General features: G+C 42.8%; 8 protein-coding genes and 1 pseudogene across 12 annotated transcripts in view; 6 read left to right on the top strand and 3 right to left on the bottom strand.

Moving 5' to 3' along the window:
* Positions 1-24,702: 24,702 nt before the first annotated feature.
* Positions 24,703-27,144, bottom strand: LOC147899532 (pentatricopeptide repeat-containing protein At3g09040, mitochondrial-like). The gene has a single exon (XM_087377743.1). The coding sequence runs from the start codon at positions 27,142-27,144 to the stop codon at positions 24,703-24,705; it is 2,442 nt and encodes an 813-aa protein (XP_087233869.1).
* A 30,196-nt stretch (positions 27,145-57,340) lies between these two features.
* MDO1 (telomere-capping, CST complex subunit) lies at positions 57,341-59,302 on the top strand. Its single transcript, XM_087378370.1, has 3 exons — positions 57,341-57,513; positions 57,588-57,741; positions 57,922-59,302. Exons 1-3 carry the CDS (start codon positions 57,380-57,382, stop codon positions 58,039-58,041), a joined length of 408 nt encoding a protein of 135 aa, XP_087234496.1. The 5' UTR covers positions 57,341-57,379; the 3' UTR covers positions 58,042-59,302.
* A 214-nt stretch (positions 59,303-59,516) lies between these two features.
* Positions 59,517-60,011, top strand: LOC147899534 (uncharacterized). Its single transcript, XM_087377744.1, has 2 exons — positions 59,517-59,581; positions 59,705-60,011. Exons 1-2 carry the CDS (start codon positions 59,517-59,519, stop codon positions 60,009-60,011), a joined length of 372 nt encoding a protein of 123 aa, XP_087233870.1.
* Positions 60,012-66,071: 6,060 nt separating this feature from the next.
* On the bottom strand, positions 66,072-99,072 carry LOC147899535 (P-loop containing nucleoside triphosphate hydrolases superfamily protein). Of its 3 annotated transcripts, none has more exons than XM_087377885.1 (14): positions 96,461-99,072; positions 95,412-96,275; positions 94,992-95,169; positions 94,775-94,887; positions 94,590-94,685; positions 86,401-86,470; positions 85,858-85,913; positions 79,934-79,984; positions 79,091-79,195; positions 78,939-78,983; positions 68,628-68,739; positions 66,760-66,962; positions 66,585-66,677; positions 66,072-66,504 (listed from the first exon to the last, which is right to left on the bottom strand). In XM_087377885.1, the coding sequence occupies exons 1-14, from the start codon at positions 98,678-98,680 to the stop codon at positions 66,337-66,339; spliced, it is 4,374 nt and encodes a 1,457-aa protein (XP_087234011.1). In that variant the 5' UTR covers positions 98,681-99,072; the 3' UTR covers positions 66,072-66,336. The 3 variants fall into 3 exon arrangements, with proteins under 3 accessions (XP_087234011.1, XP_087234010.1, XP_087234012.1); XM_087377884.1 differs by having other exon boundaries at positions 96,404-99,072; XM_087377886.1 differs by lacking the exons at positions 66,072-66,504; positions 66,585-66,677; positions 66,760-66,962; ... (1 more) ...; positions 78,939-78,983; positions 85,858-85,913 and having other exon boundaries at positions 79,097-79,195; positions 96,404-99,072.
* Positions 99,073-101,461: 2,389 nt separating this feature from the next.
* LOC147899536 (uncharacterized) lies at positions 101,462-105,805 on the top strand (annotated as a pseudogene).
* Positions 105,806-119,889: 14,084 nt separating this feature from the next.
* On the top strand, positions 119,890-190,208 carry VTE1 (tocopherol cyclase, chloroplast / vitamin E deficient 1 (VTE1) / sucrose export defective 1 (SXD1)). Its single transcript, XM_087377968.1, has 11 exons — positions 119,890-120,074; positions 120,312-120,556; positions 131,712-131,791; positions 152,111-152,187; positions 169,540-169,709; positions 169,865-169,962; positions 182,456-182,563; positions 182,778-182,894; positions 183,014-183,163; positions 189,128-189,350; positions 189,573-190,208. The coding sequence occupies exons 1-10, from the start codon at positions 119,893-119,895 to the stop codon at positions 189,302-189,304; spliced, it is 1,404 nt and encodes a 467-aa protein (XP_087234094.1). The 5' UTR covers positions 119,890-119,892; the 3' UTR covers positions 189,305-189,350; positions 189,573-190,208.
* On the bottom strand, positions 125,188-126,570 carry LOC147899538 (uncharacterized). Its single transcript, XM_087378131.1, has 2 exons — positions 125,485-126,570; positions 125,188-125,196 (listed from the first exon to the last, which is right to left on the bottom strand). Exons 1-2 carry the CDS (start codon positions 126,568-126,570, stop codon positions 125,188-125,190), a joined length of 1,095 nt encoding a protein of 364 aa, XP_087234257.1.
* A 41,171-nt stretch (positions 190,209-231,379) lies between the features above and the next one.
* LOC147899539 (pentatricopeptide repeat-containing protein At2g01860-like) lies at positions 231,380-233,718 on the top strand. Its single transcript, XM_087378113.1, has one exon. The coding sequence runs from the start codon at positions 231,497-231,499 to the stop codon at positions 232,817-232,819; it is 1,323 nt and encodes a 440-aa protein (XP_087234239.1). The 5' UTR covers positions 231,380-231,496; the 3' UTR covers positions 232,820-233,718.
* Positions 233,719-267,770: 34,052 nt separating this feature from the next.
* Positions 267,771-288,358, top strand: part of LOC147899540 (potassium channel KAT3-like) — a 96,137-nt gene continuing 75,549 nt past the window's right edge. For all 3 annotated transcript variants that reach the window (XM_087378689.1, XM_087378690.1, XM_087378691.1), the window contains exons 1-2: positions 267,771-268,278; positions 268,503-268,718. In XM_087378689.1, the coding sequence (XP_087234815.1) occupies positions 268,091-268,278; positions 268,503-268,718 (404 nt within the window). In that variant the 5' untranslated portion in view covers positions 267,771-268,090. The remainder of the gene's footprint in view (positions 268,279-268,502; positions 268,719-288,358) is intronic.

Raw genomic sequence — 288,358 nt, forward strand, 5'->3', positions numbered from 1 at the left:
AAATGATTTTGAATGCTTCATGTTCAACTAATGTAGGATTTTCTTGACATTCTGTACATCATTAAGTCCTCAAAACTGCTTGCCCAGTCAACTGTAGTGTATTTAAACTTAGTCCATAATAGGAAAAGGTGGCCTCTCCTTAAGCCACGTGGACAATTAGGAGCCCTTGGATTTCTTATGATCCAAGGGTGCTAAGGTCTTGATATTTTTTGTATAGACTCTCATTAGCCAACCAATCGACTGAGGGCAGTTACACACTGCTCGGTCCCTGCCCAAGCAAGAGAATGCATGGGGGGGTTGGGTTACACACCAAAAGGACTTCAATATAAAAACGTGCCCTGCATTTATTACAAGAAGCTCTTTAGGCTTACGTGGTATTAGCTGAATGGTCAGCTCATGACGATGGGTTCCTCCCCCCCTTTTGCATGGACAATTGACACGTGGGCACCGTGCCGGTCTGTAACGGGCCTGAAATCTGAAAGAAAACGGAGCAATACTGCAGATGATAGGCGTTCGAATTGATCACACGTTTTGCTATATTGGAGTGTTTTCTTACACTTTCCACTTGGCTCCAATTCACTACCACTGCTTCTTTCCACAGCTGCTAGCATACCATCTGGAAAGCTGAGAATAAGCATCAGCAATGTCACAATGTTGCGTTGTTTTGTTGATTACCTAGAAAGGAGAGAGGACTGGCAAGCAGAGTTGGGGAGAGTGGCTGGCCGTACTCACAAGCTGTGAAATGTCGCTTTACTTTGCAGATTGCCAACAGTTTTGGGCATTCCCAATGACGCCGGAAGCTCCTCTTACTCCCCCACAGATCTCATCCATTCCCTTTCGGACATCCTAAATTGCCTTCATCAGTGCAGATTTAATCTTCGTCCTCCGATCCCAAAAACGGAATATGTCTTCTAACCAAATTCCACCCAGCAAACCATTACTACTCCTAAACCGCAAACCATAACTCAACCTAAGCCTAATTGACAACCATAACTCAACCTAAGCCTAATTGAGAACCTAACCAAAGCCATAAAATGGTAGCCATGGTTTAAAACTCATACTAAATTAAATTACAAACCAAACCAAATTAACTTAAAATTTAATAACTTCAAATTCAAGCATACAAAGATTAATTCACATAAACATACAAGCATACCAACTTCAAATTCAAACATACAAAAATTAATTCACATAATCATCAATACTCTAACAAATTAAACATTACAGAACCGATAACAAAAAATATGTACAACCAGTATAACCATCAACAGAAATATTTACAAGATCTAGTGACTATAAAATCACATGGATATATAAAAAAGTATGTAAAATTGTTTCAGTTTTCCAACAAAAACATTACATCTTCTTTCCAGCCCCATAGACAGAGTTAATGACACAATTTTTCAATACTGGTGGCTCCAACAAATAGGACCCAAAGAGGACACCAAAACAACATTGCAATTCTCAGCGACAACAATTCTCCTCTATGAACCTCAAATCAGAAGATTCTGAACCATGAAACATCTCCAAAACTTTTGCTAGGCCCTCCTTGATACCAGCAAAAACATCAAGGCACCGAGCCCCAACTCCCACAACAGATTCCACACTGACTGAAGCATCCGCAACACTAACACTAACACTAGCAGACTTCTCCACATCAACACCTTTTGCAACACCAAAATTATCTCCAACACCAGCAGCAACTGTATTTTCGTAACACCAGAGACATTACAAACAGAAACACCCACGCAATTCTTGACACCAACAGCTTTGCCCAAAACCGTCGGAAACAATAACACACGTATCACCAATCTTCTTCTTGCTATATTCTCTTGAATTTCCTATCGTAAGGATTTGACAATACATCAAAGGCAGCTTGAACTTGGCAATCAGCCGCCGTAACTAGCATTGCTACATCAATTGGCATCATCCTACCCACTGCCGCGCTGCGCAAGCTACAGTTCGACACATTAGCAACCTCCAAAACGTAAGTACGCATCATGTTGCAGACAATAGACCCCAAGGTTTTCCTTCCCACATGATTCCGATTATACCACACCTGCAAAACAAATCCAAACAACAAACAATCAACAACACCATACACAGCACCAAAACAATAAAATGCTTTAAATCAACTTTATAATTCTTAGACAGCCTCTCGCAATACCTGCAAATCCAAACCATAATAAATGAACATGCAAAACAACTCGACATTGAAAACAATACCACACAAACTGGAAAATCTGATAACATTGAACTTACTCCAGAAAATCCCCTAACTTGCCCCACAGGAAAAGCACCAATAGACTCATCTCGAGGACAAAGGTCGAAAGAAGGCATCTCAGCCATTGCAAAGCACTGAAAACACTAAGCCAACAACACCAGAACAGCTCAAACGACCAAAAGATGCCATCACCACCAACCAAGACACCCGACCAACAGTGACCGTGCAAGAAAACTATAACAGAAGCAAGCCAGACGACACCGCGATGGAACGCACAACAAACACCCAGCACCGGCCATGCATTCCACTCACACTTAACTCTAGTTAGTTGTATTCCTCCCCTCCACGTAATCGGCCCTTTCTTATACTTCATAGTCGCTTCAACTCTTAGCTCAACCCTCCTCTCTCTAAACAAATCTTCCACCCCTGTTTCTCTATGGTCACGCTAGCTGCTATACTCTTTTTTTTTTTGGGAAATAAAACTTTATTATGTAAAAAGATAAGTTCAATCTCGTATGAGACACTTACCAAGATATCCTACCCTCATCAACTTTGTAGCTTACAACTTGAGTATTTTCCGACCTCAAGCACTTCAAAGCCATTCTCAAAGAGACTTCCAACTCTTGGAGATGTCGCCCAAATCTATACTGCTTTTCGAAAGTCATCCTATTCCTACCATGCCAAATGCAATCAATAACGACATCCTTGATAATCTGCCACACCTTCCACAAATCTTCGCGTAGAAGCGCAACCTTCCATCTGAACGGAAAGAAGAATTGCATTGCACTAAACTATCGAATTGATCTTTTCCATACCGAAAGTGCATCAGGGCATTCCCACAACACATGCTTTATACTCTCCTCACTAGACTTGTAGAAAACACAAAATGGTGAGGTTTTAAGGATTCCACTTGGACATTCTACTTTTCATAGGCAGCTTGCCTCTCCACAGTAGCAAGTTGAACCTAAATGAAGGTTTGGCAACCCATACTCTAACCAATCTTCTCATCCAAGCATTCAGTCTATCTCTGGGGGCATCCTTTTTCCACTTATACACATATCTACTGCTATCCATCCACCACTTGGCAAATCCACATCTTTTAATGTATATTTATTGAGAGCTTTACGAGCAACATTCACAAAGCCCCTCAAGTCCCCTCTGTCTACACAAATCTAATTACTATGCCAATCACTCCTCATATTAGTTAGGGCCCGCTGCATTATCATTCTTGGAGCATTAGCCAATCCATTTTGTCTTGTAACAGTTTCTTTGCTCATCCACCTTCATCCACCAGGATCCCATATGCTTCTGAAAGTAATCAATCCTTTTGAACCCAAAAAAAAATCCTGACAAGGTGCTTCACAATAGGTTTGAACAAGGTGCATTCAAGATAAGTTTGATCAAGCCTCTATAAGCTCATTTTGACAGCTAAATTGATCTGTTAAGAGAGGAATCCCCTTGCAATTGACTACTTCCCATCCAAGTAAGATCCACAAAAGAGAGTTTCCACCTACTAAGTATTTTAGACTATGCGATTTTTACTTCATACGTGCAAAGCACTATGTCTTGCCATGGATCCTTGACTCCCCTAGGCCCATTCATCTCAATCAAGTGCAGGGATGTTTTTATCGAAGGTATAGAAATATATTATTATAATATACTAGCGAAATTTTTCATAAATTATTTTTAAAAGTTTCAAAGAATTGGCGAATTATATCTTTTGTTATAATTTTTGTTTCAAAACTTGGCTAAATATTCTAGGACATTTAAAAAACTTTCAATTTTCACAAATATATTAAAAACTAGTTATATTAAAAACTCTGTCTTTTCCGTTTTACATAATTTCAAAATACATGAAATAGCTAGCATTTAGGATACTGTAGAGTATGCAAAACATAAAATTGTTTAAGGATAATGAATATCCTTCAAATCCAATGGGGGAAGAAAATTCTCAAAGTCTAGTTTAAATAGTCCAAAAAAGCTAATTATAGCCTTTTCTTTTACAGCTGACTTCTAGAGTGCTAATGCTCTATCATACGGAAAGCTACTAACATCATAAGAACAAGAATATAATCTCAAGCTAAGATCTAAGTTATCATCTAGCTTATTACGAAGCTTATTCTTCAAGTAACCGAGAGTACTAAAACACCTTTCATCCTCAACTGAGCCAAGAATAAAGGTTTGACATAAATTTGCACGCTTAAAGTACTCAGAAATGTTATCTTGTAGGAATGTACTGCGAGAGAGCTCGTTCCAAAGCCGAACCATCGAGCCTTGCATTTGAACATTTTCCATTAAATTACTTTGCTGGTGCATGACTTCTCCAAAAAGGGAAGACTGTGAATAAAGCTTTCCAAAATCCAACAAACCATTGTACTTTATATTGTCCATGTCAATGTCCCGTCCAAAGTGTTTTTTGAGAGCATCCAAATGATTCTTTAGACCTGCTTTGATATTTTCATAAGATCCATTGACCCAAAAATGTGGAAATATGATGGTAAATGCTTCCATTAGGTCATTTCGTGGAAACCTACTTCTAATCTCGTCTACCACTGCACTTGCAACTTCACTAAGGGCATTTTTCACCGTTTGTACTTTCTTTAAAAAAGCCTCTTTTTTAATGTATTGTAGTCTTTTGTGTCATTTGTTTTCTCTTGTCATCCTGAAAATCCGATTGTTTGCACAAAGGCAAACATATCCTTCCTGGTCACATGTTAAAAGTGAGGAATCTCCATCTAGGTCTATTAAACTTTTCCAATCTTTGAACAATTTCTCATCTTGAAAACTGGAGCTTGACTTCTTATCGTATGCTGTTGTTATACTCAAATTAGTGAGTTTTATTGCCTTGACATATTCATATAAATATCCTTCGATTGCAACATTTTACTCAACATATTCATTTTGTCTAAAAGTGGAATAATTCCACACAATCCCAATATCGAATCTATGTTGGCCAGTTTATGATACAAAATATCTGCCTTTTCAACCTCTTCTTCTACCTCCATGTGCATTAAATAGACCAAAGTCTTGTATTCATCCCATAATCTTTTCACTGGCTGAACCAAAGATATCCATCTAGTATCCACATTCTTCAAAATCTTCCTCCCTTTTGTACCCACTGCTTCTGCAATAACTCTAAATTGATTGTATCTTTTTAGACTCTTGCAAAAGTAAGAGTAGCTTTTTTTAACCAACGTCTCGATTCGTTGTACTGATGGAAATGTGGACACAACTTTGTAAGCTAGATTTGTGCGATGAGCCATACAATGTATCCCAACACAGTAAGGAGCATATTTTGTTTCTATTTGTACAGAGACACCATTCCGACAACCTTGCAAGACTGAAGCACCATCACATGCAAAACAAACAAGTTTCTTGACCATCTCAGACTCTATCACACCTCCATACTCTTTTAAAGCTTGGATCAAAACTTGCACTAAGTTATTAGCATTGGATTCTGAATCAAGTTTGTGTACATGTAAAAAATATGGTTTTCTCTTATTGTTTTCCACCACGTACAAATGCATTCCCAACCACGATGTAGTATCCACAGCTGTGTACTCATCCAATGACATAGAAAAAAAGTCTGCAAGTTTTAAAGTCTCCTTTAAATCATCAATTATGACTTGGTTCATGTGGTTAGCCATATCTGTTGCACTACTCCTTGACCAATGCATGCTTGCCAAATTAGGAACATCCAAAAATTGAAGATATGATTGGTAACCCGAGAAGTCTATCAGTGAGTGGCCTTGCTTCAATATTTGCATGATAGTTGAGAATTGCACTATCTTTTCTCTATCAACCTGATCATCGATACATTCCCAACGCTTTTTCAATGATCCTTCACTTTTATTTCTGCTAGACTCTTGTGCAAGCAAGAACTTATTGTACTCAATCTCATTTTTTAAGTGGCGGTTATTTTCCTTGTCCCATTCTTTGATCACTTTCTTTTCATTACTTGTATCTTCTACAGTCTTGTAAACCTTCCCACAATGCTTCTCAATTGTAACCGTGCCTCCTTTTTCCTTGCCCATGTGCATATTTTACAAATGGCCCACTTTGGTGCATCCCCAGTGTCCACTTGTTCTACGTCTAACCAAGGATATTTGGCTACCCAATCTTCTTGAAAATTCCTACGAATATCCCAAGCTCTCTTTCTCTTCTGCTTACTTGAAGAGTTGCAACCTTGTGATGCATTCTCAATGGCTTCTTCAGTTGGTGTTGACATTGATGATACTATTTCTGACATTTTTCCACTTTCCAATCCAATTAAATCCACTACCTCATTATTTGTCAATGATGTGCCAGCTGATGAATTTTCAATTCCAATTGCATTCCCTTGATTACAGTTTTGTGATCCTATCTTCCCTACTTCCAAGACTTGAAAACTCAAATCCCTGTTAAAACTATCATCGTTAAGTAGTGATCTAGAACATTGATTTCTAGCATGATGCATTGTGCCCGGAGCATGTTCAAGAGTCCCATAAATTGCTTCATGATTCATGGATGATGAACTTGAGAGTAAATTCTCTGGTGTACTTGATGTTGTAAACATGTTTATATTAGTGCCCAATGATGTAGAAGGTAATAAGAAAGATGTCATTTTTGTATTTTTCTCTAGAGCTTGAACTTTCTTCTTTCTTCCCATGATAAGTACCTGTTTAAAAAATTATGTCTTTATTAGTTGAGCATAAAATAGAACATAATTTCTTTTCTCTAAACACATGCTAAAAAAATAGCATAATAATTCTTATCCTTATAAAATTATGTGCACTTCAAGTGTGTTGCAAATCAAGTATGACACACCTTCCAAGAGAAGAAATACTTTAATTTATTTTCATACAAATCTACTATATGAATACAAAATGAATATAAGTCCACCACATGAATACAACAACAAGATATTGCTAGCTTCAAAGCAACATTCATCTCATCAAGGGGCTGCATTGCTAGACTTGCATTACATCCAAAGCAACATTTAAAGGTAGACTGAGTATATTTTCTATGTTGCTAGCTTCAAAGCAACGTTCATCTCATCAAGGGGTTGCATTGCTAGACTTGCATTACATCCAAATGTTGATAGGATTCTATAGGTATCCATAAGTGCTATTCTCTCTAAAGAATTCTCAGTCATCATCTTTTCAAAGGCATGTTTTTTAATACACTTTAATAGTGCACTATCAGGCATGTGGCGAGACTGTTCAAAATACCCAATTGCATCTTCCCAAAACTGTATAATCTCTGTAATTATCCATCCTAATGCATATATGTCTGACTGAGGGCTATACACACCTCTCCTAGAAAAACATTGAAGCTTAGGTGCAAACCACTTCTTTCGTGCATGCTCTTGCTCTTTCTTATGCTTCCTTTGTGTAAATTGTTGGTCAGTCTCTAGAGGTGTCTTCTTCATATCCTTAAAAGCTTTTCTAGTCTCTGAAGAAACTAGTGCCATCCCCCAATCAATTATGCCAACTCTACATGCACCATTTGCTATGAAATCTAACAGAATGTTACTAGGATGTAAGTCTATATGAATCCATTGACCCTTATGTAACCTTGCTAGTCCAGCAATGAGTGCATGTATAATGTGGTGCACATTTGAACTAAAGTAGTTAATTTGCTCTATTTGCTCCCTTGTGCATACATCTTCCAATGTTCCTTGTGCCCTTGCCTTCGTTTCTTTGCCTCTTTTTAGGACTATGTCAACATAGCGCCTAAACCTGCCTTGCTCATATGGTAAAGTTCTCATGAAGTCCATCAAGCTACCACCATTAAAATATGGTGTGATAGTCCATAAGGGCTCTTCTGGAGTTGCTGCAATAACATGAACAAGCACAGGATGCCGAATTTGCATTTGTGCCTCCTTCCTTGCCTCTCGTGTACGATCCCCTATGTCACCCTTATATTGCTTTCCAGCATAGCATATATGCTGTAATAATCCTAGAGCACCTGTGAGTTGTACTTTGTAGACAAATCCATATGTGCCAGAACCTATCTTTTCACCAACTTGGATCTCATTTTTAGTTATGTACATCATGAAGGACACATTGCTTATATGACTTGCCCTAATCTGTAGCTTTTGAGAATCACTACCTTGTACTTCTCGTGTTTTTCCATTCAAAATCCTTGCACTTTCTTCTCCTTTTGCTACTTCCTCCGCCCTTCCGAAAGCAATTGCTGACTTTTTCTCCCAACTTACAGCTAGTATGGTTTTTACATCCGACTTTATAACCTTTGTCTTATTTTTAGCCCAAAAGGAATTCCATAAATGCATCTTTTCCTCATTAATATCCTTTGCAAATGTTGGGTTCCTTGCGCATGCTTCATTAAACCGGGCCAAGACATTCCCAATGTTGCTCTCTACCCATAGCATAACATCAGTGTCCCATTTTGTGATCCCTACAAGGTGTTTCCTATTAGGATCTAGTTCTACTTGACACCTTGTATTCAAAACAACTTTACTCTTTAGAGTATGCAATCTAGAAGTGCTTTCTATGGTCATCTCCATCTCCTTTGCACTCATGTTATTTATCTCTTCAAGAAGCTCATCTCGAAGGACCTGATTGACATACTTCTGCTGTCCTTTAGATAACTCAAAATCAATCGCCTTACGCTTAGATCCTTCCATCCCTAAACCATATGTAGGATCAAAACAAAAGAGCATTCAAAAATAGTTCTAAATCTAAGAAATGGAACAACTTTATCATAGCCCACCATACATGAAATTGATATCAACTTATTAAAAAAGGAATAATCACATCACATCATGCATACCAAACAATAATGCTAGCTACATATTCACAACAGAAACTTTTAAAAAATAAATAAGCATATATTTCTGCCAGTTGTCAGCTACAACTAAGGAACTTGGTCCTAGGTCATGGTGCCTCTTAGCCCCCTGCCTTGTGAGCGCAGGAACCAGACACCACTTCCTGAACCAAGCCCTTATTTCATGTTTGAAATCATAATACTACACTACATAAAGCATGCCAAACCAATTTCAACTTACTCTATACAATGCACCAATAAATACATTAAAAAAGAAAGAGCACATCACAGGCAATGATGCATATGCATATTCACAACAAAAACTTTTAAAAAATATATAAGCATACATTTCTTCAACTTGTCAACTAGATCTAAGAAACTTGGTCCTAGGTCGTGGTGCCTCTTAGCCCCCTGCCTTGTGAGCGCAGGAACCAGACACCACTTCCTGAACCAAGCCCTTATTTCATGTTTGAAATCATAATACTACACTACATAAAGCATGCCAAACCAATTTCAACTTACTCTATACAATGCACCAATAAATACATTAAAAAAGAAAGAGCACATCACAGGCAATGATGCATATGCATATTCACAACAGAAACTTTTAAAAAATATATAAGCATATATTTCTGCCAGTTGTTAGCTACAACTAAGGAACTTGGTCCTAGGTCGTGGTGCCTCTTAGCCCCCTACCTTGTGAGCGCAGGAACCAGACACCACTTCCTGAACCAAGCCCTTATTTCATGTTTGAAATCGTAATACTACACTACATAAAGCATGCCAAACCAATTTCAACTTACTCTATACAATGCACCAATAAATACATTAAAAAAGAAAGAGCACATCACAGGCAATGATGCATATGCATATTCACAACAGAAACTTTTAAAAAATATATAAGCATACATTTCTTCAGCTTGTCAACTAGATCTAAGAAACTTGGTCCTAGGTCGTGGTGCCTCTTAGCCCCCTGCCTTGTGAGCGCAGGAACCAGACACCACTTCCTGAACCTATTTCATGTTTGAAATCATAATACTACACTACATAAAGCATACATTTCTTCAGCTTGTCAACTAGATCTAAGAAACTTGGTCCTAGGTCGTGGTGCCTCTTAGCCCCCTGCCTTGTGAGCGCAGGAACCAGACACCACTTCCTGAACCAAGCCCTTATTTCATGTTTGAAATCATAATACTACACTACATAAGCATACATTTCTTCAGCTTGTCAACTAGATCTAAGAAACTTGGTCCTAGGTCGTGGTGCCTCTTAGCCCCCTGCCTTGTGAGCGCAGGAACCAGACACCACTTCCTGAACCAAGCCCTTATTTCATGTTTGAAATCATAATACTACACTACATAAAGCATGCCAAAATAATTTTAACTTACTCTATACAATGCACCAATAAATACATTAAAAAAGACTTGCTACCCATGTGGCAGCAGATCTGCTGCCTATATGTCAGCCTTAATTCTTTCCCTACTGTAGTCAATCCTCTACAACTACTGGCTATGGTGTATGAAAGACAAAAATTCAAATAGACATAGATAAGGGTCTATTGGGAAAGGTTCCTCTTCATCAAAGACTGCAGATTGAATTCCATTTTATGTCTTTAGAGGATGCTGCACGATGCTAGCTTATGCAGATGTATGCTTTTATTCCTATGTACTTTAAGAGTGGCTACTTTTTGCAAGTAGTTTTTCTCGTTTCTTTTTTCTAGACTTCTGAGCATGTTGAGCAATGAAGGTGCTTCCTTCTACTCCAGATTTTAAGAATCACATCTGGTAAGCTTCCTGCTTGATCGTTAAGCTTTGCCATGGCTCACACACCTATTTCTTAAGGAAGGATAATGCCCATTCTTTCCAGGGAATGACATGAATGTTATTGTGTATTACCCCCTTCATATGTCTGACAATGTTCCGTAGTATGTACGAAAGAGTTTGTATTTCTTTTATGCATAATGAGTTTATATTTCTACAAGCAGCCTACAACTATGCAGATGAAGAGAGAATGTCACCAAGCTACAACGTAGATTAAGAGAGAATTTTGTCAACGTGTCTCTACAAATATGCAAATTAATAGAGAACGTCATCATTGGAGGGTAGAGAAAAAACTTCAATCGCTAAGGGCATCCGTGAGCTTGTAGAACAAACCAAGAAAGAGGCAATGATCTGAGTTCTCACCAGATTTTGCCTGGCACAACCAACAACCAACAGTAGCTGATTTCAACACGTCAACAGCCCCTAATCTCCCTCAAAGCTCGACCTGTTGGCAGCCACAAATTCAGATTTATGTATCTGAATACATCTTCAATGCACTGATCAGTACTTTGGAGACTACCAAGCAACTTTACATACACTACCACATAGAAACATAGTAGCCCCAACACTTGGATATACAGTGAATTAACGACTCAAAGAATCAAAGAACTAGCTCAAAAAAAAACACAAATCGGACGAGAAAACTATCAATGCTGGATCATGAGAGAGAGAGAGAGAGAAGAAGGGTACCGGCCCTTCCGCTGAGAGCAAGATTCGGGCTGCATCGATCAACAGGGCGGTGATCAGTAGTGGATGGTCGATGGAGGGAGTCGATTGTCTGGATATATTATTATATCAAAAAGAAAAGCTCTACGCAATGCGGATTGTGCTCTCAATCAAAGGTGGTGTCAATGAAAGGTGGTGCGCGATCAAGTTAATGCCATAGGGAAACCTCGATGTACTACTATTGACATATAACGTAATCCACAAAAGGAGATGCCAACAATGACTAAGTTTCGGTCTCGATACACAGTAACGTAGGGAGCAGTGCACCCAACGAAGGCAGTCTGAGAAATCCGTCAGTGCTTACTGCAGGAAATAATTGCAGAGGGGAAGCACAACAGTTGTTTCGGTCGATAGTTTTCAAGCCGACGTCTAGACTGTGTTGAGCAGCTTCGACGCCCTTAGTGTCAGTATCGATGCTGTTTCTTCCAAGCTCATCATGATGCTGGGCTTGAGGATCCATCAACCCCTCATACTCAGATGTTTTGGGTTTACTGGTGCAACCACCCATGGTGCCCACAGCCCGGTCCTTGGAGATGAACAAAACAACGGTCACATGGTGTATGGTGTGATTCCCCGAGAGGGAATGCTGTTGAGCAAAAGCAAGCAGACGTGTAGAGAAGCTAAGGAAGCAAGCGCTGCAATGCAGAGTGCGGAGAAGCTGAGGAAGCAAGCGCTGCAACGCCATCTGCGAACTTCCGCCATCTGTGAACTTCCGGCACAGAATGTAACTATTAACTACTAACGTGAATCGTGATTCGTGATCATGCCCATATTTTACGACACAGAACACTACGAGTAACGAGACCATAAAACCACCTCCAGGCTCCAACTTACACAAAATGGCGATTCGCGAAGCGTCACGATAGAAAGGCGAAGCGTCACGACTCACGATAGCTGTTTGTCCCAACTCAACGATCCAAGAACAAGGTGTCGAGCATGGGAGACAAGAGGAAGGCAATCTACGAAAGCAAAGGCCAAGATGCACTCTGTCACAACCTAATATCTCATAACGGCCTACATTATGACCACCTAAGTGGCAGCGCCGTCGGCTTTAACCCATTCCTTTAAAAATAATCAAATTAAAATAATCAAATTAATTAATACACCTTAGAAAAAGGAATGCCCTTCTCCCCACCTCTAGACTTTGATCCCATAGGTGGTCTCCTTTAAGATCTAGTGGGTAGCTCATGGCAAGCCACCATGGTCTCATATTATATATATAATTCCACAGCTTTGCAACTACTTGTTTTTCACGATTGTCAAGTATAAATCATACGTAGTTCGAATTTATGAGCTTCTGTAATACAATTGAATGGACCCGAATCAGTTTCACTGGCAATGGATTCCGGGTGCCGTTACTACTCTATCCATGAAGATCCATGTACTTCTTCAAATCTGTGTCCATGTATTCAAATACCAGGTTCAGAAGCAGCTCGCTCTTCTTCTGAACATGCTCTATGCATAGCAGGCTGCAAACAATGGAAGGGTTGCTCAATGTGCAAATGGAAGTAACAGGACACCACAGTTAGCGAGGAATTAGTGAGCAAAAAGAGACAGAAGAGAAGCTAAAAGTAAAAGAGGAGTTGTTACGACAAAAAGCTCCAACGGAAAGCCGTAGCTACTATATCAACACACAGAAAAGGGACAGTAGCACCAAGGTACTAGTGGATAGCCTAGCTGCCTATGAGAGCCATAGTGCTAGCAGTTGCAAGAGAGGGAAGAACGAGACCTTGCGAGTTGAGTAACGACCTTGAATGTGGAGTAAGTAGTAGAATTGCAGAGGAGATAAGGCTGCAACATAGAAAATAAAGCCCACAAGAAGTTGGCGCACTGATAGCCAAGCTACAAGTGGACACAAATAGAGGCTTGAATGAAGGGATGGGTTGTTTGTAGAAGGAGAGAACCTGTTTGAAGGAGGCATGGTAGGGAAGGCACTTGAGATGGTAAGAAGGAGGAGGAGGAGAGCAAGTCGGTTGATGAAGTTGGGATGTAGTGAAGCATAACCAAAGGAGTCGGGAGCTCAATAGAGATGGAGGAATTTCAAAAAAGGAGGCAAAGAGTAGGATGGAGTGCTCAGTGCACCAAAAAATAGGGGTTACAGAGGTGAGGCGCAAGTGCGAGGATGTAAGGATAAGAGCTAGAAGTGGCAGTGCATAACGATGCATAATGGCTCCAAGATGGCAGTGTATAACGGTTAGGGGGTGTGGTTTGGTGGGTGTTGTGTGTAACTGAAGGTGCATGTGGAGATAGATAGCACCTTTCATTTGCACTGAGTCCAAATGAGTAAGAAGGTACAACGATAAATTAAAAAGTTACATGGTAAACAACCATAGGAAATTAAGAAGGAAGCAAGTAAAGGAAAATAATCACTATATAAGTATATATATAGGGAAAGTATCTAAAGACTCAAATGCAAGTTTAAAATCACATATACCATAGGAGCTCATTAATCATGTATTTTAGATTACGGATTGCATTTACATTTTATGCAATATCAAACGGCTTCATGTTCAAATAGATAAAACCTCTACATTATTATCATTCTAGCAAACATTAAATGTTAACACTAGATTATACTTGATTGCACAAGTCTTCTTTTGGTGCTTAATTCTATAGATCTACCCAAATTTTTAAATTGTATATATAATATGTTGGCGAAAGTTTCCAAATATATTTATCTATTATATAAAACTTTGGCGAATTTTCATGGACTTTATTTATAATTTTATAATCTTAAAGGCTAAACCTAGCTCTTTTTTTAATTTTAGTTTCAAATTTTGGCGAATATACTAAGCTCTTATTTTTATAAAAGCATATAAACTTTCACAAGCCATATAAAACTTTCGCTTATTAACGAAACTAACACGAAAAAATCATCCATGATCAAGTGTCTAGCAATTATTGCCCATGGTTGATTACAATGGAGCAATACAAACCATTTAGCAATCATTCTCCTACACTTCTGAACACCATTTAGCAATCATTCTCCTGCACTTCTGAACCATCCCTTCCAACCCAAGGCCACCTTCCTTCTTCTTAGGCCCCATGAAACTCCAATCAATGGCATGCCACTAATCCTTCCATATAAAGTTTCTTATAATCCTATCCATTTTCTTAAGTGAAGTATTAGAAAATGGAAATGCAGAGATCACATAAACAGAGATGGACATCAATACATGTTTAGTAACAACCTTCTTCTCTACAATCAAGCTTTACTTGTAATCCAACAACAATGACATATTACACCTCTGGGGTCACTATGTAATAAAACCTATATATCAGACCCTTTTGTAAAAACCCATTTCAATAAATTTATCATGAATAAAGCACACCCATTTTCTATTCAATCTATGAATACCCCCTTTATATGATACCCTTTTGTATGTGAAAAATGTGTAAAAAGGGGGTTTTCAAAACTCCTTCTGTTGAACCATGTGCTACACTTACATTTTTAATAATGAACCCCCTGAGTATTGCACTGATTAAAACTATCCAAGACTATGCTCACTGGGGAAGGATATTCTACTCAAGTGATTTCATGTGCTATCATCTTGCCATTTCTCCTAGAGTAAGTATGAGAAAGAGAGAGAGAGGGGGAGGCTCCTATCCTCTTCAAGGATTCAAAAGGTAAGAGAGAGAGAGATCTAGTATGCACTTATTGACAACTCATCATATCATTTTTGTTTTGTTTCAACATCTCACTTACTGTTCTCAAGTGCCTTTAATCAATCCATGGATCACACTACAACCCCAATGGTGCCCTTGCCTAAAACTAGACATATCAATCCTCTGATGCAGCTTGCAAGTTCTTGGCGGATGGGTTTGTCCTCACATTTGTTAATACACAATACAACTACCAAAGTATCCTTTTATTTAATTATGCTCGATTGCCCTCTGAATAAGGCCTCAACAAGCTTTTCTAGTGCCTTTTGTAAGATGACAACCACAAAAACGGTGTGATCCTGATGGTTCACATGGTCTAGATCTTTGGACCATTGTTCCAAGATTTGATCAGGAGCCTAAATTACCAGGGGCCTCTAGTAACATACAAAGTCTCTTATGTGAGCGTAGTGTGAACTCTCAATGTTGCAAAAAGTTTGGAATTCTAAGAGTCATTTTTAAGCCTCCAACCATCTCTATGCACGCTTTGGTCTGCCATGCTTCAACTATAACCTCAATGTAGGTGTTCTAGTAAGCATCAACTACAATTACAATTTGTCGAGGCTATTTTTGCTTGTCAATGAGAGAGAAAAGCTTGTCTCTAACATAGCTTTGATTTGAAATCATGCTTAGATATTCTATAGGGGCTACTGTAGTGTTTAGGAATTGGAAAGGCCTTTGATAGTGGGAAAGAATTGTCCAAAATACTTGAAAATCGATATAAGCCCAACCTATGTTCTTTTTTGGTAGGAATTTCAATGCAAAAACTAGGAAATGGTCACATAGGGCAATAAATAGACAATGGTCACATAAGGCATCCTAATCTTGAAAGACATTTGGAGATAGGTGTTATTGCTCTGTCCACTAGTGGAAATCTTTAAGCTCACATATTATTTCACCCTTCTTGATGAGTGAGTTTGTGATGTACCTTCCTCCTCCTTGCAGGCCAAGTTTGCTAGCTTTATGGGGTTCTCCAAACCCGTTCTCCCTTGAATTCTAGTTCTCCTTGTTTGTGTTGAAGTCTTGCTTTTTGATCCAGCACACCGTTGTGTACTTGGATCGTTCCAAGTTTTTGCAAATTGGCACATCACATGGTTAGAAAAATAATCCCATCTATCTTTCTCAACACTTTTGCATCCCTTACTTTCAAGAAGACTCACACCATAGCTTTTCCCTTTTCTAAGTTTGAAATATTCAATCAAGCAAAAGTTATCTAAAATCTTACCGAATGAGTTTGCGGGCAGTATCATCTTCTCTTCTGGCCAAAGTCCTCTCTTCCATGGGTAGTTGCAAGAAATGGCCTCCCTAAGTTCATTGCTTTCCTCTTCTCAAAATCAAAATCCCTCGTCAATACGATCAATGAAGAATATCCTCGACTTGGTAGCACCTTCACTATGAAATTTCTCCATTGGAACATCACCTTTCTAAAAGGACCTGTATAGCCAACATAGTTTTTAAATTCTACCGATTGAATGTACACACTTTTGACCTTGGTCTTGTCTTCATTGAGAGGCCCTTAAGAGTGAGAAATTTGAAAAGCTATATTCACCATATTGTTCTTAAGGTAGAAGTTTGATTTCCTACCTTTATTTCTCAAAACTTGGTTTTTGCGATATCTATATGTTTGTTACACACATCAATTATTTCAAATATTTGTACTCTAAGCTTTAAGAGTATATGCTTTTGCATTTCGTAAAGTTCTATATTCACTTTGAGTTTTAATATTACCTTTGGCATTGGTGAGAAGCTTTTCTTGCATTGGGGATGGAAAGATATCTAATAAATACCACGATTTTTTGTAATTTTTTTAGTCATGGTCTTCTGTACCTTACCAATAATTGAACTCCTTCAATAAAAATGTATGTCTATTTCTCTTTCGCTATTCATTCAAACACAATACCTATCAACAACAAAGGAGCATATGCACAAACCATTACACATTAGATTTTGAGACATGAACTAAGTAAAGAAGAACAAAAAGCTGAGCATAAAACAAAGCTAAAAATAAAAACCAATGAGAGAGGGGCGCACTCTCTCATTTATAAATAACTGGAGAGGACATGCGCCATTTCTCCCCATACATCACGTATTTTTTTGTCTTTTAATTTTCTTATATTACGAATCTCATACTTGTCTCAGTTCTTAATTTGTCATATTTGGGTATTTTAAAAAGTGAAAGGGCTTCCTATTTAGCAAATGAATATGTAGGTTCTATTTTTACCACACATTCACACTTAAGACTAGTTTGGTAGCAAAATAGGACATTAAAGTGTCCTTTTGATGTTTTGGTAAAAAATTCACAACTTGATCCAGATATGAATTATGAGGATTCCCTCTCTTAAGCTTAAGGTAGACTCATAACTTCTTTTTTTATATAAAAGGAACATAGAAAGCATCACATGATTATAAAATTACCCATAAAAGTATCGCAACATACTTTTTCACCCAAGCAGGATTTGAAATAGGTTTCACGGCAATCTCAATTTATAGCTTTGAAGTATATAAATGTTCTACATATGAGAATTTCTATTGGGTATCAATCATTCATGATGACTAGAGCCACTCGATAAAGTATAAATTAGACCTTTGAAGGTTCCTATGACCACATAATCCTTGTTATTTGAAATTAGCATTAAGTTTCAATCTAGCCAACAATCAAAATTTGGGAGTTCAGCAAAAGGACATACTTAATTTTATTTTTCCAACATGTTCACATATAGAAGGGTGTTGTAAAAAGGATTCTGGGAAAATCTTTATAGATTGAATAGAAAAAGGGTGCATTGTATTAATGAAATTTTCATAGATCATATGGGGTTTAATAAATAGGCCTTGAACGCATGTGATATATAGGGTTTATACCTACTGACCCCCTCCCATGAGAAGAAAAATAAGGATTAAATTTGATGTTCTACATCATATTATGTCTCCATAATATCATATTGAATACATATACAAAGTATGGTTGAGTTTGAAACTTGTTATACATGTCAGATACTGTGCAAAAGATCAAATTTGCCCAAGTTTTGACATCCAAAATTGTAATTTTGAGTCCATAAATCATAGTAAGTAAGTATGATTATCTAACTATAAAAGCAATCTAAACATATTTGTTACAAATATTATTAAACTATGGGACTTAAAAATATGAAAAAACTCATTCTAATCAAGAAGTATGCCATTTTATCAAAAACTTTATTAAGAGGCTTGAAATTTCAGTGACATATTGACCTTAAAATTTTAAGTAAAACTCAAAATTGTGGGTGTGAGCTTCAATCCATAATAATTCTAGGTTTTTTTCAGCACATGAGCTATTATGATCAATAATCGAAACCCCAAAATACGTTATCAATGCCTTAGAATAATCCTAGGATGTGGCTAAGTTCATAGGATATAAATGTGTCCTAGGACATTTTTATGTCCTTCTACCAAACTAGTGTTAAACTTATGATTATACTTAACTACCCCTCTCTTTCAATGCATGTTCTCAATGGCGGGTGAGTGAGAGCTAGGTAATCAAAAGAAACAACTATGGCAAATGCAAAATTGATGGGAATCCTAGCTCATAATATCACAAAGTCACAGTGATGACTACTTCCATGTTATCAATGAGAGAACAGGCAAGACCATGCGAGCAATCCCCTTAACCATGTATTTTTTGTAAAATGCTAATCTTTGGTCCATCACACATAATAAAAGCACTACCCCTAATATTCAAAGGGAGGAACAAGTTCAATGGACCTTGAGTCAGACCTTGAGTCACATCTCATCTCTAAAGTTTTTTAACTTCTTTTTCTACCTCATTTTAATCATTGAAAGTATAAAATTAAGATTATATTCAAAATTAGCGATGATATGCTCCATTACAAAATGAAACTATAGGACAATGGATTTGTCAATAAGTAAATGCAACAAGATGCAAGCTTATCAAGGAATACAGCCACATGAATTGATTACTTATTCCACAATAGAAAAAGAATATTAAGTATTGGGTTTAGAATCAAATAATGCACATATGAGTCACAATAGAGCTACATGATATCTATACACTCTCCATCAAAAATCACAAATAAAGCTATTATAGAGTGAGCACTTGAAACATGCTATAATTTATTTCGGATACTTATTAACTAAGCATGCATTTAAAAACTATTATTCAAAATTTTGCTATTTTTTTAGTGGTTACTTTTATTTATATGTTTTTCTTTTTTCTTTTTCTTTTTATAAACTATTATGTTGAAACATTATAGAAAGTAATCTATAACTAGTGCCATGGCAACTTTTCAAATTTTTACACTGTAATCATTGAGGTTATTGTATCCTTTTTGCCTATTGTCTCGCGATTCATAAGACACTCTTCAAATTTTGCATTTGTTTTGTTATGATTATTTCATCCCTATTGTTAAAATTCAAAAACATCACTATGTGTGCAACATATATAATAATATGTCTTTCACAAATGCCATCGTAATTGTAAATTTCAACTATGCATTCTATTATCCAAATCGACTTTCAATTTTTCCATTACAATATTTAGGGAGCACATATTCTTTTCAAAGTCCTTGTCTTTCTATTTACTAAATATAAAAAATGTTATAGGCGGATCTGGTCTTGCACTACTACTTTGGCTATAGGGCGATTGTAGTTTCTGCAACTCACATGCGATCTTTGTAAAGGCATTGTTTTGGCTATTTTGGTATAGTTCCTACATATTTCAGCCTTGTAAAGCCTCAATTGGTAATTTTCATCATTTATTACCATACTCTTTTTTTCTATATCTTGTTGTTCCACCATGGCAAAGTGACATCAAGACATCATCTGAATAGCAAATTGAATGATAATAAGTATGGTTATAAACATTTTCCACTTGAAGAAGTTATGGAATATTATCATTAAGTTTGATAAACAACCTAAACCTCCCATAAAAGGACCACTAACATTAGATCAACTTCAAGAACTTGCCAAACAATAGAATGAATAGGATGAGAAAGCAAACTTAGCATTCAATCTCATCAACTTCAACGTTAAAAATATCACGATTCCAATCATCAAAGACAAAAGCCAGTTGTAGATGTATGAAAAGCTCATGAGAATAAGTTTGAAGCAAAGATGAAAGATTTAAGGTGTCTCCAAGATAGTGTTAAAGTGCTCCAAAATCCTTAAAGTGGTGTCTAATAGCTTTAAAGTTCTCTTGATAGATTGAAATTGCTCCTGAAATCTTTTAAATGTTCCCTTTGGATCTAAGTAAATTCCCTTTAGATTTAATTTTCACAAATGTTAATCTCCACAAATTTTGAAAGTACTCCCTTAAGATTTGAATTGCTCCCCTTCTTGCATGTTGTTTTATGCTTTCGATAGCATTGATGTAATTGGTTTGTAAAATTGCAAAAGCCTACGTGGCATGCACACTTATACTATAGATTCAAAGAGCTACAGCCACATGTTAAAATCTCTCTAACAAGGTTTGAAGGCTTGAAGCCATACGTTGTATACAAGATAAAGGAACAGTACACATGTTGTTGTATTACACACATGTAAATGGTTTTCTTAAAGAATTCACAAAACGAGGTGCTATATCCACAATTTAGGCTTCATGGCCCTCCATGCACATGCACTTGTTCAGTATGTATCACCAATGAAGTGGCAGCTAGTTGCACCTCACCCCACCATTATACAATAGTGGGAACATATGAGAGTTAGTACTTTGCACAAAGGTGGATAGAGAAAATGTGTTTGCATGCATGTTTGAAACATGTCCAAAATGTAGAGTGTAGAAATTGGTGCATTGTCCAATAGGCATAGCTAATAACAAATTGTTAGTGGATCTATCAAGGTCTTCAAGGACATATATATGACTACCTATGAGAGAGAAAGAAAAAGAGAAAGCTACCATGACATCCTTACAGGTGACATGGAAATTCTTTAGTTTAGGCCCTGGTAAAGGAAAGTAAGATGGGCAGGGGCATTTTTCAAAAGAGCTCTCACATGAGAGCAGTTGAAGGTGGATGGATTTATGTTGAAAAGTGTGAATCATGTGGTTGCCTTTTTAAGTCACAAGTTTTGTGACTTTTCCAAATCCACATTCTTATCAAAAGTCAAGGTTAGAGATGTGCAATGAACAAAAAATTGGGATTGTAAACTTGTTTTGAACACATGTTCCACGCATTTTATGGATGGACATTTAGCAAATTATTCCTACTTCTTGAGATACAAAGGTTGTCTTGCTTCTATGGTGCATGCATGCAAGAGAAACAGAGAAGATGTAACACCAGTTGCATATAAAGAGTTGGCAATATCACATGATAACTCCATTAGGGGAATTTTGTGCTGATGATGACTGTGAGGATGATGAAGATGAGGAAGAAGGGGGCTTCAGATGATTTGATGGAACCACATATGCAAGACATGATGATGATATCTCTGATGCTCTTTTTGTAGGAGATAACTTTGCTATAAACTATGATGACAATGTGCAAGCATCAAGGAGCTGAATTCAAAGGCATAAAATGATGCCAACACTTATGTAGTCAAGATTAGGAGTATTGTTTTTTCTTTTGGGCATAAAATATGTTATCGTATATTAATCTCCAAAAAGTTATTACATTGTAGTTCCAAAAAAAGTTTCACTTTCATGAGGGCATAGCCAAAGAAGACACTGTTGAAGTGAGCATCTAAGCATAAGTCATGCAATAAAAGCACAATCACTAGTTTACTTGGTAAAGCTCTAGGGACATGTGGTACTGAGAAAATATATTGTCATGTTCATCCCTCTCTTTTGCAACTAAAAAAAAGATTCATTAAAATTTAACTTGTGTAGCTCCCATTGCTCCTAAGCTTGTTATAGTATCAAAGATTCTTGGTTAGCATATCTAATTAATGCTTAGCTAAACAAAGCTATCTTCAAGGCTAGCTACTAAATGAGCCATTATTCTTGCAAGCTAAATTAGTTCACATAAGCTTTCTGGGTATTGATAATAGCATGTTAAATTGGATATTATTCTTGGAGATCCAAATAAACCAATTTGCATGAGTCGTAATTGGTATCCATAGTTCCTGATTGGCTTGAGATGCATCCCCTAAAATAGAATGGACTTCTAGCTTATTGGCTCTCCTAATTGTCTTCCAAACATTCCTAGCATTAGGACAAGATACAAAAAAAGGGAAGATGTCTTCCTTATGGCCAAGACATATCTTGCCCATACCATCCATGGCCATACCATCACTTCAACTTATGCCAATGTTTTTAGTTTTGCTAGGATGGGATACTTGGAGGAAGCATGCAATAGGTGGAAAATTTGTATTTTCAATTGCGATCTTGCCATGTGAGGATATGTGGTGTAACTTCCTCCACAAGATTAGGATGATATTTTTCAACATGCATTAAAATAAAATAAAATTGTAGCACCCAACATGCCCAAAACAACCTACTTTAATTATATTGGTTGTAGAAAAGTATACATGTATGCAATATTTCAAACATATCTGTTCTCTTCAAGATGTGCTAGGCAACTTCAGTACTATAGAGACTTCCTGAACTCACTCCATGTGTCACAATCCAAAGTAGTTCATCAAACTCAAGATGCACATCACCCTCAATACATGAAGGAAAGGTCACTCAACACTAATATCCAATCTTGAGGCAAGTAACATCAAATTTTCATGGGACTTTTGCTTCTCTAGGCATAAGAAAGACACATAAGTAGTTATCTCAAACCCCAAGACGTAAAGTGCTCACTTATAAAGAAATGCTCTCAATCCCAATACCCACTCATCTCATCCTATCTAAAAGGATATGCCACATTGCATAGGTTCCATGTCTTGGGATATATAATAGATCAAGCACAAACTAGCCAAGAGAATGGGGCAAGCACCAACTAGCCTGTGAAAACCTAGCCATTAGGTCAACAAACTTGGATTATTATGCAATGCCTTGTGCAAGGAGATAAATTTAAACTCAATTATTCTCTCAATTTGGTCTTGTTGACCTCTGGAAAAATGCTTGGCCTTTGCTTCCTGGTAGCATAATGTGCAATCCGTGTTTAGATTGTTGGTATATGTTTCATATGTAGCAATGTGGTGCCTTCACATGTAACACGTGGGTGGGGTTGATTATGCTTTCCCACATACAAATCATGCTCATCTTTGGTTGCTGCTATCTTTCTATGATATTAAGTAGGACATGTTGCCAGATAAAAGGTTGCTTTTAATAAACAATAGTTATTTGCAACATGAGCCATATAAAGATATGGTGAGAGATGCAATTGCTCCTCTTTGGGCATCGCTACTCATCCCATGCTACAATACATGGATAATTTAGTAGCTACAGGTGCCTTGCATGGTCGGAAGATACATGGCAAAAGACTCTTAATTGCACAGACTTATATTGATGTTTTCTTTTTCTTGCCCCAAAACACAAAAAGGACTCTTTCATGCCTCATGCCTGCTTTATCTTTACATGGTATGGCTACTGGTCTGCAAGTAAATTTTCAAAAATCCAAACTTCTTCCTCCCCATGAGAAAGCTTGCCATTGTATCTTATGGCCAACAAGGGATATAGTTTTGCCCACACAGCTTGTACATCCTCTTGGCTACCCGTTGGGATGGACTGTCACTCGACGTTAGCAAATGATCTGGATTGTGCTTTAAGAAGATACTAGAATATTGAAAGTTGGCCACCTGGCCATTACGTCCACCATCATATAGTTCAATCACATCTTGTTGCATGTATACATTTTTCTTTGCCCTCGATGATGTTTGTCAAGCAAGACATTTCCTTTTTTATGTCTAATATCAAAGAAATTTTCTAGCGATTGCGCTTTTGCTGGAAACTCTTAGGTTGCTTTCTATGGGTCACCTTTGCTCACCTAAAATGCATGGAGAACTGAATATCCTCGATATTCATATGCATATTCTAGCTCATAAGAGGAAAATGATGCTGCAGTTCATGCAAGGTGATCAGCCATGGATATTCACGATGCGACGTTTGATTTTACACTTCTCTTTGCAGCTTTTGGTCATTGGCAGCCCACCCACTGGAACTTTCTTCCGAGTCACATTGATGGTAGAGTAAAGGGATGCCCTTTTGTCTCTTGTATGCTTTTGGATTGGAAACACATACCCTTCCATCTTAAATGGAATGGCTGGGATACTCTTGCAAGAGACTCCTTGCGTGCTAAAAGCCTTCATTGGTCAAAGAAATGTTCACGCATCCATTGGCTTTGCAAGAACCTTGCTGCTCTTATTTTCTTTCATCCCAAGGAATTTATCGTGTGGATGATATGCTTGATGCGGCTGGTATGGTTGTCTCTTTTCTTGCAGCTGTCAGAGAGTATGCTTTGGAACAACATTTTAGGCCTCTTTGGTCTTTATTGTCACAGATACTACATGATTTTCTACCCATACCCCGTCTTGAGATTCTTGACTCTGCCTCAAAGACTATTCTCCAATCAAATGATCATGTTTGCCGTACACTACCATTGGCTGATATCACGGTTCTCAAAGACTAGTTTAAAGGCCCAACAAAAGGTCATGCTCCCTTAACCTTGATGAAGCAGTGCTTAGCTGGGTCTTTGGATCCCTATCTTTGATATTGCCTATACTCTTTTCAGCGACAACCTCCTTGCCAGCTGCAGCACAGACATTTGCTAGCATCACATATGTTACTGCAGTCAGAGGATCCAGTTCATACAGATGTTTTGCAACATCTTCCCCTCTTTGTAAGTCAAGGTGGTCCCTACAGGCACCAAGCAGTGCAACAAATGGCACAGCTGGAGGTTTAAATGGCATATGATTAGTCAGCTGTTCTGCCACTTCTAATTGTCCTGCCTTCCCAAGTAAATCAATCAGACAGACATAATGATCCACAGCAGGTGAAACAGTATGATATCTATTCAGCATCAAATCAAAGCAATAACAGCCCTCCTCAACCAGGCCAGCATGACTGCAGGCAGCAAGAATGCTCAGGAAGGTGACTTTGTTTGGTTTTATCGCCTCTGATTGCATTTTATTAAAGAGTTGAAGGACATATTTGCCCCGACCATGCTGAGCATTAACTGCAACCATGGCATTCCATGAAACCACATCCCGATCATGCAATCTGTCAAACACCACACGTGCATCCTCTAAACTGCCACACTTGCCATACATGTTGAGAAGGGCATTTCCCACCATAGTATCTGAATCAAATTCACTAGCCAAAATGTGAACGTGGATTGAATGGCCTTCACTAAGTGCTGCCTGGCTGGCACATGCAGCAAGGATGCTGATGCAAGTGACCTTGTTTGGAACAACCCCATTCTGCTGCATTTGGTTGAAGAGGTAAACTGCCCCTTCAACCTGCCCTAACTGAGCATACACATCAATCATCACTGTCCAAGAAATGACGTCCTTCTCAAGAATCGTGTCAAACATCCTCTCTGCGTCATCAGGGCTACTGCACTTGTGGTACATGCACAGCAGAGCATTCCCTACAGTACCATCTGCCTCAAATCCGCTGTTCAGGATACAATGATGTATCCACTTGCCTTCAACTAAAGCTGCAGAACTGGCACATGAGCCAAGAAGACTCGCATAAGTGACCTTATTTGCAAGAACTCCCTCCACCTGCATAAGATTAAAGAGCTGCAGGGTCTCTTTCCAGTGTTCATGCTGGCCATATAGTGTAATCATGGCATTCCAGGACACCACATCCCTATTTGGCAATTTGTAAAATGCCCTCTTTGCCCCCTCCAGAGTACCACACTTGCCGTACATGCTGACAAGGGCATTCCCCACTGCAACATCCGAGTCTAAGCCAATCTCTAGAATGCAGACATGCATGCGCTTACCTTCAGCGAGCACTGCCTGGTTGTTACATGCAGCAAGAGTATTAACATACGTGATCCTATTCGGGAGGATGCCATCCTTTTGCATCTCATGAAATAACTGGAAGGCCATATTGCTCTCCCTATGCAGAACACACACTGAAATCAGGACATTCCACGAAACCACATTCTTATCACATATCTTCTCAAACATCTTACGTGCATCCTCCAGGCTGCCACAATTGCCATACATGTCAACAAGAGCAGTCCCTACAATTAAATCAGTTTCCATTCCATTGTTGAGGATGCAAACGTGCATCCAAAGGCCTTTTGCCAGCTCCCTCTGACAAGTACATGAAATAAGAATGCTGGAGAAAGTGATTTTGTTCGGCACAACACCTTCCAGCTGCATTTGATTAAACAGTCGAAGAGCCAGTTGATCCTGCCCGTGCTGAGCATAAGCAGCAATCATGGCAGTCCATGCAACCACATCCTTCTCCAGTATTTGATCGAAAATCTCAAAGGCGTCCTTAAGCTTGCCGCATTTTGCATACATGTTAACTAGGGCAGTCCCCACAATAGTATCAGTTTTAAACCTCCTATCTGCCACTCTACAAAACGTCATTTTACCTCGGGTTAATGATTGAAGGCAGGCACACGCGTCCAAAATGATGACAATTGTGATCTCGTTTGGCATAACTCCCTCTTCTTGCATTTGTTCAAAGAGCTGAAGCGCCATCTGGATCTGTCCCTGGCGAATGTACGCTTTTATAATACCATTCCATAAGGACACATTTCGGTGATGTATATTCCTGAACATTTCCGTTGCATCCGCCAGAGCCCCGCACTTGCAGTACAGCTGCGCAAGACAGATCCCTAAAAAGTTGTTTTCCTCGAGCCCATGTTCGATTATGTAAGCATGGATGCGCTTACCATCCGACAGGGCCTTTGTCTTGCCACACCACTGCAAAAGGGAAGCACAAGTACCAGAGTCTGCGATCCGAGTGCGAGGTCGATCACATGACCCTTGATCGCGCTGCCTCAATGCAACTTCTGGATCCTGTGTAACGAAAGACCAGCTTTTACTCGCTGTCTGGTAAGACCGGTAGCCCTTAAATCCAATCTTCTTCACCCGTGCAAGGATCATGCCCTTCAGGTACCTTTTCATTTAAAGAACCCATTAGCTCTTTCCAACTTTCATTTCCCTCCTCGACATGACCGAACGATAGGACAAGGACTCCCTAAAACCTCGCGTCTCAGCACGTGATCCGCAGCATCCAGCTGAACGCTGTCTGAGTTCACGTTCTTTGGGCAGGGGATGCATCACCTTTGAAATGCTTATGGATGTATAATGCCGATCATGAAATGTAAAGACCTGCACCTGTACTCCAGCTTCTCTACGCAAACCGTCAACCCCTTGCTGCATCTGGATCCTGGCCTCTACACGAATTCTGGTGAAATATCCGGTAGCGCCCTCACCCTTTGCACGGTGTCGACTCTCATTTTGCCAACCAATGAATTTTCTGAGTACTATCATATCTTTACAACGTCGTCTGAGGTCGTCTCTCATCCTGCCCACAAATTCGAATTGGGAATGATGTCCGAATTTGTCTCCCTTCTTTTGGCTTCGGCTCTTCCCTCCGTTCAAAGCTGTGTATGAAACTACGGGCTTCTATTAAATACCTCATCCATGGGCCTTCAATTGAACTGATTTTAAATCAAACAAGATGAATTAGATTCATGAGGCCTGACTATTGGAAGAATAGGGAAGGTGTTTTTGGCCTGAAGTTTAGTGAAGGTTCAACTTTGAGATGTAAAAAATAATTTCTAGCATTTTCATGTGTTTTTTTTTAATCTCTTTCAAATTTGGGTGTGCTTTTTTGGAGGGGCATTCATTCCCTCCCTCTCTCTCTCTCTCTCTCTCTCTCTCTCTCTCTCTCTCTCTCTCTCTCTCTCTCTCACACACATACACACCTTGGGCAAGACAATTGAATACTATTCACCTTTTTCTCCCTCTCTTCTCCTTCTTCTCTCTCTCTCTCTCTTAGTAGGCCACATGAATGAAATTCACCTTGTTTTGGTAGTAGATGTTGTTGGGATTGTTGTGCATGCTAAGGAGTGATCAAACAAGTGAATGTAGTTCAACTCACTCATTGTTCTACTATCTACGTTGTCATGAACCCAAATATGGTCAAGGTCGACCCGTGCACTATTGTTGGTTGTGATATTAGAGTACGAAGGAGAGTGTAAGCGTTGGCTTTGGGTGACCTGTGAACATTTATGGTCATGATGTCTTCGAGTTGCGAGTCACTAAAAGTTATCAACAGACACTCAACACACTTTGGTCATGGAAGAATTCTTTTTCTACCAAAGCAATGACGTGCTTGTCGTATGTAGTAATGCTGCCCAGTCCCTCTGTTACAAGCACATGTGAAAACCCACAACTGTAATGCTTTGTGCAATCCTCTGGTTGATTTTGCATCTCGTGGAATCCTTATTGTTTTGATGCATGTTCTATGCCTAATATCTTTTGCTAGGATGCAGTGAGGGCTCATCGAGAGCTTCTGGAAGACGTCATGGTTATGCATGTCTTTGGCTGCATTTGTGTAGAAGAGATGAGGGACTTCATGTTTGTTGGGTGGGCGGTGGAAATAAATCCTGTTAATTGCTTCAATGTCTTGCAAGGTGTGGGTGCTTGTACGCGAGCGATTGAGTTGTGAAAGGAATGCATTGTCTTGTTGGTGCATAGGCTCATCAAGCTCGTAGTACAGCACATTGTCCTTCCAAACAGAGGGTGCCATTGCTAATCTAGAAGGCTTACATGAGAATATCCAGCTGTCCTTTGTAGGGCTTTCTTGGCACAGATCTGCGCACAAGTGAATATCCACTCCGTCAAAAGGTTGCAAGTGATTATGTTTGATTTCACACATATGCATGTCAACGCCAATGAACATGCTTGGTCCTATTAGCAAAATCTCATCGAAGACTAGTAATTGGGTGTCCTTGTACAGTTGGGAGAGTGTTTGCAGTTTCTCTGTGGAAAGGCTTTTGTAGGTAGTTGCAAGAAAAGGCAAATGAAGAGCAGAGTGGATACTTGTCCCTCCTATGTTGTATGCCACTTCCCAATGTAGGCTGCAGTGTAGGCTATTGGCAAAACCTTTGGTATCAATGTTAGGCACTTTCTCTTGCACGTAGTGACGTAGCAAGGCTTGCACCAAAAGCAATAATGCAAATGTTTTGCTTGTTCCAGCATTGTCCGACAGAAACAAACAAAAGGGTGTCATTACATTCAAACATTTTTTAAGGAGAACGTCTTCTAGGAGTAGTATCTGCCTTGCGTTCAGTTTTCTTAATTCATGGTGGTACTGAGCATTAGGCATGGATACGCATGTAAAATTGTTTGGATTGTGTTAATGGTTTGTTTTGTGGAGGCCTTCTAGCTCAACGTGCAAGTCGAAATCGTCATTGGCAACTGGTTGGTTGTCTATGGTGTCTATTGTGGAGGAGAGCGGCCCGTAGTTGTTCACATGGTCAAGAGGCAAAACTTCTCTATTGAATTTTTGCATGTTCTTTTGAGATGTATCTTTTGGACAACAGTATAAGTCATGCCAAATGGGGAAAGCATTGTCTATGTTGGGATCCTCTCGCCTGAATGGCAAGAAAAGCAAGCATAGCTCTCTGTAGTGATTTTTGGGATCTTTTCTTTTATTCTAATTTTTGAATCGCACAATCTTTGAGGGTTTACATTTTTTGGTCGTGCTACCATTTGTAATATAAGCACTGACATATTCAACCAAACACAAATTTCCTAGCTCATTCGGTCTACGTTTATACTTGCTAATGACGTCAAGGAAGAAAATGTCAGTGCTTTGTGGGTCCATTCTCAACCTGAAAGCATCTTTTCATCTTCTCAAGATGAAAGCCTTTTCATCTTCTCAAGTTGAAAGCTGAAAATGTTAGTGCTTTGGGTCCATCTTCTCAAGCTAAAAGCATCTTTTGAGTAGCAGGGTGCGCTCCTCGGAGGGGCTTGTGTCAATATAGCAAAACTCATGTGTGGTGCTTGTCAATGGTCGTGACAAGCATAAGTATGCTTGTGAGCTCATGTGTTGCGTGTTCAAGATGGTGTTTCCAATTCTTCGAATGCATTCATTTGCCAATGCATTTAATTGCAAACATAGCTCCAAAGCAAACTTCATCGCTTTTGCTATGGCATTGTCAACCTTTGTCATGTACGAAGTGCAATAGAACATACCTGCGTGGGGGTTCATGATGAATTGTATGTCTGTGTTTGTGGCCCATAGCATAGATGAAGTGATGTTGAAGTTGTTTGTCTAATATCCTTGGGATGTCATTTCAAATAAATTGTTGGTTGTATTAAGCTGTAACGTAGTGCTGCTAAGTAGTCTTCCTCTGTAAGTGACAACACAAGCAAAAAGCTGTCAAAGTCTGGGCGCTCTGTACAAGTTTGTTCCATGAAGCATGTGATTCTTTTGTAATTGGCTTTGTGTATGCTTTCCCATGCCTATTCTTCAAGCGGAGTTAAAAATTTTGTTGCCCTTATGGAAGGAAGGCTTAGGTAAATGGAACCGACATGAGATGCCAAGTTTGATGCATGTTTTTTTATGTTTGTGCTTTTGGATGTCTTTATTTTCCAATGCAAGCTTTGAAATGTCTGTGCTTATGTGCTTTTGTCAATGAACTTTTTGATCTCAATGTCAAGGCTTTCGCCATAAACAGGTGCTTTCTCAATCCACAACAAGCAATGTTGTGTTGTCTCCCCCTGTTTTGGAATTCTATCACAAAGAAGAAGTCAAGCACCTTGCCCAAAATTGACGAATCTTGTTTGAGAAGGCATTTCATTGCTTGGAACTTGTGCACGTAGTACCTAGCAATTGTCATTGGGTTTGAATGCATAGGCTCGCGCAAATTATTTTGTAGCAAAGACGGTGTGCTTGCCTCGTCTGCTAGTCGCACTTTACGAAGGCACTAGAGCAGTGGCTACCAAACAATCCAGGAGCCACTTGAGTGACACATGTGGATGGCTCGTGCTTTGCATTGCTCTCACAAAGAGTAGCTTGGAGTGGAGGCTCCATTGGCATTCCTTCAAGATCCCCACAACACGTGAGTCACCATTGAGACCACATCTTTGGAGCCGCTACCGGGGAGTTCAAGGTATGCTTTTGCATTACTTTTGCTTTCTCTCATCATCTACCCATTGCACATGGTTTCAAGCTTAACTTGAAGCTTTGTTAGTGGAGTTGTAGGAGAGAAGTGAGGATGGAAGTGTGAGTTTGGGCGAAAAAGTGAGAAAAACTGTCATTTTCTCTTGGAAAGTCTTTTTGATCATTTGAAGCTTGTTTTTTAGTGTTTTGAGTTGGTAGGAAGATAGCTTGGAAGATTGCTAAGGAGTGTATGGTGTCAAATCTCACAAAAAGCAACCAAGAATCATGAATCATGCTGAAAATCGAAGTGGTTTTGAGTGTTAACAGTCACCTCTTTGAGAAATCTCTCATTTTGCATTCAAATGTTGCTTTTCTTCCTTGTTTTTTGCATTGAGTAGGTAGACTAGGTAGTTTAGCATCCCCCCATCACAAAAAACCTTGAACAGAAACTCCAAAATTGTCAAGAATCATCAAAAACCAGTCGGCAACACTGCGGATTCCTATCCCCACGGATCGTCGCCTTAGTGCTATCCCACGGCCATCGACCTTAATGCTATCCCATCGATCAAACTTGTGTTGATCGGTGGCCTTAGCCCTCATCCCCATGACCTAACTTTTGACTACCGTATAACTCGCCACCCTAATTAATACGTGTCAGAATCAGTGATCCCACCGATCTGACAGTCCTTGACTCGTGGCCTTGTGTGTATGTCCACGACCATTCCCTTACTGTCAACCCCACACCCGTCGCAATACTTGTAACCCATCGATCGGTGCTTTACTGTCGACCCCGCGACCGTCGCCATACTTGTATCCTATCGATCTGTAGCTTTAGCTCCAACCCCACGATCGTGGGGATCCTCTCAAGCGGGGTGATCGGAGTTGCAGGCCTTCTCAAGGGACAATCCTTGAATAAGTGTTCTATTCCGCACCCAGCACACAAAGGTGTAGTGCTTGTTGTGGGTGGAACAGCTGGGGTAAGATCCTTGTAAGGGCAATCGTTTGAGAAATGCGTCCCCTGGCACTTGAAGCATGACACCGGAGGGTCTTAGGTGCCCTTATAGGGGCACTGACTTGCCCTGTGTGGGCCTTCGTAGGTACAACATTGGATCGGGGGCCTTCGAGCAACAGAGTTCATGTCTCTCACCCTTGCAATCAAGGGGGAAGTCTAGAACACTAGGACTTGCCTTAGCATGCCACTTCCTTCCTCGTAAGGGCAATAGTTGAGGTGTCCATGGTCCAAATCTGCTTCCTCCCAATCATTGGGCACTTTCTCTACCAATACTTGATTGACGGGAGTTATACAGGGTGAGGGAGGTATGGGACCCAGTATGGGTGGCGGTAAGGGAGCCTGTTGTGCTCTGTACTGCCCTGGGCTAGCCAAAGGGGCACCTTGTGCATTTATAGGGTTAAGAGGATCTCGCTTGATACATAGGTTGGGGAAGGGCCCTTGGGAATTGGCATTGGAATGTATCATGGTTTCCCCATCTGTGACAATGTGCACAGTAGAGGGTTGGACTTGCCTTAAGGCAAGGACACTCATTGGAGGGATGGTTGCCATTACATATCCTACACCACACGTTGTCTCTCCATGGAAACAAGTGGGGGTTACTTGGCGCCTCCTTGAAGGTCCTTGACCTCCACTATTGGCCTAGTTGATTCAACAAATTTGAGGCCAGCTCACTCATATCCAAGCCCTTGGGCTCGTTGTTCTCCTTCTTAGTCGGATCCACATATGTAATCCCAAAGGGATTCCTTGTCATTCTGCTTCAACTCATATAACTGATTGATCGGGCTCCATTTATGCCCATTGGGGGCGAACCCTACAATGAATGCTTTCCTTAGTGTCTCCCAGTTGACTTTTGCTTTCGGGGTGAGAGCCCTATACCATTGGCTTGCCTTGCCATCCAGACTGAGACCAAATGCATTAGCCATTTCTAGATCTCCGAGAGCTCCAAAGGCTTCACATATCTGCTCGAATCGCTCCACGTGGGAGACCGGATCTCCTTCCCCAAGGAATTTGGTCATCAACTTGGAGATGGCTATGGGTCGACTCCTTGAGGGATTTGTGATCCCTCCTAGAAACATTGGTGCAGGCGCGGGTGGTGTGGCCCCCCTTCTTAGCGCATTCACCAAGATGCGCATCGCCTCATCCGACAACACCGTTTGGGAAGCTGGTGGAGGCAGCGCCGTTGTGGGCCTAACGAGATGTAGGGGCGGCATCCTCAAGCATGTGGCCCTGGTGGCAGAATCCATTGAGTCGCTATTACTGGCATTCGGGAGGAAGCGCCTAGCCCTCCATCCATTGGAACAATAGCGGGCAGGCAAAAACGGTTGAAATCTCGAAGGGGGTGGGTCACCAGGCGTTTCCATGGAGGTTCCTTGCATTGGGCGGTAGGGTGGAACTTATGGTGCCACATAGTCAGCGAAGGTCGGGGGCACCTGGAAGGTCAGGAGTTCATAAGAAGCCCCCTCGTGAGAGCCTCATGCATCTCCTTGGCTAGGGTTTCATCCTACGAAGTCCCTCATCCATGGGTCTTCATCCTCCATGCATTCCCACTGAGGGTGCCTTGCGAAAGCTGTGTGCTTTGGGTGCACAAAGGTGGTTTCATTCCCTATCTGCGGTTCCGGAGCTGGTTGTTGCTGACCTTACCTTCCCACCAACATACTGACGAAGGGGTTCTCCATGTCTGTTGAATCCATCCGACCTATACGTCCAAACATGTTGGTGATTGTACCTCTTAACCTAGATGCTACAAAAGGAGCAGGAGAGTTGGGGGGTGCCAAACTAGTGAAGGGGGCTTCGGAAGCCCTCGAACCCGCGGGGTCTTGCATCTCCTCGTTCAAGCTCTCCATATCATCAGAGCTAGATGGATCCTCCTATCGAGGTCCTATTACTGAGTGAGAGCTAGGAACGAAGCTTTTGGTTTGGACCGTGGGGCGAAAGGTGGACTGAGTGTAGCTCGAAGCACTATCCTAAGGTGCGGGTTCCTTGGACAAAATTCTTCCAAATCTCAAGTGGATGTATAAGGTCTCTAAAAGGGCCCAATTTGGATGAAGCTTTTAATTATGTTTTTTTTGGACTACCCCAGAGATATCCCGACAGGCGTGGGGATAGAGCTAAGGTGATGGTCGTCCAAGAAGGCCATACGGGTACGCCAGGGAGCCTACTAGGTGCTCATTCAAGATGATTCTGATGAGGAGATAGCCACCCACGCTAGCTCCTCTTCCTCTGAACAAACTTCCAAACAAGGTGACTTGGGTGTCCCTCCATACTCGAATGTAAACAAGCCAGTGCAGGCCTGAGGCCTTGCACCCCTGCCTCCATATAAGGAAACCTATCCAGACCCACCAGCCTTGGAAAATAAATATGTAATAGAGGCTCAGAGCTTGGTACGAGATTGCCAAGAAAAGTTTGGGCATAAACTCAAGGCTAGCAAAGGGTCAGTTACCATCCACCCAACTCACCTGACCACTCACCGAGGGGCAAAGGCACTCAAGGTACCAGAAAGGGTAGAAGAAGAGGAACGCTTCAGCTTCGGTAAATCAGAGGCTCCAAATTTGATGCAACGCATTTTCCAAGAGGATGCAGTATTGCAAAACCTACAAGAAGAAGGAGACCTTTATGGTTTTGAGGATCTGCTACTATCAGTAGGTAGGGAGACCTCATAGGAACCCTACGATAGCATCGGATTGGCAGCCTTCCTCTCAATCGAGGTAAAAATGCCCATCGCCTCCTTGTTAAGAGGGGATCCCACCCTTTGGCAAGACCTATCCAACTAGATGAACGGACGATTCCTACCCCCTAGACCTGCTAGCCCTAAGGCCGATCAATCGCCAGAGGAGGGAGAGAACGTACCCAAGGTCCCCATCAATAAGTTAGGCCAATACTTTGAAGGTGATGACACTAACGTGGCTACCCCCATAACCTACCAGCACCAAAAGGTTGATGCCATCCTGGATGGGGGAGCACAAGTGACTGTCTGTACCAAGGAATGCTGGGTGAAGTGGGAAAACCCTGCGCTTGAGCAAACCCATCTGGTGGTGAAGTTAGCCGATGGCAAAACTGCAGAACCCTTGGGAGTCCTCACCGGTATTAACATCAAAGTATTTGGTTTCACGGGCCCTGTCCGGTTCGTAGTCATGGACTTTACCCAGCAGGAAGGATATGAAGCCATCCTAGGTTGTCCCTTCTTGCAAATGTCGAGGCTCGTACACGATTGGCATACACACAACATCTATTTGCGGCATGAGGAGCAAATCATGCGGGTGGACTTGTGCACCTACAAAGCCTGCCCATTGTCAGGACAACTCTTCGCCCGTGGAATCTGACACAACTATTCGGGCAGCATCCCTGAAGATGTTCCAACCCTGTGAGAGGGTAGAGGTCTGATGAATTTTGGTATGCACCTCTCCCCTAGTCAGAATTCTCTAAGAACTAGATGCACATTCTGGCCAACATTGATGTCCCAGAGAGAATAGGGTTCCAAGTTACAACGCCCGAATGCGAGAGGTTGAACCCAATGGTTTCCCTTAGGATGTTCAACATGCTCAAACCCCGCGAGGTGAGCAAGGGGACAGTAAGGTTCAAATCAGACCTTCACTACTAGCATATGTTGGTGCCACTATCGCCCATCATGAGTTCTCCTCCAATTGGGGAGCCAAAGTAAGGAAGGCAACCTCCACAGTTGGCTCTATAAGTGCCATGAAAGAGCCCCCTTCAGGTTCGAAACTCCCATCATCCAAAAGCTTGGATAAGGCCAAGAGGACCACCCCCCATGAAGGAATAGAGGAGGAAGGTGGAGAGAAGGAGGATCTTTGATAGGTACCAGCCCACTACAAGGCCTACACAATCGAGGATTGCAAGATCTTATACCAACTTGCCAAGAGATCTCGGGAAGATGGGTGCTCCCAAGGATATGACGGCCAAGCCCCGATCAAGGAGGTAAACCTGGCTCTGGAAGGTCAAGACCCCCAACCGCCGGTATTCATCACCGATGATCTCTCCCCCAATGAGGAGAACGCTTTAATAGCTCTCTTTCAAGAATACAAGGACTGTATGGCTTGGAAATACACAGATATAAAAGGGGTGTGCAACACACGATACCCATGCTTGATGATGCCAAGCTGGTACATCAACGTCTTGCATCTATGAGTCCCAAATATGAGTTCATAGAGAGGGAGGAAATCCAAAAACTCATAGATGCGGGTGGGATTCATCTATGAGATCGAGCATACTGATTGGGTATCACCCATCGTGATAGTCCTAAAGAAGAAGATTCGAGTATGCGTAGACTTGAAAAAAGTTAACGATGCCACCAGGCGTGACCACTACCCCTTGCCATTCATGGAACATGTCTTGGAAAGCTGGAAAGGAAGCGAAGCGTATAGCTTCCTAGATAGATTCTCTGGATACAACCAAGTGTCCATCGCTCCGCAAGATCAACACAAAACGGCTGCAACCGAGTGGGGTGTGTATGCGGCTAGAGTAACGATATTTGGGCTGACCAATGCGCCCGCCACCTTCCAATGATTGATGATCACTGTCTTCAAGGAGTACCTAAGGGGCTTCGTGGAAGTCTTCTTGGATGACATCTGCGTGAACTCGATGTGGGATGATCACCTGAAATACCTAAAACTAGTCCTGGAAAAGTGCCGGTTGTACTATATATCCTTGAACCCCCTTAAGTGCCAATTCTTGGTTAAACACGGCGTAATTCTTGGCCATCTAGCGTCCCGGAATGGTATCTCCATGGACCACAACAAAATCAAACTCATCTTGGAATTACCACCCCCCATCAATGCCAAGGGAGTGCAACGATTTACCGGCCACATGGGCTACTATCGAAGGTTCATTATGTTTTACGCAAACATAGCCCAGCCACTATACAAATTGTTAGTAGTCTTTCAGTGAACCGAGGAATGCCAGAAATCTTTCGAAACCCTCAAACTAGCCCTGGCCACCACACCGGTACTACGAGCGTCAGATTGGAATCTTATATTCCACGTTCACATAAATGCCTCCAATTTTGCTATCGGGTGTGTGTTGGCCCACTAGGGGAGCATAACTTGGACTACCAGGTGTACTTTGCAAGTATAAAATTGAATTAGGCCGAAGTCAACTACACAACAACAAAGAGGGAGGGTCTAGCCATGGTCTATGCAATCAAGAAGTTCAAGCATTACTTGTTGGCCAACAAGTTCGTCTTCTTTGTGGACCACCAAGCACTATTGTACTTGGTCAACAAGCCATGCATGACGGGACGCATCACCAGGATGCTAATCCTCTTGGAGTTTGACTTCACAGTCACACTGTGCGTAAAGGGATGACCCATGTCCTAGCTAACCACCTCTCGAGGATCCCAAATGGCGAAGCTTCGACGGGAGTCGAAGATGACCTACCCGATGCTTCCCTCTTCCTCATTGGCATCATCTCTGAATGGGTCTCCGAGATCGGTCACTACCTGGCCAATGGGTTGTCTCTAGACCAAGCCCTCAAGAAAGACAAAGCTCGCAAACTCATCAAGGACGTAGTGCCATATCAGCTAATTGCAGGCCAACTATACTGCATGGGCAAGGATGGCATCATGTGTAGATGCGTGTGTGAGCACAAATACATCAATGTGCTTGAAGAAGCCCACTCTGGAATTTTGGGAGGGAATTTTTCCACCGACATTACGGCACATAAGGTGCTCAAGGTCTGGCCTTTGGTGGCCGACTCTCTTCGGAGATGCAGCAGCTGAATTTGTCAAGCGGTGTGATCCCTGCCAGCATGTGCGAATTCCACATAAGGTGAACATAATGTCCTTAACCAGAATATTAACTGACCAACCCTTTGAGAAATGGGGCATAGATTTTATCGGACCTATAAGCCGAGCAGCTAAAGGAATAGGGATAAGATATATTATCTTGGCCACAAATTACTTCACCAAGTGGGTAGAAGGGAGAGCCACTGCGAAGGCCAATGCAAGATCCACCACTAAGTTCTTATACGAGCACATTATTGCATGATTTGGATGTCCATTAGAGCTAGTCAGCGAGACCAAGGAACTCATTTCCTCAATGAAACTATAGCGATCCCGACAAGTGAATTCATGATTATACATAGGAAATCAACGCCATACTATCCCAAGATGAATTGCCTTGCTAAGAGCTCGAATAAAACTTGCTGCAAGATCATAACTTGCATGGTGGAGGCCAGTCGTGCCGACTGGGAGCATAAGCTCATTGCAGCCTTGTGGGCCTACCAAACATCTTACAAAGTGGCCACGAACTGCACCCCCTTTAACCTAGCCTTTGGGGTGGAGGCAGTAATGCCAATGGAGTATGTAGTACCGAGCCTCTGCCTTACAGTCAAGGAGAGGCTCACTAAGAATGCCTTGGCAGAACGGTTGATTAACCTTGAAAAGTTGGATGAGATGAGGTTGCATGCAGCCTACTACCTCCGGGTGGAGAAGGCACGACGTGAAAAATGGTTCGACCACAATCTCAAGAACAAAGACCTTGTGGAGGGCGATCTCACGCTCCTCTGTAGCATTCCCAATACCAAACATAAGCTCAAATACCAAGGCATGGGTCCCTACCACGTGGTGGAGATCACTCCACAAGGGGTGCGCTAGATAGCCACCCTGGATGGAGTAGAAATGGAAGGCTACCTTAACGGGAGCAAATTGAAAAGATATTACGGACCGCTCACCTTGCCTATCCTTCAATCCATCCATAGAGAAAAAGAGCTCAAGGCCAAGGTAGCCTAGATGAAATGCCAAGCCATCGAGGACGCCATGGCACTCAACGCTAAAATCAAACAACGTAAGCAAATGGCATTGCTTAAGGCAACGCTTGAACACCCAGGGCTAACTGATGAGCTAATGATACAACCAGCCAGGTTGAATGTCCAATTGCAAGGTCTGCGTGCTTACGCATCCAAGCACTCATAGATCCGAGAGCGCGAGCCACAACTTCATCTCCCACGATGTATGGGAAAAGTTACAGGTACCTCTAATCCTTACTGTCGCTTCAGTACGTGTTATCGACGGTCAACTCTTAAGTACGTTAGGGTATGTGGGCTTGAGGCTAACAGTTGTTCGTCAGGCAGTAGAGAGCCGCTTTTATGTTCTCCCCATAGAAGCAACTGATGAACAGGTAACTTTGGGAAGGACTTGGTATTACGCCATGAACTATCAAATCGACTAGAGAGCGAGAACAACATCGGGAGGACTATGGTAGTTCCATTTTATGAACCAGGTCCCACTCACCCCACTGCACCATCATTGGCCCGAGGTAAAGAACTTCTAAGTGAGGACGTGGACCTAAGACCCCATCCGCCTCTAACACTCAGAATCCCAACCCTCCAAAGAAAGTCCAACCCTGGAAGAAACAGAGAACCAACTACGGTGGCGACCAGGTACAATCACAAATTACTCCACAAAGGAGCATGAGAATGCTTTGCAATAGGTGGAAAATCTAGAACCAATCATGTCGGCTAAGCTCCTAATAACTTTTTCTTGAAGGTGGCCAACTAAGAAAAAGTGATTAGGAGAAGTACTCTACAATGACTACCAAACAACTCATGACCTTAAAGCTTTGGAAAAACTAATAAGATGAGATTACCCTTTCTCTTATTAGATGCAGAAGTCATCGATTGAAAGAATGAGATCGAGGAGATACAATTCAACCTCTAACTTGCCTGGATTTATTATTTATCGAATAATAGGTTTTCTCTTTGTATGTTGCCAATAATTTTCCCTTTGGTATTCATGGAATGATTGTTGACTGCTATCGCCCACTTAGGAATGCCACGAATAGCAAGTACAAGAAGCTATTCTATGCACTCAATGCTACTTCAACAGCAACGATGGCCCGAAAATATTCAAGCAGAGTATGGCTCTCTGATCACTCCTCGGATGACTCTGATGAGGGAAACCCTACCTAGGAGGAGGACACAACGCCATCCCTTGCCTCGGCTCCCAAGCCCTAATCCAGCCCTCCAACCGCAGCATCCCCACAAGCGCTAGATCACCACAAAGCTCTTGGAAAACCAGGATGGTTACAAAGGCAAGCCAGTCATTTGGGTACCGAAGTTCAAATCCCAAACTTCAGGGGTTCCAAAAGTAGTAACACACGATCCTGTGTCCCGTGGATGCACTACCACAAGAACCTACCATCGAACCTACCGCAAATAGACAAATTCTCGAGTCCCGAATGTGCCCTAATACCACAAATTGTACAACTCAATGTATTCTTTCTAAGTTGTGAGAATTTGCCTTAACTACAATGGTGACTTGTATAGCTAAGTATCAACTAATCCCAAAATTTTCCATTAGCCCCTCTCATCCACCACCCTTTTTTGCCATTAGTCCTCTCTCATCCACCACCCCTTTTTTTTTTGTACCACACCCATCACTATGCCCACTTTTCTATCAAGCATCTCCACCACTCAAGTTATACCCACTTTTCCCTTCCTCCCAAGATTTTACCGTCGCTTTCCATTTCCCTCCTCTCTATTCTCCCTCATCCCTCTTTTTTTCCCTTTCTTATCTTCTTCTCTCCCCACCCCCTTTCTTATTCCATTCCCCTCCCCTCTTCCATCCATCCCCCCTCCATTCTCACTATCTTTCTCTCCTTCCCCCACTCTCGCATCCCTCCTCCACCCCCTCTTTCTTTTTGTGTCAACCCCCCCTCTCTTATTTCAGTCCCCTTCATTCCATCAACTCCCTTCCCTCCAATCCACCCCCCCTTTTTATCTACAGTCCCACCCTTTTTTTAGTTATCCATTTTGCCTCGACTCCATCCTCTCTTCCCTCCCCCCTTCCACCCCTTCCGTCCTCTCTCTCTACCAACTCTCCCTGTCTCCACCCCCTTCCATACTCTCTCTCTACCACCTTACTCCCACCTTCCATTCCCTCACCCCCCCAACTTTATGTTGCTGCCCCACTTCCACTCAACCCCCTTTCCATTTTCACACTCCCTCTCATTCCCACCCCCTTTCCCTCCATTCTCTCACCACCCTCGCTCCATTCTCTCACCACCCCCTTACTCTTCCTTTCTTCCATCTTTCCCTCCACCCTTTCCTTCCCTGCCCCCTCTATCCCCCTTCCCTACTCTCTAACCCCCTCATAGGCCACTCCCTTGCCCCTTGTATTAAACTCCTCCCTTTTCCCAAGCTCTCTCGAGCATACTACGCCCCCACCTTTGGCAATCCACCTCCTTCACCTTGTTCTCCACATTCAAATTGCGCCATGGGGCACTGTGTGGTGTCCTCCTCCATCTCTTTGGTGCATGGGCAACTACTTGCATCATTCCTGGCCCATGCGCCACCCTAGGGCATTGTGCCTCATCATAGTACATCCCTTCTCCTTCAAGTGTTGCATCCCCCTCATGCACCATGTCACAACACTTGCACCATCATAATCTATGCCAAACACCTTGGGTGCCCATGTGTGCCTCGAGCACCTCCAACAACCATACCGCAACCCCAGGCACTTCAATATCCTCTCGATGACTATTAGCGCAAGTGCCTCGGGCACCATGCAATCTCCAACAACAGTGGCTCCATCTCATTGAGTACGGCTTCGACTCCATCCCATCTCCTTAACCACAAGAAACACCACCCTTGTACTATTTGAACGGCAACTCTAATCCATAGCACCCTCTGCTAACACAACCCCAGCCACCACCGTAGGCCTACCTTTTGTTGTCCCCCTAATTGTGAACACCACCCTCGTCCTTCACAATGCTTCTACTCATGTATCCCCTTGTTCAACTCCCCATCTGTGCCCTTCACACCGTCTTAGAGCATATCTTCCCCCCACCCCTCTCTTAATTTACTACACCCCCGCTCATCAATTGGCCTACATGGAACCTGATCCACTTGCTTTGGTAAAGGTAATCCCAAATAATTCATTGCTTTGTTTGATAAGAGATGGTTCGGAGACACCTCAAGGTAGGAGGAAGATAATTTTAACCTATTCCCAAAAGCTCTCATAAGCAGAACCATTTGATTGGTACCTCAACATGGATTTGGAAATGCAAAACTCATGGCCCATGCTATGACAATATTTTATACTACAATTTGTAGGCACTGATGGAGCAATGATGGATCTCAATCAAAATGTGTTATCTATAAATTTCAACAAAGGGATTCAAAAGTTGACATAGTTCAAAAGAATTAGGATACCGTACAGATTATTTCAAGTATCTAAAATGCTCTATCATAGAGGGAAATGTGTCACTAATAGAGAACCTATTAATCAAATCTTTCATCAAAGGACTGCATGGAGAAATTAAAAAGCAAATGGGTCATTATAGATGCAAAACTATAACAGAGATTAATGACATTGCAATGATGATAGAAGAATCCATTGGAGAATGATAGAGAAATGTTTAAACAAGAATTAGAAAGGCAGGTTTCCAAATCTAGAGGTGATACAGCACGAGTCATTTCTAGATCCACTGCCACACATATGTCAAAGCCGATTGAATCATTCGAGGCATTGAGTAGTAATGGGGATACTCTACCAATGTTGCTCAATGGAAGATCAAACAATAAGCAAATAGAAAAAAAAAGAATAAAGGAGCTAAGAAAGGTACCATGAATGTACAATAAAATGATAACCTTGAGATGGCCAGTTGCACGTGTCGGGTTCTTAGAGCATATTTAGAATTCAAATAGTAAGCAATTGGAAAAAAATTATTTGTAGATGACAATACACTCACCCATCCTTGAGATGTTTCACTACCTTGGAGTGCCTACACACCTTTTTTTGCCATTTAGATATCTAATCAATTATACTAGAAAAGAGTATAATATCCCCATTGGATTTGAGGTCTCTATAAAAGATAGACACGATTGGATTCCAGACACATTCAAACAAAATGTAAAAGAAGGAGAGCATGCCAAGTTAGGCTTGGCTAGTAGAAAGACAATTATCAATATTGTATTCATTCAATTGCTATGTTCTACTTGTCTTACAAGACCCATCCTAAACACGACTTCGATTCCATCTCTAATTCTCATATCATGTTCTTGTGATATTGTCTCATAAAGAAAAAAATTATGTCATGGAAAATACACATTCAAGTGTTGGCACATAAGGATTTGTAGCTTCACTACCAATTACTATAGCTATTAATGAACAGTTTAGAGGAGGTTTCCATCATGCAATAATTTTTTGCTATTGTATTATCAAAATAGTTATCTTATTAAAACCATAGTAGCCATATTCTTCTATAATATGTGCATTATCATCCCTATTTTAATTATTTCATTTAAATGAAGAAATTATCAATGAGGGCATTGAATTAGCATGATAAAGGCATTGGCATGGAGAATATCGTTGAATATCATCACTCAGAACTAGGTCCGATATAGACCATACTGATACCTTATTGGATCATCATTAATGATCTTTCTTCTATTTAGAAATATGGATCCATGTAGGATATTGCCAAGTGAATTGCATAACCAAAAATGAAAAAGCTCAATGAGTAATCCTTTCTTCTTATCTACACAAAGTTACCCTTACAAATCACGTATTTCCTCTTGTCTACACAACATTGTGCTTACAAATATCAATTTTTATAAGACGATTATTAGATTACTTTACATTACAAAACAAAGTGACAGTAAACTCAAATTTAATGTTATAGTTGAAAGAAATTATAACATACAAGACTAATTGCTTTAACCTTTCATGCTGTAAAGCAAAGAATTTAGGCCCATAAATCACTCTTAAGTCATTGTTCTCTGGGTATTGACAGCTTCAATATGTCTAAAACATAGTCAAATGAACTATCTACAAGGCCTAGTCTTTAAAGTAGCCAAAAAATAGTCAAATGAACTATCTACAAGGCCTAGTCTTTAAAGTCGCCAAAAGATATAGATATACTCTATTATCACAAAGTTATGGCTTATGGAGAATTCAACCCTAGGCGTAGCTAGATGGATAGCCCATTAAGAAGCCATTATGGGGATAAAATTATGGGTAATGAAATAGATAAAACTTTTAGCCAAAAATGGGAAAAATTATAGAATACGTAAAAGTAAAATAACACATTACAATACTCATGATAGCAATGCCATGCATAACATGGAAAAACAATTTGATCTTCATCACTTAAACATATCAATCCTCACCATATTGATGTTCTATTTTTATTCTTTATTTTTTCTTTATTTCTCATGACCATTAATGGGATCACTAGGTAGCACAAGGGGATGTGAGAAGCCTCTGGTAGGTGATATATCAATAATCTCAAATCACCAAAATCCATCTTGTATTAACCAAAATAGGCTTGTATTCTTCTCACTCAAAATTGTTGGATCCTATTATGGTGTCTCTCTCATAATCCATCTAGCATCTTGTCAAGTTTCATGTCCATCTTCTAGTTGGGTTGGTCCACCACCTCAATTAGCACAAAATTTGTGCCAACATCTAGTGACTCTTTGTCTAACCCTCAAGCTTCAAACACCACAAGACTTGACCCATTACATAGCTAAGCAGCATAGTTGCACATTGATAAAGGGAGGTTATGTAGTTCAACCTACACTCATGCCAATGTAGATCTATGCTTATCGAGGGTGAAATTTAAATACCAACATTCTATAAAAAGAGGTTGATTCCTCACCACCCATAACCCTTTTGCAATGGATTTGGAGATCATATCGGTCAATTTAAAAGCTAACCCCTTTCTAAAGAATCTAACAATTGTGACCACCATCCCTTTCTTTATCTAGTTGGTCTATACCTAGGGCTCAATGAAAGCCTGTGAGAGTCTAGGGGCATGCAAAAAGTCAATGAGTGAATGTTTCCTAAGCTAGCTGATAGATTTGTCTTGGAGATTCTCATCTACATAGGCACAAACAATCTTACTTGAAGGAGTAACACAAGCTTCTCTACCATTGTTGCTCAAGCCTATTGTTGAAATTTGTGGGTCTAGCATTGGTCCCTACCCCTTGTTGTGTGTTGGTTATCCTTGTATCAACGTTATGACATTTAATTCCTAGCCATCGTGACATTGAGGAGGCCTCCCAAACTAGTTCCTCCTTGATCTTGTCAGGCAGTTCTTGTTTGACCTTGAGGGAGTCTTTGGGTAAGATTATCTCATCATGTCACTCTAGGAATGGAATAAGTTTGTAAGGTGGCTTGGCCTCCTCATCCTCCACTTCCCCCTATAATGACTCGGTTGGAGGCTTGCTTTTAAGCTTCCTATTAGGATCTAGAAAACTTCAAATTCTTGTGCTTATTTTGTCTTGATAGATCTTGGCCTTTCTTGGACCTTTGTATCTTGCCAAATAACATCTTTGGCATTAAAGGAAGAGTATTACTATGTTGCAAGAAAGAGGTGCAAAAAAGCTACCTATGTCTCTTTGAAGGACACATGCATAGTTGGTTATCTCTTGTTACAAGTTGGATAGTCCTATTCGGTGTTGTCATACGCTTAACAACAAGGGCACATGACGATTTCGAGCTAAGATGGAGCTAGGAAGCAATGGTGTAGATCACTAATGATTATATTTTGTTATGTAGTTCTAACAACATAATTGTGTGCTTGCATGGGGGCAAGTGTTTTAGGGCCCTTGATCATTTTGGTCTTAAAGATCAAGCTATAGTAAAGGGGATATCATTCAAAGCAACATTAGTATCAAAGCAATGCTTCATTTTGTCATAAGATGACCCTATTATCCAAAACACTCTCCTTGACACTATATCAATGACATTATCAATTATTACTCCTAGGAAAGTGCCCGTTCTCTCAACTTATAAAAATATCGAGAAGGAAGCATGTTGCCTCTCTATCCACACTTTGCGTAGCTATATGTATCTTGTGTGTGTGTGTGTGTGTGTGTGTGTGTGTGTGTGTGTGTGTGTGTGTGTGTGTGTGTGTGTGTGTGTGTGTGTGTGTGTGTGTGTGTGTGTGTGTGTGTGTGTGTGTGTGTGTGTGTGTGTGTGTGTGTGTGTGTGTGTGTGTAAGAATCAATAAAACCTCATTTCATAGTGAAATGAATGTTTTTTGGGCATGGACATGGAAGAGAAAACTACAATATTTAATGAAAATGTTTCAACATTTAAGTGAAACATTACTAAAAAACTAACAAAAGTGGTGGGCAATTTGCCAAAAGTTGTAGAATGCATAACTGTACAAAAAGTTCACCTAAGTCTAACTCTATTGAGATCATATACGTTCTTCATCATAGTTAGATTTTAATGTGGCATATTCTTTATAAAGGTTTATGGACCAATGATAGAAGCTTACAGAGTAAAATGATTAGATAGTTTTTGCAAAGAATTGAAGGGGAACATATGGGGAGCTCTACCCACAACTCAAGGAAATTCAAGAAAGTAAACAACAGGACCATGAGTTCCAGTTGCAAATTTGGGCAGTGCTTGGTATAGAAAAACTCCAAATGCTATTGTTTTGGAGAAGAAGCTCTTAATGTCGAGTACCTTCATTTCTTAGAAGCCTAACTACCATTTTTTTATCACATGTCAGAGTTTACCTAAGTTTATTTTTATTTTAATCCTTTGTTGGAGAGAGGTATGGTGGAATTCTACAAGATGTGTATTTCTTTTTGGCCTTTAAGAACATGTGTGAATTGTATTTTCTTCAATGAAAATTCGAATGGCATACACTTGGGGGTGATGACGCATTTTTCATTGGTAGGGTTAATGAGCTAGTTAATTTTGACTTGGGCTTGTTTAGCTATGATTAAAGAGAACTATTGTTATTTTCTACCTTGATGACATGTTCACATGGTGCCCTATCTATGATTGTCTTGGAATATGGTAGAATTTGATAGTGATAACATGGAAGATGTATTTGCCATGTGTCGCATGCTTTTGTGAAGCTCTTCTATCTATTGGATGAATGCCACATGTCAAATTCAGTTCTTCTTCTTTGATGTATCATTTTTCCTTCTATATTGTTGTTGTGTTTCTCTCAGCTTGCTTATTTATTAGTAGGTAGTCACTTGTGTCTTTCCTGCTACTATGTGTGTAAATTGTGATGCAACTGAGTGAAGTGTGAGTTACTTTGTGAGTATACAGTGTTTTTCTTGTATGATGCTTACTGCATGAGTGTTCTGCTTGTATTGTGCCTTATCTATGGCTTGTGTTGCTAGCTTAGTGCATGCCTAGCTTGTCCTAATGTGTTTTCATGACCATATCATCACTATATGCATAGAAAATGTCAGGACTTAACCATATCAAAGCTCTCATTATCTCTATATGCTTAGAAACCATCATGACTCAAGTACTAGATAACGTGGTTGTTGTAAAAGAGATAATTGGCAATTGTTCCCAGTATGAAACCAATATGAGAAGATTGCAAGATAAAATTGACCCAAAAATCTACCCAACAAATTAGAGATGAGGAGAGTGCATTTGCTTCAACATGGATGGATAAAAAATTGCTCATGGAACTTTAGACAAGTTGTATGTCTGTGGGAAGGACCAGTGATATCTTCACTAGTTCACGTAACTATGTGGCCCAAAAGAATGGAGCTCTAGATTATCCTCTTGACTTCATATTCACAAAGCAAAAGCAGGGGTTTAAAGGAAGTTGAATGAGTGGGATTAAGAAAGTGTTCAAACAAACTTCATAAAAAGAGGCTTCTATGGAGTCTCCAATGGCTTGCATGATAGTGTGCACAATCCTTTGATAAAACATTGGGTCATCAATTTTGCATCTAGCTCATCACTAGTTGAAAATAGTTACATCCAACATATTCCCTAAAACAAAAATGTGTGTTGAACTCCTTTATTGAGCAAGGCATTCTTTATCTCTTCATATTGGTAGGACTCTCTTCTAGAAGTACAATATCGTGTGTAGGTGAGATATGTTACCTTGGCTTTCTTGAGCAACTTTTAGAGGTTTGTTTTAGCCTAGCTCTTTCGGTATTTGTGCAGACTCCAAAGCTTGAAATTGGGATCTTTTAGGCAATTTAGTATGGAAAATAAGAGGGGAGGGGAGGGAAATGGGAGAGAATGGGGGGAGCAAAAAAGGTTTACAAGGGGACTTCGGGGTGGTGTAAAATGGCAAGGAAGGGGAGAAAAAGAGCTACAAGGGATTGGGCGAGGTGGAAAATGGGAGGGAGGGGAAAAAATGGGCTAGGAGAAGGTTGAAAATGAGGCTAAGGGGTTGGCAAAAAATGACTACGAGGGAGTTGGATGAAGGTGGAAAACAGGGAGGGAGACTAGGAAAAACACAAGGGCAACAAAAGTGGGGACTTTTGGGGGGGGGGGCAAGTGGGGGAGGGGGGGGGGAGGGGGTAAGGCAGGGGGAAGACAAAATGAGATAGGAGAGGGCTAGGGGGAGGTGGAAAAGGGAAAGGGGGGAGTGGCCAAAGTGGGAGAGGGAGAAGAAAACTGACTGCAAGAAGGATGGGGGGCAAGCAAAAACATGGACTGAGAGAGTGGAAAAAAATCAATTACAAGGGATCTAGTGGTGGGCAATGGAAAATTAGGAGGGGAGGAGATAAAATAGGTGAAAATCGGAATTGAGAGGGAGTGGGAAAAATGGGAAGGGCAATAAGAAAATGGGTGTTGGGGGGGAGGTGGAAAATGGAAAGGGGGAGATTGGGAAAAACAAGATGGAGGGGGGGAAACAACAACATGGTGGGGGGGGAGGGGAGGAAAATGTGGGGGTGATTGAGAGGAGGGGAGAGGAGTGGGAAGGAATGGGGAAGATAGAGAGTGGAAAGGGGAGGAAGAGGGTGGGAAGAAGAAAAGAAAGGGGATGGAAAAAAAGAAGGGGTTGGGGAGAAAAGAAGAACCAAAAGGGGTGAAAGAAGGGGAGGAGGCGAGGGGGAAAGAAGAGAGGAAAGGAGAGGGAGGGGGGAAAGAAAAGAGAAAGGAGGGGAGGAAAGAGGGTAGGAAGAGATACCTCAAGCAATGAGGAAAAAGGGGTGGTGTTGGAGAAATGTGAGGAGGAATGGTAGTGAGTTGTTGGAGAATTGGAGAATGGTAGTGAGTTGTTGGAGAATTGGTGCAAAACAAAGGAGGAGGAAGAATTAAATGGAAGAATAAATGGTGATTAGTTGGTGGAGGGACATTGGAACACTAAGAGAGAGGAGGAAGAATGAAATGGAAGGAGGAATGGTGGCTAGAGGACTAAGAGGGAGGAGGAATGGTCGTGAGTTGTGTTGGAGAGAAGGGGGAGCAAAAATATGAATGGGAAGGGATTAGGAGTAGGGGGAAGGTTATATAGCTTTAGGAGGAAAGTGATAAGGATTAATGGGTTATGACCAATAATTAATTGGCTCTAATTTTGATGGGTATGTCAGAAAATCAAGCAATCAAAACAACAAGTGCTAAAAATTTTGAGCACTTACATTCATATCTTGGCCTCAAAGTATTGATTAGGGCAAGATTATGGTGATAAGAGGGACTCTAACAAGAGTTTATGCTCGAATTCAGGCTTGATGGCTAATCTGAAAGTATTTTCACTCTTCTTACCCTTGAATAATTTATCCATGAGGGTTCTATTTAGCAAAAGATTATGTGTGACCCACTTTTACTTAAAATGTTTATCTCCCAAGAAACAACAGTCCCAAATATTGTCACTTTTTCTCTCCTTTCCAAGTTGTGAGGTTTTGGTCACCTACAATTATGATTGGTTGACATAGCAGTGTGATCACAATCATAGCATAGGACCTTGGGTCGTATCTTGGTTGGAGATATAGGTCCAAGCATGGAAGGAAGTTCTCAAATATTTAAACGGAAGAGGGAAACAATGAAAAAAAAAGTATAAATTTTTTAATATAGGGGTATTTTAAATGTGCACTTCTCACGCATTCTTCTACCACCTTCAAAACATTTCGGGATGAAGCCACAATGACCTGCAAATTGCAAATTGAAATTATGAAAGCTTTAACAACCTAGTCCAAAGTTTGTGTGACATTGACCTAGGCAAGTCGGTTCTTCATGCACATGCATCAAATCTATGATTTACACTTCACAGATACTCCATAATCCTAGGAATTCTAACTTGCACCTAAAAACACCACAATTGCGAAAACAAAACATCAACCAATACGGCACCAAATTTCACAAGCATGAATGTCCACTCATACAAGGTGAGTCAACCAAATTCAAGCAACAAAGTGGCTCTCATACCAACTAAAAAATACACATAGGTGTGGGGTGGTTAAGCCCAAACCAATCTTCGAAGCTCCTAATGACAAAACCACCAAGCATTGGTAAGGACCAATTCAGGAAGATGCAGAGCTCTTCCCTAGCCATGGAGTCAATTTAAAGGATCTCCCTCTAAGCTTGAGGTCAACCAAGCCTGAGCCACATCCTTAGCCACGACCTCGATATCCCATACCATCGAGGCCCACTAATGCAATGGCATAGGCTGCTCTAGGTTTGGTATTCCAAGAGGTCCACCCTGTGGGATCCTCACAAATCGACCCTCAAGTGATCTATATAGATAGATAAACGGCCTAAGGGTGTCCCTCACTTAAGGGCAACTGCACCTTCGGTATATACTAAAATCACTCTAGACCTATCACAATGCTCTGGGGGTTAAAGGTCACTGTGCCTTTACCCTGGTTATGTACAATACTCAAACACATATATAAATGAATGAAAAAGAGGAGTAGGGTGTTCTGCACCCACCAAAACTTGTGTGGCTCTCTGTTTCTCTCTCTCCCTCTTCCATTCTTGCTTCCGTTGAGAGCACTTTCAACTGGTATCAAAGCCCGGGTGATCTAGCTGAGCGTGCCTGAATGCTTGGAAGCTCAGTAGCTCTGTGGGAGGAAGGAGAAGCTCTGTGGGAAGCTTTGTGGGTAACTTTACTTGCATCAGAGTGTGCAGAGACCTTGGAGGAACCTTTGGAAAAGTCACTTTGGTTTTGCAAAGTGGTTTTGAGAGCCTATTAAGTGTTTTCAAAGAAAAAGTCGTTTTTTGAGCTTTTCCCTGTTCCGTTCGATGACAGAGACTCCGTATTGATTTGTAGAGGCAACAATTGCTTGCTTTTGGTGTCCACTTCACTTCAGGAGCTTGGAAACACCTTCATTCTTGAATCTGGGATCATTTTATTGGATTTCTGACTCACTGTGTCAATTTCTGCGTTTTTTTGCCCGGGTGTTGGAACTCAAGTTTGGAGCAACCATTTGCAGATCTATCAGTTCCGGTGGACTCAGGAAGTCTAAAACTTCTATGTTGCTCATCATTCGCACTCCAGTGGAGTTTACAAACAGCTCTATTTCCAAAAACGTTTTTCAGTCCATGATTGAGACCACGGTTTCCAAAACCGTCTGTCCCATTGCATTCCGGACGCCCAAAAACCTCTGCTTGTCAGTTCTTGCACGATTCGGTAGAGTATTTTCAAAGTTATAGATCTCTGTGTATTCGATTTCGTCTCTCTGTTATGCATTTTTCATTCTAAGGTTTTGAAACCTTAGATTTATGCCACATGGCAGTGGATAAGTGTTGACTCCCATTTCTCACTCATCGGTTGGGATTTTGGAGTTTTGACAGAAGAGAGATATTTGCAGATTTTCTTATTGAGTTCGATTATGCAATGGCGCCCATGTTTTGAGGCATCTCAGGTTCTATTTTCAGTAGCGGTCATTACCGTGGGACCATGATTTCTTGAGCATACCTTATGCAGATCACTCTGGTTGCAGTTTGAGCAGTGTGCGCTCATTTGTGGTGTGCATTGGGTTGTAGTGGATGATTTATAGGCCATTTGGATGCATTGCGGTCCTTATTGGATGCGCTGATAGGCCCAAATTGCCTTGTGAGATGCTATTTTTATGGATGCTTTGCACATGGATGCTATTTTATGCTGAGGGACAGCTTTGACACATTGCAGGTGATGCACTCATAGTGTTATGCTCTCTTGGATGAGATATTATTGATGCTTATGCCCATGGATGGTGTTTATGCTTGAGGCATTTGGCACTTATTGGCATTTTGGATTGCCATTGCAGTTGGCATTTTCTTTTGGGCCAGATTTCCTCATATGGATGCATAGTACATGCACATGGGTCAGTTGTATCTTTTGATGCTTTGAACTTTGAGGTTTGGTGATATTTCACTCTATTGTGGCATACACATTTGGGTGCACCTAGTATTTGGTGTGATTCTCTCTTCTTGCAGGTACTAGCATTTGGGATTTTGTTTCATATGCATCATGGCATCCTCTTCCATGTCTGAAAAGGAGTTTTTCAGCATTAAAAAGTTTGATGGGACAAACTTTTCTTTGTGGAAAGAACAAATAAGGGATGTGCTTATTCAAAAGAAGCAGATTAAACCCTTGGCAGGTATTGAAGCTAAGCCTACAGATACGTCTGAGGATGATTGGAATGAGTTAGATGCATTAGCAAAGTCTACTATTAGACTTCATCTTGCAGAGTCAGTTTATTTCACAGTAGTAAATGAGCAGACTACGGAAGATTTATGGAAGAAACTGTGTGCCACTTATGAGAAGGAAACTGACTCTAATAAAGTTTATCTCATGAAGAGGTTGTTTGAGTTGCAGATGAAGGAAGGGGTCTCCATTGCTTCTCACTTGAATGAATTCAATATTATTTTCAGCCAGCTTCAGGCTCAAAAAATGAATTTTGATGTGGAGACTAAAGCAATATTTATCTTATGTTCATTGCCATCCTCATGGGATACCTTCCATACAGCTGTCAGTAACTCTGCACCTGGTGGAGTACTGAAATTTGATGATGTTGTGGGTAGCTTGTTGGCCGAGGAGATTAGACGGAAGTCTATGGACGGCAACAAGCAGGATGCAACCTTAAATGTGCAAAGGGGCAGATCACAGTTCAGGGGGAAGTACCAAGAAAGAGGGAAGTCTCGTAGCAAATCCAAGGCACGGAACATTGAGTATTACCACTGTGGCAAGAAGGGCCATATGAAAAAGGATTACTACAAGCTGAAAAGAGAGCAAAAGGATAAGAAAAAGAATGCAAATTCGGGTGCAAATCAAAAGGAAGAGAGTCCAAGGGAGGACAAAGGAAAAGTGAAGATCGAGGAAATCAATGCAGTCACACATGATAGTGACAATGACGTTCTCTTCATGTCTACTTTATCTGCAGAGTTGCTTACCACTTCAGATGATGCATATTCTCAGGATTGGATTTTGGATTCTGGTGCTTCATTCCATGTTACTCCCCATAGGGAATGGTTCTCCACTTATGACAGTAGAAAGACAGGTTGTGTGCATCTTGGAAATGACTATGCATATGACATAGTGGGAGTAGGTGACATAAAGTTTTCTTTTGCAAATGGGTGTGCATTTGTTTTGAAACATGTGAGACATGTGCCTAAGTTCACCAAGAGTCTTATTTCAGTGGGTCAGCTAGATAATGCTGGTTTTCACACCACTTTTGGCTTTCAGAGTTGGAAAATTCAAAAGGACTCTATGCTTTTAGCCAGGGGTGCCAAGTGTGGGACTTTGTATCCCTTACATGTATCAAGGGTATTTTATCATGTTGTTGCAATAACCGAGCAGCCAAACCGAGCAGCCAAGCACTTCTTTATGGCATTGCCGGTTGGGCCATATGAGCCAAAATGGGATGAAACTCTTATGCCATTTGGGTTATGTACCGCATTTAAGTTTCTCTGATTTTGAATTTTGTGAGCACTGTCTCTATGGGAAGCAAACTAAATCAGCCCATAAAAGAAGGGGAAAGAAAGAGTTTGAAAAGCTTGATTCGGTGCATTCAGACGTATGTGGTCCCATGCCTACACGGTCATTAGGTGGGGCTGAATACTATGTGACATTCATTGATGATGCAACTAGGAAAGTGTGGGCTTATGCTATAGCTCGGAAGAGTGATGTGTTCTAGGTATTTCAGAAATGGCTGGCCTTGGTTGAGAATCAGTCAGGTAGAACGCTTAAATGCCTATGGACTGACAGTGGTGGAGAGTATCTCTCTCATGACTTTCAGCATTTCTATGATACACGTGGGATTAAGAGGGAGCTCACATCCCCTCGTACTCCAGAGAAAAATCCAGTTGCAGAAAAGATGAACCGTACCATTCAAGAAAGGTTGCAATGCATGCTTTCCAATGCAAGTCTTTTTTGTGGTTTTTGGGCTGAGGCAATGAAGACTGCAGTGCATGTGATCGATAGATCACTTAGTAAGAGTTTGGATGGTGGTATTCCTGAAGAGGCATGGAGTGGCAAGAAGCTCTCTTACTCTCATTTGCGTATATTTGGGTGTGAGGCATATGCACATGTGCCAAAAGAGCTTCGAAAGAAGCTAGATTCTAAGTCTAGGAAATGCATCTTTCTAGGTTATGGTGAAAGTGGGGAGATGGGCTATTGTCTCTAGGATCCAGAAGCAAAGAAGATCATACCTAGCCATGATAGAGTCTTCAATGAGAAGAAGATGCATAAGGCACCCATGAGAGATGTGGAAATGAGAAGAATCACTTTCCAGGATGTGAATCCACCTGCATATGTTGATAGACAGCAAGCTGTCCATGCACCAAATGTGCAAGAAATGGTACCACCAAATACTCCCACAGGTATACAATCAAGGGTAGATGATGGATCATCTATTGGTGGAAATGATGAGCCAAATGTGGCTGATATATGCAAGTGGGACAGCAAGCTGAAATACCCTTGAGAAGATCATCTAGAGTGTCTAGACCGCTTGATAGGTTTGTTCCAGGGGTAGACTATGTGATGCTTACTGATTGCGGGGAGCCTTCTTGCTACAGAGGCAATGATGCGCGAGGATCAACGCAAGTGGGAGTATGCTATGCAATCAGAGATGAGTTCACTTATGAAGAATAAGACTTGGGACTTGGTTTCTTTGCCACATGGAAAGAAAGCATTGCCATGTAAATGGGTCTACAAGATGAAGGTCACACGTGATGATGTGCCTAGGTACAAGGCCCATTTGGTCGCTAAAGGGTTCAAGCAAGAGAAGGGTGTGGACTTTGATGAGATATTCTCTCCGGTTGTGAAGATGACCACACTTAGATGCATGCTTGGACTAGTGGCATCAGAGGATATGGAGCTTATGCAGATGGATGTCAAGACAGCTTTCTTGCATGGGGATTTGCATGAGAAAATTTACATGGTGCAGCCGGAAGGCTTTGAAGAAAAGGGCAAAGAGCATTTAGTTTGCAAGCTAAAGAAGAGTCTCTATGGTCTTAAGCAACCGCCTAGAGAATGGTATCAGAAGTTTGATGCTTTCATTCGGTCCCAGGGTTTTAGAAGGAGTGAAATTGATTACTGCCTCTACACTAAAAGGGCTAAGGATAATAGCATGATAATCCTGGCACTATATGTGGATGATATGCTATTAGCTAGCAAGAATACTTATGAGCTAGATGCATTAAAGGCCAAGTTGCATGAGGCCTTTGATATGAAGGATTTGGGACTTGCAGGTCATATTCTTGGTATGCGCATCACGCGTGATCAGAGTAGGAAACTCCTTTGGCTTTCACAGAAGGAGTATGTTACAAAAGTATTGCAGCATTTCAATATGGAGGGAGGGAAGGCAGTGAGTACTTCATTACCTCCATATGTGAAACTGAGTCATACAGATAGTCCCAAATCATATGAGGAAAGAGCCATGATGGCCAAGGTTCCTTATGCATCAGCAGTTGGAAGTCTTATGTATGCTATGATAGCTACTAGACCAGACATTGCATTTGCAGTGGGAGTTGTTAGCCGGTATATGGCTAATCCAGGAAAGAGGCATTGGGAGGCAGTTAAGTGCATCATGAGGTACATGAAGGGTACCAAGGAGATGTGCATCTGCTTTGGTAAAGGAGACATGCGTGTACTTGGGTACACAGATTTAGACTATGCAGGGCATGTGGATAGTAGGAGATCCACTTCTGGTTATGTGTTCACCTTTGCAGGTGGTGCAGTGTCGTGGATGTCTCGCGCACAGAAGTGCGTTTCTTTGTCAACCACAGGGGCTGAGTATGTTGCAGCCACAGAGGGTTGCAAGGAGGCTATATGGCTTGATCGGCTAGTGGGAGATTTAGGGATTCATACAAGTGTACCAACATTGCATAGTGATTCCATGAGTACTATTCAGCTAGCACGGAATCCGGTCTTTCATGCAAAGACCAAACACATTGAGGTCAGGTACCATTTCATCAGGGAGGTACTTGAGGACAAGCGCATAGAGCTTGTCAAGGTTCATACAGATGATAACCCTGCAGATATGCTGACGAAGAGTCTACCTAGTCAGCGGTTTGAGTATTGTCGTGTATTGATGGGCATTGGATAGTATGCTCACTGGTTATTCTCCCTTAAAGGCACATTGTCCTTTAAGTGGGAGGTTGTGGGGGTTAAAGGTCACTGTGCCTTTACCCCGGTTATGTACAATACTCAAACACATATATAAATGAATGAAAAAGAAGATTAGGGTGTTCTGCACTCATCAAAACTTGTGTGGCTCTCTATTTCTCTCTCTCCCTCTTCCATTCTTGCTTCCGTTGAGAGCACTCTCAAATGCTAGCTCATGCTATGACTGGGCACAAGGAGTATAAGAGCTCATAATATTAGCCCCCCATGTTGCCAACGAGCAACTAATCAAAATTCATCACGTTCCTAAACAAGATGCATTTGTGTTGAGCACCTACGCAAGATGAAATAGATAGCTACCTTACAATAAGTGAACACTTGTATCAGAAAATTTGAACGAGCTTCTAGCAGCTTCATTATTATTTTTGCATAACACAATGGGTTGAAGCTTATCTACCAGTCGGTTGAGGTAGTTTGGCAATAGGAATTCTATGTACCACTACTGATGGGTGAAGTCCTTTGAGATCTTTGTGGGTTGAAATCCAGATGCACTCCTCTTATTTGGATCCCTTGGGAGTTCCTCAATTGTTGATAGTTCTGACGTCAGCCTCTCTTACTTTATTGACTCAAGGAACATGGCAACTCAAAACATCTCTAAGAGCACCACAATCATCACATTGATCCTAGGTACATTACCCAAGTAGGGTTTAAGTGAGGTGGTTTAAGCCTGCTCATCATAAGAGATTTGTATGGCAGGCAACCCAAGCTTGGGCATCCATTGTCCAACCAATCAAATTCAAGTAGAGGATTACTCCCCATGAAACTCTACTTGTTTATAAAGATTCTTGCTCGGGCAATGTGTAAACTCGATGCTGATATAGTGGCTGCCCACAGGTTGGGTGCCGTAGGGGTGTGTAGTCACTCTAAGAGCAGGGTTTAAGCGAGGTGGTGTAAGCTCAAGGGTTTAAGGTGGAAGGTTTGGCTATGGCGGTCTCAATGGCTTCATCCTCGTCGTCGTCGTCTTCAGCTCTCAAGCATGGCACCATCGTTCATCTCCACGAGCTTCGACCCTCTTCCCCATTCTTCAAGCCCTCCGCCTCTCTCCGTGTCATGGGCACGTAAGTCTCTCCTCTTCCTTTTCTGCTTCCCCCTCCTTCGCTCTGCCTGAGATTCAGTGTGCCTTTGTGTGTAGATTGCAAAGCTATGATGTGGATTCGGGAATCGCCGTGATTTCGGAGGGCGGTGCCAGCCTCAGAGTGGCCACCCACAATCTTCGGGATTTGCATTTTCGAATAGGCTCGCTCTTCCAGTTCATCGGAGAGCTCGCAATTTCTCCCCTTGACGAGGTCAGTCAATGAAAGGGTTACTTTCTGTTTTTCTGAAAATGGTCTGGTTTTGTTCTTTGCTTGTTTGGGTTCTGTTATTGGGCAGCACTCCTTGTTTTTCCTCTTTTTTCCTTTGCAAGAATTGTATCTTTTCTCTCTTCGTTAGCCTCTCATCTCTCAAGGTTTTCTTTCAACGAACAGATGGTTTTGCAAGCAAGAGTAGGTCGAAATGTGGATGGACTAGATGTGAAGCTTCATGATAAGGCTCTAGAGTTGCGTCGTCAGTTCGAAGCTAAGTATTTGCGCGACTTGCAAAGATGAGAATGAAAAGAAAGCATGATGCGACAGGGCTGTGACCAATTGCCCCGCATTTCAATGATGGTGTAGTCAAAGTTAAGGGAATGATAATTTCCTAGCTTTGGAAGCTTGCGACCTGCGGTATTGCAACGGTTGCAGTGATGGGATTCGAGCTTTTTATGTTTATGTTGAAGGACGGACTTACTACAATATTTTATGTAGACGCACCCCTTTAGGCTTTTTTGAAATGATGCGAGCTAGACGGAGCGTGCAACGTGTCCTGGTTTACTGCTTTGTCCAGCTCGAATCAGCAATTGAGAAATTTCTTACAGATGCAGATACCTTTTCAAAGGAGAGGGACAGCAAGGGAGACCTTTGCTAGCATTACTCCTTCCATATGCATCAGTGAAAAGTGCAGGGCCTCCTTGTATTGCCCACGCTGAGCAGACACGACAATCATGCAATTCACACACCACAGACAACCCGAGAAATCGCCCTGCATGTGCAGCAGCAGCCTGAAGGGCATGAGGATCCGTCTCCACATCTTTTGACTGGAGTAGAATCAGATGTTTGTTCTGAATACTATGGCAATTGTGCAGTCTGGGGGATGCATGGAAATTCCTTACAACATGTTGGGGTATGATGTAGTCTTGTGGACTACAATGGTTGCAATGTATGCTTAATAGCTTGAGCGTTGCAACTTCTATAGTGGATGCAGCAGGGAGCAGGTAATTTTACTTTTGTTAGCATGTTTTGTGTGCGTTCCAGCCACACAACACTAGCTGAAGCCAAGCAAATGCATTTCGGCTTTATGGAAAGAGGATTTGACTTGGGAGTTGGGATCTTGTGGTGGGAGTTTCTATGGTTCATGGTTACGGAAACTGTGGATACCTAAAGCACTAGGTGCTTTGACAAGATGTATATAGGTGTGGTTGCTTGCAATGCATGTTCACACGGTATGCTCAGCAAATGCAAGACATCTTGAACACCACAGTAAAGGCCGATGGTGTTTTGGGTAATGCCTTATGGTAATTGTCACAGTCCGGGGGGAGCACAAATGGCTTTATGAAATGAAGTTTTGGTTAAAATTAACAGGAAGGAGAGTATCACCAGAAAGGTCACCTTCGTTAGTCTTTTTCCTGCATGTGCCAGTCAAGCAATGCAAGCTTTTGGCAAGAAGATATGCGTATGCATCCCTGCTCAGGAATTTAATTCATATGGTGTGGTTTGCACCACCTTCATCATAAAAATGCCCAATCTCATGGAATGACATGCATGATCCGCGTGTACCCACAAAGGAAAGATATAGAATTTGATAAAATATTCTCTCCTATTGTTAAAATGACTTTAATCAGAACTATGTTGAGTATTGTGGCTATAGAAGACTTGCATCTTGAACAATTAGATGTGAAGATAGCTTTTCTTCGTGGTGATTTAGAGAAAGAGATCTATATGCAACAGCCATAGGGATAAAAGGTCAAAGGAAAGGAGGAATCGGTATGGAGGTTGAAAAAAAGTTTGTATGGCTTAAAGCAAGCTCCAAGGCAGTGGTATTTGAAGTTTGGTAGGTCTATGGCAGAATAAGGTTACAATAGATGTCAGTCATACCACTGTGTTTATTCTCAGAAACTCGACAATGGCAAATACGTGATCTTGTTATTGTATGTCGATGACATGCTTATTGCAGGGAGGATATAAATGTGCTCAAGAGAAAATTGAAAAATACATTTGTAATGGAAGATTTGGGTGCTATGGAGCAATTCCTTGGCATGAGAATAAGAAGAGATAGGAAAAATTGCAAATTGACATTATCTCAGAGTGAGTACATAGATATGGCAAGTGATAAAGATGGAAGAAGGAGCACCACCAGGTATGTTTTCACTGTATGTGAAACAGTAGTCAACTGGGTTTCAAAGTTGCAAAAGGTTGTTACACTTTCTACTACAGAAGTAGAATATGTTATGGTTACAGAGGCTAGTAAAGAGACAACTTAGTTGCAGAGGTTTTTGAAGAAACTTGGGAAGAAGCAAGAAATTTGTAGCTTGTATAGTGATAGCCGGAGTGCTATTCATCTTGCAAACAATTCAGCCTTTCATTCAAGAACCAAACAGATACAGATCTGATATTATTTCATCTAATCTCTTTTGGAGGATTGACAATTGAAGCTGAAAAAGATACACACTAGTCAGGAATCCTACAAACATGTTGACTAAGGTGGTAAACCAGGGAGAACTTGAGCTCTTGCTTAATTTCAATTGGTCTTCAAGAATGAGGAACAATATGAGAGACACCTAGATCTAAAGAATTGCAATGAGTGTAGTAACAGTGGAGTTACTATGATCAGTCTTCAAGTGGGATTGTTGAATGTGGAACCTGATCCTTTTTTTTCAAAGGTTATTTTTTAGTTGTGCTTTGGACCCAAGTGTGTTTATACCCACTCTATGAAGGGGGGGTGTAGGGAGGGGCAACACACCCCTACTGCTATTTAGGAGCTCCTAGGTAAAAAATACATGAAAATTGACACATGAATTGTGTGGCAAAAAATTTGTAAAAAGGTGTGTAGGTCATATAGCATGAGAGCAGTGGATATATTGCTTGTATCTTGTATCATCTCACTGCTAGATAAGAAAAACGTTGGATTGGTTGTTTCGTAGCCCACACTAGGTGAACCACGCATATCAGTGTCTCTCTTTCTCTTCCAGTCTGTGCGCTTTTTGTATTCTGTATTTTACGCATTATGCTTCTCACATTGTTGCTCTGTTATCACGTTGCTTCAAAGATCAAGAATAGCTTAAAGGATGGTTATACTAGTAGATAATGTCTGGTATGCACCTTCTAGTTGCAAAGGAACACACATGCTGATTGCTATTAGCTAACAAGATCTCAAATTAACCTATCTTAACAATCACAACCTTGAAGTGTGACTAGAAAATTATGTACATGTATATTTTCTGTTGGCCATAGATTAATATATGTCGCTTATTATTGGTCACAATATAAGGTAAAAGATTAAGCTTTGTCTTTGTTATTTTTCTTGATGTTATACTAGTGTGGAGAGTATAGATGTTGAGGAATTTAACAATAACAATCCTTGGACTTATACCAAATTAACTTGATCAATGAATTAATATAGTCTAGTCATAATAATAATATCTTTCAAAGTTTTGAATTCGATAATTTATTATGTGGATTGATGAAAGTTGAAGATCTCTTAAAGTTACTTTTTGATCATTTCAATGGTGATACTTGATAGATATCTAAGCGGGCCTTCGCATTGTTTGACCCATAAAATCAATCACACAAATGAGGAGGTGAGTTGCAACCTAAGCGAAAGAGATGTTACAAAAAAATAAATCCATTTTTGTTTCCTTGTTTATGGTAGTTGCAAATTGATCCATAGAACCACACTAAATGTGGGAAGGTTTCGGAGGGTGCTATTTACGAGGTTTAATTGAGATGCTTAGATAAATCTATGTTTTGCCAGGCGATAGTTGATATTATAGGTGGTTCCATGTGAACTCTAATGTGCTAGATTGAGCTTATTGCAACAACTAGGTGTATTTGATGGTTATTCGATGTTTGTATATTAAGCATAATTGTGTGGTTAAAGGACATGATGATTTATCAATTGATTGTTTCTAGCAGAATTTGAAGATTAGACACATATGATGCGTTTAATACTAAGGAATGGATATGATTAAGGTAGTACCGATCGAGGAGAATATCAAATGATTGATAATGGCCATGGGTCAATATTATAAATAATGCATGTTACGCCATCAGCTAAATTATTTCTTATATTATATTAAGCTCACAGAGCTATGTTGAGAAGCCCTCTATATATGGTCGAGGGTCGTCTCTAGATGTACTATTATTGGCTCCTTGCTATTCAAAGTTGAAGATTGTATCTAATGTTGAGCTGTATCATCTTTCTTCTTAGTTTGTTTTGTTTCTTTTATTCTTAAATTTTTGGGTATTGCTAATTTCTGTTTTGGTGATAGCTAGATCACATTCTTCGATCTTTTTAACATTGTCCTTTTTGTGAGGCATTCTCTATTGCTTGCCATGTGGGATCATGCACACCATTTGATCTTCTTATTGTATATCTTTGGCATGACAGCTACATACACGTGATATACTTGCTGCTATACGGACAAGTTGAACTTCGACATCATGCCTCTTTCTCGGTACGATGTCATACTCGAACAATAGTGGCTCTACGACTATGATCCATCAATCAGTTTTCGCAACCATACTAGACAATTTATCCACCAAGGAAAACTTATTGAGCTAACTGGTTCTAGGGACTGTCCTTTAACTGTAGTTGTCTCCGCCTTACAAGTAAAGAAGTAGGCTTGTAAACGTCAAGTAAAGACTTCACTTTTGTTGGTTACGGCAGTTGAGGAGACATCGACAAAGGATCCTCCTAAGTATCTCAACCAACCCTTTTCTAGCCTTACCTAGATATTTTTCCACAGGAATTGTAAAGCAGTTACCACCTCGGCGACCAGTGGATCATCTAATTGAACTCATTCCCGACAGTAATCCACCATCGACCATGTTGGACCTTTGTTGCCTTTGTAGAGGCTAAAATAATTTCTGGGAAGGGGCCTTCATGTAAAGGCTAATGGCAAGGAGGAATCTCAAACAAGGTTCTAAGTTTGATACTTTGGAAAGTCCCTTTGATTTACAAAATGACATAACAAAGAGATCTAGTAATGTGGGACCTTAGTATAGCTCTTATACCAAGTGAAGAAAAAGTGAACTCAAAAGTAAACAAACCTCTCAATAAATGAAAATATGGAGGAGAGAAGGAGACAAGTGTTTGTGCAAAAAGAAATATTTGTACAAGACTATGGGCTATTCACACATGTATAGTCCTTTGGACAGTCTTTTTTCAAATTTATTTTTTACTTTTTTTCAATTCCCATTTACATAAGCACAAATTGATGTTGAGATTGCTAATCAAGAGGCAGCTTACACTAATGTTGTGGTTATGTCATTTTTCTTTATGGTTTCACTTGCTTTAATTTCTTTTCAATCTTGATGAAATTACGTTTTGGTGGCTGCAATGTTCTTCTATTCCTATGTTTCAACTTTTTACTTGTCCTGTTAGTAGCATTTTAGTAATATGTTATTTGAGTATTATTATAAGTTCTTTGTGTTTCTACTATGTTGAAGAAAATATATACACAAATGGAAAGATGGTACAAACTTACATTGCAAGAAGAATCTGTGCATAAGTGTAGAAAGAAACTAGCTATTGGAGTCTATGACATTGATGATGATTGTAACCTTCATCCAATAGGAGACAATCGAGACTAATGCGTCTCGTAATGGCACTACTAATGCAAAAAAATGTATAACTTCACATTCCCGTAGCCGTTTTACATGCGGTTTGTTGCATTTCAATCGTAATTTTGCATCTGATTTGTATAAGCAATCGGGATTTGCATTTGATTCACACAACTCATGCAGTTTGGAAAAAGTTGTGTAAAAAATCCATAACTACAAGGTTCAAAGCTGCAATCTGCACTATCTGTGCAAGGGCTTTGTTCTTTGCCATTAGACCCCGATTGGAATACAGAGGTGCAAGTTGATAACAAGCGAAGAACTTGTAGATGAAGATAATCTTGTTTTTGCTCTTTCAAATGGAGACAAGTTTGCGTCCCCCTATCCCTTGTCTCTGATTTGCATTCCAAGTAGTTTTATTCCTGAATTTCCTACTACTCCGTCTGCTCCCTGCCTTGGACAAGCTGTCATTGGATGGCAAGATTGTGAGGTGGGGTTGGAACTTGTCCAAGACGAGTCGTCGTTTGAAGGTGAAGCTGCTGATGATGGGAAGGAGCATTAGGCAAAAAAAGTTAAGCTTGGAGGGCATGAAGTCCTTAAGAATTCTAGATGTGGAGGGCTCTCTGCTAGAGGCGAAGGAAATTGGAGGGTGGGAGTATCTCCTCTACCCTCCTCTCCTCACGGCTCCTCTTCCCTCCGCTCTGAGCCATAGCCATGAGGCCATCTAATCACCATGCCTTCTAGATCCATAGAGAAAGGTCATAGTGTTGACTGGCTATGGTGCATGCAACAGGTAAACCACCCTCGTTGGGCAACGATGGCGAGGCCATGGCAAGTGTTTTAACCGTGAGCAAGGCGGTGTCAGAGAAGTCCAAAAGGGACACGTGGCAAATTATCCCTCCCCCCCTTTTATCCCTCCACCCTAAGCAAGCTGCTTCACACTCATATCGCATGTCTATGAAAGGCTTGAAGCACCAATTTCTTGCATGCCTTAAGAAAATTGACAAGTCTTCTTGCTACCAGCCTTTGTTCCACTACTTCAAAATCCATCATTATATTAATTACTAAGGCCTTTTCCATCTCCTTGCCCATACACCTCCGTGTGCAGTTATTACCTTCACTCCTTATTGGGCAGCAGATTTCATAAAAGTACCCAGAGCTTGGTCTCCTATGACCTGCATACCTTCTTATGGTTCAGGTAGGTTTCCATCAACACAACTTGTACATCAACATCAGTAAGGACTCCCCAAAACTAGCTGGGCACGACTAACTTCAAACCGTTTCAGTGGACCATGATCCTACCAGTCTTTGGACAATGTTTGTTTGAAAAAGGAACATCAGCAAGCACTCCCCAAAGGCAACTAGCTGTGCATGTCTCGCATCAATTTCCCTCCCCCCTATATTCCCTATATTCCCCACATCACTTTCCCTCCCCTCGTCCCTTCCCCACCACTGCTGCTCAGTTTAATCGCGATTTTCAGATCAACTAGCTGTGCATGTCTCACACCTTATTATGGTTCAGGTAGATTTCCATCAACACAACTTGTACATCAACATCAGTAAGCACTCCCCAAAACTAGCTGGGCACGACTAACTTCAAACCGTTTCAGTGGACCATGATCCTACCAGTCTTTGGACAATGTTTGTTTGAAAAAGGAACTTCAGCAAGCACTCCCAAAAGGCAACTAGCTGTGCATGTCTCACATCAATTTCCCTCCCCCCTATATTCCCTATATTCCCCACATCACTTTCCCTCCCCTCGTCCCTTCCCCACCACTGCTGCTCAGTTTAATTGCGATTTTCACATCAACTAGCTGTGCATGTCTCACATAACTAGAAAGGAGAAGACCTGCTCTCTCCTCACACATTCACATAATCATTATGGTCTTCCCCTTTACGTGGCAAGCCCAAGGGCCTTAACATGAATCTGACCCACCCCTTTCTAGTTAAAGCAGAAGTTTCTAGTGGTTGAAGACCTGAGTGTGGGTTAAAGAGGCAATTTTCCCTCAAGTTCCTTTGAGGGCCATTTGGGAGCATCGTTTTGGCACCCCCAAGGCTATTAAAAATCAAGCCATTCCCTCCTGTTGCAAGACAAATGAATTGAATGCTTTTTTTTTTTCCTTTTCTAAAGCAACTGAAAAAAGATTAACCTATGCACAATGCATATGTTGTAATGACCCATAACTATGTGCATGGCATTTTCTAAATTAAGTGAAGCTAAATATGTGCTCACAATTTGTAAATAGTCAAAATTGTGGGTTTGCAACTTATTTGCCTTGGAATTAGACATTCAAAACAGATATCAAATTTTGCCCCAACAGCGAAAATACTCGAGTCTATTATGTCAACTTGCATCCAATTGACCTTGAAAATGAAAAATTGGATTTGATATTGAGTATTGAGCCCAATAGAGCTTGAAGGGGACCAATCCACTGGTACATTTTGAAGAGGGACCAATAAGTCCCAGTAGACAGTCGTACATACAGATGCGTTAGTTTTACCAAAATTATGTCAATGCAGTGTCAACTGGAATCCCTCTTACATGCAACTTATGAACTCTGGAAGTTCTCAGTCAGGAAGATCACAAAGAATGGAAACAGGCTCCTTGGGTTGCTTCCCCAACCGATAAGGCACTCTTTAACTTCATGAGCTCTCAGAGCAATGCGGCTTAGGCAAAACAACAAATTAAAGTATCATAAATGCGAAAAGATTGCTTTACAATGAAATTGAAGCGCATAATGTGCCCCTGTAGAAAAAGGATCTACATGAATAATAAAAACCACAGAAATTTTGATTGATGGGAAATAAATCATGACGTGAAACATATGAGTACAGATGTAGAGCAAAGTAATAACTCCAGTGACTCACAACTGTCACGAGAACTTCAACCCCACTGCCTTTGATTCTTGAACATACTGGCTGCCTCTTTGACATAGCTCAAGAAAAGACGTGTTTGCAAAACAACTCAAACAAGAGAGCCAATACATAAAATAAGAAGCTATCAAAAAGGACGTTACCAAAATATGGCTAGTCATCATCATCATCATCCATCCCACGAATTCTCTGACGTCGTCGTGCAAAGACTGCTCTAAAAGCTTCCTGCTCTGCTCTAAGTTGCTCGATAAACTTTGTGTTCCTTCTTCCCTCAGCACCTGCAGAGTTTTTCTCCACATCCTCTGGTACAGGGTTTGAGATCTGAATCACACAAATTATCAGACATGGACAACGCAACAAACAAGTAAAATAAATCATGTGATCTGTTAGGAAAGACATACCTCGTTATAACCAGGACCTGGTCCAATAACAAGATGAGCATTCTTCTGAGGAGCAGCCCCTATGGAAAACCCTTTTGTACTTCCCTTAACACCCTGCAACGCACCACAATAGGCAATGGTACATCTTTCTGAAAATAAGCATTCAAGCAGGTACAACTCCTAGCTTGCTACGTACCTGGCCATCTGACCAATGTACAGACTTATCCCTTTTAGCATACGTCTGCATTAGCCCAGACAGGGCATTACCCATAGCTCCATTTGTGCCACCACTTTCGCTGCTGTCATCTGCAAGACGCCTTTTGGACTTTGACAATGACTTAACTCTCTCTGCAGGATCATCACTCTTGTCCTCCCATCTGTCTCCAAAGACTGCTTTCTCTGTAAGGACATGCATAATAAGTTTCAAGTTCCCAGAAGGCCACCATATCCTCCACGGGAAGAATAATAATTAGAAAGAGTTGAGGTGCTGCTATAAGGCACAAAGTATTTAAAAGGATCCATAAACTATCATAATGCAAGACTTTAGGCTCAGGTTTCAATTAAAGCATTTCCATAAAATGCTAAGAGAGATCAATATTTCACAAAGTTATTCACTTCATACAAAACACCGCTAGCGCGTCTTGCTCCTGAAGACCCTCATTTCCTGAAGGACACATTGTGGAGTAGAGATTTCAACTCGAGATGATGAGCAAACACAAGAAATAACATTGATGAAAAATTGGGCCCGTCATTCTGTAGACTGGCGGTGACCCTGTAGCATCCATAGACGTTTTTGTAGAAGGTGTACTTATATTATAATATAAATTAATGGCAAAAGTTTATCAAGGTTTAATAATAATGCTATAATCTTATGTCTTCTTTCAAAATTTGAAAGAACATGCAAATCTTTGCATAATTTTAAAATTTTTAGCATAAAAGTTTAAAAGAGTAAAAACTTTATTTTTATTGGAGCATACAAACTTTCAACCCCAAATTTCCGCTTCTTAATAAAAGTAACATGAAAAAATCATCCACGGTGGCATCTGACAACTCCTGAGGCATAGCACTGTCAAACTCAACACATCTGACTTTGGACCACAATCCTATCTGTTTAGCCTTGAATGAAACAACCTATACAACCCATTATAGGTAGCTCCTAGAATCTTTCTTCAAATATAAAGGTCATTATATCTCATGCTGCGGATTAATCCCCCGGTTGTATTGGAAACTTCAACACATTCTTGAAGACCATTCACAAGGTAAACCATAACCTTTGCCCTGAATAGCTCAATGCCATGATACTACATCCTATGCATGGCAGCAGCTCCTGCAAACTGCATATTTGGAATCCCTTGGGAGAAAAACGAAAAAATTTGGGATAGAGGAAATGAAGAAAAATACTTGCAGAGACAAGCATGCCAGAAAAGGGTACTAAGGTGGGCAAAGGGCAGCCATGGGGGATATATATGCTGAACATAGGGCTAGTGGGATCTTGACCATATATTTTGGCCAAAGTCATGATCCAGAACAAGTTTTCTTTCGTTTTCTAATTGCTGTTTTTGCCCAATGTCATCAAGGTATTTATATTTCCATGAGAATGGTTTCATCAAACTTCAATTCATTAGTATGAAAAAGCCTTTGCTGTGTGAAATTCTGTGGGTGAAGAGTCAAGCCATTCGAAAATAATGCAAAAAGCCACTCTCATGATTTTTGCACACTTGACTGCCATAATTTTTGCAGTGTGTATGTACATGCCCACTAATGCGCATGAACGTACTAATCTGAATATTTGGTCCCAAAAGAACCTGTCTTTGATTTGGTGTGCCTATACATGTGGCAAACGAATTGTTTATTGGCCTAACCTGAATCCTGAAACGAAAAAGCACAAATTTGAAGACACGTATTTGGCAAAACCTTTTCCTCAGTAAGAATTTTGTTAGCAACTATGCCCTTAACGACTCATGGCACCTGTGTGCGTTAACCAGGTTAAGTCAACAGGAATAAGACTCGGCCAAAATGAATCAGGACTAGAAAGCAATTTCAATGACAACATCCCTAACAAACCTTTGTCCATACGATAGCTTGAATGAGATAGTCGCTCTTGAAATTCAGATGGATAAACTTCTTCTTCATCATCCTCCATATCACGCTCCATATCATCTGCATCCATCTCAACCTGCAACCAGCAAAAGGCGCAGAATATAATAATTTTCAATATACACATAAGACTTTCATAGCTGCCTTAAATTATTTATAACATACAGCTCCTAAAGAATCCTTAGATAGCAGATGAACTCCAGATAAAATTATAAATAATGGCAGATACAGCATTGTCAAATATTATAAGAGAACATACAGTCAGAATCTATTCCAAAAAATGCATTGTCACGCGAAGTGATATCTTTTAATGTGGAAGAAGGAGAGAAGAAGATGGTGAGAGCAACACAATAGGAGCCAATCAAGGTTAGATTAGCTATCACCCTCAAAATGGAGGGCTAGGATGATCCACACAATACAAGTGGGGATAGCACCACTAAATAGAACCACGTCCCTGTCCAAATCCCATCCACTTCCACAAATCGTGGGAAGGAGGATTTTTGACCTCTAGACAACCTGATGTACTAATGTCAACACTCCCCCTCAATAAGAGCTGGGTAGAGTATTGCACTAACATCAGGTGATAAAAACGGGATAGCCTTTATCAGGAACAGGGTATTCAAGGTTTTGGATTTCAACACACTACATAATGCGAGTAGTGCGTACAATATGACTCTAGTGTTGCTTAGCCTCCTCAACATCCGTACGCATTGCATCTTAGTCATTCTCACACAATGACCAACGCAAGTCTGTCACCCTCGCTGAAGTGATATATACGTCACCGCTGTCGCCTTTACAGAGGAGAAGAATCCGTCCACAAATTAGGCAGCATAGAGAGAAATTAGATGGCGCCTGCCTAGGTTTTTCCACACCAGGTTTGCCACTGCAGAAAATCCTCTGCCAATACAAAGAAGTGGAGCCACGACTATGATGAAGGCTCTCTGGGGTGTCGTGAAAATCGTTGCCACTCTTGCCGGGTCCTTCTCGTCGCAACAACAGGTAAACCCATTGACGACCTCCAGCTCCTTGTGCAAGGCCGTTACGTCCAAGAGCTCAGCAGAGAAATACGCCAGGGACAATTCTAGCCTTGAGCTCAAGAACAAGTGTTGAAGCTAGCGTGAAATCCCTCAGTAGATTTCGACAAACCTTGGTGGACTTTCAAGTGCCTAGCTGCCAACATACAAAGTCTTCAGTGAACTGATCGGCAGCCAGAAAAAAGAGACAGTGGCTGCATATATAAATATTGTAAATCACCAAGAGAAGGGAGGCTGTTGATGGAAGACACACGGCCCACAGTGGCAGCATACTGTGGCAAACAGCCTCCAAACCGACTCAACAGACAGAAGAACGTAGATGCACGGTGGACAATATGCCTCCACAGATATGCATCTCAGCAACAATGTTAAAAGTCATCATAAGACGATATCAGCAGAGCAGGTAAATGTCTCTCTGGAAACTACGACCAGTAGTAGAACACAATGTGCTTCATGATAAAACTGTCAAAAACAGTCGCCTTGTATGAGAAGAAAACTTTGTCACAAAAGCACTTTTAAAAATGGACTCCTCAAATAGTTGTGGCTGAAATGAAGTGGCTTGTACAACTCCTTCACATGTGACTGTCAGGAAATAGAGGAGGAGGCTGCAACTAGTAGCCTTTTGAAGAACCAACAATCCTTAAAGGATCTCCTTAGAGAATGTGGGAGACTAACAAGAACTCATCCTTACCAAGAATAGAACAAAGGACGACTCCAAAGATTTCCAAGAGGTAAAATGGCAAAGAGAAGATATTGGAAGAAGAGCCTGGTGCTCTGATACCATGTTAAAATCTAGAGTGCTCAATGGGAGAAGAGAGGAAGCTCATGTGGGAGAAGGAGAGAAGAACACAATAGGAGCCAATCAACGTTAGACTAGCTATCACCCTCAAAATGGGGGGCTAGGATGATCCACACGATACAAGTGGGGACAGCACCCACTAAATAGAACCACATCCCTATCCAAATCCCATCCACTTCCACAAATAATGAGGTGGTGGATTTTTGACCCTCTAGACAACCTGATGTACTAATCTCAACACGAAGAACCCTTCACTAAAGTTTGGAAGTATTGAAACTTGAGGAAAAGAAAGTAATATATATTAACGTCCGCAAGAGACCTCGCAGGCCTATGGGACAAAGTGCGGAAAAAACCAAAAGGTAAAAAAACTCATACAAGCCACAAAGGGCTGGAGCAAAGGGCACGCTGAGGCCCTTGCTGAGTACTATACTATGCTGAAATAAAAAGAAGCTCGGTAGCTCAAGCAAAATAGAAAACAAAACATGTCGTATCATAGCATGTCATGTCAAGTCATATCATGCGCTATCTCTAAAGTGGGGAGGAGAGAGATGGAACTGGAACTAGAACTAGAACTGGAACTAGAACGCAGAATCCGAAACCCAGCAATATGGTGGCTTGTCTATGAACGGCGAAGATATCTCGGATCTGTGTCTGTCTGGCCGTCTCACGCTGTGGTGTCAGAGAGAGAGAGAGAGAGAGAGTCACGCTGTGGTGGCACAGAGAGAGAGAGAGAGAGAGAGAGAGAGAGAGAGAGAGAGAGGTCTAGATGAGGGCAATGGAATCCAAAATATATTGCTTCCAAGCACACTTCCAGCACGGAAAAACAAAGTCACTCTTGTTTGATTCCTAGTCCGACCAGCCGCCCTACACACAGGTGGTTTGTCGTAGACTTCAGAGAGGATGACTAGACCGGTTTTGAGAGGTTGCAAGTCATTATGCTATCTTGCAGGATTGCAATCCGCACGACATTGTATCGTGATATTAACCTATAGAGTGCAAAATGTAGGCAACACTTAACATTATGCATTGTGCAACATGAATTAAAATACAATGTACATACTTCATACTATATATGTAATTACTAATATAATCTTTAGTGACCTATATTAGTATTTGTAGGTCTCTCTATCGTTATCTCATCTCAAACAACATGCCTACTTCACGAAGACCACAGATGAGAGATGGACCTAGACAGGCTCAGACCCAGTAGCGATCTATCACTCGATGCATGAAGATCAAGCATGAAACATTTGCCACTCTGGGACACTCTTGTGTCACAACAACCTGCCCAGTCACTGTCTGTGAAAGCATGCAAGACTAGTGAATACTCATCAACATAGAATAGTCCCAAATTTTGTGTGGCCTCCTTCAAGTAAAGGAAGACCCACTTCACTGTATGCCAATGCTGTGGAGAATAGTCCCAAATTTTGTGTGGCCTCCTTCAAGAAAAGGAAGACCCACTTCACTGCATGCCAATGCTGTGGGCTGGGCTTGTGCATGTATATGCTCAGCTGGGAGATGGCATACTAAAGATCACACCGAGTATGACAGAGGCAGCCCACAACCTACTGATAAAGGGGGGCATCAAATGGGGCACTTCCATCTTCATAGGAGAAATCAAAGCCATTCAATAGTGTAGAAACTAGCTTGCAATCCTCAAACTGGAAGCAGTCTAAGAGTTGTCCAATGTACTTGGATTGACTCATCATTTTACCCCCCTCAACATATGCAAACTAGATGCCCAAGTAATAGTGCAATGATCCCACGTCTATCATTGCAATTGATTTCTGCAAATCAGCCTTGAAATCTGCAATTTTTTTCCATTCTAGCCCAGTGACAAGCATGTCATCCACATAAAGAATGAGGATTAAAATTCTGCAGCACTCTTTCCGACATAAAGACTAGCATTTGCAGGGCTGATCTTAAAGCCATGGGCTGTCAAATATGTATGTAACTTAGCATACCATGCCCGGAGTGCTTCAATCCATAAAGGGCCTTTTTCAGCCAGTAAACCTGATTTTCAGAACCTTTTTGCTCAAAGCCAGGTGGCTGAGTCACATAGACCTCTTCCTGTAAATCACCATGAAGAAATGTCAACTAATGAACCTCCCAATTTCTATGGGATGCAAGAGCAATGACGCACTGTATGGTCGTAATGCATGAGGTGGGAGCAAAGGTCTCCTCAAAGTCAATGCCATGTTGTGCATATCCCTTTGCAACCAGGCAGGCTTTGAAGCGGTCAACACTGCCATCAGTTTTTCGTTTGACCTTATAAACCCATCTGGTGCCTGTAGCACGCTTGCCTGCAAGCAAGTCCCACAACTCCCAAGTGCCCTTTGCATGAATGGACTCTCATGGCATCCATCTATTCTTTGCTGTCAAAAGCATCCCTGCTGTGACATAGAGGCTCTTCATTACAAGCAGTGGCAATTGAAGCTACACAATACACCTGCTATCCCTGAGGGTGTCCAAAAGCCAACGAGGGCCTGATTTTTACTGACTAATGACAGCCCTTTCCTCTTCAACTGTCTGCTCAATAGCACAGTGATCACCTAGAGGCATATCAAACTGCGCAGGAGCAACGGATGTGCATTGCTTGAAGCATGTAGCATTATGCTCTGCAATGGCTGTTCTGAATAAGTAGGTGATTGGCAGCAAAGAATCAAAGACATATAAGGCCTCAATGGATGGCTGTCTTTTGCAGTCCAGCCATCGTAAAGGCACATTCTCATCAAAAACAATATCCTTGCTTATGATAACCTTGCCTGTGCTAGGCTGATACAACTGATATCCCTTGCTTATAGAGCTGTAGCCAATAAATATGTATTTGATGGCCTTGTCCTCAAGCTTATGCCTTAGCTGAGATGGAACATGCGTATATGCCAATGACCCAAACACCCCCGCATATGTGAAATAACAGGCTTCCGGCCAATATGCCTCATAGGGTGTGATAGTCTTCAATGCCCGGGTGGGTACTCTATTGAGTACATAGTTGGAACACATGATGGCATCCAACGGTCAACCAACCAAAATTTGTTCGGCAAAGACTTGCCCTTCAGCATGCATCTGCTCATCTCCATCTTTGTACGATTTTCCCTCTCTGCAAGCCCATTCTGCTGCGGAGTATACAGCATTGTGCACTGATGAATGATACCCCGGGCTGCTAAAAATTCACAAAATTAACGGGACATGTACCCACCCCCCATGTCAATGCGGAGAGCCATGGCAAAAAAATGTCTAGAACATGAGAAGCCATTTGACTTCAAATGTGGAAAAGTTTAAGTAGCCTCCAAGTGATGCTGTCCGCATCGGCCCGCATACATCACTATGTACGAGATGCAACTTTCTGGATGCACCAACAGCCCCATCCTTTGGAAATGAGAACCTGTGCATTCTGCCCAATAAGCAGCCCTCACAAACATGTTTAGCAGGTGGATGAATGGGTGGGAGTGCAACCACCAAACCCTTGTAATTGAGATGCCCCAATCTCTCATGCAACGAGTGAGAATCTGAAATTACAGATTTAACACCAAGTTTGCCTCAGTAGCTGTGTTTCATAAACATCAAGGTGGTACAACCCACTGGAAAGTGACCCAATAAGTACAATACAGTCATCGTATTGACAAACACGGCACAACAATAATCATCAAAAAGAACTTGAAAGCCATTCAAGAAGATGGGTGAGATAGAAATGAGGTTCTTTTTTATACCTGGCACATATAACACTTCTAGAAGTGTAACTGTATCCCCTGATACTAAGGTGACCTTAACCTAGCCAATCCTTTTCATGGGATAAGATGCATTGATGGCACATGTCAATGTGCCACAATGTGGAGCAGCCCCCAAAGACTGAAAGAGAGATCTATAGGAAGTAATGTGCTTAGGAGCACCACTGTCAAAGTACCAATCTGACTCAGAATCTAAAAAGACAAGCCTATAGCATGCTTCTCTGGATGGTACTCGCATGTCACAACAAAATGCCCACTCATCATGAGCAATGTTTGCTACCTCATGAGCATGTTCAGGGGCAGCAGAGGCATTTGTGACAGGAAGACCTGTTTGCTTGTTTGCTATGCGCTTGTGACATTCAGAGATGTCATGACCTCGCTTCCTGCAATAATTACAGCACTTGCTGTTTTTTTCTTTCCCATTTGATGCGGCAGAAGTTGACCAAGTTCCAAAAGTCTTGCGCTTGCTGAAATTCTTGCCCCCACTCTAATGATTTGTAGCAAAGGCCTGTCTGCATGAACGGAGACAGCCCAATTGGTGCGGCTCTGCTCCTCTTGCAAGAAGAAGGGAAACAAGTTGATTGAAGCTATAGTGGATGGGAATTCAGGGGGACATATACACGAGAGAGAGATATCTTGCCTCATCCAGGGGGAAATAACAACAAAGATCAAGCATGTCATTGCTTATAGTAATCTGCATCCACTTCATAGCATAACTTTGAAAACGATCCATACGAAGACAAACCAACTTTCTTTTGCAAACCTGTATAACCTTCGAAGTATAATGTGAATCATCAATAGCTCAAATCTGACTGTGCCAATCAAACATTATTGCAAATATCAGCAAATCTGACAAAAGCCCCAAATTTTGAGAGGGCAAATGTGGAAAAGCCCCAAATTTTGCTGTAATTTTACAAATGTGACCAAAACTCTTGCAATGTCACTGCAATGTCTTGCAAATTTCACTGAATAAGCCCCAATTTCAGATCAAAGCAAGCAAATGTCACTGCTATTTGTGTAAATGTCACAAAATGACCTGCAGATATGAGAAATATCTTGCAATCTGCCAGGCAGATCTAAGTCAAGAAGGAGCGAATCCCAGCAAATGCTGCTAGAGCTCATTAGAGTAACTAGCATAAGGCCCGAATGACTGTATGAGTCTAAATATGAGCAAGAAAACCCTCAAAAATAGTCGAAAAATGCTCGAAATCAACTTCTAACAAGTCGTAAGGATTCGTAGTAGCAACGTCATGCAGCTGTTTGTACGGCCATACGACATTCGTACAATTATATGCACGGGTTTGAAATGGTGTGGGACATTGTTGTTTGTATACAAACAGCTCAAGATTTTCAAAAAACGTCGAAATTGGATCTAAAAAAGCCAAATAACTATTGATAGACTGTTTTCCTACTCCAAAAACAGGTTTTTGGCGACAAAATGAGGCCCCGGAAAATTGGAGCAAAATGGCAGGCAGGAGCACTGGGAGGCTGAGTAATGAGGATGGGGGGGAGGCAAGCAAGAGCAAGAGGCAGGCAGGTGCAAGAAGCAATGGAAAGGGAGTGGAATGCAAGGGAGCAAACAACAACTGAAGGAAACTGAGAACACTTGCAAATGGATAATGAGAAAGTACAAGAGGTGGCCAAGATAGCATAGGGGTTGACCAAAAAAGTCAACCTAAGGGTTGACTGATCCTACAAGGCACATACCAACGGTAACCAATGTCTGTGACAAGAAAAAAATAAAACATCGTTCTGTCATTGTGAGAGAAACCCAAAAGGTGAAACACCAAGCAAGAAGCCCTTAGCCGCCTACCGATTAGTTAGTTGTCGACCCGATCGGCTAGACCTATGTATTCTATAGGTGGGACCAACTGCACCAGACGATTGAGGAGAGTTAAGAGGAGCTCCTCTCTTTTCAATATCATAGAGCCTTTGCCCCCCCCCCCCCTCTCTCGCCCAGCCTAGCCGCCTCAACCCCTCCTAGCTTACTTCTACCTCCAATAGATCATGCCACCTCTAGCAGAACTAGTCATTGCGCCGCCAACAACAACCCAACATAGTTTTGGGGAGCCACATAGAAGGTTCGCGCACAATAGTGGGTAGCCACAAGCGTCGTTCACACATAGCTTCGTGTCGCCTCAAAGGTAAGCCGCGTTGCGAACAAGAGCGGGAGGATATTCTAGATCGTGCCACCAGCTCCTTCAACTAGCCCGACCACCCCTTTGTCAAAGTTCCTTGAGTCAGCCCTTCCTAACCTCCACTCTGGGTTGGGCTGAAACCCTTAGACCAACCCAAGGGTTAGTCTCGAGAAAATAATCACACTAAAAACCATAGCACCTTTCAATTATCTCTTTCTTTAGGAGGATTTGATCTCTATGCCTTTCCACGTTGGGAACACCAAATAAAGCAAGATTGAATTTTCATTCCTTGAACCAAAGGTTTTCCTGCCATATGCACGCACCAGTGTATCGAAGCTTTTCGGCGAAGGAAAAACCAAACTTTTTAAGCTTGGGGTTTTTCGGATATGGCCAACATAGAATAGCCTAGCCTCTCCTCAATTTCCCCCTCGAACCCACCGACTCCAGCCAACAAGATTTGATACGCTACAGTTACAACTAGGACACCATCCCCATATGCGCATATATTCTACTGAGGAGCCCTGAAGACACATCCTTGGTCAACATGAACAGATTTTTTCCTGCAGTAGGAGGTGAGAACTGAAGATGGATTGGCAATTGTGACACCTAAACTACAGTTTCTTGAAGAACCTGGGGAGCACACCGTCTCCATATGCGCATATATTCTACCAAGGAGCCCTGAAGACACATCCTTGGTCAACATGAACAGATTTTTTCTTGGAGTAGGAGGTGAGAACTGAAGATGGATTGGCAATTGTGACAGCTAAACTACAGTTTCTTGAAAGACCTGGCAAGCAGGCAATAATAGATGAGGTAATGAAAGCTTAAAAAGCTTCTCACCCTACTACTCAAGTCTCTACAATTGAAGATCTCATTCACACAGAGTTGCAAACAATCAAGAATGACGTTAATGTGGAGGTTGATACAAAGGCAAATAAAACCGATATTCAAGAAGAGATCAAGGAACACAAAGCCAAGTGTGACAACGCACTGAAGATTAGAGCTGAGGACTCCCTAAAGGCTGGTACAAAGAGAAGGACTCCTTTAGTGAAACTTTATCACATATCAAAGCAGCCGTGGCCAGCATTGAGTGAAAGGTTGATGATGAGGATGATTATGATGACGATGGAGCAAATAATATCCGACACTCCAGATGACATGCTATCATTACGCTCAAATCACGAAGAGATCAAGGAACACGAAGCCAAGCGTGACAACGCACTGAAGATTAGAGCTGAGGACTCCCTAAAGGCTGGTACAAAGAGGACTCCTTTAGTGAAACTTTATCACATGTCAAAGCAGCCATGACCAGCATTGAGTGAAAGATTGATGATGAGGATGATTATGATGACGATGGAGCAAATAATGACACTCCAGATGACATGCTATCATTACGCTCAAATCACAAGATTTACAGATCAAGCTTCTCCACCAATCATTCAAGCTGAAAGGGACTAAGGTATGGATAGCTGATGAACTTACACGAGCTCGATTGAAAAAGAAGGCAAAGGAGTTAGCCAAGCTTATGGCTGCTAGAAAAGATTGAAAATGGGAAGTATACCGTGAAGGCATAGCAATTATCAAAGAGTTTAAATCAAAACCAAAAGACTCTCAGTATTAAACTATGTATGGCCGATTATATTTTTCAGATTATTATGTAGATACTCTAAAATAACTCGAGTTGCTTTTGCTCTCCTTGGGAGCTGCCATGTGCCCTCCCTAAGCAGATGTACTAGATGGTTCTTTTGCTGTCCCGTAAACCTGTTGGTCTCCCGTGGACATTAATAGACTCTCTCTCTCTCTCTCTCTCTCTCTCTCTCTCTCGCGCACACGTTTCACATATTTAAATTAAGTGCATTTTTAGGTCAAACTCCTTCCTTTGCTCTTCAAATGTGTGCACGTTAACTTTGATGGCAGCATAGTTCAATTCGAGGCTAGGGGGGCAACACCAATGTATGTGCAGTGACTAGAGGTGCTTTCTGCAGAGACACTGAGTGTTTATTCATGACCACAGAGGTGGAGTCTCTTGACCACAATGTGGTCAGTCAAGGAATGACACAATCTCCTAAGACCCAATCTTCATTATTTGACTCTGTATTTGTGCTTCTTGATACAATATCTCCTGTGTATTCAATCTTTTCCACTCTGAATTTGCATATTTTTGCAGACTGAGCCTGTTCCGGCCCAACCATAACTCAAGACAATCGTCCTGCAGCTACTTAGAACGAGAGTAAAGAGTAGCATGAACTTTATCAGATACCAAGAGGTGAGGAAGTAGATCAAGGGTATCAATATATGCCATTCCATTACAATATCTTAATGGTTTCTAGTTAGGATAGCAAACAATTTTACATGAGACCTTCCAATAAAAGACCACTATTTGCAAGACTTCTATTTAAGTTCCTCCTTCAAGAGAGCTTTGGATACCTTCTTTTACACCTCCTACATTTTGATAGGTCTCTACCATCTTGCTAACATGTATCTTGGTAAAACTAGAATATATTCACTGGCAGGTCTTCCAAATTACAAGAACTGTCTTCATGCTCTACAAAGACTCAGTTTCAAGAAAACAATCTCACCTCTATTATGTCTTGAGCATTCAAATCGTCACCTCGAAACAAAGACTGCAAACATGCGATAACATCTGAATGAGGAATTGGCTAGCTTTACAAAGCACTTGTGTAAATTCAATATACATGAATTTACTGAAAAGGGAGACTTAAAAACATACCGACACATCCAGTCGTAGATAAAGAGGAGGAGTTGGCTCCCAGCGGTCAGCCATGGACTGTATTTGTTCTTTTTTGAAGCTATGCACATTCCTTGCAGCACAACCCTAAATAATAAACCAGCATCATCAAAACCACGTCTGCTACAAATGTTGCACGTTACTTTAACAGGTGCTGAACCAATGGATTACATTTCATTCGACAAAAACAATCCAGCCTACTGGCGAGATGATTTGCACAGGTTTACCTTTATAACTGCAAGTGCTTCTAAGGCTCTTTCAAAACAAAATCAAAATCCGTTCAAGTTATATTAGAAAACTTGCCCAATTGTTTTGAGAAAATACCTTTGAAAGTATGCATGGTAGTTAAAAAGATTGTGTGAAAAAGCCTTAGATGCATAGTGTAATAAATCACTATTCAATTGCATGCCAAAATATTCAAATAGAAACAAGGCAACCAGCTCCCTCCATTTTTATGTTTTAAATTTACTATGTCTTTATGATGATATCAAAAAGTGTACCATATAGTACCTAGCGTTACTTAAAACGTAAGTCGGTTCATACGAATATTTCATAACACACATGATAACACTTACTACAAAAGTATTCCCATTTGCATTTTCCGACAACTGCAATCTATATTTTTTGTAGACTACACTTAATTTTCCCTCGCTACTGAGACTTAATTGAAGCTTGCTGCTTGACTGGTTTCCAAAATAGACATAGAACAATTCAGGAAATGCATGACCAACAAAACAAGAACCACAATTGGCACAATGCGGCAATCTCATTCCCCAATGCCCTCCCACAAAGGACAAAAAAAGTTATCCCAGAGAAGGAAGTTACCGTGATATCATTGTATGGAGCCTCAAGTACATATACTTCATAGCCAGATCTCTGTCCAAAACCAAGCAATCAAACCAAATAGAACATTATGAGGAAACAATTTCAATAAACCTAAAGATGCACTTAATTCTTTCTTTCTTTTTCTTTTTAAGAAAGAACAATCTGTAACAGGTAAGCTGATGCCTGTAGCTTGCAAATCAAAATTCGTGCATGTGTCCCATGCAATAGAGCAATTCTCCTATTAATTCATTGATCTCACTTTGTTTGAAGGACGTTAACACTGCTCAAGTACATTTCCAAGGCTATCACTCGCTGGAAAATGTAAAAGTTTAGACACATTTTTCAACAGCACTTCTCGAGCTTCAGTAATGCTACTATTCTTCACATCACTCAGACATCCCTTTGCTGTGACTAAATGCTTTCAGATAGTTTAATGAACACAGAAATTTATATTTAAAAAACTAAGAGCTTTAAATCGTTTTTTATAATTGTACCCCACATGAAACTGCTTTGGAAACTTATACTTGTACATACCCTTTAAAAATTGTAGCTTTGCAAACTATGAGTACAAGACATTCTTCGAGAAACGTAGCACTAGGCTTTCGACCAGGTTTTGTACTCTTAAAGTCATACCTACTTTGGATGACTTTTGAATTTTGTTCCAAGTGTTGCATGAGAGCATCGTAGATATTGGCACGTTTGCCTTGACCTCCATGGGAACAATATCTAGCCTCAAGTCCTATCAGACAGCATGTAGCCAAAGGTGCTATAACGTAAAGCAAGTTAAGGCACTCAATTCAAAAGGAATGAGCAGCTCACACATGTTTAAGATACCTTCCCAGAACAGATATCCACACTAACGACCTTGAATGAGCTCATCACTGTCCCTACTACAAATCAGGTAGAAAGACAGAAGAGTAATGGTCACTAGCCTCACAGTGGAGCTCTTTGAATCATCCATAAAACACACCATCAGAAAATGGTAGAAGATAAAGTCAAGAAAACCTTTAAAAACCTTAATAACGGATCTAGCTGAGAAACTAACTGAACGGGATGTCTCTTAGGAGTCCAGGCACCACAAAAACCAATAGCCCAATGGTAAGGGTCAAGCCACCTACCCCTACAGCTGTATTTAGCGGGGCTTTAGAAACTACCCAAAATTTCCCCTTGAACACCAATTTAACCGATCCCTAGCACAAGGCATTACGCCCAGGTGAATACATAACCCAAGTTAGGCACAAACTAAGTAGGGTTAGGCTCAAGACAGAAGAGTGGGTTACCATAATGCAGCTGAAATTATTTCTCCAGATCTGCGCCAAAATGTAGTCATATTGCACCTCTATGTGGGACCATCTATGCATGAATCATAATATTGGAAGTCAATGCAATGCAGCTCTCATTGTTGCATTGGATTGTTATTGGCTAATCATGTCAGCCATATCCATTCTAATCCTCCTGAGCCAATCTATCTTATACACACAAAAATTTCAGGAATTCAAAATCCTTCTATCGATATTCAAACCACCACATTTAAAGGTGATCTATATATACCTTCACAAGACTACAATATATCCAATCTTACAAAATTATCTTATTTTCTAGGAACAAAACAACAATGAGAGAGTGGCAAAGGAGAGTGAGAAGGAGAGTTTACAAATGATATGTAACAACGCTAAAAGTAGAAACGAAAAACAACTTTCGGCAAGGCTATGGTAAGTTGTTCATCAGCACCCAAGCATAAGCTGCCATCTAGGTATGCAAAGATTCCAAAATCTCTTGGGTGACCCCACTGCTTACTAAGGTATAAAAACCAGCCCAATAACAACAATGAGACCTCAAAAAAGGAGAAGAAGAAGAAGAACTATGTGTATGTGCATGTGCATGTTTATGTGTGCACGTGTCAAGATTTCTTGCTACTACTATAACAGCGGCTTCAGGCTCGTTTGCCCAGTGCTTCCTTTGGGAAGAATTTTTGGCTGTTTGGTTTCCATCCTATGAGGCAAGGAGATGATCCTTCTTTTATTGGGTTCGTTACTAGGCACCATAGACCTTATGGAAGGACAGCAATCATAGGGTCTTTGGTGACCTTCTCTTGCCAAATATCAGTTATTGTGCATCGTGATGACATGCGCGGGACTTGGATTATCCTGATTTCTTGTCATATAATGAAGCCTTCTAATACTTGTAGCAAATTGTCCCCTTCTTTGGGACGCTTTTTGTAAATATAATGACTTAACTAGTTTTCACCCCCAAAAAAATGCCTTTGAGTGAGTGCGAGCGAGCGAGCGTGCGTGCGTGCGTGCGTGCGTGCGTGCGTGCGTGCGTGCGTGCGTGTGTGTGTGTGTGTGTGTGTGTGAGAGAGAGAGAGAGAGAGAGAGAGAGAGAGAGATCTTAAGTTACTTATTAAAGCAAAAGCATGGCTTCCCCATTTAACTTTTATATTTACATTCACGGATGTTAAACAAACCCAAAACAAAATGCCAAAGATATAGCAACTACAACGTAGAATAAATTGGAATTTCTTCGTTACTTTTCTTGATGTATAACCATTTTAAAGAAGCAAGATGATTAAGTTTATTAAGTTGAAAGATAAAAGGAAGTAATCTCCTTACTTATTATTCAGCCATGTCAAAAATGTGGACGTAAGGCATTCTTATGATATTCAAGGAAGTTGTTCTCATTTATCATAGACATCACCAAGAGTGAGTAATGCTAAAGATCTAAGAACCCGCCAAAACTTCCACTTGTTGTATAATTTAAGTTCACAAAACTCATAAGAGCGAATTCCTCTACCAAAACAATTTGAAGTTTTCTACATAAAATCTTCCACGTTTAAAAGGCTTGAGACATAAAAACCTCCTTTTAAGAAGAACAATCACAATTATCCCTTATAAGACCAATCGTTATACATAAACTCAAATTCATTAGTGAAAGATAGAAGTTAGCTAACACATCAAGCGTCGATGCCGTTCTTCCTAAGGCCTTCAATTGACGAACAATCAATCATCTCGCCTTGTACATGACTTCTTTAAAATGATTGGGCGAGCATGGCATGAAGTCACAATAATAAGACAAAAGGTAGAAGTTATGCTAAGGCCAAAAGACCGAAGGGAGAAGAGAGAGAGAGGAGGGGACGGGGGGAGGGTTCTATTCATCTTGCTACAATTGGTAAAGGGCCATTTTGGTTTTAAATCTTGCATTATGTGATCTAAGATCCAAACACACTACACCCTTTCTTGCCATTACATCCTTTGCGCAACAGTAGGTAAAAATCAGCCCATATTTGGCAATATGAAAAATTTTCAGGAAAACCCACACAATACGATCATTTATGATATTTAAACCAATACATTCAAGGAGTTGTCATAAGAGATCAACGTCCAAAAATAAACGATGGTAAATAACACTTCCATTACCGTTAAAACTTGGGTAGATCTCAAAAAGTCTTAAAGGTCTTAAAGTAATGAAGGTAAAGTTGTCTCACTGATTTCATTAGAATGACAAAGAAAGCATGACATGAAGGTACATTCAGCCAAGATGTAGAAGTTGGAAAGCTACATAGTAATCGAACAAAAATCTGATTATACATATTGGGCATTTAGTGAAACAAAAGAGTGTCCATCCAACGTTTAGTGAAAAATCAATCATCAAAATGTTGAGCAAATTCCTTAATTCTAAAGAAAATTCCACCTTTGTGAGATCTTCAGCTGGCAACCTCTAACAAAAAGTTTTTTTATTCAAGATTTAAAAGGTGTCCAATTTATTTAATTTTTAAGTAAAGTTAAATCATAAGTTCTCAACAAGAAATTCAAGAGCTTTTCTTTTACATTCTAAGATTCAATCTTCCAAAATTATGGGAAAAAGTGAGATTATAAGTTTGGAGCAGGAAAGTAAAAGATACTTCATCAGGATCTGATCATCCTTGTGCAAGCTTTCATTCTTGGCCAGCCAATATCCAACTAATGTATAGCCTTTCCTGGTAGGTACATATATCTAGATGGATCCAAGAACATGCCCAAACTCATCCTCTAAAAACACAACATAGTGCAGTTTCAATCTCATGATAGTCGCTCATAAGGTTGAAAACCATCAACTCCATCACACATAGCAGGGACTCGCTACTATGACATCCCCAATGGACGTCATCAGCGCCCAACATTGAGTATAAACATATGCTCTCACACATACAAATCCACACACCCACACATACTTGAGCACCCATTTATACAAAGTCTTCGTAGTGAGTTTATGTTGTCGGCACTCCGGAGGTGAGGCAGACTCAGCCATGACGAAGGCTAGCACTAAAGGAGAAGGCTGATCAAAAAGTAGTCCAAAATCTCTTCATTCAAGCTACAACTGCTTGTGAATTCATTTTAGTCTATCCCAAACAAGCATCTAAATCTAGCTGATAGGGCAATGCACCACTTAAGATAGAAAGTATTATCGCAATACCAGCACGCCGCAACATGGACGAAAACTTCACAATGTGAAAGTTGCATGTCTGTTAATACGGCATAAGCATATATCTAGATGAATCCAGGAACATGCCCACATTCATTCTCTAAAAACACAACATAGTGCAGTTTCAATCTCATGATAGTCACTCATAAGGTTGAAACCCATAAACTCCATCATGCATTGCACGGACTGCTACTATGACATCCCCAATGACGTCAGCAGCACCCAACAGTGGGTAGGTACCTTTAGAGCTTGTACACAGTAGGGAATAGGGGTTTGAAATCATTACGAGACATCTGCCTTAATAGTCTGAATTTCAAATGTAATTAAACAACTTAAACTTGGTGTTTGATATTAACAACCACTTGAGATATAGGACAACTCTATTTTTTTGGGGGGACAAGAATCAGGGCTGCTCTACCCTTTCTATCCATTGATACTCCTTATAAACCTACTGCTGAAGAACGAAACCTTGGCCAGTAAAAACAATACTATTTAAGCATCTGTCTACCTCTCAATTGCACTTAAACTTGTTATCTATAATTAATAGCTCGGAAGTAAACTGTCATCAATTATTTGGTTTAAGCTCATTTACATCTTCTACGCATTTGAGAAAGAAAGGAAAAAAGATATGGCATTCATTACCCGCTCTTCAAACGATCACAAATTCTTCAAATTTTTAAAAAATTAGATTGTCAACACGAAAATACTTGATGCACTCTGTTGACCACTATTCAAACCGATGGGACACTAGATTCCCCCTAAGCTTATCCAAAATCTAACCTATACTTCAACACTCAGCAATGAAAATATCACAACAAGATAGCCATAAAGCTTACAATAGGAGCTCATACATTTGCAAATAACGTTACATAACCATTGAAGAGCTACACCAAGGATTCGTGGAGAAAGAGAGGCATACTAAGATCATATCAAGCTGACCGCCATCATACTTAACCCTTTCTGCTAGTAACATGCTGATTCAGGAGTGAAAAGTCTCCCAAGGACATCACACTGTATTTTTAGAGAAAGACCAAAGCCAAAAGACGACCATGCTCCCAATGTTGACCCTGCATTTGAGTGTTGAACCTACTAATCGGCATAAGTTGCTCTTTCATGAAAGGCATATGAAAGCACTACTAACTTCCATCTCTAACTCTATCTAGTCTCTAATTGAACATGGGCAGTCCTAAAAACCATTGCTAATCAATTTTGTAATACGGACACTTCAACGTTTGCAAATATTTCATAGACTTTCTCAACAGAAAATAGCAACAATCAAGGGAAAATGGATCGATCACTGCAGACTGTAAGATGCGTAGGTATGACCTAAGGCTGTTGAAATACCTACAAGGTTCAACCTGTTTTTGAATACACACAATGGTTATAGGAAGACAGTGTTTGAAGACAGGCGCACATATTCTATCAGGCAGTGTACTCAATTCAAAAAAGACAAGAGGATATACCTTGGCAACTGCCCAAAATTGAGCAAAATCAGCTACCAGCACATTGCGGTCATCCACTAAGATGAGGCCCACATGCCAGAAACCAAGACGGTCAATAGTCCGAGCAGCACTGCATCCGCGGTTAGCCCAAAGAAAATACTCCGAGGATGATGTATCCTATAATTTTACGTTACCACTAGCAAATAGCCTGGTGGTACTATCACATACATTGAGGAAGCTGACTCTGTAGGAAACATTATTATACGTACTTCCCACAATCACAATGCAGTAGCACAAATGAAAACAAAACTCCTAAAACCCTTAAGCATATTGAAAGCTCTTCCAGGAACAGTTCAGGAATCACTGTAGAACACTTATGGCCAGGGAGTGAGGCATTAACCCTACAAACTCATCTGTCCACTAGCGAGCTCATTATTCAAATAAGAGTACCACTGAGGCCCTTCGCCACTCAATAAATATTCACACTTAGATCAAGAACCGTCATACAAACACGACAATTATATTTGCAGCCTGGGTAATAAAAACCAACATAAAGATTCATACCAATTACAAAGTTGAACATGCCCTCCTCCAGCGTCTTTCGGAAAGCTTTGAGCATGCTGGCACGGTAAGCCTGTTAAGAAGGGTACATTCATTGGTCCATCACAACATAGAATATCATTTACGCTGACATGATCCAATTGGAACATCTCATGAAAGTAAACTTTCTTTTAAAAAGGAGCATATCCCAGAATATAAAAAAATGCTGCTATGATGACAAGTACTGTCTAGAACCTTGGTACACTTCACCAACGTCAGTAACACTAACACATTAGTAATACACCTGGCTATGCTAGGATTCGACCAATAAATTTTGAACTAACATAAGGAAGTGTACAGCGACAACATTTGCAGTTTTCTAAACAAAGTACTACATAACAAAAGGGTTTTTGGGCTAAGATACATTTCAGTTCAAATACCCTGCCAGTAGCCAATAACAGCATTGTATAAGTTTTGCAAAGCAATGAGTTGAAAGTAAAGACCCCAGCAATGGGAAATCACCATGAATACATATATGTTCAAAGAGGAAAGGATGTATCCAATCTGAGAATAAGTGAAAGACGAAGGTAAGAAAAAGAAGACCACATAGAGAGGTAGAGAAAGAAGGGAGGGAGTGTGCAGGGGTGTGTGTGTTAGAAGGAAGAAAAGCAAGTCTTAAGTCCTGTTGGTACCCAACCTTGAACTGCCGGCTGGGATTCAAACAATTCCAGAATCTCTTGATGTCTACAAACAAAGACCCTCAAAAATACGATCATTGAGCTTGCTAAATAATCCATGGGAGAAAGAGAGGTAGCACACGAGTGAAGAGCAGGGGCGAAGGGGGTGTAGTTGGACGCAAAACAAAACTCATAAGAAAAGCAATGCTTATATCCTTCTCCATACCCATGCAAGGCTCATGTTCTTATCAGTCCCTACAAACACACACTTAGGTTGTGAGCATTTGAACTTGGCAAATACACATATCATAACAAGTACCACTCAGGATTTCTTTTGTCCAAGATAGACACGTGTTCTGATGATATTTAAGCAAAACACACACACAAACAGAGCACATGCACATGTAACCATGTATTGGGTTCTTAACTTCTTTGTAAGGCCTAGATTGGACCAAGTTGGTGAGGGTTAAGACTAAATCGATTAGGAGTGGTAGGGCCTAGAGAGGACTAAAAGGATATAGTAGAGGGGACTATATCAGTCTACCCCCCACTCATTGTACCTCACGTTTTGTTATGGAATGCCCACTCTTAATTCTTCTCTAGCTCCCCCACTTCTACCAACCAACCAACGCTCACCTCCTCCTACGTCAATCGACATCGCCACACAACAAAAGCCAACCAAAGGGTCTATTCTTTAGAACGGTCGGTACGACAACAAGTGTTAAGCTTTTAGGCAAGGTGGGAATTTGAGACCAAACACGTGCATGAAAAAAAATCTCATTGAGTTGATATAACCTCTGAGGTAGAATGAAAGCTTTTTATAATCCATAGGAACCCCAAGCTTGTGGATTAGAATGAGGCAGGCTCTGTTTGCTGAACTCTTGCTGTAGACTCCTCCTAGATCACCGAGTGCCTCATACAGGCTTCATTAGCTGCTCCCTTCTGACTGCACCCTCCTGGACACACATGCACTCTCCCACAGGCTGTATGTGTGCCCAATACAGGTGAGGGCTGATGCTCCAATGAACTAATATTTTGTCCCGCAAGGGGGGCCTTTTATAGGGCTGCAAAGCCCTCCAGTCTGGCCGACGAGACTGCTGATCTGGCCGACCAGATCCCAGTTTCAACTGACCTGTTACGGACTGGGCTGACCCAGTCTGTTGCTGCCCCTGTTTATATGGCTGGACTAGCAGACATGCTACACAGAGTGCTGACTGGAGATGGCCTCTGCCGCCATCTGCAGGCCTATATATATCGGCCTCTGCCCACTGCATGCTACGCATTTCCCCAGCTCATTTGCCCTGGATATGGACTCATGGCTGCACTCTTTGCAGCCCCAGAGTCAGGCCTTAAATGGGCTGGCAGTCAGCCAATGATGTCGCACAAGCATTATAGTTTCTCGTATACCACAAGCAAGGACTCCTCAGCATGACTACGATCCAATGGCCATATTTCAACCAAAGAGATGACTTCATTACTGATGTCTTACTCTTTTTCACAAGTGATCGACACGCAATTGAAGCACAGATTGTTCTTTCTTTTTGGATACGATTCAAGTTCTCCATTTTTGTTCTTTTCTTATCATAAGATGAGATGACAAGAACAGAAGATGAACTCGCATTAGCAGCATGTGCTTTAAGATTTAACTGTTAGTCCTCTCTACGTGCATCCGTGCGTGCATGTGTGCACCCCTTTTCCTGAGCAATACCTTGTTGCCACCAACCTAGCCTTAAATTTGTTCAAAGTGCCATTGGACGTATACTTTGCCATATAATTCAATTGATACCTATGACCTTCCTCTTAGGTGGTCGTGAAACAAGGTCCCAAAGCTTGGTTGCTCTAAACGGAATTAATCTCTTACTGCATGGTTTCCAATCCTCTTCGAGATCTTAGCTGGCCTCCGATAAAGTACGAAGCTTTGCAGCATGTGATACCAAAGCTATGCATCCAACATGTGCCCATCCTCAATTTGGATTCATCAAGAATGTCTCACACCCATGTCACTAATTCGGGAAAGTCTATCAAATAGAATTCTTGCACCAAAAAGTCTCCTCGTTATTATCTTAAACACCTAGAACCTGTATGAATTTTTGGTACCTAGGATATACCATTTCAGCAAAGATTTGGAGGGAGGTAGAGTCCAAAGAACTCAAGCATCATCATCGTGTGAGTCCCCATCTGTATGAGCAGAGGGAGGTCCCTAGATACCCTTGCCCTTGTCTCTTGACTTCGGCACGCTTAGAATATTCGAAACTGTTGTCACTGGCTCTTGATGACCTCTTTGCTCAACACAACCTTCTTGGTAGTTGGATCTACAGCTTTTATCGGATGAAGATACATTCCTTCAACTTTAATCCGATTTCTTTCTCATTTGATCTAGGATATAGCATGTCTTTAGAATCAAAACACAAAAATGCTTAGAGAATGTTTTTAACTCAATAAGCCTCCTCTGGCGCAACTCCATCAAGTGCTCTAGTCTCGTCCAACTACTGATGACTATTTATATATACCCAGATGAGTCTAGGAACATGCCCAAACTCATCCTCCAAAAACACAACATAGTGCAATTTCAATCTCGTGATAGTCACTCATAAGGTTGAAAACCATAAACTCCATCACGAATACAGGGACTAGCTACTATGACATCCCCACTGACGTCATTAGCACCCAACAGTGGTGTAGACTATAGTATAAACATATGCTCTAGCCTCTCACACATACAAATCCACACACCCACACATACTTGAGCATCCATTTATACAAAGTCTTCGTACTGAGTTTCTGTCGGCACTCCGGAGATGAATGACTTACCTACAGAGACGCCTTTGCGTGCATCCATGCGTGTGTTCAAAGGGGAGACATATAGCTTGCTAATGGCCTTGTTGGGGGCTGTTCTACTCTTGCATCCTCTATACACCTTTTGTTACCCTTTTAGAGCTCTAACTCATCAATTTCTTCAATTGATATCCCCATAATGATGCTTGCAACTGTACCAAGTTTGCAATCTCATATCTTCCAGCCTCCAACCTAGCATTATTGCAAAGAGTATGAGAGAAATAGCCACAAAATGCCAATCTCTTTGTTGATGAATTCCTTCAAAAAAGGTCAACACTTTGTTGGAGAACTTAGCTTAGACTTTAATGAGCTTGTCTCTAGACACTGAAACTTTGTTCAAGGCTTGGTTGCCTAGGGCTTCGAAAATCTAGACTCAGGCCTTGAGGTCAACATTTTCCCTTTCGACCCCACCCAAGTTTGCCACGTGCTTGAGCTTTCTCATCTCCTTCTTGAGCGCCTTTACTTTGTGTTTTGCCTCCTCTGCTTGGCGAGCTGCTTGGCCTCTAGAGTCACAACACCTCGAGCTTATAATTAACCGACAAAACCAAAATAAACGTGATTTGCTGCAAACGTGCTTGAGCTTCCTCATCTCCTCCTTGAGCGCCTTTACTTTGAATTTTGCCTCTCTGCTTGGCCTCTGGAGTCACACAACACCTCAAGCTTGTAATTAACCGGCAACACCAAAACAAACATATTGTGCTGCTATGCTAAAGCCATGGTTTTCTCCAAAAGCCCATGTCAAGGGCTTTTGGAGAAAGTATCAAGTGAAAGCCTTGCCCTTAAGATAATTACACCAGTAAAGAATATAACAATCGCTACACATACACAATTTGCTGCATGGACCCATCTGGTCGCATAGCTAGGATCAAACGGATTCGGGAGAGAATCCATGGCCAAAAATTCGTTTATACCCAATGATACAAGAAGAAATGGAAGCAGATGAAGAACGTTGAGAAAGAAAGCTGAGCACTACATCGGCTGCAGCCTCATTATTAATTTCCTAGCTGAGATTCTTGGTTTCCAGCAGGTAAAACACTCACAAGAGATGTATGCGACTTTGCAAATTGGAGGGAGGAAGAGTGAAAGAGGGATTGCAATTTAGATCCAAGACGATACAGAAGGGCTGCATGTGGGCTTAAGCGTTGAAGAGAGCAAATTTGAAATCTAGAGCAAAAGCAAAGCATGTCTTTGCTAAGGTAAGCCTCACATAATAAGCAAAGCCTCATTTTTCAAAAAAGTCATACCCAATACATTCTCCTTTCTAGTTTTCCAACATAAGATGTCAAAATATTGAAAATATCTAACCCATTTAATTTGTCTAGTAGACACCAGACACTAACAAAATAGGTGCTTAATGTTCTGGTGATCAGCCTTCACCTCAAATCCATTCAAATAATGCTTCCAAAATATGAGAGCGTGCACAGTTGCCCAATTCTTAAATGCTAGCTGATGTATCTCATTCCAAGAATAAACAGACCGCTATTCAAAAGGGTAGTCAATGGAAAAGCAATCTTTGCAAAATTTCGAATGAACCAGGAGAGATCTCAAGTCATAAAGATTCTTCAAAGTTGCCGATTCGTGGATAATGATAGTCTTCTCTCCACTATGACTCCTTTGGCAGAGAATACATGATTGCATTATTTAATTATTCCTCAAGAACCTGCTCTTCTTAGGATTGAGGAAAAGTCAGTTTCCTGAAGCCTTACACTCCTACATATTGTTACTAAAACCCTCCTCATACATCTATAGAAGGTGGTAAGTGCATTTGTGAGACCAAAAGACATATCACTACAAAATCAGAATGGCCTGTAGGAGAGGTGGTCTTGTGTACGACCTCTTCTTTCATTCTCCCATTGTGATACCCAAATATAAGATCGACAAGGTCGACACTATCGCTCATTTCGCACATCAACTTGATCATCCACTCTAAGAATTGGATAACAGCTCTTAATATTCAAAAACCTTCAGTCAATGTGTATCCTCAAACAACGGTCCTTCATAGTACGGACACCGGTGCTACAAACATTAATCCTTATCCAAAAGTTTTGTGATTTGTAGCTCCACCTCCTCCACCTCACTACGATTCATTCAGTAGGGAGCTCTACATGGAGGTGTGGAACCAGGTTCTAGATCAATGGAAACTAATGGGCATAGCTTCCCATCCTTCAGATAGGCGCCCGTGTCTTGGGCATCAATTGTACCCTTGCAAGGGATGAAAACATGCCGAACTTGCTGAATCTCTCCAATCTGGTAACCCACATATATCTTCCTAGTCCCAAAGCTACTCTATGACCAAATCCATGTTGATCTACTTTAAGGGTAAATCTCAAGAGGCTACAATAAACTAGGCAAATTCCCATGAGCAACTTTCACCTGTTGGTAGAGCTCACAATGAGCAACATACTAATGGACCTCACTCCCAAGATGTAGCTAGAAGAGCTCTCTCGATCTTCTCTAAGGTGCCCTATACACCTTGGTGTGCACCAATCGTTGAGTCGTGCAAAAGAGCTGGCCTGAACTAAGATAACACAAAGCATGCATTTGTAAAAGAACTACTTATCTTCATAGCGTCATTGCCAAGCTCATCATCCAAGACGAACTTGAACAAAGACTTCTAGGACCCTCAATCATCATGGTATTGGTTCCACATATCAGGGAGAGTGGATTCTTGAAAACAATGGCCACCATGCTCTTTGCTCCTGGGACGTTCTCAATCATTCCCCCTAAATGCTGAAATGTCTAATTGCATCGAATCTGACAATAGGACCCCTTAGCTGTTGGCAAGATCTGCAACCCCCATAATGCCTAATGGTCAAATAGTGAACCCATGATAAAAAGCTCTTTCATGATTTGAGGGTGTGGATAACTACACAGCTACTTGTCGTAGACTAAATAACATTTATCGACTAGGAGTCAACATGTGTCCCTTAATGAAAAAACCATTTTGTTGCAATACTGCTCCAATAGCTCAGTCATTGGCATCAATCTTAACGTCAAATGGCTGATCCCCCTGGATCAAAGCCGAGTATGGGGCCATGGTCACGGCCACCTTGAGCTCATTAAATGCCTTCAAAACCTCACTTTTGACTTCCTGCAGCAAATCATTGATATATACTATAATTTCGGCCTAGTCTTTAATATAACTATTGTGGGCTTGACAAAGTCCCATGAACATACATACCTAGATTCTTCAAAAAAAAAAGGATGCCATCCAAATAATGCACGCTTTTGCCAATCGACATTCTGAAAATCCGTAACAAGTTGGTGCTCCAATGAATCCAAAGAGCATCGCCACAAACTCATATGGGCCCTTGTCAATACGGAAAGCATATCTATGTCATTGAGCCGTTCCATAATGTTATCGATCCTGGGCATCAAGGACTGACTCTAAACAAGCATGGTAGCCTACAAACTTTGATGCATTTTACGCAACAAAATTGTAAGCAAGCTCATAGGCAATGTAGTACTCCTCATGTCTAAAGGCGTGGACATGCGACTAAAGGTCTAACCTAAGACAATAGCGAAATTTCTTGCTTTTGTCTTCCTAGACTTTCTGTAACTGTATTGCTACCTAAGTGAAGCAATTCGTGTAGTGATTCACTAACTCACTGGCTCCCTATGTCAAGTTGACGAGCTAGGACGTGAGCTGGTCCACATACCAAGAAGTCAAAAATATGAATTTGATGTCTTTAATAAAGGCCTCCCAGTTGTACTAGGCAATCTCTCGATCCACATCATATTGGTCGATGCGCCACTTGCTTTACATGTAACGGCTTCACTATATCAAAAATTTGGAGTAAAGCTTGATCTTGATCTTGGCTTCTCAAGCAATTATATCATATCTTTCCTTGCTCTCTTAAGCAAGGAGGGATCTTCCCAATCCTCTTCCTCTTTGGCCAACTGAAGCTCAAGCATTTGCTCTTTCGCTTCACATGGTGCCCTTTACTGACTACATCTACATCATGGCTTGCAACATCATTGTTCAGGGTGTGATATGTGTTTCTGAGATGGGAGGGAGTTCTTCGAAGAATATGCCACCTCTCATTCTCGCCAGAACCAGTGCAGTTGATTTGTCAAAGCGTTTTGCCACCATGCACTAGAAATCCTCACGATTCAATCTCAAAAGCTCCACCCCCCTTTTTTTTTTTTAACTAAGCTCTGCTACCAATGTAACAAACAAGCTGCTACACTCTCACAAGTCTGTCAAATGACGAACTGAAGTGGAAGTGTAAACTGAATGAAGGAGAGATAGAAACACATGTGCTTTGCATGCGAGTGTGTGGTGTAGACCATAATACGAATAATTAGCCTTTGAAATACTGTATTGAGACGCCAATAGGCTGATTATAATGTTGAAGGCTAGAGGAACTGTGGGTGCTGAAGCTGCTGCTGAGAATTACATCCACTTTTCCTCTTCACCAGGAGCATGCACAATGGAGCATGTCCATTTTGCCGAAGGAAGCCCAAGTGTTTGACCATCTCTTGCAATTTTGAGGAGAGAATTATTTTGGTAGGGGATGTTGTATAGAGGCCAAAATAGGGCCAAGTGAGAAGGAAAAGCTAAAAGCAGAAGTGCCTTAAGTTTTTTATGGTGCGCCCTATGCATTCATCTATACAAACAAATAGGAAAGCCATCTTCCATTCCCTTCCAATGTGAATATCAAGTGAGGGAAGGCATAGACACATCCAGACTGAATTTACCTCCTCCATTTCTGGCTCGTAGCAATACTCCATCACCCTTTTGACTGTCTTGTTCTTACTCCTCAGCCTGCTTGTGCCAGTTTCGTCGTCGTCATACTTGAAAACAATAGACCACATTCAAAAACCTGAAGGTAAAAAAAGCAAAAAGGAGGTGCATCGATGCAATCAAAACATGCATGACTTACCTTTTCCACCTCACTCATAAAGTAATCATCCATGGAATGAATTCGAGGAGCACTGCCTCCATTCATCACCTCCACATCACGCAATGCCTTTGCTAGATAGCTTTTACCACTGCCTGACAATGGACATATATATTAGTTTCTTAAAGTTCATTATCAGCAGAAAATTGTGTGATGGGAAATTGCTCTTCATTGTATCATGCCAAAGTTTTATATTAACCTGGAAGGCCCCGAAGGATTACAACAAACCGATCTGGCCTGGTCATGCGACCAGGGTTTCTGAATACGTTCACAGCATCAATAACTTTAGATTTCTCCAGTTGCTGAGGGGGCTGGAAAGGAAACTGTGAAAGTTGATTTCCAAAATGACTCGGAGGCAGCTGTGATGTATGTACTCCCTGCCACAAGTTGCAGGCTACACGTAAAATATCATGATAGGATACTATGAAAGCTGAATAAGAATTCAGATTTAGAAGTATTAAAAAGAAGATATTAAAAAAAACAAGCATGCATCTTGACACTGTCAAGATATATGCAGAATTGGCAGGCACAGCATCTCACATAGCACTAAATTGAAGTTACCCATTCAAGAGGGCAATGGGCACATATCTAAAGTTGTCATGGTAAAGTAGTTGTTTACCATTTGTTGCAAGCGATTCAGCTCCCTAGGCCCAGAGCTTTGGATTTGCAAGGGTGGATTATGGTTTTGCTGAAGCTGAAAACTCTGAGAATGACCTTGCCCATCAAAAGAATGTTGCAAAAGTGATGAGCTTGAAGCAGCAGGCCCTGCAGACAGGAATGAGGAAGAAACTGGAGGTGGGGGTGGAGGTGCATCCGGAGGGGGAAGAGGAGGGCCAGAGGAAGGGGGTGGAGGCGGCGGTGAATTAGGGGGTGGAGGATCAGCAGAAGCTGTAAGTGGAAGTGGAGGAAAACCCCTCCTATGCGGCTCTTGGGCTGCACTCAATGGGTACTGGCTGGTCTGATTTGCAATTACTGGAAGACCATCAATACCTGCACGTTGCTCGTTTGGTTGAGGGAAGGATACAGCACTTCCACTGGGCTTCCCATACTGCTGCCGATGATGTTCAGTCAGATGTTGATGTTGCTGTTGCTGTTGTTGCAGTTGCGGAGGCAGTTGCAATTGTTGTGGGGGCAACGGATGGGTCATAGGTTGATGAGAAAGACTACTTATGTATGGAGATAGAGCCATTGAGTGAGACAGTTGCAACTGTGGTGCTGAATGTTGTAGCTGGGAAATTGACAGTAGATGTCGATCTTTCTGGTCCAAATCATCTTGATGCTGCCGCGGTTGCCACCCTTCATAAAGCTGCTTATGCTGTGAATGCTCACGCCGCTCTGGCGTCAGATCTACATCTACCTTAGAATGCTGCTGCTGAGAGGATGGCATGTGATAAAGAGACTGATGGGGCTGGAAATCGTTTTGTGATTGCCGTTGGTTATGACTTTGCTGACTTGTTGATACTTGCTTCTGCAGCTGTAGTTCCTGAATATATATAAACATGACACCGCAGGTTAGATTGCTCAAAAAAATGGTTGAAACTCTGAATTCAAGGTTGTAAAAGGTCTAATTCTGCTACGAACAGGCGGGCTGAAAAGGAGATGACTGATAACCAGATTTTGTTGTGGCATGTTGATCTCAGGTTGTAGCTGAGAGCTGTAATGTCGTACTTGTATCTGCTCATTATGGCTATGGGGAAGTTGTTGAGAGTGATAAAATTGGTCTCTTTTGCCAGAGGGAAGTTGAGATAACGGGGCATCCTGGGGTGGAACTGATTGTGAAAAACCGGTTTCCTCTCGCTGTTGAATTTCTCGAGCAAGTTCCTGCGCCCTCTTGAGAGCTTCCATGTGCTGTTGCTCTGCTTCCCATTCTTCATACTGTATTTGCAATTTTTGTCTGTGCGTATCTTCCAAGTTGTGCCGATCCACTTTTTCAGCTTGCCCAGCAAGATGAAGGTCTATGGATCGTCCACTTTCTGCAAAGTGCCGAGCTCTTGCATATGAGCTTTCACCTAAACCACCTTTTCCACCTGTGTCTATTAAAGCTTCATGCAGCATGGACAGACCTGAAAAGTCTTCGGCTTTATGAAATGCTTCAGCAGACCAGCTCGGTACCCTTTCCTCAACATTCTTTGAGAATCTTCCAATGGAAGACCTCTCAGGAAGGTCTTCCCAGGTGTGCATGCCTTCATTCTTCAATCTGAAAGGTTGCATCTTTTGAACAGCATGTAGTGATCGAGGCTTGTCCCCATGCTCCAGACTCATTGATCGATGATGCAAGCTCGTCATATCACCTTCCAGCTTCCCTTGGTAAAAGGAGTGCCGGTATCCTGATGGATTGAAAGATATCATCGGATCCTCCTCAGGCAAACCTCGTTTGTTCGGCAATGTGGACAGCCCCTTCACACGCTGTTCTTGATCCACAAAAGGTTGACACGTAGGGGATACAGGGAACCCTGGACTGGGATACTCATCATCTAACAAACCCTGCTCGATTAACAATTCCTCTTCACGGGACATAGGCTCCTGTTGGAACAATTTCTTTTCTGACCCATGCTTGACTGGTAGTGGTTTGTCTGCAGTCATTGGTTGCTTTCTCTTCAGACTCTTCTTCTGGACAGCAGGCTTAACCGCTAGATCTGCTCCCACTTCTGCATCCTCCCTCCTTTCAGAAGGCTTCACTAGCAGACCATGTTGAAACATCAGCTCCTCTTCTCTTGAAGGTGGGTGTTTGCTCTCAGGGGTCTGCAAACCATGTTCTACCAAAAGCTCGTCTTCCCTTGATATCAGTCTGTTACGCTTCTGTTGAGAAACTGGTTTCTCCTCAAAACTCTTGCCAAAGCTGACTTTACCAGGCCCAGCATATGAAGCCCTAGAGACATCCATATCCTCTGGTATAGACGATTGTCCCCCGAGATGAAAGTAACTCCTTTCAGAGTATGGATCAGGTCCAGCAGCATTATTTTGTACGGATTCCTTGGCCTGGGGTAAGCATTTAGCCTCTGAGTGTTGGCTCCGTGGCTGTCTGCCTCTATGCACATCATTGATGGGCTCTTCAACAGAATTCTGATCATCTATGGAACGACCTTTGCTTCCCCAGCGCTTATCTTGAACGCCATCACTGTTTAAGCCATCCCCAGTCTTGCGGGATTCTTTCTGCACCCTATGTTCTGGCAAATCCCCTATATTCGTCAGACAGGCTTCTTCAGGCACTAAGGATCCGTCTTTCAAATTGACTGACGGTTTCGCTGCTTTTGTGATAGGTATCGACTTTCCAACATCAGTCATTGGAGTCTTCACGTACTTGCTACTCTGGTTCCCCTCACCTGCTCTGTGACCGACATGACCTCGGAGATCAAAACCTCTGTCTGAATCAGCTGATTCTATACCTAGGGCGGGGAACCTCGTTTGCTGCTGAAGAAACCTTTGATGTTCTCTTTCCCTTTCCAGTTCAATCCAGCTATTTGCCATCCGATGACCGGCAGCATCGCTACCTATTAAACCTGGATTGAGGGGAAACTGAGGACGCCTTCCCGGGAAGTGAGAGCCAGGGAAAAATGACTCCCCTGGTTGGAATTGCAATGGAGGGTCTTGCAAGATCTGGGGAAAACGGTCCATTCTTGTTGGAAAATTATCCGGAAAAGGTGGGTTATGTCCTTGAGGAAAATTTGCCAGACTAGGCATGGGATCGCCTAAATGATTACCTCTGAAAGGAAGTTCGGGAATTGGACGAGGGCCTCCGAAGGGCTGGGTTAAAGGAAGTGCTCCATGTGTCAGGTAAGGGCGATCGAAAGGAATAGGGGGAGGACAAAATGGAAAATGAGGTGCCAAACAAGCAGGGCATAAGGGACCATGGACACTGCCAGCCCGGGGGGGCCTAAATGCATCCATCTCTCTCTCTCTGTCTCTCTCTCTCGCACTCTGTCTCGCAAATCTTCAACTCATCTATAGCTCCAAATGTTGCTTACTTCCGTCATTGCAATAGATATGATTTTCATCCGCTTGTTGCTTACTTCCGTCATTGCAATAGATATGATTTTTCAACCGCTTTGCAACAGAAGTGATTTTAATCCCCCGAGGTTTCCTGTTCCGTTCCCACGCACTCTCACAGAATTCTTCCCCTTTCCGCTCCCGTCGACCAGCTGATACTCCTCCGTTTGAACGCATATGGTCCCGGTCTGCAACGTCAGAAGTTACAGAAACTTACCGGGATCTACCGTGGGGAAGTGAATCAAGTGCAAGCGACGGCGAACTTTCCTCCTCCCACTCCCACAAGACGGGAAATGAACGATTTATGGCTAATTTAGGCTCTACTGAGGGTTAGGGTTTTTCTCGGAAGGGGTATTAAGGTAAGCCTATTCGCACTTTAAGGGTAGTTACACACAGCCAAAGGGTGCCCCGAGGTGCCCAACTTTTGGGCGGCCAAGAAAAGCTTTGGAGAGTCTTCAATGAGCAAGGGGGTTACACACCAAGCATTCTATGGGAAATGATCCTATACTTGAATCTGATTGGTTGAAAAATGGGTGCCCAAACTTGGGCGCCCACGAAATCTCTTATCATGGGCACGAGGTGGCATCTGACTCACCTTTTGGACTCCCCTAAATTTTTGATGTGTGTAAAGGGGGGAGCGCCCATCTACACCAATGGAGCATCCTAATTGGCTTCCCCCATTTATGATGGGCAGGCACTCTTTGGTGTGTAAAGGGCCTAAGGCTCTGTGCATACGATCCCAGCAATGCAAAGCTGGTGGTGTGTTTTCAAGCTCGGCACAGATATCTATGGAACTTTGGAGCGCCACTGGAGCTCAAACTCGCACCTCATTTCTGGAGGGTGAAGACTTCAGCACTAGTGCGCACTTTGTCCTTTATCCAATAAAGTGTGCCATCTGACCTTACGCTCCAGAGCTTTAAATGTGGTTCCTACATCTACCCAGCCAATAAGACATGGGCATGGAGAACTCTATAGCCAAGACAGAGCTCACTGCAGGTCATTAGATGGCAGCCAATGGCTCAAGTGCAAGTACTGCAAAGTAATAAATGCTTGAGCAATTTTGTTATTGCGAAGAATTCAAGTCCAAGCCTTAGCTTCGCACCGGCTGGCGAATTTTTGACGCTGTGTGCATTGGCTCTAAGGGGTACGCTATAGCAACAATTCACTTTTCCTTTACCGTGGCAACCATGGAACTGGTTCTCACTGGAGTACTTTGAAACTAATGGCACCATGGAACTGGTTCTCACTCGAGTTCTTTGAAACTAGTCGGCACGATGGAATAGGTTCTCACTCGAGTACTTGAAACTAGTTGGCACCATGGGACAATCAAATAAGCCAATCATCGGCTGGTTTATTCATAGTTGGTGGTCAATCAATTGTTGCTCTCTCTCTCATGTTGTTGCATGTTCAAGTAAGCAAAGCTTGCAGGTTTCCCTCCTCACATGTTGCTTCGTGTTTAATCAAGCAAAGCCTGCAAGTTTTGCATCTCCCTTGCTTCTCTTTTTCTCGCTTCCCTCATTAATTTTGTCACAAAATTTGCTTATTCATTGGGCCATTTTGGGCAAGGAATAGCTAAGATCTTTGCATCGTCACCCGTTAGATTCATTGGAACGCCAAGTTCTTGTCCATGTCAGACGGACACAACACCATTGGGACCACTAGCCAGAAGCTCAAGGAGTTAGTTGCAAGGTTCTCTTTTGCTCGATGAAAGGATTATTGTGAAGCATAATAGAAACTTCTCTTCTCCCAATGACCAATGATACATGTAAGAAGTTTTGTGCGAAGAGAAACTTACATACTGGTATCGTGCAGCTGTACCGAATGCTCAGTAAAGGGCAGCTAAGGAGAAGGGACATAGAGAGTCAACAGTGGCTACATAGGACAAGGCTAGAGAGTTAGCACAAGCTGCAAAAACAAAAAGAGCAGGTACCACATCAATACAAACCAATTGAAATAGGTATCAAAGGTATCAAAGGCCACAAAGATGACAATGTGCCGATTGCTTCTCGTAAGCCCCTAAACTTGAAGTCCTCCCTCTGATGATTGCTCAGAGCTAAAGATCGCTACCCAAAGTCTAATGTCTCAAAGATTGTTGATGGATGGCTTCCCAAAAGGTCATTGAGCGAATCTAGATAGGTTCTTTGACGTGGCGGTTGCTTGGTTGTTCTATCATGCACATGGTCTTGAATGGTAGCACCCATGCGTCTTGTTTTGAGAACCTGCTTTTCACTCTATGGCACTTAGAAGCCACCCCCATCCCCTAGGTACTTTGCAAGGGGTATGATATCACCGGGGGGATGCATTTACCAAGAGGAAACCGCTGTGCTCAACAATAACCAACCGGGAGTAGGTCGCACCGATTGTCGATTGGCAAATGCCAACCACCAGTGATTCGTGGTGGCGATTGTCAATGGCGTAGGGGAGGGGGAGGAGTACACATGTTAAAGCACAATTGGCATTTACACCAGTGAATGGTGGTTCGCGTTTGTTCTTATTACGCGTGGTGGGCATAGTATGGTAGCCATGTGGCGGTGGTGGTAGGTTGTTCGCGCGGATGTGAGTTATTTTGGTTGCTGCACGTGTTGATATTGTGTTGGTTTATTAGCTCTGCCCCATTAGGGGCAGAGCTATCGCAACGATTTGCTTTGCCCTTTGAATTCAGATTGTGAGACACTTGTAGCCATGGCATGGGTTTTGATTCAGCTCCAAGGTGAGTCCTCTTCACTCTTCTAGGAGTTATGTGGCACCCATGTGCACCTTCTCTTGGCTTCTCTGTGCATCTCCAGCGAATTATCACCCACAGCCTGCTTCAGTGATGCAACTGGATGAATCAACGCAAGGAGGATCATAGAAAAGGGGGCAATGTTGTCGAGCACACAAACAGTGCGTCTTGTTTTTGTTAGCACTGGCTCTCCTACAGACAGTGCTTAAGGATCCAGTTGGGGCAAAGTTTTGTGATTATTCGTACTTTTTTGGGAATTTAGAAGCTCTATTTTTTGATGAGAGGATCCAATTTGTTTATGAGAGGATCCACTTGGGGCAAAGTTTTGTGATTATTCGTACTTTTTTGGGAAGCAATTCAGAAGCTCTATTTTTTGATGAGTGAACTCTCCTTTTAGGGGTGGACGCATATTTGTCTGCTTCCTTCGATTTTGATTTGCGACTACACTCGATCTTTGTCAACATTTCAAGCTTTGGCAGCACTGATCTTGCACACGAGAGCAGATTGATCATCTAGTTCCTTCGATTTTGATTTCATTACTACTAGACTATTTGCGATCTCTAAAAGGTGATAATTTCAAGCTTTGGTGAGAGTTCCATCATCTTCACAGCTGCCAGCCCTCTATGAACGACCGTTCAATTGCATGATGTCTAGGCTCTCGCTAGCAGCAGGCCCCCGGCCGGAAGCGTAGCCCACATCCTCTTCCTTCCCATTTTCCACCACTGTCTCCATCTCTTCATGTAGCTTCGCTTGAATCGGCGTGGTTTGCCAGCCGGTTTCGCTTGCACGTCATTCCCAAGGAATCCGTCGAGTTGGAACCGAAATCATTTAGCGGGGTCGCTTTTGAACCGTTAGCTGAGGTTCAATCCAAACTTGTTCAAATTTCGTCCTCTAACAAGGAATTGCTGACTCAACAGTGGTACTCTGCAGCTTGCGAAGCTGCCATCAACAAACAAATCAAGTGCGACAAAGCCCATTCATATCTTTTTTGGGCGATTTCATAGAGAGAGCAGTGTGCAAAAGGTAGCAAGCTCTAGCAATATCAGGATTTCCTCCAGCGTCCTGCTCTTCGAGCTCTTGAAACCAGCTTGCTTTTTGAGGTGAGTTTGAAGCTAAGTGTCTGCTCGTGTTGCCCTGTTTAAACTACGGTTTATGAGAATAGCGCTAGTTGATCTATCTGCAAGCTTTCGAATGCTTTGGTTCTTTTATGGAGGCTTAAGCTGGCATCATATGAAGTGTCGTATCTAGCCGTAACAAATTAATGGGTTTATTGTTGCGGTGATAAAATAGTTATCATTCATAATTTTCATTCGGGATAAGTCAGGGGGACTGAGCCAGATGTGGCGAGGGGAGGTCGTCTTCAACATTCATGTGCAGGGTACCTCACCACCCTTCTTCCTCCTCCTCCTCCCAGACATTCACCCAGGGTACCTCACCACCCTTCCTCCTCCTCCTAGACATCATGAACTCGGTCGACGCGGTCAGTCTGTTTTCATTTTTGCAAATTCTGCCACGGATACATGCCATGTTCTCCTATGGTGTGAACGTCGTTTCCTATGTTCTGTATGTGGTTCTTCCCGTTACCCTCTGATCTATGATTCTATGAATTTTAAGAGGATGGGCTAGTCTAGCAGTTTCGAGTACAATGGATCTTATATCTATCACACCCTGTCTGCATCCTTCGACCGTGACAATATCGCTCCGCCAGAGGCTTCGCGAAGTAAGATAAATTGTGCTTGTTCAGAATTACGGTTAGTGGTTCATTAACCTACTTTTGCTTCCTTTGTAAATAGAACCGTCTGTTTTTTTATTTTAAGTACATTAGAGAGTCAAGTGAAGAACGTGATGAGCACACGGAAAAATGTATGAAATATCAGGTTGGACAACGTGGCCAAGACACTGCCTTTTGTTAATTTATACGGGCTTTCTAATCTGCATATTGCACATATATATATTTATTTACATTGAAAATTCTATTTCAAGTGAAAACATAAGATTTGGGGTGGTCGAGTGGAACTACAATCTATAATGGCACCTGAGATGGAGTTTGACAATGCTATGAGAAGGTAGATGCTTTATATGGTGCCTGCCATTACTATGAAAAATCGTTATGGTCTTTTGAAGTTTCAAAGTAAATAAACAAGACGTAGGATGCTCTTATTGAGTGGAACTTTCTTTTATATGTATGGCAGCCATGGAATTAGCACTGTCCTTGGAGAAGTTCAACTACAAGAAGCTTTTGAATCTTACAAAGGTATAGTGCAGCTGGTTCTTTGTAGGTCATTTGGAAGGTAAATGCAAGCTCAATTGATCGCGATGACAATCGGTAGTAAGGTTCCTATTTGCATAGGTGCATATATTTTTTCATTTGAATTGTCGATAGTTCAATTGACTCTCAATTTTTATCAAAAGTAAGTGTGCTGAAAGCATATATTGAAGATTGATCGTTCATTTGTTAAAGGTACGATGTAGCTTTCCTACGGATGCTTCTTCTGCTATGTGCTGTTTGAATGCACGAACTTCATTTGAGCCAGTTCGCCTGAAAAAACGATGTTACAAAAAAGCTGGTTCGCTTGAAAAAAAAGTTGTTTGCCAAAAAAGCCGGTTCGCCTAAAAACTAATGTTTGCCTCTTGAAAGGGCTTTATGCTAGCCAAACAGGCTTTATGCTTGCCGATGAAAAAATTATTGTTTACTGAGATTGTAAAAGAAAAAAAAAAGTCAAATAAAGCAAAAAAAAGAAAGTTTGCCATCAACACTTTGCAAATAACTCCTAGTCTAGGAGATATCATTTATAAAACCTTCACCGTTTTAGTTATTTTCTATTCTCTTTACTAAGCTATGCACAGATTCTAGGAGGACATCAAAGTGATTCATTTAAAACTATAAAGGTAGCCCTGTTGACATATCTTTTCTCTTTTAAGAAAAAAAAGACGAGCTTGGCGTTCAAAACAACAATGGACCCAAATAAATCAATTGATAACATCTTGTACAAACATAACTTAAGCCGTGTCATGCATTATGGTTACACACCAAGCGATTGTTTATTTGACGCAATTGTGTACTTGTTGAAAAATGGGGTGACCTTTGAACAACTAAGGACTATAACAATCCAAAATTTTGTTTCAAACTTACACAACAATGACTAGCATGCAATAAATTGTTTCAACACATATTTGGATTTGAGCTTCACACGTGAACAACATGGAGTTAAAATGCATGATGAATACCTTACACGAATGAGTGTTCTGATATCACGTGGTGGTCTTTGGGGAGAGAGATTTATCATTGCACACTTCATTTCAACTACATGGATGCAAAATTTTTCTTAAATTTCTTTTTGATAGAGCCTCATAAGCCAAAGCCGATGCTTTTGTGCATACATGCACTCTTGTTTGTGTGGATTGTTTTGTGGGTCATTGGATTATGGATGGGATTAACGTCGATTTGTGTTTGTTAGTTAAAAGTGTGTTTTGCATGTCGTCTTGTGATTTGTTGCTCGTTTTTAGTGTGGATTTCTATGGTCGACCATTGGATTTGTTTTGTGGGGGTTTATCTTGTATGTTCTTCATTCTTTTGAGTTGTGAGTGGAGGGTTGTGTGAGGCTTTGGTCAGGATGACCTCTCTATGGTGCATGGATGAGCTTCTCTGTTTAAATGGTGCAGCAGAGCATCGTGTGTTTCTACTATGGTTCTGTATTTCTCAATTTTGTTCTGTTTGCTTTGTTATTCTTTATTCGTTGTGTATTTAATTGTGTGTTCTGATTTGTGGGTCGCCAATTTTTTGGCGTTCATGGATGGTTTTGAGGCTCCCATGTTCTCCCTTAGGGTTTTTGAGGTTGGTGGTAGTTGTTCTACGGTTGCATGTTCTGTTTCAAATGGACATGGGATGCGTGGTGCCATCTCTGTCTCATTGTTTCCGATGTTATTGTGGTGCCCGGTTTGGGTTATGCTAGTATGGTTACTGGTGTTGATATGCATGTGTCGTTTTTGGCTATCGATGAGGAGGAAGAGAGGCTCGTTGTGGGATTTTGGTTCGGTAGAAGTGTTGCGAAGGATGAATGGGCTCATAGGCGGTTTTATGTAGGAGAAAGGTGAATGGGCTAGATGTTAGCGTGATGTTTGAGTGCTAAGGTTATAGAGAGTTGAATGAGATGCTGAAATTTTTTTGGCTTCAGGTTGTCAAACTTGATGGGAGTCCTGCCGAGAGTCTTACGGGGATGTATAGATATTTTGGTAGGATTCTGTGTAGGGAGCAAGAGTCTCAAGTGGCTGCTACCAGGATGCTTGAGGTACAATCGATATAGTCAAGAATCCGATATTCAAATCTTTAACCTATTAACCATGAACACCAAAAAAAAAAAGGAGAGGACACGTGGTAGCTTGGAGGAGAAGAGCCTGCCATGTGTCACAAAGAAGGAGCTCTTGAATGGAGGCTTGGAGGGGGGAGGAGGTGGAAAGACAAGAGGTAGCTCTAGGGGCAAGGAGGAGATAGAAGGTCAATGGAATGGAGGAGATGGAAGGTCACCTTCGGGAGGAAGGAGGATATGGAAGGTCTCAGAGCCATGGGTAAAGACACAGCCAAAATTTAAGAATCAAAGATCCACCTTCAGATGGGGAGTGGTTGAGGATGGTCATGCATCTTTGCCTATGCAAAGCACGGGTTCAGTACTCGTCAAGCTAATGTGCACTAGTTACTGCGATGAACAGATTGATTCAGCAAAAGGACCTATGAATGAGCCTAGTAAGGAGTTCAATAGGACCTCCTCTAAACTTCAATCCCAGCACCTGAGCAACCACATGCAACACCCAAGACAACTCTTTGCAAATTTGTTCATCGCACATAATCGTGCTCCTACATAGAACTAGGAGAATGATCACCACCATCTGCAGATCCACCAAAGCAATAGAAGGACCATGTACATGACGAAGTTGCTTCTGGATTCCTTCCTCCCTCCTCCTAAGGTTGCGGAGGTTCTCCTTCATCTCCTTCACTTTTTTCTCGCTTTGTGCAATAGCTTCATTTGAATCCCTCAGCATCTGTTGAAGCTACGTAAATTGCTGAAAAACATCTTCATGGGCCGTTTCCAAGAATTCCACTCTGGTTTGAAAATCTCTCAGGACGATGCACTACTTTTCATAACTATCGAAAGCCACAGCAAGCTCGTGTACACATCTATCGTGATCTTCTTGCAGGGTCTTGTAGCTTACTCTTTGGACTTCCAATAGTGTTTCGAAAAAACAACCCTCACCGTGGCTATTGCAAATTGCTCCACCATGGCTGTTACAACTTGCTTCACCATGGCTACTCTCTACATCCTTCCTAGCCTGGGGAGCTGCCTCGTTGTTTTCTCCACCCTAGCTACTCTCTGCCCCATCCTTCCTGGCCTTGAAGCTCTCTCATAATTCTTGCATCACCTTTATGGTTTCTGCATTCTCCCTTTTCAGCTCCTCCATCATCTGGTCTTTTTCAATGTTCAATGTGTTTTGCATGTTGCAAAGCCGTTTGTAAAGACCCTCCTTTTTGGCACTCTGATCTTCAAGATCCTTTCGCATCTTTTTTAGCTCCTTGTCCACCATGTCCCCATCATTTCTCACTTCTTCAAGCCTATCTCGAAGCTCCTTCATGCGCTTCTTTGCTTCTTCTCTTCTATACCTTTCCATGTCGGCCATTTTTGTAGCGGCCTCATCTTGCTCTTGTGCCTACAAGACCCTTACTTGTGCCTCCTCTACCTTGGCTTCTACACCTTCCCTGAGATTTTTCTCAAGTTGTGCTTTGCAACTCCAGTAGACTGAGATGACAATTGGGATTCGCCATCCACACAATTCTTCAAGTTGGTTAACACGCTCTTGGAGATCGCCCTTGAGAAAGATTCATGACGTCCTTTCAGTTGCTCTACTGTTGCTCGAACCTACCAAAACTTCACGGTTCCTCTCGTATCAGGAAAGAAGTGAATGGTCTTTTTCATTACATCTTGGAGGTCTATTAGCAAGCTCAAAATCTTGACTTCACCATCTTTACTAATCTGAGCGTTGGGGTATACATCTAGAATATCCTTGTTGAGAGTTCACGCTCAACATCATGTGATCATATGTGAATGACACTCTTATAGAGTGCTATAAAGGAAATCCTAACCCTAAATGGGTTTGTATATATTCTACAATTTCAACTAAATCTAGTGTAGAATTAGTCATTTGTGGTGTCCTCTCTAGCTGTGCCCTCTCTCCTCATCTCCACTCTTCTCCTCTCTCCTCTTCATATCTTGTCATGGTATCAGAGCTCCCTTGCCTTCCGCTAAGGCATTGAGATCATCGTGAGAGAGATTGAGTGATTGCAAGGTTCTCTTGAGTGTTCTCCATTGGAGTTCGATTCCAATAAGAGACCACCTTCCATTTCTTTGAGAGAGAAAATTTTCGTCCACTTTGAGAAAAATTTCCGTCCACTTTGAGAGGATTCCATCCATTCTTTCACTATTTTGCGAGAGAGTTCGCTTCCAATAAGAGACCACCTTCCATTTCTTTGAGAGAGAAAATTTTCGTCCACTTTGAGAAAAATTTCCGTCCACTTTGAGAGGATTCCATCCATTCTTTCACTATTTTGCGAGAGAGAGATTTCCTTGTGTTCATTTCTTCGTGTGAGTTCTTCCTTAGGTTTTAGTTGGAGAGGAAGAGAGATCTACTCTTCTTATTGTGAGAGTTTCACTCTTGAGAGTTGTTCTTCTCTTAATCCAAGAGAGAGAGAGATTTTTGTCATAGATATCCATCCATTTGATATCATTGTGAGAGAAAGAGTATGAGAGAGCTCTGTTTTTTGTTTTAGAGATTTTGAGAGAGCAATTGTGCACCTACGAGCTATACAATCTAGCCAAGGCTTTTCTCTAGCTCTATTAGCCTCTACGAGCCTCTCATCGACATCCTCCCAAGCCTCCACGCAACTCAGCTACTATAGGTGCTTCAAATGGTGCCTCTCCATGCTTCAAACTCGATAGCACCATATCCATCCTCCACTGTCTATGAGCCAGCCACCCCAGCGGTCGAACTAGCACAAACTGCTTCCGCTCCTCGGCTCAACCTTCATGCTCTGCCATTCAAACGAGCCAACGACCAGCTGCATGTAAACAAGGAATGGATGATGTGACCCAAGGGACAATGCTCCATCAACGCGATCTACCTCTCCATAGCTTCAAATTTGTAGCTCCGCCTACATAGCCAACCTCTCTTCATGTCTCCGACAAGGTAGCTTCCTCTATAGCCTCAACGACGGCTCTCCAACTCAGAGCCTCCATCAATTGAGCAATGGCTACAACGAAGCTCCTACGACATACCTCATGATGGATGACTGCCAACACCTAAGCAACGTTTGGACTCTCGACAGACTCTCCACACCCTTCACAAAGGCATGACTTCAAAAACGACTCAGCTCCTCTGCCATCTACAAAGACGCGCCACAAACCATAGTCTCTCCTGTGAAGGGATTGTGATAGCTAGGCGAAGCGAGGCACATCTTCTCCGCTGTGAAGGGACTGTGACGGCTCCTACAGACTACACAAGTGGTGACTCCATTAGCAGCTGCTTCATCTCTACAATGGCACTGGAGACCACAAGCATCTAGAACCAGTCACAATCCATGTGCTGCCTCTTTGCATATTGGGTCCATAGTCATATCATGTCATATTCTCCACTTTGTGACCTTGTGTTAGGTGGGAACCAACCCTGAATCTCAGATAATCTTGCATCCATATGTTTCATTGGATATGCTTCTTGTGCCTCTAGGAATGAGAAAGCTTCATGCATTGTGGATCTATTGAGGTAGATCTGTAAAGGCTTTTCATTATACGTTATTGTGCCATACTTAACCTTCTCTAGCTCTTCGCTTTTATATGACGTTATAAATTGAATGATGTATTCTATCATAGCAAGTGTTGGTAAGAAGGATTGTAGCTTCTCAAAAAGATTCCCTAGACCCTTTGACTACAAGAAGTTGCATGCATCGGCTGACATGGTGAATGTTAAGACTCCTGGCCATACAAGCTGTATTGTTCCCTCTGTTGTTAGCTCTTTGTTGGCTTGGGCATCAAGATGTTCTGCACTTGCATCCTACATCCTGCATAGTCGATGACTCTACCTCTAGTTCTCATGGCTCTAGGGTCCCCAGGTTATGTGGCATATCTCCTTGGCATGTTGCATTATTTTTCTCATCACTATAACTGTACAATACCACTAGCCATAGTCGTTCCGGTGTTAACCTCTAGGTTGGTGAGATCTTGGATCCTGTCCTTCTTCAGAGCAATGATTTGGGAAGAGCAGCCGAGGTTGAGGTTTGGGTCGTTTGGCCTGGTGTTGCTTTGTCAATGGCATTGTAGGCCTTTTCCCCATTAAAACCTCGACGCCATTGACAACACGTTGTAGGTCAAGGGGTACAATGCCATCATTTCATCAAAGTGGCCTTTGTCATTGTAGGTCAAGGAGCTACAACGCTTTGTCGATGGCATTGTAGGCCTCTTTTGGTGATGAGGGTGTTGTGTGTGTGGACCAAAGCAAGTATCTCTTGGGGCTTTTATTTGTGCAATTTAATCATGGTGCTCGAAACTTGTGGGTTCTATATGCATGACTAGTAAGGCATGAATTCCTCCTATATGCTTGATTTACTAGGGAGTTCATAGGGATATAGGACTCAGTCATCACCTCTGAGCCTCGAGTCTGAGCCCTAGGTTGAAATCGATTGAAGGTACCTATCTGATACAATCTAATGCTAGGTATGGAAGACTTAGGGCTCCCAAATCTTCATTATTGTTAGGGATGGCTTGTGTGTTGATGCAATAGAGTTTCAGTCAACTCGTGTTTATTGTTGTGGTGAATTGGACTTCGTCTAGTGTTTCCAGTAGGATAGCTCCAATGGCATTCATCTTTTTAACTCTATAAGGTCCTTGACCTAGATATTTGATCCCTTGTCGACTTTGGCATTGTATAACAGAACTAGGTCACCTTCCTTAATCTCTTTATCTTTAAGGTTTATGTCAAACCATGCCTTCCTTCTTCATTTTTCAGTTGTGATGGCATGATAGGTAACTAATCTTGTCTCTGTATGCTTTTCCAACTGATAGAGTCTTTCCTTGAGGGACTCATGATCGCCCATGTGTTCTTGCACTACTATGCGTAGGATTGGTATGACAAATTCCAATGGGACCATTGCTTCAAGGCTGTACGTCAGGATGGGGAACACACTTGGCTATTAATATTTTCATTCTTCCTAAGTATGTTATGACCTTTTCTTTGTACTACTCAGAAAGTAGTGTCCATGTGGCTATTTTTTCTACGATAAAATCTAGGTACCATTCTGAGGCCTCCTCGGTTTCATTCAATTGGTTACCTCTAGCACAACATGGTGCGTTGAAGAGTTGAAGGAATCTAGCAAGATACCCTCATCAATTGTACTTTGATATTTTCAATTTGCCAACGTGACTTATTCCATTGTTGTTGTGTCATTGATCAAAGAAATCCTCGGGATGCAGAGTCTCATTTTCTATTTCTTCTTCAAACCTTCAGTCTTCCATGCTGCTTGTCGATGGTGAAAGGTTCAATTTCTAGAGAGTGTCGAGAGTGGAAGAAAGTTCTTGGAAGTAGGCCGTGTGCTAGCTTTCATCCTTATCTCCGGTGCATACACAATGCTCAATTGTGTCTTTCAAGTGAGTGCATTTGACTGTGAAATATGCAATTGAATTCGACCTTCGTAGTCCAAAAATGGCATGGGTTGAAATTAGTTCCCACGTGGTGGTGACAACAATGGCAAAAAGATCTAAAAAGGTTATTTTGCTATAGATCATTTGCGTGCTTGCAATCTCGATTCAAACCGGGTGCAATCTCCAAACGACCAAGATATGAGCCCTTGAAGAAGCGGCAAAAGTGGGCAATTTTTTATAAAGGCCCTTTTTCTTAAATTTTTAAAAATGAAGGGTTGGTTAACCTAACTTAACCTAGTGTTTCTAACTACCTAGTATGAGTTGACCCCTTTTTCTTTCTCTCTTTTTTTAATAAATGAGATGGGATTTGGTTAGACTAACCTAATCTAATGTAGTTAGTTGTAACTAACATGAGGGTTAGTTTTTATCCCCTCTCTCTTGTCTCGCTTCTCTCTCTCTCCCGTGATCGGGTGACGGGCAAAATTTGGAGGCATAGCAATGGTTTCAACGGTAGGGCGGTGACGGGGGCAATGGCGGCAATGCGTCAGCCCACAACAACGACAATACATTGGCAATGTGTCAGCCCATGGTGGCTCAATGAGGCAATACGACAGAGGCAACACCCAATGTGTGAGGTGCTTGAGACTAGAACGCGATGTCGTAGGCACATGACCGTCAAGACACCGTCAACGTGCGGGGTGTGAGGCACCTATGGTGCCCTAGCCGCATGGTGCACGCGGTGCCCGATGCGCCCTGACCTATGTGCAACGCTTGAGGGGCGTAGGCATAGCGGGGGGGCAGAGGAGGTTAGATGTGTGAGGGGGGGAGTAGAGAAATGTGGGTGGGGATGGAGAGAGACGTGGGGGATTAGAGGGGGTTAGAGAGAGAGGTGAGGGGTAGAGAAAGGTGGGTGGGAGTGGAGAGAGGTTAGGGGTGCGAGGAGTAGAGAGTGGTGAGGGGTGGGGGATTAAAGGGGAGGTAAAGAGAGAGGGGGTATAGAGAGATGGGTGGGGGTGAAGAGAGGTTAGGGGTGGGGTGGTGGAGAGAAGAAGGGGGTGGAAAGAGATGGTGGGGTGGAGAGAGAAAGGTAGAGAGATGGTGGGAGGAAGGGGGTGGAGAGAGGAAGGGGGTAGAGAGAGATAATGGGGTGGAGAAAGGATATAGAGAGATTGTGGGGTGGAGAGAGATTAGGGGATGGTGGGGTGGAGAAAGGAAGGGTGTGTAGAGAGAGGTAGAGAGATGGTCGGGTGGAGAGAGGTAGGGGGATTACCTTGAGTGGTGGAGGTGAAGGTATGCGGGGGGGTTTTGACGAAAAAGTGATGGTGGAGGGGGGGGGGGGACCCGTAAAAAGTGGAGGTGGTGGGGAGGGAGATTGTGATACCTTGTACAATGGACCATCACTTAAACCATGTGATTGTTTAAACAATATGTCTTTTTTATTATCAAAAGAGAATCTTGATGTTTTGAACAATGATGCTTGACATGGATATCAAATTCCTTATTAGTACTAGTATTACATACATCACTTCAAAAATATATATTTGTTGATCGTCAATGAGAGAAATTGAGATGCATCATCACCAAAGGCATCATTCGAGGTTTATCCAATGATTCAACTAGTTTGAATCGATCTTTTGTGAAAATCATATGAAAAAAATGCTCATGAATCTGTGTACCAAATATCTAAATCGAATCGAATCATTCTCAAAATAGTATTGGAAGGGGATTGCTACTGTATTAACCACTTTTGTTCCTTCTCCTCCCTTCATAACCTCAAATTTCTTAAGCGAATTCAAATAAGTTTTGACATTCAAAAGTGGATTCATATATACAAAGATGCCAAACCAGATAAAGCGATTGCAAACAGTGGATTTCGACAAAGACATTATCATCAAGATTATTGGAGGGTTATATCTTGGATAGGGTTTGGACTGGGTTGTGGAGACTTGGTTTCCTATTTAATAGGTGAGACATATGTGTATTGTGTAGAGCACCTAGGAACCTTATCATTTCGAGGCTGATGATCAACACCATCCTTATGCATTGATACTTATCCCTTTGCATGGTCTCCATCTTCTCCTTTGCTGATGATCAACACCATCCCTATGCATTGATACTTATCCCTTTGCATGGTCTCCATCTTCTCCTTTCTTCTCACAATTGAACTTTCTTGCATTGAGCACTCTTCCTCTTTTCTAACTTGTAACACACCCTTTGTCGTCTCTTCCCTTTTCCTCTCTTGCCATTTGTAGTCCTTCAATTCCACCTATCATGCATTGGAGGATTATCAGTCTATGTTTCACACATGACCTATTTTTATTGTAGTTCTTTTTGCATCTCGACCCCATTTCCCATCTTTTGGGCCAATTTGCCTTCCTTTTGCAGCCCTTTTTAATCTCTTATAGAGTTTGACCTCTGCTCTTGAGCTATAATAGCCCGTTTTCTAGTATAAATGGTGCTAGAAACACATTTTATCATTGTTGAAAGCCACCATCTTGCAAGTGACTAAGGTTTTTCTCTGGCATTGCTGTTGAAGTTGCCTCATATTAGTTGTCATTTTTCTCAAAACCTATATTTTGCAACTGATTCATTATCAAGCACAAGTAGATCCATTGTTTCATGGGATGACAAAAGGACCTTTGTTGTGTGCTGTTTGTCACAATTTTTTCAAAGCTATATCTGAAAGTTTTATTAGAGGTAGCACAAAAGTGATGTATGCTTATTGAAGGCCTCATCCCTTCAAGTATAGTTCACTAAGAGGCTCTATATTTCCATCCCAAAAGCATGAGTCACTATGTTTCATGATCTTGTGCATTCATCCCTTCTAGAGACAATGATTGACAAGTGTTTTGTTTAAACTATTGTGCCAGTCAGCTAAGTGTGTCTATTGTTGTTTTTATGTGTTTGTTCCCAAAACACTTGAATATCTAGTATTACAAGTGACAAAGCTACTTTTTGTATGTACTCTTCTTTGATTCAGCTGGGTATTGTGCAAAAATCTACTGTATTGTTGTTTTTCCTCATCAATCTACCATAATGATGATTGTTAGGTTTGAAGCATGTAGTGCATGAAACATTGAGAGATTCAATGCATGGAAGAAGCATCAGGCCACACATGGCCCCCATCTGGTGTCCAAACCAGGACCTACCGGATAACTAAGCTACTCAAGTGGTCCATTAGATCTAGTTCACATAGACATTGTAGGATATATGATAAACACATCATCACTGGCACATGTAAATATTTTGTTATTTTCATTAATGACTATGTCAAGAAAAAATCTATCTATTTTATGTAGAGATGTATCTAAATTTTTTTGAAATTCTAAGGCCTTCAAAGCAATGAAAAATATGAAATATGAAGAAAGCTAAAATGCTTGAGAAGTAGCCATGGGAGTGAGCATCTCCCAAAAGAGTTTTTAGAGTCATAGAAGAGTAATGGCATCTTAAGAAAATCTACTACACACACTCTATAATGAAATCTCATAGAGAGAGAAGGATAAAACTAGGAAAATGCTTGATGTATGTTGCAAGCAAAGAGTTTATCAAGTATATAATTTGGATGAACTACCAAATATTATTATACGTGTCCTCAATCACTCACAAACATGTGTCCTCAAAGGTATGCCACTAGAAAAGGCATGGATGGAAAGCAATCTCATGGTAAGATAGGAGGTAGGTTTGCATCAAAAGCATATTATTTGATATATAGATGAGAGGAAATCATACAAGCTGTAGAATCTAACAATCAAGAGAATGTTTTACAATGGGATATCAGCTTTTTGGAAATACCGAAGGACAACACATGTAATGTCATGGTACACCCAAGGTGGCCACTCTATAAACATGTAAGGTAGTAGGTTCATTCATAGAAGGGGAATTCCAAATTTGGAGGACTTACAATCCATTTATAGATAGCAAGGGGCTCAAAAAAACTTATCTAATATAATTATGGTATGTACATGTAAGAATGGGACTTTTAAATTCAAAATTAGGGCACGTCTATGTATGGAAGAGGTTTAAACACTTATACAAAAGAAGTTGACATTTTAAATACCGGGGTATTCTAAATGTGTGCTTGCTCGCACATGTTTCATGGTTTTATACATAGTGACCACCCTAGGATGACTCGTCATTGAATTGCATTTCAAAGACAATCCAAATATTGAGTTGGAACAATTAAATGATCTAGTTAAATAAGTAGAAGAGGCAATGAAGGAGTTGTATAAGGAATATCTAAGATTTAAGGTGCCTTCAAGTCATCAAAAACATGAAATCACCATTGAATAAAGGATAAGCTTCTTCGCAATAAAGAAAAGGTTATTTGTCGATAAGAATTTGATCATAGCAAGAAATCACATGGATATTGATAGATCAAGTGAAGGAATAACAATCATACCAACCATGTGGAGATGGTGCATCAAGTAGAGGAAGACTTAAGCAAGCAGGTCGCTGAAAAGATGTCTTGCCTAGCTTGGCTCATTCTTCACAAAGTTGTGTGGACCAATGCAAGAGGACGTAGAGGACTTAACAACTATTGCTCTAAAGATAGATTGGCATACTTAATTATTCATTAAGGCACTGCCTAGGATCAAATATTAAAGATTCAAAGAGCTTATATGTATCATAGACACGAGTCCTTCAATTAAAGAAATTGTTAAAATGGTGAATGCTATGATCTCATGTTCTTGTAACATAATACATGGATAAGTGTGAATGAGTATTGTACACAAAGAAAGGGACCGGGGACAAACCTTTATTAAAAGGATAGTGCTATATATATATATATATATATATATATATATATATATAGAGAGAGAGAGAGAGAGAGAGAGAGAGAGAGGGAGGGAGGGACGGAGGGTTACACATATTTGTGGATAGCGTTGGATTCCTTTGCTCCACTTAGTCTAGTCCATTTATGATAGTTCATCTATATAGCGCAACTTACTAGTTGTAACACACCCTCTTCATTGTATACAGTTCTTTGTATTTGCATTGTCTTCTCCCTCACAATGATCTGTCACATTGCATCCTTCATCAATTCACAATCAAAGTCAAATACCAAATAGTCCTTTGATGATTTCATCCTTGCATTAAATGTGCTTTGAGAGTGTTGAGAAGCCTAAATGTCATTCTGAGAGAACATCACTCATTGACTCCCCTTGCATGGCTGTTGCAACTCCACAACCTTTTTCATCAAGTTTGTTAATCGTGTTGGGGCCATTTGTGTTAAATGCTCTTTGCGAGTGTTGAGAAGCTTGAAACTCATCTACATCAGAGAGAACATTGTCACTTGTGAATTGTACTATGGTGAGTTGCATTAAATGTTTGTATAGACAATGTTAAGAAGATTCAAACCGGAGAGAGCATCCCTCACTGACACACCTTTCACTGTTGTTGCAACTCCACAAGTTCTTTGACCAAGGCATTAAATGTTATTTCATTATGTTTACAAGCTTGAAACTTATATACCCATGAGAGAACATCACTCGTTGTCACACCTTGCATGGTTGTTGTAACTCCACAACTTCTTTCACTTTGCACCACATAAGTAGATGGTGATTAACCAAATATTTTATGATTGGTTAAAATGTAAAATGTAAATGTTTAAAAATAAGGAACTATGTATGAGTACTATGTGCATGAAGATATTGATCATATAGTAGAAATATCTACATTAAGTATAATTTAACAATCATTTACCCCTCTTAAGTTGTAGTTGACACCTTTTTCCTTTTGTCAAAAGGATGCCATTTTTGTCTCTCTATATTTTTTCACTGATAAAATAGTTGCCTTTCTATCAAACTTATAATTGAGTTGTTTTTAACTTAAGAATTGTGTTCACCATTTGAACTTATGATGTTGAACATATGATGATGATACCATCAATATAGCACGATAGGAACATGTCTTGTATTGTCCATTTGATTTAGTCTGATGGAGTTTAAAACTCTTTTGAAGAAAAAGTTTGTAGATTGTGGCATCTCATGCCCATGGTGGCTATTTCAAGTCCACATACAATCACTTTTGCAATTTGTTAACTTTGTTCTCCTAGTATTTGACAACATTTCTATCCAATCTTCATCTAAATAGCAATTCAAGCATGCGTGTTTTTTTTTTGGCATAGGCAAAAAAAGTGAGAAGCTAAAGCAATTATTGTTTTGACCCTTTTTCATCTAGTAGTGATAACCTTGATAGTGATAATCATGCATGCAAGTGAGCATCATTTTTCATCCACTAGTGATAACCTTAATAGGCTAGCACATCATGAACAAGAATGGATTCAACAATATTCAAGTCAATTTAAATTAGTTGAAGGTGAGTGCGAAGGAAGAAGAGCAAGACTAGTCCCTTAAGTTTTGATCCAATCGGTAAAACATGTAGCTCATCTTGTCATTTTGTTCAATATTGTGACTCTCTCATATCAAATATAATGTAAAATTATGTAGCACCTTAACATGTTCAATTACATTCATGAATGGTAACCCCTTAATGTGTTCAACTACTATAAAATTACATAGACCCTTAACATGTTGAATTGCATTATTGAAGAGGTAATAAGCTTTTGTCGATTCATACTGGGTCTCCTATGTTCACATAGCACGTATCAAGGGGAGTATTCCTTCAAGGGACGTGTTTTACTGCTCACTAGAAACTGCTGACTACTTGAAGGGGAGTATTCCTTCAAGGGAAGTATACAATTGTTCAAATCACTAGAAACTTATCATGTATCAAGTGGAGTATTCCTTCAAGGGAAAATTCGAGTTAAGAGATTTAGAAACACCTCTTGTTTGAAATCAAGCTAGGAGATTTAAAAATGAGGTACAGGAAAAACTTGAATATCATTTGTTTGGACAACTCATTTATCATGTGTCAAGGATTATGTAAAATAGTCCCTTGTCAGCCCACATGGCAAATGTTGAATGCAGCTAGATTTGTACATTTGATGTTTCCTGTACAATAATATTTGATGAGGGGCAAGTAGATCTACAATTAAGAATTACAGTTTAAAAAGAGGGGAGCCTCAAAATCCTGTGTGTGTGAAAGAAAAGAAGGGGCACTATAGTTTATCACCAAAATATGCACAAAGAAGATGGCAACTAGAAAAGGGGGGAGCCTCAAATGTTTAGTATAAAGGAACAATTGCATTAAAATGTTTGAGCTACATTGCTTGTGAAGGCTTTATTAGAAGCTTTGGCAAAATATTGCATTCCCATGTGAGGAAATCAATTTGTGTAAGCATCAACAAGAGGATTCATAATGTTGTTTGTATTGTTAAGGTGGTGTGAAGGGATGTCGTCCTATTTGGTCCAATAGGAGGGATAGGGCCAGACATTGGCACAAAAGATTTGTGTGCAGCCCATGAAGACCGCCCACTCCATGGCCAATGACATAGCCTGATGACATGTTGGGTGGTTAATTGAGAAGGGGAGATTTGCACGTGTCATGTATGTGGGCTTTGGCTCTACGGGGGAGTTCCCATTAGGTATTTGTAGTGGGACCTTGGAGAGTGGGAGTGGATTGACGTAGGGCATTAAGAGAAGAGCATCCCCTTCTTTCGTTACATGGTCAGTAATGCCAGGAGATTCCAGCTAAGTAGTAGAGGTTGGAGACCTTCCAGAGTTCCTCATTGGGAGACATTTGATATCACTGCGGATTTGCAAAGGTGCTTCTAGAAGAGACTCTAGAAATCCCACAGGAATAGAAAGATTACTCTTTTCTTTTGGCTTTCTATCCATGGTGGGATTGCATTGAACCTTTGGAGATCCAGGTTCAGAGCCGACATTACTTGCCCTCGTTGCCTCTGTGCTTTGGAGATGATTAAGCATTGCTTATGGGATTGTAGACACGCAAGGATGATTTGGATGAGGGTAGCCAGGATTTTCAGTCACTTTGCCCACTCCCCATTCTTTATGACATGGAGCTCAGTGGCTTGGCTTTCTTTTACAAGGCCTCAGGTATTCTATAAGAGACTTGACTCCTCTCGGGCCATTTCGATTCAACATCATTAGGTTGAGTCCTGTTCTTTGGATGTGATACCACACCTTCCTTTTGCAGCTGTACATGCCTTTGTGGATACCTCTTGGGAGATTCTAGCGAGCATAGCAGCCTGGCATATCTGGAGAGCCAGATGCATTGGAGAGAACTTAGGTTCATCCCTCGCACCATTGGCTAGTATCTGGACAGACACCATACATACCTTGATGGCCATACGGACGAGTATGTAGGGACTCCCGTGCAGCCTCAGCTAGGAGGGCTTCTTTCTTCAGGGAATGGAAGGATTCTCCTTTCTTCTCTAAGACTCCTACAGGGTTGAGGTGGCACTTTCAGCCTCACCCTTGGTTGTTGGAGGTTTATTTATCCTCATGATTTCATGATGTATTCCGCTTTGAGCTTGCTTCAGTGGGTTTTCGGCCTGCCATAAAATGGAGGCCTAAGTAAAGCCGATGGCATTGAGAAGCTCATTTTTTTGAGGGATTTGTGCCACTTGGTAGAAATCTAGAGTCTCCTCTCTCTCCACATTTTTAGCCCCCTCCTCTCCTCTTCTCGCTCTCTCTCTCTGCCCCTCCGTCAGAGTCCAGACTCCCTCTCTTCCTTTCTCTCTCTTTCTTCCTCTCTTTTTCTAGGGAAGGCCCACTGAAGTAACTTCAACTTGTTTATCTTAATAGAAGTCTATAAAGAAAATGTTGGGCGACATAAAATAGCGTTCGCTCATGCATTATCAAAACCTCTCACCCACGATGGCTTCTTCTGTGGCTGCCAGCCACACATCGTTCCTTTTGGGTTGCTTTGCCGAGCTTCATTTTCAAGGTAGGCCCGACACTTCTCCACGTTCTCAACCAGTTTTCCACCTCACCACCTCACAAGATCGAGCATTGAGAACTCCTCATAGCGGGTATGTCTCTCAGAGTTTAACTCCTTGCTTTCAATATGATTTCCTTGCTACCAATCCTCTCCGGGAACGCTCTACAGAAGTAGTCGCCAAAGTTTTATTTTGCCTTCATACTCCACAAAGGTGTCCTATGAATTTGTAACTCGACAAAGGATAGCAGAAAATGCCAGCACCATTGCGAGTTAAAATATGATTGTAAAGACATCTCTTGAATTATTGTAGACACTTTTGTCGTTCTAGGTATCACTTTGATGGGACCAAACGCCGTTTTTTCGAGGGCTGGTATTTCAAAGTCTCTATTCCCGAGGAGAAACAGAGCTTTGCCTGGATGTACTCAGTGGAAGATCCTGCATTTACCAGCAGCACGAGTGGACTAGAACAGTTGGTACATGGGCCACGGTTTCCTGGTGTTGGAGCGCAAGTTCTTGGACCCGATGACCAGTATCTGTGCCAGTATAATGAAGAAACACGTTTCTTTTGGGGCAGTGAGTGCAACTTTGCCATTTTTCTGCTGCAAACATTTAGTGGCATGCTTTTATTTCTCAGTTTTGTGTTTGTGTCCCATTTATCGACCACTATTCCCCTCCCCCCTCGAAAAAAGTAGATTCTATTAATGCTTTGAAAACAACCATACAAACAGCTTCCAAAAGGAGCCGTCTATGCAAATACAAAAGAGAGACAGGTTGCCAGCTGTGAGAAAATTGCCTGTTTTCGGATCTCTTGGCTCACCGCCTACAGAGATTCCGAAATAGGAGCTAGCAACCAAGGCGGTGGTCTATACATTCAGCAAATACCCTTTGCGGAAAGGGTGTAGAAGATTCCTGCTGGCCTTGCCTGGCAGAAACGCTCCCGTCTTTTGGCAATCGCTCTCGAGCCTGGAGTATCATGCTCCCAAATGGCATGCAACATGAAGATGATATCCTGCCAGATGGCTACTAGAGTAGTCGTCAGAGAAATCGATTGGCCCCCCATCACTCGGCTGCATCGAGCGATCCAGATGTTCCAAGCAGTGATGTTGGAAACTGTCTCCCACACACCGTCCTACGGTAGAGGTGGTGGGCGTGAATGCGATGGCTGAATTGCATCATGAATCTCAATCCGGGAGACTTGCTGTCCATGTATCTTGTAAGTTGGAGAGACAGGGTAAATCGTGAAGGCGTGTCTACCCTCCGTGAGCCAGGCCACCATTCCCAAGTGGAATCCTTGCTCATCCTTCGTGTACTAGCCATAATCTTGAAGGACGATAGAGATGTCTGCTGAGCGACAAGCAACCCCATAAGGAATGAGGGATTGTCTCCAAAACTCCATCCGCACAGCCATTGCATATGCCGTCTACCTGCATTTGCTTCAGCCAGGGCCCAATGGGCAGAACCCCGTGCGTTATCAGCCAAAAGAAGTAGAAAATCTTGCGTGGGCGGAAGCTCGTCCAAAGATGACGCTAGAAATGGGCTACGACCTCTCTCGAGACATCTTGCTCTAACCGATGGTTTCCTCGAGGGGGACCATGCTGCAGCCTCGAGCTGTAAGTGGCCTCCGATGCGAGTAGTGTAAGAAAAGAAGGAGAACAACTCTACTTGGTCCGAATGCCCTATGTGGGCGGGTCAGAATCACTCTCCCGGATCCCACTGGATGTCGCATAAGGGTCTGCCCTCCCAAATCCATAGGCACCATAGTGCTCCCTCCAGGGTCGATAAGACTATGGAGGGGCCAATGTACCAAGTCTTGCCCAACCGGCCCACTATTCTGACTCGTTGCTACTCTAGGTCCTCTAGGTCCACCTCTGCCTCATCCTCTAACGACTCTACCTGTAGCGAGCCTCCCGGTCCCACCCTATAAAACGAGACTGCTGGGATCTTGGGGACTCACAAAAGAAATGTATTCAGAGCAATATCCCGTGCGAGAACTGTCTTGACCAGACTTCGCAATCCCTCCCACCATGAGTTTGGGATCGCCACCTCGATCTCCAGCATCCTAGTGCCTGCTTCGTGGAGGTGAGGGAGGGCCTGTTTGCGAGCCTTTGTCTCTTGGAGAAGTCGCCTCCATGCCCCAAGGGATCTAGCCGGTCCACTATTCCACTGTGCCCATCTGATGTGGGTCCGCTACCCAAGCATGCGTCCCTCCGCGTCCCTCTGAGTCTTTTATCTCTGGGTGCCAAATGAGCGACTGTCTCTCAAACTCCTCTCTACAAGACGGTCTAGCCATTATGAATCCTTCCGCAATCTTTGCCACACTCGATAGAGGCTCCTCATCAATGGAGAACCCTTCCCTGTCAAAGGAGCCTTAGAGAAGATCCACCTGTAGCACTGCTGCCACTACCCGCTTGTGCGAGGAACGTTCCCAAGAAGCCTCTGCTGGAGTAGGAGCTTCCAGGGTTCCGCTCCTGGAGTGAGACCTTTGACTACCAACTTGCCCAAAAGGGCTCTGCTCAGCATCTCTGGATCAGTCCACCTTGTGCCTGGGGCAAAATCATTGTCAGCTAGGCCACCCTGGCTCTGGTGTTGCACATGCTGTTCAATCCCGGCCAAAGGAAGTTCCGCACCAAGCGCGGGAGCTGCCCCATGCAGCTCTGGTGAAAACACCAGCATGAGGCAATGTACTAGGCTGTGGCTAGGAGTACCTGGTTAACCACCAATGCTCAACCTGCTAGCGAGAGTTTGGCAATACAAGAGCTTCCACCTAACACTCTCTAGAACCGGGCTGAACTACTTACTCCACTGAGATGCCGATGCCTACTTGGCAGCCCAAGTATCTTGCCATCTCCCTTCTCGGGATCCATTGAAAGCCAAAATCAGCTCCCCAATCTCGAGCCTCTCGGATCTCCTCCGTGCCTGTGAAGAAACCGACAGATTTGGTCCAATTTATGTGAGCTCTGGAAGCCTCGCAATAAATGGACAGAGCCCCTCTGACCCCCTCTGACCCTCTCTAGAGTGGTTGCAGAGCCGTCCATGTAGAGCACTATATCATCTACGAACTTAGAGTCTAGGAGCTCCTCCTCTTGTCTGATTGGAAGCCACATCCCTGTGAGGTGTAGAGAAGGGGGAACGGGGAAGGAGAGGAAGGCCATGGAGGGCAGGGTGAGAATGAGTGGAAAGGGGGGGGAGAGGGTAGAGTGATGTAGATTAGATGTCAAATCAATACGTACCTTACAAGAGAGGAGGAGCAGAAGTGATGTAGATTAGATGTCAAATCAATACGTACCTTACAAATCTTTTGGGGTTGACTTATATAGTCCCCCTCATTCCCCACAATTCCCTTCCTATTTTCCCACCTATTTCCCACATAAAACCCGTCCTTTTCCCACATTCATTACAGCCATCCCTTCCCAAAGAATTTTGCCCTCAAAATTTCCATGAGGCTTCCTAAAATGGAAAAATACAGCAGAACCCGATCAGCTTTGTAGGAGATAGGGGTAGTCGTGCACAATGCTCTCGGGTTGCCAAGAATTCTCATCTTCAGATAAACCTTTCCATTTGATGAGGTATTCTATGTAAGCCTTGTTCCTGAGCACATGAGCTGTGAAGCCTTTGATTTGCTCTGGCACATAAATGATGTGGCCCTCTTCATCCATAGGTGGCAACTGAGGAAGAACCTGGACATGCTGTCCTCCATGTCGTTTCAGCAAGGATACATGGAAAACATTATGGATCCTGGAGGTCCTGGGTAGTTCCAACTGATATGCTACCTTCCCAACTCTGCGGATGATTTTGTAGGGACCATAATACCTGTGGGCAAGCTTTGTGTTGGTATTACCTTTCAGCGAGGCATATCGATTCTTATGGAGACGTAAATGCACATAATCCCCTTCTTCAAAAGATAAGTACCTCCTTTGTTCATCCGCATACTTCTTCTGCTTGGCTTGGGCATCCTCCATATTCTTCTTAGCCAACTGCAGAAGGGCATCCACACTCTCCAAGTCATTTCTTGCTTGCTGATTTTTCACAGCCAAGTCTGCAACCCTAGAAGGCATTCCCACTTTGCATCCATACATTGCCTCGAATGGACTCATGCCAATAGAGAGGTGTTTGGTGTTGTTGTAACAAAATTCAGCCAATGCTAACCATTTGTCCCAAGACTTCTGTGTGTCATGATAGTAATGCCTTAAATACTCCTCCAGCCATTTGTTCACCCTCTCTGATTGTCCATCCGTTTGGGGATGACAAGCAGTACTAGGCACAAGGGAAGTACCAACTGCAGTGAATAACTCCTGCCAAAAGTGACCCATAAACTTAGCATCCCTGTCACTGACAATCTCTTGAGGAAAACCATGGTGCTTGAACACATTCTCAATGAATTGCCAGGCAACTTGTGAAGCGGAGTACCGAGTCCTAGTCGGTATGAAATGGGCCTGCTTGGTCATCCTGTCAACCACTACGAATATGCTATCCCAACCCTTATCTGTAGAAGGCAAGCCTATAATGAAATCCATGGCAATGTGAGTCCATTTGCCTTCAGGAATGGGTAGCGGTTGCAGAAGCCTGCGGGTAACCGGCTGTCCACTTTATTTTGTTGGCAGGGCAAACATTCACTGACATACTTAACCACGTCTCGCCACAAGCCATTCCACATAAAGCTTTCTTTGACCTTCTCATATGTTTTGGTGATACCCGTATGCCCTGACATAGGAGATGAGTGCATTTCCTGTAAGACCAACAACCTGTACTTGGAGTCTGGTACAAGATAAATTCTATCCTTGCACCATAACAGTCCGTTGCGGAGCTGAAATCGAACATGTTCTTGGCTGGACAGACTCTGTAACTCCACAAAGATAGGGGTTGCATCAGAATTTTGCATGTATTCCTCCTGAATCCCAAGTATCCACTCCTGATGAAGCGTGGAAATGGCAGAGAGTTTACATGACCACGTCCTGGACAAGGCATCAGCAACCACATTCTCTTTCCCTTTTCTATACTCAATGTCAAAGTCAAAGGACTGAACTGCAGCCAACCATCTCTTCTGCTTCATGGATAAATTAGGCTGCGTTAAAAAGTACTTGAGTGTTCTGTGATCCGTTTTGACCTTAATCTTGCTACCGTACAGGTAGTGGTGCCATTTTGCAAAAGCATGCAAGATTGCCAGCATCTCCTGATCGTAGACATGATAATTCATTTCCCTGGCATTAAACTTCCTGCTCTCAAAAGCAATCAAAGGCAGTCTTATGCTCATCACCCTCTTTCATCCTGATCTGATGGTAACCTGACCTCAAATCAATCTTCGTGAAATACTGAGCACCCTTGAGTTCATCCAGCAGGTCATCAATCCTGGGAATAGGAAACCTATTCTTAATGGTGGTCTTATTCAAATCCTTGTAATCAATGCACATGCGGAAAGAGCCATCCTTCTTCACCAGGAGTACTGGAGATGCAAATGGCGAGGTGCTATGAGCAATGAAGTTTTTCTCAAGCAAATCTCTCACCTGTGTTGCCACTTCTTCCCGTTCAACCTTAGAGAGTCGGTACGGGGCCTTGTTTATTGGTTTACTACCATGTTCTAGGACTATGGCATGATCAACATCTCTTTTTGGGGGCAACTGAGATGGCATATCAGCAAACACATCCCCAAATTCTAAGAGCAATTTCTGCATTTCACAATTATCCACATGGGGAATGCCACCCTCCTGAGGTACAGAGACATTCAATGCATATATGGCACTTTCTTTCTTGAGCTCCCTAGCTAGCTGCCTTGCTGAAATGATCTGCAATTTCCGAGTTACCACGCCCTGCAATGTAACTGATCTACCCTTGTGGCAAAATTCAAGAGATAAGGCATTCAAATCTATGCTGATTTTCCCCAATGATTGCAGCCAATCACACCCCAGGACAGCATCTATTGGCCCCATATCCAATGCCAGAAGATCACCTGCAAACTTATAGTCTTCAGAGAACTTGATCCTGGCATCATGGCAACAATGTCTGCTGATCATATGCTGTCCATTAGCTATCTCCACTTTCAGGCCATGGTCTATCTTAGTAGCAATCAATCCCACTCTTTGCAATGTCCTGCAATTAATGAAACTGTGAGTGCTACCACTGTCTACCAATACATGAACAGATCTTCCATTAATCATTCCTTTCAACCTGATTGTGTCAGCACTTTTGGCACCCATCAAGGCATGAAGTGAGATGGTATACAGCTTAGACTGGGCATCCCAATAAATCTGCTCATCATCCACAGGAACATTACCATTAGCATCACCTCTGACATGAAAAGGCATTGTAAGTTGATGCTCCACCCGAGAGAATGTTGGCTTACGGCCTTTCCTGCCACATGTAGGCTGAATATCAATCTCATGCAACACATGAGTGGCTTGCTCAGTAGCCCCACCCGGGTCAAAGGGAAATGCAGTCCCCTTTGTGGCTGCTGTGTCAGGAGCTTCATCTGCATCATGAGCTCCTGTCAATTCCTCATGAGGGACATCATGGGGGTCTGCAACATCAGTGACTTCCTCATCATCTGAGAATTCAATTATCATGCTGAGTTTGGCTGAGCTGACATTCTTCATCTTGCACACATCTTGATGCTCAGGTGTCCATTTCTCTCCACATCTAAAGCATAGATTAGCCTTTTTCCTACTGTCCATTATGGCCCTGGAGTGTTGTTTAACATCTGATTTGTCAGAACTTGCACTGGGTTTGACACCTGGCATTGCGTCCGGTGGAAAGGGGCCAACTGCTGATTTCCTATCAGCCCAATCAGCAAACTTTGACTTGCTATCAGCCTCATAAACAGCACCATAAGAGCTACCTGACACAAGCTTGTACTTGCCCGCATATTTTGGCTCAAACACCTCAGCTAGCTGGGCTGCCCGCTCAATGGTTTGGGGATTATGAGCTCTCACATCAGCAGCCAGAGGGGAATTTAAGCCTTCAATAAAACGCAGCAGCTTCCCCTTCTCAGAAATGTCATGTACAAACAAGGAAAGTCTCCAAAAACGCTGCAAGTACTCTTGGACTGTACGTCCGAGATAGTGCATAAAAATCAGCAAGGTACTGCTTGAGGATTAGGGCCGAGACGAAAGTCGTGACCATAAGCTCCTTGAACTGTTTCCATGTGGTCGGCTTCTGAGGTGACTCATGTACCGCCACCATGTATGTGCATAATCCTGTAAATGCATACTAGCAAAAATGATTTTGTCCTCATCATTCTTAGGGTAGAAGTGGAAATAATCTTCCAGCTTCGTGAGCCACTCCTCCAACTCATTGGGAGTGCGAGTGTCCCCTTTAAACTTGTGCACAGAGAGCTTGTCTTTCACATCTTTGGCTGCATTATTCCTGAAGTGACCATCAGCATATCTAGCATCCTCACGCTTAAAGCTCACATATTGTGAAAAGGGCATTTCATCACGTACATCCTCAGGCAAGGCCCTGTATGAACGTAAGGCATCTGAGAACATATCATCCATGTTTGCATGCTGCCCAATTCCAGCATCCTGCTGGATAGGAGAACCACTCCCTTGATGCACAAAATGCGTCTGGCTGAAAGCATTACCTTCCTGATACACAGGCTGAGTTTGACTGAATGTGTTCACAGGAGGTGTCATCGAAGCATGCAATCCCTGCTGAGTCTGCCTACCAAAAACATTACGGTGAGTGGGTGGCATAGAGAAAGGCTGAGAAGAGGACTGGCCTCTCTCCCAAGTGCCTCGAAAACCAACACCCAATCCAGGCATGCTCGCCGTGGGCGGAAATGTGTCAGTAGGCCGGCCCAAAATGGATGGCTCAGCCAATGAAATCTACGAGCCAAATGGCGGCCTGGCATCAAACAATGAAGTGCTCGGCGGCACGGGCAAGGCATCACCCATATCAACATAATCCCCATGCTGGAGTGCATGCATAGAACCAGAATCATAAGTGCGACGGGCATCAGCCATAAACCCCCTGCACGGGTAAGAAAAATCACCCTGGCTATCCGACTGATCCCCGTGCTGGGGTGCGGGCTGCTTGCCCTTATCATGCATAGTGATGGCAGTAGTGATCTGCTGCCCAATGTGCTGACCCATCTGGGTGATAGCTGTATCGTGCCTAGCCATAGCAGTGGTGAGCTGCTCCCCCAAGTTCCAACTGCTGACCCATCTGTTGAAAAGCCCCCTGAAGCATCGAGGCCAATGCATCTAGAAACTGTGTGTCTGTAGGCATAGCAGAAACTGGCTGTGAAGGAGATGCACCCTCTGTGACCGGCATCTGCTCCTGCTGAGCAACATCGTCACCGTGCTGAGATGACTCATCCGACCGGGGTGCACGCCTGGGTGCCATGAGTGACACGAGGAAAATGTGCCAAGTGTCGAAGGCTCGATGTAGAGGCTCGAGAGGTGTCAGTAAAGAGGCTCAAATGTAGTCGTTGAAGAGGTTCGAAGAAAGTTCGGTGAAGAGGCTGGAAACGGGGCTCAAAATGAGCCACGAAGGTGGCTTAGAAAGGCCCAGAATAGGGCTGTAGGAGTACCCTAAAAGAGGGGTTTTTTTTTTTTTTGGGAGCTTAGGACAGCTAAGACACCTAGGGTAGTCCCAACTAAGGCCAATAGGGCAGCTAGGACAGTTAGGACACTAGGTTAGAGTGACCTAACCTAGGTAGGATGACCTAACTGTGGTTATGTGAGAGTCCAACCAACCCAAACCAACCCGGTTGCCTTACCTTCTAGTAACCTTAGGAAAATAAAGAAAAAAAAAATAAATCTAAGGTGCGATTGAGGAAACGGCGGCGAAGAGAGGCGCGACAGCGGCCAGCGAGGGAGGCGCGACGGCGGCCAGCGAGGGAGGCATTGTGGTGGATGGTGGTCACCCCTTCTTGCTGCGCAGTGGCTTAGCGAACGCAGGGCAGCGAAGAGAGATTCGATGCCCACAAATCTGTTTGTCGTCGACGCCCCTTTTTACAGGTCAATCGTTTTGCTGAGAAGACCCTTGTGTGGAGACCACCAGGCAGGCTCGCGGTGTTAACCTGTAGCGGTTACGACATTGCAGGAGGATTCGGCAGAGAAAAGATGACGGGGAGGAGGTAGTGGCAGGATGAACTGATAATGCTTCGTTTTCTTCAATATGTGGCTTGCTTGAGAGGTGCCAGGGGCTTGGGCTCTGATACCAATGTAGAGAAGGGGGAACGGGGAAGGAGAGGAAGGCCACGGAGGGCAGGGTGAGAATGAGTGGAAAGGGGGGGGAGAGGGTAGAGTGAACTAGGTAGAGGAAGTGCACAGGAGAGGAGGAGCAGAAGTGATGTAGATTAGATGTCAAATCAATACGTACCTTACAAATCTTTTGGGGTTGACTTATATAGTCCCCCTCATTCCCCACAATTTCCTTCCTATTTTCCCACCTATTTCCCACATAAAACCCGTCCTTTTCCCACCTTCATTACATGAGGCTAAGCGCATGAGAACGATGAAAATATCCCAAGGCCTTTGCCACAAAGAGGAAGAGATAAGGGGTCAACAGGTAGCCTTGCCTCATTGAGTGGGAAAGAGGGAAGGTCTCGCCTGTGGCCCCCAATAATGACCTGGTTGGAGTTGCTTGCATAAAGAGCTGATACCCCTCTGATCCATCTCTCCGAGAAGCCGAGTATCTGCATAGTCCCCTCCAAGAAGGACCACTCAACCCTATCATATGCCTTCTCGAAATCGAGAAGAACGGCAAGCGGCTGCGCCTCCTCCCTAGCCCAATCCACTGCCTTCCAGAAAGTGAAGATGTTATCCAGGATGCTATGCTCCTGGACAAAACCGGTTTGCGTCTCATGAATGATATCTGGAAGGTAGGGTCTCAGATGAAGACTCAAGACCTTAGCCAAGATCTTGTAAAGTGTGTTAAGAAGGGTGATCGGCCTCCACTTATGAATATTTGATCTATCTCCCCCCTTTGAAATCAGGGAAATCCAACCTCTGCTCAAGGAATGCGGGAGGGATCCGGAGTCCAAACTCTCCTAGTGAGTGAAGAGATATACTCCCAGAATCATCGAAAAAAGATTGGGGTGAGGCCATCCTCTCCTAGGCACTTCTAGGTTGGGAGGCCTATAAGTTCTCCCACAACTCCTCATCAGTGAAAGGTGCCTCTAGTCGTCCGCTAAGGCCGTGCGAAACCACTGAGGGGACCTGCTCCCAAACCGCCTCCCTAGCCAAAAGAGTGGTGGGCGAAGCTGCCTCCAACTAAAAGAGCTGGTGGTAGAAGGCCTTAGTCATCTCGAGGATCTCTTGAAATTCCTGAATAGACTCCTAGCTCTAAACCCAGTCGATAGAGCGTCAAGGCTATTGCAGTTGTTGCTGGCCAGGGACATGGCTATTTCGGTCAATGCTGCAGACATAGCTCAGCAAGGTGTACGGATCAAAGGAGCATTCAAAATGCCTCACATGCATGTCGGGAAGGGATAGCCTGGAGGTGTGTTTGTAGGCATGGTAACAAAGCCAACTCAAGCTCTTTGGGAGCACGGAGGCTGAGGGATCTAGAAGTGCCATGGAAGTAGGAGGACAGCACATTTTAGGCTAGGACAAAGGACCACGTTGGTGGGATTCTGGGCTTGTTTTGGATTGTGTCCATCGGACGGAAATATATCTACTGTTGGTTCTATATCTCTCTCATGAACACTGTCTATTTACTTGCTTGCACTGAGCCACACAAAGGAAAGAAGGTTTGGATTCCACCTAGGCTAGACATATCTATCTTCTGCTCTATGTACTCTTTGTTGTGTTTATTTCTAACATAAGACCACAAGATAACAGCTACACATCCTCCTTCCAAATAAATAAGGTGCCCTAAATGGCTTAATGACTATATATAGCTCAAATTAGTACTTCAATGGCCACCATTTTGTTGGAATTGAGCATCTGAGTAGAGACCACTATGGATTTTTTCAAAGAGAAAACTAGAACAAGGGAAGACTCAAGGGAGATAGTATGATGTGACCTCTATTGCCATTACATATGAGACTGCTCTCAAATGCAGCTGAATATGCTGTAAAGACGAGGGAAGAGAAGTGGTTTCATACACTCAAAAGAAAGAGAGAGCTCCAAGACTACGCATGGGAGAATAAACTTAGAGAAAGAGGTGCATTCAAAAGTCTAGGCAGGGAGGCATTAACAAGAGGGAGTAAGCATGCCTCAGCATTATTTCTGAAACCGTAGACTTGGATGCGAATGGCCGGGGAGATCATTCCCACCCTCTCAGTTAGATCGACACCTTGGTTATCCTTTGGGTTGGGGACTTACTCGTCGACAGCCAATTGATTGGGTTCTAATCAAGCTCCGGAAAAAGCTTGAATATTGGAAACTGGCAACCTGGCCTTTACATGTTCGCCTCCGAATAGTGCAGTCCATACTTGTGGCATACATTCAATTTTATTTGCCTTTGATCATGTTTACCGAGGCAGATCTTGATTCCTTTATGTCTGTCATTATGGAAATCTTTTGGCATTCCAAACATCGTAGAAAAAGTCTCAGACTGCTTTCGGTAAGTTAACATTGGTCAGTAGATCGCTTTATTCTAGGGATTTTTTCTTAAAATTATTTGCAGTTTGATTTCTATGTCAGGTTCTCTTTACTTTGTAGAGAGCACATGTCTCTTGGTGTTGTATCTGAATCTTAGTATCATGGAAAAAGTGGCTTGGGATTGCCTGAAGTATGTGTCGACCTTGTATAAGGATTGTTTAGAACTATGGTTGATGGTGCAGGTAGGCATGAGCTGGCCTTAGGTAACACTTTCAAAGCTAGGCCTGGACAGACATCTCCAGATTCAGAGATTAATGCGCAGGTACTTTTTAACGTTTGCTCAAGCTTTCGTAAAATTTTTTTTGAAGAAAATGAATGTGAAAAGAAGTAATTCAAATGTTTGCATGCCTTTTTTCTTCAAATACAAAGTGAAGGTTAGATTATGCTAGTTGGTCTCTGAAATTTGGATGTCCACCCATCATTTTTGTTTTGGACCAAAAGATGAGTTTTTAACATCCTTGCATCTTTTGATTGTCAAATAAAAATGGCATAATGTTACATATGAAATCAAATGACAAGGCATGATTTTGATGAATATCATGCCTTTTTGCACCATCTAAAAAAATTGTGTGCATCAGAATACGAATTTTGTGAAATTCTGTCCAATTTCTTGCACCAAGTTTAAAGGAAGGCTTCCCATAATAGGGAGCAAGAAGACACTATCTATTTTGGGGAAAAAAAAACCCAATTTTAACATCCTCTACCTTTTAATTGCAATCTTGGGATCACTCTTCATAAACCCATAAAGCATGTACAAGCAAGCATGTGTTAAAAATTACCCCTATTTTTGCATTTTTACATTTTCGCATATAAATGGTTAAACTCGTGTGCATGTTTACATTTTCAATCTTAAAATTGTGACACTCCTTCATAAATCTACATATATAAATTGCTATTTTATAAATCCCCTCATGCACATAAAGAGCATGTAAGTCCCCCTACTAAAAAATACCCCTTAATGCACTAAAGAGCTATGTTACATATTTATGAGTGACCCCTCGGGGTAATTGCCAAACCCAAATGGGGTCATGTTGCTATAGTCCTTAACTTTAGACTAAATTTCAAGAAATGTGACACATAACCATCCTTTTGAATACTTTATACTTCAAGCAATTATTTTATAGAACTTAGGTTCTTTATTTTCTTGATTGATTTTCCAACCACTTCAACTAATTGTCGCTCACTTTTTTGGGATCGCTCGCTTTTTCTCGCTCGCTCTATTGATTGCCTCCCCTTTTCTTTCCAATGTCTTGGGACCTGCCCGCTTTTTCTTGTAGAGCCATTTACATTCATCTATTAATGGCAATACACAATGTCAAGGCATATTATTGACTCCTTCAAACTGTTAATCTGATATACCTGTCATTTTGTAGCTTAGAAACAGCTATTCCTCTCAAGGATAGTCAATGAAGTTGCTTGATATAGCCTGAAAGTTTTGTTTTTTTCACGAACCATTGAAGACAGATTTTGGAGTTGGGAGCCCAAGTGCTTAGTGATGAGAAATTACACATAGTATATCTGCTTGGAAAATCAATTGCATCCAACTGTTAGTGACTATGGCATTGGTGTATCTTTCTTGTATACATGCTTGGTGTGATGGCAGGCTGCCTTAAAAGAGACTAGGATCTGCAGTCCAGGTTACTTGACTCTGGAGGCCTGGAGTCTGCTGGACTGAATTGATTGATCTGCCATTGCCTCCAAATTGTGCAGAGACTGCCTGTGTTAGTATGCATCCTGCCCCTGTTTTGATTTTTTTTGGAGCATCCAAGCTCCTGCTCAAGCGAGAATACGTAAAATTTCTTGGAAGCTAGACCAGCCTCCTTGGGAATCATGCATGCTGGAATTGGGTATGCAGATTTAGATTGTGGTAGGGCTTATCATGCAGATTCACAATTCTGACGAGTCAAGCTTCTACAAGCTATGCAAGGTTTCAAACTAGAAGAATTAACATGGAAATTACTAGGCTAGAGAATTTATTGTAGAGTCTAACAATGGAAACATAATTTGAAGAATTTGTTTGCTGACCGGCATAAAAAGGACTATAGCTGAGGTGACCGGCATAAAAAGGACTAGTTGAGGGATCATTCTAGAAGACAGGTAAAAGGTAAAGAGGTTGCATGGCAGTGAATGTGGCTAGGTTCAAACAGAAAGACAAGATGGGGATGGCTCTATGACACAAAGGAAAGAGGAAAGAGACCCCTTGGTGAAGAGCCTGCAAGTCAAGCCTCATCGTGATTAAGGGTTGCCCCATCTGAGCATAGCATTACATATTTCATATCATGCATCGAATCCAAGAACAATTGTAATTGCTTAGCCTCCTCGGTCAAGCTTAGATATCTTGTGGTGCTTCATTTGGTTGAATCGTAGTATCAAAAAGGGCTGGTGTACAGCTCTGCACTGGAAGTAGCAAAATAGAATCTATAGACTGGTTGTTGTTCATCTCTGACCACGCCCAACGATCCATCCCCGCGGGATCGAGAAGGAAGAGTGTGACCTTCAAGGTGTGAAGGTAGTGTGGGGATTGATCTCCATGTATTTCTAGTGACCTAGGCACCAAAAGTCCTGTGGCTCCTCTAGCTAGGTTTGGGCAAGAGGCCCCTCTTGTCAAGAAGTTACTAGGAGCCATGAGACCCACCCCACTCATTGCTGGAGGGACTTGCTGTGGGTCTGGGTCAAGAGTAGGAAGGGATGGCAAGGGATGATGGGGAAGATAGGGAGGTAAGGGAGGGGTGGAGAGGAGGGAAGATGGCAGTTGGTGCTGGCGGGAGCGGGAGCCGGTGCAGGAGTGGGGCTACGACTCACTGGGTTGGAACGGTAGGAGGAGGGATAGTAGCCTCTAGGGCGGGAGGTGGGGTGCCAAGGGGAGACGGCAGCAGAGCTTTGTGTGGGGAGTACCTAAGGGGGGAAAAGCATGCTGACTTGGTGCTAGGGACGAGAGGAACTAACCTCTGAAGTTGGGGGTGGATCTTCACAAGAGTTGCATCCCCAGTTCTGAGTGCTAGTACTTTTGATAGGCTTTTATGAGTGCTCTTGGCTGTTTATTCCTCTTTTTTTTTTGCCTCGCACCTAATCTCACCCCTTGAGAGAATGCCATGCGGATATTTTTCTATCTAAGTGGAGGGAGGTGTTTGCACAGGGCGGCCTCTGTGGTCCATGTGTGAGAGGTGCACATTTGAAGCATCTAGGGAATATTACTATGGAGATAGGAGATCAATAAACATGTCGTGAATGGATCATACCAATGCTTGCTTGGCCCTCTCGGCTGCAAGCTGCATAGATGGTGAAAGAGCTTTCCATGCAAACCTTTGTTTACCAGCGTTTGTCAAGCAATATTGTCTAGCTTTGTTCACGTAAAGTCCTTACCAAAAGGCTCTTGCACGCACACTAGCTTGTGAAAGCATTTACTAGCCAGCCACATCAATCATACATGAGTACACTACTATAGGCCCTTGGGATGCACCCATCTTGCTACCTTTATGCCTAATGGTCACGTTGTAAAATGAGTGCTTGTTCACGTAGGACACTTGGCGCAATTAGAACATGGCAAGTACTAACTGCCCTAATTGTGCCAACTAGCCACTACTGGCTCCCCAGGCCAAACCAATGACGATTGTCTAGCCTCTTGGTTCCTTGCCCAACTAGGGGTAATGTTACTCCACATTACAACATTGTAATATTCCCTCCTCTTGCAACAATATTAGGAAATCGCTTTTGAGTTTGCTTACTTTCCCAATTAGGAATCTCTTCTAAACCATGTTGCCAGTTTGCTAAATATTCTTGGATGATTGTGTGACACCTGTGTGTTTCTTTGACATCAATAATTCTTTCTAGCTCATGTGGGAGCACTGAAGGTTCAATTAAGTCCATGGGAAAGTCCTGTCCTACTAGCCTATCACCTTCAAGTAGTCATTTCTTCAAATGACTAACATGACATACTAGATGCACTTTACATACTTTTGGTAAGGTTAACTTGCAAGCAAGCTCACCAATCCTTAAGTATTGCGAACGGTCCACAATATATCGGAGACAACTTGGGACTTTCACTTAGTCTCTAGGAGGATTTTAAAGCCTCGGCTGCTGTCAAATAAACTCTCTCACTTTCTTCAAACTCAACTTAACTTCTATGTGGATTCACATAGCAATTAGCTCTATCTTGAGCATCTTTAATACGATCTCAGGCATGCTTCAACATTTGGTGCGTGCCATTGAGAAAGTCTTTGACCACTTTTACCATTTCCTTTTCAAGCCCTATAAATGGTGGTGCTCTAAGCTGAAATCAATACATCAACATGAGTGGACTATAGCTTGTCGCTGAATACTTTATACTATTATAGGCAAACTTTAAACTTGGAAGATACTATTTCCAATTCATGTGCATCTACTCACATATACATGTAGCACGTCTTTCCAGATTTTGATTCGCACATTTTGTCTGACCGTCCAATTGTGGATATTTAACTTAGTTTTCAACTTATGGAAGATAGTCTTCCAAGATTGCCTATTAAAATTGCTATCCGGTCACTGACAATACTGGTTGGTAGTCCGTGCTATGAAGTTTGTGAGAGCAGAGAGAAGACACAATGCTAGAGAATCCTTGAGAAAGCTGAATTGCACGCAATTTGAAATACACAGGAAATGTGGGTTTTGTAGAGAATTCTAAACCCTAGACCTAGATTTATCGAATTGGAGTCAAACTCTTAGATCTAAGTCTCTATACACTGGTTACACATGTCGTAACCTAGTGTAGAGTCAATATTACAAACCATGAAGGCATTATCTTATTAGAGTTAGTCATCTCCTGTCTGTTAGTAGGGAGAGAGGGCTTCTATGTGGGTGTGACCGCCCAAAGAGGAGCATTTTTTGTGTGCTTTCTCATCAGGGCACAATGCCAAGGTTAGAGGCCACGGTTGGGCCTGGTTTGAGGCCAGTCAAAGGCTGGTTAGGGGCTGATTTGGGAGCCTGACCAGGGCTGGGTGAGCTGACTTGACCAGGATCGGGTTAAACCAACCAGACAAGGTCGGGTCAGCCAACCAGACATGGTTGGTTCAGTGGCCATGTCAGCAGGTTAGTCGAATGGCTCAGCAGGGGTATTCTAGCCCTCTTGTATTCTAGCCCTGGGGTTGTGATCATTCATTGGAGGTTTTCTCAGTAGTTATACAAAGAGGTTTTCCTGTTTTCTCCTATGCAGTCTATTCTCTCTTTAGTCACAATTGGCTCTCTCTCTCTCTCTATTGGCAGATCTGCTCTCTATCTTTTCTTTATATTCCGTTTTACTTTGACATGGTATTGGAGCTTCAGGCTGACTCTAAGATATTGTGGCTGCCCATGTCCCACTCACCCTTACTGTAGCGCGCATGGATGAAACTGTTGCCCTTGTCTTGATCTTACGATGGTGTGGTGACTGTTAGGGCCTGAGTTTGTGTAAGGCTGATCTAGGAGAGCCTGAGGGGCAGATGGAAGTTGCTGCTGATTTGTGAAAGTGTGGACAGCTCGGGAAGAAGGTGAACCACGGACGGAGGTATTCTGAAGGCCTGGACAGTTTTGGGACGAAGGCAACTTGCTGTAGAATATGTGCTACATGCATAGACAGTTTGGGAGAAGGAGATCATAATGAAGAAGGCATCACTGAAGTACCCTCTTCTTTCTCGCTTTGTTCCTAGCCACCTTCCTTCTCCTCTTTCCCACCAGCCCTACCTTCTATTATAGAGGCCTTTCCCCAGCAAGCAAGGGGAGCAGGCCATTCTATAGGGAGACTGAGAGGCTCACCCTCCCTTTCACAGTAGCAAGTTTTCACCGCCTAAGATGGCAAGCCTATGTGAGATGGCTGAGATGCCAGTGAAAATCCTGGTTTTACCCACATTCACAATAGATCGTTAGTTGGATGGAAATAATTATGGAGTGTAATTATGGAGTCAGTTTTGCAATCATACGACCTGGTTGATTTTATTCTTGTTGGAGTTGTGAGGCCGAATATGGACTCCGGAGGAGGAGGATCTTAGCATCATGGAGTGGAAGGAGCAATAGACCTTGGCACAATTTTGGGACCGGGTCAATGCTCAAGTCGGTTCCTTTGTCTTGCTGAATTGTACCCCCCAAGTGGTAAACCATCTAAAGCACTTGACGCTCGCTAGAAGTATTTGGGAGCATTTGGTGTCTCTCAACAACATGGTCTCCCCAATGAAGTGTTTCTCCTTGGAAGTCCAAATGCGAGTGTTGATCCCCAGCTACAATGCAGGAACACATCAACAAGTTGTGGGCTCTTCAGGAGGAGGTCCTTTAAGCATGAAAGGAGATCCCTTCAGAGGACGTGGTCATCCCATCCTTTTGGAAAATGCTCCGTGTTCTACTCATCTGTGATCATGAGTGGGAGGCTGCGTGGGAAGAGTTGGCGTCGATGGACTTGGGCCAAGAGGAGGGGTTGACAACCTTCCGTAGGCTAGAGGATCAGAAGTCTTGACCGTCCCGCAGGCAACAGAATGGAGCAACAACAACAATAAAGGTGAGCAAAAGTATTCTGAGAAGAAGTCCGATGCGGACCATAAGGCCTTAAAGGCAAATCGGAGTTGTAATCATTGTGATGACAAGGGGCACTATTGGGGAAAGTGCCCACTCTGCAAAGCCACCAACAAGGTCGGCAGCAACTGTGACAACCCCAACATGTGTTCGTGGGGAGATCATGGACATAGGAGTTCCGTCTTGTTCAAGGAGGGTACTTCAAGGCAGATGACATTGAGAGCAGTTCGAGGACCTTCGGTGGCAGTGAGGTGAGATTTGCATTGGTGATAATCAAAAATCCAACAGAATCTCATATAGGGTGGTAAGTAAGAGCCAGAACTCACATTTCATATAGGGTGGTAACAAAGAGCTAGAACATACAAAATCTGTGAGACTCTGGGAGGTATGCTTCCCCGCTCTGCTATCGGCACCTTTAACTGGTACAATAGACTAGTGCATGCAATAGAGCATAACAGCCATTCACCAAAAAGCAACAAGGAAAGAATTCCCACAAGCAAATAACGTTCCAATTATACGGTGTTATCACAGCAAAATATACGACACACGAAGACGTAATTAATTGATATGTATATAAAAATCAAGGAGGGACAACTCCGTTACAAGACTCCAAACACCATGCCTCAACCGACTGGGTTTGTTGGCTTGCAAAAAGAAGACTCTATGACATTGACCAAATCTTGCTAGCAGCTGCCTAACACACTTTCATGGTGAGAGTTTGGACAAAAAGACCTTCCTCCTTCACAACCTAGTGCTTTGTAGAAGACTCTCATCGCCTATGATCTTGAAGAGTCACATAGAGCCACCGCCATCTTCATGTCGCCTCTGGAACTTGCTAGCAACGACGAGCTGTTGCATGCTTACCGATAGCCGCCCTTACTACGTGTGGGAGACAATCTCAAGCCCTCCATTCAAAGACTAATCACCAGCAAGTCTCCACATCAGCCAACCAATGAGCTTCCATGAGATCACGTCAGTAAGCCTATCATCCGACACCTTTGAACCTTATATTCCAACAATCCCCCCCTGTACAGTGGCCCAGGCCCTGTACAGCCCTTGGTCGGGGTCTTCTCCTGCGCCAAACCATGTTATTCCCTGCTCCAGACAGCCGCCTGTCAGTCTGCCTATATTCTGGCCTTGTCCAAGCTTTGGATACCCTGCTGCAATTCTGTACAGCCCCCCTGCGGCCATGTTTACACCTTTTCTTGCAGGTGCCAACAGTCCCAGGCCATTCATGGACACTCTCCTGCCCTGGAACCTCTGCTGTAGACCTGTACACCTCCTACAAACAGCCTGTACTGTTGCTGCTGACCCTGCCTCTGTTCCGTACAGATTCAGTCTACCTTGGAGGCTCCACATTGCAAGGTAATCGCCTCTGTGTGCTGCCCACATGGCAGCCCCATGCTCTTTCTTTTGTCTGTGATTATGCTGTTCACATGACAGCCACTGTGTTTCCCATGTGGCAGCCCTAATATGCCTGAGTCCACCTCCCCTATGCTCTCCTCGTATGAGGGCTTACAGACGATTAGGTGATATTTCAAATACCCCTTCTCACCAACACATCTTGGCCCAATCCCAACTCGTCGATGAAGATGATCCATCAGCTCTGGTGTCAAAGTCCTGCAGGCCTTGTACAGCCCCTGGTCGGGGTCTTCTCCTGCCCCAAACCATGCCATTCCCTTCTATAGACAACCGCTGTCACGGGGGCGTGAATTTTAGCACATGCATGTTGGCTTGCATGTGGGCTAGACCTCGAGAAATAAAGCGGGCAGGGCCTTGGGTTGCGAAATGTGCAAGCTTTCCCTAGGGAATAGTGCCTTGGGGGTGATTTTTGGGGTTTGGTCCCAAAGATTGTTGGCTACTGCAAGCAATGGAAGCAAAACAAATGGAGGACAAATAGCAAAAACGAGCTGTTGTGTTGAAAATGCTGCTACAATGAATGGAGGCTCAAGAGGGAGCCAATATGACAAAACGCTAGGGCCTAATGCCCTAAGTGGACTAAGTGTCCTAACAGTCCTAACTGACTGTAACTAGTCCTAAGGAACAAGTGGCGTCTATGGATAGCCCATATAATGGCCTACAAACCCCCCTCCATGGTATGGGCTGAAGTACCTTGGATATGGCTCATGATACTTAGATATCTAATGTCATGGTTGCACATGTTCATCTTGTAGGGATATAGCAACCTACGACTGTACAATGTACAACGGATCAAGTCACAAAAGAAACTAAGTTTAAAGCTTGCTGAAAAGCCTCAAACTTAGGTCGAGGTAGAGCCTTCCTAAAAAGATCTGCCAAGTTGTCTTCAGTGGGAACATAAGACAGCTGAATATCACCTGCTAATAATCTCTCTGTGACATAGTGATAGTGAACCTCATATGCTTTGTGCGAGCATGGAAAACAGGATTCCGTGCAATAGCCAAAGCACTCTGAGTATCAATGAAGATGACGATAGGAGCAGTCTGACATGCATAGAGATCTGCAAGTAACTTTCGAAGCCAAACACACTCCACTGTAGCTGTAAAAGCTGCATTGTACTCAGCTTCACACCTAGAAGTAGCAACTGTACTCTGCTTCTTGCTGAACAAAGAAATGCATGAAGTACCAAGCATGAAACAGTTGCCACTATGTGACACACGAGTGTCTGAACGACTAGCCCAATCACTATAAGTAAATCCATGCATGACAAGTGAAGTATCAGCCCCATAAAGAAGGCCTAAATATTGAGTGCCTTTGAGATATCTGAAGACACGCTTCACAGCATGCCAATGGTGCGTAGAGGGGTTGTGCATATATCTGCTCAATTGTGAGACAACATACTGTAGATCAAGTCTCATATGACATAAATAAATCAAACAACCAATTGCTTGCTGATAGAGAGTGACATCACATGCATTGTTGCCATCCTCAGAAGAGAAATGAAAACTAGGCTCTAATGGTGTGGATATTGGCTTGCAATCCCCATATTGAAAACACTGCAAAAGCTGTCTAATATAAGATCAGACATAGCAAATGTCTTCTGCAAATCAAGCTTACAATTTGCAATTTGCTTAGCATATGTCCAAGTGACAAGCATGTCATCCACATAGAGGACTAAAATCAGCAAATCTATCCCACTCTTGCGGATGTAAAGTGTAGCCTCTGTGGGGTTGTTTTGAAAGCCAAGGATGAGCAAATGCGTATGTATGGGGGAATACCAAGCCTGAGGTTCCTGCTTTAATCCATACAGGGATTTCTTTAAGTGACAGACCTTACTTTCAAAACCTTCAATGTCAAAGCTAGGAGGTTGGGAAACATAGACCTGTTCCTGCAAATGCCCATGAAGAAAAGCTGTCTTGATATCAAGCTGATGTACCTCCCAATGAAAGTGGGTAGCAAAGGCAATAACAATGCGAATAGTAGTGATCCTAGAAGTGGGAGCAAAAGTCTCCTCAAAGTCAATGCCTTGCTGCTGATCATAGCCCTTAGCAACAAGACAGGCTTTGTAACGGTCCATTGAACCATTAGCTTTCCGTTTGATTTTATAAACCCACTTAGTTTCAATGGCATTCTTGCCAGGAGGCAAATCACTCACTCCGAAGTGTTATTTTGATGGATAGAATCCAATTCAGCTTGCATAGCCTTCAACCAACAATCATTCTGAAAGGCATCTTTATGGCATAAGGGCTCTTTATTGCATGCTGTAGCAACCAATGCATAAGCAACAAAACTAGCATGCTCTTTTCGGACAGCTGCTCTAATACTGACTGGCAGAGGAGTATCTTGTTTGCTGTCTTTTTAATGTGTCAAGGAGCCAACGGGGGACCTTTTTGGGCTCCTGGATTTCAGCTCTTTCTTGGTCAAGAGCCTTGTGCAAATTGTCCTGAACAATCGGAGGTATATCAGGTGGAATATCATGCTGAATATCTGGCTGCACACGTGGCTGCAAATGACCAACAGATGGAGGAGGTACAACCTCAGAGGGAACATCATCATGAGCATCTGACGGAAACAAAGACATCAAGCTGTCAAAGATATCTAGGGCATCTTGCCTTTCAACATGCACTTGGCCGTCTCCATCACTGATCTATTCTTCCGCTCACCCACGGGATGATGTATGCCACGTGAAGCCAAAAAAACAGCATACTCCTTTGACATATATTCACCCCCCTCTCATTCTCAGCCAAGGCAATAAAATGCTTGAAGCATGAAGAAACTTCAGATTTGGATTTCAAGGCGAAAATCCAATTGTACATGGTGAAGTCATCAATAAATATAACAAAATAATAGAATCCCCCAAGAGTTGCAACCCGCATGGGTCCACAAACATCACTATGAACCAGATAAAGCTTGCGTGAGGCACCAACTCTCCCATCCTTGGGAAACATAGAACGGTGCATCTTACTAAGCAAGCAAGGTTCACAAACATGCTTTGAAGGCATATGCATTTTGAGAAGATCAACCACCATAGCATCCTTATATAACTTCACCAAAGCCCCAAAGTTGAGCTATGCAAACCTCTCATGCCACAAATGGGTATCTGCCATGGTAGAAGAATTAAGAGCAAAGGCATGTGCATCTGCAAGTGCAGCATCATCCAAACATCTGTTATAAGCATCAAGTCTTAAAGACCTCTAGTCAATGTGTCTGTCAAGACCATGGTAAAGGCTTGTGTAGCATCATACATTGCACACTGAACACCGTAAGAAAGAACGTGATAGCCACATGAAGCTATGGCTGAAATAGGAATGAGGTTCTTGTGAATGCATGGAACATAAAGCACATTCTCCAGGGTGACAAGACCACCAGAAACAGAAGTAAGAGTAACTTGCCCAATACCTTTCAAGGTATATTATGCATTATTGGCACATGTGACACTGCCTCGCTTAGATGTATGCTCTAGTGAGCTGAATAACATCCGGCAGGAAGTGATGTGCTTGCTAGCACCACTATTAAAGAACCAGGCATCATGAACATCTGAAACTGCCATGCATGCATCATGAACATCATGAACATCAGGATTATACTGACATGTAACCAGCCCAATGCTGGTCTTGTGCAAAATTAGCTGACTCATGTCGATCTTCTGCACTAGGAGATCCAGATACTTCTTCTTTTCAGATGCAATTCTCTTCTTGCATTCAAAGATATCATGCCCAGGTTTCTTGCAATAGTTACATCTCTTCTTTTTATTATCCCCTGAAGAAGAGGCACCATGAGAATGATCAACATGTGAATGAGGGGGTTTACAAACTGAAATCTTCCTTTGCCTTTGTGTTTATGCTGGGTAGCAAAGGCTTGATCACTAGCCATAGAAGCATTGCGATTTGCACGACTTTGGATCCCTCTTTGCTCCTGCTGAAGGAGAAGAGCAACTAGTTGGTCAAAAGAGAAATGGTTGGCATTGCCACCTGCAACCAACCTCAATGTGATAAGAATCAGGCAACCCATCAAGGGTATTAGAAACAAACTGAGAATCAGGCATAATCTCATAAAAATTGGCCAATTGCTCTTTCAAATCCTTCACATTAGTAAGATAGGCATCCATGTTACCACCCTCTTCAAGCTTCAAGTTCTTCAACTGCTTGCAGAGATAGGCAACCCTTGCCTCATTCCGCACCTAATATAAGGATGCAAGTTGATCCCATGTTTGCTTAGCTGTCTTGCAAGACCGGATATGAGGGATAATAACCCTTTTGATGGAAAGAGCAATCAAGGCATGTGCTTTGGCATCACAACCATCCCACTGAATCTGCTCCTGTGTAGGAGGCAAAGTACCTGTAGTAGTAGATGCAGCTGCTCTAGAAGAAGCATTAGACCCATCACCTGAAGTAGTATCAGAGGCAGAAGGTGGAGCACTAGCAACTGCATTACGTGTAGGTTTGGCCTCAAAATCTGAAACAATGTGCCATAGATTCTTGGCAACCAAAACATGCCCCATCATGTATGACCACATGGGGTAATTGGTGCCATCAAGCTTGCCATCAGCCCCAAGCATCCCAAAAAGATCATCTTTGCTGCTAGCCATAGTGCCAAAAATGCAAGGCAAAGGCACCAGTCTGACAAAGCAAATGAGAGAAGGGCACTCTCCTGAAAACAAAAGCAAATTTCTGCACAAGCTTCAAAGCTTTTCACTGCAAATGTGTGGTTGTCACAAGGGGTACCTGCAAATGATGTAGACCCAAAATGCAGCAAAGAAAGAGCTCCAAATGCAAGTGCAAATGATCAGCCTTGTAGGAGAAGTGAAAGGGACAGCAAATGGCAAATGAGAGGGCTGTGAGAAGCTGAAATATGATGTTTCAGCAAGAGTAAATGCTCTCTGAAGCAGAATAACGCCCCGAAATGATTGCAGCAACAGCTAGAGGTGGAAAAGTCGCAGCCCGAGGTGTTAGAACAGCAATAGGGCTTCAGAAAACGCTTCCAAACAGCAGCAGCAGGCTGCAAACCCTAAAATCGGTGGCTGTAGGTGCTCAGAACAGCAGCAGCAGTGCCCTAATGTCAAAGTCGGCTGGTGTAGGTCCTCCAAACTGCAGCAGCAGGCCCGAAATCACAAAGGCGGCTCCTTCAGGTGCTCCAAAAGCTGATGCAGTTCACATGTGCGAAAAGGCGGTTGTTTTCGGGCGCAGCCCTTGAAACAGCTTGGGGGTAGCAGGAGCAGCTCCAAAATGCTGGAACAGCAGCAAGAGATGCAGGGAAGAGCAGTTGCCTATGCTGGAGGAGCCGTGGAGAAGATTTTCCGGCGATGGAAGGGCTGGAAACTGCCTTGGGTAGCTGCAGCTGGTACCAATGCCTCGGGAAATGTGCCGACCAGCAAGGAAATGAGCCAAAATGAGGCTGGAACAGGTCACCAACATGGAAATGGCTGTGGTGTGGATCCCTGACTTGCTTTGATACCACTGTTGCAAGGGCAAGCAATGGAAGCCTCGAAAAGGAGGACAAAGAGCAAAAACGAGCTGCTGTATTGAAAATGCTGCTACAATGAATGGAGGCTCAAGAGGGAGCCAATATGACAAAACCCTAGGGCTAAATGCCCTAACTTCTCTGTGGAAGGTCCTTAAAAAAAAAGCTACGTACGGAAATCGACGAAGGATTTCGGGAGCAAGGAGAGAGGATTTTGGCACGACAGAATGGCTGTTGCACATTTGGTTGTGTATAGAACAACTACCTATTGTGCATGGGCTTGTACGGCTGACTGCAAGCTGGTGGTGTGCACGTGTACAGATGGGTACAGACCGCGTGTATGGATAGTTCACGTGCTGCGTACGGTAGACTTTGCCGTTGTGTATGGGTCATGTATGGGCTGTGTACAAACTTCTTTCAAGCTACTTGTGCAAACGTACGAGTACGGTTGGAGCTACGCTTGTGTACGGGGACAACTGTGAATGGAGAGTTATGCCTGCCTCCTAGCTGCTTTGTATGGGCTGTTTTTGTTTGCCTTGGGTTGCGTGCACAGGCAGGTGAGCCTGGCTTGCAGGGGCAGTGAGCTGTGTGATAGTGTGGATAGAAGGCTCCCCAGCTGTTATGTATTAGCCCGTGAAAGAGCTTGGTTTGAGCTTCGGGCTGGTTAAGAGTTCACTCATGCTTAATTGATTGCATTGGGCTATGAGCTGTGTTTGGAGAGGCCTAGTTGGCAGGTAAGGGAGTAGTGTGATCCATAATGGATGGCTAGTAACATTTCCTATTTTATACAAATGCTTGGAATAGATTTTGCATGTTTACTGTTAAGCTTGGTGGAAGCAATGCATAACAAGGTGTAAGTTCGGGGCATTGATGCCAACCGAAGTGTGAATTATTGTCAATGGATGCTAGCTGTGTGCCCATGCTTTATCTTTGTTCTTGTTGGTGAATGGCTAAGAGGGCGCTCAAGGCAGCTAAGGGGGGTTGCAAGTATTGGTTGCTAGGTATAGGCCTAAGCTGAGTCCATGTTTGGTGGAAGCCATTCTAAGCAAAGAACACACATTGTTTATGGATGCCTAAATGTCATTGAAGCCAAAGGGATAGAACTTGTATGACTGTCATATTGTTTGCTGTGTTGAGATGCAAGTTCTTCTATGGGAAACAGGTCGATGTATCGGGATGTATGCTCCCTATAGGGTGAGAGGCTATTGGTGGTGATAGTCCTGAATAGTGGGGAAAGCCTCTATATGCTTTCTTTTTTTTCTGCGTGGAGTAGATAGGTGGTTAACTTGGCACTAGTGACAGCTATGAGAAACTGTGTGGCCAAGCGTGGTTACTATTGACAGTTCCAGGCTGTGTGCAAGCTTCTCAGATTAGGGATGGAGACCTAGTGCCAGGTTTGGTGAGAGCAGTGATCAGTAGAGGCTATGCCGGGTATGCTGATGCCTAATGGGATGTGGAATGCCCCAGATGCAAGAAAGAATGTATCCTTTATGTGGCCTGGAATTCAGGGTTTCTCACTTAATTAAAGAAATACTGAAAGGGGCGCCAAGGTTTGGGGCCAATCTGTGTCTCGATCTTGGTATAGGGGCACTTTAGCTCCCAATCTGCTCGTTGTATATTTGCTGAATTGTTTGATATATCACTGTTGGCTGGTTATTTGTTAGTTCTATTACCCTTTTAATTCATTGAAGGCCGGTTGCATGGTTCCGTTGCCGGGACATCAACATTTTCTTTAAGGAGGTGAGCCTGTGGTTGTCTCAGGTGCAAGTATTGCTTGCTTTCATTTAATTGCAGCGAGGAGAATTCAGCGACTATGTCACACAGTGGCGAGGATTGGGATATGGGATATGAGTCCTCTCAAGATGGGCAATTGTTGTTTGAGGGAGCTTTTGTTGATGATGATCAGAATGCCGATATTCAACCATATGGACCTATGGTATTGAATGGACAGCCATTAGTATGCCAAATGCACAGGGTGTTTATTCATGGTCCTGATGTTGATTTGCATGGCCAAGGCAATGGTTTTCAGCATGCAAATCAGGGACAGCAAGTCATTCCACACCCCACAGTGCATCTAGGATACTTTGGTGGTGGTTCAGTGTTTCAACCAATGGCTGGCCAGGCTGGGAATGGTCCAGGAATGCTTGGAAATCACCGTGTTGGTTTCAGCCTGTAATGCAAGGTATGCAAGGGATTATGCTTGGGGTATGCAGGTCGGAATGCAGAGTGTTATGAATGGAAACAATGGCATGCAGCCAGGAATGCAAAATGGAATGCATGGCTACTATGGGAGCTCTTGTAGGCATGTTTGGATGCAGGTCTAGTATAGCAAACCCTGCTATGGGTAATGAGAATGTTGGTCAGGCTTTTGTTGTCTAGTGTGATGTATGTGGGAACAACATTAGTGCAATTCTCTTGCAGAATGGATGGATTGTTGCCTACGAGAGTAGAATGTTGCAGGATGTTGAAATAAATTTGCAAGTATATGAGAAAGAGTTGCTGGCTGTGGCTCATGCTCTTTCTGCATGGGAGCATTACTTGCTCGGGGTTGATTTCACCGTGCAGATAGATCAGCAGACCTTGAGATATTTTCCTCACTTAGACTAGGTTGTCTAAGAAGCATATGCATTGAGTCCTGAGTTGGATGCAATGAAGGACTAGTATGCAGAGGATGGGGATTCTACACGGCTCTATGATCAGTTGTCTGATGGGCAGCAACATTTGTAGTATACTTTCAGGGATGGATTCCTTCAAATGCATGGTCATCTATGGTTTTACAAGCAGTTTAGGCCTAGCGTGTAGGGCATCGATGTACTGATGCTTTAGTGAAAGCACTTGTGGCTTTCTTTGGCCAGCTTTGTAACAACAGATGGATGCTTTTGTAGGGATTTGCATCGTATTTTAGCAGATCAGTGATGTAGCTTATGGGTTGAAGCTACCAGATCTTTGAGGATGGCAAAGTTTCTATCTAGTAAAGTTTCAGAGTTATTCACCATTGTAAGTGAAGTGGGTGGAAGAGGGTGATCTGGCAGAGACACCTCAGTTGTTGTAGCTTTACTTGGAAGCTTTTAGCTTGAGCCAACTTCGGTTGTGGCTCCTTCAGGCTCAGCAGAGGGTAGGTCTGGAGCATTGCTTGATGCTCAAGAGAGAGGTAGTACTTCTGTCTCTTTGTTACAGACAGGCTCAAAAATCTAGAAGTTGGTAACATTTAATGTTTCACCCGAGGCATTGCTTGCTGACAATATATATGCCTTGGGACTTTTATGATCAGTGTACAAGTCACTATGAGGTTTTTGCAGTGTATACGGATTGCTATCCTAGGCTCTGAACAATCATATATGCTATGTCAGTTTGCAATACATGCTTCTATGATGGTATATTCACATCTATTTTGGATGTAATCGAGGTCGCTTGCCATATTTCAAGAGAGGGGGTATGTCACGAGGGTGTGAATTTTAGTGCATGCATGTGGGTTAGACCCCGAGAAGTAAAGCGGGCAGGGCCTTGCGTTGCAAAGTGTGCAAGATTTCTATATGGAATTGTGCCTTGGGGGTGATTTTTGGGGTTTAGTCCCAAAGAGGGGGCAAATGACCATAGTGGTTTAAGTTGGTCATTGGGTGGCCTTTAAAATTGCCCCGCTAAAGGGGGCAATGGGGGCAAATGACAAGGGGGGGATGCCACGTGGCATTTCCCCATGCTTTGATGCTTTTGGTAAGGTTCTTAGTGGAAGGTCCTAAAAAAAAGCTACGTACGGAAATCGAAGAAGGATTTTGGGAGTAGAGGAGAGAGGCTTTTGGCATGACGGAATGGCTGTTGCACGTTTGGTTGTGTACGGAATAGCTACCTATTATGCACGGGCTGGTACGGTTGACTGCAGGCTGGTGGTGTGCTCGTGTACGGACGGTTACAAACCATGTGTACGGATAGTTCACGTGCTGTGTACGGACTGGGTACTTTGACACTGTGTATGGGTCATGTATGGGCTATGTATGGACTTCTTTCAAGCTACTTGTGCAAACCTACGAATAGTTGTACGGTTGGAGCTATGCCTATGTCCGGACAGCTGTGAACGGAGAGTTATGCTTGCCTCCTAGCTGCTTTGTATGGGCTGTTTTGTTTGCCTCGGGCTGCGTGCACAGGCAGGTGATCCCGGATTGCAGGGGCAGCTAGCTGTGTGGTAGCGTGGATAGAAGGCTCCCTGGGTGTTATGCATTAGCTCGTGAAAGAGCTTGTTTGAGCTCCGGGCTGGCACTAATGCTTAATAGTGATTGCATTGGGCTGTGAGCTGTGTTTGAAGAGGCCTAGTTGGCAGGTAAGGGAGTAGTGTGATCCAGAATGGATGGCTGGTAACATTTCCTATTTTTATACAAATGCTTGTAACAGATTTTGAATGCTTACTGTTAAGCTTGGTGAGAACAACGCATAACAAGGTGTAAATTTGAGGCATTGATGCCAACCGAAGTGTGAAGCATTGTCAATGGATGCTAGCTGTGTGTCCATGCTTTCTCTTTGTTCTGAGTAGGTGAATAGCTAAGAGTGCACTCAAGGCAGCTAAGGGGGATTGTGTGACCAAGTATTGGTTGCTAGGAACAGGCCTAAGCTGAGTACAAGTGTTTTGGAATTGAAATGGATGCCTATTTGCTATGTTTGGTGGGAGCCATTTTAAGCAAAGAATACACATTGTTTATGAATGCCTAAATGTCATTGAAGCCAAAGGGATGGAACTCGTATGGGAAACAGGTCGATGTATCGGGATGTATGCTCCCTATAGGGTGAGAGACTATTGGTGGTGACAGTCCTGAACAGTGGGGAAAGCCTCTATATGCTTTCTTTTTTATCTGCTTGGAGCAGATAGGTAGTTAACTGGGCACTAGTGACAGCTATGGGAAACTGTGTGGCCAAGTGTGGTTACTAGTGACAGTTCCAAGCTGTGTGCAAGCTTCTCAGATTAGGGATGGAGACCTAGTGCCAGGTTTTGTGAGAGCAGTGATCAGTAGAGGCTATGCCGGGTATGCTGATGCCTAATGGATGTGGAATGCCCCAGATGCAAGAAAGAATGTATCCTTTATGTGGCCTGGAATTCAGGGTTTCTCACTTAATTAAAGAAATACCGAAAGGGGCACCAAGGTTTAGGGCCAATTTGTGTCTTTATCTTGGTGTAGGGGCACTCTGTGCCTTGGTGAAATCAAATGAATATGTTTGCTGGGTTGACCTTGGTAGGACAATAGATCACTTGGACCAGATGACTTTCCACCTTTACATGGATGAAATGATGTCTGATATCAATGTGCTTAGTCATGGAATGGTTCACAAGATTCTATGTGGCATAACTCATTGCATATGAAATGTCAGGCATTGCAATCATAAGATAAATCAAGCTGTCCACTAACTTTTTGTACAAAGTGGCATCCACTCTGGCTTATCCATGTCAACATCCTATCTTAATCGTGTCTCCATGGGAGTGGAAATTGGTATCCTGTCTTGCATGTGGAATCTTTCTAGCAAGCCTTTAGCATACTTTGTTTGACTGACAAAAATGCCAGTAGTGTGCTGCCATACTTCTATACCCAAGTGACAATGCAGCGGCCCCAAGTCTGTCATCTTGAACTCTGTGCATAATGCTGGCTTGAGTTGATCTACGAGAGTCTGATCTTTGTATGTAATGAGGAGATCATCCACATAGAAAATGACAAGATTCAAACTGCCAAATTTGAATCTTGTCAAATTTCTGAAAGTAGGGGAGTAGCACAACTTGGGTGCCTACTAAGTCCATAGAGTGGCTTGAGAAGCTTGCAAACCATTTGCTCTTGTTCCTTCCTGGAAAAAGCCAGGTGGCTGCTGCATATAGACATACTCAACCAAGTCTTTACTTAAGAAGGATGATTTGACATTGCCACAACGGCCATGAGAAGTGTGCTGCCATGGATAGCATTGTTCTTATGGTGGTTGATTTTGCAACTGGTGCAAACGTTGCTGTGAAATCTACCCCCTCTTCTTGGGAGTTCTTTTGGCTTTGACGGCATAATCAGTGCTTTGCTTGCTAGGTATATCTACCTTTTGTTTTTCAAAAAATTTTGTTAGCTGTTTTTCTTCTCTTTCGTTTTCTCTTTTATTTTCAATGTAGGGCTTTGGACCTCAAAACAACAAAAACCTGAATTTGTACGATTGGATATATTCTAGTCTTACAAAGGTATATATATATATATTCTTTTGGCACATCCACTTGCATCCTACCACATTCTTTCCAAGTGGAAGGTCAACAAGTTCCCAAGTGTTATTCTTGATAAAGGCATCTATTTGTTGTATTGTGACATTCTTTCAATACACATGCTTATTTGCCTGAGTGAAAGTTTGAGGATCACTTTTGGCCTCTCACAGCGGTTGTCAGAGTTCTGCCTACGTAGTGGCTATTCCGGACTATTTTTGGGAGTTGTTCTATTATTTCATTGTATAATCTCCTCCTATTCAGAAAGGAGTGATATTAATTAGTTTTCTCCTATGGTTTATTTCTGGTTCCATACAAAGTTTTGGAATATGGTAGCATTTTTAGCTCGCAGCTCCTCTCCCGTCACATCTTGCTGCCCCCTCCCTCCCTCCCAGCTGCACCACCGATTAAATCCTAGAGCAACGTGTGGCATACTGCTAGATATATAGTGCAAAATATTATTATTACACCGTCCTCTTGGGGACCCTAGATTCCTTCATTAAACTGAAGTCAGACAATCGATCATAACCATATTAAAACTAATGAGGGCACTATCCTATCCATGATGAGCATAAGCACAATAGTGGTGTTTCAGACTCAGCAAAAACGTTTGGAGCATTTGAAATTAGTCTTCAATTGCTCAGGCTGCATAAATTATATGCCAAAAATTGGTCTCTCAGTGTCCAAATCTTATGATTCCATCTTGATAATGTACCTAAACAACATTTAGCAAGTTTGTAGCAGCCTTCTTGGATGATAGTCTCACCTTCAAGTAGACTCAACAACAACTTTAAAATGAATCTTCCAATAACTCATGCCTCTCTTTAGGGGTGGGGCTTAGTTTCATCCCTTTCACACATGTTTGATATAGGATTTTATATATGTTTTGAATTTTATGAAAAAGGTTTGTGTGTTGTGTGATAAATCAATATTACTTCTTAAAATTCATCTCTCTGCTTGTTTGCTCATTATGATGTAGAGCAGGATTTCCCATCGGTGGTTGAGCAGGGGTTTCAAGTATCACCATTTCATCACCAAGGGCTTCTATGTGATGATGGCAGGCAAGTTGAAAGTAGAGCTGCAAGCTGAAACTCTAAATCTCATGAAACTTTTATAGTAGTGTGTATTCGGTTGCTAACAATATTATGAACTATCATTTGCTTGGACTATTTTTTTGGTTCGTTTCATTTTGTATTGATTCCCTTGTGTTCTTGCCGTATTATTGTCAGCTTTTTGTTCAAGTTGACATTTCATTTGTGTTCAATCTAGGAATCCCTTTGTTTTTATGAAGGCCTACGCTCATTCACTACTTGAAACATGTGAGTTGACCATCGTAAAGTTAGAGATGTCTGGATCATTAGATCATAAGATTTCGCAATCTTTTTGTAATAGGACAAGCTATTGTTTTTTCATTACGCGCTCCAGGTATAAGGGTTTTTGTGCCTCCACAGAAAGTCGACTCTCAAACAAAACCAAACAAATTAGGATTTTGGTCTATGCAATTCGCTGTAGCTTTTGAGCTTCTGCATTGCCTTGCCATCTTTCCTTTAGGGGGTTATGCTACACTGGAGGTGGCGAGATTTTGTGTTCCCATCCAATTGGTCTACATGCAGGGCATTTACTGTCCACTTCAATCCTAAAATGGCAATGCTATTGGCATATGGACCCCTCTATTCACCCAAGAGAATTTACGTTTTCCCAAAGCAAGGAGGACTCTTACAGCTTAAGCTGGCTCTGATACCAAATGAAACAGCCCCAACCAGGTCAAGTCAATTTTGACCTCGGTGGGGTAACCACTCCCAGCAGAGTCTTTGATACCACAGGACAATTCTGCAAAACAACCTATAGAAGTTTGAGCTAGTAGCTCACCCCCCAGCCGTAGGCTCAGTAAATCTAGCCACCCTCGAGCTTGAGGTCTAGACCACCACGAGAGCCAACCAGTCTCAAGATCAAGACACGTCTCCACACACCACATGCCCCTTTCTCTAGCTGCTACTCCCTAGCTCGCAAGTCTACATCCAAAGGAAGCTCCAACTCCTTGGACCCCTGAATACTGAGCCCCTTGCTCATACTTTTAGGCCTAGCACTGGCTATCTTTATCAGTAAGCCCTAAAGTTAGGTTGTATGCATAAAGTAGCTTTTTTTTACTAGGGTCATGCTTTTCCCTAATTAGCTCTGATAGCCATGCCTTTCTTAGACTAGCCCAATCCACAAGATCTAAACATCATTCACGCTAACTCTAGTCTCAACCTTAGGTTAATCCAAACCCTAGACTAGGTCCTCACCCTAAATCAAATCCAAGATCATAGGTTAGCATGGCCTTAACCCTAGACAATCCAGTCTTGGTTAGGCCCTAATTAGTCCAGTTATGGACATAACACTATATCCAGCTTCGATGCTCTCCAAAGATCACAGGGACTACATATTCAAGATGACCACTCCCACTTGGTGGTTTATACTGTAATGGATTTTAGAAGCTGCTCGGGATTAAACCAAACAGACATTGAAGGGAGATGTTGGAGAATCAGTGGTCTGCCCTCTAGACACCCACCTAGATTTAGATGCTTCATTTAAGGTCTCCAAAGGAGGGAAGCCAAGATCAAAAAATAGTGTGGACCTGCCACTGTATGACAATGGGTTCCACTCCATAGTTTTTTAAATGTATAACAATGGATTCCATTCCATAGTCCCCTTACATTTATGGGGGCCCTTCCCCCTCTTTCACATCTCTTCTCTTCCCTTTCCATTCATCTTTCTTTCACTTGCTTTTTTCTCTCTTGATTTGCTCATATGGTCTTTTCGTTTTACACGATATTGAAAGATTTTATTTTATTGTTTCTATTACTTTATTAAAAACATTTTACGGAGACTTGGTGGTTATGCCACCTTACTATAAATATATAGTTTGGTAATCACTTTCAAGCAAACCAAAATATGACCTACAACGTTCATGTAACATTATCAACAAAATGTTATACAAAAGGTCACAAGTGGATGAGGTTAATCCCCTTATCCACATGCATACGGATTTAGCCACACACTAACCTAGATGCAAATCAAATTATATAGGGTGAAACCCAAAAACTATCCCTTCTAATGCCTTGGGGGTGTGAAAAATATTAAGTGACTTAGCTCTAGCTTGTAAAGTTCTCTCTTTTAAGTATATGAGACAACATTAGTAGACTTGTTTCTTCCTCTACATTTCTTGTATTTCAATCTCTAGTTGATGTTGCTATTGTTATCCTCATTTCTAACTTACACAAGTACCTTGACTGATTTTTTAAAGAAATCTATCTTGAAACATGTATCTTGTTCTCTTGCACCCATGGAATGCTATTAGGAAACTAGCTAGCTTTGAGCAAGGATCCGAAGGATCCGGCTAGAGAGCAACTAGCCTTCCATGTCTTCATCTATTTATATCACCAGTGACCACTAATGCAAAGCGCTAATCATATTTTTGCTTGACTTCTCACGGGGAACTCTTTTTCCCCCACCTTATTTATTAAAATAGCCCATGTAGTTACGATGGGCGGAAAAGAACTAGTTCCGAATTGTCGTATGATGGCAGTTTGTAGGAAGATGCCACATTAAACTTGTTGTTGCATGCTAGTGTGTCCTTTTCGTGTTTCATATTTCTTCCAGTGCTTTCTATCTTCAACCTCTCTTATTCCCCTACACCTCATCTTTGTATTTGCCCCCATATTGTATTATTGCACCTCTTATCATTCTCATGAGTTTGTCATTTAGCCTTATATTCTTATTCTTAATCCTTCGTTTATAATTTCTTCTAAGGAGTGCAAAAATCAAGAAAGTAACCATGCATCTATCTATTCCCTGATCTTGTCCGGGCAGCAAGATGTGGTGTTACTCTCTTCCTCAGTAGAGGGTCTCCAGTGACACTTGGATGTGTTTCATACTTTCTATGAGACACATGACTTAAGGTCAAGCCTTGTAGGCCCGACTGAGCAAGGGGTACAGTGCATTAGCCAGACTCGAGCCACCTTTTGGTGCCTCATCTCTTATGTGGTTTCTCGCATCATTGCTTTGAGACTCTTGTAGGTGCACCCTAGCTTTCAAACTCTGAGGGGATAGCTTGTTATTGGATGTGGTAAGAGAAGCGGAAGCATAGCGCCAATGACAAGCAGTACCAAGACTACTAAAAATGGTATTGATACCAGTACAACTAAAAAATGAGAACAAGTACAAGGGTTATAAAACCTTGTCAAAAAGGACTAAGTGATGAGACGCATACATAGACTAACCTAGTTACCGTCCTTATTAGGCCTACAAGGTGATACTAGTGTCATAGATGTCATCACTAACAAACCCCTTTCAATGGTATGGCTGAAGTACACTGGAAACATCTCAGATGTATGTGGTATATGTACCATGGTTGTAAATATTCATCCAAAAAGGAATGTTGTACAGGGTTGGTAGTATGAAGTGATAAAGGGAAGCGAGTGTAAAGCTTGTCAAGGGTCGTTGGCAGTGCAAATTGTCTTGTCTCGGAACATAAGACAAGTGAATATCTCTTGCTGACAATTTTTCTCTGACATAGTAATAATGGACCTCAATGTGCTTACTTTAAGCATTAAACACTGGGTTTCACACAATTGCCAAAGCACTCTCACTGTCAGTGTGGATAATGGTAGGAGATGTCTGAAGATCTGCAAGTAGTTTTCTGAGCCATACACATTCCACAGTAGTTATACAGGCCTGACCTGTACTATGCTGTTTTGTGCTGAACCACGAGATGCATGAAGTGCCAAGCATAAAACAGTTGCCACTATGTGACACTCTAGTGTTATCCTGCGCAGTCACTATTTGTAAAAGCATGCGGTGTAAGATGAGAATCATGATTCTAAAGAAGTTCCAAGGTTTGAGTGCCTGAAAGTCACGTTTCACTGCTTGCCAATGCTATGTACTGGGGCTATGCATGAATCTGCTCAATTGAGAAATGCATACTGAAGATCAGGCCATGTGTGACATAAATAGATCAAGCATCCATCAGCCTAGTGATAAAGAGTAACATCCAAAGGCTCAATTGCATCTTCCAAAAAGAAATGAAAACCAGGTTCCAAGGTAGTGGCAGTCCTCAAACTGAAAATGGTGTAAGATGACTCATCATAGTGCCCCCTCCACATGAGCAAATTGAACGCCAAGATAATAATGAAGCTGGCCCAGATTTGTCATCTCAAACGACTGTTGCAATGAGCCCTAAAGCTGCAATATGCTGTTTAGATGGTCCAATAAAGAGCATATCATCAGCGTAAAGTATTAAAATCAACAAATCTGCGTCACGCTTGTGGACATAAAGAATGCTATCTGTTGGGCTGTTCTGAAAACAAAGGCTGAGTAGGTGAGCATGAATCTCGGCATACCAAGCCTTGGGTACCTGCCTTAAACCATAAATTGCTTTACATAAGCGGCATGCCTAATCCTTTGACCGCAAACCAGGAGGCTGAGTGACTTACACTTCCTCATTAAGTCTCCATGAAGAAATGTAGTCTTCATATCTAGTTGATGCACTTGCCAATCGTGATGGGCTGCAATAGCAATGACACATCGGCTAGTAGTAATGTGTGAAGTGGGTGCAAATGTTTCTTCGCAATCAATGCCATGCTGATTATAACCTTTTGCAACAAGAAAGGCTTTGTAGCAACCGACGACTCCACCAGCTTTCCTTTCTCGTTTGTAAACCCACTTGGTGCCTATAGCATGCTTGCCAACAAGCAGATCACACAACTCCTTGTCCCCTTGTCCCCCGATTTGAGGGGACAAGGGGGCAGAAGACCATAGGGGGTAGGGGAAGAAAAAAGACAGCACACCTACTTGGCATGGAACCCGCACAGCAAGGAGTTGAAGGCGTGGCATCCTAGGTGCCTCTTGGAGCAGCGTATGGGCAGCATATGGGACTGCAGCAGCAGCCCATGTGCTGGGCACAAGGCCCTTATATAGGGCTGGCCCAAGCCAGCCAGATCAGCTAGGAAAGGGCCGACCCAGCCTGGTTGGTTGGGCCCTACAGGTTGGTGCCTGGAGTAGGGAGCCGACTCCCTGATCGGCCAGTTTGAGGGGGCCTAGTTTGTCCTACATTCTCCCCTCATTCCTCACCACCTGCACAGACAACCTTGCACACAGGCAAGTGTGTAGAGGGAGAGGAAGAGGCTCAGCAATTGACAGCATCACGGAGCTGTTTGTACACGCTCATCCTTGAGCTTTTGTTTGCCCACTTTTGTGGAGGAATATATTTGAGTTCTGTCCTATCTTTGTTTCCGTCTTTCTGAGTGTTGTATGAGCTAGATAGGGAGTGAGGTGTCAGTGATTCTATCCTCTATTTCCAACATGGTATTAGAGCTAGGTTCACAGCTCTAGATCGGAGTACCTCTGCAAGAGGCGACTCTAATCGACACTCAGGTTTGCTGCGTGGTCAAGTTCTCTGCTGTAAATTCAGTTTACTGTTCTTTATTATGGCAAGGATGGAGGACAAAGATTCTATTGTTGCCTCTTCAGCCCCTTCTCTTGCTTCCTCCTCCTCCAAATTCCTCTCATTCACAATTCGGAATTTCGGAGAGTCAAGGAAGCTAGACGGGTCATACTACCCGATCTGGAGGATGAAAATTCAGAGCCATCTTGTGGCCCGGAAGTTGTGGAAGCTAACAAGGGGGGTGGAGGCAAAACCGGAAGACTTGCTGGACAACAAGGGGAAGATTCTCATTCTAGTGGATGGTGAAGAGCTTGAGAATTGGGAAGAGAGAGATCCCCACTCCCTAGCATTAATCATCGGGACCACGGCGGACTCTGTTCTTCCACACATCCAGATAGCCGAGACGTCTGTAGAGGTGTGGGCTATCCTGAACGATTTGTATGAAACGAACAATACATCTCGAATTTTGATGCTCCAACACCAACTGTACAATCTGGACATGACTGAGGTAGACAATGTTCATGACCATCTGACAAAAGTCAAGATGGTAAGGGACTAGCTCGCGGCAGTTGGTCAGAAGGTAGATTCAAGTCAATTGGCATTGTTGATCTTACACAAGCTACCTCGAAGCTTTAAGAGTTTCGTGACTACGGTCATTGCAAGACAGAGGACCAAGCCTCTCCCTTTCGAGGAGCTTGGGCCTTTACTATTGCAGGAAGAGGCTCGGAAAAAAGTGTTTACTCAATCGGACGAGAAGGCTCTCGTGGCAAGGGACAAGCGTGGCAAGGGTAAGTTCAAAGACTCCAAGAACAAAAGCAAGACCGAGGATGTAGAGAAAAAGAGGTAGATGAAGTGCTTCTACTGTGAGAAACTTAGTCATTCTGCTAAAGAGTGCCGCAAGAAGAAGACGGACCTCAAGAAGGAGTCCAAGTCCAAGGAGGAGCCAAAGACCGAATTGGTATACGTCACGACCGACGCTCTCTTCATCATCCCTGCTACTGCTCCGTTTATGCAGTCAGTGAAGGAGAGGAAGGTTGGTATGTGGATAGTGGAGCTTCAAAGCACATGTCCAACAAGGAGTGGTTCAAAACCATGGAAGGTACACATCCCGATTCCAAGGTCACTGTTGGGGATAATCGGTCATGCTCTATGAATGGTGTCGGTAGTATTCCGTTCATCACGACTACAGGAAACGAGGGGTTGATTTTCGGTGTACTGTATGTACCGAATTTGTGCAAGAACCTATTATCTGTGAGTCAGATGGACAAGCACAATATGTCGGTATTATTCGACGACGGCACGGTCACTGTCACATCCAAGGCAAACGGACACGTGGTGGCTCAAGGTGTCGAGGAGCATGGGCTATATCGGCTCAACGCTCTGTTGGTGCACGGGGAGCATGGTAGATCCATATTGTGGCATGAGTGGTTTGGTCATGTCAACTACGGCACTTTCTCCGAGATGCAGAAGTCAAAGATGGTGGATGGACTTCCACTGATTGCAGGCAACGATCGTGTCTGCAGGGCTTGCGTGGAAGGCAAGCAACATAGGGACAAGTTCCCACAAGAGGCCTCATCACAGGCCAAGAAGCCGCTTGAGTTGGTTCACGCCGACATCTGCGGCCCAATGTCGACAAATTCATTCGTAGGTTCGCGGTATTTTCTCTTAAGAACTAGTGGATGATTTCAGTCGCATGACATGGGTGCTCTACTTGGCTTTCGAGAAATTGAAAGACTGGAAGGCCTAGGTAGAGAAGGAGAGTGGGGAGGTAATCAAAGCCTTCCGCACCGACTGAGGGGGAGAGTTCACTTCTACCGAGTTCAATGGATTCTGCAAAAAGCACGGGATTAAGCGACAGCTCATCACAGCTCGCACATCTCAACAGAATGGAGTTGCTGAGAGGAAGCACTGGACCGTCACAGAGTCAGGGTTGACCATGTTGCAAGGGAGGAATCTCTCGAAAGCCTACTAGGATGAAGCCGTGAACACTGCCGTTCACATTCTTAATAAAACCAAGACCAAGGCTGTTGATAACCAGACTCGGATGACAAATGTGCTGTCCGAGACAGGGAAAATGATTGTGCCTTGAGATTATCTGGTACTCTGCTGCGTGGGCTTTTTCAGCTTGATCTTTTTGAGAAAAGAGCAGCCCATGCTCTTGCAGTTTCTACCCCTAGTGCTGCCATGCAGAATGCAGAATTATGGCATGCCCGATATGGCCACATGCATTACAACAGCTTGATGACACTTCAGAAGCACTCTATGGTTGATGCATTGCCACCTCTTGAGATACCTCCTCCACATGTGTGTGAAGGGTGCATTTTAGGCAAGATGCATAGATTCCCCTTCAAAAAGGATGGTTCAATTAAAGCTGTCCGCAAATTACAGCTTATACACAGTGATGTCTGTGGTCCCATGAGGACTCCATCATTGGGTGGTCATCTCTACTTTGTTACTTTTATTGATGATTACTCCAATTTTACTTGGGTCTTTGGGCTGAAGCGCAAATCAGAAGTGTTCATGGTGTTTAAACACTTTTCATCCATGGTTGAAAATGAAACTTGACTCAAGATACAGACATTGTGCACAGATAGAGGTGGGGAATACTTGTCTGCAGATTTTGATGCTTTTCTGAAAGGCAAGGGTATTGTGCATCAGCTCACAGTGAGGCTGACCTCTCAGCAAAATGGCAAAGCTGAGAGAAAAAATAGAACTCTTATGGAGATGGACAGATGTATGCTGACAAGCAAACACATGCCTCACAAATTCTGGCTTGAAGGTCTGATGTGTGCCAACTACATCTTAAATCGGGCTTCCACTAAGGCTTTGAAAACAAAAACTCCTTATGAGGTCTGGAATGGGAGAAAGCCTTCAGTGGATCATTTCCGAGTCTTTGGATGCCTTGCATATGCTCATGTGCCAGTTGAATTTTGGCATAAGTTCTCAGATAAGGCAATTAAGTGCATATTTGTTGGGTACAGTGCAGAAAGCAAGGGGTACCGTCTCTACAATCTTGCTGCAAGCAAGATCATTGTCAGTAGAGATGTGATATTTGCAGAAAATTCAGCTCACACTCGGGCTGAATTTCATATGCCTTCTTCTTCAAAGGATGTTTTTGAGGGGTTGCTACCCATTGCGTTGGGTTCCCCTGCTGATATTTCTGATGCAAATCAGCATTTACAGCCACCTCCCGATGCTCCAGTTCAGCCACAAGATGTCTTGCCACCTCCACAGGCAGCGGAACAGGTGGTTCAGCAAGAAATTGCAGACATACATGCAGCAAAAACAGTCCCAAACTGGCTGTTACAGACTCTCAGGGAGAGTAAGATTGATGCTGCATTACCTGGCAGGACTCGCTGTGCAGCAAGGCACATGGAAGGTGCTAATTCAGTGGAATCAGCATATGCAGGTATTTTCTCGATGAGGAGGAGCCTGCAACATTCGAAGAAGCAAAGGACAATGTGCATTGGATGAATGCCATGCACGATGAGTTGCAGTCCATTAAGAAAAATCAGACTTGGGATGTTGTAGACTTGCCACTAGGTAAACATGCCATTGGCACACGATGGGTTTTCAAGGTGAAACGGAAGCCAGATGGCTCCATTGACAGATACAAGGCAAGGCTGGTTGCTAAAGGCTATGCTCAGAAAAAGGGCATAGATTATGAGGAGACTTTTGCTCCTACATCCCGGATGACCACCATCCGATCTGTTATTGCAATGGCTGCACATTTTGAGTGGAATGTTCATCAGTTGGACATAAAAACAGCCTTTTTAAGTAGAGACTTGTTGGAAGTATGTCAAACAACCTCCAGGCTTTGAAATTACAGCAAATGCACTAGACGTGATATTCAGTTTGCAGTATCTCAGGTGAGCAGGTACATGCACAGCCCAAAAACTATGCATTGGCAGGCAGTTAAGCGCATCTTCCGTTATTTGCAGGGCACAAAGTCTTTTGGCTTGTTATTTCCCAGGGGGGGTGACTTGTAGATGCATGCCTACAGTGAATCAAATTGGGCTGGTGATTATGACACTAGGCAGTCCACTAGTGGCAATTGTTTCTTTTTGGGTAAATCTTGCATTTCCTGGCTGAGCAAGAAACAATCTACAGTGGCTACCTCATCATGTGAAGCTGAGTACAGGGCAGCTTTCACAGCAACAGTTGAATGTGTCTGGCTGCGACGTCTATTTGCTGATCTTCATCTATCTTTGGAGGGTCCTTCTCCAATTCTCACTGATAGTCAAAGTGCCATTGCAGTGGCAAAGAATCCAGTGTTTCATGCTCGCACGAAGCACATTGAGGTTCACTATCACTACGTCAGAGAGAAGTTGCATGCAGGAGAGATCAGTATGATCTTTGTGTCCACACATGACAACGTTGCATATATTTTCACCAAAGCACTACCACGTGAAAAGTTTGAGGCATTTCGCAGTGCCCTGAACTTATATCCGTTTGGTGATTGATCAGCCTTGTACATGACATTGGCACTGCAGGGGGGTGTTAGAATTATAGATATAATTCAGTAGTGATCAATATAATTTAATAAGCTAGTTAGGGGCACTTTTCCCTCTTTAAGAGAGTTTTTCCCCTAACCGCAGTTAGTTCACTAACTATGGTTAGTGACTACTAAGGTTTTGTCACTAGGACAAAACCTTATCTCTCATTCTTTTAGTTGTACTCACACACTCTTCTATTGCAACTAAGCTTTCAAGCTTTCAACTCTCAGCTCACTCTCTCTTGCTCTCTCTCTCCCCAATACTCACAGATGGAACACCTCATTCGACGCATGGGGATCGGCGCACAATTGTGTCATTGAGAGGGGGTGTTAGAAGGTCATTGCCCACCCGTGAGCCCGCGATTTGAGGGGACAAGGGGGCAGAAGACCATATGGGGTAGGGGAAGAAAAAAGGCAGCACACCTACCCGGCATGGAACCCGTGCAACAAGGACTTGAAGGTGCGGCATCCTAGGCGCCTCTTGGAGCAGCGTACGGGCAGCATTGGGGACTGCAGCAGCAGCCCATGTGCTGGGCACATGGGCTCTTATATAGGGCTGGTCCACCCAGCACATGGGCTCTTATATAGGGCTGGTCCAAGCCGGCGAGATCAGCCAGGAAAGGGCCGACCCAGCTTGGTTGGTTGGGCCCTACAGGTCGGTGCCTAGAGCAGGGAGCCGACTCCCTAGTTGGCCAGTTTAAGGGGGACTAGCCCCTCCTATAAAAAGCCACCATTCCCCCCTCATTCCTCATCACCTACACTGACAGCCTTGCACACAGGCAAGTGTGCAGAGGGAGAGGCTCAGCAATTGACAGCATCACGGAGCTGTTTGTACACGTTCGTCCTTGAGCTTTTGTTTGCCCACTTTTGTGGAGGAATATATTTGAGTTTCTGTCCTATCTCTCTTTCTGTCTTTCTGAGTGTTGTATGAGCTAGATAGGGAGGGAGGTGTGAGTGATTCTATCCTCTATTTCCAACAGTGTGATTGTGATGAATTGAGGCCAATTCTGGTTGCATCAGCTCGTGGCTGGTCATCCAGAATCCATAGGGTGGAAGAAAATTACAAAGAGATAGAAATCCCAATGTAGCAACTGCCACAAGTCCAATTCCTAGCAACCTATTAGTTACATGCCAATGAGTTGGCCATTGTAGAGCCTTCCAAGCCCTTTGTCACATGCTAATGTAAACTACTCCTTGTAGGCAGCCTTAGCCACTTAAAAGTAGGGGAATTTAGCAACAATAAATCGTAGCACCCATGGCACCCGTTAATCGTTAGCTCTTGCATGCAAATAGAAATCTCTAGACTAGTCCTAGTCTCGTGTGGGCGTCCCCACCAAGTAAATCGGTGCACACAAAATAAAAGTACTTTGGTTGATCAAGGTCAACCCTCTTAAGAACCTTGACGGAGGTCAAAATGCTTAACCATAGTTAAATCTCTCTGACCGTAGTCAGCACAAATACTTTGATTGACCGAAGTCAACCCTCCTTGACTGAATCAAGAGTCCTTCACCGAAGTCAAGCATCATTGACCGAAGTCAATACTTTGACCAAATAGAAAAACTCTTTGACCGTAGCAAAATAAATGAAGAACTCTTTGACTATGGTCAAATAAAAGGGTGACTCTTCTAGTCAATTGACATCAATTGAAAAGCCTCTTTGCAAATATCCAAAATTTGTGGATAATCAGACAACATGTCTTACTCGGCATTCAATGCCGAATAATTCTTGAACTTGACAAGGTACCTGTAAAATACCTTGCCCTGGGGTCCCTTGCAGACTGTATGATACACAATCTGCTTTGGTTGAAGGATTTCCTCCAACTCATCCACTTCTGGTGGATCTTCCAATATTGGCTCTATAGGCTCTGGACCTTGATATTTCTTTAGAAAACTCACATGAAATGCATTGTAAATCTTCCAATGCTCTAGCAACTCAATTTGTAAGCTACCTCATTGATTTCATTTGTGACCTAGAAGGGGCCATGGTACCTGGTAGACAGCTTGGCATACACTTTCTCTTTGCCCTTAAGTTGTGGAGCATGGCTTTCTCAAGCTTTAAAAGTACCCAATCCCCTCACTTGAGGTCTAGCTGTCTTCTATGCTTATCTGTAGCTTTCTTTTGTCTCTCCTGAGATCTCTATATTGCTGTTTGCACTTGGCTAAATGCTGTCTGGAGATTCCTGACTTACTGATCAGCTGCAAATATCTCATCTTTGGTTCTTAGGATTGGTGGCAAAATCACCTTTCCATATATGACCTCAAATGGGGCTTTTCTTGTGGAGCTATGAACCGTATTATACGAGCGTAAGGTACGTTTCCCAATCTGATTTATGATCAGCCACATAGCATTTAAGGAGATCTGGCACAAATGAATTTGCTTCCTCACTTTGACCATCTGTTTGAGGGTGGAAAGAAGAATAAAAATTAAAGCTTGCCCTGCCATTTTGCGATCATGGTCACTGACAATGGAGTTTGGCATTCCATGGTGTTTAAAGATCTGGTCCATGAAAAATTTGGCCATGTGGTCTACCTTAATGGTTTTATACACTGAAATAAAATGGGTTTGTTTGCTGAATCTATCTATAATAGTCCATATCCCATCATCCTTGCCTTTGATCGTGGGCAAATCAAAGCTAAAGTCCATTGCTGTGCTTTCCCGTGGTGCCTGGGGTACAGGAAGAGGCATTAGTTGTCGAGGGTGCCTTCCGTCTATCATATTTAACCTTTTGACAAGGCATTCTGTTATAAACTTTTGTATATCCTTGCGCATGGCTGGCCAATAAAAAATACCTCTCGAAGGCTTGAGTAGTAGCTGCAAGGTCTCTATGTCAAACATATGAAAGTGCATGGCATTCTTCCAAAATTTTCAGTCTCATGGCTCTTGTAATGCACAGGCAATCATCTTTCATTAGGTACCCATCTTTCATGGCATATTGTCTTGTAGACTGCCCCTCTTGCATTCAGTGGATTATTTCTTTAAAGTCCGGATCATTGGTATATTCCTCTCTCATCTCTTTAAGATACCTATGGTAAGCAATAGTAACATTATTGACCTGGGTCTTCGAGAGAGGGCATTTGGCACTCTATTCTGAGCTCCCAGTGTGTGAACTATGTGAAAATGAAATATGGACAGCAAATTTGCCCATTTCATGTGCTTTTCTAAGAGCTTAGTCTGTGTCAGGAAATATATACTTTGGTGATCAGTTTTAACAGTTAAATATGCACCCAAGTGATAATGCTTCCATGTATTTATGGCATATATTACAGCTAGTAGCTCTTTCTCATAGATTTCCATATGCCTTTCCGCATCTCGTAGTCTTAGGCTTTCATAAGACACTATGTGACATTCTCCACATGCATCACAATCCACGTCAAAGGGTTTGTATAGATCAGGGATTACAAGAATTGGTTATGTAGTGAACTTTCCTTTGAGTGTATTAAATGCTGTCTTTTGTGGCCCTCCACATTTGAAGTCTACATTCTTCTTGGTCAAATCATGAAGTGGAGTAGCAATGTCCGCAAAGTGCCTAATAAATGGAGGCCTAAGAAGCTGCATGCTTCATGCACAGTATTCAGCTCAAGCCATTCTTGAATGGCTTGAATCTTAGTAGGATCCATTTGTATCCCATTCTTGGAAATAATATGCCTCAAATAATGAATCTCTTCCAGGGAAAACTCACTTTTTTTCCTATTAGCATAAAGCTGATGATCACACAGCTCTTGAAAAACAATAGCAAGGTGTTCCCTGTGCTCTTCTTCAGGCTTTGAGAAAACTATAATGTCATTAAAGAGGGTACCGCTGAATTGCCTATAATGATGGAAGTCACGATCTGCGATTTTGTTAAAGGTGGCAGGGGCATTTGTCAAACCAAACGGCATCACCAAATACTCATATTGACCAAAGATAGTGCAGAATGCGGTCTTGTGCACACCCTGTGGTTGTATGTGCACCTGATGATAGCCGCTTTTTAAATCTATCTTGCTGAATACTGAAGCTCCATTGAGGTGATTCAACACATCATCTATACGTGGTATGGGAAGTCTGTTTTTGATGGTTATCTTATTTAGGGTGCGGCAATCCACGCACATCCAAAAAGAGCAATCTTTCTTTTGAACCAAGAGTGCAGGTGAGCAGAAAGGAGAAGAGCTGGGCTGAATTAGCACTTTGGGCAGCAAGTCCTGCACTTTGGCCATGATCTCCTGGTGTAACTCCCCTGGCAAATGTTCTGAGAAGCAATCTTTGAAATTTGTATGATTGGATATATTCTAGCCTTACAAAGGTGTACATAACAATCTTTGAAATTTTCAAGAAACTGAAAATTTTCCTCTTTAGAAGCGTTTAATTCAGCATGTACATTTAATCTCTTCCTTAATAAAACCGTGTACGCAAAAACAACAAACTTCATTGCTTTTTCAGCAGAAGTATTAGACACAATGGGGATGGTCTCCCCTCTGTTCTTCGCAACGATTTGCTGGTTTTTTACTTTCAATACAAAATCCAACACCCTCTTTGAGAGGGAGAACTTGAATCCTTCGTGATGAAAGCAAGGCATACCAAGTATGCCATGATGCTTGAGAGGCGAAATGAAAAAGTCTTTGTGGTCTACAAAGTTTTGTACATGCAAATGGAGCTTCCCAATCAAGGGAGTAACATGCATAGGGTCCCTATGGAAAATTTGATCAGCGTCTAGGGCCCTGCCCAACTCTCCAGTCTTGATACCCAATTAGTGCCTGCTGGTCTCTAATCTTTCCCCAAGGAAGGCATAACTCTCTCTCTTCAGGATCACTGATTCGTCCCAAGACATCCAAGACTCCTCCCGCCGTTGGCCTCGGTGGTCCTTGTGGCTTCTTCTGCTCCCTTGAGGTCATAGGCCTCTGCAGCCACATGCCCCTCGTTTCCACATCGAAAACACTTCCCCTCTTTGCGAAATATGACAATCTGCTCAAGGGTGAGTTGGGACTTACCTTTATAAGGTCTTGGCATCTGAATGCCCCTTAGCTTTTGAGGCTGAACCTCTCTCTTCTCTGCCTTGGGGTGCTCCCTTTTGTCAAACCTGGGTGGAGCAGGTTTCTTTTGTTATGTTATCCCTGCTTGAAGTGATGACACTGTAGCAGGGTTCTGCATATGCATCAGATTGGCCACAGAGGCAGAATGGATTATGTCTTGTATCCCTTTAATGTGCTGGGTATTAACCACAGCTTGTATCTTTGGAGTCAGGCTAGCCCAATACTTCCTGAGCTGAGTCTTTTTAGAGACCTTTTTGAAAGGAGCAATCTGCAAGTAAGCATCCCAAATTTTTTGATCATAAGTCTCTTCTGTGTCTCTTGCATTCAGGAAGGGAGGGAGAGGCTAATGGAGTATGGCGCTGCCACTAGTCTAGGGTAGCGACAAAATGCAAAACTAGATAATATCCCCACCATGCTCCCTCCTCTACTGACCGAGTCCCCATCACCGAGCTTTGCTGCCAGTACTCGCTCCAAACTTCTTCAGATCAGAAGGAACCATGCTGCTCTGATGCCAATGTAACATGCGGGGACTTGATGTGCAGAAAATAGATGAAATGTAAAAGGAGAACTCAAGCATGAGAGACGGTCTTCCTAACTATAGTACACTGCTTTATTTATACTGATGGCATAAATGCCTTGCCTACTGTTGTACATGAGTGCCAAATCGGCATACAAAATGGATACCCTTCAGAGTATCATGCAGCAGTAAAATGACTACAAACTGCGATGGAAACTCCCCTAATTGGTGCAGAAGCCTCCTACTGAATTAGGTGCCTGGATATACGGGATCTGCTGTGCCGTACTATTGGGAGAACTGGAGGAGAACTGGCTCCAAACTCTCTGTTTGACATGGGTGGCAAGGAGCCCTTTGTATAGGGTCTGCAATGGCCAACTAGGTCAACCAGTTGACCGACCACATCAGGCTGACCTGGCTAGTCGGTTGACTGCCCTGGTCTGACCAGATCTGGTCCGATTGAATGGCCTGGAAATGGCCTCCAAACAGCCTCCAAATGGACTCCGAATTCTGCTGTTCTGCCCTCCTCTGGACAAAGGTTGGCCGCATGTGATCTGCCCTTGTTTTGGTTGCTGTTTCGTGCTTTTGGTGGTCTGAGCTTGCGATGAAAGCTGAGCTTAGTGAGCCAGCTTGTCACCATGCACCTCACATAGGGGTGCATGTGACAAACGAGTAGCAGTGGTAGGACTACATGTCTTGTCACCCTCTAAAGTAGCTGCCCTTCTAAGTGTCAAAGCATGGCTGTCTGTGGTTGAGGGAAGAAGGGGGGGATGGGCTCTCCCATCAGTAGTCCCTCTGAAGGCTCTGCATACGGGTCATAATCCTGAGGGCTCCCATCCAAATCCTCGCTGCGCTACGACAACTCTAGAGGCAACGAGGGATTGTCTACAGAAAATCAGCAGGGCCGTGATGTGTGGAATAATTGCTCTTTTCACAGATTGAGCTAGTAATGCATGTGCTTGAGCGTCTTCTGTCCCAACGACTCTGCTCCTGTGTGGGGATAGGTGAAACAGAAGTAGATGAGGAAGAGGAAACACAAGTGCCCGTAGTGCCAGATTGGATGGGAGGTGATGTGGACTGAGGTCTCATGTCAATACCTGCAACAATATTCCATTTTTGGCAACTAAAACATGGAAGGAGCTTTGTGTTGGGCTATAGCATGCCACTAATTGTGAAGGCTAGGATGAGAAACAACACGGTCTAGAGGTAGAGGGCAGCTCAAGGCGGGCTCTGCTATTTTCCCTTTCTCGCTTTGTAGATGATAAATAGACATAGTCTACCAAGTTTGGCTGTTTCATAGGTTGTGACAACAAAGCTTTCTGATATATATATGGTTTATATTCTTGGCAAACTTTACCTTATGATCTATCTTTTAATAGAAAGCATCTGTTAACCATACTCCTGTTCTTATATTCCCTATATGGGCTAGCTCGTTGTTTTTTATATGCATGTACATGTTCTACTTGCATATAGGAGATACATCAATTGACCCCGCCCTCCGGACCTCCTCTTTCTCATGTTTCTTTTCCTCATCTTCACCTGTATATACGAGATAGATCAGTAACCCCCTCCCCCCGAGCCCCCACTGAATTCCCTCTTTCTCGTTTTTCTTGTCCTTACCTTTAAAACCCAAATGCACGTATTCTCAAAGAATTTTACTATCCCCTTCCGAGGTAGATCCGAAGCAATGCTATCATCATCAATCTTGGCTTTCTTTGTAGCATGCGTGTTCACTGAACGTTTGCATCCCCCTTCAGAAAGACATGTCTACTAACACGATGAACACTGCCTTCATTCCCTTAGGTCACTTTTTACCCTTCTCTCCCTTAAAACTCCTGGATTATGCAGTCACACACTATATTGCGCTATGACCTTCCCCAAGCAGGTCCACAACAATGCCACAATGATAATTTTTGAATTCTGTTTGGAATTCAATGTTAGTCTTTCTTTTTGGGTGGCGGGGGGTGACTGCAGCTCAAATTATGCGAAGACTGTGGAAACAGTCAGGTGGGAATACAGTACTCGTCCTATTTATGGCTGGGGAGATGTAGACTCAAAGCAAAAGGCAACTGCAGGGTGGTTGGCGGCACTTCCTGTCTTTGAACCACACTGGCAAGTATGTATGGCTGGTGGACTTTCTACAGGTCGGTGTTTTATATCTCTTGAATTCCATGCTTTATGCCTTGGAGTATATGATTTGACAAAGAATACTCACTCTTGTTCTTGACTTCATAACATGTTTGTTCAGTGCACTTCAATTACCTGTGTGAAGTGAATTGAACTGTGGTGGTCGGAACAGGTTGGATTGAATGGGGTGATCAGAAATTTGAGTTTCAGAATGCACCATCATACTCAGAAAAAAACTGGGGGGGATCTTTTCCAACAAAATGGTTCTGGGTATGGTTCAGTATCCAATGTGATAGTTTGCATTTTTCTTGACCTCTTATTGGAATTCTTTTTCCTTCAAGGTTAAGCAAGATTTGAATGCTCGACTTCAGAGAGTTTTGGCTCGTAGTATTCGTTTTCTCTAAGGGTGATTTTTCTATATTGAAGCAACACTATGTAGTAGCATCAAATGTGTAACATTGAAAATGCCTTGAGGCTCAAATAAGCTTCAAGAGTTTTCTAGATTATCTTGGGAGTTTCAGTTTTTTGCATGTTGTGTATCAAGAGAGATACAAATTCATATTCCATGGAGTATGAACTATACAGATTCAGACTTACAGATCAATAATTTTACCGAATGATTGCGTTATAATAGCAAACTCAAGTGTATACAACTTGACTTGAGTGTGCAGATTGTAACACATTGCCAAATTATGATATTAAATTAAGGGACCAAGGTATAAAATGTCCCTTGGGTTTCTATCGACCAGGAGATAGACGAGATTTGTAGCTACCCACATATTAAATACACATATTCATCTTTGAGGGAAGCAAGCAGGATTAGAGTTGAGATCCAGCTAGGATGGATTCCTCAGTTGGATTGACGTGGACTCGTTCTTTAGAGCAAAGCTTTGAGGCAGACCTAGGTTGCTAGAAACTCCTACCCAAGCCCTGAAAGTCCGTTTCTAAGTGTCCACTGTCTTCAAAGTATTAGCATTTTGGAAACTTGGGAACACCTAGGAAACTCTCTTCTATTTATTTAGAATTAACTGTGTTCATCATCACCATTAACAGCCATTCGTAGTACCTTGCTTAGCATGATTGAGGCCTTAGAAAGACCATTGGGTTCTTTTAGTATATTGTGAGCATTGATTATATGTACTCAAGAGCGTATTCCATGAGATGTATCCTGAGTGTGATTAAGTGTCCATTGGCAACATCATTGGTAGATAGAGAGAAAGGTCTTCTTCTTTTTTCAGTCACACTCACTCAACACAATCTGTCAGAGTGGATACATGGTAGAGGATCGTTTAATCTTTGATGTCAGCAATGCTGCTACTGCTTGAGAGTGGCAAACATTATCCTTTTAGACTTGCACTCAGTGGAATGCTTATCAAATTCATTGCGGGGACACTTGGAAGGTCCTTCAGGAGGATCCATGGCAAGATTTGCTAATTTTGTATGTGATTCTCATGGGATTTTATCTTGGACTTTTCTATTTGGTCATACTTAATAGCTGCTCCCAAATTTATTAAAAGAGGAAGAATAAGAACTCCTTAACACAAGGAAGTATATGAAATGAGGAACATTAGGATAGCCAAACTCAGCATGATCGTGGAACTGTGAGATCACGAGGAGTTTGTGGATTGAGATACTTGATGTAACTCGAGGAGACAGATAAAGCCTGGGATGCAGGGCAAGCCTCTAAGCCAGGAGCTGAAAGGAGTCCCTCTTTGGCAGTACTTATAGGTTGGTCTTGCACATGACACCCTTTGGGATCCAGGACTGTAGGAGGGCTAGTTTTCAGCCCGTTATTGGCACTTTATGACAGAGTTTGAGTTGCATCATTCGAGCACCGCGATGCTATGCCATTCTATGCACATAATAATGTTGAGGCTAACACTCTAGTTGGTGAGAAGGAGCAGTATTGGGATGCTAAGTCAAGGTTGTATTCAATATCCCCTAATGCATTGATGGGTGCCCAAACATCAAGATGCTTAGGCTGAGAGGGGACATTATTGGTAGGATTTTTCATATGTTAGTGGATGAGGGAGTACCTGTAGTTTCATCAACACTAAAACCTTGCAAAAAGTGAAGCTTGCAGCCACTGAGATTGACCATCAGTTGAGAGTCATGGCTGCCAATGGCCCAGTCATGGTTGCCAATGGCCAGCACATGATTAGGAGGCTTTGTGCTAGGATGTGTAGATCCAACCTACACATGATTTAGTCATGCATAATAAATTTCTTTGCCTTGGAAATGGGTGGATGAAATCTCTTGGGGAGTTCACTATTGATTTGAATGTCATGACTTTTCTTTTTGCGCACAAAGGCAGTGTAATGCAAGGTGTGATAATCTAAAAAATTCAGCTAATTACAACAAGGTAATTGCCTAGAGAACCCAAAAAAGAAATTGCATTGTATGCATTGCTGATCAAATGGGACCTCAAGCAATATCAGGGAAGTTAATTATCATTTTCCTTCTTTGCATCTTTTTTGAAAAAGAAAGATCATTTATTCCTTTTGGAATGCCCTTTTATTTTCAATATGGAGAGCACAAATGCACAAACCAGAAACGGTTGAGAGGGAAAGGAGAGGAACGAAAAATGGGAGAGGAGGTTAATGCATAGATGTGTGAACAAATGAGGGAATGTAGAAACGGGCGAGGAGTTTAATATAGAGACATTGATAGATGTGTCAACAAATGAGGAGGAAGCTGATGAAATGTTGTACTAGGAAGATGGCAAAAATTCATACACGGAATTTACTAAAGTGGAGGGTCAAATAACTGAAATAGAAAATTAGTTAACCGTCATTTTAGCTACAATTCTAGACGTATCGTTCGAGAGAAACCACCCGTATTCAATGGGGTTGAGTGGGAAATAAATAAAGCTTCCATAAATATGTTTATCAACCTGCGCCGATTGAAAAGTACAGTGTACTCTACTGATATTGAGTCCTTGAGGCTAGTTTCTCTCTGTGAAATAAATCTTATAAATAGTGGATGTGCTTTATGGATTGTGATAAAACCCCTAGGACATGGCCTGAGTTTGAGCAAGATTCTATGACGTATTATGAGCTTGCGTGAGTGTGGGAGTCATGGGATCATTGCATAATGGGTGGAAACACTCTAAATCAATATATTGCTAGTTGTAGGCAGGAATTCAAACTGAAAGGTATAGATAAACTTTAGAGGATATGGGGGTGTTGTGAGGGGTCTCAAAGATGATTACAAAGGCGAGAGAACAATTTTCCCAAGGCTTTGGAGGAGGTGCCAGAAAATATGCATACATATATGATGATACCATAGTGAACCAAAAGGAAATGAGGTTCAAATGGTTTTTTGTTCTTTTTCAGAGAAACGAACATTCTATTAATAAAATCCTTAGTGACATGGACACCAATGAAAAATACAATCCCCAATCAGAGGTACACAAGGATATCGCCTTGGTTGACCACTCTACAAAGGTGGAAACTCCGGTGGCAGTATAATAAACACGTTTGAAGAAAGGGCCTGGCTCCCATATATAGATAAAAGCCTCCCACTTGTTCGTAGCGCTATCTGAATTCCTAAAGTTTAGTGCATCTAACCTTTGAGAGTATGAATGATATCTAGCGAAATGTTGGCTTGCGTCTTTAGATGTGAATGTCTTGGTATCCATAAGTAGGTCCTTTGTTGTAATTGAGGTCACCACTATCTCATCCCGAATCCTAGCAAAGCGCCGAAGACCACTCTCCCCCAGATCTCTAGGGCTTAGAGGATCCCATACCATGATAGAGGAGATTGAGAGTGCAGTCTCTGAGGAATGGAGAGCAATTGAGGAGCCATATGCTCATTCAGGAAAGAGAAAGGCCTCCATTTTGCAAGGAATCCAAAGAAAAAGTTTTAAAAGAGCTTAAAGCAGCTATAGCTGCAGCTCCAGTGTTGAAAGTAGTTGATCCAATTAACCATTCGTGGTTGAGACAGATGCTAGTAACTTTGCACTAGGTGCGGTACTTTTACAGAGTGTTTGAACAGTTGCTTTTAAAAGTAAAAAGCTAGGCTGTCCACATCAAAATTACTTAGCATAAGAGGAGTTATATGTTATAATCTATGCTTTAAAAAAGTAGAGGCATTGTTTATGTGGTGCTATATTTGAAATTCTATATGATCAGGAGAGTTCCAAATGGATTTGTTACCAGCTAGAGCTTACGGGAAGAAGAGCTCGATGGGTTGAATTAATGCAAGATTTTGATTTCCAATCGAGGTATTGGAAAGGGAAATGGAATATGTGGTAGTAGTTTTTCTTAGCCTAATGCTAGAGAGGGTAATGGGAGTTGATAGCCTCCACTCTAAACTTGATGTCGGCTTCAATGGACGAAGAGAAGACAGATCCCACCACTTGGGCTATGAGATGTCGTCTTTCTGTTTTTTATCTGTGCTCTTAGATTAAGTTGATGACTAGATTGTCTCTTGATGCAACCACTTCAGTCCTTGTAGGCAACCAAGTAAATTATGTAGTGTGTGATAATTTGGTTCTGGACTGTGCCTCTTGAGTGGGATGCATTAGGCAAGTTTGAAGAGTGATTGTTTGGACACAGGTAAAAGATGTAGAGTGAAGCCACTTTTGAAAATAACAGCCTTCATCTCTTGGTTGACAAAACATACCTCAACAATGAGTAGTGGAAACTTATGGTGAGGTTGCTTAGGGGGTAGATAAAAAAGTGAAGATGGAGAGCAGGATTGCGTAGTATTGTAGATGTCTTTATGTGATCAGCAAGGGTTCTAGATTTTTTCTTGTGATTATTTGGAAGGTTGTTCTTCAAGGGGATACAATAGCGGTCTTCTTACGTGCTTCTAGGGGTTTCTAAACAAACTTGGTGGTTTCGAAGAGTAATGCCACATGTCATTAGATCAAGTCCAACTCCTGGTAAACCTGGCAATTCAGCCAAGAATATCTTTATGGGGTCTGCTGCTCACAAACTCGTTTTTTTTTTTCATGCAAAAGACTTCTATTAAGTATGAACAAAACCCACGAGAGCAAGCTCAACGCGTAAATTCAACATGCAGTGCATGCCTCAATAGCCAAAAGAAGCTCCTCAAAAAGAGCTAGAAAACAACCAATGTTGAGGCTGAAAATGCGATCTCAACCCTGTAGAGGACCCGAGAAGAAGGGGGAGCCTCTCCATTCCTTAACGAAAGTAATCCTTCTAGCAGAGGCAGCCTGGGAGGACCCCTACATTCTCATCCAATTGGCCATCAATGTATGTATAGTATTTGTCCAAATACTAGCCAAGTGTGAGAGGGGTGGACCTGGGAAGATCCAAGGCCTTTGTGCATCTGGCTCTCCACATATGCCACGCTGAAATGCTTGCCAGAATCTCCCAAGAGGAATCCACAGAAGCATGCACTGCTTTGAAGGGTGAGGCTAGAACATCAGTCCAGTCAGCATGACTCAACTAAGTGTCATTGAATCGAAAAAGCCCAAGAAGAGTCATGTCTCTCATAAAATACCCGAAGACCGAAAAGGGAAAGCCAAGCAGCTGATTCCAAGGTCGTGAAGAAAGTGTGGTGGGCAAAGGTGCTAAAGATCGTAGCAATCCCTTTCCAAATGATCCTCGTGTGTCTATAGTCCCACAAGCAATGCTGTATTGATCGCACATCAGAGTGGCAATGAGGACATGTAGAGTCTGCCCCAAACGTGGGTCTCCATAGATTAATTGCAATCCCACTTTGAATGGAAAGCCAAAAGAATAGAGTGATTTTTCTATTTGTGTGGGACTTCCAGAGTCTCTTGCAATTTTTTTTGCAAATCAGCAAAAATGTGAAAGTTTTCCCAATGAGGAGGTCTGGAGGGTCTCCAGCCTCTACAATTGATCTGAAACCTCGTTACTTGTCATAGTGTAACGAAAGAAGGGGAGGCTCTTCTATTGATGCCCTTCATCAATCCATTCCCACTTCCCTAGGTCCCAGTGCAAAAATTTTATGGGGACTCCACCATAGAGCTACAATCTCCATGAACCCAAGGCTAAGACAAGTGGGTTGGAGTCTAGATACCACTGAGAATCCGAACAATTTGCTCCACAAAGTCAATGATCGTGATAGGCTCAAAAGCAATCTCTAGTAGAACATCGTCTGAAGATCTAGACTACTTGCCTTCCACTTGGACATAAAAAACCAAGGCATCCTCGTGTGATCGTCGTAAAGAAATAACCTAAAGTGGAATGCCCCAATCCGTAAAGGCTCCCCTCCAAGTAAAACACGAAATAGGCATATCATCCATCTCCATCCGATCCACTGGAATGGCTGCATCAATCTGTTGAATCCTCCTTGCACTTCCTCTGAGATGACATACTGATTGCATTTTATGGTCCTCCGAAAGCTTTTTGAAAGCTTCTCCCACCTGGACCACTGCATATAATGAGAAGTGCCTAGTGGTGTGCCATGCTCATCAAGTACACATGATCAATTGGCTATCAATCTCTTTCAAGGAAGGAGGAACTCTCTGGAGAGTAAACTTGAAGCTGGTCCAAGCCTTCAAAATGGCAGCCATAATGGGGAAGGAAGGAGAACTGAGATAGATTGAAGTGAAAATCCATCTAGTAGTACCCAACCAGTCTCCACCCAAAGAAGGCATATGCATTGAGTGAAAAAATCTTTCCATGGCTCTTGCCCAGGCATAAGTCCCCTCACAACAATCTTGCAAAGCAATGCCTTGCATTGCAATTCAAGATCTATAATATTAAGACTCCCTTCCTGCGTAGGGAGTTAATACTATAACATTTGCTGAACCATCTAGTCCACTCCATTAAAAATTCCTAGGTTTTTAGAGTTGAGTGATACAGTCCCTAGAATGTCACCAACAAGAGCAAACAAACCAGATTGTGGCTAGCAAAACCTAGTCAACAACCACCACCCTGGACCCAATGTCTAACTCGGCTAAACTCCAAAAAGGGAGCTTCCTCCTGATGCTTTCCAAAACAGGAGCAAATTGCTGCGATGAAGAGATACCCACACCGACCTGGCATCCCAAGTACCTGATCGGAAGACCCCTGTGAATCCAAGTGAAACCAATGTGAGCCCCTTAATTCTGAGTGTCCTCATTACTCATCCAAAAGCCATTGGACTTATTCCAATTAATATGTGCACCAGCTGCAGTACAAAATAAATCCAAGGTATCCCTGAAAGAAGTGAGTCTCTGTGGAATGACATTAAAACAACAGCCATATCATCTGCCAATTCAGTGTCCAAAAGCTCCTCCCATCTCAGGGGAAGTCTCAGCCCCGAGATATCAGCTTGAGATTAAAGAAGTTACTTATAGCTTCAGCCACAAACAAGAAAAGGAAAGGGGCAAGAGGGCATCCCTGATGGATGATCTGGAAATTTGAAACCTCTCTCCTCTAACCCCTCCAATGAGCACTTGGCTATGGGCCCGATCTGTACAAAGAGGACACCTCTCTAATCCAGGCATTGTAAATCAAACGACGAAGGGTATCCTCTAGAAACTCCAATCTACCCTAACAAGAGGGCATCCCTGATGGATGATCTGGAAATTTGAAACCTCTCTCCTCTAACCCCTCCAATGAGCACCTGGCTATGGGCTGATCTGTACAAAGAGGACACCACTCTAATCCAGGCATTGTAAATCAAACGACGAAGGGTATCCTCTAGAAACTCCAATCTACCCTATCATATGCTTTTTCAAAATCTAAGAGTAGAATGGTTATCCCTTGGCCGCTCTGCATAGGCCAATCAAAAGCTTTCCAAAACGCGAAGATATGATTGAAAATGCTTCAAAGTTCGTCTGCGTGTCATGAATCAAATTTGGAGCAATGGGCTGCAAACTAATTGCTTTAGCCAGAATCTTGTAGAAAGTGCCCAAAAGGGTGATTGGCCTCCATTGTGACACCAAATTTCTGCAACCCCCCTTTGGGGTAAGATGAATGAGACCCTCTGCAATTGAACCGGGCATCGAACCAAAGTCCCAAACGCCTTGCAAGGCTGAGGTAACATCATACATGGTCTGCAATCTTATCCCATAAAGCAATAAACAAGGAGGGTGTAACCCCATTTGAGCCCATACACTTGTCCTTACGAAGGCAAGAAGTGCAGTCCTAAACTTTGTATTTGTGAAAGATGCATCAAGTGAATCTCACATATCTGGTTTCACCATTACAATATAATGTCTAGCAAAGAAATTCTTTCAAAAATAGAACACGGTCCCCCCTATTGTTGGGGGCGTAGAGGTTGAGGAATCCAAATTTACAACCCCCAATCAAAAGAATAATCAATTGTGCCTTAGAGGGTATGATAATACCATGTCCAACCACGAGGGGAAGGGAAGAAAAGCAAGTGACCAAAAAGTGTGACCTGAAGGAAGTTTACCTGATTTGGCACAATCTCTAGCATCCAGTTTGTGTTCCCGTATAAAAAGAACGTCAATAGGACCCCTTGTAACACTTGGATGGAGTTGAATATAAATCAGATACAATGGCGGCGATGAGGCACACCACCAAGTGTATGTTCCAGCTGACAATCCTCATCAACAGACAGAAGCATGGTGGAACACTTACCCAACGTAGTGGCGGAAACCCTCTCTCGGGAAAGAGACCTCTTGTCAAAGGATTTATAAAGAGGAGGAAAATCCACTGGGGAGAGAACCCCTCCCCCTAAAGAAGGGGGCACCTTACTAAAAAGAATACCAATCGCTGACTCACCAAATGCAGTGGGCATAAAGTCCTCATCACCAAAGTCCTTTATGGTTAAAAAAGAGTTCCTATGAAACAATCCTTGTACTGGGATGTGAAGGATTGTGGATGTTAAAGAAGGTGAAGAGACTACAACCACTTCCTTCCCTTGATCAATACGTGAGAATCGAAGAGTGGACGAGGGAAGGCGGCTGCTTGGATGAGGGGCCACATCCAAGAGAAGAATCTGCATGAATACTAGCATTGGCCCTATCCAAGGGTCGTAACCTGAGGAGAGACATCGCTAGTCACAACCAGAATTGGACCCTGAGAATCCGGAACAAAAGAGGGGCCCTCCTGATCTGCAAGTGGTGAAGAGGTGGAGTCTAAAGTCACAATCTCAAGAGAGGCAGCAAGAGTAGAGGCCAAGACTTGAGGAGAAGCAAGAGCGTCAATTGTCATGACCAAAACCAGAATGTTTGAGGGCTTGATAGGGGCAGGGACTGTGATGAGAGAGGGACCCTCTTGATCTTGAATCGACAGAGGGCGGACTCTGAGCGAAATCCATCTAGGGGTAGAAGGGACAACTGGTGCTAGGTAAGTGGTGCATGCCAGACGTACAGCCGGTGTCGGAAGAGTAGGAGGTGCTGGAGGAGCACTCTATCGAGGTCGTGGGGGCCTCTTCTTCTTCCTTGGGTAATCCTTGCCCATAGGCCCTACAAATCCTGCATTGGTCCTATCTACCCGCAATCTCGACTCTTTGTCAAAAGAGAGAACATCAGTGCGCTGGAGCATGATGTCATCATCTTAAATGTTAGGGTCGGAGACAATGACCCTAACTCTAGGAACGCCATCTAATTTGACTGTCTTAACGGCGGTAGATGGCAAACAAGGGAGGGGGGATCTCTGTGACCACCTCAAAAAAAGGTTCCAATCGTGGAGAGAAGCTGTTGATAAACTTGGGGAGGCCAGGGAAGCGATGAAAAGCGATATCACCTGACTATCCTCTTCCAAATCCCAAAGTAAACGGTGTCAAAAAGATCTTCCTAGGCCCCAAAGGAAGGGGGCTAGCCTTGAGTACAGCACTCCTAGTCTCTGGAGAGACAAAAGCCACCTAGAAAAAACCATGTCCCAACAAACGAACATCTAAGAGTTAGAGACCAAGGTCTGAAGGTATGGCGGCAAGCACCTGGCCTATAACTTGGAAGGATGCCATGAATGAGTGCGATAAGAGTAGTGGATGAAACCGGCCTCTAATCACTCAGAGGGTAGTGGAACTAAACCTTTAATCACTTCAGCACTTATTTACAGCTCACAAAGCATATATCACAACCATTAACCATTGCATGATCACCATTTGGCATTTACGCATTTGTTCACAAACAAAACCAGTGAAAAAGGGATGGAGGCTAGAATGCCCCTGCTCAACAAACATAGACAAGTGCACCCGATTGGCCCCAAACACCGTGGCGCCCCTTTCGGTATTTCTTTATATTTCACAGTGAAATGATTACAAGTTGCATCTAGGAGACCTTCCCTACAACTGAGCACGCAGTTCCAATTCTTCGCAAGGCTTTCAAGCATAGAACACCATCACATAAGTGCACTTAACCCATAGGCTCAATCCAAAGGCATTCTCTTTTCTGAGTGCAATTCCATTGGCTGTCTAGATGCAATCACACTGCACCCCAGCTGCACTATCTTTGAGTGGTTTCCAGATGGCATTCACAAAGCTTTTCAAAGCTCCAAACAAAGTACCCAACCAAAGAATGACTCATGTAGCACTGTCTGGGCACCTGTGAACCAAGAAAGAGGCGGCACACGAGGCCAACCAATAGCTTATGGCAAAAAGAAATTGCAGCAGCAAAATCACAACTCACCAAGCCCTGAAAACTCGAACCAAGTCCTCAATCGCCAAGAGGACGTAGTAGCCAATGCCTAATTGCATTCTCAGCCAAAGAGGAGTGCAAAGGCATGAAGAAAGAGCATTTACAAGAGCCGACCAGCAAGAATTCCACTGAAAAATGTGAAAAGAAGCACTTCTGTCGCGAAGAAGTGGGAGTTCTTGGGCTCAAAAGAAGCGTGCTTCAGAGAGGAATGCATTGAGAAGGTTTTGGAGAAGTTTCATCGCCGGAAAGTCCTCCAAAACTGAGAAAAACCAGTCAACCAGCGTGTGGGACCACTCGAAATTCAACAGAAAATTGAAGCTTTGCAAAAGGAGAGGCCCAGGAGGCGGTAGAAGGAAAAAGGTCCAGAAAAAGCCACTTTTGCAAATTCGACCAGCAAAAGAAGTGCTCAGCTCTACCCGTTCTACCAAACGCACGGAGGGAAAAGCATATCACTACGAAGGGGAGGCAGAGGGGAAGCCATCAGGCCAAATGGAAGTCGAGGAATCCAAACGGGTGAGGAGTTATGAAGAAAAACGGAATTGAGCTGAAGGAGGCTGAAAAACCAGTCCAAAATCTCAAACAAAGGGAGAAGATGAGAGAGAAAACCACACATGTGAAGTTTAGAAGACCCAGGAAGGTCCAGGAATGGCAAAGGAGCATGTAGAAGGCGCTAGAGCCACTTGGAACTCTAGGGGGGCCACTGAAGGTACATGGCCCTCTAGGGGGCCCATTAAAATTGCCACATCATCATTTCCCAACAACCACTCTTTTAATTCCTTGGAATGCCTTTGGGCCTAGGGATTAATTACGCTTATGTGCTAGGCACCATGCTGCGTTTAATGACACATTATTAAGCCCATGCTTGGACTTTTAAAACCAAAGTTGTCACGTTCTTGTAGTACATTAAAGTACTTAGAATTTCATGCCCTCGTGACATACCCCTCTCTTGAAACAGCAAACCACAGTTTGCTGCCCCAAAACACAGGAGTGAGCATGAAATATAGCATAAAAGAGTATACAAGAAAGCCGTAGCTATAGTATACAGAGACAGTGAAAATATGGTTAGGAGAGGCATGCATCCATCCATATACACTGCTCAAAATCTATGTGATCCTCAGCGATCAATAGTCAAGATGCATCAATATCATGAAGTCTGACAACAGAAATACTGTCAACTCAGTATCTCGGATGAAACATACAGTGTCATCAAGCGACCGTGCTTCTCTCTAGAGCACAATGCAGTCGTTGATTGTCAGGTGGCACATTTCCTCCATTTTCCCAGAGCCAAGTCTCGGGAACGAATCTAATGAGATTATCAACGTCTCCCAATCGCATTTTCTGAAAAGAACTGCATTGGGGGAGGGAGGGGGCGGAGCTGGTGAACCCTTTCTCATGCATTCCTGAAGCACACCCGCTGTTGGCTTTTGAAAGACTTCCTCAGGCGTTTCATAAGCCTGCAGGCTTGTTAATTCGGCAACGGCTTTTAGTGCGTCTTGCACCTGAGGAGCAAAGACTTCAGATTTGAATGAAGCTTGAGAGGGGTGCGAGGGAGCTGGGAAGGGAGGCAGGGGGCTGAGAGCAGACGCGGGCTGAGGGGAGCAAGGGGGAGGGAAGGGAGGCGGGGGGCTCAAAGGGGTGCGAGCGGGAAGAGAAGGGAGGCGGGGGGACTGAGAGCAGGTGAGGGGGTGGAGAGGGGTGTGAGGGGGACTGAGAAGGACTGAGAGCAGGTAGGGGTCATAGGGCGGTGCAAGGGGGCTGGGAAGGGAGGCGGGTGGGCTGAGAGCAGAGAGGGGAGGCAGGGGGGCTGAGAGGAGGGGCGGGAGGGTTGAAGGAGGGGCATGGTGGGCTAAGCGGAGGGGGAAGAGGCAGAGAGAGGGGGCAGCAGGGAGGAGACGGGAAGGAGATGCGCTTCCTTTGTAGCACTTTCTGCGTTGCCAGGTCGCTGCTCACAGACTCTGAGAAGGCATTTCATAAACTTAGATGGTCTTGGCATGCCTATAGGTAGATTGTATGGGGGCTGATATATTTGCAAGATTCTTTTGTACTCTGTAACTTGGGTTTACGACACGGCTGTATTTGTCTGCTTGCTCCCAACGATTTCTTTTGTACTCTGTAATTTGGTTTTACAACGTGGTAGTGTTTGTCTACCTGTACGTATGTAGGGGCTTAGACTGTTTTAAATACCCTGCTTTCAACTTATATACCTTATTGTTGGCATAATGGATTCAGGTGCAATGCAATGTGTTTGAAGGAGGCTCTGGTGAGATAGCATTGACAGCAGGTGGAGGAAGAAGATATCTCCCCGTTGTTCCTGGCCTGTATGAGGATGTAGCCATGGTGAGCATTCAAAATCTATGGAAGAGCTCTGAGCTTATCACATATCTGCTGGTTCTTAAATTCCATTTTCAAAGGAGAAGAAAACTTTGCATTGGACAGCATTCCATTTTTAAACTTTAAGCTCAAATTCTTGCGTTTGATCTCTCTCATGCAATAGATTGCTTTTGCGCTTCAGCAATAAAGTGAATCGGTGCTTTTCTGTTTGATCCTTTAGGTTGGGGTCCACTATGAGGGAAAGTTCTATGAATTTGTACCCTGGAATGGTCCTGTGGAGTGGGAGATAAACACATGGGGTTTATGGAGTATAAAGGCTCAAACTGCATCATATGAGGTGGATGCCTGTTGCTTTTGTCCGTTGTCCATTGTTTATTGTGATTATTGTGTATCAAAAACTAATTCCTGTCTGTGTTGATATTATCATAAACTGATTGATTATGAAAACGTCTGCAGGTTGAGCTGGAGGCAACTGCTAATGTCCCCGGCACATTTTTAAAGGCTCCAACTGCAGAGGCTGGATTAGCCCCTTTCTGCAAAGATACATTTCTTGGCAATCTCAAGCTCGAGATTTGGGATCGTACCTCCACTGGAAAGAGGGGAAAGGTCTGTATACTTCATTTCCTTTTACATTTGTATTCGAAGGAATATTTGAAAGACGAAAGGGGTCTTTATGTGAAGTAAAAGTTGCAGAATCACAGAAACATATATTTTGTTGTATGAAGTTAAATTATTTTGAATCTTAAGGGTACAAGGCAGATAGGTTGACTCACGAATTACGTTGTCACATTACAAAGGAGACACTAACATGAAATAGGAACTCCAATTGGGCCCATATGGAGCGCAAATTACGTGTGGATGACGGATGACATAAATGGAGTGTATTCCTTCTCAGTTTTGACGTTAAATTCTTAGAATTGTGCTAGAAACCTCTAGTTTCCTACACAGCTTGTATGAGCTTCATGTATCTCAGACCTTTTTTTTTCCCAGAGAAAAGAACTTTCTATTAATGCTTTTAAAAACAACCATACAAATCAATAGTCTCTGAGGCTATTGTGGGAAATGTAAGAAAGAAACTTGGCTGAAAAGGAACCAGCCTGTTTCCAGAGAACCCACCTCAGTGCCTAGGAAATCTTTGAAATAGGGGCTAACAATCAAGGATTGAGGACTATACAACCAGTGAATCCCTTGCGGCAAAAAAAATATAGAATATACCTGCAGGCCAAGCCTAGTAGGAATGCTCATGTATTCGGTGGTTGTTCTAGATCCTGACATCCCACGCTCCCATGTGGCGCAAAGGGTGTAGATGATACCCTTCCAATGGCAACAAGAGTGGCTGCAGGTGGATCAAAGTGCTTGCCCATCACCAAGCAGCATCGCGCAACCCAAATGTTCCACACTGTAATGCTGGCCATTGTCTCCCACACACTTTCATTTGGAGAGGAATGGGGACCGTGCCAAGCAGGTGGGGATGCCTTGTGTATATCAGTCCTAAGGATGCTCTGTCCTTGTATCCGGTAAGCTGGGGAAACCTTGTCGATTGGGAAGGCATGACCCCCCTCTCTGTCACCTAGGCCACTGCTTTTTAGACTTTGGTCTTGTAGGCCTTTTTGGTCTTTCGCAGACATTAATTAATAATAGATATGACAGACCTACAGATTAGGCTTAGAGATCTTCCTTCCATGTTCACCAGACCAGAGGCACAACCAATGGGTGTGACAATGTCATTGTCTGATGCAGAGCTATAGCAAGGAGACCATAGTGGACCAGACATACTGACCATCACTGACGCTCTATCATGGGTTTTATGCTACTGCAACTGTGTACATCAATAGAGCCTCTCGTGGACTTGACTCCTTCACCAACATACAAAGAACCACCTCAGTGATGCCATATCACAACTTCTGTCCACTCCATGGGCTCAGACACTTTTTACTACTGTTTTTATGTTTATGTGGTACTTGTCTTGGGTGCAGATGCCTGCTTAGAGGCTCCACCAATTCAGCTCATTGTATTTGCTTTTCAGTCTCATAGACCCTTCGGTCTTTTGAAGACTTTAATAAACTTTCTTTCTCCTCCCGCTCCCCTCCCCATTGTTCTCTCAGCGCATGATGGTATGGGGCCTATGAGGAGGGGATACAAAACCGATTGTGCATGGCTATGTGCAACTGCAATGGCACCTTTTTGTCCAATCTAGGAGGGTTCTTAGAGTCCTAGCTGACTTCAATGCACCATACTGAAAATATGCATGTGGGCCTACTAGACTTTGGATGGGACTTCCTTGGAGTACCAGGGATGGACCCAACAGAGCTTGGGATAGTGAGGCACACAGAGGATGCACCACACATGACAGTATATGGAAACATTTACTGAAGATGGGAGCAGTATACGATCTGATCATGTATAACACAGCCTTTAGAGATGGCCGTTATTCAAAGGACTCACTTGTTTCCGCATGGGGAGGGACCATTAGAGTGGTTCCCAGCTTTTGTGCCATGGGTCATTCCCTAGACACCAATGGAGTGTATTTGTTCTCAGTTTTGACGTTGAATTCTTAGAATTTTGCTTCAAACCTCTAGCTTCCCCACAATAGCATGTGTGAGCTTCATGTATTTTTTTTCCCAAAGGAAAGAACTTTCTATTAATGCTTGAAAAAACAAACATACAAATCAGCAGTCCCTGAGGTGGATTGTGGGAAAGGTGCCTAGGAAATCTCTAAAATAGGCTCTAACAACCAAGGAGAAGGGCTATACAACTAGTGAATTCATCACGGCATAAAAATAGAATGTACCTGTAGGCAAAGCCTTGTAAGAATGCTCCCGCCTTTCGGGTTACCCTAGATCCTGACATCCCGCTCCCATGTGGCGCACAAGGTTAGATGATATCCTTCCAATGGCGAGAAAGCCTTGTATGGTTTGAAGTAGGCCCCTAGAGCTTGGTTTGCCAAAATTGATGCATTTTTGACCGGCCAAGAATGCAGAGTAGTCCGCATGAGAGCACACTCTATGTCAAGATTTACTCCATTTTGTTCTATATATCGATGGCATGCTGCTCACTGGTAAAAATGCTGCAAAAATTGCAGATTTCAAGGCTGAACTGCAAAGGTCATTTGAAATGCCAGATTTGGGGCTGCTTCATTATTATTTGGGCATTTACTTTGTGCAGGGTGATAGAGCCTTTGTTTAATATAGCAGTCCAAATATGTTGGGAAATTGTTGGAACTGTTCAGATTTAAGAATTGCAAGCCCATTTAAATTCCTACAGAGCCAGGGCTTAAGCTGTCCATTGATAATGCCAATGAACTGTTTGATGCGACTGGTTACAGCCAGGTTGTGGGATTGTTGGAAACATGGTGAAGGGGGGGAGAGAGAGAGAGAGAGAGTTAGGGTGTGAGGAAATAATGCTCAAATGAAGACATAATGAAAGGCTCTCATTCATTCATCAAGTGTATCATAACAATTGAAGTACAAGCCTTTATATAGGCTACTCACACACACTCTAGCACCTAGTGCATATGGGATAAGTCCCATGATGACACGTGGCGCTCACACAAGACACACATAAACTAGTACTAGATCACCTAGTACTACACACTAACACATCACATCACCACACTCTTTGGCTAGGATATCTCCATCACCCCCCTTCAGAGCAAAGAGTGTGAGACCCAACACGCAAAGAGGAGACCGATCCCCCCTCCACCGCAATACTACAAAGAGCAAGTCCAACTATATAACACCTCCCGTGTGATAGTGACTTCTTAGTGAGCTTGCGACCGGCAAGAGAAAACCATCACTCGTCATCCCCCCTTACTGTGAATTGGGTGGTCAATATCATCAACCAAAGTAAACACAATACAATCATTTTTGGGGGACAACCTAGGGCAGAGTACCTCTTATTGACTCCAAATACATTCTGTTGCTGATCAGTTGTCTAAAGATGCTCTTCATCAATAACATCTTAAACTCCTTCACGCATCAGCAATAATTGCATGTTGGTTTGCCACGTGGTTCTCCTTAGGAGTTGATTTGAAGTCCACATGATGAATGAGATAGTCGACCAAGCAAAGACCAATAAGAGCAATGGCCCTGGCATTTTGTTGCTTCCATAATTTGCGTTGTTGCTGATCAGTTGTCTCAAGACGCTCTTCCTCAATAACATCCCAAACTCCTTCACGCATCAGCAATAATTGCATGTTGGTTTGCCACGTGGGAAAGCCTTCCCCCTTGAAATTCTCCACGAGTAGGGAACTTCAAGATAAGGAAGTCATGATGGAAGAGGGCTTCCAGAAGGCGTGCAATAAGCTGAGGGGACCAGCAAGTATGGCGGCTGGCCTAAGGCTTCAAAACACAAGAGCAGGCCTCACGTGTGCAAATCGGCTGAGGAAGTGGTTGTATAGATAGCTGCAGCAGCTGGTCGAAGGCTTGAAGCCCTTGAAAAAATCCACGCGCAGGTCCGAACACTGCAAGGCGGCCCAGCAAGGCAGTCCGAAATGTTGTAGCAGCTCACTAAACTATAAATCGGCTGGTATAAATGTGCTAGAGGCTGAAAAACAGCTTGGAGGGCATTCTGTTGTAGACGGCTATGCAGCAGCAGCACATAACACCCTGTTTTTGGCGATGGAATGCTCCAAAACAGCTATGAAGGTCCACAGGTACAGGCGCCTCCTGGGAAATGAGCCGACCAGCAAGCTAAAACAGGGTGCCAAGACCACCTAGAGCAACTCGAGGACAGCTCCTAGACAGTCTGGGTAGAGGCGGCATGCTATGGAGGGAAAAATAGAAGCAAATGGCTGAAAAAGGAGGCGGAATAGAGACAGCTGAGCGTGCAGGAAAAGACGAGGAAGAGGCAGCTTATGGAGAGGCTCTAAACAGCTGCAAACAGCAAGGAATGGAGGCGAAATAGGGTGAAAAACAGGCAGGAAGATATGATAACGGAGGCAGCTGCAAGAGGAGAGACAATGGAGAGCTGTGGTGCAGAGACTCTAGGCGGCAGGAGGCTGTAGAAGAGGCTGAAGCAGATTTAGGGTTTTGAATTAGGGTTAGGTCTAGGATGACGTGGCAGCTATGGCTATGGCATGGCTCTGATACCATGTTAGAAACATGGTGAAGAGAGAGAGAGAGAGAGAGAGAGAGAGAGATAGGGTGTGAGGAAAGAATGCTCAAATGAAGACATAATGAAAGGCTCTCATTCATTTATCAAGTGTATCATGACAAGTGAAGTACAAGCCTTTATATAGGGTACTCACACACACTCTAGCACCTAGTGCATATGGGATAAGTCCCATGATGACACGTGGCACTCACACAAGACACACACACCAGGGATGCCTCATTTACTTGTGTAATGCGTGGCCCAATATTCAGTATGCAGTGTCCCAAACTGAGCAGATTTATGCACAGCCTTAAGACAGAATTCTTATTGGCAGGCTGTGAAGCATGTGCTCCGATATCTGTAAGATACTCGGTCTCTTGGTTTGCTGTCTCCCAAGGGGGGTGACTTGCAGCTACACGCTTACAACGATTCAGATTGGGTTGATGACATTGATACTGGTAATTCTTTCTTTTTCTAACACTTGTGCATTTCTTGGTTGAGCAAGAAATAGTCTACGGTCACTACCTCATCTTGTAAAGCTGCGTACAGGGCAGCATTCACAACCACAGCGGAGTGTGTTTCGTTTAGGTGTCTGTTGATCGATCTTCATGCATCATTGGAGGAGCCTACTCCAATTCTCATCGACAGTCAAGAGTGCCATTGCCGTGGTGCAAAATCCTGTGTTTCATGATCATACGAATTGTCCTATGGTGAATGTGTTCCAACTTCCGTCATCGCCCAAATAGAAAGTTTTGCTCTTGTGCTTGTTGGCTGAGCTCCAAGTTCTGTAGAGCACCTAAAATCTTGATACCTGGCTTATTGGCAAAGGAGCCCTTCCTATTCATACAGGTTGTATCGCTTTGCTTTTAGATGAAATATATATATATATGGCATTTTCAATAGGAATTCCAGAATCTGACTGCTGAGACTGAAGAGGAAGAGGACTTTTTGATCAAAAGTCCTAACTGCATGTAATTGTATGTCCTCATTGAAGATGCAATATTTCTTTCTTTCAATGATTTAACACTTGCCTTGTCGGGCCTATTATTGGAATCTTCAGATGCTATGTGAATAAGTATGCCTTCAATCTTAACTATCTATGTGGTCTCTCCTATGTTCAATTCCTTTGTTTGACTAATTTGTGATGGCATTGTAGCAATGAATGGGTATGCAGTGATAGCAGTAATGGATCTGTGGTGAAGAAGAGGGCGAGAAATATATAGAAGAAATTTGACAATAACTTTTGGATAATGGACTGTGCTAGAAATTTTATATTTTCTGCACCTTCAATATATTCAAAATGGGAAATAAACAAGTTGATGCAAAATTAGGATGATATGTTTTCTTAAAATGAGTGCCAGACCTTAGTAACTTTACTCTTTATTGTGTAATAAATAAACTAAATTTATTTTAAACTTTCAGTTTAGAATAATACACAAGAGTGATTGGGTGCCAAAATGTCATATACCTATGCAGGTGATTCTCAATGTAACGAGTGATATGGCAGCGCTAGAAGTTGGTGGGGGGCCTTGGTACAGCACTTGGAAAAAACGAAGCGAAACAGCAAGTGCTATAAAACCATTTATAGGACTTCCAGTTGACATTGAATCTTTATTTAAACCTGCTCCATCATTGAAACCTCCAGGGCTATGAAAAATCTAATTACTCTAATGGAAAGTTCAAGCAAGATTGAATTTAGGTATGATCCTTTTGCATATCGACTTTCTAAAATTTTGCTCGTGAGTATTCAAGTACAGATCAGAATTTGAAGGTCTGCTCCTCCTTTAGGCAGGAAATGTCGACAAAAAGAATGAATCCACTATGCTCTGGCTATGTTGTATTCTACTACCGCATGCTGCTTATTTGCAGAGAAGTTTCCATCTTCGCAATGCTGACTGTGCCTCTGGACCTTTGTTCGCAGGTTTAAGTCAGGGAAGAATAATTGTATCACTACTATCCGGCACCTTTTCTGCCCTTGTTTTGGAGTGAGCACCCCGGCCTGCCTATGTCAAAACCAGCATACAGAAACACAATCTAAAAATAGTGGGGATGACCACAGCAAGGGGAACTCGAAAGTTTGGTCACCAATTGGGTGAGGCATTGTGTGTTACTGTGGGATTTCAAGGGTGAGAGGGATTGATTCAACAGGTCAATCATTGCAACATGTAGGTGGGCAGCTCATTATTTATTGTCTAACATTCCGACATTGCGTGGTTTATTTAGCAAGGGATAACTAGGCATATACCTTCCCAACACCTTTTGAGTGGCCATTAACATAGATGGTTCACACTGAAGCTACTCAGCTCTACTTTCATCATTTTTGTAGTAGCCTCTAGACTCTGCAACAGAGAAACAAGAACTTGCACAAGAGAAATATATAAAAATGTGAGCTGCCAACAGGCCAAATCGAAAAGAGCCATGCTAAGATGTGTTATGCCATGAACTGTTGTGAACAAGTTTGAGAAAATTGCACAAACATGTATTCGATTGTTGCTGTGTTGAGCTATATGCAATAATCCATAGTCACTTTTGTGGAAAGTTTCTTACATTTGACAAGCAAGTAATGACTTTTTCTCCCATCATGTATCATGGAGCTAATGTGCGTGTTGGAAGAAAAGAACATTCTATTCTTGATGGGGCATTTTATACTTAACTTTCCTAAAATGTGAGGTTTGAAAGGTTTGAGAGGGTAAAGTTTACGCATTCTGATATGGAGGTAAGTTTTTTTTTTTTTTTTTTTGCAATCAAAGCCCGTTGCTCATGTTGTCTTCATTTTTAGAGCAAGGAGAGGATTCTAGAGGACCCATCGACCCTCCAAAGCTTTGTCTAGGGTCACAAATGCCTGATTGCAGCAAAGAGACTTGCTAGAAGGCCTTGGGTTTCTCAAGGAGGTTGAGAAGCCAGAGCTGTGCTTGCAGCTAATGAACATTAAAGGAAGGTCGAGTTGTGGCCGAGTAAGCTAGTACAACCTTCAAAGAAAGCCATAAGCAAAGGATATCTTGCAGTCAATTGAATTTATTGCGGGCAACAAGAGAGCACTCAAGAGCATAGCTTTAGTGCACACAATTCTAGTCTATCTTGGAGGGCTTTAGTGGCCACTGTTGAGATGGAGCCCCAAGCCAAAAGCTCAGCAAGCTGAACTAGACTATAGCTAGTCGTTGATTGATATTTGAAATTACTAAAAGCCACAAAAGCATGCGTTGGGAAGGCTATTAAGCAGTCAAAGTAGCCAAAAGCCGAATGTATAGTAGTTGTGCTTTCAAAGGATGTGTAAGCTCTTGCAAAAGCTTGCTCAAATGCTTCAAGGATTTTGGAGAGCCAATGTGAAGACTCTAAGATCACTGAGCCACTTCAACAGGGAAAGCGACTCAAGCATATTTTGCTTCAAGTGCATTAGTTGTTGGTGGAACCACTTGGTTTGCGCTGAAGTTATAATCTCATTTTTTGAGCATTTTCAGCCTACTACAAGCTTCTTGTGTGCATCTACAGTAGGAAGAGATCTAGTAACAACCGTAGGCAGATTCTTATGCTGCTTGCGCAAGAGCAATGCTAGATTTTTGTTCATCAACAACAAGCCCAAAATTGGTCATATAGAGATATCCCAAGCCTTTCAAAGGCTTTCAACGAATCTATGAGTCTGCACTTAAGGGAGCTCAACTAAGCTCAAACAAACTATCTTAGACTCAGCAAGAAATCACTTAAGGAAATGGCAATCAAAAGGCAAAAGTCCACAGAGCCTTGCGTTTAGGCTGTCATGCCTCTCCTTGATTAGGCTATTGATGCCTCCTTGTTTGCAGGCCATAGCAACTTGTTTCAAGCTACAACTAAATCTTTGTGGTAATTTCAAGCCCTTGTTCTTTGTAGCCTTCTTTGGAGAAAAGGCCAAAGTGCCTTGAAGACGTGTCTTCTTGCTCTCCCATAGTTTCATGAGCCACAAAAATCATCAGAAAGGCCACCATGCCTTCAACTCCAAGAATCTTGAGCCGTAGTGTGTAGCTTTGCGATTAACATCATCCATTCTTGAAGAAGTAATTCTGCATAAGCCCATAGCCTTCAACGACGTGGAGCACGTAATGGAACTAATGAAACCGGCCTCTAATCACTCAGAGGGAAGTGGAACTAAACCTTTAATCACTTCAGCACTTATTTACAGCTCACAAAGCATATATCACAATCATTAACCACTGCATGATCACCATTTGGCATTTACCCATTTGTTCACAAACAAAACCACTGAAAAAGGGATGGAGGCTAGAATGCCCCTGCTCAACAAACATAGACAAGTGCACCCCATTGGCCCCAAACACCGTGGCGCCCCTTTTGTTATTTCTTTATATTTCATAGTTAAATGATTACAAGTTGCATATGGGAGACCTTCCCTGCAACTGAGCACGTAGCCCCAATTCACTAAGCCTTCGCAAGGCTTTCAAGCATAGAACACCATCACATAAGTGCACTTAACCCATAGGCTCAACCCAAAGCCATTCTCTTTTCCGAGTGCAATTCCATTGGCTGTCCAGATGCAATCACACTGCACCCCAGCTGCACTCTCTTTGAGTGGTTTTTGTGGGGGTTAAAGGTCACTGTGCCTTTACCCCGGTTATGTACAATACTCAAACACATATAAATGAATGAAAAAGAAGATTAGGGTGTTCTGCACCCACCAAAACTTGTGTGGCTCTCTGTTTCCCTCTCTCCCTCTTTCGTTCTTGCTTCCATTGAGAGCACTCTCAACTGGTATCAGAGCCCGGGTGATCTAGCTGAGCGTGCGTGAATGCCTAGAAGTTGAGCAGCTCTGTGGGAAGCTTTGTGGGTGACTTTACTTGCATCCGAGTGTACAGAGACCTTGGAGGAACCTTTGGAAAAGTCACTTTGGTTTTGCGAAGTGGTTTTGAGAGCCTATTAAGTGTTTTCAAAGAAAAAGTCATTTTTTGAGCTTTTCCCTGTTCCGTTCGATGACAGAGACTTCGTATTGACTTGTAGAGGCAACTATTGCTTGCTTTTGGTATCCACTTCGCTTCAGGAGCTTGGAAACACCTTCATTCTTGAATCTGGGATCATTTCATTAGATTTCTGACCCACTGTGTCAGTTTCTGCGTTTTTTTTGCCCGGGTGTTGGAACTCAAGTTTGGAGCAACCATTTGCAGATCTGTCAGTTCCAGTGGACTCAGGAGTTTCTAAAACTTCTATGTTGCTCATCATTCGCACTCCAGTGGAGTTTACAAACAGCTCTGTTTCCAAAACGTTTTTCAGTCCGTGTGTTGGACCCAGTGATTGAGACCACGGTTTCCAAAACCGTCTGTCCCCTTGCGTTTCGGACACCCAAAAACCCCTATCTCTTAGTTCTTATGCGATTCGGTGGAGGATTTTCAAAGTTATAGATCTCTATGTATTCGATTTCATCTCTCTGTTATGCATTTTTCATTCTAAGGTTTTGAAACCTTAGATTTATGCCACAGATAAGTGATGACTCCCATTTCTCACTCATCGGTTGGGATTTTGGAGTTCCGACAGAAGAGAGATATTTGCAGATTTTCCTGCTGAGTCCGATTATGCAATGGCGCCCATGTTTTGAGGCATCTCAGGTTCTATATTCAATAGCGGTCATTACCGTGGGACCATGATTTCTTGAGCATACCTTATGCAGATCACTCTGGTTGTAGTTTGAGCAGTGTGTACTCATTCGTGGTGTGCATTGGGTTGCAGTGGATGATTTATAGGCCATTTGGATGCATTGGGGTCCTTATTGGATGCGCTGATAGGCCCAAATTGCCTTGTGGGATGCTATTTTTATGGACGCTTTGAACATGGATGCTATTTTATGTTGAGGGACAACTTTGACACATTGCAGGTGATGCACTAATAGTGCTAGGCTCTCTTGGATGAGATATTATTGATGCATATGCCAGTGGACGGTGTTTATACTTGAGTCATTTGGCACTTATTGGCTTTTTGGATTGCCATTGCAGTTGGCATTTTCTTTTGGGCCAGATTTGCTCATATGGATGCATAGTATATGCACATGAGTCAGATGCATCTTTTGATGCTTTGAGCGTTGAGTTTTGGTGATATTTCACTCTATTGTGGCATACACATTTGGGTACACCTGGTATTTCGTGTGATTCTCTCTTGTAGGCACTAGCATTTGGGATTTTTGCTTCATTTGCATCATGGCATCCTCTTCCATGTCTGAAAAGGAGTTTTTTAGCATTAAAAAGTTTGATGGGACAAACTTTTCTTTGTGGAAAGAACAGATAAGGGATGTGCTTATTCAAAAGAAGCAGATTAAACCCTTGGCAGGGATTGAAGCTAAGCTTGCAAATATGTCTGAGGATGATTGGAATGAGTTGGATGCATTAGCAAAGTCTACTATTAGATTTCATCTTGCAGAGTCAGTTTATTTCACAGTAGTAAATGAGCAGATTACGGAAGATTTGTGAAAGAAACTGTGTGCCACTTATAAAAAGGAAACTGGCTCTAATAAAGTTTACCTCATGAAGAGGTTGTTTGAGCTGCTGCAGATGAAGGAAGGGGTCTCCATTGCTTCTCACTTGAATGAATTCAATATTATTTTCAGCCAGCTTCAGGCTCGGAAGATGAATTTTGATGCGGAGACTAAGGCAATATTTCTCTTATGTTCATTGCCATCCTCATGGGATACCTTCCGTACAGATGTCAGTAACTCTGCACCTGGTGGAGTACTAAAATTTGATGATGTTGTGGGTAGCTTGTTGGCTGAGGAGATTAGATGGAAGTCTATGGATGGCAACAAGCAAGATGCAGCCTTAAATGTGCAGAGAGGCAGATCACAGTTCAGGGGGAAGTCCCAAGAAAGAGGGAAGTCTCGTAGCAAATCCAGGGCATGAAACATTGAGTGTTACCACTGTGGCAAGAAGGGCCATATGAAAAAGGATTGCTACAAGCTCAAAAGAGAGCAAAAGGATAAGAAAAAGAATGCAAATGGGGGTGTAAATAAAAAGGAAGAGAGTTCCAAGGGAGGACAAAGGAAAAGTGAAGATCGAGGAGATCAATGCAGTCACACATGATAGTGACAATGACATTCTCTTCATGTCTAGTTTATCTGCAGAGTTGCTTACCACTTCAGATGATGCATATTCCCAGGATTGGATTTTGGATTCTAGTGCTTCATTCCATGTTACTCCCCATAGGGAATGGTTCTCCACTTATGACAATGGAAAGAGACGTTTTGTGCATCTTGGAAATGACTATGCATGTGACATAGTGGAAGCAGGTGACATAAAGTTTTCTTTTGCAAATGGGTCTGCATTTATTTTGAAACATATGAGACATGTGCCTAAGTTGACCAAGAGTCTTATTTCGGTGGGTCAGCTAGATGATGTTGGTTTGCACACCACTTTTGGCTTTTAGAGTTGAAAAATTCAGAAGGGCTCTATGCTTTTGGCCAGGGGTGCCAAGTGTGGGACTTTGTATCCCTTACATGTATTAGCGGTATTTGATCATGTTTTGATCATGTTATTGCAATAACCGAGCAGCCAAGCACTTCTTTGTGGCATTGCAGGTTGTTGCACATGAGCAAGAATGGAATGAAACTCTTATACCATTTGGGTTATGTACCACATTTGAGTTTCTCTGATTTTGAATTTTGTGAGCACTGTCTCTATGGGAAGTAGACTAAATCAGCCCATAAAAGAAGGGGAAAGAAAGTTTGAAAAGTTTGATTTGGTGCACTCAGACATATGTGGTCCCATGCCTACACGGTCATTAGGCGGGGCTGAATACTATGTGACATTCATTGATGATGCAACCAGGAAAGTATGGGCTTATGCTATAGCTCAGAAGAGTGATGTGTTCCAGGTATTTCAGAAATGGCTAGCCTTGGTTGAGAATCAGTCAGATAGAATGCTTAAATGCCTACGTATTGACAATGGTGGAGAGTATCTCTCTCATGACTTTTAGCATTTTTGTGATACACATGGGATTAAGAGGGAGCTCACATCCCCTCGTACTTCAGAGCAAAATCCAATTGCAGAAAAGATGAACTGTAACATTCAAGAAAGGTTGCAATGCATGCTTTGCAATGCATGCTTTGCAATGCAAGTCTTTCTGGTGGTTTTTGGGCTGAGGAAATGAAGACTGCTGTGCATGTGATCAATAGATCACCTAGTAAGAGTTTGGATGGTGGTATTCCTGAAAAGGCATGGAGTGGCAAAAAGCCCTCTTACTCTCATTTGCATATACTTGGGTGTGAGGCATCTGCACATGTGCCAAAAGAGCTTCGAAAGAAGCTAGATCCTAAGTCTAGGAAATGCATCTTTCTGGGTTATGGTGAAAGTGGAGAGATGGGCTATCGTCTCTGCGATCCAGAAGCAAAGAAGATCATACGCAGCAATGATGTAGTCTTCAATGAGAAGAAGATGCATAAGGCACCCATGAGGGATGTGGAAATGAGGAGAATCACTTTCCAGGATCTGAATCCACTTGCATATGTTGATAGACAGCAAGTTGTCCATGCACCCAATGTGCAAGAAATGGTACGACCAAGTACTCCCACAGGATACAATCAAGGGCAGATAATAGATCATCTATTGGTGGAAATGAAGAGCCAAATGTGGCTGATATGCAGGTGGGACAACAAGCCGAAATGCCCTTGAGAAGATCATCTAGAGTGTCTAGGCCGCCTGATAGGTTTGTTCCAGGAGTAGACTATGTGATGCTTACTGATTGCAGGGAGCCTTCTTGCTACAGAGAGGCTATGATGCGTGAGGATCAACGCAAGTGGGAGTATGCTATGCAATCAGAGATGAGTTCACTTATGAAGAATAAGACTTGGGACTTGGTTTCTTTGCCACATGGAAAGAAAGCATTGCCATGTAAATGGGTCTACAAAATGAAGGTCACAAGTGATGATGTACCTAGGTACAAGGCCCATTTGGTCGCTAAAGGGTTGAAGCAAGAGAAGGGTGTGGACTTTGATGAGATATTCTCTCCGATTGTGAAGATGACCACACTTAGATGCATGCTTAGACTAGTGGCAGTAGAGGATATGGAGCTTATGCAGATGGATGTCAAGACATCTTTCTTGCATGGGGATTTGCATGAGGAAATTTACATGGTGCAGCCGGAAGGCTTTGAAGAAAAGGGCAAAGAGCATAGAGCATTTAGTTTGCAAGCTGAAGAAGAGTCTCTATGGTCTTAAGCAAGCGCCTAGAGAATGGTATCAGAAATTTGATGCTTTCATTCGGTCCCAGGGTTTTAGAAGGAGTGAAATTGATCACTCCCTCTACACTAAAAGGGCTAAGGATAATAGCCTGATAATCTTGGCACTATATGTGGATGATATGCTATTGGCTAGCAAGAATACTTATGAGCTAGATGCATTATAGGCCAAGTTGCATGAGGCCTTTGATATGAAGGATTTGGGACTTGCAGGTCATATTCTTGGTATGCACATCACGCGTGATTGGAGTAGGAAACTCCTTTGGCTTTCACAAAAAGAGTATGTTACAAAAGTATTGCAGCGTTTCAATATGGAGGGGGGGAAGGCAGTGAGTACTCCATTGCCTCCATATGTGAAACTGAGTCATATAGATAGTCCCAAATCAGATGAGGAAAGGGCCATGATGGCCAAGGTTCCTTATGCATCAGTAGTTGGAAGTCTTATGTATGCTATGATAGCTACTAGACTAGACATTGCATTTGCAATGGGAGTTGTTAGCCGGTATATGGCTAATCCAGGAAAGAGGCATTGGCAGGCAGTTAAGTGCATCATGAGGTACATGAAGGGTACTAAGGAGATGTGCATCTGCTTTGGTAAAGGAGACATGCGTGTACTTGGGTACATAGATTCAGACTATGCAGGGCATGTGGATGGTAGGAGATCCACTTCTGGTTATGTGTTCACCTTTGCAGGTGGTGTAGTGTCGTGGATGTCTCACACACAGAAGTGCGTTGCTTTGTCTTCCACAGAGGCTGAGTATGTTGGAGCCACAGAGGGTTGCAAGGAGGCTATATGGCTTGATCGGCTAGTGGGAGATTTGGGGATTCATACAGGTGTACCGACATTGCATTGTGATTCCATGAGTGCTATTCATCTAGCACAGAATCCAATCTTTCATGCAAAGACCAAACACATTGAGGTCAGGTACCATTTCATCAGGGAGGTACTTGAGGACAAGTGCATAGAGCTAATACCTAGTTAGAAAGTAACCCAATAGAGGGTACACCCAGTGGAAGACTTATAGTAATGCCCAGGAGCTCACACAGTGTGTGGTGTGGGTGTGGAATCACAAACTTCTTTACTTATGTGCATTCAATAGATGTGCAGACTCATCAATAGACAATGAACTAGCTAGATAGAGAAACTACCATAATATATATTTCCGTCCAAAACTATTGACACAATACAAAATAGATAGATCCAGAGTCCCACCAATGGTGTGGTCCTCTTATCTTACCACAAGGTCCTTCTCCTATCAGCTAGCTATCTCTAGACTCAAGCCTGCGTGCTCCACCTCAAGCGTAAGTAGACTTTCCATCCAAAGATCTCAGCACCTTGCTGCCCTAGTAGATAGCCTAGGCTCAGCCCTAAGTGAGCTCAGTTTGTAGCAACTTTGGCCCTGCTTTGCCTCCTGGATGTAGGCCCAAAGATCAGGCTTCTGCTGCTCCTCTGTTTGCTGACTTACTAGATGACGAAATGAGGCCAAGAGGCTCTCCTTATATAGGGCCCAAGGGCCCCTTGAAATAACTGACCAGCCAGCCCTAAATGGGCCGACTGTTTGGTCTGTTTGGGCCGACCAATCTGCCCCAAAACTAGCTCTTTAAAAGGCTCCAAAATCGGGGCCTTTTACCCCACACTTCTAGGGCTTTTGGCCCTCTAATCTAGGCAGGGGCCCAGCCTCTATAAGGCATGCCACTGCCCACTAGCAGCCCCATTTACTGCTCCACTAGCCCCAGCCATATCAGCACCTGTTCACCCTACTGCTGCTGGTTCTACCGGGATGGCTTCCCCCTGACATGGTTGGCAGGTGTATTCTACACCCTTTCTGTGAGCGATATTCATTGGGCATATAGACCACCATCGTGGTTGCTAGCTCCTGTTTCAGAATCTCTATAGGTGATGAGCCATGAGATCCAAAAACGAGTGTTTATTCTTGTAGCTAGCAACCTGTTTCTTTTCTTTGTTTTCATCAACAGCTCCTTTTGGAAGCTAGTTGTATGGTTTTTAAAGCATTAATAGAATTTACCTTTTTCGAAAAAAAACAAAAAAGACCAAGTTATAGACACCTAAAAATATGTAACTTTAGGCTTTAGATCCTAGTACCACCTCAATCAAAAGGTTTTCGTGTGGCTAGGTACTTCTTTTATATTGTATGATGATTGCCTTCTTGTGGAGTTGGTTCATTGGACTGACCTAAATAGCCTACTTGTCCACTAGGTTAGCATCAAATCAAATGGCAAATTGAAAAGTGTTCCCCGCCATTTTTTGCCACGTGCCCTCCTACTATTTTGGTTTTTTCTCTCTCTCTCTCACTCACTCACTCTCTCTCTCTCTCTCTCTCTCATGGAGCTTACAAATCATTTGAACTTTCCTATACATGGGCTTCCATCACAGGTGTTGCAAATTAATCATTCATTTATCTTGACAATTGTTTTCCTTTGACAGGTTCAATCGAAGGTAGTGATCACGAGTACTGGTACTTCACCTAGCATAACCTAGAAAGTCTTTCTAGGCTGTAGCCTATACCTCTCACCAACCATCCCGAGGGGGGCAATCTAGCTGTCATTAAATCACGGCTATGGCTTGTTGCCCTTGTGATCAACACCTCTTTTTCACCTAGCGTAACCTGGAAACTCTAACCAAGCTTTAGCCTATACCTCTCACCAGAATACATATCGAGAGGACCTACACTACCATTGTGAACACTTATGCTACATTGTGTAGCGACATAACTATTGGTGACCGACACCCTTGGAATTTGAAATGAGAGAAAAAGTGACAACAATAACCTGTGGAGCATATTTGACCTTTTAATGATACGAGGCCCTTGAAATTGAGGTGTCCAAACCTCTTAGGCCATAGTGTGCTAAGATATGCATCTTGATTTTGATGATGTGCTCAAGAGCTCTCTTAATTGGACTACTAATGAAATCTTGAATATTCTACCAATCTTATTTGACCAATAGAGACAAGATTTTTTGCCATAGTTGGGACATAGAGATAAGATTTTGTGCCATAGTTGGAATATAGAATGCATCACCAATCCTTTTTGCAGTACATATATTGCTACTATGAAATAGTAATTTCTTCAATTTTTGGAGGTGTGTTGTCACCCATAACAACATTCTCTTTGGCATTTTTGTTTGGATGTATTTTTGAAAGCCAATCCTATTCAGGAATCATGCGGTTGCTTGCACCTAAGTCAAAACACCAAGTATTCTCATCTTTGTGATTTTGATTAGTGGGTTTCTCTTTAATGGCTTACTAAGAAATAAGAACTTTATGTTGGAATTTTCCATGAGAATTGTCTTAATATTGCTCATTAACATGATGCAAACTATTTGCTTCGATTGCCTTGATTTTGATGTTGATTACCAACTCTATTGTATTGGTTATTGAATATATCTCTCTTTTGGCATTCAGGTTCCTAATGTGCCTATCTTTCCAGGTATGTCTCTACCAAAGTTTCCTCTACTCCTAGGATTCCATATGTCCCTTTGAGTGGAAGAACCTTGATGTTGATTATGATAACCTGATGAAGACTGTGAAGATTGATTGTTACTAGAATGTCTACCAGGATTGTGTGACAAGTTTCCTTTGGCTTGCTTGTTAAATCTACTTGTTGGGGCATTGAGCTTGATGCTGAGTGCTCTCAAGATCTACACAAAGGCTCTAGAGAGCCCTTATGAAGCGCTAGGGGACTATGTGTCTACATGAGTCCCCCTGTGAGTCTTGCTCCAATAGGGTTCTTGGACAATCATTACTATGCATGGTGGAGTAATGATTGAATGGTGAGGCTAAAGGGATGAGTAGTTCATGTTGTAGAATCATCCTCAAGTGCCACACAAAGATCCTTTCTCTACCTATCTTCTTCCTTAACTTCTCTCTTTCCTCTTTTTCACACACAAATAAGGGAGGATACCCAAGCACTCAAAAGGCAATATCTTGAGCTCTAAATGTCAAACCTAAGAGTTTTCTAAGGCAAATTAGAGAGGGCAATGCCCTCTACACATTTCACAAAGGATGAAGGTTGCAATGCCTCAAAGTTGAAGAAAGGGATGAAAAGGGTGAGGGTGAGGAGTGCACACAAGATGACCTGGGATTGCATATTCAGGTAATCACGTGAATTTTCTTATGATTACGTGTTGTGATGATGTATTTCACGCATTCATGGGTACAATCACGCCTTTATGCTTTCAAGTGGCCCTGACCTAGAAATCGGATACATATCGATGCTAGTATCAATACTACCGGCGGTATCCTACTACCGGCAGTAGTACTAATACTACTGCTGGTAGGTTAACACAATATTACTGGCGGTAGTACGAATAATACTGTCGGTGATATTATTACCATCGGGAGTAGGAGTATTCCTGACAGGAATCATATTGCTACCGGTGGTAAGTGACATACTACCGCCGGTAGGACTACTACTATCTGTGGTAATACAATAATTACCGCCGGTAGCACTACCGACCCAAGATATATGCCAACCGCCGGTTTCATTTTCACCAGTAGTGGATTGAGAAGAGGTAAAAATCATCCTCTCCAAGTCTTGGCTGAGGGGCTTGGTCCAAGAAGTGGTTCTTGGTCCCGCATATCCTGAATAGGATGGGGGGCTAGTTGGAACCACAACCTAGATCTAGGTTTCCTCGGCCCTCCACATAAAGGGGGGGGATTTTTTGTCAAAATTTTTAAGAATTTACTTTGCATTTGTTGCATGCATGCATTGAAAGAATCATTTGGAGGTCCTCAACACACAGTTGCGGCAGTAAGGGGCCCATGATGCATGTGCATCATGATCGGAGATGCAAGCATGGAGGCGTGGTTAGCTATTTGTTAGCATCCATCTTCTCAACCATATGTCGTGCAACCCCCTCCCTTTGATAGCCAAGACAATTGTTTGTGCCCAATATGCCAGTGTTTGTTTGATAACTCAATTGGCTATTATGCTTTGCCTTGCAGACACAAATTTCATATTTATTGTCTAGTAGATTACTTGCTGCGACTGGATCTATTTGTCCACTTTGTAAAGCCCAACTATCAATGGCATTGTACATGGTGTTGGGCTTAGGACAGTTGTATCTAGGAACATGACTTTCACCTCTTTACAATTTATACAGTCTCTGTTATGGAAATATATGACTTTGTTTTAAGTTATATGTTCTTTCTAGTTTATATAGTTGCAATTATGAATGAATAAAGTAATAAGTAATTGAAATTTATAGAATAAAGTAGGTTGCAATTAAAGTTTATTGAACTTATACGTGCATTCCATCCAAATTAGCAAACTAGCAATCCTAAAACAATATGTAGGTTTTAATATTTTAAATAAATCCTTCCATTTAGTTGTTCATAATAGTTGTATTTTTCCTTAATTAGTTTATGATGGATTGTATGTTATAAAAAATCCCTACAATAAGCTCATGTATTAACATATATGCTAAGCAATGCTTCGCTACTAGAAACCTATATTCTCATTATGCAAAACCTACTAGAAAACTAACTAGAATTGAGATGCAATGGGTAATGGAAGAAATAAGCTTGCAAGGAAAAGTTTGTAATAATGAATATGATAAATATTCATTTTAGATATTCGATAGTTTCTTAATTTAATTGTTTTTTATAAGTGAGGAAAACGTCTTGATTTCACCCAAATGAAAAATGAATTAATTGTAATAATGAATATGATAAATATTCATTTTAGATATGGAATAGTTTCTTAATTTAATTGTTTGTGATAAGTGAGGAAAAAGTCTTGATTTCACCCAAATGAAAAATGAAATTAATTGTACATATGTTCTATTCTAAAATATAAATGAAAAGAGAAAACTAGCATATTGTTAATTCTTAAGGTAGTTGTTGAGAGAATGGACAAATAGTTGATAATTCTCAATGTTGACCTAGTGTTGGAACATGGCGCGTGTGTGCGTGCAAGAGAAATACTATTGATTCAATCATGACAACTATATAAAGTAAACTTTAAAAGCACAACCCTTTATTAATCCCCCTATACACATGCTAGCACTATTTTAAAAATCCCTTACAGCCTGTAACTTTTAGCTAGATTTTGAGACCCCCTCATATATTGTACACAAACTATGAATTTGTACTTTCTATCTCACATTAAAGTGCTAAAACCTAAATGAAAAAGCATTTTTTATTTGCCATTGAAATATAATTATATGCACTTTCATCACAAGCTCTGTGTGTGTGTGTGTGTGTGTGTGTGAATTAAAACGTATCTCTAAAGTCATTCAAAAAGAATGTTACCAAAGACAAGAAATATCACTTTGCATATGCTTCTTCCTCATGTCATCGCATAGGCTTCTATTGCATATGATGGTGAGTGGTATGCCGGTTGGCGTGCTCTTGAGTAAATAGTTTGGTCAAGAGCACCGAAATTGACATTACCACCCAAAGGCCTATGCGATGGCAACAAGGAAGAACCAACTCTTCAAATCCCAAACCCTAAACACAATATATTTACAATACACGGTGAGACAATATCATATTGTCACCTATCAATAGCATGCGATGAGAAATACCATAAAGTGCAAAATTCTTATCCCACTAAACCGCAACTTGTAATATAAAAAAATAACACATTCAGAATACAATGAGACATACAAAACCTATTATCCAGCATCATTGCCATCATTGCCACAATTCATGAGTCACTATTCTCATCATGTTCGTCTATGTCCTCATCTTTAGACCCATGTGGAAGGCGAATATTATTTCCTTCATTTTCATCAGATTCATCATCCTCGGATGTTGCACCATCAATCCCTTCCTCTTCCTCTTCTTGGGGTTCTGGGATCTGCAACAATGGGACTACTGCATGTTGGATAGCATCAGGCAGGATATTGTAGGTCCATTTTGAACTTTCTTCTCATATCCCACATCTCCTAATGTTTCCAACATTTTATGATTGGCATAGATGTTCCCTAACTTCTTTGCCCCATCCTTTAGAAGTCTATTTCATAATGACTCCAGTTTCTTTCAGAGCCTAAGTTTGAGCATGTTTGAGAAAGAACCCTCATTGCAATTGGGCATAGAAGCTCACATGTGACACCATTCATCATCCACCATTTCCAAGCATATGTAGTTTCTTCCAATGCTTGAACAACACTCGATGCAAAAAACCCCTCCTTGCATCGATACTTTGTTAACTCATTACAACACTTTGCAAACTCATGGTTTTGGGGTTAATACTATTGCACGACCTTATGAAAGTCATGCATAACAATTGGGATCTCTTCCGGCTTCATATTCCACCACTTGGGGTCTAAAAGGTACCCAACACTATGCAATGGATTGTTAACTTGCTCCCATTAAGGCCTAAACAATTGCCACAATTTTGTAGCATTGAATGGTCTTCTCTCATTCTCTTAGCTTGGGCAAGTAGGGGGATCCCATGCAAGAAGAGCTTGCTCAATACTCTAAAAGTGCATTTATGCTTTTTTGATTGTTGGAGCCTTTGATTCCAAAGCCCTAAGCGAATGTAATATGGGTTTCATAACATTAGTAGCATCCTCAAACCGTTTCCATAATGTAGGGGATCCCAATGTTTCTTTTAGGTCATGCGTTTTCTCCTTTGTGGTCAACTCTAACATCCATCGTTCAAATGCATCACAATGAAATGTCTCTATAAGAAAACTCATATTTTTCACCACGAATTGCAAAGCGTAGAAGTACATAGCAAATCTCGTGGTTGCTGGCAATTGCAACATGGTAGAACCATCATGAGACATAAAGATTTCTTTGAGACATTGCTTTGATCGTATTATCTATTTAAACCATCACAATGAAATGTCTCTATAAGAAAACTCATATTTTTCACCAGGGATTGCAAAGTGTAGAAGTACATAGCAAATCTCGTGGTTGCTAGCAATTGCAACATGGTAGAACCATCACGAGCCATAAAGATTTCTTTGAGACGTTGCTTCGATCGTAATATCTATTTAAACCATGGCACTTGTTTATACTAATCTTTCAATGCAAGATTTAAAGTATGTGTACAACATGTAGATGCATATAGATTAGTATACTCCCTTTGCAATATTCTACCCCCCTTTTACAACTCTTGGCATTATCCATGACAATGACCTTTTCAGTGCCTAACTCTTTTATAACCTTTAATAATACAACAGCTATATATGTTCCCGACTCCTTTACATGTGAGGCATCAATTGATGTGTGGAAGGCCTCCCCACGGGGTGATATAACCATCTTTAATAAAGCATGGTGTTTTATGCCTGTGCACCTGTCTACAGTAATTGTGCCGGTGTTATGCGATTGCTTGAAAATGCTATGATTTATGTGCTCTTTCTCTTTTGCATATGCCTTGTCTAACAATACCATACAGAATGTGTGGTATGAAGGTGGCTTGAAGCTCGGTCCATAGTTAGTAATGCAATTCCATGCAGCGCTCATACTATCGTTATTGACCATACTTAGAGGATATCCTAGCCGCAAGATTGATTTACCAAGTACATACTATGCATTATCCAAATCTTGAATCCGTATGCTCTCAACTATCTTGGGTTGCTTGAAGTTAGGAGTTACTGTTGTCGATCTAGCTTCATGAGCCATAGGTGGAGATCTATCTTTCATGCTAGTGTCCACACAAGGAGTTCTAGCATAGGAGCCTGCAACACTTGTACTTATGTCATCGTGTATGCTTATAGACTCTACTCCACTTACACCTTGACTTTTTCAAATTGATCTTCTTTGTATTTTTCCAGAAGATTGCAACTTCTTTGTTAAGGTGCAAGCTGGTACAGTAGCTCTTGGGGCCACACAACACTGAATGCTCTTTCTTGAGTCACCAAGAAAGTGACCCCTTATGCGAGGTGCTCCCCCAGATTTTTGTATTCCACAATACTTGCATTTCCACTCAATATAGTCATGAACATTAATGACAAAGTCCCATTCTGCACCATGTGACTTACGTTTTTTCCCCTGTGCATGTGAAATACCTCTTTGATAGGATTGTGACACCCACATAAATCCTCTCCCCATATTTTGGTTAACAACCTCATAGGGTGGATCAAGCGTTGGGGTAGTGCCTATTTCGGCAATGAGATCCTCTTTTGTAACTCCTTGTTCAACCCCAAGAACATTTTCAAGCATATGAATAATGGCATGGGCATGACTCGATGCATCCATAGTTTGCCTAGTAACAACTCGTCTTGAAGATTGTGGACGAGCATTTCTAGTTTTAGGCATTTTGTAGTCACAACACGTGCCCTACTTTTGCTCAAATCATTGCACTCGTCTCCCCCTTCTCTCCATGCCTAAGCTTAAGACTCCTCACTAACAATCGCATTCATTGGCACTCATGATCGTGGTCCACAATTTCCCCAAAATGCAAGTAGTCAGAGTATAGACCACCCTCAAGAACACACAAAAAACACTCAAGGGTTTTTTCATCCAAAGCTAGAGGCCTTGGTTTGAGTGGGGGTCTTAGAGCTATATATAGCTTGCCTCTCCTAGACTAAGGGCTCATTTATATATGTCTATGGAGTAATGCAATACTCAGTACTTTGGGAGCATATCATCCCTCTTTCTATTTCTCTCAACACTCTCTAACCTTAGTATCCTATTCCCTCAAGCAAAATGTGTTGTTGGCCCTTTCAGCCCTCATCAAATGTTTTCCTCTACCCAAGAATCCAATGCTGACTCACTCTTCCCCACTTAGCCTTACCACTATTCAAATCCAAATCTTGGTTCACTTTCTTTCCCAACTTACCAAAGGGTTTATCGAGATATGAACCACAATCGGATTGAATGACGAGCCTCTATGCCATTTCCACCAATATATAGCACTGGGCTACGCGGGAAACTACGAATCTGCAACCCATAGTACCGTCGGTACTTAAGATACTACCGGTGGTAATATTACAAATACCATCGGTAATATAGTATTACAATCGATTTAAATGATGGCAGTAGTAATATAAACCACCAGGAGAATTAATATTATCGTCGATAATGTGCTTATTACTGCTGGTTATATTAGTACTATCGGTGGTAGTTTTATCCGATTTCTCGGTGATTTTTTTCGGTAAACAATGTGATCATGTTGTTTTCATGCTACTTTAAAGAGTAATTAACAAACGCTAATAACCCATTAACGCAAACGTAAAAATGTGAACGTAATCCTTAAAGATGACTAACTCTAGATGCAAAGAAACTAAAACCATAGTTAGTCTTGTTACATGAAACCTTATCCTTTGGTGCAACTTACATCATTCTCAACACAAATCACTTCACATGCAACATTGATTGATCCGACAATTTAGAGCAGTATTAATGATGAGCTACAATCATAGGTGCCACAGAGGCATCATGCCCTTCACGAGAGGGATAAAGCTCTAAGATGAAACTTGGATTCCATAGAGAGACTCAAAGAGCATGACACATCCTCTCAGTTGCTTGTGGATAGATACAAGAGCTTGCACATTGACCTTTAGGCTGGAAAGTTATGTTGATTATAATCCTAGGTGCTAGTCTCACTGGGATGCTTACTTGTTTGGCAAGAAGACAAGTTTCTAGGCCACAAAGTTTCGTAGATTTACTAGTCTGGCTGGGATCTTACTTCTCCACCAAGAGGACAAGCTTCTAGAGTTACGTTTTGTAGATGACATGGCCCTTTTTGTGGAGGGCATGGTAGTAAGCCTTGAGTGATTCCAAGGTGGCCTTGAGATATGTTGCTGGTCATCTAGGCCTAGATCAATTGGACCAAATCAATTGGCTTCCTTACACATTAACTAAGGAGGCTTGGAGATCATGGACTCTTGGCTAGCATTGGATCCCATTGGGTTAGACCAAGGTACTTAGGTTGCCATGTGGGCATTGGTATTTCAGCAGAGTAGTAGATTGCTCGTGTGCTAGAGAGTGGGTGGCACAAGCTCATATATTGGATCTCAGCTAAACTCTCCTTAGTAGGGTAGGACATAATGGTGGATAGGTCCTCTTAGCCACAACTTGGTACATAGCTTCGCCCTAATGTTTTCATAGGGGATGTATGGGGTGCTTAGCGCAAATTTCTTATGGGAAGGATTGGACAGTTTCATGCTTAGTGCAAATTTCTTATGGGCAAGATTAGACAGTTCAAGGACCACTAGAGCCAAGGTCATTTGATAGACGAGATCCAACCCTAGACAAAGGGAGGATTGGGCATCATAGATCCAAAGATGTAGAGCATATCCCTTTTGGGAAAGATAGTAGTGCCAAGACTCACTCTAGGCTTAGAACCCTTTTGGGAAACTTAGTAATGCGAGGGCTAACTCTAGGCTCAGAGCCCTAGAATCTCTTAACATGGGGAAGGGCACTCCATTGATGAGGATCCAGCATAGGGTGTGGCAATGGCTATTTGAAAGACTCATTTAGGCCAGCCCTTTGTGCCATGAGGAGTTTAAGCACTATCCCCTTCTTTGGCACCTTGAGGTTTGTAATCAAGAGGGTCTCATTATGGGACAAAGGACACATATATGTTGGGCACAGTGGGTCAATGGCCTAGCTAGTTCGAGGAAAGCATGTGGATGCTAGAGATAGACTCTACCATCCTTGAGTCTTGGTGGGTTGGACTTCATAGGCCTTCAAATCCTCCATAGTGCTACAAGCATTTCTTCAGGATAGGGCTCTAATTGAGGATCAAATTTCCACACCAAGCCCTTGGCTCCTTCCACTCCATGCATTATAGAGTGGAGCTCCTTTAGCCAGTGTTTGATGGAGACCCAAAGATGGATGGGAGCCTAGACTTGCATTAGTGATAGAGGATAAGAGTAGTGAGCCATTTGGGCAAGGAGTGGACCATTGAGCCACCACCAGTCACTTTAAAGTAGGATGGGTCACAGTTGCACCTCTAGCTATGGGAAGGCCATCCCCTTTTAGAGGTATAATGGGACGTGGGTGAGTGTTTTTGTCCATCTAGAATAAGGTACTTAGAGAGAGTGGAGGATTTGTGCCCATTTTCTTGTACACAACATGCATTGGGAATGGCCTCTAGTTGGAGATGGCCTCTTGGACTCCCGAGAGAGAGAGAGAGAGAGAGAGAGAGAGAGAGAGAGAGAGAGAGAGAGAGAGAGAGAGAAGAGCAGGTGCCCCTAGAGTTCATCTCCAAATTCTAGTCATGCTTTTGGGTGTGTGTAGAGTAGCGGCAAAGCTCCGCTCAAAAGCATGTCGTAACCTTGCAACTCCTCCTCCCCTCTCCTCCAACCTTGCATCCTCTGCTCTCCCTCTCCTCGTCCTCTCTCCTCCTCCTCCAGGAGACTCATGAACTGAGTAATCGGGGGTAGTTAGGGAGTTTGGTTTAGAGAGCATATTTAAGGGGGGGGTAGAGAGCATAGTTAGGGGGGGTGTCAGGAGTATAGTGAGGGAGTAAATAGGGATAATTAGGGAAAAAATATAGTGAAAAGTAGGGAAATGGAAAAAGTGGGGACAAATAGAAAAAAGTAGGAAAATAGGGGAAATTGGGAAAAATAGGGAAAATTGAAAAAATTAGGGAAAATTAGAAAAAATAGAGAGAAATAGAGATCATCTCCATCCATGCATGGTAAAAATGTCCATTAATGTGCATCTACTCTAGCCTGGGGTTGATGGGAAAACTCCCATGGGAAACCATCTAAAGGAAGTATGAGATCTTTTGTGGCCATTTTGTGCTACCTAAGTCCATGTTGGCACAGAGACAACATTCCTCTTCCTAATTATTTATCCTTTTATCCATTTTATCTCCCCCTCTACCTTTATTTCTACCTAGTTCTAGCCCTCCTTAACCCTTTGTTTATTTTTACTACTATCTATATCTTTTTACTAACCTCTCTAATGTGCCTTATCCCCCTTCTACCTCTTTTTGACAACATTTTACTGACCCTTAATTATTTATTTTTTCATTATATTTTAAGAGTATTTTTCACCCATAATTTCTAGTTACCTTTACCTTTTCACCCATAATTTTATGTGTGCATAATGAGCAGCCAAACAAGAACTTTTTAGAGACTTGAATAGAGAGAGAAAAGAACATAGGAATGGAGACTTAAGGAAAATGATAAGAAGTGACTTTCATTGCCATGAGAGTAAGACTCCACTCAAATACACTCAAAATACTACAAAAAAAAGGGAGAAGAAGAGGTTTCATACATACAAGAGAAAGCGGAAGCTCCAAGACTACTCATAGAGAGAGAATAAACTAGAGAGAGATGGACTCAAGAGTCTACATAAGAGAATATCTACAAGAGGGAGAGAAGGCTCATGGAAGAGGCTTGAGGAGACTAGAGCTACAGCAACATGAGGCCTAATGGTGGAAGAGATGAGGGAGAGGAGGGCTCCTTTTATAGAGATTTTGTCACCCTCCTTTACCCATTTACAATTGCTGCCTATAGAATCCTTTCCCCATCAATCACATAAGCCCGTATGTCACCATCCATGTCCTTTTTGTCTACTCTTGCCATGTGTCCCATCAAAAGATGCTCAAGACTCTAAAAATATTGAGAAAGTCAAGAGTCTCTCCACATGGAGCCCATAGGGACCCTCTCTTTTCCATATGTCCACATCCTCCTTATTCCACATAGGAATTCTAGAAGGATTCCTCTTGACTCCACACTTCTCCACATGCCTTCCACACACCTGGCATGTGATTGCTCTTATATTATTGGAACACATGGACATGAGCCCACCTCTTTATATGATTCACTCTTCCTATTTTCTAAAAACCCCATAATATCCCATACACAAATAACTCTCACCCCATACCAAGGTATTTATAATTTAAACCTATGGTATTTACAATGATCCATTCCACTCATACTCTCAATCCCATACAATATTTTAGAAAGTAGAAATAAGTGAGAGCCACTAGGCTATCACTTGATACTCAAACTCTTATCAAACATAGAAGAAAACAATACCAATGCCAAATAAAAAATATCAATTTTTGGCATCACATCTTCCCCCCCCCTAGCAGATCCTCTCTAATGAGAGAGAGGGTTTGCTGGCCCTCAAGGTGGTCAAGCATAGAAGAATTGAAGGCGATACTCATTGGTGCGTCCAGTTCACCATGCCATCAACATCCTCAAGCTGATAGGTCCCATTCGTGAACTTCTTTTTGACTCGATATGGTCCCTCCCATCGATGATAAACTTTTTGTCTAGCCGCTTGTCTAGACGGCTATCAAATCTCATTACCAAATCTCCTTTTGCAATATCTTTCTTCGTGCGTAATTTGGTGTCAAAACAGGCTTTGTGCCTTTTTAAGAAGCTTCTAAGTTTTATAAGGCTTGTAATTTGCATTCATCCAAGGCTTCTAGATGTACCAAGCATTGAGCATAGGCATCCTCCTGTCCTTTTTTTCTTGCAACATCAGTGCGAAGACTATGTATCTCCAATTCAATGGGTAAAATGGCTTCTATTCCATACACTAGTTGAAATGGTATAAACCCAATAGCTAGCTTGTGTGTGGTTCTGTAAGCCCATAAAACTTCTACCAAATGCCTATCCCAATGCCTTTTCTTAGTGTCTACAAGCTTTCCCATTGAATTGCACAACAATCCATTTGTTTTCTCAGCCAAGCCATTACATTGGGGACAGTATGGCGTGGACATGCTACGATTTATCTTTAGCTTATGCGCCACATCTTCAATTAGTTCATTTCTAAAAGAGGTTCCTCCATCAGTGAGAATTTCCAAAGGACAACCAAAGCGTGAACAAATTTGATCAAAGAGAAATTTTGCAACTGTGCTTGCCATGCTATTGACTATGGCCTTTGCCTTTGCCCACCGAGTCGCATAATCTGTGCCCACCAATAAATAATGCTTTCCCTGAGATGAGAGAGGAAGTGGTCCCACAAAGTCCAACCCCCACCTCTCAAATGCTCCATATGCTAGAATAGGCTTCAAGGGCCCAGGAGTCAACTGTCGCCTTCTAAACTTTTGGCATACTTTACAACTTTGACACCATTCATATCCATCCTTATGGAGGTGTGGCCAAAAGTAACCTACATTAAGAATTCTCATAGCTGTGCTCACTGAAGCAAAATGACTTGAGCATTCATGACACATTTTTAGGATTCTCCTAGTCTCCATGGGATGGACCACCCGATGGAGCACCTTGTCTTTTCCCAATTTATAAAGAATGTCAACAACAATAGCATAGGGACAAGCCTTTCTTACCAATCTCTGCTTCTGTTGTGGAGTTAACCCTTGAGGAAACGTGCAGTCTTCCACATATTGCTGAACATCTTGTAGTTCTGGCCATCTAGTGTCTACCAAAGAAACCACCCCTCGGTCTTGTACTACAATGGCTTGAGTAGCTAACTCATCTGCCCTTTGATTTTCTTTTTTGTTTATATGAACAAACTTGCAAAAATCAAACTGACTACATAGTGCCATAGCCTTTTGATTAAGCTCCTTCAAATGAGGACTTCTTGTCCTATAATGCCCTTGCATTTGCTTTATTAATAAGCTGAGAATCTCCTCTTACTTCCAATTCTTTAACTTGACTTTGAAGACAACCCTCCAAACCAAGAATCAAAGCATTATACTCAGTTGCATTGTTAGTTATGATACCTGGAAGCTCTTGTCCTCTTTCCCACACCTCTTGACCTTCAGAATTCATCAAGACTATCCCCCTGGCTCCTTGTTAGCGTGAAGGACTAAAAGGCCCATCAAAATACAAAACAAGAGCTGTTGGTGGTGTATCCCTTTCATCTTTAATGTTCTCCTTACATTTTCTTTTCTTCTCCTAGATCCTCTCATCCTATGAGCAAATCTGCCATAGTGGACCTAGTGGTATTTTTAGTGACAAAAGAGAAAGAGAACTCTTGAAGCTCTGACAACCATTTTGCAAATCTCCCCCCAGGATTAGGCTTGCAAACTAGATATGCTAATATAGACTGAGAGGTAAGGAAGAAAAATGGCTGAGGTAATAAATAGGAGCGAAACTTTCTAATTGAAAACACCAAAGAGAGGGCTTGCTGCTCCATTTCTTCATACCTTGTTTCCACCTTTGTAAGCTATCGGCTAGAATAATAGATGGGTTGCATTCTACCTACCTCTCCGTTTTGTAGCAATACAGCACCAACTGAATGCAAAGATACACTTGGATTTACATAAAAAGTCTTGAGACCAATCAGGGGGACTTCAATATTGGGCCCTTACTCATGGCCTCCTTAAGTTGCTAAAAAGACTCTTATTACTCCACACCCCATTGGAAAGAAACTCCTTTTCTTGTTAACAAGCTCATGGGATGCACTATCTTTGTGAAATCATCACAAAAGCATTGATAATACTTGCTCTTTCCTAGAATTCTGCGAACACCAGTGGCACTCTCAGGACTTGGCAATGCCATGATTGCTTAAAGCTTGTCAGGATCCATTTGCAGGCCTTCTTCAGACACAATATGCCCCAACAAGACTACCTTTATTTGAGCCAAATGACACTTGCTAGGATTTAGACATCCTTTCGCTTCATCAATCCTAGAGCTAAGGCCATCTTTAACTTCTCCATGCTGAGAATGAATGCAAAAATCATCCAAAAACACCCTTATGAACTTTCCCAAGTAAGGCTCGAGCACTTGACTCATGAACCTTTGAAATGTAGCTAGTGCATTGGTTAACCCAAAAGGCATCACTCTATAAGCAAAAACTCCCCAAGGTGTGACAAATGATGTTTTCTTTTAATCTTCCTCTCGAATACGAATTTGAAAGTACCCAGAATACCCATCACATACAAAATACATCTCATGCCTTGCTACTTGGTCTAGTATTTCATCTTGGAATGGCAAAGGAAAATGATCCCTCAAGGAAAATGATCCCTCTTAGTTCATGCATTCAAAGGATGAAAGTCCACACAAACCCGCCACTTATTTCCTTTCTTTGGTGTGACAACTATAGGAGATATCCATTCTGAATCATCAATAAGAAAGATGAATCCCACCTCAAGTAGTTGTGTAATCTCTTTCTTTAGTGCCTCAGCTTGGATCACCCCCAATCGCCTTAAGTGTTGCACAACTGGCTTGCTTTCTAGCTTCAACTCAATCTTGTGCTTCACAAGAGAGACTGGTCGAACCTGTGAATAGCTTGTTGCTGCAAAGAGACATGGAAAATCATCTAACATGTCCAAGTGCTAGAGCTTCTCATTACTTGATAGAGAATCATCAAGAAGCTCTTCATTGCATTGGCATCATTTAGTGTGCTCCATATCCTCCACATGAAGTGTCTCTATAGGATCTTCTTGCACCACCACCTTGTTTCTTCCTGACTCATCCCGATCAGCACCAAGACAAAGACCAAAGGCCACTCCTTCCACCTCACCCTCTGAGTTGGACTCCTCGGAGCTACACCCTATCTCTTCTTCTTCATCGATTAATTGAACTCTCTAATGTTGAAGATGACTCTTGACAACTTCCTTTTTGTAGCTTCCGATGTTGTAGCGCACCTTCTTATCATTTCCCTACAAAGTCAATTCTCTAGCATCCCACTTTTGAACAACCTTCACCTTGCGTAGCCAAGGCCTTCCCAAAATCAATGGATAGGCATGTGCATCTAGTTTGGTAGGGATCACCTGCAAAGAAGTCGGCACAGAAATTCCACATACATCCACTTCTAGATTCTTCACAACTCCCAAGGTCTTAGCCCTAGTGTTGTTAGCCAATTTAATGCGATAAGGAGAGGTAGTACTAGAGTATTTTAAATCAACATCTATCATGGTCTTCTCACTCATGACATTAATCGATGCACCTCCATCAATGTACACATTAGAAATCACTTGACCATCAATGATCACATCAACCACAGGTACATCATCACTCACCAACATCTATATCTACCTTTTGAACAACAGGAATGGCACTTTTCTTCTTTTTCTTCTTTGACACTCTTGTGCTTGCTAGCTTTCCCCATTCTTTCTGTAGTTTTAGAGACAAAGCAAGTAGTTGACCAAAGGTGATATGAGCTTCCTTTTCTTTAAGGTTGGACAACAAGTCATAGCTTCCAATGCCTTGTCCTAAAGGAAAGTTTGATTGGCTAATTCTCCTTTTAGATGCCCTCTTTTTCTTAATACGGCATTCTTTTTCTTGACGTTCCTCATCTACTTCTTTCTTGCTTTCTTCTTTTTCTTTTGCTTTACCACGCCCCCATTTAGCCATCATTACCTCTCTTTCCTCATCTCCTAAAGAAGCTTCTAACAAGGATACTTGTTTTTCTTCTTTCTTTCTCAATCTAGGACACTCGGGGCCACAATGACCTTTTTCATTACGTTCATAGAAAGTGACCCCACTCTTATCTCGAGGCCTATCCTCACTCTTTGGTGCTCTCGGTTGTCGTGCATTAACCAAATGCAATTTCAAATCAGCAAACTCTACCATTAATTAGGAGATATTATGATTTAACTAAGAGGACTTTGGTACCTGAGGAGTGCCCATTACCTCCACCTTAGAAGTTGAAGCTGTTGAAGACACAAAAGAGGATTTGTTCTTTAGAGAAGCTTCTTTCTTGGTCGCAATGCGAAGTGCCTCCATGTATGTTGTTGGATCTTTACTCATTACTTTTGAGTGAAGATGAGGCTCCAAAGACATAACAAATTTGCTCATCTTTAAGTGCTCCATCCCTGAGAGACTTTGAGGGGCCGATGATGCAGATGCCATAGCTTGCAAAGCTGCCCTTTCATACTTTGTCCATAAAGTTTCATATTGGATTGCCAATGTAGAGACCATCTCACCCTCTCCTTGATAGAACTGGTCCAACTGCAACATCAAAGCATTTGGCAACTCCACTGCCCTAAATCTCTGCTTCATTGCAGCCATCACTCTATCCCAGTCCTCCTTGGTAGAGTCCTGCAAGGCCTCATGCCAACTCAAGGCTACACCTTTAAGAAAATTAGGCAAAATCTCTGCCCAATCCTTCATGGACCATCTGGAAAGCCGGCATCCTCAAACAAAATCCCAAAGATAAGACTTCGAGTCTTCCCCTTGGGTCCCTCAAAACACTGGAATCTTCACCATGATGAAACACAAAAAGGAAATACCAAGATCCAAATAATATCCCAAACAAGATCCAAATAAGATCCCACAAAACCTTAGTATACCAAGACCAACTTATTATGCATAACCACTTGTTGAAAACCCTCCACAATGTGATTCTCAATAAAATCTTCAAAAATAAGTGACCAACTAGCACCATGAAAACATTGTGTATACCTGCATTCAAGAATCACCCTTCTCACAATTGGAAGGGCACATAATAGCTTCAAGATATTGTACTCTTCCTCATTTGCATAGGAAAAGAAGTTGAAAGCATTGAGAATCACCACTCCACTGCTATAGTCAAAAACTACCCAAAGACTCAACTCTTCTTCACACCAAGCTGCTAGTGCATGAAACAATCCCCAATCTATCATTGTGCCTGCTGCCAGCATTGTTGATTCACCAACATATTTAAGAGTGCAAACATAAAGGATATGATCATAATGACCGTGCGAATAGCTTGAGCATCACCTTCACAATCTTCTTGTTCTCTTAAATGGATTGCAATCTCTTCTAACGGAGTTCTTCCAGGCATCTTCTTTATCACATCAGAAAACACATGCCTATACTAGGCATAACATGCAATCAAGTACACCCGAGACCATTTGGTAAGGTGGGATGAATCCAATACCAAACGTACCCGGTGTCTCCACCAAAAGATGTGACATGAAGTTGGGGGTAATGAAACTTCATGCACCTCTTAACTTCTTGCTCTTCCCAATCTTAATAATAGAAACCCTTATCACTTGCAAAGAGAGATGAAGAAAATATTTTCATGCAAAGAAAACCACAACATATCTTTCTCCTTGCTTCCCTTAGAGGAGAATGAACATGGTGACATCCCAAGTGATGTTGTAGTCTAGCATCGGGAGAAGAAAAGGAGGCCATTATCTCACCAAGCCGGTCAGTGCCAAAGAGAAGAGCGATGCATTGTTGGAAGAAGATATTTTGGCTCAACATGACATGAACTGATATATATCTAGGAGCTTGAAGGGGCTGATTTGGTTGGATGGGTAAATTCCGGGGAAACATGGCACCTCCTTCACAGAAGCCTCTAGAAATGGCTCAAAATCATTCTACAAACTGCTAGAAAACACAGAGGTCTATAACTTCCACAAAAAATTGATATCAAAAATTAAATTACATACAAGTATGTGCCTTGAAGTGAGCTTCATATTGATATAAGTTTCATTGAAAATAGATAACCGTTGAAGAGATATGGATAGTTTACTGAAAGGGGGTAAAAATTGCCTTAGAAATAAACAGTCATACACAGAGACTCATAACTTCTTGTCTTGGACCCAATGCAAGAAACTAATTACATGCAAGGGAGACCTTAAAGAGAGCTTCGTGCTGATATAAGTTTTATTGAAAATAGATAATCTTTGAAGAGATATGGATAGTTTACTAAAAGGGGGTAAAAACTACATAGAAATAAATAATCATACACAGAGACTCATAACTTCTTGTCCTAGACCCAATGCAAAAAACTAATTAAATGCTAGGGAGATTGTTAAAGAGAGCTTTGCGCTGATATAATTTTCATTGAAATCGGACCATTGAGGAGAAAGTTATAGGCCAAATACTAATAGGGGGTCTAACTACTATATTAACTGCCATCTACCCATGCAGATTTCGCCTAAGCAAACTACTCCCTCAAGGCTCCACAATTATCAACGATCAAATACCCCTAGAATTTGCCTAAAAGAGAGAAAGAAGCTTGCATCATGGCTTGAGAAACGGATGGACTATGTGTGCACAGTGAGCGGCCGAACAAGAACTACTTTAGAGACTTGAATAGAGAGAAAAAAGAACATAGGAATGGAGACTTAAGGAAAATGATAAGAAGTGACTTTCTTTGCCATGAGAGTAAGAATCCACTAAAATACACTCAAAATACTACAAACACAAGGAAGAAGAAATGGTTTCATACATACAAGAGCGAGCGGAAGCTCCGAGACTACTCATAGAGAGAGAATGAACTAGAGAGAGATGGACTCAAGAGTCTACATAAGAGAATATCTACAAGATGGAGAGAAGGCTCATCGAAGAGGCTTGAGGAGACTAGAGCTACAGCAACATGAGGCCTAATGGTGGAAGAGATAAGGGAGAGGAGGGCTCCTTTTATAGAGATTTTGTCACCCTCCTTCACCCATTTACAATTGCTGCTGCTTGTAGATTCCTTTCCCCATCAATCACATAAGCCCGTATGTCACCATCCATGTCCTTTTTGGCTACTCTTGCCATGTGTCCCATCAAAAGATGCTCAAGACTCTTAAAATATTGAGAAAGTCAAGAGTCTCCCCACATGGAGCCCATAGGGACCCTCTCTTTTCCATATGTCCACATCCTCCTCATTCCACATAGGAATTCTAGAAGGATTCCTCTTGACTCCACACTCCTCCACATGCCTTCCACATGCTTGGCATGTGATTGCTCTTATATTATTGGAACACATGGACATGAGCCCACCTCTTTATATGACTCACTCTTCCTATTTTCTAAAAACCCCATAATATCCCATACACAAATAACTCTTACCCCATACCAAGGTATTTATAATTCATACCTATGGTATTTACAATGATCCATTCCACTCATCCTCTCAATCCCATACAATATCTTAGAAAATAGAAATAAGTGAGAGCTGCTAGGCTATCACTTGATACTCAAACTCTTATCAAACATAGAAGAAAACAACTTGCTCACCAACAAAGATCTCCAGTAATGTCTTAGTGAGTCTCCTTCAAAGTGATTATTAGAATTACTTAAGGTCCTGAGTAGCTATATAATTCATATTCTTATGGTGGTCTACAAAATGATGTTCTTGCCAGGTCTAGGTCACAATTGGTCAATATGTCACATGTGGAAGTCTTAGGTGAAAATAGGACTAGGTGAAAATAGGTGGTCAGTCCTCTTCAGGTTCTCAGCACGGCACACTCAGCAAATCACAAGTACATCAGCCCAGTGGCTCCTTGGTTGGGAGGATAAGTTGCAAACACTAAGAAAAGTCAATACACTAATCAGCATTAACAACACACCCCTTAAGCATATCCAAAACAGAACAGGGCAGTGACTTTTTCCTAAGTCATCAAGGTCTTGAATTTGAGTTCACACATGGAATGACAAGTGGTTCCCCACAAGCAGCTCTTAAGGATGCATTCAACTCTAGGGTGAAGGTAATTACACCAATATGGGTTCGGATGAGTTTCTTGTGACCCTCAGATTTTTTCACATTCCTTTACTAACATCACTTTTAACTATCTAACTTCTACTCATCCTTTTCTTTCAATTCCAGCTTAGAAGCCTTTCCTAGAATCCCCCTTCTATAAACCTCTTTAGCCATAGTCCTCATTTTAGGGGTTTGTATGGTGTATTATTAGACTCCTCTCGATTTAATGACTCAGACAAATAAAGCTCGAGATGGTGCCACAACCTTATTGGGCTCAAATGCTTCCAAGCAAAGCCCTCAATAAAATGGATTTTAAAGGAACTTCAATGCAAAGAAGCAAGACAAAATGTCATGCACAACTCCAAATGTTCAACCATGGCATGTTAAAGACATAGTCTGATGAGAATCCATTAGAAGTCCCACTCCAATCAAATATGGGACTTAAGAGGAGCATGAAATGTGCTTTACTTACTCTGCTACTAATACTAACACCAATAGGATCTTACATCAATCCCTACTAACACCTTCTTCCTAATAACTTACCCCCCCTTAGATTTTTCCTTTCCTTTTTTTAATTCCTTCTTTGAATGGTCACAAGTACTCAACTTGGCTCACTCAAACTCTGAGGTGCTAATTCCAGAAGAATCACTCATCCATACTTCCAGTGAAAATTCCATAGCAAGGAAGATTCAACCCAATGCACAAGAAAGACTTTTTTGCATGATCTTCATTGGCAACTCTCCAACAACTATGAATGTTGCACGATCCAGAGAACTGGATTGAGATCAGGAAGGGGGGCATGTTAACAGATTGGTTAACAATATGCCACCACTGGTTAAGTGATGTGATTTGATGGATAGTGGCAAGTCCGTAGAGCCAGGATTGTGTCTTGGAGCAAGATGGGCCCAAGAGGATGGTAAAAGAATGAGAAGAGAGACTGGTATAAAGAGATTAGGTTTGGCCCTCCCTTCAAAAGGTGACTTGTATAAAAGGCCAAATGGTTGACTTTGGTCTTCATTGTTGTTTGCACAAGTTTGAATACAAGCTCCCTCTTCTCTACCAAGAGTGTTTTGGGTGTTCCCTTGTTTCCATTGTAGTGCTCTTGTGTTTGCCGCTCCATCCCCCTTCACTCTCCTCTTCCCTTCTCCTTCTTGCTCCTTTCTCCCCTCTCTTCTCGCCTCTCCCCCTCCCTCTTCCTCTCATGGAAACATATTGCAACAATCCGGAGGCTGCTTGGGTGACACATGCAAATGGCTCGTGCCTTGCATTGCTCCCACAAGGAGTAGCTTGGAGTGGAGGCTCCATCGGCATCTCCTCAACATCCCCATGGCATGTGAGTCACCGTCGAGACTACGCATGCCATGAATCAGAATGCATATGGTTGAGCTAGTTAGCAATGATTAACCTTCTTTTTAGGTCCTCAATAAATTGAAACCCTTGGTTTTTGTGACTTGCTCTGGTTGCGGGTATGTCTAAGTATAAACAGCCAAAATAATCTCCCCTCCCCACACACACATGCTCTCTCTCTCAGTATTCATATGCATATAGAAAGATCCAATGTTACGGTTGAGAGGTGACTACGTTGGATGGGCTTGAAGCAACATCAAGCATCAATTCTGTGAAGCACCTTGTGTGAGATCCCTACTCAGAAACAATTGGTCTATCCACCAAACAATCAACTATACCACCACGGAAAGAGAAGCCCTGGCCATGGTGTATAGTTTTAAGAAATTTTGCAATTGGGGGTGTGCTTTGCCAACCCGGTGAACATAAGAAAGGCTACCCAGTCTACTTTGCTAGTCAAGAACTCAATGATCCAAATACGTCCTTTGGAGGAATAGGATCTACCCATTTTCTTACAGGTTAAAAGCTTTTCATGTGCAATAGGTAATTATAGCTAAGACTTTGATGTGACTGGATTAGTTACCACACTCTATCTTTAGTTCTTAACCATGTTGTCCACTCATTCAGGCCCAAAATCATGGTCTGTAGTGGGCATCTCCTTTGTCTCATGGATGTTGAGAGTCTTGAGTGCTTGAAGGTGTGATTGCATATTGTTCTCATGCATACCAAAGTCCTAAAAAATGGGCTATGGCCTGGTCTATGTCAATCCATAGTGTGTGAGTCCGTGGTCGAATTGTACTTTTGCTGGTTTTTCTCTTTTTGATAATGATTTTAGCTATTCTGATATGTACATGTGGAAGGTTTTGTCATGCTTGCCACCAATTAATGGTGGCTATGCATACCCATCCCATCACTCCACACATATATTCCACTTATATCCATAATTCTCCATGTTTTACACGTCTTAGCCAATGTAGCGACTAAATCTGAATTCAACCGTGTATCTATGCAAGTGTGTTCCCACAAGTCCCTTTGCAATGTGATGCCATGAGTCAGAATGCATATGGTTGAGCTGGTTAGCAATGATTAACCTTCTTTTTAAGTCCTCAATAAATCAAAACCCTTGGTTTTTGTGACTTGCTCTGGCTGTGGGTATTTTTGAGTATAAATAGCCAAAATAAAGGGTCAGTTAGTGAATGATGGGTGAATGACTATTTGTCCAAAAACGTCTTGTGGAGGAATAGCATCTAGCCATTTGATTACAGGCTAAAAGTCTTTCTTGTGTGATACATATGGTGATTATGTTTAAGACTTTAATGTTAGGGCATTAGTTACCACACTCTGTCTTTAGTTCTTAACCATGTTGTTTGCTCATTCAGGTCTAAAATCATGGTCTATAGTGGACATCTCCTTTGTCTCATGGATGTTTTGAGTCTTGAGTGGTTGAAGGTATGATTGCATATTTTTGTCATGCATACCAAAGTCCTAAAAAATAGGCTAGGGCCTGGTCTATGTCAATGCATAATGTGTGAGTCCGTGGCCAAATTGTGCTTGCTGGTTTTTCTCTTTTTGATAATGATTTTAGCTATTTTGATATGTACATGTGGAAGGTTTTGTCATGCTTACCACCAATTAATGGTGGCTATGCCTATTATCCCAATAGTCCACACATATAATCCACATATATGCATAATTCTCCACGTTTTACGTGTCTTAGCCAATGTAGCGACTAAATCTAGCGAGTTGCTCACATGTCACGGCTTGCAACTTGCATAGTATATGTCGGGTTTTTGTCATTGAAGTATAAAAAGTAAATAATGGCTTAATCATGCTTAGCCATGGTAATAGAGTGGTCCAAAAGATAGACCATGGAGTTGTAACATTCATTTTCTCAGTCTTTAATAATCTATGGGTTCCTCTAAAAAGTTTCCTTTGAACAACCTTTGATATTCAGTCATGTTTAGTACAACCTTGGTTATAAGTGGCTTTAAAAGCAAGAATTTAACTACGGTATAGTTTATGATGTTTTTTAAACCTGCCATCTCTACCTAAATTATCTCAATAAACCATTCCTCCTGCTTCAAAATTTTGATTTATAGCTCTCAATTCCATTCATATCTTCAAAATGTTGAATCTCTTGGTCAGCTTTGGATGGGTGTTCCTGACTACGATAACAAGTAGTCGAGGGTTATGACACCTGCAGTCCTAAGGTGAAGTTTTGTCTTTACTAACATCTCCTCTCTTGGATGGGTGTAGGTAATAGTCCTCGACATTAGTTTCTCCTTATCCCAGTTGCTAAGAGATCCATCGTTTTAGAATTGTATTTTTTTTGTATTAATAAAAGTTATATTTCAAATAATTGCAAATTCAGTTCTTTGTAAACCAGGACAGAACCACTACTTGTTTCCAAGAGTGAATTCCTTAACACACACACACACTTTTTTTTTTGGTGAAATCTTATATTTATGTGTGGGAAACCCCAAAAAGAGGTAAAAAACCCACCAATAAGTACAAAGGAAAAATTTACAAGTAAAGACTCAGAGAAAAATTCATGAGGCAGCCAAGTAAAAAGTTACATATCAAGCTAAAGGAGGATCAAACACAACATCCTCCAGCTTCAGATTATTGCTTTGTAAAAACTGATGCAGTGTAGAAACCACACCATCAATAAAAACAAGCTGTTTTTTGCCCTTGTGATTCTTCTTAATATAGGCAGGCACCCGAAATTTTTGAATCATAGGGTCAAAAACCTGTTGTAACATGGGATGAAAAGAATCCAGTGAAAATGGCACATCTGCATCTTGAACAGAAGAAGACTTTGGCACAGGCATCAGAGGCAAAGGAGCTAGATCAACATCTGTATCCTTCAACGAAAGAGCTGCATCTGATAAAGTAGGACTCAGCATTTTAGCTTCACTCCGAGGATCAACCTGAGAAAGAGCATGTGTAGCATCTTGTATGATCCCCTCTGCAAGGGGCACATTCATATCCTGAGGAGAAGGAGGCTGATGATGCTCAATAGGAGTCGGATCTTGAGCTTCTTCAGCAAGAGAAAGATTGACCTGTGATTTTTCTACCTTCCTCCAGTAATGCTTTGGAGCAGTAAAAGAAGGTTTATAGTAAAGCCTTAGCAGCAACCAGAGGAGAAGGAAGAGTAACCTTCACAACTGAAGAAGGAGTAGTAGGAGTGGTCATGGAAGCAGAAGGACAAGCACATGCAAAATGACCAACCTGACAACATCGATAACAAGCTGTAGGAAAAGAAGCAAAATGCAACCTGATGCGCATTGGATGAGCAAATCCCAAATCAAGATCCAGAGTAGATGGCACGGGTTGCATCATATCCCATAAAATATAGCAGCGAACATCATGGGTAGCCTGCAAGAAACCTTGTCTCGGAACATGGAGAGGCCTCCCCAAAAAAGCTGCAAGAGTAGGAAGATGCTGAAGAAGAGGCATAGGCAACGCTTTGAGGGTAATCCAAACCAGACAATGGGTCAAAAGAGAGGCAGACGGATCAAATAAGGGATCCTAGGGCATCACATAAGCAAAAAAGCTAGCTCCAGAAACACCAGTACCACTGACAAGGCACTCTACCACATCAGTCGAAGAGTAGTGGGCATAGTAAAATCCTTTGCCCAAAAAGACAAAGGAAGAAATACAAATCAGACCCACTGCAACATCAGCACAATGATAAAGATGAGCTGAAGATAAAACACTGCCCATAAAATAGAGGTAGACTCCAAATTGCTGAGACTGTCAAAGACCGGAGACTAAAAGGGCAGAATCCAAGGAATAAACAAGTGGGGAACCTGATGAAGGAACTTCTGTGATAGAGGTAGAGCACAATTGGCGAAGAAATCTAGCTAGAGGGAAGAAGAAGGGCCATCCGAAACATCTAGCTTTGTTGATTTAATTAAATGCGAGGCAAACAAACCACCATGCTTCCATCGAAGAAAAACACGAGTAGGAGGAGCAGAGGCAGAAGGAGGCGCTAAGACAGAGAAAACAAAAGAAGCAGGTGTCAGAGTAGTAGGAAAGGAGGAGGAAGATGAGACTGGAGCAAAAGCCACTGAGGGCTGCAACACAGATATGAAAGGAGGCTGCATAGATGACCGTACAACCTGTACGAATGGCCGTACAGCAGGCATTGAAGAAAAAAGAGGCAAAGTAGACGGCTATAGAGAAGGTTGTATGGGGTGTACGGGGATGTGCAAGGAGCACGGGAGCTGTACCGAGAACTGTACGGGGGGCTGGATGGGGGGCTGCAGGGTGCACAAAACTTGTACGGAAGGCCATACAGCTGACGGCAACTATGTGGAAGGCAAGGTAGGCAGCAGAGACGTCGAGGGTGACTGCACGGACTGAAACAGGGAGGAAGACGAGGCTGGCAGGGCAGAGGAGGAGGTCTCCATTGCTCACACACACACACTTCATGCACACACACACACACACACACACACACATGTGCACACATTTGCACGCTTAGAGTAATCAATCATGCTTTTGATTCAGTACTTACACAAACGTGTAGATGTGTATTTCTCAAGTTAGCCCAAAATCATGGCAAGCTATACAAATTTGATTGTTGTCCAAAGATGAGACACATGCATACTTGTTTTTTAGAATCACACTAGTGTTTTTTGACTTGTACCTTGAAATAATAAATACTCCTCAAATCTTCACTAGACCCAACCACCCTTTACTTCATCTTTAGCCCAAGTTTAACATGTAGCCAGTTTTCCTTCCTTGTTTTATTCCTTCAACTATTTGCTAGGCATATCTTTGGTCTCATATCTACTTCCATGTCTCATTAGATTTGGGTGCATACCTAGTTCCATACTAATAGCCCCCATATCCAAGAACACACAATGACTTAATATATAGATATTCAAAACAACTTTTTGTCTAAATTTAAAAAACCAAGATGGCAAGCTATCATAGTCTTTCAAGCTAATTATGTATAATGAAGGACATAGGTGAAAGCATAGATAGATAGTTAAACCAAAATTTTATTTCAAGTCCATGATACATAATGAGATAAAAGCATGAAGGAAAGTCAATATAGTCTTTGAAGCCAATGAATTTGATCTCCCAATGGCCAATCAGTATTTTAGGCATAAATTTAATCTCCCAATGGCCAATTAGTATTTTGGGTGCATTTTATAAGATTTTGGCCAAAGCTATCAATTGCCATTCGTAGCCCATTCTTCTCAATGATATGTAGATGGGATTCATGCATGACCAAAACATTTTTTACAATATCTTCTCATTTTGGGAGGCTTCGCATTGGGCTATGTAGAGTGCCAAAGGCTCACCATTCTACTCTTGCAATTTGAGAAAGCTTATGACAAAGTAAATTGGGGTTTTTCAAGGGTACCCTTCTATGCTTTGGATTTTTAGATGCTTGAAGCACAGGGGTTTGTATCCAAGTGCTTGTCAAGGGGGATAAGGGAGATAGATTTTATTCTAGATCAGTTTGACAGGGATGCCCTCTTGCTCCTTTCTTGTATTTATTCATGGTTGAAGCAATGAGCATCTTTTTGAGATCTCAAGTAGACATTATTGGGCCAATACTTCCCCTGAGACAGGATGAGACAAGATGAGAAAATCTTGGACAGTGAGCTTGCTGAAGACACTGTTGTTTTTTGGATGCCATGCCACAGAATCTTACTTCTTTCAAGGTAGCCTAGGATTTGTTTTGTTCTATAGAGTAGCTGCGATATACTATTTGGAATAAATCTAATGGATTTTGGATTAGTGACGACATTGTAGATTGGGGGGTTGAATTTGTTCTTACTTGGATTTTGAGGGGTGATTATGTCACATACTTGGGTTGCCAGCTTGGCATGGGTATCTCTCCTTGGTAGCAATTTGCTTTTATGTTGGAGAGCATCAAGTTGTTTCATTTGGTATTAGAGCTAGCTTTGAGCTCTATGCAGTCCTAAAGTTGTGAGGGAAAGCACATATTCCTTTGGGAGTGCTTATCCTTGTAAAGGATACACATGTCCCTGGTAGAAGAAGGAGAAGAGAATTTGTTGTGCTTGAGACTGGAGCTCCTCATTTGGAGAATCTTCATATCTTTGCTAAGCATAGAAGTAAGGCTGAAGTTAGAGAGTTCCTCTTCTTCCCCATCCCTCAAACTATTGTAGTCTACCACAACTAGAAGAGTGACACTAATATGGTCCAATCAAGCTATGAATAGCTTTATGTTGGAGACTACATGGTGCTCTTACTTGTGTCTCATTGATTGTGTCTACCATGAGAACACAGTGAGCTACCATTGTGGGGCTTATGCTCCGAGCTGTGCGTTGTGAGGTTTACGCCAATTAAATCTTTTTGTAACCATGATTTAGAATGTGTGGATGTGAGAGAAGTACGTACGAAATTCTTGAACCATCATGATGGAACAATGTCAAGAGATGGCAAAGATCCTATAATAATATGATGACAACATGGTCCATAGTTGGCATTCACTTTTGTGGTGACCTTACATTGCCCTATAGAAGTAATATGCCATATTTGTGCTCTTTCATCTATCTCTTTTATACTTTCTATCCTCCATTTCCACTTAGTGGACCTTTATGATCCTCTTGTGCTTATTGAACCACCATTCTTTAGTCATGTGTATTTATTACATATGTTACAATACTTTCCAAGTCAACACTCATTTGCTATGTGGCTATCCATCTTGAACTTGTGGCATCATGCTTCTCCTTTTCTAGAAGATTGGTATTCACATCTCTTTTAGAAGCTTTTTCAACTCCTCTTTTCCAATCTTGATGTCCTTTCTAACCACTAGATCATCTTCCACTTCTTCTTTGCTATCCCACATCATGGAAGACAACTTTATTTGTTCCTTTTGGGTTCATTGATGAGCCCCCTCTTGATTTCAACTGCTTTGTGAAGTAATTCATTGTATTTTCTTGTTAGATAGGAAATCTCCATGTGATGCAACTTTGTGCCATTGATGAAGCCACTCAACAAGCATGCATGTAATGCCATCTCATCTTGAGCACTGGTCAACAACCCTCATTCAGGTTGCAAAGTTGTGTAGTGATTCATCAATTTTTTTGTTTGATTTGGTTGGGCTTCAACATCATAGCTTCCTTGTTTAACTCATGTGAATCCTTTTTAGTTCCTTTAACTCGCCCCATGTGGTGAAACAGTCATCTAGATACTTATCAAACAACTCCATGGATTCATCTACTATAAATGTGGTGGGAAAGTACATCGAGTACTCTTTCTCTATAATGCATTGCAATATTGCTACAATTCATAGAACACTTTGCATATGGATGTGAGACTCTCACCATCTCGTCCCATGTATTTTTGGATTTTGGTGTCTATTATTGGTCCTCTCATTGTTGTTGCATCCATTTGTGGACATTGTGGTGGGCTTTTGAACAAATACATTATGTATTGCGTTGTTGAATTTGGACTTCTTCCTTAACTTCATGAGCTGTTGGGGTTAAAGGTCCATGTGCCTGTAACCCCATGTACAACCATATACACTTATATAATAGAGGATAAGGAAAGATTAGGATGTTTTGGCACCCACAAAAATTCTTGTGTTTGCTCTCTCTCTCTCTCTCTCTCTCTCTCTCTCTCTCTCTTCCTCGAGGTTTTACGATTTTGCTACGCTCAGAACTGCTGGTATCAAAGCCCCATGGCTTGAGCCTATGGGGTGTGTGTGGGAGGAGAGCTTCGCATCGAGGTATTTCATGAGCTGCCATTGCCATAGATCTCAGTTTGGAGAGAGAGATCTGACATCAGAGGCGAAAGAGCGAGGAGCTTCGAGCCTTAGAGAAAAGGGATCTTGAGTGTGCAGCCCGTCTTCTTGAGGTCACCCAGCTTTGGGGGGGTTGGTTGTTGCCCAAAAACCTCTCTTTCAGCTTGCTTTTGCTACATGGAGTCTTCTTCCATCCATAGCTTGCTCGTGGGTTGCTATATTCTCCAAACAGTAGCTCAGTTTTACTATTGCAGCCTCATATATTGGGATGCCTCGGCTGTTCTAGCCATCTACTGTCTTGTTTGAGCAGGTGAGAAGGAATATTATCCTGCTGCTCTACAATTCCAGCCATCGGAAGTTACTTTTTTGGAGGCCCAAAAGCAAAAACGTTTTTCTTGTGGAGGAATCCATTTGATCAAATGCTATTGATCTTAGTTGGTTTTATGCCTTCAAGTTGATGCATATCAAGCTAAAGGTTGATTGAAAGTGATTGTTTATAATTTATGCATATTGAGCAACTGTTTGGCTTAGATTTTGTGCCTTTGGTTGATGCATTTTGAGCCTTTGTTTGGTTGAGACAGTGAGCATAAGTAGTGTTTTTTTTGAAGTTATCTTGAATCCCAGCAAGGGATTACTTTGAGTGCAATACTCCTCCCAGTAAGGAATTTGGTGGACAATAATTTTTAGAATTAATGGGTCATTTCATTGGAGTTTATGCCTCAAATGCTTCAGAACTGGGAGGTGGCTTCTGAGTTGAACTAAGAAGTTTTAGTTTTTGGACAAGTTACAATCTTGCTTTTGAAAGTGTTTCAAATCCAAAAATTTCAAGGAAATTTATGATGCCTAGTATGCCCATGATTTATAGTTTTAATGGTCTCTGACGGTAGGAAAAAAAAGTGAGCAGGAGGTTGTTTTCAACACTGAATATCAGAAAATCCATAAGGAATTTGGATCTGTAGTAAACTGAAAGTTTGTAGAGCTATCACTTGGCTAGAATTTTGATCTTTATAGTTTTGGCATCCAAATTATTGTTGAAAATGTATTGGCTGTCCAAAATAGGGAAAAGTTGCTGCAGACTATTGTAATTTCAGCACCTTGACCGGCCATTGCAGTTGGCACATTTGGGGCTGATTTGTTGGTGCTTTTTTGGCATCTTTGCATTGCTTTTGGGCATGTCTATTCAACTGTCATTATGGCTTCTTCATCGGAGAATGCATTGTTCAATATCGACAAGTTGGATGGCACGAACTTCTCATACCGGAAGGAACAAATTTACAATGTATTGGCGCAGAAGAAGTAGTTGAGACCTATCAAGGTCAAAGGTGTTAAGACGGATGCCATGGATGCCGATGATTGGTAGGAGCTTGATGAGCTCGCTAGGTTGACCATTATGTTGACACTGGTGTACTTTAATGTGAAAGACACGAAGGGTGGTGCTTATAGAGTGTGGTAGAAACTATGTGATTTGTATGACAAGTAGAGTGTGGCGAGTCAAGTGTATTGGCTCAAGAAACTCATTGACCTTCGTATGGAGGAGGGGACTTCTATGTCTAGCCATTTGAATGAGTTTAACACTATCTTCAGTCAATATCGGCGTAGATGTTTGCATTCAAGGACTTGGTGAAAGCCACGTTTTTGCTTGTTGGGATACTTTCAGGATGGCTGTTAGCAACTCTGCACCTACTCGTGGACTTACTAGTGCTCAAGAAACTGATTGACCTTCGTATGGAGGAGGGAACTTTTATGTCCATCCATTTGAATGAGCTTAACACTATCTTCAATCAACTATCGGCGTAGAAGTTCGCATTCAAGGACTCGGTGAAAGCCATGTTTTTGCTTGTTACCTTACCTGAAAGTTGGGATACTTTCAAGATGGCTGTTAGCAAATATGCACCTACTCATGGACTTACTAGTGTTGATGTAGAGAGTAGTTTTCTCACAAAGGAGGTGAACATGAAGAACAACTGTAGCACAAAGAGCTCTAGTGCACTTCCAATGAGAGGGACGTCTAATGCGAAGGGGAAAATCTCGCGAGAGAGGTTACAAAGGCAAGTCGAGAAGCAAGTTGGAGTGCTTTTACAATGGCAAGAAGGGCCAAATGAAGGACTATTACAAGTGGAAGAAGGAAAAAGGCAAAGGATAGGAGAAAGATGATGACAAGAAGGGCCACATGAAGGACTGCTACAAGTTGAAGAAGAAAAAAGGCAAAGGATAGGAGAAAGATGATGACAAGAAGGAAGACAAGGGCAAGGCAAAGTCAAAGGAAGTGAATGCGGTGACATGTTAGTATTGGAAAGAGAATGAAATTGTCAGTTAGATAGCACGGAATACTTTGGGTGTGGCATAAGGTGAGGATCCATAAGACTTAATTAAAATAAAGATAAAACCAAATTACTAAAGCTCATTGCATGTTGTGGTTGGGACCTCAAGGTTGACTTTGGTAACCCATGAACTGAGTTGTTAGATGTTAGGTTACAATAAGTGTTAGACTAGCCAAATCTGATACAATCTAGATTATCACTCTGGATGCCCCATATCAACTAGTAAGACCCAATAGGATAGGATTGCGCGGGATTGGATCAAACAGAACCATCAGATATGTAGGTATGTTACATTGGGTATTGTTGGATAGGCTCAAATAGGTTTAGATTGCCATAAATGCAATGTGGGTCTTTAGAGATTGGTATTGGTTGATTCCCAGTGTTTGTGGTCCCACACCTGACTTCTGCACTGGAAGGCGGCTTGATTGGGGGGAGGGTGCGAGACCAACCTCCTCTCCTCACAAATTGCTACAAGTCAGACGACCCACCTTTTGCATCCTTGGTTGTTGCCTGGTCTGAACCCACCTTAGGAGGCCATTTTAGACACACCATCCGGGTGTTTGTTAGCACTACCTTGCAAGGCAGCGATCTACTAAAAAAAGTGTCCCTATTGCTTCGTGGCTTCTCCCCCATACCCTTCTATTTTGGTTTTTAGCCCCTCTCTCTCTCTCTCTCTCTCTCTCTCTCTCTCTCTCGCATACTGTTTGTGAAATCTCTCTCTCTCTCTCACACACACACACACACATACACACACACATGACACACACATGCTGCAAAGTAATCATCCATTCATCTTGACGATTGTTTTGAGTTTAGGAGAACCTAAGGTAGTGCTCACGAGCATTTGTAGTCACTTGTTCTCTGCACACGTATGTGGATGGACGCACCTGCAAGGCTGCCACGTGGCCGACCATCTAAGATGCGCAATTGAGACACTAACTAAAGAACACAATCTATAAGAGGCATACCTGGATCGACAGCAGAATGAAGTAGAATGAGAGTGAAGAGAGTAGTATGGATGGACAGTGGAATAGAGTGAAGAGAGTGAGGCTATGGCGTTGAATTGGAGCTTCCCAGGAGCACTCAAGCCCTTGCTCAACAGCACTACTGTCCATCAGCTCCCTGCTTCCCAATGCTGCCTTCTTCCATCCTCTCCCAAGCGCACCATTCAAGCTTCACCGCCACAACCACAGCAAACCCATGATTGCTGGACTCCCGAACAACTCGACATCCTCGCTTCCCTTTTCCGAGGAACCCCCAAACCACCCCCCATTCGATCTTCCCCCATCCCTCCTTCTTTGCCCTCCAAATTCCGCCCTGTTGGCTTTCCCAAGTCCCGCCGCTTCTTGAGGAAGCCTCCAGCTCTATCCCGATCCTTCCCAAGTGGTGCCTTGGTTCCCCGAGATGCAAAGGATAAACGTTACCTGGAGCAGCTCGCAAACCAGCTTGATAAGCTTCCGCAAAACCAGGATGTCTCCCTCCTCCTGGATAGGTGCGCTGGGGTATTGTTAAGGGGCTCTTTGTCTGGGACAATTCGTGAACTGGGCCGATTGGGAAATCCTGAAAGAGCGCTTCAGGTTTTTCTTTGGCAGGAGCAGCGTGCCCATTTGTGGCCTGATGACAGGACGCTGCATGCGACTATCAACGTGTTGGCGGAAGCAGGTTTGGAAGCCCTTGCATGGAATTTGCTAAACTCCTGGGCCCCAAATTCCGCGCCGGCTTATGATGCCCTAGCTGACGGATTTATAAGATGTCACAGACTGGATCTGGCTTTACGTGTGAAGGACGTTGGACAGAGCATTTGTTGCCTGCTTGATCAAGGTGTATATGCCAGACTAATCCTACTGGCAAGCCGGCAAAATAGGACAGAGGAAGTCAGCGTCTTGGTACAGCAACTGGGCAAGTTTCCAGAATTGAGATTAAACCTTGAGGATTGTACGTCAATTATGAGTGCCTGCAGAAAAATAGGAATGAATGAAGCAGTACAAGCCCTTTTTCAATGGTGGAAGTTGTCTGGTTTCCAGCCCAATGTTGTGATGTATACAATTGTGATGACAGCTCTTGCAAATGCAGGAAGGTATAGGGATGCATTGGCTATCTATTGGGAGATGGAGAAGAGTGGCTGTGCTCCTGACCTTCTCGCATATAATGTCTTGATTCAACTTTGTTCAGAAATTGGGGATTCTTCAAAAGCTTTGAGGATTTTTGCGAGGATGAAGGAAGCTGAAATTTCACCCACTCGGGACGTTTACTTGAACTTGATTAAAGTGTGTTGCAAGGATGGAAGACTTGGAAAGGCTAACGAGTTTTTGAACGCAATGAAAAGGGCAGGCATTGCGAACAGTGTGGCTTTGGAGAATTATTTAGATGAATAATTGCAAGCTTTCCGAGGTCCACAGCTCTTTTTGGAAGTCAACAGTTTGCAGGTCTCATATCACTATGGGAGAGTTATTATACTGGGATGTATTACTGACTTTGTGAGAGGCAGAAAGAAAGAAGAGTTTTTTATTTGTTTAAAGATGAAAAGGGACAAACATGTTGGAGGTATAGGGTCAATGCCCCACCTGTAAGCCCCCAAATGAGGAGAGTTCAGGGGCTTGAAACCTCAGTATGTATGAGGGTAGATGGACCAGTAGGGGGGAATGGATATGGCGCTGCCACATGGGCAGTAGATCAGACTCCCCGTTTATGTTATTTTAGGGCAGCCCAGTGGGCCACCATGGTCAGCATGGAGGGTTGACTGTCTGCCACATTTAGGGCAGGCTCTGGGGCTGGAACAGTCCCAGCCATGTATGGGGCCTTGGGGCTGGTGCAGGATCAGCAAAGCAGCAGCAGACTATAGTGGGGAAGTCGCCCTGTCTCAGCACTATCTTTGGAGGCATTCCTATCATTCCAGGACTGCAGAACTGAGCATGCCTGAATGAGAACAGAAACTTGCAGACCAGCTTCTGCTGGAGAGCATCGTGGAGGGCAGGAATGCAGCTGTGTACCTAGAGATCGTCATCGTACAAACAGTACCTGGTAGGAGCACAAGTCCCTGACATTTGCAGCAGACCTAGGAGAGCACAAGGGGTGCAGCAACGGGAGCTTTGTCTGCAGTACACATTAGAGCATATCTTTGCCGGAGTGCTACACAGAGGCACGTCGCACAAGAGGAGTTACATAAAGGGTGCAGCAAACAGAGCCTTATTTTGGTACCTTACCTCAGGAATTTTTTTCTAAATATGTTGCTCGACAGTTTTGTACTTGATATTTACCTATATATCTATTCTGTCTTGGCGTACCTCTGAGTTCTCTTTCAGGTGTGGGTTTCCCTCTTTACATTTGAGTAAGCACATGTTATTTGAGTTGTGTTCCACATGTTACTTGAGTTCTCTTTCAAAATGTGGGTTGCCCTCTTTACATTCAAGCAAGTACGTGTTATTTGAGTTGTATTCCACATAAGTATCTTGTGTTCCCGGGGTGAATCTTCTGCTGCGTAGGAGTGTTGGCCTTAACCAAGCAACCTCCATCTATTTTTCTAACAAAACAAAGCAAAAATGATATCGATAATTGAACAAGAAGATACACTAGAAACCATGACATCATGAATGGCTGCCTGTGGAGACCTTGAGGGTATCTGGCTTGAACAATAGCTGTTAGATAGTCACATACTTCAAGAGGTGTGAAGCACAGACTATGGTGGGGAAGTCGGCCTGAAGAAGATGTTACCTTTTGATTGGCGGTAGTCAGTGGGCAAAACATTGGCAAGATTTTGTCATGGGTCGAAAGGTGATCATCTAATATCTAATATTTGAGGAATTCAAAAGCTTTGGCAACTTGAGAAGGCACAATGAAGGGGTGATTCTAACTAGCCTGGAGATCTAGATGCCAGCTGGTTAGATGCACAAAGTTTCTTATTGGAGCCAAGGACCATATGGTGGCTTTGCAGGAGGCTTTAATCCTTTGACAAGGTGTTAGAGCGATGTCAATGTCTTGTGATCCAGATTGGCTTGGATGGTTGGAAGAAGCTCAAAATCCACGTATTACCTCTGCATGGCAACGTGCCATGTGGCAAAAACTTTCGGTCCTATTCAAGTCACCTTACACACCCTACGAAGTTCACTTAAGCTGTTGAAAAAGCCAACAATCCCCCCTTGATTTGAGTAGGGGAGTGAGACATATTACTACCAAAATCCAAAATTGCAATGCCGCTTTAAAAACATGCATAGAGCATAGTCACAAATCTCAAAAAGCATAGTCACCATCCTTTTCCAAGTCACAAAGTGTGTGGGCAGTGGTTTGCTTGTGGTGCAGCTTTCAAGAGACCTTGGAATCAGCCTCTTGGCTTTGTATGAATATTAAAGAAATACCGCAAGGGGCACCAGTGTTTGGGGCCAATTGATTTTGAGTAGGAGCGATCTAGCTCCCTGTGATTTAATCTGTGGTGATTTATTGACTGTGTATGCTGTGGTTAAAGTGTATTCTACCACCCTTTGATTAGTAAAGGCTGGTTTCAATTTGTTTGTTTATTTTGTCTTAGTCACCTCCTTAGAAACCCATTTTAGCTTCTTATGCTTGGGCACTGATGACGACATAAGTGTTGCTTTGCTTGCGAAGTATGTCTCCCTTTTGTTTTTAAAAAAATTGTCACCTCATTTTTCTTCTCTTTCGTTTTCTCTTTCATTTTCTTTGTAGAATTTTGGACTTTAGATCAACAAAAATTCTAAATTTGTATGATTGGATGTATTCTAGTCTTACAATGGTATATTTTAAAATTCAATGACAGTGTTTGTGGATCTAGAATTTGGAGTGAAGATTCTATAATATGCTTGGGCACTGATGACGACATAAGTGTTGCTTTGCTTGCTAAGTATGTCTTCCTTTTGGCTTTCATAAAGGTTTTTGTTTACCTCTTTTTTCTTCTCTTTCATTTTCTCTTTTATTTTCTTTGTAGATTTTTGATCTTTAGAACAACAAAAAATTCTAAATTTGTATGATTGGACTTATTCTAGTCTTACAAAGGTATATCCTTTTCCAAGTCAATGACTGGAGTTTCTGTTTGCAAAATCAACTCCTCGTTCCTCTTCCATGATTCAAGTCTTTTTGTTAGATTCCTTCTGCTTGATGTCAAATGCCCCTTTGTATGCCCTTCTCTTTCATAGTATTTTCGAATGATGTCTTTCTTCTCGCTCTTTCCTTTGTTACTCTTCGTGCTTCTGGCAATCCAGGAGCATGATCATTCGTTAGTTCGAGCATTGCATGTTCATCAATGTCAAAGTATGATGGTACTTGCGGCTGGCAGATTGTGAGCATGCGACTTCTGGTGGGTACTGCGAGTTTGATGCTCGTGTTGGTTTGTGGATGTTAGTTGTACTTGGAAGAGCAACAGGTATGCATGCTTGGACTGGTGTATGTGACCTATCCCTAAGAGATCTCGTGGAAGCTGATGAAGTGTCTCTTTGATGAATGGGGGTGCAGGCCGTCGGGTATCAATTGAGGGGGGTGTTGGAATGTGAGGATCAATGCTACCCTCGTGAGCCCGAAGTGAGGAGGACAAAGGGGCATAATGCCACACGAAGCATGGGAAGGAGACAGCTGCCATGTGGACAATGAATCAACCTACCATATGGGCAGTGAATCAAGCTGTCGCATGGGCTGATATAGAGATCTATCAGCTGCTGCGTGGGCAGCAACATGGGGTGCTTGAAGGCAGCAGGTGAGGGCAGCACATTCACTATGGATCTAGGGAAGAGCCGTTTAGAGGTTAGGGCTAGTCGGCCACTTTGACCAGCTTGGTGGTCTCCTTAGGCCCTTATTCGGAGCAGCATGCGAATAGTACCCATGAGGAGTGCTAAGTAGGTCAGTTATGCTATGATCTGTCCTTTCTAGAGCGTGTTATACACACGTAAGTTGAAGCTTATACTTTCATTCCTTCAATCCAATTTCTCAGTATGGAATACAATACTTGAATATTTCTTGATTCAAAATGTTATGTTTCCTTTTTTCCATAAACACTAGTAATGCAATTAAGGGAATAACTAGCATAAAGCATATCAACGTATATTAAGAAATTAATAAAGTAGCATATACCACCCTTCCATTGTACTTTTTCTATGATAGAGAGAGACAAGTTCTTCAAACATTCCAACCTTCTCATTATAACAATCCCTGGGTGAAAGTTTTAGCTAACTGGTCATTACAGAAATATTGAATATATTAATACCTTTATAATATAATGCCATATGAAATGAGGGAATTTAGAGTTTTCTAACACAACTAGAACATAAGCAACATTGTTGATAACTCTCAACGACTCATGTATATTGAACTATTATATCAATTTTGGAAAGTAAAATTGGCTTGCAAGCTCTTTTTTGTTTTTCATGAAAAAAGGTATGAAAAAGCCTCAATAGCAAAGTGCTCAAGGTAAGAGTACATCATGTGTAGCATGAGAAAAGATTAAGGGTCAAGCCTTACTCATGAAAAAATCCCAATAAGGATTCAAAGAAGAGGCTAAAAGTTGCACCTCAATATTGTAGTGACCTTCAAGAAGATGGGATAGCATCTCCAATTCTTGAGGAAGAAAGCCCTTTTGGTAGAAGTAGCCTTGGAAGATCCTTGCATATTTGACCAATGACCAAATGTTTGTCTCAGTATTGACCACAGTGTGAGATGGGTGGACCTGGGAACCATCAAGTGCCTCTAGGCACCCGACTCTTGAGATACGTCGGGTGATCTCCCAACATGTGTCCAGATAGGTCTTAAAGGGAACCATAGTGTGAGATGGGTGGACCTGGGAACCATCAAGTGCCTCTAGGCACCCGACTCTTGAGATACGTCGGGTGATCTCCCAACATGTGTCCAGATAGGTCTTAAAGGGAACCATAGTGTGAGATGGGTGGACCTGGGAACCATCAAGTGCCTCTAGGCACCCGACTCTTGAGATATGTCAGGTGATCTCCCAACATGTGTCCATATAGGCCTTTAGGGAGAGGAGGGAACAACATCTAGAAAACATAGCTCAACCAAATGACAATCGAATAGAAAAAGCCCAAGAGGAGCTATGCATCTTATACAACATCTAAGGCCTAGATAGAGAGAGCCAAGCCACTAACCCCGAGGTGATGAAGAAAACGAAGGGATTGCAATCCCCTTCCAGATAGGCTTGGCTAGTGCAATCCCAATGGGCAATGTTGGATGGACTACTAAACAAAGAGGCAACATAGGCATATAGTGGGGGTCCCAAATATTGCAAATAATTGAGACTCTTTCTAATAAGAGGTTCTGGAGGGCTTCTAGCCCCTGACACTGAGTTGAACCTCTTGGCATTGCTAACAGTGTAGTGGAAGAATAAGGGACTCTTTCAATCCATACCTACACCCTAGGGTCCAACTACAAGTACTTTATGGGGACAATCCAGAAAGCCAAACCATCCACCAGCCGAAAAGCCACTGCTCCACGTGTCCCACAATCTGGACTGAGTCAAAGCATGCATCCACGAGGTTATCCTCAACCATGGACCAAGAACTACCCCTAGAGTGCACATAGAAAACCCAAGGCATCCCCATCTGTATTTCATCGAAGACTTGAGATTTGAAGCAGGATACTTGTCCTTGAAAAAGCCCCAGCTGTCACTTGTTTGTGAGGACCCAATCCATGGGTAAGGCTGCATTGATCTGCTCAATTCTTCTTCCGCTTCCTTTGATGTGACTAACAATCTGAAATCTGCATTCTTTAGGAAGGTTTTTGAAAGCATTTCAAGAGCCCACAGAGGGATTGGGGCCTCTCTCCAGCAAGACCACTGCATATAGTCAAAAAACACCTAAGGGTATGCCATGCAAGATCAATTTATGGCTCGTAACTATCAACTAGTTACAAAAATAGATCATTGCAGCTCCTATCATGCCACTAAAGCCCCTTTGGCTTCTTTTCTGCCTTCTATATTCTCATATATGCTGCCCATATTTTGCTTGCATTTGTTTGCTAGTGTAGTTGGATTTCAAAACCTCGGCAAGCTTTGCAACTGTCTCAATGTGTTGAGGTTTGTGAACTCTCACCTTAGAACCAAATGATGGTACAAATCCTAAATGAAGGCATCGTTTTCTCTCTCTTAGAAATATCCTCCACAAAGAGAGTCTCCAAAAATGGTTGTGTAATCCTCAACTATGCCAATCTAAGATAATGCATATAAATCAGCCACATGAGCTAGTGTTGGAGATATCATAGCCAAAGAGTGTGGTGGTGTGAAGTGTTGGTGTGTAGTACTAGGTGATCTAGTACTAGTCTATGTGTGTGAGTCGTGTGTGTACCACGTGTCATCATGGGACTTATCCCATATGCACTAGGTGCTAGTGTGTGAATGAGTATCCTACATAAGGCTTGTACTTCACTTGTCTTGTTACACTTGATGAATGAATGAGAGCCTTTCATTATGTCTTCATTGGAGCATTATTTCCTCACACCCTAACTCTCTCTCTCTCTCCCTTCACCATGTTTCTTTTTTTTGCCGAAAAAACAGTGCTAATTATATTACTTCGAGAACAAAATACAAGAGGTCAGCTTATAGCTGACGGGCTGCGTTCACAAACCGGACGCAGCCCTAAAAGGTAGCATAATAAATCATACTCTCACGGAGGGATATGCTGAGTGTGAATGAACAGCCATCGGGGTGGTGAGTAGTGCCACCGAAGGCCCTGCGTAGTCTGCTCGAAGAAGAGGCTCTGTGTGTCCCAAGCCTGGAGGAAGCGTCTCCGCTTCTCCTGACCAGCCCGGGAGTCTCCCTGAATCTGGTCCCACTGGCCTCTGAGGGTATGAATAATCTCACTCCAAATCTCCGCCATGATCTGGGCAGTCGATAAGGAAGTGCCACCGAGGATCTGCGCGCAGCGCGAGGTCCAGATGTGCCATCCTGTAATGCTGCTGATAATCTCCCAGACTGGCTGCCTCTCCCGAACTCCTGTATCAGCCTCTGCTAGGTGCTGTGGGATACCCTCGAGCGGCCCCCACGTCCCCTGTGTGATAAGGAAGGTGGGGTCCTGCTGGCATGCCTCGAACAAGTGATGAAGACCAGGTGCGGTGCTGCACCAACAGAACGCGCCCCAAGTGATCACTCCTAGCTCTGGTGCTGCGCGGGTAAGAAGCCCGAAGGTCCACCTCCACAACCCTTCACCATGTTTCTAACATGGTATCAGAGCCACCTTCCATAGCTGCCACGTCACCCTTGCCCTAATTCTAATTCTGCTTCAGCCCTTCTTCCTGCAGCCTGCAGCCGCCTCAGCCCTGCTCCATTTCACCTCTATTCACCTCCTCCTTGCACCCGCTTGCAGCAGCTACTTGCTTCAGTTGTTGCCTCCATAGCCAGCGGCCTTGATTTGAGACCCTTTGGAGCTCTAGGTGCCCTTCACAAGCATCCTGTTGTGTTTTTAGAGGATGAGTTTGGGAATGTTTTGGATTCATCTAGGTATATCCTTCCTTGCTAGTCGGATCATTATGCCTGCACATGTGGACCTTCAAGCCTATTTCAGAGCATTCCGTCGCCACAATCTGCATCCCGTGTGCTGCTGCTGCATAACCGCCTTTAACAGAGCAATTTCGGAAGTTTTCAACGCCAAGAACAGCTCTCTATTGCTGCTGCTGTGTAGTCAGCCTCCTGAGAGCACACTCTGCAGCATTTCGAGTCATTTGAGGGCCTTTTCAAGCAGTCTCTTGGCTTCCAGCACATCTACTACAGCTGATTTTCAGACTAGTGTCCTGGTACACATTTTGGAGCTGTTTTAGGAGCTGCCCTGCACATTGGTGACCAGCCTTTGCACTTCGGGGTGCCCTAGTGAGCCGCTTTGCAGATTTCGGACCTGCTGCAGCACTTCAAGCAGTTACTACGACCACAAGAGCTCCATTTCTGGTTTAGTTCTCCATTTCGAAGCATATTCTTGCTATGTTTTGATTAGGGTTTGTATTTGGAGCATCTACAACCACCTATATCTACCCACTTGCACACGTGGAGTCTACTATTGCATTTTGGGAGTTCTAGACCAGCCGCCATACTTGCTCGTTCTTCATCTGGTGCGGTGAATTTGTTACCTCAGTTTGCTACTATGGAGCCTCGTCCTCGTGGTGAAGACTCATCAGCACCACTTGCATCTAGGGATGAGCAGCATGACCACAGCATGACAAAGCATTGGCGTACCTTGATGTGAGGTTGGTCAACAAATTGCTTCATCATCTTGACCTCACTACTTCAGCCAAGGAGAACCTAGACAAGCTCAAGAATATTTATGCTACATCTATTGGACCTGAGCAGGACGCTTCATCTATTGTGTTGCATGATCTATTTCTTTCTTTCTCAGGAAGATGATGCTTAGTTCTATGTGTGTTTGTGTTGAGTCAAATAAAGGTTCTCAGCCTTCAGTTGTCCCTCTAAATTGAATGTATGCTTCAGGCTAGCCCATTAGCACTGAGCTCCAGGAGGATTTTTTTGACCCCTTTTTCATTGGGATTTGATCCTGTCAAGGACAGCCGGACGACGTCACTCTTCATCATATTTCCGGGGCTTCCTCAAGTGTACCATCGATTTCTACATTCCATTGGAGCTGCCTTTGGAGTGGTCCATAAGATCCCCCCTCTCCTTGAGATGCCTTCTGCAGCAGCAGAGGCAGTCAGGTCCGATGGGGTACCGCATGTTAGGGTCATTGTTTCTGACCCTAACATATCGGATGACCACATTATTCTTCAGCATCCAGATGGCTCTTTCTTCAGACAGAGAGTTGAGATTGTAGGGAGACAGGATCAGTGTAGGATTTGTAGGACCCTTGGGCACTTTGCCAGAGATTGCCCAAGGAAAAAGAAAAGACCTAAAAGATCCACGGGTGCGCCTCATAGCTTCACTTGACCTGGACCTTCCTCACGACCAGCTGTTGCCGCTTCAGGCGTTGCTAGACCTTCGACTTCACAGCCAGGACCGTCAGTCTCTCGTCCTGGTACTTCTACTACGCGGACAGGAGAGTTAGCACGTCCTATTTTGGTCGTCCCCCATTGGGTGCCTATCAGAGTTGGGGAGCCAGTTCCACCTCAGGCTACCACTGATGGGGCCGTGGACCCATCTCTACAGGCAGGAGACATTCCTGTCTTGGTTCCATGTGCAGATGAGACTGCTCCTACCCCTTCACGTGTTCATGTGCAGGAGCCCTCACCTAGGGAGATCCTTTTGGCAAAGACCCGTGCCTTACTTGAGAATAATGCCAGAGTCGTGGTCGAGGTCATGCAGCATGCCGAGTTCCTGCAACACCCCCCTCCCTCTTGTCTACATGTCTGTCTACATCTGACAGAGGTAAGGGGGTTATTGGTTCCACCCCTCCTTCCGCAGGGCTCCTTCGCACTCCTGCGCCAGAGGTACTTTGCAGGAATTCATTTTCAGTTCTGGCAAACTTGGCTGAGTTTGAGGTAGAGAAGTTTGTACCATCTACGCTCAAGGAGCATATTTTTCAGACATCCGTGGACAGAGTTTCCCCCTCAGCAGGTGTGGGTGTGCTATCCCCAGTTGACTTCCCTCCTCTTGATAGGAGGAACTTTTCACAAGAGAGGGTTTTCTCCACTACAAGGTCAGGTAGGATCTTCCATCCGGCCTTCTCCTTTCGCAGATGAGGATTGCCAGTTGGAATGTTCAGGGCCTCGGGGGTGTACCTCACTGCCCCCGCAGGCAGCTGATTCATAACCAACTTCATCTAAGTGTTGTTGGGGGTCCCATGGACACTCTGATGATTCAGGAACACAAATTGGATGTCAGGGATTGTGCCAAGTCGGGTAAGCTTCTTCTAGGCCATACTTTTCGGTCACCCCCCTCGGGCACCAGGGGAGGTACTTGCATCTCTGTTTCTTCTTCTATACTCCCTTGGTGATTGGACACGAGATCATAGTCCCTTCCAGAGCTCGATGGATTATACCTTTGATTGGTGGGCATAAGGTTGGTCTTTTAAACCTTTATGCACCCAATTCTAGAGAAGATCATGTTCTGTTTTGGAAGGAACTGCTCTCTCGGTCATATATTACAGATGCTTGGATTATAGGGGGCGATTTCAACATGGTTGAAATGCCCTCAGACAAAAGTGGTGGTAGGAAAGGTGGCATTCACTCCCTAGAGAGATCAGCGTGGGATGCCTTGCTTCTTTAGTACAGTGGCAGGGATGCTTGGTACGACGATGCTTTTCACACTTAGCCACATTCTCTCGTGTTTTCTTGGTTGAACAAGAGATTGCAGATGCCTATACATGCACGGATTGACGTGGATGATTGAGCTCTTGACAGAGGTGGTACTGTCTGCATTGCAGCTGGGGTGTCCGCTTCGGATCATTTTCTAGTGGTTCTGATGGTCTCAGATCCTCATGTGAGGGGGCCGCTCTGCCAGTGTTAGGATTTCAGATTCCTTTTATGCAGAGGAGGGCCTTATAGAGACAGTGTTGAGAACCTGGGTATCTCATTTGCAGGATGGGCAGCTTTCTCCTTCAGATTTAGCCGCAGCCCTCTTTGATATTAGTGACTTTTATCTTTCAGTTGCTCGTATGAGGAGGGGTGAGATCCTCAGGTGTGAGACATGTATACACGACAGTTGGCTGCTCTTCAGAGGGAGGAGCAGAAGAGGCCTACAGATGCTTGGATTCAGGAGCACCTTGTTGCAGCGAGGGCTCAGCAGCAGTCACTTTTAGATCTGAGAGCAGAGTATGCCTTTCATGCCAGAGAGTCACTTTGGACTCAGATGGGAGGTACTCTTGGTCCCAGACATAGTAGGGAGAGCGTCTAACAGCTTGTTGATTCAGGAGGAATTCTTCAGACACATCTAGATGCCGTCTTGTAGGTTGCCTCCGATTTCTATGCCTCCCTTCTTACAACAGATCCTGACACTCAGGCCACAGATGATGCTAGAGTGGTTATTGGGCGACACTTATCTGGGTTGGTGACAGGGGATATGACTATCTCACTTGATGCACCCTTCACCAATGTAGAGTTCAGGACTGCTCTCTCTGCCCTTCACAAGGGCAAGTGTCCTGGTTCAGATGGACTTACCCCCTTATTTTTTATTACTTTTTGGGATCAGATTGGGGATCACATTACCTCAGCCCTGTAGGGTGTATGGGACTGGGGTGAGATGCCAAACTCACTTACGGAGGGCCTCATTCATTTGATTCCGAAAGGGGGTTGTAGGAATCTAGTGTCTCAGTGGAGACCGATTACCTTGCTGGGTACCTTGTACAAAATCCTAGCTAAAGCTATCAGCCTTCGTCTGCAGCCCTTTCTCCCAGATCTTATCCATGATACGTAGACGGGTTTTGTGCATGGTAGGAGCATCTTTGATAACATCTTCTCATTTTGGGAGGCGTCGGATTGGGCCATGCATAATGGCCATAGGCTGGCCATTCTACTCTTGGATTTTGAGAAAGCTTAGACTGGGGCTTTCTGTAGGGCACACTTACTCACTTTGGGTTTCTTAGATGCATGGATCAGAGGGGTGTCAGCCCTCTACGGATCAGCCCACAGCCACTTTCTTATTGAGATTACCAGATCAGTTCGTCAGGGATGCCCCTTAGCCCCCTTTTTATTCCTTTTTGTGGCCGAGGCTATGAGCTATTACATTATAGCTCAAGCTGGGATTGTAGGGCTCAGGCTTCCTTTGAGGCAAGAGGATGAGCTCTTAGACAGTGAGTTGGCAGATGATACGACCATTTTTTGGATGCCACTCCATAGACACTGACTTCATTCAGGACGACATTGGATTTGTTTTGCATTGCGGCAGATGCACACATTTATCGGAACAAATCCAATGGTTTTTGGATTAGTGATGATGAGGAAACTCCAGTCTAGGGGAATGACATAGGGTTCACTTAGATTCATAGGGGAGTCTCCATCAGGTATCTGGGATGCCAGGTTGGGGTGGGCATCTCTCCGGCACAGCAATTTGCTCCCATGTTGGAGAGTATCAAGAGGAAACTCATCTTTTGGAGTTCAGCCAGACTTGACCTTGCATGCAGAGTTGTGGTTGTGAACCATGTATTATTGGCCACTGCCTGGTTCGTGTGCTCATGTTGGTGCAGAGCTAGAGGTTGTATCGCTCAACTCATAAGACCTATCAGGAACTTCCTATGGAGCGGTTTAGATGGCACCTCAAATGTTGTAGCCAGGGTGGCTTGGGAGACCCTCATTCTCCCCACAGAAGGAGGTCTCAATATTATTGACCCAAATTTGCAATGTATGGCCTTGCTCTGCAAGTTCGTAGTACATGGATTGATGCCTGGACAGGAGCCTTGGAAAGATTTTTTCTCACGCAGAATTCAGTCTTGTATGCCTTCTCATGGGGGAGATTGGTTGGACAGCAGCAGATGGATCTTTACTTCAGCCCATCTCAAATCTCCCCCTTCTCCTCTCATGGCTGCTATTCTGAAAGCTTGGGGCTGCTTCAGAAAGACACTTTGCAGAGTTCCACCCACCTCTCATGAAGAAATTCACAGTCAGCCGGGCTACTCATGTGGAATGACTTGATTTTGGATGGCCATGGTAGGCCACTTGGAGGGTCGCATTATATGCAGTGGTCTAGATGGGAGAGGGGACCTGCTTCTAGAGCAGGTGCTTGGCATGCCTTTATGAGACTTCCAGAGGATCATAGACTTTTAGCAGTTGGCCACCTCAGAGGGAGTGCACTGAGGATACATCAAATACAGGCAGCCATTCCACCAGAGTGGATTGACATAGATGACATGCCGATCACAGAGTCCACTTGGTGGGGAACGTTTTCAGGGACGGGCATTCGGTTACAGCTTATTGCACTGCAGGATGCACATAAGGATACCCTTGTCTTTGATGTTCAATCGGGAGGAAGACTTATTAGGTCTTCTGATGATATTCTTTTGGAGGTTGCATTTCAGCTTGTCAGGATTGCAGGTTTCATGGAGTGGGGCAAGGACTCACAGTGGTATCTTGACCCCGATCCTATTCTCCGTGCACTGGGGTCTTGGAGACTCTGGCTGTATGGTGGTTCCCCTGTTCTTGCAGTGGGACCAAGGGGAGTGGGAATGGATTGATGAGGGGCACCGAGAGAAGAGCTTCTCTTTTTTTCGCTACACAGTTAGAAAGGTCCAGAGGTTTCAGCTCAATAGTAGAGGTTGGAGGCCCTCCAGAGCGTCCCATTGGGATAGTTTTCAGATTTCTGCAGTTGTGTGAAAAAACTTCTGGCGTAGGCTCTGGAAATCCCTCAGGAATAGAAAGATCACTCTTTTCTTTTCATGGAGGAATTGCAGTGAACCTGTGGAGATCCAGGTTTGGGGCTGACCCTACTTGTCCTCATTGTCACATGGCAGTTGAATGAGTACGGCATTGCCTTCTTGGGGTTCAGTGGCTTAATTATCTCTTACTGGCCCCCAGGTGTTTTTCGAGGGACATGATCCAGATCCAGCTCTCATTGTACGGCGGCACTTAGTGGAGTCTTGTTCCCTTCAGGATGTTTCCTTCACTTCTTTCAGTGTTGCTCATGCCTCAGTAGACATGTCTTGGGAGATTTTGGCTAGCATTGCAGCTCGACATATTTGGAGAGCCAGGTGTACAGAGGTGATGGAGGGTATCCAGGTTCACCCTTCCCAGGCTATGGCCAGTATTTGGACCGACACAATACACACTCTGATGGCCATATGGGCGAACATGCAGGGAGCCTCCAAAGCAGCCACTGCTAGGAGAGTTACTTTTTTCAGAGTTTGGAGAGGATCTCTTTTCTTCTCTGCATCTCCCTCAGGGTTGAGATGGCATTTTCAGCCTCCGCTTTGGTTTTTTATTAGCTCATTTTGAGCTGTTTTTATCCTTATGCATTGCATGATGTACTCTCGCATTTGAGCTTGCTCTCGCGGTTTTCATTCATACTTAATGAAGTAATTTTCTTGAAAAAAAAAAAACCTGTGATAAAGTTCGACTATCTACCACCCGACTCCTTGTCCCAAATCTGCGTTCTTTCTTGGATTGCTAGAAAGTTGATCATGTTACTCTAGTTCCATACATCTCCCCATGTTCTCACCCCTGTGTTGTTGAGCCTCAGGGCCTAAGCGTCTAGTAAACCTATGTCCTCCCATATCACTGAGAACCACATGGAGTAGAGCTGTTGCCTTCCCTGAGGAAGCTCTCCATTGAATATGCCCCTTGAGCATTTCCCCTCTTTTCACATAGTTCTGAACCCTTTGTTATGCAATGACACAAAGCTGCCATTCTAGGTAATTCTTCCAACTCTTGCATCTAGCTGGTCTTGTGTGTTTGAGGTGTCGTCTGAGTAGAAAAGACCAGCTTGTGTCCCTAGTTTTGATGGATATATCCCCATGAAGCTTGCAAATTGACCACTTAATGTTTACAATGCCCAATCCCACATCTTTTTTTGGGATGCGCAAAAGTCCCATCTCACTTTAGCCGTCCTCCAATGGTCTTTATCTCCACCCCACAAAGAAAGGTCTTGAACAATGGGTCCAGTTTATTAATCCCTACTATCGATGGAGACCAACATGAGATTAAAAATATAACTGAAGGGTCCAAGACGTTATTCAGCACATACTTTCTTCTCGCTAGGGATGATTGAAGGCTGTGCCATGTCTGAATCTTCTTTTTCAAATTTTTGTAGGACCCATTCCTATTAATCCTTTATTGATTAGTGGAAATCGTTGGAGTTCCAGGTAGTGTGAAGGGTATTTCTTTTGGGATGCCCTTGCACCCACTCTCCTTCAACATCCTAGGGACTAGTCCTTTTGTGGTTAATCTTGGATCCTAAAGTAGTGTAGAAAGTGTCTAAACAGGTTAGCATAGCTCCCATAGACTCTTCATCATTGTAGGGAGTGAGATTAGTGTCATCAATATACTGTTGGTGGAGTACTTGTGATCCATTGTCCAATTGAATCCCTTGTGCTTCTACTTTCTCTGTTTTATCTTGGATGAGCTACCACAGTGCACTTGTAGCGACAACAAATAGAAGAAGAGAAAGAGGACACCTTGCCTAATAGACTGTTTCAATTGGGAAGTTATATTCAAGTTCAAGCCATTCCAACCATGTGTAAGCATGTCGGCCAGGTGACATGGTGACAACCATGTGACAACTATGTTGCCATGTAGACTAGGTGACAACTATGTCAGCGAACTGACAAGGTGACAACTATGTTGCCATGTCGACCATCTGACAACTATGTCGGCGAGCTGACAAGGTGACAACCATGTCCATGACAACTGTGTCAACTTGAGATAACCATGATCACTTGTGTACAACAGCAAGACCTCACAAGTCCACCTAAGCGATCATGTCATATTTATGTAAATGGTGGTGCAAAGGGGCAGCCAAGAGCTGCACATGGAGAAGATAAGTCCGCACCGACTCGGACTCAGAGGGCTAAGCGGCGCACAGTGGACTACAGGGAGGTGCACATGGGGTAATTATATCACCAATTGGGAGGAGGTTGGCGAGTCAGGAAGTAGTTGAAGCCATGAAGAATCGGAGTGGTGGAACGGCTAAGGGAGATAAAGACACCACCAATGGGGAGAATTGGGGGAAGATTCTCACATAGAGAAGGGGACCCTCCACGAGCTGTGGGGAGGATGAAGGTGTGGGAAAGGAGGGGGATGGCCATTGGATGATTGGAAGGGAAACATGAGAGTGACAAGAAGGCTTGAATCATGAGCTCGCCTAGTGTATCATTGTGGTGTCCTTTTGGTGTACTTTTCTCTGCTCTCAATAGTATGCTTCCCTCCACCTCTGTTCGCAACTCTAGCTCCCTTCACCTCGTGTGTTTCCCTCTTCATCCCCCTTCACATGGTATAACGGACCCTGTGTCATGTGGCTTGAGTTTTGTTCCGTTCATGTTGAAGGATGGCTCTTGTGATATCGTTTCGCTTTGCTTGCATCACTCTTGCACTCGTATCGTTTGCACCATCGTCTTGGCGTGGTGCATCGTTGACACCATTGTCTAGCACTTGCACCATGCACCATCGGTGACACCATTGGCACATCCCTACTTGCTCCTCCCACCAGTGGCCCTAAGCTTCCGGTAACACTTCCAGAAGTGGTAGGAATGCCCTCTTCATACAGTTTATGGTATCACGATGGGACATTGCTGGTGTTGAGTAGCACGAGTGGAGTGGTATTCTAGGGTCCTAGAGAGAGGTCTTATGCTGAGGAGTTCTGAAACCTTTGAAGGAGCTAGTGTGAGCGAACTAGGAGGCACTTAAGGAGAGTGGAGAAAAGACTTCTGGTAGACCAAACCTGATACAAGAAGCATTACGTGCGACAGAAGTTCGCGACGTCCTCAAGGCGAGCATAAAGTGAACCCATTGGCGTAGTAGCCAGAGCAAGTAACTCCATCGAAACTCTCATCATTGACTTGGACCAGCAGGATCCCTGGTGGTCAAATTGGGATTCCAGAGGAGGAGTACAAAGTGGAGAGCAAGTGAAAGAGGAAAGTTCGAAGGACGAAGGCTACTTAGGAGCTCATCAAGGTCAAGACAACCCCTCTTCTACTCTTGTAATGATGTCTTCATCAATAACCACTTCAGCGGGAGTGGTGACTCCTGCTGCTGCTTCGAACTCGACATCTGCTGGTCAAGCTGCTATCTCATCTGTTATGCGTAGCTCCGGGTTTCTAGCAAGTATTACTTCCACATCCATCCCACTCGTGGGTACTTTTTGTTAGAAATGACCCAATAGAGGGTGCGCACAGCAGCGGAAGACTGATAGTATTGCCCTGGAGCTCACACAGTGTGCGTGTGGGGTGTAGAATCACAAACTTCTTAACTTATGTGCATAGATGTACAAGCCAGTAAATAGACAATGCTCAGAAACAAATATAGAAGCAACTCTTTATATTTTCGTCCGTCCACAAAGTAGGACAGGATACAATACCAAAAGGTTCTCCTAGTAAATGTCAAGCACTCCTTGATCTCTGAGCCCACGTGCTCCACCTCGAGCATATGCAGACTCTCTGTCTAGATCCCTTCCACCTTGCTGTCCAAAAGCCAGCCTAGGTGGGCAGCACCTTGAGCTCAGTCTGCAGCCCTATGTCAGCCTCCTTCTCCTCCTGTTTGTAGGTCCACGGGTGGGCTTGCTGCTGCTGCTGTCTGCTCCCCAACTGCTGCTCCAAGTGATATGGAATGAGGGCATGGAAGCCCTCCTTTTATAGGGCACAAGGCCCCCTTGAATGGACCGACCAGCCAGCCTCATCCTGGCCGACCAGTCTGCTTGCTGGTTGACCTGGTTGGCTGGTCCAACCAGCCCTATATAAGGGCCCCTTTTGGGCTGCTGCCTTTGCCCCTTCCTGCGCCTATTGCAGGCCTATTTGCAGGCCTTTATGCCTGCCCATTTATTGTGCCAAGCAGGTCGCCATAGCCAGAGACTGTTCCGTCCTTCTGTCAGGCCTGATGCAGGCCCCGAGCCTGCCCATATCTTCTGCCACAGTTCGCTGCCTCTAGCCTGCTCATCTGCTGCCTCTTTTGCAGGTCCATGGCCTGCCCTTTGCTTGCCCACATGGCAGCTCATGTGCTGCCCATGTGACATCCCCAATATCTCCAGGTCTAGCTTCCCCATGCTCTTCTCATATGGGGGCTTACCGATGGGGAGGTGACCATTCCAACACCCCCTCTCACCGACACATCCAAGCCCAATGCCAACATGTCGATGACGATGCTCCAGTAACTCCCTGGTTGTAGTCCTCTAGAACATATCGATGTCAAAATCTTTTCCTAGCTTTTCGTCGAGTGGCTCCTACTCTGCCAGGTCTGGTTCCGCTTCCGCACACCATCTTGGTACACGGGTCCATCTTTGGTACCACCTCCTAGCACCACCTCCTTCAGTCACGTTCCCACCTTCAATCCAGCCGTCACGATCTTCCACTTGTCCCCCTCATAATGAGTGAACAACCTGGAGTCTTCTAGGCACCATGCTCTGAGGGTCTGTTTCAACCCGTCCTTCCTTTGGCAAGGTCTGCAACCAGTGAATATCTCTAGATAACCTGGACCATGAACTCTCGCTGAGCTCTCAAGCAGGTACTCTTCTGGCTTCAGTACTCTTTGTTCATCACCTTCTAGCAATCTGCGCCTGCCGAGATTTGAAGAAGCACCAATACTTCCCCTTCTGCCTTCGAAGAAGGCCCATTCCTTCCAATCTTGTATCACCTGAGACAAATGAAGAGCAGAGTCTCTCCACAGCATGCTATAAAGGCTCAAATGCAGAATACCAAGTACATACTAGACTGTGGTACTACCTGTGTGCTTGCTCTGAAAGCAAACCTTGTACCTCATCGAGGCACCAGGAACAACTCTTTGATTACCACATTTGCTTTGGCCTTTGTATCTCTCTCTGAATCTGAGTCGGACTCTTTCCTTTTGTTTTGATCTGCCTTTTTCTTTCTGCAGTCCTCTGCAAAATGTCCTAGCGTATCACAATAGAAGCACTTCTTCTTCTACTTCCTCTTGGCAGTGTCTTCGTCATCAAAGTCGTCTTTCTTGGACTTGCTACTGTTAGGCTTGCCCTTACATTTGCCAGCGTAATCCTTCACCAGCAGGGCCTTGTCGTCTTTGTCGTCGTTGTAGAGCTTCTCCCTAGCTTCTTGTAATAGTAATGGACCCAACTTCTCAAACATCAGAGGTTTGCTCCTGTGTCCTGCTGTCATGGTCGTAACAAAGCTCTTGAAACTTCGAGGTAGCCTCCTCAATACCATCAAGGCCAAATGGCGTGAGTCCACCTTCTGACCAACTGCCACCAGTTGATCCCTCACCACCTTGACCTTCGTTAAGTGGCTATGTACCATATCTCCTTCTTCCATATCAAGATTGTAGAGTTGATGTTGAAGAAGCAAAATCCGGGAGGTGTTGTCCGTCTCGTACAGATCCTTCACAGTGACCCATGCCTCTACCGACGTCTCGGTCATCTGGATATGTGGAAGAGCAGAGTCCGTCGTAGTCCCTATGATCATTGCCAGGGCATGGGCATCTCAAGCTTCGAGCTCCTCTCTGTCAATTGCCATGAGTATCTTCCCTTGCCTGTCCCGGCTTCGCCCCCCACTCTCGTTGTCAGTTTCCATAGCTTTCGAGCCACTAAATGACTCCGGATGTTCACCTTCTAGATCGGGTAGTTGGTCTCCTCCAGTTTCCCAGACACTTCGAAGTTAGGGATAGTGAATGAGAGAAAACTGGGGGAGGAGGAAGGGAGAGCAGGGGCTGAAGAGGTTGTAGCGGTCGACATCTCTGTTGTTATACCACACAGCAAAGTCAACCAAACTCAAACTTCAGTAGACCAGAACTCTGAACGCACCTAACTGAACCTGAGTCTCCCTCCGTCTCGCAAGGGCACTGTCCTTCAGTCATGGAAGTCAATTCCCAAGAGCTCTGAATCAGGGTCGTCCTTCAGCAAGGTCCCTACCTTTAGGCTCCCACACGTGTGAGCCTCCTACTTGGGCTTTGATACCATGTTAGAAATGACCCAACAGAGGGTACGCACAGCGGAAGACTGATAGTATTGCCCAGGAGCTCACACACTGTGCGTGTGGGATGTGGAATCACAAACTTCTTGACTTATGTGCATAGATGTGCAAGCCAGTCAATAGACAATGCTCAGAAACAAATATAGAAGCAACTCTTTATATTTCCGTTCATCCACAAAGTAGGACAGGATACAATACCAAAAGGTTCTCCTACTAAATGTCAAGCACTCCTAGATCTCTGAGCCTGCATGCTCCACCTCGAGCATATGTAGACTCTCTGTCTAGATCCCTTCCACCTTGCTGTCCAAAAGCCAGCCTAGGTGGGGAGCACCTTGAGCTCAGTCTGCAGCCCTATGTCAGCCTCCTTCTCCTCCTGTGTGTAGGTCCAAGGGTGGGCTTGCTGCTGCTGCTGTCTGCTTCCCAACTGCTGCTCCGAGTGATATAGAATGAGGGCATGGAAGCCCTCCTTTTATAGGGCACAAGGCCCCCTTGAATGGACCGACAGCCAGCCTCATCCTGGCCGACCAGTCTGCTTGCTGGCCGACCTGGTTGGCTGGTCCAACCAGTCCCATGTAAGGGCCCCTTTTGGGCTGCTTCCTTTGCCCCTTCCTGCGCCTATTGCAGGCCTATTTGCAGGCCTTTATGCCTGCCCATTTATAGCCACAGACTGTTCCGTCCTTCTGCCAGGCCTGATGCAGGCCCCGAGCCTGTCCATATCTTCTGCCAGACAGTTTGCCATGTAGCTGCCTCCAGCCTGCTCATCTGCTGCCTCTTTTGCAGGTCCATGGCCTGCCCTTTGCTTTGACAGCTGCCCACATGGCAGCTCATGTGCTCCCCATGTGACAGCCCCAATATCTCCAGGTCTACCTCCCCCATGCTCTCCTCATATGGGGGCTTACAAATGGGGAGGTGACCATTCCAACACGAGGAGGTGACCATTCCAACACTTTTGCCCCAGCTATGCCCTTACCTACTGTGAATGCTTCACCTCCCTTTCCATCTACAAGGTTGCTGCCTTTTCCACTATCTCCTCCTTTCCCTACGGCCTACTCATCCAACATGACTTCAATTCCGTCCCTCTCTTCCCACCTGCTCTCCCATCCTCTTTAACCCCCACATCTTCTATGTTCTCATCCCTCCCCTCCGCAACACCGAGGGCCTCCGTGTATGCAATACCATCTGTGTACACTTCCTCCTCTATGGCTACATCAGTAGTGACTCCCCCATTTGTGGTCCTCCACGGGAGGTGTTTCTCATCCTCCGTAGCGCCCACAATCATTACTGCTCCCTCGGCAAGCCCTTCAACTCTTGCACCCACTTTAGCCTCTGGGGTGGGGATGGCGGTTCTCGGTCCTGGAGAGAAAAAGCCAAACTTCTTGAGTTACTCAACAAGGTTGATGTGAAGACTCAGAAGTTCAAAGGCCACCTCCATGAGGACGTGGAAGCTCATGTGAGGAAATTTCTCACGGCTTGCAAAGCTGAAGGTGTGGAGAATAAGCATGCCTTCCTTCACATCTTTCCCTCATCATTGGAGGATGCCGCTGATGTATGGTATAGTTAGTTTTCCCTCGACCATTTCCAGACTTGGACAGACCCGAGGGAGGAATTCTTATGCACGTTCAAGTTGGAAAAGTTTGAACATATGATTGTCTAGGAGTTGTCCACTAATACCACTTGAAGCCTGGCGAAAGCATCTCAGAGATGTACACAAGGATGAGAGTCTTGGCCGCAAAGAAGTCTGTGCCACCCAACGATGCTGTCATGAAGGGGTGGTTTTTGAAAGCGTTACCTTCCACCATTTCTATAAGGTTGGTCGACAAGCTCATTAAGCATGCCTCACTACAAGACTTCCTAAGGGAAGCAGTGAAGATGAACAATCTTAGTTAAAGTTTGCCTCATCACACACTTTGACCACCCAGCTTCCAAGAGAAGAGGGATCACCGGCATGGTAGCAACTCAAGGAGTTAGAAGAAATCAAGAAGGTTTGAAAAACAGCACTAGGGTGGATGGGCAGTCACCCTTTGAAGCTTAGATAAGAAGTGGTCTCTGGTGCACTGAGTGCAAGGGTATTGGCCATGGTTATTCGGAATGTCCCTCAAAGCGTAAGTTACCCACTTCGACCTTCTTTTGCACATTTTGTGAAATTCATGGACATGATGTCTCTAAGTGTAGGTATCTGAAGGGGTTGAGGAAGCTTCTACCAGAGTATCCTACTTGGGAACCTTGGTGGTGGCTATGGTCAACAGAGCTACTTTGACCACTTCGGGCCTGGTACCCATAGCTCTCGTCCCTGTGAAGGCATCGGAACCACCTACTCCTACTACCATTCCACCCCATTACATCCTAATCCTCCTTTGCTCTAAGCGACCCTCAGCCAGAAGCTCAACGGATGAGTTCACAAAAGGCTATTGCTACTGTTGCCCAACTTTATTCTTTGTTGAAGATTTTATACATTTTAGGCCTAACATCATCCTATGACAACTTTGTTTACTGTCTCCATAGATCAAGCATAAGACTATTGCATTCCTGAATCGCATGCCAAGTGGTCGACAAAAGGGACCTGTTTAGGAGGGTGCCACACCAGAGATAGTACTGGTTCACGTTGGGCTGACATCAAATCACCGCTCAACCTATGCTACCCTCATATGTAAACAAAGTCCCAAGCCCACAATGGAAAAGGAGTGGAAATCAACGGAGTGGAATTGAAAGACGTCTTCTGGGATGGTGGGGTAGCCGTGAACATCATGCTGAAAGGCACGGCAACAACTGGGTCTAAAGTTGACAAGTGACGTTCATTTTCAAGTGTGCATGGTTGATCAACGCAAAGTGAAGCCTTTGGGAACGGACAAAGGTGTTCACATGAAAATTGGGGAAGTTACATTCCTATTCAATTTTATTGTACTTGATATGATCGAGGGTGAGCAATCGTATTATCTACTTCTCTTTAGACCATGGTTGCAGTCAGCAAGGGCCATTCAAGGTTTGTTGATTGATGAAGTTTGGTTGCCCTTAAGATCCACATCCCTGGAAATAGATTTGGTTACTGGTAGGGCTCGTCATCGACTCGTGGAACTTGGGGAAGAGGATTTTGAAGAGGAGGATTTTGAAAAGGAGGCAGGGGTAGAGGAGGAGCGATGGCCTCTTGGGGATCAGCCTCGTCGGAAAGAAGAGTTGGCCTACATTGAGGAATCACCCTTTCAAGATGAAACCTATGCAATGTTAGCCCATGATGATGGTGAGAGCCTAACGTACTTGTTGGAACATACTGGACCAGACAAGGAAGAAGTTGTCATCTTGGATTGGATGGGAGCCTTGGGATCCTTAGCGGTCAACCTGGTGGAGTTATGCCCACAAGAGGATTTTGAAGCCCATCTTGGTACTTCACGGGCGGTGCAAGAGGTAAGCTAGGAATCATCTGCACCTGGTTTGGCTAATGTAGTGTAGGTATGGTGCAATTTACACCATCCTCATCATTGTGCGCCCCCTCTCCTTTTACACCGCCCTCCCCTCGCCTCTCCTACCCCCTCCTCTCCCCTCACCTCTTCCCCCCCCCCCTCCTCTTACATTGCCCTACCCATGCCTCTCCTATGCCCTCCCCCCTCCTCTCCTCTCTTGCGCCCCCCTCACCTCTCCTACACCCCCTCCCCCTTGCCTCCCTCTGTGTGCCCGCCCCCCCCCCCCCCCCCCCCGAGTGCTCAACCCCTCTCCCTTGCCTCCCTTGTGTGCCCCCTTTGTGTGCCTCCTCCTCGGTAAGCCTCGCCTCTCTTGCCTCTCTCCCTCTGTGCGCTCTCTTCCTTCGTGCAGCCCCACCTCCCCTGTATGGCCAACCTGCGTCTCTCCTCTCCAGGGTCCTCCCCTTGCCTCTTCCGGTGGTGCATCCCCCGCCTCCCCTACAAGCAACCTTCATGCCACAACCTTGTTTGAAATACAAACCTCGTCTACCGAAGGATACCCCTTCTATGCCATCAGTTCCAAGAGTCCCTCTCCGCACCTAATCCCGCACAAGGCACAAGTTTTAGGAACTCCCACGGAGACATTCCCCATCCAAAACAACTTAGAGTGGATGGTGGATTAGATATCACAATCATTTCGAACAAGGATCGCATCCAGCCGACATCCTAGGGGGGACTTTAACCACCTCATCTCAAAGTGCTTCAGCATCTACTTCAGATCACGATGGCTTGGACTATACTCCACTAGCAAGATCTCATGGCTCCGACGACACATCCCCTTCTCGTATCAACTCATTCCAGGGTGAAGGTGGTATTGAAACTCCTGCTTCATCCCAATCTCTCACTCTCATCTGTCTTATCATCATCGAAGATTGAGACTCTGTCCCTTTCACAACTCAAGATTTTTCCCTCCGTGGATGCGAAGCTGTACATGTCCTTCATTGAGTCCTATGACATGGGTTTTGAATTCTTGGGTTCACGGCACGCTCTTATCCCTGCTCTGGTGTTAGCTTACCTTCACCTTCCCACCTTGCCAATGCAGCCCACTTTTAGAGAGTCTCAGTTGCTTCTCACCTTCCTTACTCAGTGCAAATATCAACGATGGGGACATGAGTGTCACAAAGCAATTGATGGGATGAGCAAGGAGGCCATCCTCACTTGTTATTTCTTCTTGCGCCTATATTCAGCACCAAGGCATTTCTTCATCACCAAGGGTATTCGTCCGGCCCTCAACGTGCTACTTACCACTCAGCCATACGACTTTGTTGCGTTCTTTTGCTTCACTTTTCCAAGTACAGTACGCAAGTGTCAGGGTACACATATGTGCACATGTGGCCCTCATCTTACTTACTTCTTGCATGAGTGGAGTGGCACCTACCCCTCCCCTTTGACACAACTTCTTCCTTCACTTTCGACCCCTCCTTCTCCGACACATGTTGCTACTCCCCCATCTTCCTCTCTTGCTCTCCATTCCACCCCTCCAGTATCTTTGACTCTTCCATGTTACTTCCCTGCTCTCCATTTCACCTCTACATCATCTCCTACCTCCCGTCCTCCCTCCCCTATTGTCCATTCCTCCCCTATGTCACCCCTCACCTCTCTTCTTCGTTCCATCACACCTCTCCTTTGAGTATAGATTTGACAGTGATCGCTACCACTATCGCTTCTTCATCAAGACAATAGGCTCCTCTGCTCTACTAATAAAGTCCTCAGCTCCTGCCACTATAGTTATACCCCATCGATGAAACTGGATAGGACTACTTGACACAACTACCCCCCGAGTAGGTCCCATTGTTTTTGCAGTTGCTACCTAGCCCTTCAGGCTGACTGTCCTCCTCTCCAGGAGAACGATATGTGGGACAACTACATTGCATTATCCTCTAGACAGTCCTTCTCCATTGAGGCACAGTGGAAAGTGTAGACTTAGGATTGTTAGGAATTCCTTTTTGAGCTCAAGCGCAAGAGGTCTCTCGTGGACATTGAGGAAGAGGACATCAACTAGATAGTAACAGTTTGCTTGTGCAACGCCTCGACAGCCGGCTCCATCAGATCCACAGATCTTGCATGTTTTCTTAGTATGGATGCCCATGCCCTCTCATCTATGGAGGATTTGGACAAATTGAAGGATCGGGCGATGGAAGGTGTCTTTGAGGAGTTTGGTTATATCCTTGACAAGTCAGACAAATTGAGTTATGAGTACCGTTATGCCTAGGCGAAGCAATCTATGCACATCGCGCAGTGGATCCTCGCGAAGCAATCTATGCACATGGCACAGTGGATCCTCAATGACACATTTACTCATCTTGGTGCAGTGCTTCTCAACTCCATAAGGCATACCCAGTGCATGCTTTCCCATAAGCAGCACTTATGAGATTGGAGTTCATGTGCAGACAACAGCAGGAATGGCAATCACAGCTTGAACCAACAGAGGCACTCTTGCACAAAGAACAAGAAAAGCTTCAAGGGAAGCATCGCCTTAAGCACGAGGGATAGGGGAATGAAAAGCAAACACTTACACTTCAACGTTATGGAGTTACAAAAAATATACATACATAAGGGGTACTTCAAACCCCTTTTGTTGAACGCACCTGATGTAGGGGGTTCTACATGGTGAACCAGGCCTCTAGTGCTTGAGGGTGAGCTCATGGCTCTATAGTTTAGTGGTGAGTTCCAAATCATGTACTCAATGGTTTGGTTCCTAGTTTATGATGATCTTGGTAGCATACTTAGGGAAGGAGTCATCTTGGTACATATATGTCATGTTGTGAAATTGTATAGAAGAAATGAGTAAGGAAAAGCGGAAGAGGAAGAGGAAGAGGAAGGAGTAAGCGTCAATATGAGATGCTTAAGGATTGGATGGATTATCGATACATTTGTCTAGGATGGATATTTCATGTAGAAAATCGGCTTATGCATTGCCAACTCTCAACTCTAGAAGAGAGGAGCGAGGAAGAAAAAGCAAGAAGAGTAAAGAAGCAATCAAGAGCAAAAGGGGATGAAGAAGAGAAAGGCAAGCAACAAGGGGAGGCAAGGAGTAAAAGAGGAAGAGGGTGTACTTAAGTATTAGTGAAAAGTAGCTGGATGATCTATCCCTCCATCCAAGGTGGGCACTGTAGCATCTATCCCTCCACTCAAGGTGGAAAAAATTCAAGGAGTAAATCATCAATATCACCTGTATACAAAATATTTAATGGGATTTAATAACTAAGCATCACCCATCACTTTGCATCATTCCAAAGTTAAAATACTACCCGTATACATACTATGCCAATTAATGCACATACCATATATGCTTGAGGATACATGGAATATGCATGATCGTATATATCTTCCCTTATTAGTAATAAATGCTACATGGACTCTGCATCACCTTATATATCCTCCTTAGATGCTAGTAGCATATAGTCGGTATAGTCCTTAGAAGGGTTCTTAATGTTGCACTTATAGTTTGGACTTATTTTGACCAAATGTTTGAAGCAAGAAATCTTGGAAAGCTATTTCATAGTCACAAATAAACTCGATGAAATGAAAATATAAATGTCAGATTACATACGAAGGGGTGGAAGCATGTTAACCCGCTATGCTTTTTGTGCTTTTTAGCATTGACAAGATAGCATGAGTTGAAAGCACAAACATTTGAGAATGATTCATATTCATTTTATATTTTTATTTTATAAAATAATGTTAAACAGTACGTGAATAATCATAACAAGGCATGGCCTTACTCTCAACTAAATCCAAGTGAAGTTGAACGACAGTTGGGAGCCTTGGTGAGTAGCTCAGAAAGTGCAAATTCTATAAAGGGCGACGTGCTTGCATAGCCTGATCATCATGGCTGGGAAGGGAAGGTGAGCATGGGCTCTACAAGTTCAGGGAGGGAAGGAAGTGCAAGAGAGAATAGGTTCAAGAGAAGCTCGAACCTCCAGCTCCAGCTCTGAAGAAGACTAACAAGAGAAAAGAGAAAGTTGCTATTGCGAGAGAAGCTAGAGCCATCTCTAGCTCCAGCTCCGAAGAAGACTGCTAAACAAAAAGAGGAAGGAGGCGGAGGATAGGACAAGAAGCAGAAGACATAACCCCTCCAAAGAGGAGGAGAGTCGACATGCAAGCCTCTTCTACTACTTGTTCATCCTTTTTCTGTACCTAGAGGTTTGTTTTTTCTCTATGTCTCGTCTCCACATCGTTTATTATGTGTTCAGGGAGATGGAAAGCTCCCAAACTGGAGTCTCCAAAGAAAAGGAGGTTGTGCATTATGAAGGAGGCTTTTCACGCTGAACATGGACTTAGTTTGATGGGAATGAATCCAAAAACATTAAAGGAGGGTGATCTATCCGAATGGGAGTGGTTGGGCATGTTTAAAACTCCGAGAGATCCATCTGTGTATAGAATTAAGTGCAACGGTGATCGTCATGAACCATATAGGTATTTTCTTCTTTTCCGCAATACGGTGAACAAAAAACAATGCGTTGCTAATATGGAGGTCACAATGGCCTTTGCAAGGGCGTACACAAAACAATTTAGCCCAGTTGCGATCGAGTAGGGCAGTTCAGTCGATTTTGGATGGGCAGTTTTTGCAAAGCAACACATCGAGAAATTAAAGACAAGTGGCTATTTTGAGAGCCATACCATTAAGTGGAAGAGAAATAATGAAGGAAGTTCTGCAATCCATGATGATGATGAATATTACTTTCAGGATGATATCCCTGGAACAGATGAGAAGGGGCGTCCTAAAGAAACCCCCATATCAAGGAGAGAGTTTACAAGGCATGGCAAGAAAAATAGGGGTCGTATGCTTGTTCGCCACCCACATGCAGAGGAAAATATTATTTCTCTAATTGATCACTTGGATGCTGAACTTAAAATTGTTGCACATGAATTGGAGAGGGCAAACACTTCATTAACAGATGTAATGGTTAGGAAGAGGACTTGGGAAAGTGTAAGTGTAGTTGTGAAGCAACTTAGAGTAGAGAACGAGGAAGCGGATATTGAATTGCGATCCTTGTAGCTAGACTCTATAGATACAAAGAGGATGTTTGAGCTGCAATTAACAATTGAACATCTCTCTAAGACCCTGGTGCGCTTGGACACCGGACATGCTGAGAACAACTTGTTTGATGCCTAGGCATGTGCATCTTACTTTAACTGTCACTACTCCCATCTTGAGTTGCATTTGTATATATTCATTCACTAATTCTAAGACTTGGTCCATGTTGTATCATGTTTGCAGGCGGCTAGCATGCTCTGGCTTTGCAGATGCTACATGACTTGAAGACCAAGGGGCATGCACAATTTGTACCTACCCCTCCTTATCCCCAACGTGCAATAAAGGGCCAAATCAATGTTGTAGGGTGGTGCATAGGTTGTGGGATGGCCCTCGAGCATGACAACAGCATGATATTGGTAAGCTTGCTATGCAAACATAGCTACCATGTTCTGTGCTTTGCCACAACTTGCTCCATGGGCTCATCAAGTGCTAATCAAAATATGACAATTATAACTAGCATATGGCATCGACCAAAGGTGAGAGAAAACCATCCCATGATTTCGGTTAATAGCATATGACAGTGGAAATCAACATATCATACTATAACTATCATGTCGGTGGTAAGTTGTAGAGTGGGCACTATCAATCATGCACTTTAGTAGGGCAGTACCTGAGGCTCCTCGAGAAGGTGCACTGGGTGCTTGATGTAAATATTTCTACCAACTCTTTCTCGACACATGTCCTTCTTGTTGGGGGAAACACACGTATCGGCCTCCCAAAATGATTGTACAAGTTCCTTTATTTGATCACTGATTGGGCGCCATAGAGCACAAGATAGAGCTGAAGCCTGCAGTGGCTCAGAAATATCGAAGATTCAAGTTACACTTAGGAACTTGAAGTACTCTTGAGACCTTTGCCAAAGGAATGAATTGATTAGAGTTCATCAGCATAATCAATGAACTTTTCTTCAAAAACAGCTCATCTTTGGAAGCTGGTTGCTTTACAATGGCCAATGTTTGTGAACATTGTAATGAGGCATACTTGAACGTTACCGTTTTCTCTTGATGAAAGCTCACGAAGGCATGGGACTCGAGGATGTTCCAATATTGAGTTGAAAAGTTCAGTCCTGAGTTCTGCACCCATGCCAATCGTCATGCTATCAAAAAATTTCATAGTTTTGTTAACAATCCTTTGCTTCTGCATGTCATAAATTCCATGTATAGTAACCTCCCTCCTACGTTTGTCTCTTGCATGCTGATCTCTTTTCTTTCCAGCTTCATAATCCCTTATGACATTGTCCCATACTGTTGGTTCAATGGAACTTCCCATGTTGCCTTACATTGGCTCACCTTGTTGGTAGCTTAAATGTAAACCCAAAACCTACAATTCAATGCACGCTAGATCTAAACAGTGCTCTCAATGGTTAACAATTCAGTGCAGGCTAGATCTAAGCAATGCTCTCAATGGTTAATGCACATATGTTATGTAGCACACTACAATAACATAGCACACAATTTCAATACAAAGAGACGGGGCACAACATGTCTGCACTATACAAGATTATATGTGCTATACAAGGCTATACACCCCACAAAATATGCTACGTGCACAGTTTGAGTGCATGCATAGATGTGGAGCTATGTATACTATATGGCTCACTGTTTGTGCTACTCAAACCTATATAGCAGACAATTTCAATATACATAGACATGGCACACCATGTATGCTCTATAGCACACTTTTGTGCTATTTAGCCCCCAAGTCCTACCTCAAAAGGCTTCAGCTTTCATTGTTCCCACTGTCAATTGCTTAGTCAAGCTAATAGAATAACCTTTCCTAGTTGTGACTTTGAATGATGTAGAGATAATTAACTTGGAGAGGGTAGGACTTAGGCAAAAAGCTTTTGATATGATGATTGTTTTCAAGGACTTCCAAAGCAAGTCCCTAGCATCATACTTCAAGTCCTAACTAGCATTAACTAGCATATGATAGTCGAGTGATAGTCCACATCTTCAGCACATGAAAAGAAACCCACTATATAGCCTTCCATGAAATTATAGATATCTCCCATACACTTAGGAGATAGTAATATTCTTTGTAATCCTCTCTTCCTCTTCATCTTGTTCCACTGGCTTGTCGAAGCGTACTTGGAAAGATCTATAATTTCATCAAAGGCTAGCACATAACACATGCTTCCATGAAATTATAGATATCCTGTACACTTAGGACATAGTAATCAATATTCTTTGTAATCCTCTCTTCCTCTTGATCTTGTTCCCTTGGCTAATGCTGAAGTGTACTTGGAAAGATCTATAATTTCATCAAAGGCTAGCACACAACACATGCAATTTGCCATTGTGGCTAGATTGGGGGTTTCTTTTCATGTGCCATGAGGATTGGGACTCTAGACAACATGGCAAATGAGGAGACAAAGATGAAGATGCCCAACATAGTGAAGAGGAGACAAAGACTTTAGGATTGTCAGTAATGGAATATTCTATGTAGCACACATACAAAACTGTGGAACTAAGCAATGCTTTGAACAATGAACAATATAAACCAAGAATCCATACAACTTTCTGCATCAGCTTGCAAAGATTCCGGACGTAGACATCAAGGTTGCAGAATATAAGAGAGCCCAAGAGATTTATGGAAAAGCTGGATTCAAGTTATGATCTAGTGACTACATATTGTGAGCCTACTTACCAAAGATTCAAGAAAGCTTGATTGCAAGGAGATTTTGACAAGATTGCGGTAGCCTCTTTAATGTAGTCTAAAATGATTCGTGTCATTGGAGAGAGAGCGAGTCCACATGAGAGAATATTCTGACTCAACAAGTATTCTTGGTAATGGAGCAGGCAGGAGGAAGCTTGCGGTTGTGTGTGAGTGTGTATGAGAGAGAGGCAGTCCAGGCACTGCAATGTCACCTACAGCAGCAGTAGCAGAGTGAGTGAGAGGGAGGACAATAGCTTTTGGCAATGGAACAAGCAGGAGGAAGATTGCACCTCTGTTAGAGAGAGAGATGGTGATGGAGCAGGTAGGATGAAGACTGCACCTCTGTCCATGAGAGAGAGAGAGAGAGAGAGAGAGAGAACCTGTAATTGAAATTGAAATTCAAAAGATAGATACACTCCACGTATGGGCTAAGTGTAACTGCCAGTTACCATTATGCTCACTTACAAACAAAGCCAAAACATGCTATTCAATTGTGCTTCTTAGCATTGTCCATGGACATGCTTTTTTGAGTGGGTTAACATGCTTCCACCCTAAGCCCCAAAATCGACACCTTGGATCCCAAATACTAAGAATGCAAAATGAGTCCAAGTAAACCAATATGTGCCATTGGCATCTAATGGTCCTATTTATTCATTTCATTCTACTATCATGAGGATATTAGGACTGAGATTTGAATGCATTTTTCCTCATAGCATTTGTGTGGTGCATCGATCGTTATGTGTAGTACCAATATGTAGGTCAAAAGATAATGACAATTTGTTTTTTGCGTAAACAAGAACACATACAATAAGTGGCTTTTAAACCTCAAAAATTTTGAAATGTGTAAAGAATATACAAGGATGGTGACCCAAGGGGAATAGCTAAAGGAAAAGAGTGGAAGAGAAGAGGCACGTGAATGAAGGAGAGATCTTAAAAGTAATTTGGGCTTAATGTGAAAATCTAACAAATCAACACATTCTTCTTATAGATGTTTTTTTTTTTAAACTTTATATGTAGAGGAGGTACAAAGAACTCCATTTATTTATTTTTATTGCAACCTTTGTCCCAAAAGACATCTTAAGGTAATCTTTCCAACACAAACTTTCTCTTTCATTCTCTAAATGACACTCATTTACCTATGACCATCTAGATTAGCCTTCCTACACCATTTGTTTGTGCTAATCCCATTCATGGACTTATATGCACACATCTACATGTTTTTGCATAGCATGCACATGCATGGCCACATTGTAGACATACACTTGCATGCACACAGACACACACACATGTGTGTGTGTGTGTGTTTGGACATGCACATGTGTGTGTGCATGCACGTACAGACACACGAGCACACGTGTACTTGCATGTAGAGTATCCATGTGTATGCAAGCATGTACATGCATGTATTCATGTGTGCATGTGAATGCACATGCATGCATGTGCACACACATATTCACACGTGCATGAATGCAAGCATAACTGCATGCATGCGTGTGCACACACAACCGTACACACACACACACACACACACACACACACATGGGCATGCGTGTATAGGCCACAAAAATGCTTTCATTTCTCTTGCACAAAAGAATGATTCGATCCATGCTTCTTGTGCTCACTACTCATTTAAGTAATTACTATGGATCCATTATGTACCAAGTCATCATATTAAAAGTCTTAACTAGGCTATGAAAAAAGTTTGAGATCCTAGGGCCCACTCATACTCCTTTTGAAAAAGAAATCAATTTTATATTGCAATTGAAAATTTTAATTATCCAATGTAAACGAGTTAGATATAAATAATCAAAAGTTTTTAATCAAATTATCCATTCAAAAATTAGTTCGAATGTTAAGAGTCAAAGATACCTTTACACAATTACTATTTTTGGACTTAAATGTGTGTGTACATCAAAAGGTTTGTTACAGTGTTGTTGTATTATTTGATGTATTTTGGTAAGTTTTGATACAAGACTATCTAATAATTACTTTTTAAACTTAAAACACTCACATCTTGGACATTGAACAAGGATTTTGAGAATAATCTTTCCAAAAGTGATATACCTAGCACATATCACTCATACTAAGTACAAAATAACATTAGAAAGCCTAGTATAAATCTTTAGAACATTACCTGAAACTAAATTGTTGCCTATAACCCCCAACATCGAATGGCACAAAAAGTGGGCATTTTGTTGCTCAAAAGTCAAAATTATTGTTTTAAAAACCATCCAAAAAGATATTTTTCCTATGATGGTCAAGATATTGCATTCAACTTTTCATAATAACTTCTTCCTTTTTGCATCCTTTTCAAGATTTGCATCCTTTGAGTTATCTTTTTGCATAAACGTGCAACCATTACTTACTATTATAAAATTTTTGCACAACCAATCATCTTTTGGTGTGATAATTGCTTATGTAGTGGCAGTGGCACTTTAATAATGACTTCTCATATTATTGGCATGAGAATTGCTTTTGTAGTAGCGCTTCAATTAATGTGAATGTCATTATGTACACAATTGATTTAACCCCCCTCCCCCCCCCCCCTCTTCTCTCTTCCTTTAATTGGTCTTTAGGGACTCACAAAGCTTATTGCTCTCTCCGTTCTAGTCCTAGTAATTCTAAGATGGGAACTTATCTATAGGAACTTATCTATATTGAAAAAAGTTGTAAAGAAATGAGTTGTTTGGGGTAAGGAGATGTGGGAACACCAATGTGGGCTACAAAGTGGCAAAATCTGAAAACCTCCTAGGGGATAATATAAAGTAAACAATTAACTCAAATCTTTCAAAGAGGAGAGGGATTAGGGTATCAGTGGGATAATTAAGGAATAATAAGCTGCTCATAGAAACCAATTTTTTGTGTATTTTTCTAGGCTGAAATTGAGGAATTTGGGTTGGATTTTGAGATTACCTTTAATTATAGGCGGTAGATTGTGTAGGATTCATCTGAAAATCACATTATTTTTTTAAAATTTGAAAATCTGAGTATTTATACAAATTTTGGAAAATTTTAACGGTGATCTCGATTAAGCTTTGAGGGAAGTGCCCGCCGAGGTATTTCTTGATTAGGTAGTGGTTGGGTGACTAACGAGTGGCTTTGAGAGGCTACTAGCTAGTTTTCTCTAGTTCTCACCCAAAAATATTGACTTTGGGCATTGCTCGATTGTTGAGGTTGGACGAAGATTGCACAATTGTTAGAGTTTGAGGGAGGTGGTGCAGTTGCTAGAGTTTGAGGGAGGTGTTGTGGCTGTCAAAGTTTAATGTTTGTCAAGGAATGCTTGTTTTGTAGAGTTTTTTCTTGTTATGAATGGCTTAAGTGTTGTGTTCTTAGGTTTTGTTTTTCGAAGGTGCAATTGTCAAGAGTTTTTGTGAATATGATGGAACAGTGGCTCAAATTTGCTTTGGGTTGATCTTAGATCTTGGTGGAGTGCTCAAATAAAATGATTTTCAAGCCCTTAATATTAAGGGCAATCCAAAATCTTAATCTTAAGTCTTAATCCAAAATCTGAATCTTAATCTTAAAATTTTTTGAAAATCATATAAATCCTTGGATTTTCAACTAAAACATGTACATTTTGTTCCCCTTGTTTTGAGTAAAAGAAGACCTGACCTTCACTTAGCCCTGACTTGTTTTGTCTCTCAACTTGATTGGTGATTAAACAACACGCACACACCCTGCACTCCCGCAGACCAAGCCAGTCACATGGCCGTTACCTTAAAATTACAAGCAACGAATTGCAAATTTCTCAATTTGAGTAGAGGAAAAAAAGGTTTTTAGCATTGCCTTGCAAGGGAGCTCTCTACTCACTTTTCAAAAAAGTGTCCCTCTTGTTGAGTGGCTTCTCCCCTACACTATAAAATTTTGGGTTTTAGCCCCTCTCTCTCACAGACACATGTTTTTTGTGAAATCTCTCTCTCTCTCTTCCTCCCCCCTCTCTCTCTCTCTCACACACAGAGGCACATACACACACACATACCTTTTTTGGCTTGGCACCACAGGGAGGCCTAAGTGAAGGCGAAGGCGAAGGTGATTGAGAAGCGAAAATGGCCATTTTTATTTTTAAAAAATATGAATTTTCTTGCTATTTTTCTTCTCCACATTTTCAGGGCTCTCTCTCTCTCTCTCTCTTTCTTTGTCTCCCTCATCCCTTTCAATTCATCATCTCCGCCCTCTGTCGCTATTTGGATGTAGTGCAGGCCTTATGAATGATTTATTATAATTGACCTTGTTTTGAAGATGAACACTAGTGAAACTTTCCAATGGGTCTAGGGAGGGGCTCCAATTATAGGTGCTTCGAGGATAGGCGCTGCAAAGTATACATTCCAAGTGTTATTGAGAGGAATAATTTTGGATTGATGGTGTGCAATGTGCATGGGAGAGGAGTATTGTACGTACGTAGAAGGCCATGATATCATTTTCATCGATTTTCATAATCATTGCAGTTCTTCGTAGTGATCCGCCGAATCGCCGGTGCTCCATCGATTCACAAGCATCTGCTCAGTCGATCAGTTGCACGATCTTTTCAATCCACATCAATTTTGCCCACCTTTCCTCTCCACCTTGCCAAGCGTTCCGCAATTGTTCAGCTCATCACTCGATCAGTTGCAGCTTCGTTTTGTTCCTTCTGCAACCTCTTGATCATCATCATCTGCCGCTTCCTCTTGCACCCCCCCCCCCCATCGCTTCATCTACGTGAAAATATATTTCCCAACCTCGTCTTTCGAGCTTCCCTGGCGTCTTTTTGATGCTATATTAGTGATTGACATCTTCGACTTGACCACCCTGGTCACCATCTGTATTGGAGTGCTGCTCCAGTGGATTTAATCAGAAGCAGATGCTACGACGAGCGCGATAGAATATTGTGGTTACTGCTCCGCTCCGTCTTGCACCACCATCAGAACTTAGAAGCTCAATCGCTCTACTCGCTCGTGCCTCATGCCCAGCTCCTTGTCACCATTGCGTCTCCCTTTGCAAACCTTCATAACACGAGCAAACTAGCCTTTGGGCGTCTGCTATCTGATATAATTCTCTACTGCAAGAATGGGCGCTCTTGATTGGCTCCGCAGGATCACAAACAAATGGAAGAGAAATATTGATGGCGACCCCTCCGTGAACGCAAGTTTCAAGAGCGTCTACAGCGCTCTCCTACCCTCCTTAGGAGTACTAAGGAGTAGCAGTCATGTTCGACTTAAGAGATACACAATCGCTCCATATGACCCTCGATACAGGTAATCTAATCATTCCATGCCTAGTAGCCTACCATGTTTGTAAAGAGTCATACAGCGATCGACGTTTGAGTGGCGGTGCGTAGTTGAGTTCGGGATTGTGCTTTTGTGACTTCTCTACAATGATTAATGCCCACGCTGATCTTCTGGTTAATTGCATACGGTTATATTGCGCGCAGATATATTTGAAACTTGTCGACTTCAAGAGTGTTTTTAACCTACTGCAGATGGTGGCAAAACTTTCTAACATTACTGGTGCTCCATTCTGCGTGGGTTTCGCCATTTGAGTTTGCTTTCCTGCGGGACCTACCAACGCACTTTTTGGTGATAGACTGTGTAATCGATGCATTCTTCGGAGCAGACATCGTCCTCACTTTTTTTGTGCCCTATGTGCATAAAAGTACCTACGAGATTGTCGATAACCATTCCGAAATAGCAATGAGGTAAGAACAGCCACCATCTCCCCCTATAAGTAAGGTTCTCATTTCGTGGGAAAATGAAACATTTGCATGCTAGAGGGGGCTTTTCTTCTAGTAGAACAATTAGATGTGCAAAGGATCCACTGGGAGTGAAATTAAGGAGGAAAAAGTTGCCAATGTTTCAGAAACTAGGTCGAAAAGTTTTGAAATGCAGATAAAAGTATCTAGGTACGTCCCAGAAAAGAAAAGGACATTTAAAGCTCTCTGAAATGTGCACCAAAATGAAGTGTCCAATGAAGATAGACTCTGCATATTCCCATCCCCAGATTCCTGAAATCCAAGGTTTTGGGTTTTTATGCTACTACCTCACATACCTCTGGTGCTTTTAAATATGGTTCGCTGCCTAGAATTCTGTGACATAGCCTTTGCTACTGGTGAGACGACTAGCTCAGCCTCAACGTAAAGGATGGACTCAAAATTTTGAAAGTGTTTTGTTTTGCCAAAAAATAAGTGTGCCTATTATTCCACTCAGCAAATGAGTAAAAATTTGTGAGGGAATCGATTGAAAAGACAATGATATAAGGACTCTCGCTTCACATGCCAAGAAAACCAATTTACCTGTTAAAGGAGGGAGATACATGTCCACTCAGAATGGATGGACAATTAGGTCTAAAAGCCAGCTCACAGCAGACTTCTTGATACGGTCAATCAAAAGCATGACACCTTTTTCAGATGACGTTCCATATTAGTCAATGATGTTGAAGTACTGATTATTACTTTCGCTTGAAAGGATACCATTCTGATTCTCCATTAGCTATAGCAGCCACGGTATCCATGTATTGGTGATAAAAGGGCTCTTCTGGTACAAGACACAATGCTAGGTAGTAGGGTGGTTCCTGACTATACGTAAAGCTAGCCTAACAAGGTAGAACTTTGGAAAGGTTTTCTGTGGCATGGAACACTGGAAATTGCTACTGTTGGTTTATCGTGGAATACACTTGCATTGCACTTTCATCTGGTATCAGGCCTCCTGCTCACCTCCTATTCAAATCTCTGAAAACATTGGTGCATGTTCGTGCGGGGAAGAGGAGTTTGCTCTCATGAGCAGTCATCGACGGAGCAGCTTGTTTTTGCTGTGTAGTATTCCGATTCATGAACATGGATGCCGAAAATGCTCACATTCAGTAGTCTATGGGCTGTTCCTCCCCGTCACCAGCTGCCCTCTGCGCTGCCTCTGCAGCCTCTACTGCCTGCTTTTGACCCTCTGCCCTACCCGTACAAACTCTTCCAAGTTCAGTCGCCCTCTGCCCTGCCCGTATTGCCTCTTTGCCTGCTGATTTCGCCCGTGTTCACCCGTACTGTTGTAAGGTCACTCCCTCCCTCGTCGGTGCACGGTGCGCCTCATTCTCTTTTCACTCCGTACAAGAGTATGACCGTCCGTACTTTTGTACGGACTCTAGTATGTGCATGTCTCCTGCTGTCCTGTTACTCTTTGTTCACCTGTCCTTCACCTCAGTTCTCTTCCCTCCACCCCTTCAGTCATGCACACACTCACCTACACTAGCCAGCCTTCCATCTACTAATGGTTCCCCATTCAGCCAATCCTTCTTCTTCCCCTTTGGCCCTGAGAACCTGCTTATTTTCAAACGACTAGTTGTAACAGCTTCATAAAGATGTGGAATAGGAAAGTTCCGCTATCCCTTTTAACATGCATTGATGGATCCCACACTTGGAGAAGGGGTTGGATGCTTTCTGCCCTGCCTCCTAACCTTGGATTGGCTTTGTGCATGGGCGTAGCATCTTTGGTAACATCTCTTCATTTTGGGAGGCCTCGAATAGTAGAGTGGCTAGGACCTTGCTATTCTAGCCTTGGATTTTGTGAAAGCTTGTGATAGAGTAGATTGGGGATTCTTAGACGATACACTAGTGCATTTTGGTCTTTTTCATTCTTTAATTAGTGGTGTATCCTCTCTTTACAGATCAGCCCACAGTTAGGTTCTTATCAGAGGTTTTAGACTTTCATATCAATCTCTAAAGATGCCTTCTTGCTCCTTTGTTTAGGCCTGAGGCGGATATCCTTGGTTTGAGACTCCCCCTTAGAGGTGATGAGGAGCTTCCAGACATTGAGCTTGCATTGCAGATGACACAAGAGTTTACTTGGATGCCTTCCCTCAGATCCTTACAACTTTCAAGACAGCTTTGGATTTGTTGTGTCTTGCAGCAAGGGAACAAATTAATTGGCATAAATCCAATGGCCTTTGGATCAATGATGAGGACTCTTCTGCTTGGGGATTGATTTTGGTTTCACTTGGATCTAGAGAGGTCTTTTAGTTAGATATTTGAGATGTTAGGATTTCTTCATCTTGGTAGTTTACTCACGCGATGGAGAGTATCAGGAGGAAACTCGTCTTTTGGAGTTCAGCTAGGTTGAATCTAGCCTCTAGAGTGATAGTCAGTAGCACAAATTGAACCCATTGAAGTAGTCACCAAAGCTACTGTTACGTCAATGGGTTCGGGAACCTTGTGGTGTGATTATGGTCAGGTGGGAGACCAGAGGGCTTGACGATGCTTGCATACTATGAGGCCTAGAGGGTTTGAAACTAGGGTTACGCCTAGGCTTGGACATTAATAAAGGGGTGCAAATGAACTCTATGAGAGGGCTAGAATGGTAAGGTCCCTTATGGGACACATGGCACCAAGGTATGAGGCCAATTGACAAGCGTTGGGCTAGGGGGAGGCTTCTAGAGAGAGATCTCCAAGGATGAAGAAGGAAAGAGAGTATTCACATGGGGATCATTGGAATCCGTGGCTGGCTGGAATCAGCAGAAAGAGCCCTCATGATTGTACTATTGGTATTAGAGCTTGGTAATCAACAGACCATGCACGATATGCTTCTAAACAACAGGCTTTTTGTTTGAGGTTTAAGCGACGACCAAGAAAGACAAGCCTCTAATAGCTTAGCATCATCATAGTTCATGGTTTCATCATATATTACGAAACGCCGTCCCGTTTCTGCGCACGACTCTTGCCCGGCCACGTCTTGCTTATCTTTAAACTGGCAGTTCCAATTATTATGTAGATAAGAGCGTGGAGAGTTTGCGCCAATGTCAAACTGCAGTAGTCCGTGATTAACAAGAGCTTCAAACTGCAGTAGTCTTTCAAAACAGCCGCATGACAGCAAGGTCCAAACCCGTCGTGACTTCGCGCGGTGCCTAAAGCTGCAGCCTGATAGCTTTAAAGTCGATTCCGCGGGAGAGCTTGATAGAGGCTTGAGACGCTTTCGACTCCCGAGGATATCTCCACAGATGTGCTCGTCGATTAGGCTGCAGCCACGTCATTCCAAGGTTTAAAAACCTTTGGGAAAAAAGCCACTTCATCACATACATTTTGTACCCCTTTGAAATCGTAAGTCTAATAGCCTTTTCTCTTTTCTTCCCTTCCCCCGCTTGCCTCTTTCTCTCCAAGGCACTCCAAGTCATTTTAGCTTCTCCAAATTTAAAGACGAGGATCGAAGATCAAGTTGAGAAGTTCGAGAGCGGGATTGAAGAATTACAACTTGCGTGGTGCAACGAGAGCAGGTTTAAATTCAAAAGACAAATCCAAGGCTATCGGGCAAATTCGAGGGAAGTGGCAATCATATTTTCCTCTCAATAAAGCTTTCTGCTTTATAAAAATCTGAAAAACTCACCAACTCTGGAAAGATATGAAATGGTTAGGGAGAGCGAGGAAAGGGCTAGAAAAGGAAAAGCTATAGCTGGAGAGGAAATACATGAGGAGGTACAAAATGAAACTCATGAGGATAACATGGAAATGGAGGACATAGACTACGATGATTAGTGAATTCCGTAAACTTGAAATTCACTAAACTTGAAACTCGAACACAAAATATGGAAACACAGTTAGGAACTATTAGTGATACAGTGAAGATCCAAGTTAGCCGATCCCCAATCAGTAACGCCTGTGGAAAAATCACCGACTCCTCCTAATCAAGTTGAGAAATCCACCTCTTGACTTAGAGAAACCTCTAACATTCTTAAGGACTTGAAACCACCAATTTTCAATGGGGAAGAAAAAGAGTGCAATAAAGATGCGATTAATAAGTTTTGCAAAAGTGGCAAGACTTTCATCGACTCAGGAATACCCCTCCTTAAAATCAAGTCATGGTGGAAACAAGTCTTTTCCTTGGAAACAAGGCCTATAAATGGTGGATGAGCCTGAGAGAAAATGATAGAATTCCTAGGTATTAGGCTGAGTTAACAAGCCTTCTTAAAAGAGTTTTTACTGGAAAATGAATTAGAAAGAGCATGGGAGACTTGGGACAATTGCATTATGGGTAAAAATACTCTAGTCCACTATATAGCGAATTATAGGGAGGCAGTCCTTAAGCTAAAAGAAATTAATGAATTCCAGAAGATAAGAGGTTTCGTGAGAGGTCTCAAAGACACTTATAAGGTTGAGGTGAAAAGAAATTCTCCCAAAACCTTTGAAGAAGCAACTAAGTATGCCTACATATACGACGATATGATGAAAAAATCCAAAGTTGAAACTTTAGAACAAACAAGTTTTGTTCCTAAGTTTCAACAAAATTTCTCAATTTGAAAAGGAAGGAGCACTTTAAGGAGGTTCCTCAAGCACCACCTAAGAAACCTTAAACACAAAATTATCCTCTCTCGAAGAAAGAGGATTATGAAAGGGCCAAACAGGAAAATCTTTACTTCAAATGTTTGGGCAAAGACCATGTTGCTTGGAACCTGCCCTAAAAATAAACAAGCAAAAATCTTTGCTTCAAATATTTGGGCAAAGACCATGCTGCTTGGAACTGCCCTAAAAATAAACAAGCGGGAGCTAAAGCCCCAAATAGACCTTCACAAAAACAAGTACATGCGATGCAGGTGTTGCCGCTTAATGGTTTGAAAGATACATTGAGGTACTCACATGTGCTATCTATCATCGGCAATGTGGTAGCCCACCTTTGGTCCTCATGATTTAATGAGGATGCATGGAAAAATAAAGGGGCAAAGGGTAAGAGGGATGAACGATGTTAGTGCAACACATAATTTCTTGAAGAACCCATATGTGGTCTCTTTGGCAAAGGGTTATGATAAGAAGGTTTGGGACACCATGATACATGGAGTAGAGATGAATATTTAGGGCTATTAGGATGCCTTGGATTTCCAAATCATGCATCTCGATCGAACAGATGTTCTGCTTGGTCGAGAGTTGTTGTATAGTCTTGGGCATAGCTTACAACGGAGTTATCCTAATAACTCCATTATGTTTGAAAAAGAGAGTAGAGTCTTTCAGATTCAAGGAGAACATGATGTGCCTAGCTCTCCTCTTATTTGTTCGATGGAATTGGAATGACTACTACACCAAGAAGAATGTGAGGTATATCTTTGTGAACCTCGAAAGTGGAGTTTTGAAAAACTAAAAGTAGCTATAGCAGCAACTCCTATCTTAAAAGTAGTGGATCCCAATGAATCATTCATGGTTGAGACAGATGCTAGTGATTTTACTATTGGTGCGGTACTTTTACAATGTCGACCAGTGGCTTTTAAAAGCAAAAAGTTAGATCATGCCCAACAAAATTACTCGGTATATGAGAAGGAACTGTATGCTATAGTCTATGCTTTGAAGAAGTGAAGGCACTATTTGTATGGTATCAAATTCGAAAGAGCATTAAGTGGATTTGCAATCGGCTAGAGCTTAAAGGTAGGAAAGCTAGATGGGTTGAATTAATGCAAGAGTTTGATATACAATTGACATATCAGAAAAGGAAGTTTAATGTGGTAGCAGATTCCCTTAGCTGAATGCCCATTGTTAATGAATTGAGTTTTACTCAATTTTAGAATGATTCCGAGAGTCCTTAAAAGGAAAATGTGAATTTGATCATCACTTTTCTGAATTATGGAAAGCAATAGTGAAGAAGGATCTAACTAATCGAGAGGCTTTCACTGAGGAGTCACATGAAAATGGCGGCACACCATAGGTTGGTGATAAAGTGGAAAAAATATACTATTGAGGATGGCTACCTACTCTATAAGGGTAGAGTATGTGTCCCGGATAATAATAACATTAGGCGCCAAATTCTCTTTGAGTGTCATGATAGTCTGAGTGCTGGACACTCGAGAATTCAGAAGACATGCGCTTCTGAAAAGGCAATTCTTTTGGTGTGGAATAGGTAAGGACGTCTAAGATTATGTATTGAAGTGCCAAAAATGCTAGGTCAATAAGGCTGAACGCCTTAAGGTAGTGCAGCCAAGTCCAAGAAAAAGAAGGGCCTTGCAAGAATTGGGTATTGGAGGAAAGGCTGGTCCGAATGTAAAGTGGTGCAACAAATGCTCTCAACATGGACACACTGAAGACGACTCTGTCGGATCAAGTATTAATATTTGTACTAAGTTTGGGCATGACGACACAAAATCTTAGTGTGGAAGTCAACCAAGTGACACAAGGCAGCAAGCCCAAAGATGAGTGTCCCAAGGCCCGAGCAAGGCCGAGGGAAGGGTAGAGTTAAAAATGGCAAAGAGAAAAGTCATGGATCACCACAAATTAGATGCTACTTCTGTAGAGAGCATGGTCACACTAAGACAGAATGCAAGTTATGGTTGGAGCACATCAAACTACACAAGAGCAATGCAGAAAGCAAGAGGTTGACCCCGACCTATAGTAGATTCGGTGGATACCAATGCGATCACCTCATCCCAGAGACTAGGAATTAATTCTGAAAAGGGACCACCCCAAGCCAAAGACATCAATTGGAAGGAGCAAAAACAAGCAGCAGCAAAGTTGGCCAAAGTATTAAAAGGCAAAGCCCCTGCAATTGACCTGCCATTCGAGTACGATTTGATGCCATGTTTGACCAAGGTCGGTGAAGCCTCAACAAGTTGTTGCAGCCTGAGCCAAGGCAAAGGCGTCAATTGGAAGGAGCAGAAAAAAGCAGCAGCAAAATTGGCCACAAAGAATTACAAGGCAAAACCCTGCAATCGATCTACCATTCGAGTACAATTCGACTCCATGTTCGACGGAGGCAGGTGAGGCCTCAACAAGTTGTTTCATCCCGAGCCGAGTCACACCAAGAGGCAGAGCTCAAAAATGACCCAAGCATGGGAAACTTTCTATAACATGAAGTTAAGCCTTACAATGTGGCTGAACTTTTACAACTTGCTTTTTACTGCCGTGAATTCCTTCTTAAGCAGCTCAAAGCTTTTCCACCAGTAGTGGAGTCCCTTGTGACCATTCCGGTCATTGATACCCTGGTAGTGGATGAGGCAGTCCCAGTTATTACTGCCAAAAAGAAGTAGAATGTACCAGGTAACATCATGGATGGTAGCTCTAGAGTCAACATAGTATCAGAAGCCGTGGTCAAATGATTGAAACTCATTCCAGGTGCGTATGGCAAACCAGAGACCCGTGGAACCCAAAGGCATGCTCTTGGATCTTTTTCACACATTTGGAGGAGTGCATTATAAAGTTAGTTTGATGCTCATCTCTATGGAAATGATTGCCTATCCATTGTTGTTGGGTAGACCCTAGTTAAAAAGTGCCAAGGTATTACATGATTTGGGTTCTCAGATGATGACACTGAGATGCAAATCCCAACCGATCTGAGCAAGATATCAAGCAAGATCAGTCTCTATAGCATGTAGGGGAGATAGATCTATTCCAAGTAGCTACTAAAATCAAACATATTACCAAAGAAGAGAAGCTCAAGAGCAAAAGCACTTGTACCCTAGCAATTTCACTGAGGGTGTGATTGGAAAAAGACAACTAGTCAAGCCAACAAGAACAACCATTACTCGGCTTGGTTCTGAGAACTTGGTTTCAAAACCAACCCAGGACTGAATTTGGGAACAACCGAGGAACCACACAATTCTAGTAAGTGCCAAGGTGGTTGATGAACAACTTCAAGATGTCAAAAATCTTTTTTGCAATATGAAGACGTGTTTGCCTAGAGCTACACTGATTTACGGGGAGTTCCACTAGAATTATGCCAACATCGGATTCAGTTGATCTTAGATGCCAAGCCATTGTCTCAACAGAGGTACATAATGAATTCATTCGATTTTCCTGCTCCCTCGAATTAGGAGTCCCCTTCTCATGCCCATTTTTTGCATTCTCACTGCTCAGACTCCTGATTAGGCTCTCTCTCCTTCAACTCAGTAGGTTCTTTGACTTGATGGAGGACATGGTTTGGTTTACACTCCTATATTGAGATATGGAGACAATGCTATCAAAGAGGAGGCTTCATTTTCTTCATTGGCTGAGTACACATGCAAGAAATTTGAGGACTCCCTTTCAGCTCATGCAAAGTAATATTGGTTGATTGTGGAGACTTTTTTGAGGTCAAAGGCATTGACTTCCATTGGAACGAGATAGCACAGTTATCATTCTATCAGATGGACTTTTTGCCGCTTCCATGACAGAAACCATTTTTCCCACTCCAACTCCTTTAGATGATCCAAATTTTTCTCCTTGATGATGCAAAGCCAAAAGATCCATGACTTCAACCCCTGTCTCAATAGTCAAGGTCCAGAGATGGCAGATGCTTCCATAAGATCTAAGAAGCAGTTCCAAGCTTCTTCCTCCCGTTGATGAGGATTGCTAGCTGGAACATTTAGGGTCTTAGTGGTGTTTCTCATTGCTGCTGAAGACAATTGACCCGTAATCAGCTGCATCCTGGGGTCTCAGAGGGACCCATGCTTATTAAATTTATCTAGGAACACAAATTGGGCCTTATGGATTGTACTAACTCAAGTAAGATGATTTCAAGCCATAACTTTTTGTCTACTACACTTGGCACTATGGGAGGGACTCATATTTCAATTTCAACTGACATTCTCTCCCTTGTGGTAGGCCGTGGTATCAATATTCCATCTAGGTCTCAGTGGGTTATCTTGTTGATAGATGGATGAATCAACTTTCTCAACCTCTATGCTCCCAACAATAAAGGGAATGAGTTCTCTTCCAGAAGGAAACGATCCTTGGCTCCTATGGGAGTATAAAGGGAAATGAGTTCTCTTCTAGAAGGAAATGATCCTTGGCTCCTATTGCTGATTCTTGGGTAGTTGGAGATGATTTTAACATAGTGGAGTTGTCTACAAACAAAAGAGGAGGAAGGAAAGGTGGCATTCATTCTCTTAAGAGAGATTCTAAGATGCATTCATTTTTCAGTCCAGAGGCAGAGATTCTTGATTGATGACGCTTTTCATGCCTTGTCATAGTCGCTTTTATTTTCCTTATCAAACAAAAGATGCTGAGTCCCATCCATGCATGGGTTGGAGGATTTTATGTGGATGATCGCAATTTGGATAGAGGTGGTATTATTTACATTGCCCTTGAGGCATCTTCTTTCGACCGCTATCTTTTTTTGGTTTTTTGCAAGATAAAAACCTGCAAGAGCTAGCTCAGAGCGGAAATACATCATGCATGGCATGAACCAAAAAGCCACCCGGAACATGTCAACAAAAGCCCTCAGTACAAACTAGAAAGAAACCAAGGAAGAGGCTGAAAGTGCCACCTTAGTCTTAATCACTATCTGGTTACCACCAGTATTAGGATTCCATATGTTTTTATGCAAAAGAGAATCTTTTTTAAAACTTTTTTTAGTTTTTATGCAAAAGAGAATCTTTCAATTGTAGTTATGCGGATTTGGGGAAAAAAAAATTGTTGCAAAAATAGACTTCCATTAAGTATGAATAAAACCCACAAGAGCAAGCTCAAGGAAGAAATACATGTTTTTTTTTTTTGGCAAAAAAGGGAGGAAATACATCTTGCAATGCATTAGAAAAGAATCTTCAAAAAGAGGTAGAAAATAACCAAGGTTGAGGCTGAAAATGCCATCTCAACCCTGTAGAAGTTTCAGAGAAAAAGGGGGAGCCACTCCATTCCTTGAGGAAGATAGCTCTCCTAGTAGAAGCTGCCCGAGAGGATCCTTGCATACTCGTCCATATGGCCATCAGTGTACATATAGTGTCTGTCCATGTACTGGCCAAAGTGTGGGAGGGGTTGACTTGGAATCCATCCAAAGCCTCTCTGCATCTGGCTCTCCAAATATACCATGCTGAAATGCTCACCAATATCTCCCAAGAAGAGTCCACTGAGGCATGAACAACCCTAAAGAGTAAGACATGAACATCATCCAAGGAGCATGACTCGACCATCGTCTGATCACTAGGGCCCAAGATGAGTCATGTCTCTAAAAAAAGACCCGAGGTCTCGAAAGAGAAAGCCAAGCAACTGAGCCCCCAGTCATGAAGAAGGGGGATAGAGCAAAAAAGCTGAAAATACTAGCAATCCCCTTCTAAGTAGTCTTCGCCTGTCTGCAATCGGATAAGCAATGCTGAATTGTCTCCACAGCAAAATGGAAACGAGGACATGTAGGGATGGCTCCAAATCTGGATCTCCATAGGTTCACTGCAGTCCCACCATGAATCGAAAGCTAGAAGAAGAGAGTGATTTTACTATTCCTATGGGATTTCTAGAGTCTCCTCCAAAGTTTTTTTGTAGATTAGTAGAAATATGAAAACTATCCCAATAGAGAGCGCTCCCAACCTCTGCAGCTGCATATAGTGAGAAGCACCAAGTGGTCTACCATGATCATCCAATATACTATCGTTCCACACGACGGGCTGCCTATTGATCTCTTCATGAGAGGAAGGGGAATCCTTGAAAAGTTCTCCTTAAGCTGGCCCAAGCTTTCATGACAGCCATAAGAGCGGAAGAAGACTCGAGAGCGACTGACAAAGAGGCGGGCGCGATTCCGCTAGATATGGCCACTAGGAGTATTCTACACCCTTTCCACGAGGGGTATTCACTGGATATATAGACCACCTCCATGGTTGCTAGCTCCTATTTTGGAATCTCTATAGGCGATGAGCCATGAGATCCAGAAACGGGTGTTATTTCTTGTAGTTGGCAATCTATTCCTCTTCTTGTTTTTCATCGACAACTCCTTTTTTTTTTTTCAAGAAAAGTACTTCATTAAGTATGAATAAATACCGCAGAGCAAGCTCAAGTGTGGGAGTACATCATGTGAAGCATGAGGAAAAAAATAGCTCAGAATGAGCAAACAAAAATCCCGGGTGGCGGCCGAAAACGCCACCTCATCCCTGAAGGAGAGTCAGAGAAGAAAGGACAATCCTTCCAGACTCTGAGAAAAGAAACCCTCCTAGCAATAGCAGTCCTAGAGGTTCCTTGTATGTTTGCCCAAATGGCCATCAAAGTGTGTATAGTATTTGCCCAGATACTGGCCATAGTCTGAGAAGGGTGAACCTGGGAGTCCTCCAAAGCCTCTGTACATCTGGCTCTCCAAATATGCCCTCCTGTGAGACAATCTAGAATCTCCCAAGATGTGTCTACAGAAGTGTGGGGAGCTCTGAATGGAGTAAACGGAACATCCCGGAGGAAGCATGACTCCACAAGATGTCGTCAAACAAAAAAAGCTGTGTCTGTGTCATGTCTCTCGAAGAAAGCCTGTGGACCAATGAGTGACAACCAAGCAACTGGTCCCGAGGTCATGAAGAAGGGTGCTCTATGAAAAGTACAAAGTATCCTAGCAACACCCTTCCAAACCATCGTCGCTTGAGTGCACTCCCAAAGGCAGTGCTGCACTGACTCAACTGCTGAGTGGCATCGAGGAAAAGTAGGGTCAGCCCCGAACCTGAATCTCCACAGGTTCACTGCAATCCCTCCATGAATAGTAAGCCAGATGAATAACGTGACTTTCCTATTCCTGAGGGATTTCCAAAGTCTCCTCCAAAAGTTTTTCTACATCTCTGCAGAAATCTGAAAAGAATCCCAATGAGGAGCTCTAGAGGGCCTCCAGCCTCTACAACTGAGCTGGAATCTCCTAGCATTTCTGACGAAAGAAGGGGATGCTCTTCTCTCGGTGCCTTGCAACTATCCACTCCCATTCCCCTAGAAGCTAGTTGTATAGTTTTTCCAAGAATTAATATAATTTACCTTTCTCAGGAAAAAAGAAGAAGAAAAAAGAGCAGAAGGAGATGAGATGTGCTGAAGTAAAGATCCATTTGGTACTATCCATCAAGTCTCCTCTCGACGAAGGTGTACAAGACTGTATGCTGATCAAAAAATTATGTAGGACTCCTACCTAGGCATAAGAATCCTCACAACCATCTTGCAGAGCGAGGCCCTACACTGTAAGTTTGGGTCCGTTGTGTTGCCCTTCCCCAGTGGGGAGAATCAAAGTCTCCAAAGCCACCCTAGCTGGAACATCTTCTGTGCCATGAAGACCACTCCATATAAAATTCCTAACCGGTCTCTTAAGCTAAGTGATACAATCCTTTAACGGAACTAGCAAGAGCAAACAAACCAAACCGTGACCAAGTGACCACCACTACTCTCGAGGCAAGGTCAAGCTTGGCAGAGCCCCGAAGATAAGATTTCTCCTTATGTGCTCCAACATGGGAGGAAACTGGTGTGTTGGAGAGATGCCTAAACCGACTTGGCATCCCGAAAATCTGATGGGAACAACCCTCTGAATCTAAGTGAATCCTATGTCATTCCCCCAGTTCAGAGTGCCCTCATCACTAATCCAAAAGCCATTGGATTTGTGCCAATTTATGTGTGCCCCCACAGCAGTGCAAAATCAATCCTAGATTGTTGTGAAGGACATGAGCGTATGTGGAGTGGCATCCAAAAACTATAATCTACCAGCTCACTATCTAGAAGCTATCTTCCTGTCTCAATGGGAGTCTTAGTCCAAAGATATCAGCTTAAGATCTAATGTATATAATCATAGCTTCGGCCACAAACAAAAAGAGGAAGGGGCAAGAGGGTATCCCTGTTGGACTAATCTAGAAATTTGAAACTGTCACCCCTTACCCCACCAATAAGCACCTGACTGTGGGCTGATCTTTATAAAGAGGAAACCCCTCTTATCCATGCATCTGTAAAGCCAAAATAAAGAATGGTGCCCTCCAAAAAGCCGCAATCTACTCTGTCATAGCTTTTTCAAAGTCCAAGAGTAGAATGGCTAGCCTCTGGCCACTCTGCATAGCCAACTTTGAAGCTTCCTAGAATGAGAAGATATTATAAAAAATGCTGCATAAAACCTTAATGCATATCATGAATAGGATTTGGAAGTATGGGCTACAAATGCATGCTTATTGCTTTGGCCAAGATTTTATAACATGTGCCCAAGAGAGTAATAGGCCTCCACTAGGACACTAAATTTCTGCAACCTCCCTTTGGGATGAGATGATTGAGACCATCACTAAGTGAGCCAGGCATCTCACTCGAGTCCCAAACATCGTACAAGTCTGAGGTAAGGTGATCCCCAATCTTATCCCAACATGCAATGAAGGAGGGAGAAAGTCCATCTGAATTTGGGCACTTGCCCTTGTGAAGGGCCAAGAGTGCAGTCTTGAACTCTGTGTTGGTGAACGGTGCATCCAATGAGGCTCGCATATCCGGTTTCACCAACACAGGAATGCTCCGTAAATAGCAAGTCTAGCATCATCTTGAACCTGTGTGTCAGGATCTGCTATGATGAGGGAAGCATAGAGTTTGTAGCTAGCTATGCACAAGACGGCATCCGGATCCGTCCGTAAAAACCCGTCCGAGTCAATAAGATGCGAGACACTCTCAACTATGGCTGGGGCCAAGAGTAGAGAAGAAGTGCTTATTGACTACCCCCCATCTAAGTCTGGAATGACTCACGAGCATGAAATGCATACTTTTCTCTTTGATCAAGAAATATTGTTGTTGAGTCCTTGCTGCTGTAGCAAGGCGCTCCTAAATCCAAGCATCTGTAGGCCATTTTTGCTCTTCTCTCTGCAGGGCGTTCGATTACTGGAAAATACCAATCTCACATATGAGGATCTCTCATCTCCTGGTACTAATGACCGAATGATAAAAGTCCCTAATACAAATGAGGGTTGCAGCCAAAAAGAAGGAGACGGCACTCCACTGTGCATATGTGACACCTAGATATGCAAAGCTTCCTCTCTGAGGTCCTTTTCTACAGAAAAAGCATCTGGAAACCTAGTACTGGCAAAGCGTCGTCTCAAATGAGGCTCGGATTTCCGTCTACCCCTCCTCTCCTCTCCTAGCCTCCTACTAGCCCTTTTTCCTCTCAGCCCCAACTCTTCCCTCCTCTCCCTGTCTCTCCTCTCTCCTCTACTCCCTCTCATTGTCCCTTCCCATTGCATCTCTCCTTTATTGCCTCTCATTGTCCCTTCCTGTTCCATCTCTCCCCTCCTCTCCCTTTCTCTCCTCTCTCCTCTACTCCCTCTCATTGTCCTCTCCCGCCGTTCCATCTCTTCTCTCATCGCCCCTCCTAGCTTCTTCAGCTCACTCTCAGCCCTTCACGGGCTCTCCCCAACTCACAAAAAGGGTCGAACGGAGCTCATCGTGTTTGAGTCAGCCTGACTGCCCTGATCGACGAATGGATCCCCATTTAGTCAATCAACGTCCACTTCCACCGGCCGTGAAAACAATTATTTTTTCAAAAGACAAGTTGCAACAGCTCAATAAGGACACTAAGGTTGAGTGTTCCACTTCTCTTTTCGCACGTATCCATGGGTCCCATCCTTCCATATTACAAGCAAGGGACTGGATGTTGTCACCGTTACCTGGAGATCTCGCAAGTCACTTGATAGATCTTCGCTTGCCAGGACGAGGTTTCTTCCAGGCTCTCCAGATTCAGCTACTACAGTGCTCAAGGCCAGTCCCTTGGCACTTAGCTCTCGGAGGATATTCTCGATGCCCTGTTCTTTGGGCTTTGATCGTGTGGAGGAGGATAGTCGGGTCACTTCTCTTTTCATTAGATTTCCTGGCCTCCCACAGGTGTATCATCGACTCCTTGCCTCTATTGGAGCCATGTTCGGTTTGGTCACAAAGATCCCCCCCCTTCTTGGCATGCCCTCTTCGGTAGCAGAGGCAGTTAGATCTAATGGGGTGTCACGAGTTAGGGTCATTGTTTTTGACCCTAACATGACGGATGACCATATCATGCTTCAGCGCCCCGATAGCTCATTCTTCAAACAGAGGATAGAGATAGGAGGGAGATAGGACCAGTGCAGGGTATGCGAGATTCCTGGTCATTTCCCCAGAGATTGCCAAAGGAAAAAGAAAAGACCTAAAAGGTCTTCTGGTGCAGCTCGTTCTTGTACCACTTCGGCACAAACTACATGTCCTGTACCTTCAAAATGTGCTACTAGATCTCCGACAGATCATTGTGGACACTAGCCACTCGACCGGGACTTTCAATACCAGCACGTCCTACTCTTATTGTCCCTGTTGGATACCAGTGAGGGTTGTTGCTCCTACTTCTGCACAGGACGCCACTGGTGCCATGGTCCATTCATCTTTACAGGAAGGTGACGTCCCTTTCAGAGTTTCTGGTGTTGATGTGGTGACCCTTGTTCCCCCAGTTGTGCAGAGCAGGAGGGGTTACCCACTCATGGTTCACACGTGGAGAGAGTCAGAGCTGACAGTCACACTGAGAGTCAGTCCCTTGACCTTCCACCTCAGCAGCCCCCTTCTTCTTTGCATCATCATGTTACTTCTCTTGATAGAGGCAAGGGGGTTATCTCTTCCACAGCACCGATTGTTGCAGGGATTCTTCGCACTCCGGCTCCACACTTGGCTCACAGGAACTCTTTTGTAGCTCTGGCAAAGTTTGATATGGAGGAGTTTGCTCCCTCCACTTTAGGGGAGGCTGTTATCGAGATTCCTATACACAGAGCCTCCCCTCTGTAGGTGTGGTGATTCTTTCCCCTATTGACTTTCCACTTGATAGGAGGGGTTTTTCGCAGGAGAGGATTGTCTCTGGCACCAGGTCAGGTAAGGTCTTTCACCTGACCTTCTCTCATCGATGAGGATTGTCAGCAGCTCGAACGTTCGGAACCTAGGTGGTGTGCCACATTGCCGCCGTAGGTAGCTAATTCATAACGAGCTTCATCCAGGTGTAACTGGTGGTTCTATAGACATACTCTTTCTTCAGGAACACAAACTGGATGCTAGAGATTGTGCTAAGTCAAGCAAGTTATTTTTCCTTTTATGCAGAGGAGGGCCTCACAAAGGCTGTTTTGCAGATTTGGGATTCTCACGTACAAGATGGATAACCTCGCCTGTCACACGTGGCTTCGTCCCTCACTGATATTAGTGGATTTTTTCACTCAGTTGCTCGCACTAGGAGATGTGAGATTCTCAGGCGAGAGGTTGGCATTCGTCAGCAACTAATAGCCCTTCAGAGAGAAGAGCAGAAAAGGCTTACAGATGCTTGGGTTCAAGAGTGCCTTGCTGCAGTAAGGGCTCAGCATCAAACACTACTAGATAAGAGAGTAGAAGATGCCTTTCATGCTCGAGAGTCATTCTGGACTCAGATCGGAGGCAGAGTCAATAAGCATTTTTTCTCTACTTTTGGCCCCAAACATAGTAGAGAAAGTGTCTCTCAGCTTATCGACTCATCGGCATTCTACAGACTTTGATCCTGATGCTGTCATGCATATTGCTACTTTCTTTACGTCCCTTCTTACAGCAGATCCAGACACGCAAGCCAAAGATGATACTAGGGATGCTATTTGGCAGTGTATACCTACGTTGGTGAAACCTGATATGAGTGTCTCACTTAATGCACATTTCGCCAACACATAATTCAGGACTGCTCTTACTGCCCTTCACAAGGGCAAGTGTCTAGGTTCAGATGGGATCAGATTGGGGATCACATTACCATAGCCTTGCAGGGCATTTGGGGCTCCGGCGAGATGCTTGACTCACTTACAGAGGGACTCATTCATCTTATTCCGAAAGGTGGTTGCAGGAATTTAGTTCCCAATGGAGACCTATCACTCTATTGGGCACTCTGTTTTTTGGCGAAAGCAATCAGCCTTCGTTTGTAGGCCATCCTTCTAGACCTCATTCATGATTCGCAGACGGGCTTTGTACATGGCAAAAACATATTTGATAACATCTTCTCATTTTGGGAGGCTTCTGAGTGGGCCACACCCAATGGCACAAGGCTAGCCATTCTACTTCTGGACTTTGAGAAAGCTTATCACAGGGTAGATTGGAGCTTTCTGGAGGGAACTTTTCTTCGTTTCGGATTCACAGATGCTTGGATTAGAGGGGTATCTGCTCTCTATAGATCAGTCCACAGCAAGGTACTTATTGGACGAGTCAGGGGAGACGGGTTCCGGATCTCTAGATCAGTCCGTCTTGGATGCCCTTTAGCCCCCTTTCTTTTTTTCTTTGTGGCTGAAGCCATGAGTATCTACATCAGATCTCAAGCTGATATTGTTGGGCTGAGACTTCCATGAGGCAGGAAGATGAGCTTTTGGACAGTCAGCTGGCAGATGACACGGCTATTCTTTTGGATGCCACACCACAGACGCTCACTTCTTTCAGGACAGCCTTGGATGTGTTTTGCATGGCAGTAGGGGCACATATAAATTGGCACAAATCCAATGGCTTTTGGATCAGCGATGAGAACACTCCAGACTAGGGAGCTGATTTTGGTTTCACATGGATTCAGAGGGGGGTTTCCGTCAGGTATTTGGGATGCCAGGTAGGTGTGGGCATCTCTCCTGCACAACAGTTTTCTCCTGTGTTGGAGAGCATAAGGGGGAAACTCCTCTTTTGGAGTTCGGCCAAACTAGACTTGGCATCTAGGGCTATGGTGGTCAACTAGGTGTTATTGTCCACTGCTTGGTTTGTTTTCTCATGGTGGTGCCGCTCCAGGGATAGTATCAGTCAGCTCAAGAGACCTATCAGAAACTTTTTGTTGAGTGGACTTTATAGGACGGCAGATGCCATAGTCAAGGTGGCTTGGGAGACCCTCATACTCCCCACTAGGGAAGGGGGTCTTAATATCATCAACCCAGACTTGCAGTGCAAGGCCTTACTATGTGAGATTGTGGTCAGAGGATTGATGCCTGAACATGAGCCTTGGAAGGATTTTTTCATATGCAGCATACAAACATGTACTCCCACCTCAGGAGGAGAGTGGATGGACCGCACTAGATAGATTTTTACTTCAGCCCCACTCAGACCTCCCTTCTCTCCTCGTACGACTGCCATTCTGAAAGCTTGGGATAGCTACAAAAGTACACCTTGGAGAGTGCCACCCTCCTCTTGCAAAGAAATTAATAGGCAGCCCATTATGTGGAATGAAAGCATACTTGATGAGCGTGGCATACCACTAGGCACGTCCACTATATGCAATGGTCCAGATGGGAGAGAGGCCTTACATCCACTGTGGGATCTTGGAAAGCTTTCAGGAAGCTTCCAGAGGATCGGAGAGTTTAATGAGTTGGTCATCTCAAAGGGAGTAAAGGGAGGATTCAGCAAATCGATGCAGCCATTCCAGTGGAGTGGATGGATAGATGATATGCCCCTTATGGATTCTGTTAGAACATGGTTGAGTGTGTCCTACAATTGTGTGGGTGTGAATGTGTCTAGTAGGTGAGCAATTAGTGCCACCTACTAGAGTTAAGTAAGCTAGGTGTATGAGGTGGAGGTCTAGTGACCTCACCTATGATGTCAAAGAGAAGGCTGCCCTGCCTATAAAAGAGGCACTTGTACTTGCTATCACAATCAATCCAATGATATCAATTTGTTGCCTCAATCTTGTCTCTATCATGTGATTATCTTCTGCTCTCATGTTCCTTCACGTGGTATCAGAGCCAACCGGGCTTCCTACACTTCCTACACATGAGATGCAAGCTAGTCTGCTCCAGCCATTGCACAACTATTCTTTCCAGCTTTTCAATTTGCACGCTTAGCTTATCTGGTTCGTTTGAAGCTTTGAGTCCACCACAGCCAAATGCATCTCTATCCAATGATCTACTATCTCGTGGCTTTGCTCCTGATTCTATACCATTGGCGCTGCTTCCCGTGTCTCTAGGCTACAAATACTTGTAAATTGGCTATTCAAGAAGGATATACTCGTGCAATTCAGATGCACACAATTTTTGAATTCTAAATCGGTGATTCTTTCTGAGGCGGCGCAAGGTATTCTGCAAGGCGTAATCTTCTCTTCCCCAGCATCGTTGAATGGGCATGCTACACGGAAACACAAGGTATTATGTGAGATGCATATTGTTATCAGTTCGTAATGGCATAATCTTGTCAGCATCATTCGAACGTATTTTTCTGAGGTGGTTCTAGAGATTGTCCTATTGAGGCACATAAGACGGTGATGCATATCTGTTGGTACTCTGTCAACGGTGGCGCTTCTTCTGCCAGTTTCGATTGCCTGGTCTGTATTCATCTATTGATTCAGACAGCCTAGAGGCAGTCAACATATTTCAATCAACGCAATTTTTCATTGATATCTGGCCACTCTATAGCGTATTATTTGACATGCTGGACACATTCAGATTCTGCTACGAATTGCTTTCAACAGAGCTTGGTTGATTGGGGTGATGCATTCGTTGATAGCTGCTCTCACCATGTTTATCCTTAAGACAATTATTCTGATTCAAGATGTATAGATGGCAATGTATCTTTGTTGAGCGATTGATTGAAGAATGAAAAGATACAAGCAAGGGGCAAGGTTTGCTAAATGGCAAGCTGTAGTCAGTATTCCTAATGGTCATTTTGTGCTAGTTGTTCAAGTGACTGCATGGGGTCTTGCACGATATGATGCAATTTCTCGCGACAGCAGTATGTTTCCAATTGTAGATCCTGAGATTCTC

The sequence above is a fragment of the Dipteris shenzhenensis genome, chromosome 8, assembly GCF_047967505.1.
Source record: "Dipteris shenzhenensis isolate YYH24624 ecotype China chromosome 8, Dip_SZ_1.0, whole genome shotgun sequence".
NCBI classification, from domain to species: domain Eukaryota; kingdom Viridiplantae; phylum Streptophyta; class Polypodiopsida; order Gleicheniales; family Dipteridaceae; genus Dipteris; species Dipteris shenzhenensis.

What these genes read in the sequence shown, in the direction of transcription:
- LOC147899535 (XM_087377884.1), bottom strand. Translation starts at nt 98,680, where the DNA reads ATGGATGCATTTAGGCCCCCCCGGGCTGGCAGTGTCCATGGTCCCTTA. An exon ending in AATTTTGGGCAGTTGCCAAG is followed by an intron (nt 79,985 to 85,857) that starts GTATATCCTCTT and finishes GGTTTTGGACAG; the next exon opens with AGATCTGGCTATGAAGTATA. An exon ending in CAGGTCCTGGTTATAACGAG is followed by an intron (nt 66,505 to 66,584) that starts GTATGTCTTTCC and finishes TGTGTGATTCAG; the next exon opens with ATCTCAAACCCTGTACCAGA.
- LOC147899532 (XM_087377743.1), bottom strand. Translation starts at nt 27,144, where the DNA reads ATGATCCTTGCACGGGTGAAGAAGATTGGATTTAAGGGCTACCGGTCT.
- LOC147899539 (XM_087378113.1), top strand. Translation starts at nt 231,497, where the DNA reads ATGGCGTTGAATTGGAGCTTCCCAGGAGCACTCAAGCCCTTGCTCAAC.
- LOC147899534 (XM_087377744.1), top strand. Translation starts at nt 59,517, where the DNA reads ATGGAGGTTGAAAAAAAGTTTGTATGGCTTAAAGCAAGCTCCAAGGCA. An exon ending in GCAGTGGTATTTGAAGTTTG is followed by an intron (nt 59,582 to 59,704) that starts GTAGGTCTATGG and finishes TGCTTATTGCAG; the next exon opens with GGAGGATATAAATGTGCTCA.
- MDO1 (XM_087378370.1), top strand. Translation starts at nt 57,380, where the DNA reads ATGGCGGTCTCAATGGCTTCATCCTCGTCGTCGTCGTCTTCAGCTCTC. An exon ending in TCTCTCCGTGTCATGGGCAC is followed by an intron (nt 57,514 to 57,587) that starts GTAAGTCTCTCC and finishes CTTTGTGTGTAG; the next exon opens with ATTGCAAAGCTATGATGTGG. An exon ending in CAATTTCTCCCCTTGACGAG is followed by an intron (nt 57,742 to 57,921) that starts GTCAGTCAATGA and finishes TTCAACGAACAG; the next exon opens with ATGGTTTTGCAAGCAAGAGT.
- VTE1 (XM_087377968.1), top strand. Translation starts at nt 119,893, where the DNA reads ATGCATTATCAAAACCTCTCACCCACGATGGCTTCTTCTGTGGCTGCC. An exon ending in ATTCAGAGATTAATGCGCAG is followed by an intron (nt 131,792 to 152,110) that starts GTACTTTTTAAC and finishes GATGTAGAGCAG; the next exon opens with GATTTCCCATCGGTGGTTGA. An exon ending in TGTATGAGGATGTAGCCATG is followed by an intron (nt 182,564 to 182,777) that starts GTGAGCATTCAA and finishes TTGATCCTTTAG; the next exon opens with GTTGGGGTCCACTATGAGGG.
- LOC147899538 (XM_087378131.1), bottom strand. Translation starts at nt 126,570, where the DNA reads ATGAAGAATGTCAGCTCAGCCAAACTCAGCATGATAATTGAATTCTCA.